The sequence below is a fragment of the Ictidomys tridecemlineatus genome, unplaced genomic scaffold (assembly GCF_052094955.1).
Source record: "Ictidomys tridecemlineatus isolate mIctTri1 unplaced genomic scaffold, mIctTri1.hap1 Scaffold_97, whole genome shotgun sequence".
NCBI classification, from domain to species: Eukaryota; Metazoa; Chordata; class Mammalia; order Rodentia; family Sciuridae; genus Ictidomys; species Ictidomys tridecemlineatus.
This window is the reverse complement of record NW_027526179.1, coordinates 635,564-868,633: the sequence shown is the minus strand read 5'-3', so window position 1 is coordinate 868,633 and position 233,070 is coordinate 635,564. Positions and strand designations below refer to the sequence as shown.

At 39.8% G+C, this 233,070-nt stretch overlaps 1 protein-coding gene, 4 long non-coding RNA genes and 2 pseudogenes across 7 annotated transcripts in view; 4 read left to right on the top strand and 3 right to left on the bottom strand.

Annotated features, from left to right (window-relative positions):
* The first annotated feature begins 35,959 nt into the window (after positions 1–35,959).
* Positions 35,960–76,356, top strand: LOC144374945 (son of sevenless homolog 2-like; annotated as a pseudogene).
* A 1,750-nt stretch (positions 76,357–78,106) lies between these two features.
* Positions 78,107–85,978, top strand: LOC144374955 (protein N-lysine methyltransferase METTL21D-like; annotated as a pseudogene).
* A 9,851-nt stretch (positions 85,979–95,829) lies between these two features.
* LOC144374956 (uncharacterized) lies at positions 95,830–114,206 on the top strand. Its single transcript, XR_013434180.1, has 2 exons — positions 95,830–107,268; positions 112,578–114,206. It is a non-coding gene; the product is annotated as an uncharacterized LOC144374956 (long non-coding RNA).
* A 5,246-nt stretch (positions 114,207–119,452) lies between these two features.
* Positions 119,453–143,148, top strand: LOC144374957 (uncharacterized). 2 transcript variants are annotated; one of them, XR_013434182.1, is made up of 5 exons: positions 119,453–120,800; positions 138,942–138,997; positions 140,102–140,317; positions 142,147–142,287; positions 142,956–143,148. It is a non-coding gene; the product is annotated as an uncharacterized LOC144374957 (long non-coding RNA). The 2 variants fall into 2 exon arrangements; XR_013434181.1 differs by lacking the exon at positions 119,453–120,800 and having other exon boundaries at positions 138,566–138,997.
* LOC144374958 (uncharacterized) lies at positions 122,774–131,723 on the bottom strand. Its single transcript, XR_013434183.1, has 3 exons — positions 131,461–131,723; positions 130,730–130,856; positions 122,774–124,824 (listed from the first exon to the last, which is right to left on the bottom strand). It is a non-coding gene; the product is annotated as an uncharacterized LOC144374958 (long non-coding RNA).
* Positions 143,149–185,903: 42,755 nt separating the features above from the next.
* LOC144374951 (uncharacterized) lies at positions 185,904–193,807 on the bottom strand. Its single transcript, XR_013434177.1, has 3 exons — positions 193,500–193,807; positions 192,068–192,362; positions 185,904–188,304 (listed from the first exon to the last, which is right to left on the bottom strand). It is a non-coding gene; the product is annotated as an uncharacterized LOC144374951 (long non-coding RNA).
* Positions 193,808–226,872: 33,065 nt separating this feature from the next.
* LOC144374952 (prolactin-like) overlaps positions 226,873–233,070 on the bottom strand; it is a 7,995-nt gene continuing 1,797 nt past the window's right edge. Inside the window, exons 2-5 of one of the 2 annotated variants that reach the window (XM_078037677.1) lie at positions 232,376–232,551; positions 230,988–231,095; positions 229,118–229,310; positions 226,873–227,051 (exon numbers count right to left, since the gene is read on the bottom strand). In XM_078037677.1, coding sequence (XP_077893803.1) covers positions 226,873–227,051; positions 229,118–229,310; positions 230,988–231,095; positions 232,376–232,551 — 656 coding nt within the window. The remainder of the gene's footprint in view (positions 227,052–229,117; positions 229,311–230,987; positions 231,096–232,375; positions 232,552–233,070) is intronic. The other variant, XM_078037678.1, reaches the window with a different exon arrangement.

Below are 233,070 nucleotides of genomic sequence, written 5' to 3'. Positions count from 1 at the left end.
AATACACATTTGATTGATGGCAAATGTGGCTTGAGGAAATTTTGGGAGGTGATGGGAATGTTCTGAACTTGTATAGTGATGGCAGATGCAAAACTCTATAGAGGTGTCAAAAATCGATGAATTTTATACTTACAGAAGGGAAATGTTATGAAATGCAAATTGTACCTCAACAGTGCTGTTAAAAATGTATTACTTTCTAATTTAAACAAATATGAAGACAATACAGACAAATGCAATAATAGGAAGGCCTGGAGGCTGCATTCCACTGTTGCATTAACAAACCTAAATGGGCTCAGGCTGATATCATTAAATATATACATAATACCTTTTATGCATCTTCTTTGATTGACAAATGAGGGTACTTTTAGAAGAGGTGCTTGTACCTGGACATCTGGGATGAACTTCAGAAAGTTAAGAAACACTTCTGAAATTTTATGAAAAATGTGAATATGTATACATTTATATTTATATACATACATATTCATATGTATGTATATCATATATGAATTTTTCTGCAGAAAAGTTCATTCTATTATGTAGTACATGGCTGTATAAATATGCTACAGTTTATGTACACATTCTTGTGTTGATAGACATTTGAATTACTTCAAGTGTTTGGATATAGTTAACAGGCTATTATAAATACTCTTCTAACATCTTCTAGTGCCCATAAGCACCCATTTCTGAAACAGGGGAATCACTAAGTCACCTGGCATGTTACCTCCATACCTACTATGTAATGACAATCCATTTCCCAAGGTGGTTGTGCCAACTTTTATTCCTAGCCCAAGTGCAGTAGTGTTCCCATTGCTCCACATCCTCACTAGGTACTGTTTTCTCAGATTCTTCATGTTAGCCAATTTTGGTATAAAGAGATCAATCATTTTAATTTGCATTCCTCTGAAGATTAATAAGGTTGAGCACCTTTTAGAATAAATCAAATGTATGATTTCCTCTTTTCTGAAGTGTGTTCAATTATTTTGCTCGATTTTCTATTGAGATGTCTATCTTATTGAGCTGTAGGAGGTCTCTATTATTTTGCTGGACAAATGTTTTACAAATAGCTTCTTAGTAGTTTTCCTTTATAAAGACTTTTTGTTGAAGTAGAGCATATACATTTTAAAATGCACAAATTGTTAGTACAGTTTGCTGAACTTCCACAAAGTGAATACACCTGTATAACTAGTATCAGATCTAGGAAAGATATGATCAGCCTCCTGGGAGTGTCCTTCCCCCCACCCTATCCAATTCACTCTTCCAAAAGATAGCAACCATTGCTAACTTCTAACACCAAGTGTTAGTTTTGAATGTTAAGAATGACTTTTCTCTGCCATGGTGTCTTCTGATTATGATAAATACTTACTTCTAGTAATATTCAAATTTCTTAATATCTTCCTTTACAATCAGTGCTTTTTATGTCATATTTAAGAAAACTTACCCCACTCCAAAATCATAAAGGTATTATCTTGAAAGCATAGTTTTGCCATTCACACTTAATTCTATATGTCACATAGAATTATTGACTACGGTGTATAGTAGGAGCTTTAATTTTATTCAATTTCACATAAATACTCAATTGTCTCAGCACTACTCATTAAAAAGACTGATATTTTCCACCACTGATCTGCAGTCCCACCTCAATCATAAATCATGTGGCAATCACTTTCTGAGTTTTCTATTCTGTCTTACCGGACTGTTTATCCTCTTACCACTAATACAGTATCTTAATTCTACAGCTGTATAAAAGGTCCAGGAACTGTAATAAAAATTCAGATGAGTTTCAGAAAGAGTCTATCTTTATAAACTGCTTCTTCTAATTTATGAACTAGTATATATCTTTACATTTTAAAAATCATAACAATTATTTAATAGAATTTTATTTGACCTAAAAGCCTTCAGAAATAAAGACCTACAGATCCAGGGAAAACTCCTGTTTTTTTTGTTTATGTTCCATGAAGAATGTATGGCCATGTAGAAATGACTGGAAAAGGGGGTGTGAGCTAATGGTAAAAGGCTGCCAGGGTCCCAGCAAGCCCTGTCTGGTCAGATTCTTCTTGGCCTCTCTGTATAGCTTTCTTTCCTTCTGGACCTAAGGCAGGTCCTGTCTGGAATGAGGGTTTGTAAGGGAGGGGTAAGGGAGGGTAGGGGGACAGTAAGGGAATAGCAGGGAGGGAAGGAAAGAGAAAGAGAAAGAGAGAGAGAGCGCTTTCTAGGTTTTATGACTGGCTTTGGGAGAGAAGGGTGAATGGACAGGAGGGCAGGAGGAGAGCAGAGGCTTTGCTGCTGAGGTTGCTTTTGGGATTCCAATCTCCTTCAGTTAGAAGTTCTCAGCAGGCCAAAACCTCACCCTTTGGGCTATCATATTCTGATCTGACCCTGCCCACCTTCCCCCTCTCTCTCTCCCTCCTCCTCCCTTTCTCCTTTTAAGAAGGGAATGTGTAGATCTTTCCATCTTCTAAGATCTTCTTTGATTTCTCTCTTTAGGGTTCTGTAGTTTTCATTGTATAGATCTTTGACTTCTTTCATTGATTCTCAAGTATCATTTTTTTTGAGGTTATTGTGAATGGAGTAGTTTTCCTCATTTCCTTCTCAGAGGCTTTGTCACTGATATACAGAAATGCCTTTGATTTATGGGTATTGATTTATATCCTGCTCCTTTGCTGAATTCATTTACTATTTCTGGAAAGATCGACCTTGCTCTTGGATAGGCAGAATTAATATTATCAAAATGACCATACTACCAAAAGTGCTATATAGACTTAATGCAATTCCAATCAAAATCTCAATGGCATTCCTCATAGAAATAGAAAAAGCAATCATGAAATTCATCTGGAAAAATAAGAGACCAAGAATAGCTAAAGAAATCCTTAGCAGGAAGAGTGAAGCAGGGAGTATTGCTATATGAGACCTTAAACTATACTACACAGAAATAGTAACAAAAACAGCATGGTTTCAGCACTAAAACAGACTGATAGGCCAATGGTACAGAATAGAGGACACAGAGACTAACCCACAAAATTACAATCATCTTATTTTAGACAAAGGTGCCAAAAACATGCACTGGAGAAAAGATAGCATTTTCAACAAATGGTGCTGGGAAAACTGGAAATCCATATGCAATAAAATAAAATTAAACTCATAACTCTCACCATACACAAAACTTAACTCAAAATGGATCAAGGACCTAGGAATTAAGCCAGAGACTCTTCGTCTAATAGAAGAAAAAAGTAGGCCCTAAACTTCATCATGTGGGTTAGACCACAACTTCCTTAATAAGACCCCTATGGCACAAGAATTAAAACCAGGAATCAATAAATGGGATGGATTCAAACTAAAAAGTTTTTTTGTCAGCAAAAGAAAATAATCCGTGAGGTGAACAGAGAGCCTACATCCTGGGAGAAAATTTTTACCCCTCACACATCAGATAGAGCACTAATCTCTAGGGTATATAAAGAACCCAAAAGCTAAGCACTGAAAAAACAAGTAACCCAATCAAAAAATGGGCCAAGGACTTGAACAAACACTTCTCAGAAGAGGATATACAATCAATCAACAAATATATGAAAAAATTTTCAACATCTCTAGCAATCAGAGAAATGCAAATCAAAACTAAGATACAACTCCAGTCAGAATGGCAGCTATTATGAAGACAAACAACAATAAGTATTGGAGAGGATGTGGGGAAAAAGGCACACTCATACATTGCTGGTGGGACTGCAAATTGGTGCAGCCAATCTGGAAAGCAGTATGGAGATTCTTTGAAAATCTGGGAATGGAACCACCATTTGACCAAGCTATTCCTCTCCTTGGACTATACCCAAAGGACTTAAAAACAACATACTACAGGGACACAGCCACATCAATGTTTATAGCAGCACAATTCACAATAGCTAAACTGTGGAGCCAACCTACATGCCCTTAAGTGGATGAATGGATTTTAAAAAATGTGGCATATATACACTATGAACGTTTTTAAAAGAGAATAAAATCATGGCATTTGCAGGTAAATGGATGGCATTGGAGAAGATAATGCTAAGTGAAGTTAGTCAATCCCCCAAAAACAAATGCCAAATGTTTTCTCTGATATAAGGAGGCTGACTCATAATAGGGTAGGGAGGAGGAGCATGGGATGAATAGATGGATTCTAGATAGGGAAGAGGGGAGTGAGGGAAAGCAAGGAGGCAGGGGATTAGCCTCCTAATGAATGTGATGGACATCATTATCCAAAGAACATGTCTGAAGACACAAATTGGGTGTCAACCTACTTTATATAGAGAGATACGAAAAATTGTGGTATATATGTGTAATAAGAATTGTAATGCAAAAAAAACCAAGTACATGAATAACGTGAATTGGCGTGAACATACTTTATACAAAGATAAAAAAATTGTGCTCTATATGTGTAATAAGAATTGTCCATTGTCGTGTATTAAAAAAAATAAAATCAATAAAAGAAAAAGAAGGAAATGGGGAGTGGGTAGGGAAAAACTGTGGAATGAACCCAAACTAACTTTCCAATGCACATATGTGAATACACTATAATGAAACTCATCATTTTGAATATCTATAAGATACTAATTTTAAAAAATGTAAATAAATAGATCAGTAAAGTGAATGAAAGGGAACAGTGGGAGGGAGGATGAGGAGGGTGAAGGGACTGAACTGGAGCAAATTATATTCCATGCATTTATAATTAGTCCAAATGAATCTAATGTCAAGAATAACTATTATGAACAAATGAAAAAAAGAATAATGACTTCACTGTTTTTATAAAATGCATTCTCATAAACAATTCAATTGAGAGAAATGAAAAAAGTAAAAGAGAATGTATAATTCAACATCTCACAAACCATAACAATTATTAAGTCACTCTTCCATCTTTTTCTCTAATTTCAAGATGGCTCCAGTTTCATTTTCTTTTGATATTCTTTTATTTTTTCAACAAAGGTTTATTTTCTACATAAAATTCTTATATTTCTTTTGTTGAATTTATAATAAGGTCCTTGATATTATTTAATACTACTATAAATATTATAATAGTTCATTTTCTAAGCAACTATTACTTGTTTGAGATAGAATTGATTTGTCTGTACAGATTTTATATCCAGGAACCGCATTATCTTATTAATGAGTTATGAATAGGTTTTTGCATATATTCTCTATATATTCATAAATATGCAAATAAAGAACATCCCCCGTTTTATATTTCATTTTCTTGTCCTAGTGCAGTAGCTAGGGCTTCCAACACAATGCTGATGAAAAGAAGTAATAGATAATCTTGTTTTGTTCAAATTCATCATTAAATGATTTTGGGCTGTAAATGTCATGTAGCCATGTTTTATCAAGTTAAGGATGTTTTTCTGTTCTTTGCCAAGAATTGTTTAAAATCAAGGCTGTATTTCAAATTTAACTGAAAACTTTTTCTGCATTGTTGACAACTTTATGAAATCTTTCCCCTTAATCTGCTAATGTGAACTACCTTGATAAATTCTGCTAACAATAATTTGAAAAATCACTCATTAGTTCAGGGAGATTTTCTGAATTATTTTCCACAGCATCCTATGTTTATTCAGTCAATCTTCATTTGGCAGTTACATTATTTCTATTTTTTTATCATTATAAAAAACACCTAAACAGAGAATCTTGTGTATATGCATATGTTTTCCCCTCTTTTTCCTGTATTTTGGGGGTGCATCTTCAGAGTAAATTCTCAGGAATGGGATTGCTAAGGAAAAAATATGTACTTATATGTTGTTAGAGAATGCTCAATTCCCCTCCAAAGGAACTGTACCATTTTTCTATTCCCACCAGTGATTAATAAGTATCTATTTCCCCTAAGACTCTCCAACAGTAGCTTTAATTTATGTTTTTATTAAAAATAAAGTTGAGTATCTTTTTATATGTTTAACGGGTATTTTTAAAATGTGTGTGTGTGTGTGTGTGTATGTGTGTGTGTGTGTGTGTGTGCACGCTCACGCGCTTGCTCATATTGTCTGTTCCTCTCATGTATTCTGCTTTGGTTATTACAATTAAAATTTTTCTTTATACATTAAGAATGTTGGGTTGGGATGTAGCTCAGTGGCAAAGTGTCTGCCTTGCATTTGCAAAATCCTGGAATCGAACCCCAGTTCTAAAAAAGACAAAAAAGAACCCACCCCACCCCACCCCCAAAAACCCCCAAGAATGTTACCTCTTTTATGTATTACCTCTTTACTACCTGTTTTGACATTCAAAAGATGATTGCTTTACAACTTTCAAAAAGTCTTTTTGATGTTAAGATTATTTTTTGCCAAGTTGATATTAAACTTGTTGTTACTTTGGGGTGAGTCAATTTTATAAGCTGTCATTATCTAGATCTTTCAGTTGAAATGGTAGGGCTGATGCTACATTCCTTACCAACAATCTTTTTGCCTGAGACTACACAGTAAGGTTTAATGTAATCATTATGCTTCAGATAATTTAATATGGAGGCAGTGATTTCAAGTCTGAATTTCTTGTTTAATTCAAGGTAGAATGTCAAACATTGTGTTCCATAATGAAGGAAGCTGACTGTAATTAAGATCATAGATTACATAGAAAGGTGCCTATTTAAGGTGTTTCAGAATGCTCTATGATGTGCTCTCTCTACATGGTCAACTCCTACATACTCAGTGAGTCCTAAATCTGGCCAGATTTATTGAACTCCCTCAGCCCTTCTTTTTTGCCAACCTACGACATTGGTGCACATCTCTAATCATAATCATGTGCTTTTGGCTCTGTCTTGCTGACTACACAATAAGCATCCTGAAAGGTGTGGGAACTGTTCCTTTTGTGGTATGCACAAGGAATAAACAGATCTTTGTTGAAGAAATATTTTATTGAATGAATGACTGAATTTCCAGTTCTAGAGGTTATCATGCTCTAGTAAACAAATGGCTAGAGAATCTATATCAATGAGTGAAGAAATAATAAACATAAAAGAAGATCAAATACTAGAATAATACCATACCATCTATAGCTCCCAGGTAGATGAAAAAGGGTGCATGTTTTTGCATCAAAGATAGAACCATGATAGTTGTAAATTGAGCCAATGCATTAAAAGGAAGATTTCTAAGTGAAGAATTAACATATCCAATTACATAGTGTAATATGAGAACAAGTCAACTACATTCATAAAATTCGAAGACTAACAAGGATAAGAAAGAAATCACTACACACAATCCAGTGTAAACTGTGCTATTCCAGCTAGATCATCTGCTCTCAGATCTAGAGCAAAGATCAGAAGAAATGTTCTTCCACATGGAACTGCTATGTAAATAAGAAATAGCTAACACTTGTGAGTATTTGTGTTGTGCCACATACTATCCTACTCCTCTCATCTAATCCTCACAACAATAGTTTAGTTCTATTTTTCAGAGGTGAAAAGTGAGGAATAGAAAAACAAATTATCCATAATCACACAGCAGTTTGGCTACAGAGTCCATGCTTTTAACCATCATGTCTCATTTTAACATTTTTATTTTAATTGTCCCTAAAGCCTTAAAAGGAACTGCAGGAGAACCTCCCCATCTCAAGCTTCTGCAAAGATCCTTTTGCCATGTAAACATAACAGTCACAGGTTCCCAGGATTAGAATATAGACATTTTTGTGAGGCCACTATTTGTGCCTCATACTTTTAAATATGGAAAACTCTAAATGGCTACAGCTGTCCAAACCAAGTTTTCAATAACATCCCAGGGATGTTATTGAGCTGTCACTAAGAACTCCCAAGTAAGGGATTGATTAAAAAATAGTAACATTTGAACTTTGTACACTGAGCAGTGCACATTCACAGGAATGGACAGAGACTGAGAAGCCCAGATAGCAATATGATAGGTCTTTAACACTCATATAGCAGTGAGCAGCAGGACTGTGTTCATTTGCTTAATTCCACTTTCAGTTTTTACTGCAAGACAAAGGAAGCCATTGGTAGCTGGTGAGCCCCAAATTGTACTGAACACAGAAAGCACGTCTTTTTCTGACTTATCTGCCCCCAACCACCTCTTATGCACCAACCAGAGCAAGCATGCTCTCACTGGTGTCAAAAAGAGTTGGAAGGAATTACTGAATTCAGTGTGATTTTCTGTGAGAGGAAGATTCTAAGCCTAAACCTAAAGACAACTCTGATAAAATAATGACAATGAATTGGAAGTTTTGGAACCATTTTACCACACTACTGTAATAGGGGATACCAAAAAGTCCATCTTGTTGATGGAAACTGTTTATTAACAGGTGGTACTTGGGTAAAAACTTAAGTTGCTCTATTTCATTGTGCTTCATCTGTGGAAAACAATTTATGAAGGTAGCTATGGATCCCCCAAATGGCTGTTTGTTAAACATAGACAAGTTTGCTTAAGAATGTTTTAAAAACTGTGTAAAAGCATCTGACATAGCCAAGAATGTTACAGCAACTGCCACTGTGGAGAGGAAAGGGAATTGTGCAAGTAAGGCCTCTGCCTCTGCTGGGCACCCAACAGCACTGACACAGACCGAGCAATGAAACACCACTGTACCTGCAACAGGTACAGAAAAACAATGGGAGAACATCTGAAGCCCCTCACCCCCCCCCCCCCGCCCATAACTTCTTTGTTCCAAGAGGGTGCTGAGAAAAATGAAGGTCTAAGTATCAAGTAGGATGGCCTCACATTCAATAGTCTCTGTGTAGCCATAGAGATCATGGAGAATCAGACAATAAAAGGACCACCAACCCGAGGATGAGTCTGGAGTGACATGGATATGAAGGTCAGTGGGATCCTTAAGGCCCTGTCCTCACATGCAGAAGAGGAAGTCATTCTTTTCTTTCAACTTTTTATTTTTGCTTTTTAAAAATTTCTATTGTTTATATCTCATATCATACCATAAGGACAATTTCTAGTCCAAAATTGGAAATGGCATGACAGTCTTTGTTCCAAAATAGTACATTATTGTCTAGGTAAGAACATTAAAAGAGGAAAATTACCAAAGATTATATTTTTTTTAAAACACTGATTTGAATTTGCTTTTTACATGATATTGTACAAATGTTTGTCACAGGCATTTACTTCAATAAGAGGTGAGTCAGTCTTCATTTTGCCTTGGTGCTTGGTGAATTAAATGTCATGAATAAGGAGTACAAAATTTGTTGTCCATACTTTTAGGACAGAGATGGACCTGATATCTAAAATGTAAACTAAGCATTATCATATGTGTGTGATTATATATTTATGTCTTCTTTGTTTTAGATTTATCATACTTGCAATTAAATTCAGATGTTTGATACTACCAATTCAAAGTCTGTCACACACATTTTTTAAGTGCACATTTCTTTGTAATTTTAAAATCCAATAAAAAGGATATATATAAAATAATATTTTCTATTATTTTGGGATAATTTTAACATAATTTAAAATAATGGTATTGTCAAATCATTATTTTGTCATAACATTTTGTAAATGGCACAAAACATGAAATGGGTCTTAAAAATCTAGCAAGAGAAAAATTTTGCAATTTGTACTGCACATCTGCAATTTGTACACACATACAAATTGTGTGAAAATATGAAAACACATGCACAATTTCTTTTGGTTGGTAACTGATTAGTAGTTGAGGAACTGCTCCAACCTTTCAAGATAAAGAGTAAAATCATAAGAAGTTTATTCACTTTGAAATTATATTAAAAGTTTGATAAAAATCTTAGGGGTCATTAGCATTCAAACAATAATATTTCTAGGTCTGTCAAAAATTATACTTTATTAAAGTTGTTTGTATATAGGTTATATGAGTATATTCTTGTTTTTATTTTCTTTATTGACTGGTACTAGAAATATGTATTTTTCTGTGTTCAGAAATATGTGATTTGGATAATGGCTGAATTCTTAAGTGTCACCATCATATCTGGAAAAAAATAATAAATACTCTCACAAAACCTAAGATGAATCAGTGGGTATATGCTTCATACACAGATGCCATTTAGCATGCAAGGAAGAGTTACTACAGGTTTTGGGTTAAAAATTTGAGTGGCCAGAGGACTTTCAAGAAAAAGCAGGCCTGGGGCTGGGGATGTGGCTCAAGCGGTAGCGCGCTCGCCTGGCATGCCTGCGGCCCGGGTTCGATCCTCAGCACCACATACAAACAAAGATGTTGTGTCCGCCAATAACTGAAAAATAAATATTAAAATTCTCTCTCTCTCCTCTCTCACTCTCTCTTTAAAAAAAAAGAAAGAAAAAGCAGGCCAGATGTTGCTTAGAGCCTTGATGAAGAGCCTACTCAATAGACATTTCCTATGAACCAATTTCTGCAAAGCTCTGGAGAAAACCTTTTGACTTCAAGTGACAAGATTCATGGATTAAAAAACAAAACAAACAAAACAAAACAAACTGAGCCAGACATAGTGCTGCATGCCTGTAATCCCAACAACTTGGCAAGTTAAGGCAAGAGAGGCCAGCGTGGGCAACTTAGCAAAACCCTGTTTCAAAATAAAAAAATAAATCAAAGAGCTGGGGATGTAGGTAGGTGGTAGAGCATCCCTGACTTCAATCCCCAGTACTACAAACAAACATGTAGAAACAAATTATAAAAAGGAAATCTTTCAAAACTGCTTGAGAGTAATAGAATATTAACAAGCCTTAAAACTATTGAAAAACAGCTAGGAGAACTACCAGATAACATTGAATGGTATTTTCCTTTCCTTTCAATATAAGTACATGACTGGATGAGGGACTCTGGCTCTGACTGTTTGGCTCAGTCTGAGAATTTGAGACTTTGAGAGAAAGGATGTGCTCGGAGAGCCAGAGTCTATCTGCACACTTTGGTGGTATTTACTGTTTAACCCTAAATATATTCTGAAATTCTGTGAAATAAGGATGCCCTAATATTCATGGAACAGCAATGAATATTTTGTTGCAGTTTTCAACTTCCTATATGCATGGGTAAGAAAAAAACTGCACTTTAGCTGAAAATGAAATACATATTTGCTTAACTCTCAAGTTCAACTCAGAATTGAATATTTATGCAGGAAAGAAACAAGTACAGGTTTGATATTAAAGAAGTAAGATTCACTCTTCATTTTGAGTTTCAAAAACACGTTTTTTGTACATATCTAAGACTATATAAAAGATGAATAACCAATACAAATCTAGAATAATGTTGAGATTGCTAGGCTTATGTTTAGGTCACTCAGAAACGTTTTTTTAAAATTTTGTCTAAAATTGTGACATGGCTATTTGTGCACGTGGTACTAGGAAATGAATGTAGGGCTTCACACAGGTGAGGCAAGCACCCTACCACTGAGCTACATCCCTAGTTCTTTCTATTTTGAGACAAAGTCTCTCTAAGTTGCCCCCACTGGCCTCAAACTTGCAATCCTCCTGCCTCAATTTCTCAAGTAGCTAGGATTATAAGCATATAATCCTGGCCAGCTATTTTTTTTAAAATTTGTATTACTTTGGTTTATCATTTAGAAGCTTTAATATTCAACATGATAAATAAATTTTCAGGTAATAAATAATAGGTTATAAATTTTTATCCTCTATTTAAATGAAATCTACTGAGATTACCTTAAGAAAATTAAACTACTATTTGGACTTAAGCCAGTTAGTGTTTAAAGCAGTACAAAAAAGTTACTGTCTTATGAGAATTGAAGGCTTTGAAAATGATAATAATGTCAAAGAAAGGTTCAACAATTTTTTATTCTTTTCAAGAAAGGTTGGATAAAAATCCATTTTTGATTTTAAATGGGAATAAACTACTCTTGATCATACCATATTCATATATTATACTTTATCTCATTAGCTTAACAGTAGTAGTGTTTACCATGTGTGTTTGTCAAAACTTATAAAGCTGTACATTAAAAAAGATGCCTTTTATATATGTAAGGGACACCTTAATAAATCTTTTTTAAAAAAGATCACAATAAGCTAGATGCTATAGCACAAGCCTGGAATCCAGGTGACTTGGGAGGCTGAGGCAGGAGGATCCCAAGTTTAAGACTAATCTCAGAAACTAAGTGAGGCCCTAAGCAACTAAGTGAAATCCTGTCTCAAAATAAAAAATAAAAAGGGCTGAGGATGTGGCTCACTGGTAAAGTACCCCTGTGTTAAATCCTCAGTACCAAAAAAAAAGTACAACAAACTTACAATTATATAAATTACATAAAATAAAGGTAATAAAAATGTTATAATTCTTAGAAGCACCCTGCCATGATAATGTAGACACAACAGCCTTATCACGAATGAAATCTTGGATGTCCACAGTATAACAATTTTTTTCCCATTCTACAATTAAGTTAAAGGTCAAATTGTCCTTCAATGACATTTTCAATTTTATAATGACACAGGCCCTGGAAAATATGATCAAAAATCAAATATAGCCAATTGAACTATATGTACTCTTTCTTACTTTGAGGAAAATAATTCATGGAATAGAAAGGTTTAGTGAGCTTTCTGTATCTCTGAAATAAAATACCAAAATGCTATATCAGAATAAAAAAATCTAATTACTTTGGGCTTAATCTTTCATAGCAAATAGACTTAATTTACAGAGTTTCTTTTCAACTCAGCAACCTGAACCCCATAAAGACCTGTCCATTTCATGACTTACATCATCTGCTTTAAGGATCTTGTTTGCTACAGAAGTATAACTAGTGAACAAATAACCAAACCCAGAAATTTATAGAACTGGAATCTATTTCAATTACAGCATGTGGTTTGAAAAGGAAATAAAAAATGCAGAAAAATTTTAGCAAATTTATTTACCTCATTATCTCAGCAATCTTGAATTTCCTACAAATATAACAAGTAAAATATAGCTCTTTATTCATAAAGACAAGCAGATTGGAAATAATTACCTTGTACTAAAGAAACACTAACAATAACATTTTATAGTGATTGTAATTTTTCTAATAATCCTATGGTGTAGGACTGTTAGCATCATTTATAGGTGATAATGAAAATACAGTAGCCACCACTACCCCAGCAAATGAAAAGTATAATGCCAAATGATTTGTATGTGGTGCCTAATTTTCATTGTAACCCTATGAATTAGACATTGTCAACATCTCCTTTTATAAAGAATTAAGTACAGTCACTTAACTACTGATTGGCAGATGTTAGACTCAAAAGCGCAGGTATCTTATTGGTCTAAGCCTATACTGTTTATATTTCAAACGTCTTCTACCAAAGAGTATTTAAATTACTGGAATATGACTTTAATTATGAAGTTTTCTGGATGATATGTATATTATATTTAATTATACCATAAAGCATAGAGTCTTTTAAAAAAATGCATCACAATAGTACAGTGCTATTTCTACACTTCCAAAAATGAACTAATTCATCAGAAGTAAAAACTGTGCACTGTATAAGAACAGAAGAAAGTATAGAAGTAGAAGAGGCAAATAATTTACTCAGGGTGCTTGACTAGGGTATTTTACAACCTTGTCAAGATCTTCCAAAAATAAAAAGGACTTGCTATGTATTCTTTATTTCCCTGTTAAGGGCAACTGTTTAATATCTATTCCTCCAGGTCCAGGTTTCACAATCATATATGATTATTTAAAGAACAGCTAGATATATAAAGAAAAGAATTAACATAGCAAACAGTTACTCTAGAAAGCCTACTTACAATGTTGGTCTATGGCTAGCATCTGGGAACCTGGATTTCAGCAGGATTCCCATGATTCCTTGTTAAGAAGATCACTGTGCCTAAACCGTCCAGGCAAACAATATGGTTTGTGCTGAACACTTGCTTTCTTCCTGGAGTCTGTAGTTTTGGTTCATGCTAACCCCAATAAGTGTCTTGTGCACTGAATCTCTACAGTGCTTCCCCAATAGACAATATTTTTTCATTTCACAGGTGTGAAAGAATGTTGAGAGAATCAAATACATATTTGACTCTGCTGGGAGAGGACTCTTAGAAGTTTGGTTTCCTCTGGAATTTGCCTGTGTGCCTTTACCATTTGCTGATTTTGTTCTTGTGTTTTCTTGTTGTAATGACTCAGAATACAACTGTGAGTACAGCTATATGCTGAGTCCTGTGGGTATTCCTAGCCAATCACTAAACATGGGATGTTTTGAGGATCCCTGACACAAATAGTAAGATACTTTCACAATAAACCGATAGCTACCGCTAACAGAATGGCCATGATAATTTGCTTAAGATTGGCAAACCTGGAGATGTTTTACCCGCCACTAACAAGTACAAAAGTAAGTTCCAAACACCTGACCTTGAATTATATAATGTACATTTTTTGTACCCACCAGGCACTCTAGCAGGAAAAGAATTAGGAGACCCTGCTCTAGCACCACCTTCTTCTTCATCTTCTTCAAATTCCAAATGCTCTTCCTCACCAGGGGCTAAAATTCTCCTATATAAAAAAGGACAGAAAAATTAGTGAGCTACTCCACTTAATACACCAGCTAACCCTCATAGCCACTAACTTCCCAGATAAGATGCTGATTATTAGGTTGATGTTGATATAAATGTCAATGTCAATCATCTCATTGCTACTAGTCATATCACCAATACCAAATTTGATAGGGAACAAAATACAGAAATATTTGAAAAACAGGCATAAAATATATAATAAAATCAGAAGACAAAATATGGATGCTTATTTATTTACCTTAATGGGCTAGGCTGAACATCAAATGGAAATTCTTTATTATATGTGAGAATATTTTTTAGGACTAGAATAAAGACATAGACAAACATTAGTCTTATATCTTAGTCTTACATGTTATGTAAGTCTTATATATTAGTTAGTCTTATATGTTATATCTTAAATTGATACTTTTAATCATATTTTATAGTGTATTAAGCACACATTAATATATGTATTTTAAATTCGGAGCTTCACTATCATTTTAAGACTCTGCAATTGACTACTGAGTGTCTTAGCAAAATAAAAATGTCCATAGTGGACTGCAGGTACCAGTATTTTCAGAGTACTGTAAGATCTCCAAGGAAAGTCTCAGAGCCCTCATAGAAAATGAACCATAAAATAGTTCTCCAATGTACAAGGTCCTAGGTGATATGGGGTACCAGTGAAAGAGAATACCTCTTCTCCTGAAGTATTTTAATTAAAAGATTGATACTGAAGATGACTAATTAAAGAGAAATAGATAATCACATCTTATTCTTTATCCTAAATAGATTTCCCTCAATACTTATCACACTGGTAAGGTTTGTAGCAGCAAGGTTATAATTCCAATATTCCTTTTATGATGAAATTTATTGTATATGTGTGCACACATATATACATGCATATATATATATATATATGTGTGTTTGTGTATATATATACATATATATATATATATATATATATTTACACGTGTGTACACATACATACACATACACACACATACACACAGCAGACTTTCTCCTCAGGGAAGTCATCAAACAACATAATGCTATCACCTCTTGTGTCCTGGTTGATTACTTTCTGGCATGTAAGCCTACAGACAGATGTTCTACAATTCTATCTGTATCTGGAAAAGTATTTTATGAAATTTATTGTTTCATTTCCCAATTTATGGGTTCCTAGTGACTACCTGCAATTATTTCAAGGTGAATATTTAGCATTATTAATTGGGCAACCCATGGTTTTTACTCTAATTACTCAGACTTTAATTTTGGAGTCTTGCAGATTTCAGTTAAAAGGAGTATGGCATATTGGGTTCCTAAATAAGGAAATTCAAAAAGAACAGGTTGTAATTACATAACTTATTCCAATAGGAGTCAATCATCCAGTGAGAAAGAAGTTGGAAACTTGTACCCAGATTCTCATTACTCACTCTTATTCTCTCTCCCTTTAGCTCTTCTTCATCCTTTATCTCTTTCCTCTTCTCAACAAATGCATACCGAGTACTCACAATGTTCCAATCACTGTTTTAGGTGCTAAAGATACACAGTAATCAAGAACTCATATTTGGACCTTAGACCTTACTAAGGAAAAGTAGACAATAAATATGCCAACAAATAAACAAGATAATGTAAGATGTGATTAGTGGTATGAAGGATACAAGCAGGATGCTGTGTAAAAGCAGAGAGAACCTGGTAGAGTAGCTAAGGTAGACAGGGTGCCTTTCAAAACTAAACTGTAAGAAGACATTTGAGCCAAGACCTGAGATGAGAGGAATCATCCATAAGTGGCTCTAGCATAAGGCTTCCCAGGTATTAAAGAACAGGCTGGAGCAACAACAAAGGTTCCAAGTAGGAAACAGTTTGCCTTATTCAAGGCACAGAAAGGACTGTGGGAACTTAAGTCTGACAAGCAAAGGGGAAGCAGCAGGAGATCAAATAGAAGGTTTAAACCAAAACCTAGCCCTACAATTACAACAATAACTTGAACATTTACATAAATACTCTAATCTCCCCAGTTCTAAAATGAGAATGCTACTTCCTTTACAGGCTATTGAGAGAATTACAGCCTAAATAAATGTATACAAAATGGCAAGGGAAAATCTAAAATGGACATTCACTCTCTCCATGACCTTTTTGATCTAGTTGACTAGAATCCTAATATTTCTTATCTCACTAAGAAGTACTGTTTATTTTTTAATACAAGAACATCTTTTCTATACTTCTGCATGATCATTGTTACTAAACTATTAAATCAACTCAATATTAATAAGTAATATTAATAAATATTGATCACTTACACAACAAAGGAATAGATACCAAGAATGGGGAGCAGGTAACAAAAAGATCATGTCTCACTCATACCAGAAACAAACACACAGAAATGATCATATTGTAATAAGAGTTTAATGAAATGAGCAAAAAAAATCAACCATTAAAAATGTATATAACAATAATTTTTAAAAGCTGATCCTGTTATGGTGGCATGTGTCTGTAATCCCAGGTACCAAAAGCCTGAGTCAGGAGGACTAGAAGTTCATCTGCCTAAGCAATGTAGGGAGACCCTGTCTCAAAATAAAAATAAAACAATAAAAGGGCTGGGGTTGTAGTTCAGTGGTAGAGTGCTTGCCTTGCACATGTGGCAATGGGTTCAATCCTTAGCACTACATGAAATGAATAAATAAAATAAAGGTGTTGTGTCCATCTACAACTAAAAATGTTTTCAAAAATAAAAATAAAAAGGACTGGAAATATAGCTCAGTGGTAGAGCACCCCTGGGTTCAATCCCCAGTACGTCAAAAACAAACAAAAAAGTTGAAAAATATCTTGGTTATTAAGAATATCTTGGCTGAGTGTGGTAGTGCACACCTGTAATCCCAGAGGCTTAGGAGGATTAAGAATTCAAAGCCAGCCTCAGCAAAAGTGAGGCATAAGCAACTCAGTGAGACCCTGTCTCTAAATAAAATACAAAATAGGGCTGGGGATGTGGCTCAGTGGTTATCTTGCATTTGTATTGTAACAGAATAATTAAATAGTATTTTCATTTCTTTGGTATCAAAGCTCTGAAGAGGAAGTATTTGCTTTAGAATAATAGCTTTGTTATATTATTTTTACAAGTTAAAGTACTATGAAACATTTAATTTATGTGAATAGCTTTAGAACAAATTTAAATAGCTTTAAAACAAATTCTGTTTTACTTTCTACAACTGTATTATAGGTTTACATTTTCAACAACTATGGAATAACAGATTCTATTGTTCTTTTAAAATAGCTTAAACTTTACATAGAGTTTTCTTTCTACCAATACTAGCAATGATGTCTTAGGAGGAATTGAAGAGGAGCTTGAATTTTACAAAAGACATTATCATAAGTATGAAGCATGTCATGGGTTGGAGATTCATTGGCTGATTTGGTAGGACTTACACACTTTGGATCACTACATGGCAGACATCTGATGCTACTCCACCATGGAAAATTCAGCACTCCCAGCCTTTCTCTTGGAGCACAGACCTACCAACCTCCTGAAGCTAACCCTCAAAAGATGACACACAGGCAAATATCAAAATGCATTTTGCTTTTGGTGACTGACGTGTTTCATTTTTGTGGTAGGAAAATGGGCAGCTGCCTCAATTTTGAAAGGTTATTTTTTAAATTATAGGAAAAGATTCCTTCAAAACATTCAAATCTATTTAACTCAACACAATCTTGCCAAGTTTATACTACACTTAAAGCATTCAATAGGCTCTGGGGTGAGGGAAGAGTTCATTCAAATCTCTTTGAGGACTAAAACAAATACAAGTGAAAATAACACATGTGAGAATCTGACAATGGATAGTTAAAATGATTCTATACAGGAGAGGAGGCAGAGTTTAATTTTGCCTCTATAGAGACAGCAGAGAAAGCTTTCAGGGAGAGGTGGGATTTCTGTGAAGCCTTGAAGGGTGGCTTAACAGAAGGGAATTTTGCAGGGTGGTGGTGGGGAGATATGCTTGAGTAAGCAGCAGTACATTACTGCAATTAACATAAGAAAAAATGGCTCAGACTTTCACAATCATAGTTTTAGTATTTTCAGCAGAATTTAAAAGATTTCAAAATGTTCAAGTAAAGAATACATCAGCCTAATAAACCAGCCAAGAGCTAGTGATGTAGCTCAGTGGTAGAGGATTTGCCTTATATGGGAAATGCCCTGGGTTCGATCCCCAGCACCACACACACGCATTAAATTTAAAAAAAAAAAAAACTTTTTTTAAAAGAAAGGAAACCAGTTAAGTTCAACATATTAAAAGTTAGAATTCACTATTTTCCTTAGAAGAGGCTTAACATTTTAAAAAGAAAGCTTGAATAAGTATACTTAATCTGAAATATTACTAAATACCAATTTGTAGAAAATATTTAATTCCAACTCAATAATTAACTCACAACAAGTGCCCTGCTTGGATAAATTCCAAATTACAGAGTCTACCCTACTGAAATACAGAATACTCACTTATGTTTCTTTGATAAGCAACAGCAAATTAAAATCATCTAAAAAGATAACTATCAAGAAGGGAAAAGTACAAATGAAAAACATTATATAAAGTTTAATAAAGTGAATCTCCAAAATACTCTTTCCATTTCTATTCCAAATCTTTTTTAAAAAGCCAAAAAATTAATAGATTTTAACCTGATCTTCGACTAATACATGGGTCAATAATTTCTTAGGAATTTGAACTGGAGAGCTGTACTTAGGAATGATGTAGTACAGCACCACTACAGGTATTACTAACAGCATAGTGAAAGAACCAATCCAGGTGACCCTAAAACTCATTGCTGGGATTTACAAGCTAGTGTCGGTGTTGTCCTTAGCAGAATGTTACTGAGAGGATTCGAGTGCTTAGCATATAGATGCTATTCTAAAAAAAAAAAAAAAAGGCAATTAATGAAAGATCTTGTGAGGCAATAGAAGTACTTGAGTATGCTCAGAGGAAGAGAAGAGATAATAAATATATGAAATAAACATCCACAGTCTTTACGGCCACTCTGTGTATCTATAAGATTCTTAAATTTTGTTTGGAAACAAACAACTAATAGGAAATAGTGACTGAATAAGAAGCCAAAATCCTAATAATTTTTATCATAAAAAACTGAGGGCTGGTGACATAGTTTATGGTAAAGCACTTGTCTAACATGCCCAAAGCCCTTAGTTCAATCCCCTGCATCATCTCTCTCTCTCTCTCTCTCTCTCTCTCTCTCTCTCTCACACACACACACACACACACACACTCACACACAAACATAATTTTCAGTAGAACCACCATATAAACAACTGTTGCAATCTTTTATTTAAAGCCATCAATGTGTTTTTCTCAAAATAATCTTATATGTAGTCAGTCATAAAAGATCATATATCATATGAGTCCATTTAAATAAAATGTCTACAATAGGACAATTTATAGACAGAAATCAAACTAATGGTTTCATAGGGCTGGGAATTGGAAGGGATTTTAGGGGGATGGCAAGAAGTGAATGACTGCTCATGGGAATAGGGTTTCTTCTTGTGGTGATGAAAATGTCCTAAAATTGATTGTGGTGATGTCTGCATAACTCTTCCAATTTACTAAAAAAATTGAATGATACGTTAAATTGGTGAATTGTGCTTTATATAAATTATATCTCAATCTTATACAAAGTATTTATTAATGCTTTTGAGAAATAAAGTTTTAGATACAAAAAAACCCCAAAATTTGTGAGAAATATTACATTGATTAGTATCCTTATATACATTGGATATAGGCATAAGAACTATTTCTGAATATAAGTTGTGTCTCTTATAACATCTCCAACTCTTATGATCTAGGGCTGGAGATGTAGCTCAATGGTGAAATACTTGCCTAGCATGTGTGAGGTCATGGGTTTGATCCCCAGAACCACAAAGAAAACAAAACTTTATGATCTGGATTACATAAAGAAACCAAAACTTAAAATGACAGAATTCTTGCCATATTCAGAAGAATGGTGTTCTGAAGAAATGAAATATGATCATCTAAAACTGTGGAAAAGCCACCAGAATCACAACAAATCTTCTATGCATTCCTTTGTTGTTGTCTGTTGTTGTTGTTAACTTCTCTTTTCCAACCCAAACAACAGAAAATCAGATCCCCTTCAGTATACTCTGAGAATCCTTTATCTATCATGGATCTGCAATACAATCACATTTCAGCTATCTCAATAATATATGTCTTTGTTAGAATTGCTATAATGAATTAGATATTGGCAGTTTGTGGAATTTATAGGAACATTCTATTTAGTTCTTTTTTGGCAGGGGGTACTGGGATTAAACTCAGGGGCACTTGACCACTGAGCCACATCCCCAGCCCTATTTTGTATTTTATTTAGAGACAGGGTCTCACTAAGTTGCTTAGTGCCTTGCTTTGCTAGGGTTGGCTTTGAATTTGATATCCTTCTGCCTCAGCCTCCCGAGCGGCTGTGATTACAGGCATGCACCACTGTGCAAGGCTCTCTTTAGTTCTTAAATTAATATTTTATCTCTTACTCAAAGCATGTTTACATTAAAAGGATTGCACTAGTGTGAACTGAGATACACTGACAAATGTTCTGAGATTTAGGCCCTGCTCAGTTACTGGAGATTGAAGTGAAACAGGACAAACAAATCATTTCATTTCTTTCCTCAATAGAGAATGTGATCACAAGTCTGAGACTCCTTTCTGTTTGAAAATGCTTTGATTTTATGATTCCCTACTTAAAAATCTTACTTAGTTGGATAAATAAAATCTACTATTCCCTAGTCACATAAATGCACTGAGATGTGCAATCTTATCTCAATAAAAAAAGAGTACAGGAGCTGGGTTATAGTTCAGTTGGCAGAGCATTTGCCTTGCATGTGTGAGGTACTGGATTCGATCCTCAACACCACATAAAAACAAATAAATAAAATAAAGGTATTGTATCTGTCTACAACTAAAAAAGTTTTTTTAAAAAGGCTACATTAACTTACATTCATTCAGTTATTCACACTGTGCCTTTGCCCATACTGCAGACAGTTCTAAGAGAGCAATCATTTGAAACAGCAGAAAGGCTTTATTTGGGAATATCCTAACCAACAAGATAACTGAAGGAATTGTTTACTTTTTAAAATTTTGAAGAAGGGAAAAAAATGGAGACAACAAAAAAACACTTTGTAATGCATTCCCAACATTCAGACTGTAGTTTTCAATAACATGTAATGTGAATGGGCATTAATGACTGTAACCTTATATTCTCTACTGGACTCTACTGAAAATGTTTATCAAAATAATTATAATCTTATTAAAGCCATTAAGACAAATTAAAGGTTAATTTGGATATTTAGATGAAGTACAACATATATATTCTATAATAAAGATTAAATCCAAATGGTAATTAAAAATACAAATATTGTAGGAATTTTAAAAGCACCAAAAAATAAGAGAAATAAATCCAATCACTTTCTGTGCTAAACAATCTTAATATTCACAACAGATAAAACTCTCTTCCTAAAAAAATATCACTAAAAAATATAAAACAAAACTTACTTGGTTCTAGCTTCTTCAGGTCCTCCAGTTTAAATTCTTCCTGGGACTGTGTGGACTAAATTTAAAATATGCATATTATATCTTTTCATTACAAAGATTTCACTGCACCCTATGTCTTTTAAATGGCAAGAATAAAATATTTAAAATAAATATATTTCTTGTTTTAAAGGTAGAAAATGAAAAGTTCCAAACTGATTTTTGGAATATTCAAGCTAATAGAAACAGAAAAAATTAGAATCATATCTTTTATTTCTACCGTTTACAAAGTATGAACTAAATCATTTAAGTGTGAGTTCAACTGATCAATTCCAATTGTTATAAAACCCTTCTGAGATAATATTGCTTTGAGCATGAATGTCTAATATCTTATCAGAACAATTTAGAATAATTCATTTAAAAAAATCCATTTATCTGTAAAGCTGCACTTCGCAATTCCAAGCATGTTGCAATTTTGCCTATGGTTTTCTGTAGGAAAAAAAATGCTATAAATCCCAAGATAATTTTAACTGTTAGTTACTAAAATCAAGAATTTTTATTTATAAGAGATCTATAGGGACTGGGATTTTAGCTCAGTGGTTGAACACTTGCCTCACATGTGTGAGGCACTGGGCTTGATCCTCGGTACCACATAAAAAAAATAAATAAAACAAAGATATAGTGTCCATCTACAATTTAAAAAATTTACAAAAGAGATCTATACTTCTTTAAATAAATTATTATTCCTTTTCTAGCACCTTGCAGGTTTTAGAGAAGAGAATCAGAAGACAAAGGGCTGAGAAGTGGGAGAGAGATGAGTATATATTCTCTTCTAAACGAATATGCCACAACCAATTCTAAATCAAGTTTGGTTTGGTGATAGGTCTAGATATGATTTAATTATATATAATTTAATTATATATTATTTTAATTATATATAATTTAATTACATATAATTTAATTAGATATGGTCTGCAGTTACACCTGGCAGCCAGAAATGCCTCCTGGGCAGGTATTATAAATAATATGTTCCTCAGAAATCAGGCTTCCAGGAAAGGAGGAGGTACAGACCACTTCACAGGTAGAGGTCACTGGAGTTTTAGGAAGGAAAGACCTTTTAAAGTCACTTAAGAGTTCTCTAATCTCTCATTTATTATATAAGGAAAACCAGGCCCAGAGCCAAAGCCAGGATGCAAGACTTAAGTCTTCTGACTCTAGGTCTCAGCTCTCTCCCCTAGGACCTGCAGCCTCCTGGATCTTTTGTAGTACAAGATCTGGGGGTCTTTATAACCAAAGACAAGCTGGACAGCTATAAATTAAAGAATCAATAGCATTCTCAACAACAACTCTAGTCTCAGAATAATAAAGAAAATGAAGAAAAAGTTAATTTTTTCCTCATCACTTAACAAGGTTCATTTTTTGATATTAACCTGTTTGTTTTGTAATTTTAAAATGTTTTAGGAGGTCAAAAGACTTTAATCTCAGGCCATGTGGCTCACAGGTTCTACTCCTGAGCTACAAATGCTGGAGAAATCTAACTAATTGAAGGCAAATAGGTGACTAAAATATGGGATCATTAAAACTTTTTTACATTTTTTATTGTCTTCATATTCATAACATACTTCATTAACTATTAATTTATGTACCTGGATATCTAAGATTCTATTCATCAAGATTTAGATATTTTAAGTCTTAATTCAATGATGCCAGCTGATCACTTCCTAATCAGTTCCTAGATAGATTTCACAAATCTTACAGAAGTGGGATAGTGTATAGTCTTTGTTCCTTTCCTTAAGCATATCAGCTATTTCCTTTGTGATAATTATTTTCCAGGACTAACATCCTAAGTCTCTTAAATCTATTGTGGATATTAGCACTTACTAAGGAAAGATGAAAAACACCCTTTCAAATTGTAGTAACATAATTTTTTTAAGTAGATTTTAAATATTTTAAAAATACAAATATATTTGGGCAAGAAATATGGCTAACCCTCTGGGGGCTTTTTCTCCCCAAACTCCTGGAACTAAGAATCAATAAACACAGGCCTATGGATTAAAAACTTGCTTAAGTTTAATTAAAAAGTTATGCAAAAAATTACTCCCATTTCCCCTTGTGCAAAAAAAGAAAAGTATTAATAAGACTGAATTAGGTCACCAGGGTTTTCACACTGCCTTTTCTTAAGAGATGAGGAAAAGGGGGATAGTAGAGGATAGGAAAGGTAGCAGAATACAACAGTTACTAATAGGGCATTATGTAAAATTGTGGCTGTGTAACCAATGTGATTCTGCAATCTGTATTTGGGGTAAAAATGGGAGTTCATAACCCACTTGAATCTAATGTATGAAATATGAAATGTCAAGAGCTTTGTAATGTTTTGAACAACCAATAATAAATAAATAAATAAATAAATAAAAATAAAATAAAATTTATTCAAAAACAAGAGATGAAGAAAAGACTAACACATACTTTTCACTATCTACAAGATTAAAAATTGACTTAACACTACTTACTCTGAGCCAGGAGAAAATGGGTGTTGTTTCTTCCCATTTCTTCTCTTCTTTTAGAATAAGTTACTTTAAAGTATCCCCTTTTACATAATCTCTATCAGGGAATCAACTTGACTTACAAAAATTTTAATTCAAGGAAGAAAGAACAGTAGTGAAACATTTTGCAATCTTATATGTTTATTTAGCTGACAGGTCTGTATGCCAAGTTCTTGACTTGACCTAATTTTTTTTCCATTTGTTGTTTGGTTTGGGGGGTTTTGTGTGTGTTTTCTTTTTTGCTTTGAGAGGTGATACATAAAGAGTTATGAAAATTCAGAGTTAAGCATTGAGGTGGAATGCACTTATTCCCAATCCTTCTGTTTTTCCAAGTGACTCGGAACAAACTCCAGTCTTTGGGTTACCCATGCTTTTCAACTAAAGTGTGGATGACTTCCGTTAGAGTTAAATAAGGCCTAAATAGTTAAGAAATTCATTAAGTGATAAGTTATATATCTGTATAAATGTTCACTTAATGTTAGGCAAAGCATGATCAATCTGATTTTTTTTTACTTAAATATAACAGTTTTTTGTTTATTTTTCTGCTTAATGGACTCAAGAGCAATTTCATTTGGAATTGAATATATCTAGATATTATTTGATGGTACCTTTTGCTCTTCTGTGAATTCAGAATTGTTGTGTTGAGCTTGGGCCTCTTTTTGTAGATGTCTTGCTAATCTGTAAGAAAACATTTTTTTTTAAGGACTGAAAGCAAACTATCTCAACTGCAACAAAGTAAAACAAATTAAATCTCTTAAAAACAATAAAGTACATAATACTTCGTTCTGTTTTTGAAGTAATTCCACATTTTCAAGGCAAATCTACATTACCCTGAGAATCAAACTTTTTACAAAAAAAAGTTTGTACAAAATAATGATGCAATAAGATACTTTTCATACCATTTCACTGGGACAAATTTCAGAATCTTAAAGCTGAAAAGAATCTCAAAAAGCACATAATTCAACTTTCTTTATTATGCACTAATTTTTTCTATAAACAACCAATAAATAGTTTTCTAGATTCTACTTTAACACTTCCAGTGAGCACCGATAAGAGTATCAACCATAGATACGATATCATTCTATCATAATTAATTTCCCAATAAGATTTGCCCAAATCCAAATTACAGCCATGACAATAACTCCATCAAAATATGCTTTTGAAACATTTTTAATGGAAAATAAAGAAAAGCCATCCACCAATCAAAAACAGAAAATACTGCTTGCCCAGTTATCATCATATCTAAAAATGGCAGGTAGGCCTTGAGTGAGTTTTCCAGGATGAATTTATGATGCTAGTCCAAGCTCAACAGTGAAGATCCAAAGCTATTTCTGAGACAGTAAAAGGCAAAAATTTACTCTTATGAAGAAAGAGGGGAAAAAAAGACCAATTTTAGACACAGTATTTGATTAGACATGTTTCTAAACAAGATATAAAAATGGCCAATAAACACATGAAAAGATATTCAGTATCATTAGACATCAGGGAAATGCATATCAGAATCATAAAATAATTACTTAGCACCCATGCAGATGGATATAATTTTTTAAAAAAGAGATGAAGAAAATAATAGGCGTAGGGAGAGTACGGAAAAAACTGGAACCCTCATGCATTGCTGATGGGAATGTAAATTGGTGCCAGCCGTTGTGGAAAAGTTTAATATAGTTAAATACAGAGGAACTGTATGCTCCATCAACTCCTAGATGGATATATCCAAAAAACTAAAAATAAATGTTCGCACAAAGCACATGTACACAAATGTTTATAGCAGCATTATTTGTAATAATCAAAAAGTCATACAACCAAATTGTCCATCAATTAATGGATGAACAAAATGTGGTACATATATTCAGTAGAATATTATTCGGTCATAAAGAGGAATGAAACTCAGATAATATGCTAGCTACAGTATGAATGAACTTCAAAAAGATTATGCTATATAAAAGAAGTCAGATGTAAATGGTCATGTTATATGATTCCATTTACATGAAATGTCCAGGAAAGGTAAATTCATAGAGAAAGAAAGCAGATGAGTGGTTGCCAGGATATGGAGAAATTTAGAATGATTGACACCAGGTATGAATTTTCTTCTGGGAGTAGGAGAAATTTTTAGGAATTACAATAGTGATGGTTATAACACACTGTGAATACATTAAAGACCACTTCACTGTACACATTAAAATAGTGAGTTTTATGGTATATGCTAAAAAAATGCAAGAAAAAAGCTAGCAAAAGATTTTGAAAATAAGATTGCTATTTTGGTTGAGGTATAGGAGTAGGAATGGCAGCAAGTGCTAGCTAGAAAAAGGCAATTAAAAAAGAGAGTTCATCACAGTTCCAAAAAACAAGTACTAAATAAGAGTTCTACTCTATGCAATCATATCCTTAAAGATCAAGTAGTATTCTCAATGGTCTCTATCCTCTTTATGAAAAGTCTGCATCCTTTATCATTAAGCAATAAATTCTTACAAGAAATCTTAACATTTGCTAAGATAGCTCCACCATGTTACTTAGTCAAATTTTCATCCATTTACTTACTTGCTTCCAAAGCTGGAAACCACACAATATATTTTCCTAAAATGTCATTCACTTACTCACAGTCTCACAGTTTTATGAATTCTTATGCAGGAGAAGGTACAAATAAATATGGCCCATTGTCCTTTTTCTGGATTTGCTTTCTTTTTTTTAAACTCTTGCTGACCTATGTGGACTCTTAAAGGAATTCATGGTCTATACACCCTTAGCAATGTCAACTATACATCCCTGATTTCAGGGAAGTTATAGTGTAATAGTTTCTTTATTTGAATATTTCTACATATAATTTGCTTAGTGTGGCTATCAACCTAAGCAGGATTATTTTTTTTTCTTTAAATAGTTTTGTTTTGTTATTTTTTTAGTTGAAGATGGAACCAATACCTTTTATTTTATGTATTTATTTTATGTGGTGCTGAGGATGGAACCCAGTGCCTTGCACATGCTAGGCAAGTACTCTACCAATAAGCCCAAGCTCCAGCCCCAGCCCCTAAGCAGGATTCTTGTCAGGAAAAAAAAGTATAGCTTTCAACTCCTGTTTAAATACTAATAATCAGGGCTGGGGGTGATGGCTCACTTACCCGTGCTGGATCCTGTGCAGGAGTTAATAGAGCAGGCCTGGGGCTGCCACCCTCAGAAAGAGGCTTCCATGACACGTGGGACTTGGTTCTCTAGAGTGTGGCACCCCTTCTGTGCAGGATGGTGTAGTACACCCTACTGCTGTCACTGACAATGTGGTTCATGCTGAGCACCTGCTTCCAGAGGTGCCCGAGTGACCCACGTCCAGGACAGCCCTGGACCTTGAGCCTCTGAAGTGCAGCCTGACACGCAACTTGAACACGAGTGGTCACAGCTCCTTGCTGGAGGAACGAGGCTCATCCTGTGGGACCCTGCTGGGAGGGGACTCTGGAAAGGTCCTTCAGGTTTGCTCTGGACCTTGCTGATGTGGGCTGAGTTTTCTGTGTGTGCTTCTATGGTCACTCAGGCGGTTGGAAGCACCCAGATTCTTGCCCCTGTAGGCACAGGTGGAGGCTGCAGAGCCTCTGACAGCCCATGCCTGTCTCAGGGTGTCACTGTGGGGCCTTGGGAACAAATTGCAGGTCATCCTGAGCTGCAGCACGGCCAGCTTCTTCAAGGACCAGGCTTGTTCCACCCATGCTCTAGATCCCTTGTTAGCAAGGGAACAGGCACCCAAATCTCTGGCCCCAGGGGACTCAAGGACACAGGTGGCAAGGACACAGAGTCTGCTTGAGCCCTGCCTCTAGGGTAGAGCAACATAAATTTCCTGCTGCTGACATTCACTTGCTCAGGTGAGTATGACAGAGAACAGGCAGGGGAGAAGAGGCAGAGACCAGGACCAGTGCAGAGCTGCCTAGTGATGACAGCAGGCCACCCTCACATCCTGACCCCGGAGCAGAACAGCTGGCTCATTACATCGTATGTTGTTCCTTTGGAAGGAATGATTTTCATGTTTTATAAAATACACTGTAGGGCTGGGCACCTCGGACCACAGTTTCCCACAGACTTTGGAGAACACCCACAGCAAGAGCTAAAGCCTTTGGCCTATGGCCCTAGTGACCCCAGGTGTCCTGCAGATTCAGTCAGGATGCCTTGGTGGCTGCTGCAGTCTGGCTGGGCACAAATCACGAGCCACTCAAGAAGGAACAAACTTTATTTCTGTTCTCCCTCGAATGCCACGCACATGGCCTTCTCCCGGGACACACCACATACCAACTGGAAATCCCTCCTCCGGCACTTCTCCAACCAATGAGAACTCCCCAGGAATCCCCACGAGAACTCCCAAGTAGCCAGCACCTGAGGTGGACAGCAGGGGTCTAATATACAATTGTATACACAGCTTAACATAACCATCCCTGGCTTCACCTCTCAACCACTCCATTCTGGCAAAAATGCCATGCGTCATTCCAACTCAGCTATGGCTCTCAGCAGGTGGCCCTGTGCTCCTTGGTACGCAGCCATCTGCAGTTTCATACATTTAATTTAGTTGACTTGTTTTCTTGACTTAAATATTTACTCATGGTTTGTCCCATGAAAGGATGCATTTGATGTGCTAATTATACTTCCCCCTCAACCTACAATTAGAATATGGCGAGCAATTAAAAAGGAGGCTTGGAAGCGAATACAACAAGGTGTTCTCAGTTGTAGAAACTCGGCGAGGGCCATAAGCACATTCACCCTGCTGTAACTTAAGTTCTTATTTCATGTTCACAAGAAAACGATGTGAATTGAGAAGCAAAGCACATGCCCACACCTCCCCAGGAATTCTCTCTGCTCTCCAGTGCACTCGCACACTGGAGTAGCAATGACTGGCCTGCCTCCCTGTTCTTCTCCATCTCCACGGAAGCCAAGCAGTGTTCTGGGGCTGCATTCCCAAGCTCCCTGAGGGTTCTGATGGTCCCCAGCATGTCCACCTGCCTGATTGCAGCTGAGTGGCTCCCCGCCTGCTGCCTGCCCCCCAGAGCCCCAGTTTCCTCATCTGTCAGAGGGAAGGGAGGCCTGCACAGGCCCCCGGCTCCTTTCCCAGGACAGCAAAACAAAGGGAGGCAAACAGGCTTGTCAGACCTTGAAGCGCGGTGAAAGTTGGGGTGTTCTGAGACCTACTGATTCCCCTGTCCCAGTTCTTCCAGGACTGTGCAGTGATGGTCTATTGGTTGCCATGGCAACCAACTCCAGGGAGCAGAGGAAATCTCCACCTCCTCCTGTACCACTGGCCCTGAAGTTGAACAGACATCGAGCCTCGCCCATGAGTGGACCCTGCTCGTGCTAAATGACTAGGTCATCACTGTGGTCAGAAAGGCTCATACTGTGCTCATACCTAGCACAGCCACATGATAACCAGTGACCAACACCATCTGGAGATGTAAGATGCTGCCCTCAGCCACACACATGCTGCCCTTGTTCAGAGGGCGGCTTTGGTGTATTTCCAAAGGACTCAGCAATGGGAGCAGCTCATCCTGAAGGTGCCTGAGGCCTCAGAAAAGAAAAATCAGCCCAATGAAACCAAATCAGGATTCAAGTCCAAATGATGGACCCATCATCATTCAGCAGGAAGCCAGTACCTCTGCACCCTTCCCTCTTTTCCAGCTCCTGACCCTCACTGGTCTGCTTTCTTCCCCTCTGGATTCACATATGCTGGACGTTTCACACAGGCAGAGTCAGAAATAGGGGCTCACAAGGCAGTGCTGGTCACCATGGACTAAACCTTCCCAAGGTCCCTCAGCCAAAGAATGGCTAAGGAAAGGGTAGTCGTCCACATTCCGGGGTGTCCTCCAGCCCTGGAAAGGAAGGAAATTCAGACCCGTGCTATGGAATGGGCAAACCTGGGAACACCCAGCTAGCTTAAGAAGCCAGATCCGAAGGGTAGATATTTCCATGATTTTTTTCACAGTTAGTTTTCCACAGAACATTCTATTAATTGAAAAAAAATCAAAAAAATTAAAAAGTAGGTGTCTTAAAAGTCATAATAATATTTTTAAATTCAAATACTTCACTTATACCCCACACAGATGTTATTATAACTGCTTTCTTGACCTCTTGAATCATCAAAATCAATTTTGTTAAAGCTTTGGTCACTGAGACATCCATGGAGCACACATGCAGAGGCATATACAGTGCCTTCGGTCTCGGGCTTCAGTACGACCCACAGGGAACCTCACCTTGTCCTTATTTGACATTTTGACATTTTGTCCATCATGGATTTTTTTCCTGCATTTATTATAATGACCTGGAGCTTGATTGCTAGTGTCTGTGACACCCCTTCACTACTGTGTCTCAAGGAAAGCCCAAGTTTTCTTGCCAATCCCAGCATCTACTGTTCCCCAGCTGCTGCTGCTGAGATGCACTGATCATGAGGCTCAGGGAGAAGCTGCCCAGGGCTGATGCTGGGCCAGGCCTATTCAAGGTCCATTTACTCCTCACCATGGTACCTAGCAGGAAGAGCGCAGGCATATCATGTTGAAGATGCAGCAGTTTTAGTCTTAGAGAAGCAAAGTCACTTGCTAAGTGGTAGGAAAACTGGACTTTAAACACAGCTTTTAGGTTCACGCAGAATCCACCCTCCTCTACCCCACTGTCCTGCTGTCCCCACAGCTTTGAATGCAGAGGGATGGTCACCTGGTCCCAGATTGTCTGGGACATTTCTGGCTTTACCACTCAAACATTTTTATCCCAGGGAAGCCCTGAGTCCTGTCAGAGGGGACTGTAGGTCACCTTGTCAACAGGGCACAGGGACAGGGGTTTGCAGACCCAATTCAAATCCTTGTCTCTGTGGCGAAGTCCCTTCGTGATGGGGCTTTCCTGTCCTCCTGCAAGGATTCTTCCTAGGATAGTCGTCCTTTCAACCCCTGTTTGGCCCTGATGCGGATTCATAAAAGAACAAAACAGGCAGGTTAATGTAACTGGAAAAAATAATCCAGCTTAGAGGAGAGCGATGCGGGGGTAACAAGTTTAGGATTTTTAGTACGAGGCATGTTACTGCTAAATATGAAAACCGATGTCTGAGAAGGATGGGTTCTCCCCAGAGGTTCCCAGTCCCAGGGGCTGGAAGGGGGAGCAGGGCGAGGAGGTGCTGGGGAGGTAGATGCTGGGCTGGAGCTCAGGCATCCTCTCCCCTGTAGCCAGAAGCCATGCACAGAGGCACGTGCAGAGGCCAGGGCCGTTTAGGAGGAAGATAGGTTTGGTGGCCTTTGAAGACACACAAGATTTACAGGGGAACAGAAAGCACTGGGAATGGAGACAAAGCCTGTAAGGCCCAAGCCCTTGAGAGGAGCAGCACGGAATGGAGAGAGTGGGGCCTGAGCCTTCTGTGAGAATGTTCTGGAAGGTCTCTTGTTCCCATGACCCAAGCCTGACAGACCATCAGATGTCCCATGTTCCCAATATCCCTGCCACTGGCTGATCCCTCCAGTGGTTGTGCTGCTGTTGCCCCTGGGTGGGCCCTTGAGTGCCCACGCTTGTGGGGTCTGATCTTCAGAGCTGGCGAGTCTCGCCCCTCCCCCTTCCTGAGGTCCAGCCCCACCTTCAGGAATCCCTCAGGAGGGCCCATTGATCTACTATGACACAACTCGTTTTGTTCTTTAAAGCCTAAGTATCAGGCTGCCCCCCCCCCCAGCCCCATACACTCTGGTTCCTAAGCAAGACCTGCTTCAGAATTCCCTGGAAGGCTGTAAAAACAGGGATTGATGTGTTGCCTGTTTACCATCCGAGTAGCACGTGCAGTGCCCTCCTCTCCTGGAGGTTGTCAATTGCACTTTGCAGCATGGGGTGGCTTTGACAAGATGGCCTTTTGTCAGGTGTGGCCACACCTGGCAGGTGGAACCTGAGATGATGGTCAATTGGTACCTTGGGGAACATTCACTATGTTGAATGAAGATATTTTTCTTCTCTGTGTTTTTCCCTGGGGAAAAAAAATGGATTCAGACAGCAGCTCCTCCCCTCATTGAACCTGCCGCCAGCCCCCCTGGCTGCCTGGTGGAGGGGGCTCCTTCTTGGCACCTGTTATTTGGGAGCCCCTGAGACCAGGAGCTGTAAGTGGAAGAACAGAACAGACCAAGGGAGGACTGTCAGAAAGCGACAGCCCAAGTCCCTGGCTGATGAGAGCTAAGCCTGCCTTCTTAAAAGGCAGAGAATCTGAACAAAAGAGCTCTTTACAAAAAAAATTTAAATGACTTCACAAATTTGGCAAGAAATTCCAAACTCTGTTCGAATGCCTAAGAAGCCATAGCTGCCCAAGGCCGTCCCTAATTACACTTCTGAAGTGGGCTTGAAACAATCCATTTCCATTATCTTTCTTTCTCAGTGGGTTCTGGTAGGGCCTGGGGAATCAATTGCAAAATTCAACTTCAAGTTTTCTTTGCAAGAAACCTGGTGACACGCGATTTAACTGAATTTCACTTGTTAGATACTAATGGCAGATCCGAGCAGGGGCTTGATAGACTGGGGGTTTTCTTTTTGCAGCTAACAAAAGCCAATTCCTGGGAGGTCATGAGTGTGAAGCATGGTTGGCATTCATCATTAGAGCCCTTTCAGTTAATCTTCGGTAAAACCTGGGTAAAACCACAAAGACCTAGAGTCAGCCTTGCAGCCATCATTGCTGGACACAGGAAAGGGGGAAGTGGCGTCTCCTTGGCGTCCAGGGACAAGAAGCCTCTAAGTCAATTATGAAATTGAGAATCCTGAACTTGGATTTACACAGGCAAGTCAGAGCAAGCCTGCTCCAGGCCTGGAGAATTGCCAAGGTGCGGAAGCTCCTGGAAATCACCTTGGAACCATGACCTGGTCTTGCAAGGTCAAGCTCCAAGGTGCCTCACTGGTTGGAAGTTTGGTAGCATGCTCATAATGCAAACCACTCAAGTCAGTATGGTTCAAGCTTATGGGTCTTAAGTCTTTTATTATAAATATATGTTTCATAGTAAATATATGAAATAAAAATTACTCAAGGACCAACTCTCTAAAGTCCACTGCCAAGGGCAACCAATATCATCACTTAGAAAGTATTCTACAGATTTTCTCTTGATCAGCCAAAAACATTTGGTCCTTGAAGCATATACATTTTAAATTACATAAGCATTTTGTTAATATTTATTATTAAATATGTACCACTTGACTCATTATTTCCAGCTCCATTACTATTCCAAATGGTACACTGAATTATAAATTAGAAAAATCTGCGTCTTTGGTAAGATACTTAGCAGTAATCTGCAAGAAAATCACATGATACATGTTGAATGTTGCATGGACTATCAATATGAATGATCATCCCCCAGAGTTGTAAAGTGGGAAACCTGCCCAACTGGACTGTGGTCATCTGCCAATGTGTAACCTGTGTCATGGCCCCCGGTGAAAGTCTCAGGCTTAAAGACCTGGGTGGGCTTCCCTGGGTGAAAATGTTTCTTATGGATTGCTGAAGGTCACGGCTAGATGAGAAAACCACTTCCCATGTGACTCCCTGAGGAAGGGCTCTGGAGGTCTTAGCTCACTCCTCCATGCTTGGTACACCTCTTGCTGTCCCTCCTGTCCACCTGCAGGCATGAACCTTAGCCAGGACAGTGACTTTGAGTCCTTCTAGCAAATCATGGTGAATTGGTCTTGTGAGTCCTTCTAATAAATCCCAAGGCTTGAAGGTGGTCATGAGACACACTTCATTTGGAAAATGGAATAAATATCCCCCAAGGTAAGACATTTCTCCCAGAATTATCCATTATTACACAGCCACCAGCTGAGCACACTGCAGACTTGCTTAACGTGGTGCTCTGTTGTGACACCACAGGAACCAAAGGGAACAAAGCCTGGTGGTGTTACAGCACCGTCCATCCTGACCACACAGGCAAGTGTTGAAACCAGAGGTGACGGACAGCTGCAGCTTAGGTCCTCGGTGGGCATGACGAGCTGGCCCTTACCTCCTCATTTTACAGATGAAGTGATGCAGGCGAGGGAGGAGTCCATGTCCCCATGCAGCCTGATCAGACGCAGCTGGAGGGCCCATGGTACACCAGGCTCCGGGCATCACCTGGAGATAGAAGTACCCATCACCAGGACATCCATGCTGTGTCCAATCCATCAGCAGAAGGACCCCAACCTCCCTTCCCTTGAGTGACCACTGACACCTCTTCATAGATGGGTAGCCATGTGCCTTCCTGTCATGTCCTGTAGTCCTATGGACCCAGTCACCTCTTGGGGGACCTCACTGCTGCCCTGTAGTGGCGCCCCCTTCTCCTCCAATGCATCTTAATTAAGCTTCTACAAAGACCCTCACCATAATTGTTCTTTTTTTTTTAAGAGAGAGTGAGAGAGACAGAGAGAGAATTTTTTAAATATTTATGTTTTAGTTTTCGACAGACACAACATCTTTGTTTGTATGCGGTGTTGAGGATCGAACTTGGGCCGCATCCATGCCAGGCCAGCGTGATACCGCTTGAGCCACATCCCCAGCTCACCATAATTGTTCTTGTTAACAAGATGCCAGAAAAGATATCTGCAGAAGAGTTCCGTGTGTTTAGAACGATCTATTTCCTGTTTCTCTGTCTTACAAAAAGCTCAGTTTAACCATGGACTTGATGGTGTTGCTCCCGCTTTTGTGGTAAAACATGTAAACCTCTGACGGTTCCCAAAAAAAAAATGAGACAAAACTTACGAGAATTCAAAGAAAAAAAATTACTCTTATGTAGACTCTGGCAAAAATGTAGACGCATGGTCCAGAGAGTTTTAGGCAAGAGCCCCTCTGACCCGACAGCCTTGGCCATGTCCTTCCTCTCCCGACCTTGGTTTTCTCTGGCTTCCTGATCCTGCATGATTGCACATCCACGGACCACTTTAAGAACCTGCCACCAGCCAGACACAGCAGGTATGGACATCGATGCTGGGGTAACCACCACGATGGCCTTCTCTCTTCTTCTTTTAATGTGGAAGCACGTCTTTCAGATGCCTACTCAACTTGGGAAAGAGAGCAGAAGGGAACGTCCCCTCCCACCAAGCCTCACCTGCCTCCTAAACAAATGCTCTGCAGAGCCGGCCCTGCGTAGCTCTGCGCCTGGTGAGGCCCTAGGCTTGCTGTGCAGGAAGGAGGCACACTTAACACTCATTGGTCTGTGCAAGACATTCGGCCAGTCCTCCAGCTAGGTGGTCACTGAATGAACAAGGAAGGAGACCAGGTTCCAGGCTTCCAGCTTTCTGTTCTGCTGAGATGGGAGGGTAAACTCTGGCGACAGTGCCTGAGGACAGAACCTCACCCACCACCAGGGCAGCACTAGAAGACGAGGTCTGGATCCCCGCTCTGTTGACAGCCCCAGGAAAACAAGTCCGGGAGCCTGGGCACCCTGTTTCCTGCTCAGCTCCCACCCCATGGTCTGTAGGACATGATGAGGGCTCTGGGCTCTGTTCTGGGTGGATAGAAGGTATTGGAGGGTCTGGAGCAAAGGAGTGAGGCTGTTTGTATGGCATTTAGGAAGCAGCCCTGTGGCTGCTGTAGGGAATAAAGGGGAGATGCAAAAGCAACAGCCAGGGACTACCAAACCCAACCTTGAATTTTTACAAAAGAAAGAAGATCATATGTTAAGATACACTTAATGAATCTAAAAAAAATTGTATAATCAGTATAAGAATTTAGGATTCTTTTGTAATTTTAGTACTTATGGCATTAGGAATTTTGAAATATAGTCTGTAGTACTTCACTTTCACAGTAATGAAAAAAAGTAAATGTTGTATATAAAATTTAGTATTTGGATGTTTAATTTTTTCTTTTGAAAGTCTGGGGATTTAACCCATAATTTCATGTATTCTAATAACTGTGTGCTTTACCACTGGATTACACCCTCACTCCAACTTAATATTTTTGTCACTTGATTTGAGATAGTTCTCACTTGAAGAAATTAGGAATTAGAACTGTGTAATCATTGAATAATCTTATATTCATTTTTTTTATTAGGGATCCTGTTTGCCCTTTTTATAATCATCAATTAAGAAGCAAGCACCTGGCCATCAAAAAAACGAAAGAAATTCAGAAAAAACATAGATGGATGGGAAGGCAAAGATATTGGACAGTGCTGCAATGAATTTATAATGGAAGGACCATTGACAAGAACTGGTGCTAAACATGAACGACATATTTTTCTCTTTGATGGCTTAATGATCAGCTGTAAACCTAATCATGGCCAGACCCCGCTTCCAGGTTATAGTAGTGCAGAATATAGATTAAAAGAAAAGTTTGTCATGAGGAAAGTACAAATCTGTGATAAGGAAGATACTTGTGAGTGCAGACATGCTTTTGAATTAGTATCCAAAGACAGCATAATATTTGCTGCTAATTCTGCAGAAGAGAAAAATAATTGGATGGCAACCATTATTTCTTTTCATTATCGTAGTACTCTAGATAGAATGCTAGATTCTGTTTTATTGAAAGAAGAAAATGATCAGCCACTGAGATTACCAAGTCCAGATGTGTATCGTTTTGTGGTAAAAGACTCTGAGGAAAACATTGTTTTTGAAGACAACTTGCAAAGTAAAAGTGGAATCCCCATTATTAAAGGAGGAACTGTGGTGAAATTAATTGAAAGGTTAACATATCATATGTATGCAGGTATGTGAAACTCATTGTGAGTACTTATCTAGGGCCTAATTCCCAAAAGCTTTTAAATGGTGTTCAAAGATAATGTATAAACCCATTTATCCATCATCCAACTTTAATAATTGTCAACTCATGTTTCATCTGTTTCATTACAGATTTAAATACCTACTCCCAGAATTATTTAGAAGATCTCAGGAAAAAAAAAATGAATTGCCTCCAGAATATTAAAATACTGCAGAATCAAAAGGGATAAATAGCTAATTAAATATTGTTAACTTGATTAGTTATTAAATAAGTGCTCATAAAATTTGCATATTAATGCAAATTTTAAAAATTTGAAAACAATCCTTATTTATCAAGAAAATACCACAGTTGGCAGGAAGAACCAAACTAAAAAGGAAGGGAAATATGGTATTTTGAATTAATTAAACTGAAAAATTGAACATGAAATATGTTTATGCTCTACTTTTTCAGATCCCAATTTTGTTCATACTTTTCTTACTACATATCGTTCATTTTGTAAACCAGGAATTGCTAAGCTTACTGATTGAACAGTGAGAAAAATGTATATTTTACTTGCATTAATATTTTATAAAAAAAATTAACTGTTCTGTACCTTGCAAAGTGCCTAGTAGCTGGTACCTACTCAGGTAGGTGTTGACATAATTTATTTGGCATTACATTAGATGTATTACCATACTTTTTAAGTAGTGTTTGCTGTTTGTAACATAGTTCTTTTCGGCTATTAGCAATATTCCAAGAGGTAATCTTAAATACCCAATTTAATACAGTTTTTGAAAATATTTTTTAGTTGTAGTTGGGCACAATACCTTTATTTTATGTATTTATTTTTACGTGGTGTTGAGGATGGAACCTAGCACCTCACATGTGCTAGGCGAGCACTCTACTGCTGAGCCACAATCCCAGCCCCTTAAAGACCCAATTTAGAGAGGAAAACAACAACATTATAGTAAAATTTGTTCTGTTATTTAAGGAAATTTTCCACTTTTTGATTTTAAAACAAATTTGTTATGGAAAATTTCAAACATGTGCAAGAGTAGACAGAAAATATAATGAACCCATTTATCCATTATCTAACTTCAATAATTATCAACACATGTTTTATCTGCTTCCCTACAGATTTAAATATTCTACCCCCAGGATTATTTTGAAGTAGATCTCAGAAAACATATTTCGTCTGTAAATACTTCTATGTGTGTCTCTGAAAGTTAAAAATTTTTATTTTAAATAAATCATGTATTATTATTAAGCCTAAAAAACAATTCCTTTATTAATATTTAAACATTTTTTGAATTGAAAAATTTTTTTAACTGAATGTTTTTACTTAGTGATACTTTAAATGCTTTGTAGTTTAAAAAGAAGAACCTGGCTGGATGTCATGGAATGGGTCTATAATTCTGGTACTTGGGAGACTGAGGCAGAAGGATCATTTCAGACAGCCTGTGCAACATAATGAGATCCAATTTCAAAAAACAAAATGTACTAAAATACATATATACATACACAAATATGTATATGTATATGTATATACACACATGTATATGAATATGTACATATATAATCTGAACTACAAAATGATTTTTGTTTTAGGTTTATAAACTTAACTAAAATTTTGTCTTGACCCCTATTTCCATTTTGTTCTATGAAATTAAACTTACAAGACTTAGTATAATATGTTCTGAAAATCTATTGTTCTATTTCTGTGTCCAAAATAAGGAAAGTATATTTGCTAGACTTACATTATAGCTATATTTCCTAACTTACATTATAGCTATATTTCCTCTGGTTAGGCAAGGTTTTTGGTTTTTTAATTTTGATTTTTTACCTTAGCCACTTAGGTTATGTTCTTAATTTAAAAGTTCATCTTGGGCTTCCTTTTTGAATTTCATACTCACGTATTTAAGGAAATTGATTAGTCCGCTTTCATTTTATGATATAAATATTAAGGATAGATGGTTAGATAAGTCCTTTCTTTCACATTATGGTACTGGGGATTGAATACAGGGACTCGCAGAAGCTAGCTAGAGCTCTACCACTGAGCTACATGCTCAGTCTCTTTTATTTTATTTGAGACAGTCTCACTGAATTGTTGAATTTGACTTTGAACTTGCAGTCCTCCTGCCTCAACTCCCTAGTAGTTGAGATTACAGGCATACACTAAATCTCCCAGCTCTTTATGATCTTTAAAGAAGTTATATTCCTGTGGATTCTTTTCTTGGATCTTTTCTTGGATCTTTTCCATGAACCCTTTGTTGGTTGATTAATGCTAATCATAAAAAACTTTTTATAAAGATTTGATATAAAATCTTAGGATCATATAGCTGAAGGCAATTTTTGTACTTGTGTAGTATGGAGTACTGCAGGGAAGGCTTAACAGTAATTGCACTTTCTACAAAGTGATAGGAAAGGGGATTCTTTGGTCAATTTTTTTTGTTGTTGTATTTAAAATATCTTTCATTTATTTATGAACAAATTCCTGTCCTTTTGGTTTTCTTCTTAGATTTCAAACTCCAGAGCCAGAACCTACTGAAGCAGACAAATTGGCAATAGAGAAAGGTGAGCAGCCAATCAGTGCAGACCTTAAAAGATTCCGAAAGGAATACGTTCAACCAGTACAACTTAGGTTTGACCTGAATATTACATTTCTTATGTGCCATTTTCAGTATATAGTTAACACAAAATTCTTAGCTCTTAATTAAATATAAATATTAATGTTAATTTTATGACAGTCAAATTTCCAAATTTCTTTCACTGTGAAGCTATTTTAAATAAATATCCTGAAGAAATTTATATAAGTATACCATGTTATTTACATCAGCTCTCTCTGACATGTGATATATTTACAGATCAAAATAAATGTGTGTTATTATAAGTAAAACTTACATATATAAGCTTGCTTACTGTCAGCTTTCCACTTTATTTCCCTTATGTCCCTTTGTAATGGTACTTGGTCCTTGTTTGTTTTTTTATAATTTTTAATATTTATGGAAGTTCTACTGCTTTTTCTACTCTTTATCCTATGTAAAGTTACCTAAGGAATCATTGCAGTAATTTCTATAATAGATTTAATTATAGAGTTGCCAGTTAGGTACTTTCTGTGCTAGATATTACCCTAAGTGCTTTATCTTTTTTTAATCTCATCCTCAAAACACATTTTTTTTATGGTGCAACACAATGATTATTCTAACTTTGTATATGAAGAAATGGAAAACTTAGTATGATTAAGTAATTTGAACTTGGGTCATGTAAAGGGAGTGACAGGATGGGACCATATATGACCTCTTGAGCCATTGTGTTTTTGTTTCACTAAGCATTAAAAATTGGAAGCTCCTTTAACCTTCTTATAATCCAAATGAAAACTAAAGTATTATCTACCCCTTATCATTGGATATTGAGTTATCATATTAACTATATATGATGTAAATATTTTTTCTAAATATTGTTTCCTTGATTACTGTTAACTAATAAATTATAGTTTTGAACTGGATTTATTATTTTCCAGGATAATTACCATAAATAAATTCAATTTTAGAGGAATATTGGTGTTCCTAGCTATATGTCTTTTAGCCAAAACTTTTAACATGTCATTCTTTGTATAAGAAAATGAGATTTTTTACCCATTACATTAGCAAGAAAGAAGAATAATTTTTCTCAAGTAACTGTAATGCATTTGCACTAATCTACTCAAATGAGGCATACATTTATGAGGTCCCTATTATAGGGCAGACAGGAAATAAGATCTTAGATCTCAGTCATGTGAATTCTTTAAATGTTTATATCTAAGCATGTTCTCAGTTGTATACTTGTCGACTTATGGTGAATACAAAAATAATAGACTGTCATGATATGGTTCCATAATATTATGATTTTATTGGGGTAAAAATATACATGAAATAGTTATACATTATACTACTTTGAATAGTTCAATGGCTCACAAAAATATACTCCTATAAAACTTCAAGAATAGCTAAGATTAGACTCCAGTAGTTAGGGAAGACATCTTAGAAGAGGTAAAATCTGAGATTGTCCCGAAGGGATGTGTAGAATTTAGATATGCAGAAAGGTGATTGAAGGTATGGAGGATACCTAGAAGTAGTATGAACAAAGGTTAAAAGACAGGATTGAGAATGGTGTGCAGAGGAAATAGGTAAGGAAATTGAACTTAGAGGAATGAAGACATTGTATTGTAAATTGTAATAGAGGAGATTAACTATATTGGGGTAGAGTTGAAGATGGCTTTGAAATTCAAGCCAGTTTGTTAAACTTTTTCTGTGAGCATTGAAGGAATTTTAGTAAAATGTAAGCTAATATATTTTATTTAGCAATTTATTCTGACATTTTAAAAAAGAGAAAAATTGAGAGAATTTCATAGTGAACAACGATAAACCCACCAGATCAACTGTTAACATTTTATTTTACTTACTTTTATCACATATATTTATTTTTCATTTTTCACTCAGTTCATTAATCACCTAATCTTTTGAATGTGTTTCAAAATACACTATTTCTTAAATGCTTCAACTTATATATCAATAACATTTCAGTATTTATTATTCATTTGTTCTAAAATGTTCATAACATGAAATACACATATTTTAAGTGTACTTTGGTTAAATTTTAATGTCTTTGTAATTCAAACTCCTTTCAAGATACAGAATGATAGACCACAACCCAGAAAGTTCCCTTGTGCTCCTTCTAGTCAATTTTTGTTGCTACTGCCCAACGGCAGTATTCTGATTTATCCTGCTATTGACTCTTTTACTTGTCTTAGAATTTTGTATAAATTGATTTTTACACTTTTTTGTTTTTGTTTTGAGGAAAAGGAGAGAGAAGTTTTATTGCTTTGCTAGCAAAAAGGAAACACAGTGGACTCCAGTCCCAGAGGCTTTGATTCTGCTGATCAGGGGGAACAAGGGTTTTTAAAGAAGCGTTCAAAGGCTACATTCCTTGTTCTCTGTTCAGGAGTTGTAATTCACTAGTTAATTTAGAAGATAATAATTTCTGAGATCTTTTGGTGCCATCCCCAAGTCTGAATTACTTCATTCCTGTTGTGGGTGTGACTCTGACTAGTATGGGAAAGAAAGGTATGGATTCTATAACTTTCATGCCTGACTCAACATGCTTTTGAGGTTCATCCATGTTGCTTGAATCAATGTTTTTTTTAAATTTTATTACTAAGATAGTTATTTCCTTATATGAATACACCACAGTTCATGTATTTTTTCCCATTGAAGGATACCTGGGCATTTTTTCCAGTCTTTGATTATGAGTAAATTTGCTATGAACTTTATCTTAGAAGTCTTATTGTGAATGTGGGTGTGGGTGGGTGTGTGTATTTCTTTTTTTCCCACTTGGGTAAATAACTCAGAGTAGAATAGCTAGGACATAATGTAGATGTGTGTTTTCTTTTAAAAAGAAACTGTCAAAACTTCTTCTGAACATTCTCACCAGCAATATATGAGCATTCCATTGCTGCATATCTTCACCATTGTTTAGTGATGTTATTCTTCATACCTTAGCCATACTGTTGGGTGTATAGTGGTATCTCATTGTGGTTTTAATTTGTTCTTCCCTATTGACTAATGATGTTGAGAACATTTTACTGTCTCTTATTGGCTAGTCATTCTTCATCTTTGAAGAATAGGTTTGACTCATGTCTATCATTTGTTGAGTTATCTTTTTATTACTAAGTTGTATAAGTATATCGAGTAGGACTGGATATAGTCCTTTGTCAGAAAAAGGTTTTGTAAATATTTTCTCCCAGATTGTGGTTTGCCTGTTAGTTTTCTTAATGATACTTTGATGAGATGAAGTTTTTAAGTTTGATGAAGTCTGATTAGACTTTTTTCTTTTATCTGATCGTAATTTTAAAATTACATCAATACTATAGAAACTAGAAAGAAAATATAAGCAGAACTGTTTGAACTGATATAAGTGGAAATTAGAAGCTAACAATTTATGATCTTTTGATATATTTTCTAAGCTCCTGAACTTACCAGACCATAATGACTTAACGTTGTTTTAATATAAATAGCATGATGAAGACTGGTAATTAAATGTACTTGCATAGTCTGAGAGAAATATAGTTGTCTGTGGTAGGGAAATAAAAATCTAACCTGCAAATGGCCATTTGTTGAAGTAATGAAGAAAAGTAATATTATTAGGATGTCTCTGGTAGAGAGCATTTTATATTTGTATAGATAATTAAATACTTGCAAGATCAGGAGTAATCATTTTTGTGATATGCAAAACAAAATCACTCTCTTGACAAAAATATTTTTGTCTTTTAAAATGAAATAAGGTTATAGGCATATTTGTAGGTTACAGAGAAATTTGATGATAGCATTTGAATTTATTTATTTATTTATTTATTTGGGGGGGGTACTGGGAATTGAACAGAGGGGTGCTTTACCAATGAGCTACATACCCAGCCCTATTTATTTATTTATTTATTTATTTATTTATTTATTTATTTATTATTTTGAGACAGGGTCTCACTCAGTTGCTTAGGGCCTTGCTAAATTGCTTAGTCTAGCCTTGAAGTTCAGTCTTCCTCCTGTAGTCTCCCAAGTCACTAGGATTATAGACATGTGCAACGACACTAGGGTAGCACTTGAATTTAGAACCAAATACAATAAATCTTAGTTAATTTTCCATTTTATATGAAAAATACATTAAAAATTTACAGCTTAAAATACTTTTTCAATTTAAAAACTTAAAATAGCTTTTCTATTATAGAGCATGTATTTTCTATACATGAATAAATAAAAGATACTTTTCCTCAACATTAATTGGTGATTAAGCACAGAAACCATAATCTTTATACAAATACATATTTTAAAGTATAACTTTTATGTTTATTTTTATTTTTTTGCAGTACTGGGGATTGAACCCAGGGGCACTTTGCCACTGAGCTACATCCTCAGCCCTTTATTTTTTATTTTGAGATAGGGTCTCACTAAGTTGCCCAGTCTGGCTTTGAACTTGCAATCCTCCTGCCTCGGTCTCCCAAGTAGCTGGGATTACAGGTGTTAGCCACCACTCCTGGCTAAAGTATAATTTAAAAATAATGTACAGTTTGGAGATTGATTTTCTTCTTCTTATTGAAGCACTTAAGGTATTCATTAAAAATGGAGACTCTAAGTATTATATTGATTGTTGCATATAAAACTATCGCCATGGCATTAGAAAAAAGAAAGAAGTATAATGAAGAAGTATAGAAGTAAAAAATGTATAATTGAAGATTTCACTAAAATGTGATTCTTTTATTTTACCAGGATTTTAAATGTATTTCACCATTGGGTTGAACACCATTTTTATGACTTTGAAAGAGATGTGGAATTGCTTAAAAGACTGGAATCCTTCATTTCAAGTGTAAGAGGTATATTATTTAAAGTTTTGATTGGCTCTTATGTTGCATTTGAGCTTATTTTCAAAATTGTATGACTAAGAATGTAAATTGCTTTCCATTTTTAAAAAGCTGAAATAACATTTGGAATGATCTTTATAAACTCCAGTAAGCTCACATATATTTAGAACCATATAAAGTCTTAGAACCTTGTCTTCTCATATTTTTATTTGTCTGTGATGCTGAGGATCAAACCAAGGCCCTTGCACGTGCTAGGCAAGTGCTATACCATTGAGTTATACTCTTAACCCCCTTTTAAGTTTTTTTTTTAATTTATTTTTTAGGTGTAAATGAACACAACACAACACCTTTATTTCTATGTGGTGCTGAGGATCGAACCTGGGTCCCGCCCGTGCTAGGCGAGCGCTCTACCACTGAGCCACAATCCTAGCCCCCCCTTTTAAGTTTTTAAGGAGAATATTGCTTTTAAAAATGTCAAAAGTCCTTTTTAATAAATTAAAGCTATTTAATTTTATGTCCCCTCAAGTTTGCCATTTGTTTCCATTAAATAAATAATATATATATAATTTTATGCTTTTTGTTGTTGTTGTTTTGGTACTGGGGATTAAACTCAGGGGAAGGGCACTTGACTACTGAGCCTAATTCCCAGCCCTTTGTTTATTTTTTATTTAGAAACAGGGTCTCGCTGAGTTGCTTAGGGTCTTGCTAAGTTGCTGAGGCTTGACTTTGAACTCATGATCCTCCTGCCTCAGCCTCCCCAGCCACTGGGATTATAGGTGTGCATCACCACACCCAGCAATTTTATGCTTTTTTATTCTCCTTAATCTGGTACTTTAATTTTAGATGATTATCAGCTTTTTAAAATAATATTTCCTCTCTTAGAAACATATTCCAGAGGAATACATTTTTTAAAAATATTATTTTTTTAGTTTTAGGTGGACATATATCTTTATTTTACATTTATGTGGTGCTAAGATCAAATCTAGCACCTGCGATGCTGAGGATCAAACCAAGGCCCTTGCACGTGCTACCTCTGAGCCACAACCCCAGCCCCCAGAGGAATACATTTTTGTGTCTAAAAGATAGGAATTTCCAACTTGAAGTTTTAAACATAGCCTATGTGATAAAATTCCAGGCTATAATATGTGTCATCAAACATATGTTATATTAAGAACATTTGTGTTTTATCTAACAGTATAAGATATTGGTTAAGAATCCTATTAAAGTATTCTTGGCAAGTATTCATGTAAAAACATTGATATTGCTGGGCACAGTGGCACAAGACTATAATTCCAGCACCTTGGGAGGTTGATGCAGGAGGATCAAAAATCAGCCTCAGTAACTTGGCAAGTCTCCAAGTAACTTAAGAAGACCCTGTCTCAAAATAAAATATAAAAAGAGAAGAGCCAGGGATGAAGTTCAGTGGTTAAGTGCTCCTGGGTTCAGTCCCCAATACTAAAACAAACAAAAACATCAATCTCTATGTCTCTGGTTTTCAGAAAATAGGGGGGATAGAGAAACATGGCAGATGATACCATAGGGGTACAGTTGGCAAGACAGACTTGAGAATCACCACAATACAAGCAATTACATTTCTTCAACAAATAAATTGCAAGCAAAAATGAGACATAAAGGGAGAACCTGTAGTCCTAAGGAAACTTAGGACATATGGACTAAATATAATTAAGTAAATGTTATTTATGTCCTTTTAAAACAAATTAACTATAAGAAAAATATTTAAGAGATAGAAATTTGAATATTAACCAAGTATTTGAAGATTTTAAGATCTCACTTTTTGACAAAGAAATTTAGCAGCTCAATTCAAAATAGCTAAGCTATGGAACCGACCTAGGTGCCCTTCAAAAGATGAATGGATAAAGAAAATGTGGTGTATATACACAATGGAGTATTACTCAGCCATAAAGAAGAATGAAAGTATGGCATTTGCCAGTAAATGGATGGAACTGGAGATCATTATGCTAAGTGAAATAAGCCAAAAAATCAAAGGCCAAATGTTCTCTCTTATATGTGGATGCCAACACACAATAACAGGGATGGAGAATAAAAGTTCATTTGATTAGATAAAGGGGAATGAAGGAGAGGGAGTGGAGATGGGAATAGGAAACAAAGTTGAATGAATCAGACATAACTTTCTTATGTTCATATATGAATGAATACATGACCAGTGTAACTCCACCTCATGTACAACCACAAGAATGGGAAGTTATATTCCATCTAGTATGTCAAAATATATTCTGTTATGTATAACTAAAAACAAAATTTAAAAAAGAAAAAAATTATTCATTTTTTATATGTCATAATGACCTAATGGTTATTTTAAAAAGACTTAAATATAGACAAAATGATATGATTTTTGAATTTGTTTAAAGAATAACTAGAGCTGGGTATAATGGTGTATGCCTATAATACCAGCAACTCAGGAGACTGAGACAGGAGAATCACAAGTTCAAGACTAGCCTTAACAATTTAGTGAGATCCTCAACAACTTAGCAAGACCCTGTCTGAAAATGAAAAACAAAAAAGGACTGGAGATGTAGTGCAGTGAGAAAACATCCATGGGTTCAGTTCTTAGTACCAAAAAAAAACAAACAACAGAGTGAAGAAATGGCATGATTTGGGTTAGATGAAGCAAAAATTTGCCATGAGTTGATAATTGTTGAAGTTGAGTGAACGTTAAAAATTATATGAAGATCTACAGTTATGTCTGTCAAGTAAAAGACATTCAAATTTTGTGTTTTTTCTAGGGAAAGCTATGAAGAAATGGGTAGGGTCAATTGCTAAGATCATCAAGAGGAAGAAGCAAGCTCAGGCAAATGGAATAAGCCATAATATTACCTTTGAAAGTCCACCTCCACCAATTGAATGGCATATCAGTAAACCAGGGCAGTTTGAAACATTTGATCTTATGACACTTCACCCAATAGAAATTGCTCGTCAGCTAACACTTTTGGAATCTTATCTCTACAGGTAGGTAATTGTTATTTCTTGGTCTATTTTCAAAAACCTTGAGCATACCTCTTACCTATTTTTTAAACATTTTGCTACATTTCATGACAGCTTAAAAAATCTCATCTATTTTCCTGGGTTTGGAGGGAAGCTCATAGCAGTTTTAATCACAGTATGTCCTGTAGGTAAGTCTTCTAACATGTTGCTATATAGACCTAGATTAAGGATGAGCAATCCTTCACAAGAGGAATGGTAGGAAGACTAATGCACTACAATAGTAACAACTATTCAACAGTAAGCCCCTGCCACTATCATTCCATTAAAATCTTTTCTGTATCCAGGAGCCCTCATTTGAAATATAAATATCTAGAGAAGTTATCCTAATGATAAGCAGCCATGTAATGAGTGCTCATGTATAACAAAAACATTACAAATGAAATTGAAATTCTATAATTCTCCCTAATTCATTGCTCTCCTTTCCCCGCAAGAAATAACAACTACCAACCAACAATAAAAAAAAAATAACAACTACCCAGAATTTGATGCTTACTCTGTTTGTCTCTCTATATATACGCACACACATTTTCCTAAATAATATATAGTATTGGCTTGTACATTTTAAACATACTTATTCTGCATCATGTTTTTACTTATATTCTTTTTGATATCTGTTAAAGTCCATGAATATAGTTCTAGTTCACTTATTTTAGCCATTCTATGAGTATTCCACAGTTTATTCAGTCTCTTTTTTGTGAACTGGTAGATTGTTTGGCGTTTTACCTTCTGTAAATAGTGCTTCAGTGAACAGTCTTGTGAATGAGTTCTTGTAACTTTCTGTAAGAGTTTACATAGGAATGTACTTAGCAATAGAATTGTTGGGTCAGCTAGTATGTATATCTTTAGTAATGGAAGATCCTGCTGAATTGTTTTACAAAGTGATTGTATCAATTTTTACTTGCACATTGGAGTTGGAGATTATTTTATCATTTCTTACCAATTTGATATTATTAAGGTTTTGTGGCTTTGGCAATAATAAAATGGAATTTTATTGCAGTTTTTTTCCTTAGAGAAAATATTTTTTCATGTTTGTCATTATCTGTTTTTAAATTAAGTTTAGCAGATCTTTAAATAATCTTGATACTAATCCTTTATAGATAGATTAGGTTGTACTGATTTTTTTAAATTTATTTCTAGGAAAGTCCAGCCTTCTGAACTTGTAGGGAGTGTGTGGACCAAAGAAGATAAAGAGATAAATTCTCCAAATTTATTAAAAATGATTCGCCATACCAGAAACCTCACCCTGTGGTTTGAAAAGTAAGTTTTGTTTATTCTTTATTATTGCTTCTTAATCATCATCATAATAAGTCCTATTTAAGCTTGAATTCTGGCTCTAAAGAAGTTTCTTATTTCTTAAGTTAGGTGGAGAAACTTTTCTAAGCCATGGATTTTTTGTTGTTGTTATTAGATGCATTGTGGAAGCAGAAAATTTTGAAGAACGGGTGGCAGTACTAAGTAGAATTATAGAAATTCTGCAAGTTTTTCAAGACTTGAATAATTTCAGTGGTGTACTGGAGATAGTCAGTGCAGTAAATTCAGTGTCAGTGTACAGACTAGACCATACCTTTGAGGTAAGTTTTAGGCTTAAATATTTTATCCTTTTGGGGAAAGATAAAATTAATATCAAAGAGATTGCTCCTACTGCCTGTCTTTTTGGTACCAGGGATTGAACTTAGGGGCACTCAACTACTGAACAACACCCCCAGCCCTTTTTATTTTTTATTTTGAGACAGGGTCTCATTAAGTTGCTTACAGCCTCATTAAGTTGCTGAGGCTCGCCTCAAACTTCTGATTCTCCTGCCTCACCCTCCCAAGTACCTAGGATTACAACCATTCCTGGCTTGAATTTATCTTTGAATGAATCCATATTTTCCACTTAAATATAGAAATTTAAAGATATTTTTAAAAATATATCAATATATACTAGTAAGTTTAGGATTTGTCAAAGAATATAGGACCTGTACCTCTTTTTAATGTGCTTAACCTAAATATAATAAAGTTTCACATGAATTTCTTCAATGGCACTTTGATAGTCTCCCATAAATGACAAATGATATTAAATATAATCACACAAATAACTTTTTTAAAAAATTTATTTGTTCTAATCAATTATACATGACAGCAGAATGTTCTTTGATTTATTGTACACAAATGTAGCACAATTTTTCATTTCTGGTTGTACACAGAGTAGGATCACACCATTCGTGCAATCATACATGTACCTAGGGTAATGATGATCATCTCATTCTACCATCTTTTCTATTCCCATGCCCCTTCCCCTTTGGCCAATCCAAACTTCCTCCACTCAACCCATCCCCCTGTCCCCATTATGGATTAGTGTCCACTTATCAAAGTAAACAATCGACCTTTGGTTTTGGGGATTGGCTTACTTCGATTAGCATGTATTCTCTAACTCCATGCATTTACCTGCAAATGCCATAATTTTATTCTCTTTTACTGCTGAGTAATATTCCATTGTGTATATATACCACAGTTTCTTGATCCATTCATCTATTGAAGGGCATCTAGTTTGGTTCTACAGTTTAGCTGTTGTGAATTGTGGTGCTATAAACATTGATGTGGCTTTGTCCCAATACTATGCTGTTTTTAAGTCCTTTGGGAATAGACCGAGGAGTGGGATAGCTGTGTCAAAATGGTGATTCCATTCTAAGTTTACTGAGGAATCTCCATACTGTTTTCCAGATTGGCTGTACCAATTGCAGTCCTACCAGCAATGTATGAATGTGCCTTTTCCTCTACATCCTCGCCAACACTAATTTTTGCATGTTTTCTTGATAACTACTCTTCTGATTAGAGTGAAATGAAATCCTAGAGTTGTTTTAATTTGCATTTCTCTGATTATTAGAGATGTTGAACGTTTTTTCATGTTTGTTGATAGATTGTGTATCTTCCTCTGAGAAGTGTCACCTTTAGATATAGTCAAAAAAATAATATGGAAAGAACCCTTTCTAAAATTTTATCTTTTAAATTATAAAATAATGTGTTTAGTGTATAGAAAGATTTTATGTCTTTTAATAACAAAATTGAGATTATATTGTAAGTAGATTTTTGTAGCCTACATATTTTTCTCTTTAACACTTTTTTTTAGTTTGTTGTCAAAAACAAGATTGTTAATGCCTACATAGTTTTCTGTCTCACACATAAACCATAACTTATTCCATCATTCTGTTGTGGAACAATTAAGTTATTTTGGATTTTATTGTTGTGACAAATAATTTATCATGGACCACCCATATGTAGATGTATTTTTAAGAATATGATTATTTCCTGGGGCTGGGGATATGGCTCAAGTGGTAGCGCAATCGCCTGGCATGCGCAGGACATTGGATTCGATCCTCAGCACCACATAAAAATAAAAAAAAGATGTTGTGTCCACCGAAAACTAAAAAAAAAAATAATATTAAAAAACACACTCTCTCTCTCTCTCTCTCTCTCTCTCTCTCTCTCTCTCTCTCTCTCTCTTCTTTAAAAAAAAGAATATGATTATTTCCTTAGAAGTTTCTAAGGATGGTACTTTTGCCAAGTGTTTTCTAGCAAAAAATATGATAAATGGTTCTGGGTATTACTGTATTGAAAACTTTAAAGACTTTATCAGCCAAAAATAAAAATTCTCATTTTAAACTTGTGTTTTTAAAAAGTGGTGATATGTTAGCTATTTTCAAATGCATTTATTGGCTACTAGTGATATTGGATATTTTAAAATGTAATTATTTGTCACTTTTATTTTTCTTTATGATTTATTTAATTCATGTCTTCTTTCATTTTTTGGATGTTTGCATTTTTACTTATGGACTTTTTAATATATTAAAGATATGAAGACAGTCAAACTATATCTTTTCAGTGTCTCTTTATTTTGACTGCTTTTTAATTTAAACATTTTTATACTGCTTTGATATATAGACTCATAAATCAATCCAAATTTATGGGGTCTTCCTGTGTTTTTACTACGAAAGACTTTTTCTAAGTGAAAGCTAACAAGGTAAAAACTCAACTATATTAATATTGCCTTTGGGAATATAAATTTGTAAAACCTTTGTGGAAAGCAACCCAGCAATGTATGTTAAAATTTAAAGTACACATACTCTCAGACCCAGAATATTAAATAAATAAAATCCTAAAGAAATAAAAGCACCACAGTATAAAGTTATATGTATGAAGATATAGTTATTTTAGCATTATTTTAGTAGCAGAAAACTAGAAATATTCTTCTTTCCATCAGCAGAAGAATGATTAAATACATTATCTTATACCTATTACATGGAATATTGTTCTATAGAAAAAAATGATGTCATTTTTGTACATTATCTTGCAAGAATATATGTGATATTTGTGGGGAAAAAATCATAAGGAAGTTCTGAATGACTATAGTGTGATTCCATATTAGTACAACAAAACAGAACAAACCCTAAACCTCTAACTGGAGTTGCATGAATATTAAGAATAGTGTGGAAAAATATGTCTTTCTTCATTAATTCTTTTAGTGGGTTGTGATTGGAGGGAGAAGAAGAAAAAATATTTTTATGTTTGAATTTTTCTATTTGGGTATTCGCATTTTATTTACTTATGAATTTTATATATTAAAGAAATTAACTATCTGTTCAGATTAATTATTTCAACTCAGATATTGAAAAACTCTGAGGCACTTTATTCATTTTACAGGCTAAGCATTCATTTTAAAAACTATTGGACAACAGTATTTCTTTTTTTCTTTTTTTTTGAGAGAGAGAGAGAGAGAGAGAGAGAGAGAGAGAATTTTTAATATTTATTCATTTTATTTTTTAGTTCTCGGTGGACACAACATCTTTTGTTGGTATGTGGTGCTGAGGATCGAACCCGGGTCGCACGCATGCCAGGCGAGCACTCTACTGCTTGAGCCACATCCCCAGCCTGACAGTATTTCTATAATTATATATAAGGTATAAAGAATAAAAATATCTGTGTACCTAGCATTCAGTTTAAGAGCCCCTCCATTCTTTCACTGTAATGAATCTTAGGCTTTTAATTCTCTTGCTTTTATCTAACCTATATTGTTTTATTTTGCATGTTTCTTAATTTTATAATTCTTCAATGACTCTTAGCACTGTATTCCTAAGATTGATCCATGTTGTTTATAGCTATAATTCATTCTTTTTCATAACTATATCATAATTATAGAAATCAGTTTACCAAAATTTAATCATTTTTTAATTAGTTAATAATCATTTGGAATTGTTATGAACAATATAGCTGTTAACATTCTTTATATATATCCTGATATACCCAAATATATTACTCTAAAAGTAGAATTTAGGATATAGATGTCTTCAACTTTACTAGATAATGCCAAGTTGTTCTCTCAAGTAATTGTACCAATTCACACTCCCATCAGAAATGTATGAAATCCAGTTATTTTATATTCTCATCAATACTTGATATTTTCAGGCCTTTATCTTTTCCATTATTGTGGTTTTGTTTTATATTTTCCTGATTTTTAATGAGTTTGAACCTCTATTTGGTTCTTCGTTCTTCTTGTGGAAAATTTTTAACTTTAAATGGTTATATACAAATGCTCTTATATTCTGGATTCTAAAATATCATCATTTATCTTTTCCCAGATAAAATCTCCCCTTTTCATCTTTTTTGTGGTGTGTTTTGATGAACAAGAATTCTTAATGTAGTCAAATTTACTTATTTTTTTCTTTGTTATTTATGCTTTTGTTCTCCGCTTTAATTGCCCCCCATTATCCTAATGTTTTATCTTTCTCATTAAATTCTTACTCTAGGTGGAAATGAGTTTTGAATATGGGGTGAGGTTGGAATATTATTTCATTTTTTTTAAAAAAAATTTTAGTTGTAAATGGACCTTTATTTTATTTATTTGTATGCAGTGCTGAGAATTGAACCCACTGCCTCACATATGCTAGGCAAGTACTCTACCACTGAGCCACAACCCCTACTATTACATTTTTTTCCATAAGGCTACCCAGTTGTTTGCATTCATTTATTGTTAATTCATTTTTCCCCATTGACCTATAGTATCAGCCGTCATAAATTTAGTATCCTTATGTGTAGTCCTGTTTCTGGTCTTTTTATATTTTTTTCTATTTTTAGTTGTAGATGTATGTGGTGCTGAGGATCAAACCCAGTACCTCAAATGTGCTAGGCAAGTGCTCTGCCACTGGGCTACAACCCCAGCCTACTTGTATACTAATTCTTGAAAAGAAAGTATAGCAGATCTTTTAGCAATCTTTCAAGGTTGACTTGGTCTTAGCCCTTTATTTTCATACATAAATTTTAGAATAATTTTAAGCTTCATTTTTAAAAATTGGATTTTATTATTATTATTGGTACTGAGGATTGAACCAGGGGGCATTTTACCACTGAGTCACATTTGTAGCCCTTTTTATTTTAAGACAGGGTCTTGCTTTGTAGCTGAGGATCTTGCTAAATTACTGAGGCTGAATTTGCAGTCTTTCTGTCTCAGCCTCCTGTGTTGTTGGGATTACAGGCATGTGCCACCATTGCCAAGTTGAAAATTGGAACTGTAATAGAAGTTGCATTAGATCTGTAAAATCAATTAGTGCCAATTTACAGTCATGAGTCTTCCCAACTGGGAACATGGTATATCTCTCCATTTATTTACCCATTTAATACTGTCTTATGGTTTTCTTGATAGAGACTTCATACTTTTTTTGTTAGATTTATGTTAGACTTTTTAAAAAAATTATTTTCCTTATTGATGAAAGATTTTCATATCTAGTTGATTTTTGACACAGCAACATTAGTAAATTCTCTTATTAACACTTTGCAGATAGAGTTTTGGAGTTTCCTTGCGGAGAGTCATAATCTCTGTAAATAGTGACATTTTTCTTTCTTTTTTTTCCTTTTCTTTTCAATTCCTAGTTATTTATTTTGTTTCTTGTCCCTTTTAGCTAGGACTTTTGGATAGATTTGAATAAAAGCTATGGTGCACTCTTTCTTCATAACTTAAAGGAAATATATTGAATGGTTCTCAAGTATAATGTTTGCTCTTATCAAGTTATAAACTAACATCTAGTAAGAAAATCTAACAATGAAATTTAAAAAGAAATTCCTATGTTTATTACATTAACTAAATTTGTTAATGCTTTCTTACCCTCCTGTAGTCATCTCTTTACCAAAACTCCACCCTTGTCCCCAAAAGACCTTTCAGTGGAAAAGTACTTAAATGCTGAACAATTATGATTCTCGCTTCCTACATCTAAGACTTGAAACTCTGGCTAATCAAAATTATGAATATCAAGGTCCTGAGGATGAAATTTTTTGATTGCTTAATCTTCTAATTTGTTTTAGAAAAATTTAAGGTTTTAGATTTTATATTATAGATAAAAAGAGGAAAAATCACTTTAGGCAAATGCCCAAAGGATTACCTCTCTTATTTTAATTTTTTAAAATATTTAATATCAAATGTTTGCAAAATTTTATAATTTCTAAATTTCTGTATCCATACAGAACTATAAACGGAGATTATGCTCATTTTATATGTTTTTAAGGCATTACAGGAAAGAAAATGGAAAATTTTAGATGAAGCTGTGGAATTAAGTCAAGATCACTTTTAAAAATACCTAGTAAAACTGAAGTCAATCAATCCACCTTGTGTGCCTTTTTTTGGTAAGTTACTAAAGATGGATATTGTATTTTGAGGCAAAATGTGTTATAGTCCAAAGAGGCCAGTCTTTAGAGGTCAGTTGTTCATATTTTATATTACCTTGTCTATTTTCATCTGTATTGATAAATAAAACTTAAAACTCTATTATTTATTTTCCTGTAAAATGCAAGTTATAATACTTACCTCATGGAGTTGTAAGAATTAAAAATATTTTATCTATACAACCTAATACAAATTCTATCAGAACAGGCACTCAGAGAGTGGTAACTATTGTTTTTATCTATTTATGTCATATCTACAGTGTTCGTTTTCTCTTTATTAAAGGCTTTTAAGTGATTTGTTAAAACTCAGAATTGGAACAACTTTGAACAAATCATATTATTGTGTGCATGTACAAACATGTAACAACTAATTGCACTATTATGTATAATTTTAATACACTAATAAAAAGTAAACTCAGAATTGTTATATATTAGGCAAAGTTTTATAAAGTGAACTTTTCTTAAATACATTCATGCATTGCTTAATGACAAGGACATATTCTGAGAAATGAATCAGTAGGCAGCAATTCTGTTCTGCAAACAGTGTATTCACACAATTCTAGATGGTATAAATCAATTACTCAACATTGCCTGTTTGTTTTGTTTTGCTTTGCAATGGGGTCTTGCTATGTATCCCAGGCAGGTCTCAAATTCCTGGGTCAAGCAATCCTCTTGCTTCAGCCTTCTGAGTAGCTGGAACTTTAGGTGTGTGCCTCTGCTTTGAATGTGATCTCTTGATGCATTCAACATAAATGATACATGTGAGGCTGCTGGTGGCATAATATGGAATACTGTTTTGTAGTAAACGTTTTTGTTGTAAAGTAATGATAAAAAGTGTAGTATAGTAAATGCATAAACCAGTAACAGTCATTTATTACTATTATCAAGTATTAAGTACTGTTCATAGACAAACATGCTATACTTTTCTGACAGGTATGTTTATGGAGGTTTGAAAAATGTGTTATGTTGGCATCATGACAGCTACATCTCTAGGCAATGAGAATTTTTCAGTTCTATTATAATCTTACGGGACCACTGTCGTATATGTGGTGTGTTTTATGTGCTATACTTTAATATGGTGGGCAGCAACAGTGTGTTTGTTTACAACAGCATCACCACAAACACTTGAGTAGCATATTGTACTATAATGTTACAGCAGTTTTTCAGCTTAATTCTAGTCTGTGTGTGTGTGTGTGTGTGTGTGTGTGTGTATGTGTGTGTGTGTGTGTATGTGCGTGCTCACGCGCACGGGCACACACACATTCATGCTGGGGATTTAACCCAGGGCATCTCACATGCTAAGCACCTGTTCTTATCACTAGGCTATATTCCTAGCCCCTCCATTCTAGCCTTATAGATCATTTTTATATAAATATAATAATGTGATGTATGACTAAACTGTTGAAATTGTATAATTTATTTAAATCAAGGTTTTCCAACCTCAGCACTATTGGCATATGAATCAAATAAATGAGTAAATGTCATGTGCTTGTAGGATGTTTAGTAGCCTCCAAGTTTCCTGTTTACTATATGCTGGTAACACCTACATCATGATAACCAGAAATGTCTCCAGACATTTCCAATACACTCTTAGGAACAAAATTATCAATTGATAACTACTAATTTAAATATATTAGTAATTATTCGAAAAAGGAGATTAAAGTTTCTATTGTGAAAGATTAAAATATAATTGGTTATTAAATCTAAATCATGGGCTCTGAGAAAACAATTTAAGTCTGAACTCTTATTAATCAGCAGTGCTTATGATATTGATGATCACTTAAAGATTATTGAAAATAAACATTTAAAATCAAGCATTATTACAGAGGTAATAAGACCATACTCAATAAAAATTTGAAAGTGTTGTAATGTGAAAATAAATAAATAAAATAAAATAAAATCAAGCATTAAAAATTTTGGTTCGATTTAAAACTTATAATTTAGACTTTATAAACACGGTTTAGGAAAGCTCAATTTGCTATTTCTTAGACTAGTAGCCTTTATTTTCTTTTTATTTTAAATTTTTTCTATGTTAAAAAAATTAATGGAGAATTAATCATAACCATAAAGTCTATCAGAGCCTTGTCTTTTCAACATTATGGAGTGGAATTGCTAGTAAGTCTTTTAGTTTTACAAGATTGTTTTCCCAAATGATTGATTAAATGACCAATTTTAAAATAAATTTTCTTTAAATATTTTTTTCACTAGGAATATATTTAACAAATATTCTGAAGACTGAAGAAGGGAATAATGATTTTTTAAAAAAGAAAGGGAAAGATTTGAACAATTTCAGTAAGAGGAGAAAAGTGGCAGAAATTACTGGAGAAATTCAGCAATATCAGAATCAGCCTTATTGTTTACAAATAGAACCAGAAATGAGGGTAAATTTTTTTTTCCTTGTCTTTAAAAGGGAATGTGTTAAGTACTCGGTGATCTCTACAAAATACCATAATCACATATCATGCTGTTTATTTTGCTTTGTAAATAAAATGAGTTAATAATTGGTAGTTAACAATGTTAAATATTATACCTACACTATCTGCAGTTATTTATACGAAGTGCTTTCTCTTGAAAATATCACTTCTTTGTTGAGTTGGTTCAAGCAACACTTCCAAAAAAGCAAATGGCAAAGTTGAACAAAAGAAGTTTTTCTGATGTCCATGCAGTAAAAATCCACTACTAATTTCATCATTGATGGATAACCATTTTAAATATTTTATGTGAGCCAGTATAACATTAAACAACTTATCTTCTCAGAAGATGACTATGCTTAAGTAGGAGAAGAGTTTGGAAGAGTGGTATATATGCATAGCACAAAAGGGCTTTAATATTCTATCAACTGATGTTCTATTTTGAACAATGGTGTATAATACTGATACTGTGATATCATAAGTGTGCATTTTCTGGCTTTCCTACAGGTATACTTTAATTCACTGGGAACATACATTCTTGCTAATATTTTGGTAGTGGAAATCACATGATGAACCCTCTTAGAAACATTATGCTTAGTGTATTCTATGGCTTTGTCTCATTTTAAGTTGAGCATTATAGGAAAGCATTATTTTAGTTTTAACTCTGCCAATATATCTATCTAGTGACCTGTTGCTATTTCTGTCTTTATTGAAATTTTTGTCCTAAGAAAGTTAGGATTGTACTTTTTTCCTAACAGGGGAAAAAATGTGGGATGCCATCTAAATTAGAGTGCATTATGATACCACGTTTATATTAAATGAACTTAATATATCATATGTATTTGAAATTGAGAACATATTGTAATTTAACTTTTCATGTTAAAAATTATGCTACATTCTTAAAAGAATCTACAAATTGAGCATATTGAATGAAAATAGCCACTATCATTTCTACCTTCCTGAATTATGAGATAGTTACTATTCTTTGTTCCCAGTTCAAATACTCTACAGTCCTTAAAAAGAATGACCTAAAGCATACCATTAATTAAAATGCAGACATATAACTGTTTTAAAGTAAATAGTAATTTTTGTTGCCTATTTCATTGAGCCCACCCTCTCTATGTGGATCTTCAGAAGGCTAATAAGAAAATGTGTTCTTAAAGTCAGATTAGAGTTCACAATATATTTTTTCCACAGAAATAATTTTACATTGTCATTGGGTATACTTGAAATAATACTTTAAGCATTTGTATCTCAGTAGCATATATGCCAATAGGTTTTTTTGTTCTGATCTAGGTTTCTTACCATCATTTAAAGCATTTTGGAGAAGGGGAATGCCTCTTTATGATTGAATCAAAGTACATTTAAAATATATACAAACTAAGCTATTCATTTTACAAAACCAACATTAATCAAACAAAATCGTATTTTTAAGTTAGAACAAATGATGAGAAAATTAAAAATAAAGCTTTCTAAAAGTTTTTAAATTACCATTGGCTAGTGTAATATAAGTTAGCTAACTTGAGTATAAAAAATAATTGTTTCTGTTAGAGGAGTGATATACTTTTCAAGTTCATTTTGCCTCTTACAAAAGCCAAACCCAATAAATATCTTTTACTTGCTTCTAAACACTCAAAAATGAAATACAGCTAAATCCAGAAATTTGCATCTAAGGAATTTTCAAAGATAACCATAAGAATTATGTAGAAAAATATTTGCACCAGGAGTTAATAATTATTATTATAGCAAAGAATTAAAAGGCTTTTATCTGGATAACTGCCTATATAAGGATTAGTGAAATGAATTCTGGAACATGTCTGATAAAATTCCATAGACTTAAAATTTGTACTTTATAAGATAAGTAAACCACATGGGAACAACTTGACTATAAACTTTTAAAAAGATTAAAAATAAATACGGTGTTACCCCAATTTTGCAAAAAAGAAAAAGTTTCTATTTATTTATTTATGTATATATAATCACACATAATAAAACACCAGAAAATATAGTAAAATATAAACAGGGTGGTTTCTAATTAGTGAGATTCCTTTTTTTTTTTTTTGAGGGGTGCACTTTGCTAAAGTATTAAATTTCCTACTTCGGAGCTTAAATTTTTACTTGCAAAATATTTGGTGAATATTTTTTGATAAAGATAAAATATTTTTGATAAAAATACTTTTGTACTAGAATTTGACACAGGTAAGTTATAAAGTTTATTATAATTTCTCTTGATTGCTTTTGAATATGTCTTTCCAATTATCAAAGTTCTATTGTGGTTTTTTAAACTATAATTTTGGTTCTAAACACTTTTGTTAGCTTACTCGTGATCATTATGTTATAATTAGTAGGACTAATAAAGGATAAGTGTTAACTACTGAGCCATTAAAACCTGTTCATCTTATAATCATAATGTTTGACTAGAATATGACTTCCAGAGAAATTATGTAATCTTATTGAAAAGTAGAGCGACTGGAATAAACAATCTTTGTAACCTTTCCAGACATTGTGATCTCTTAATTTTTTAGTTTTAAAAATGATAAAATAAATAATTTTCACTAAAAAATTGAGTAAGTATATACTTAGGAGTATTTCTTTAATTCCAGAGGTTCTTTGAAAACCTTAACCCCATGGAAGCTCATCTGAAAAAGAGTTTACAGATTATTTGTTCAACAAGTCACTAGAAATCGAACCCCAAAACTACAAACAGCCTCCTCGATTTGTAAGTCCATGACAATGTTGGAAAATATTATTTTTAATATTTAACAACCTATTTCCTTAAATTGTAATCAAATAGCTATTTTTAGATATTTTATAGTACTATTTCTAAAATTATGTATACTGTAAAGGAAGATATCAGCTTTTTTGATAAAATCTGATGTATCCTTTGTCCTACTACCATTTATCTGTCAATTTTTGATCCCTTCTAGTATAAGAGAAACAGGTGTGAGAATATGAGAGCCTAGCAGTAGCTGAATGGAACAAAGGAAGTGAAAAGAACTGGGAAAAGAGTAAGCAGTAGTATATAGGTTTTTTTTTTTTTTTGCTTGACCATTGGCTCTTGCCATTAGGGCTCCATGGTCTGTGGTTGCCAGTGAAACCCATCTCTCACACTAGGAATTGCTTCTACACTTTCTAGTTATTCCACAGGTTTGCAGTGGCAACAGAAATAATGGAAGACTAATTCTAAGTCACTGAAAGTGAAGCAAGATTTGGAAAAAAGTAAAAATCATTTATAAACAGACTCCCTTTGGCAAAGCAGTAAACTAGGTAGTTGCATGGTATCTCATTCTCACATCAGTATATGATAGAGATTATCCTTACTGTATAAATAAAAAAAATTGAGGCTCAAAGAGATTAAATAACTTTTTCAAGACTGAACAGCTAGTTTTTGGCACAGTTGAGATTTTAACTCAAACTTTTTTGAGTGGGTGCTAGGGATCTATCCCAGGGCCTCATGCATGGAAGGCAAGGGCTCTACCACTAAGCTATATCCCCAGTCTTTTTAATTTTTTTTTTAATTTTAGAGACAGGATGTCTCTTACATTGCCCAGTGTTTTAGTCACTTTTTCATCACTATGACCAACAAGAACAACATCAAGAGGAAAAAGTTTATTTTGGCTCATGGTTTCAGAGGTTCAGTCCATGGTCAGTGGACCCCTAATTTTGGGCCTGAGGTGAGATAGAACATCAGGCAGAAGCAGAAAAGCGTGAAAGAGGTAAAGCAGCTCAAGATGTGGAAACCAGGCAGCAGAAGCACTCTTTCTCACCAGGGTCAAAATATAAACCCAACGGTATAACTCCCAGTGATATACTTCTTCAGCTATACCCTACCTGCCCATAGTTATGACTCAGTTAATTCATTGAAGTGAATTAATCCACTGATTATGTTATAGGTCTCATAATCTTATCATTTCACCCCTCAACATTCCCTCATTGTCTCACACATCAACTTTTGGGGGATACCACATATCCAAACCACAATATCCAAGCTGGCCTCAAACTTGACAATCCTCCTACCTCATCCTCCTGAGTAGCTGGGATTATAGGCATTTACCACAGCATTTGCCTCCAACTCAAATTTATGAATCTGATTTTTTTGTTTTTTCATCAAGTTACCACTGCCAGAGTTTTAAAATTGGGATGGAGTTTAGGATAGGGAACAATGATAGCCCTCTTCACCAAAGGGTTTTGAAAGCACTGTTATAGAGATTGAACATTTAGTATAAGAAAAGGGGAAAAGGGGACTTTTTAAAAAGTGAAGCACATAACATAATATAAACATAAATTATGTTACCAGTAAATATTTATTAAATTGATATAAGTTATTTGAAAAAAAGTTTAGATATAAGTGTTTTAGGAGCTAAAGGTTGTTTTGACACAATTTTTTAGGCATTCTACAGTTATTGAAAGAGATTTACTTATATTCAAGTTCATTTTTAAATTAATCCAGTTAAATCCTGAAGTTATTACTAGAATACCACAAACTGCCCCTGCAGATTGGTATTTTGTTGCACTCTTTTAATTTATTCCTTGAGAATTAATTAACTGGTTCCTTGAGAACTAATTAACTAATAATGTAACTCATGAAAATAAATGATACTAATTATGTTTACTTTTCCTAGGCTAGGAAATCAACCTACTCCTTAAAATCTCCTGGAATAGGGCCTAATTCAGGATGGCATGGCTCTACCTCAGGCACTTTATGAGGTCATCCAACACAATTAGAAAGAGAACCTTATAAGATAAGCTTTAGTCGGGTTGCTGAAACTGAGCTCGAATCAACAGTGTCAGCACCAACCTCTCCAAATACACCATCTACTCCACCAGTGTCTGCTTCTTCAGAACATAGTGTGTTTTCAGATATGGATCTCAATAGTTCCTGTGGTAAGTATTTGATACAAACCATTTGGTAAAAAAGGAATTTTTGTTTCGGATAATTCTCATCATTTTAATTAACAAACTACAGAATCCTTTGTAATCAAATCAGTATGAAAAGTAGCATCTAAATGTGAAAATGGTTATTATCACACTTATGCATTTGTTAATGCATGTTGTTTTCTGATTTATTCATTCAAAAAGATTTATTTAGTACTTTTGGGACCTCACCACCACTTGAAAGGGAGCAACAGGCAGTGAATAAAAAAATAAGTACATAAGTTCAGTGAGGAAAATTGAAAGGGACTGTGATAGAAGGGGAACCATTTACACTAAGAAAGAGAAAAACATTCTAGGTACAAGGAATACTTAGTTTCATCTTTCTAAAAAAAACTGACACATTAAAAGATGGTGATAAAATTTTGTGCTATGTATATTACATGTTACTTTATGCTGACATGTAAAAATAAAACCATACATGTTACCTATCTTTTCAAATTAATTTTTCTCTTTCCAATAGGTAGCAATAGCATCTTTGCTACAGTGCTCTTGCCACATTCAAGTAAGTATGATTCTAATGAAATTACTATAATAATAATAATCTGGTTGACCAAATTTGTATTTGAACATTTGGGGGCTTAGCAACATGGAAAGAATAAGAAAATTTTTTTCCCTCCCTCCTTCCCCTCTCCCCTTCACCCTATCCCTCTTTTCTTCTTTATTTCTGTTGTGCTGGAGATTGAGCCCCAGGCCCTATACATTCTAGACAAACCCTCTACTGATGAGCTATATTCCCAGCTTGAAAGAAATTTTTATAAATGAATTGAATTATTTGCTTATTGTTATGTAATATTTAAATTTTCCTATAGTTTTTTAAAATTATTTTATGACCTGTGTTCAAGGGACTGTGTGACCTTGAACAAATTATTTTTTATCTCCAAACTTATTAAGGACCAAATGAAATAACTATTTAGAATACCTAATTTGTTTCTTAGCACAGAATGAACAATTATTTCATATCAGTTGCCTATCTTCTTCCCCACCCCTTCCAATTCATTTTCCTATAGGAATAATACACAGTCAGCACTTTATATATGTGGTTTCCATACCCATGGATTCAGTCAGCCACATATTTAAAATGTAGTTATACCTACAGTGCTTGCATCTGTACTGAACACATATAGACTTTTTTTTATATTGTCATTGTTTCCTAAACAATACAGTGTAACTATTTATATAGTATTTCTACTATAGCAGGTATTATAAATAATCTAGAACTGGGCATGGAGGCACACACCTGTAATCCCAGCTACCCAGGAGGCTGAGGCAGGAGGATTGCAAATTCAGTGTCACCCTGGACAATTAGAAATACCTCCAGGGTTTGTATTTAAAAAAAAAAAAACAAACCCTGCACTGCTAAAGCACTGGCCTAGCATATGTGACACCCTGGGTTCAATCCCTAGTACCCCACCTCAAAACAATACTAATAATGTAGAGAGGATTTAAATTTGCAGAATATATGTAGGTTAAAAGCAAATATATCATAGTAAATTGCATTATATAACATTATTATGCATTGTAAGAGACTTAAGCATCTGTGGAGTTTGTATCTGTGAAATATGCTATAATCAGTCCCAGATACCAAGGGATGACTATATTAAATGTTTATTTAAAGTTCCCAGGATAGCGTTTGATAATTTATTTCTTGATATCTTATTTAGTTAAAGTAGTATTTTAAGAAAAGCAGTATTTTATCATTCTAAATTATTTCATCATTTATTATCAAAATGTTATTAACTTTCTGTGGCAATTTGTTTAAGACAAAAATAACCCAAAAAGGAACACAGCAGCTTTGGGAATAATTCTCTCAATCTGGAGAACCTCCCATCTAACATAGTAAAATGTATATGTTATAGACAGTAGCAGGAATTCCAGTCTTTTCAATGGTCTGAGTCAGAGGCTGAGACAGCAACCAATGCAAACTGGTTAAACACTTAAAATGAAATTAACAGAAGCTCCCTACCCCATGTCTCTTCACCCCTTTTCTTGTTCCTCATTGAAACTTCATTTCTAAAATGATTTTTTATATTGCTTCCTCTTTTGAATCATTAATTTTACATACTATTTACTGATGAGGATTTCATATTCTGCCTTACCTATACTTATCACATTGAGGGCAATGTGATATTATTCACTATTAGATCAAATGGTATTTATTGTATTTCCTTTTTAATACACTTCTATTTCCTGGAGTTAAGAATTTACTCATTAAAGCATGGATTTGTTTAAGACATTGCTTGGTCTTCCCATGCCCTTTTATAGCACATTTTCATAAGATCAAGCCTATTAGAAAACCTATCAGAGTTTTCATTTATCTTCCCCTTTCCACCCCTTCTCCTCTTCCACTTGGAAACCTCCTTCCTGACATTTTCCAATTTGAACTGGTTGCTGTCTTAGCCTCTGACCCAACCATCATCTTAGAAGTTTCTTTATCATCCAGAAATTCCCTTCACCTTCCTCCTGTATTGAATTTTTGTTTCTTAGATTCCTTTCTTTATGTGTTCCCTCATTTTGGTAGGGGCACATACTTGCATAGTAACCTGTTAAAGTATACTATAGTATATAAATGTTTAAGTTCTTAAGTTCCTGGAAGTGTATTATACATTTAATTGTTAATAGTGTGCCTGAGTATAGAATTTAAATTATCTTTACTGTCTTCTAGCTTTTATAATTGCTAATACCATATTAATTCATTCACATATTGAATGTAATTTTTTCCTTTTTTTGGTAGTACTGAAGGTTGAACTCAGGGATACTCTGACACTGAACTACATATACAACCTTTTTATTTTTTATTTTAAGATAGGGTTTTTTAAATTTTGAGATAGCTGCCTTGACTAACCTCAAAATTGTGATTCTCCTGCCTCAGACTCTGTAGTATCTGGGATTATAGGCATGTGCCACTATGCCCAGTTCAGTACATATTTCTGAATGCTTGATATGTACAAGAGATATGGCAGTGAACAAAATAGACAAAAATTATTCTTTCAGTGACCACAGTTTCTGTTTCCTTTTTTTAAAAAAATAGCCAAGGTATAACTACAGTTGTAAAAGGATTTAAATGAAGTAAAAGTTTATTTCTCAAAAAAGCCAGAACAAGTAGACATTTCTGCTCCACAGGATTTTCAGGCTAGCAGGGTGATTCAGAATTCTCAAGATGTGGCTTCGATCTCTATCTTGAACAACTGCTCCAATAGTTACCATTTTTCAGCTAGCAGAAAGGTGGAGAGCAAGAACATTTGTTATGAAAGCATGCATACATCACTTCTGCTCTCATTCCAAAACTTAGTCACATGGGCTTACCTAGCTGCAAGGTAGGTTAAGAAATGCTGTTTGTAACCACACAGCCTTTCTTAGCCTCTGGTATTAGCTGGCAATTCTTGTATACCTTTTCTTTCTGATATTTCATTGTACACAGATTTTTGTTTCATGCACAAAATTATTTGCCTTCAGGCTCTCAAAGATGAAACATAAATGAAGCCAGGCATGGTGGTGCATGCCTGTAATCTCAGTAGCTTGGGAGGCTAAGGCAGGAGATTGCAAATTCAAGGCCAGCCTCAGCAACTTAGTAAGAAGCTGTTTCAAAATTAAAAAAATTAAAAGGGCTGAGGATGTGGCTCAGTGGTTAAGCACCCTTGGGTTCAATCTTTAGTAACAACAAAGAAAAGGAAAATAAAATAAATGAATTTTGTGTTTACCTTCAGGCTATGTGTATAAAGTGTATGTGAAACATAAATGAATTTTTTTATTTAAACTTGGGCCTCAACCCCCAAATATCTTATGATATATGTAAATATTCCAAGTCTAAAATCCTTATTACTTCCTGTCCCAACCATTTTGGATAAGCAGTATTCAACCTACACTTAGTTTGTACAGCTTCTCAGCTAAGCACAAGGGATTTGGTGGCAAACAAGAAAGACTTTCTGCCTGTTTATACAAAATACCTCCAAATTTTTTGGAAAAAAAATCATGTGCATGCAGATTATATTGCTCATCTTCCTCTCTTGATTTTTTACTTCATTTATAGCTCCTTGGTCTCTTATGTTAGTTCCTCTTCAGCTTTCCAAACTGTTAACATTGGAAAGACTTGATCTTGAAACCTCTTTGTTTCTTTGTTTCTCACTTACCTCATTCATTAACATATCATTTATGGGATAATTTCCAGGTTCATATCTCCAACTAGATTTAGACTCATATATTCAATGACCTGTTCCACATTTTCATTTGGATATCTGATAGGAATCCAAACTTAACCTTTCCAAAACTGAGCCTCCAAAGCTGTTTTTCCTACCGCCTTCTCATCTCAATTCAGTTACTTAGGCCAAAAATATGAGAAGTAGCTTTTCTCTCTTTCTTCATACCTCAAATGTGACCCAATCAACAAATCTTGATTACCTTCAATATATATCAAGAATCTAACTATCTCTTACCATTTCTACTGCTACTACGCTGATAGCCACTACAATCTCTTAACCTTTTTCAATATGATAGCATCCTAATTTTCCATTTTTCTTGCTTTAGTATATTTTTTTCCTTTTTTAAAAATTAAAGCATTATAATTCTACATAGTATTTGGGTTCATTTTGACAAGATCATACATACAAGGAATTTGATTTCCTCTCCTCTGAATTTTCTCTGACCCTTACTGATCTTCCTTTCACTCCTTTATTTATCTATATTTAACTGGTATTTTCTACATATACATTAAGGAGAAATTCCCTTTGGCACATTTACATATGTATATAAAATGATTTTGTTAAATTCATTTCATGTTTCTTTAACTTTCCTTTCCTTTTTTCTTCTCATTTTCCTACTTCTACTCCAATGTGTTATTCCCTGTATCTTTATGATATCTATTTTCCTCCCCCAAAGCCTTCTTTCCCTTATTTTGTTCTAGCTTCCACATATAATAGAAAGTATTTGATCCTTGATTTTCTGAGTCAGGCTTATTTCACTTAGCATACTTTTCTCCATCTTCATCTGTTTACCTGCAAAAGCCATTATTTCACTCTTCTTTATGGCTGAGTAAAACTCCATTGTGTATATATGTTTGCCACATTTTCTTGATACACTTATCTGTTGACAGGCATCTGGGTTGGCTTCATAATTTGGCTATTGTGAATTGTGCTGCTGTAAACATTGTGGTGGCTGTATCGCTATAGTATGCTGATTTTAGTTATTTTGAACAAATACTGAGGAGTGGGATATAGCTGGGTCATATGGTTTTTCCAAAGTGGTTATACTAATTTGCAGTCCCACTAACAATGTATGAGTGTACCTTTTTCTCCATATCCTCATCAGCATATATTATCTATATTCTTGATAATTGCCATTCTGATTAAGTGAGATGAAAGCTTAGTGTAGTTTTGATTTGCATTTCCCTGGTTGCTAGAGATTTTGAACATTTTTCATATATTTGTTGGCCATTTGTGTTTCTTCTTTTGAGGTATGTCTGTTTTTTGCCTTATAACTGTGAGGTTATTTTGGCATTGAGTTTTTTGAGATCTTTATATATTATTAATATTAATTAATCCCCTGTCAGTGGAGCAGCTGACAAAGATTTTTTCCCATTTTGTAGACTCTTTCTTCACACGCTTAATCATTTCCTTTGCTGTGTAGAAAGAAACTTTTAATTTGATGACATCCCAGTTATTGATTCTTGGTTTTATTTCTTGAGCTTTAGGGGTCTTTCTGAGGAATTGATGCCTCCACCTATAGATGGGGTGTTGACCCTATTCTCTTTGAGCAGTTTTAAGATTTCTGGTATAATTTCTAACTCTTTGATCCATTTTGACTTGACTTTTGTGCAGAATGAAAGATGGGGATCTACTTTCATTCTTCTACATAGAGATATCCAGTTTTCCCAGCTACTTGTTAAAAGACTGTCTTTTCTCTAACATGTATTTTTGGCATATTTTTCAAGTATTGGATGGCTGTAGAAATGTGAGTTTGTTTCTGTCTATTCCATTGATCTTCAGGCTATTTTTGCTGCTGTAGCTCTGTAATATAATTTGAGATCCTCCTGTATCACTTTTCTTATTCAGAATTGCTTTGGCTCTTCTGGATATCTTAATCTTTCAAATGAATTTAAGGACTGTTTTTTTCTAGTTCTGTGAAGAATGTCATTGTTATTTTGATGGGAATTGAGTTTTTTAATCTGTATATTGCTTTTGGTAATATAGCCATTTTGACAATATTAATTCTTCCTATCCAAGAACATGGGAGGTATTTTTATGTTCTGAGATTATCTTCAATTTCTTTCTTCATTTTTCAATGTAGAAATCTTTCACCTTGTTTAGATTAATTTCCAGTTGTTTGTTTGTTTGTTTAATTTTGAGGATATTGTGAAAGGAATGATTTTCCTGATTTCTTTCTCAGCTGAATTGCTTTTGGAATACAGAAAAGCTATTGATATATGAGTGAATCCTGCTACTTTGCTAAATTCATTCATTAGCTCTAGGAATTTTATGGAAGAATTTTTTTGGTCTTCTAAATATAAGATCATGTCATCAACAGACAGTGATAAGTTTGACTTCTTATTTTCCTGTTTGTATTCCTTAATTTCCTTCTCTTGCCTGATTGCTCTGGCTAGAGTTTCGAGAACTATATTGAATAGAAGTGGTGAGGGTGGACATCCTAGTCTTGTTTCTGATTTTAGAGGAAAAGCTTTCATTTATTTTTCATTCAGTATGATGTTGGCTTTGGGTTTGTTGTATACAGCCTCTATAATGCTAGATAAGTTCCTTCTATCCCTAGTTTCTACAGCATTTTAACATGAATGGTTGCTGTATTTTATCAAAGGCCTTTTCAGTATCTATTGAGATGATCATATATATGGTTTTTGTTCTTTATTCTATTTAAGTGGTGAATTACATTTATTGAATTGTGTATGATGAACCAACCTTGCATCCCTAGGATGAAACCTACTTGTGGTCATGGTGTATTTTCTTCGTTATATGTGTTTTAATGTGATTTGCTAATATTTCATTAAGGATTTTTGCATCTATATTTATCAGGAAATTGGGCTGTAGTTTTCTTTCCTAGATAATTGATAATTGCCATTTGGTATCTGGTTTGGATGTTAGGGTTATACCTGCTCCAGTATACATATATTTTTAAAAAATATTTTTTTTTTAGTTGCAGTTGGACACAATGCCTTTATTTTCTTTATTTTTATGTGGTGCTAAGGATCGAACCCAGGGCCTCACACGTGCTAGATGAGCGGTCTACCACTGAGCCACAACCCCAGCCCCTCCAGTATGTTTTTAATACAACAGCCAGACTGATCCTTTTAGGAAATAAATAAGACCTTAACTCTCCTGTATATAAAACTTTCCATCTCACTCAGATTAAAAGTTAAAGTTCCTTCATAGGGCCCACTAGGCCTTACAGGGCTTGGCTTCCTTTGATCTGTGAGATCTAATAATCTGCTGTTTTCTTCCCTTACTCTTCACTGCTTTAGTTATTCTGCCTTTAGAACACAAAGGCACATTACTACATTAGGACTTCTGCTTTTGCTATTCCTTCTGTTTCTAATGATCTTTGACCACTTGGCATCATGGCCTGCTCCCTTGACTCCTTCAAGTTTTTGCTTAGTGTTTCCTTAGTGAGTTCTTCCCCAATCACCTGTTTAAAATTGCTTCCCATCCACCTATTACTGAACCCCTTTCCTACAAATTATTTCTTCTTATGGTGTATAGCTATGCTACTTTTACATATTTATTATTTCTCTCCAACCAGAATATAAACTCCATAAGCAAGTCACTATTATATTGCTATCAAGTAGAACAGTATTTGGCAGTATAGTAAATAGCCCAATGTTAATGAAAACAATCTGGTAACAAAATGCTCTTTATTGAAAATAAAATTGTGTTCACACAACAAGGGTTATTGAGTGTCTACTTTGTATAAACATAGTGGTTATGTGGTGGCTATAGAGTCAGACTCAAATTCAGAAACTATCAAATATTTCCCACCATCATTTAGATATCTTCTGTTTCCATGAGTCTATGTGTTTATAAAGAAGAAAAGACTCATGTAAGACTACCTTAAACAGTAAGAACCCATTCTGAAAGACATAATTGGAACTGTATAGGAAAGCTGCTTTAGGACTAGTTGATTCAGTGGCTCAATGATGTTATTAAAGACTGAAGTTCCTTTTGACTCTCATTGTTTTGTCCAGATTAACATCTTTATCTACAGCTGTTTTTCCATAAGGTCATAAAAATGCTGGCAGGAATGATAAAAGTTATATGTTTCTTTATTCAGCAGATAGAGAAAGGTTGAGAAACAAAATGGCAAAGTACTTTTCCAAAATAACAAGTTGTAAGTGGGCACAAGTTTTTAAGTTGTTAAGTGGGCACAATACCTTTATTTTGTTTTATTTTTATATGGTGCCAGTGCCTCACGCATGCTAGTCAAGCACTTTACCACTGAGCCACAACCCCAGTCCAAGGGATATCCTTTTTTAATAGCCTCCAGAAAAATCTCCTTTGGTATTTCAGTGACCAGTTGAGTTCTAAGTGATGAGTTTAATAGAGTAATTCCATTTCTTTAGCGGGAATTTTCAGACTTGAACTAATCAGGCCTTATTCCTGTTGCTAAGGGGTAAGGTCAGCTTTCCCTGAAGCACACATGGCTACATGTATGAGAAGGTGGATAAAAATCTGATTGTGGTAAGAAAATGAGAAAGTGAATCCCGTGCCCACTTCTTATCAATACTCCCAAAAGTATACTTTTCGTATCAACTGTTGGGTCCCTGAACCAGCAGAACCCCTGAAAGTAACTGCAGAGTCCACATAATCAGGGCAGCAACTTTTGACATGGAATAATAAATTTAATATCTGTATTTGAGGAAAAAGTTCCAATTCTGAGTCAATCCCTTTTCCTGGCTCCTTGTTCTTCATCATGAAAAATGTAGCAGTTGTGGAGGGGTAGGAGGGAATCTAAATGCAGTGACCAAGACCATGAATGGCTGCTAAAAATGTAACATTCTTGAGAAATACTAGTGAGATATGTCAAGTTCTGCAAGAGGATTGGAAGTAAAAAATGTACAGTAAAATTACTATATACATCAGTATAGAAAAGTTTTCCTTTTTAAAAGAAACACAAATCCATTGCTTTATAGGAAAGACAGTAGAATGAATTAGACATAACTTTCCTTTGTTCATATAGGAATACATGACCAGTGTAACTCCACATTGTATACAACCACAAGAATTAGAAGTTATACTCCATTATGTATAATTTGTCAAAATACATTCTGTCATGTATAACTAAAAAGAAAAAATATTTTTTTTAAAAAAACATAGCTCTATAAGTCAGTGGAAAGTGACTTAAAATTATCAGATGTGTTTATATCACATCTTATACACTATTTTTAATGCCCCTAATGCTTTGGCATTGCTATTCTCTATTTATTCCTTATTTATAGCTCTGATAGCTTTAATTTTCTAAACAGTCATTCGCTGCATACATCTATTGTACCTGGTTGAAGTGTAGTAGAATCTGTGAGTAGTGATGAGTAGTAGCTATGACTTGTTGACATTTCCATTAAATTGTTTATACATACATTACAAATGTGGATTTGTGTTGTATTGGGCTGAAAGTTAACAGGCTTTCAGCCACCACTTTTTAATTTTTATTTAGATTCATTGTGTATGTAGCAAACTCTTGTCTTTTATTTTTTTTACTGGTACTAGGGATTTAGCCCAGGGGTGCTTTAACCACTGAACTACATCCCTAGCCTTATTTTATTTTATTTTGAGACAGGGTCTTGCTAAGTTGACCAGGCTGACTGAACTCATGATCCCCCAGCTTCAGTGTCTCAAGAGGCTGTGGGATTTCAGGTGTGCCACTACCATGTCCAGCAACTCTTGTCTTTTAAAATATAAGAATGGAAAATATTTCTTGTAATCTGCTCTTTTGCAAAGAATATTAAATTTTTAAACATTATGCAGGCAGTGAATTGTATGAACCAGATCATTTTTGTATTGATTGATTAGTAAAACTTCTATAAACTTATATTTATTAAAATAATGGCAGTATTTAGTATTATTTGCAATTTGAATCATTTAAATCTAATACTAGTTGGAATATTTTTTCTAAATTTTATGCGCTATCAGTGAAGGTCTGCAAAAATGTATAAAATTAAACAAACAATACATAAAATTTCCTTTTTATTACATAAAATTGCAATGCATACCTAGTAAATCTTGAGTGGTTATTTAACAAATTACTAGGTGGGTAGTGTCTTTCAGTAGGTATTTAATATTTTCTGAAGAAGTAGGAATTATGAGTTATATCTTTCTAAAATTATTTGTGTGCCATTGTTTTTATCCTTACAGTTTTAACTCATCAAAGCAATGATCCAAAAGTAAATTTTAGGAAATTTAGGCTATTATTTGTTCTGTTATTCTAACAGTCTCGGGAATTTTTTTACAAAGACTAATATGAATTTGATTTTATTTCTTAAATTTTGAATTTTGTTATATATCATTTAAATGATAATATAAGCATTTACACTGTAGTAGCATTTTTAAAATAGCAACCTTCTTTGCTATTTTATTAAAAATCTAGGCTTTTCACCCTTTTGGCTTTTTGAGGAGGGTGGTACCAGGGATTGAACCCAGGGTAAGTTAACCACTGAGCCACATCCCCAGTCTTTTTAGTATTTTTTATTTTGAGACAGGGTCTCACAAAGTCCTTAGAGTCTTGCTAAGTTGCTGAGGTTGTCTTGAATTTGCATTCCTCCCACCTCAGCCTTCTGAGTTATTTGAATTATAGGAATGCGCCACTGGGCCCAGCACCCATCTGACTCTTAAACTTAGTATCTTTACAAAGTGCACTGGAAGGTCTGTTACTGCAGAAGGGTTGGGAAACAATAAGACCATGTGATAAAGTCATTTGATAATGAACACTGTGAATATTTCAAGTTTGTTTTATAAAATCTAAAAGAAAACTTTTGTCAAACTACAAAATCTATGTATACTTCTAGATTGTAAGAGTTGATAGTTTTATTTATGACTTTGTAGATTGTTATTTGGATATGAAACAAAACAGAAAAATATATTGAGAAGGAATATGTTTGACTTCTTTAATGTATCACATTTCTTAAAACATTTTTAATGTGTGCTTAATATTTAATAAACCAAAAATGATACAATTACAGTGTCATGCATATTGTCAATGACAAAAGTAAAATTATTTTGTGGTAGCAGGAAACAAAAACTATACTTTGATGTCCCATAAGCAGTCACTTAGCATGTTTAAAACTAAATTCATCAACTTCTTTCCCAACTTATTCCTGCAAACTCAATCTAAGTATAATGACAAATAAGACATGATGAATGTCTCTATAATAACTGTGAATGTGGAGAAAAATTAAATGGGGAGTTGGACCATAATTTTAGAGTTCTTTAAAACCATATAAATAAGACAAAAGAAATTGATCAAAATAAAAATAGTTCTTATTCTGTACCTAGTTGACCTGTTCAGGAGTAATTTTCCTCTAATACTTTATTATTTTGTAAATTTTCTTCAGTGTGACTCTATAACATATACCTTATTATTAAGAGATTTGCAAAGAGAGTTATATGATATATAACCCTACTTTATGGTCTCCTATATGGAGATTTTATTACCTGTGTAGTCATGAACCTGATTGTAGCTGCTTCAGAGTAAATGTTTTCTGCTTAGGATAATTTTTCTCTAAAAGTAACTACATATATACATTCATGTTTTTGTTTGGTTTTGTTTTAGATTTTAAAAAGACTTTTGGAGGAGGAGTCTCATTATTAATCATAACTAAATAATGTGCCTTCACTTAGCTATCATATATACTGTGTACCAGGAACTGTGTTAGGTACTAGGGATACAAAATAAATGAGCTGTCCTAAGAGAGCTTACATTTTAGAAGAGAAGATAGATAATATATAACAGGCATTACAGTCTGATAAATGCCATGGCAGAAGTGATCACAGTTGCAATGAAGTTTTGTTGGATTAATTGCACTGTAAATTGTGGTTAAACTAATCTTTGCCTCCCTAGAGTCTGTCTTCAGTTCATGTGGTAGTTTAAATAAACCAAGTGAAGAGCTACTGATTCCTCCTCCACTTCCTCCTCGAAGAAAGTTTGACCAAGATGCTTCAAATTCAAAGGTAGTCAACAGGACCTGGATTTGCCTTACTTTATTTAAAAATTTATGGATTTTCAAGATAGGACTTTATTTTTACGAATTTGTTGTATTTTGGCTTTTCTTTATCATTTTCCACATTTATATTGTTGTATTTGAAAAATGCTTTTAGTAGTTGTTTAATTCTTATAAAAAAAACCTTTCCTTTAAAAAAGCGGGGGGGGGGGTGCTGATTCACAGACTCAGAAATACACTTTTTTTCTGGTACTAGTATGTGAAGGATTCTTCCAACTTTCCATCAGCTTTTCAAATTTAATTTTTGGAAAGCTTGTTAAAACCTGATATGTTAACCCTTACTCCTGGAGTTTTTGATTCAGTAGATCTGGAGTGAGGGCTCAAAAATTTGCTTTTCTAACCAAAGGCTCAGTGTTCTCTCCAATGTGCAGTTGCTAACTCACAATAAGCAGTGGGGAGGGGAGAATAGAAATTCACTGGCTCAGACAAAGGAAAATGAAGGGAAGGAAAGAGGAATGGGAATAGGAAAGACAGTAGAATGAATCAGACATAACTTTCCTATGCTCATAAATGAATACATGACTCCACATCATGTACAACCAGAAGAATCGGAAGTTATACTCCATGTATGTATAATATCTCAAAATATAATCTCCTTTCATATATAACTAAAAAGAACAAATAATTTTTTAAAAAATTTGCTTTTCTAACAAGTTCCCTACTGGTACTGATGTTGCTGGTCCTTGGATGACCCTTTTAAATCCACTGTTCTGAGTGTCACTGGGAAAAGTAGAAGTAAATGCTTAATCAGGAGAAGCTGGACATTAAGTCTCCTTAACATCATGTCCTTTCACATCTACAAAACTCTATATTATTTTTGCTTACCTATTTTTATAATTAAAATTCATGAATTTCTTAAATTTATGAAATAGTAACGCAAAGCAAGATAAATTGAAGCTTTATGTTCTAAGACTTCAATTAAAATATCTCATATGTAGAAGTATTAAACAGAGCCCTTGATTAAACTAGAAGTGATGTACTTATAAATCTGATAATTAAACCAGATTAATTTACTTTGAGCTTCTGGATTTAATTTGTGTGTTGAGTTAAAAAATTCTTCTGTGTGAAGAATTTTTCAGACTTTTAAAATTGCCTTGTAAGTTTTTCAGGAGAAAAGAAGTATAGTCATATAACTTTTTGTTTTAAAGGGAACTGTGAAATCTGATGACGACCCTCCTGCTATTCCACCAAGACAGCCTCCTCCCCCAAAGATAAAACCCAGAGTTCCTGTTCCTACCAGTGCATTTAATGGACTTCTGCATAGTCCACCTCCACCTCCGCCAACAGATCCTCTTCCTGATACCCCTCCACCAGTTCGCCTTCGACCTCCAGAACACTTTATAAACTGTCTGTTTAATCTTCAGCCACCTCCACTGGGACATCTTCACAGAGATCCAGACTGGCTCAGAGACATTAGAACATGTCCAAATTCACCAAGCACTCCTCCTAGCACACCCTCTCCAAGGGTACCATGTCGATGCTATCAAAACAGTCTTGCTCATCCTCAAGCTCCCCCTGTTCCACCAAGGCAGAATTCAAGCCCTACCAAAACTTCCACCAAAGACTTACAAGTGAGAGTTTTCACATCCCCCATTGTACAGACTGTCTATGGTAGAAAATGCAGAAACTCCTCAATAACCTTAGCCATATGTAGTCATTGACACTGGAATAGTATTTGTAAAGCTTTTTTTTTTTTAATTTATTCAAAAAGGCATAGTATTTTAGTTTTTTTGGTTTTTGTTTTTTGTTTTTACAAATAATGCTCTTCAGAAATGCTACTGATCAAATAAGCTTTTAAGAATTGGAAAGATAAAATACAAAAGTCCTTTACCAATATCCTCAGGTGATCAGTTGCATTGCCTTGTCTTGGATCCTCAGTGCTGCCAAAAGGCCAGTATAATGAATTTATATTTGCACTGTATACTCTGCTAAAATATGGTTTAAAGTGACTTTGTTTGCACTGAAAGGGGATAGTGTTTTTGTGGAATTTTTCAAATTTGAGTAATAGAGGCCTTTTTTTAAGGTAATGAATTTACACAAATATAGAGGTGTATGGTGTTACTGATTTTTAAATCTCTTTGACCATCTTCTGGAAGGTTTTTACTTGTAGTTTTTACATCTAGGAGAATTGTGAATAACACCCACTGTTCTTAAATTCTTTAATGCCATGTCTTAAATGCCAGTATTTGCTGCCGAAGACAAAAATGAAATGTGTAATGAAAATAATAGAATGCACTGTGTATGTTATTTTGTCAAAATGTAAACAAAGAATACATAACCCAATTATAGAGGAAACAAAGGGCATGTATCTCATTCAGATGTGCCTTTTGTTTTTGCAAAAAGTTGCCTATTGCTTTGGAACACAAAGTTAATATGCCATGTATGTACAATTTTGTTTATATTGTATATTTAAAGATAATGTTAATAACCTATATAAATTTAAATGACTTGAGGTCTATAATACAATCTGCTACTTTACTAATTCATATGTTCAGAGGAAAAGTTCTTATGGCATAGGAACCAACTGCCTTGCCTTCAAAACCTAGTGACTTTCTCTATAAATCTTGTGTTAACTGAAATTTTTTAAAAATATTTTTTTAGATTGGTAATATTTAAACCAGCAAATACTTAATGCTTTATTAAACTTTTTAATCAGAAGCGAGTAAAACTTTTATTTGCCATTTGGATACCTTCACTCAAAGTGATGAAAAGTATGTTATGTGACAGGCTGTAGCAGTGGTTGTAAAGTAGTCAAAAGCCACGTTCTTTATTTACTGGTCTGTGGCCTTTTACTGTGCTTTGTATCAGAGTTCTTAACAAGATTAATTAAATCACCTCAGTCTTAATTTTTAAAAGACTTTTTAAAAAATGTGTTTTCATTGTAAAGAACAAGGGGATATTAGAGTACTGTAGATATATGTATACACACATTGAGTTATTTCATGCAACTTAAAACTACATAATCCCAGATAATTTATATGATGTAAATTTTAGAGGGATTAAAAAAAAAATTTAACTGGTAAATGCAAGCTGCAAGTTTCCAGCAATCCTTTTTATGCATTCATACGGAAAAAGTAGGAGCACACTTGGAAACTTCCTGAGAAAGTTAATAGACACCTTTGGTAAGCTGCCTGGATTTAAGTTAACTACAGTATGAGTCAATCTCTAACCACGTAAAAATGCTCCAGTGTTTGCTTTGTTTTTTCACAGAGCGGATTATATTAGTTTTATCTGGGAAAGTGACTTAAACTAGCTGTTCCTCAAGCCAGGCGCATTTTACAGGAGAAGAAATGGAAGAGGGCGGTTAGTGCTGGGTTACACCCAAGGTGCTGCAGCCTTCTGGGCTTTGTTGACTTGCGCACGCGCGAGGTGCCAAGTCCGCCACTAGGAGGCGCGGGCCCCTCTCAAGGCTTGGCCTGTGAGCGGCGCACAGATGAGTGGTCACTAAGCGAGCGGCACCCTTTAGCAGGCAGAGATGGCGGCTGCTGTGGAGTCGGTGGTGGAGGATCCCCTGCGGAGCTTTGTGAGAGTTCTGGAGAAGCGGGATGGGACTACGACTGCAGCGGTATGACTGCGGTGGTGTGGGTTGCATTGTTTGGGACGCTGCCATTGTGCTCTCTAAATACTTGGAAACGCCGGGGTTTTCCGGAGACGGGGCCCAAGTGTTGAGCCGGCGGTCGGTGCTGGAGTTGGGCTCAGGCACCTGGGCGGTGGGACTCATGGCTGCTACCCTCGGGTAAGAATTGAAGGGAGGGGACATCGCTTTGCTTTGAAACTCATATTGCCAGTTACCCACCCTGTGCTTACCCCTCAATCAACGTTATTTTATAGGGCAGATGTTGTGGTCACCGATCTTGAGGAATTGCAAGACTTGCTGAAGATGAATATTAATATGAACAAACATCTTGTCACTGGTTCTGTTAAAGCCAAGGTACTGAAATGGTTTGTATGGCCTTTCAGCTTGTTTTAAAATAACAATTCATAGTTTGTTTTAAATTGTATCTCGTTAAAGCCATGATAATACGAAATGAGCTTATTGGCTCTTGCTTATAAAGCAAGAGTATTTTAAATTATTAACAGTTTAAAATACTTGTTTGCCATTTTGAAGGGGGGAAGAAATAGAAGACTTTCCTTCTCCACCAGACTACATACTGATGGCTGACTGCATATACTACGAGGAGGTAAATGTTCAGTGAGTGAAATCTCTCTAATCAATTAACTGTTTTTTGTATTCTGAAACTACATTTCTTCACATTTTAACATCTCTGAATTCAGGATATTTGTCTATGGATGATAGATGGTTGTAGCAAAAATAAAACAAAAGTCACAAGAGACTATGTATATACATTCATATATACCTGCAAATCATGTTTAGAAGAGTGTTGTATGCATTTTATTAGAGGCTTCTTCAAAAGTTTTAAAGGATTTTACCACTTGGATCTGTTATGAAAAGCTATGATAACCTTTTTAAAAAAAAAAACTTTTTAGGGGATGGCAGACATTAGGGGGGCTGTAGATCAAATCCAGGGCCTTACACATGTGAGTGCTCTACTACTGAGCTACATCTCCAGCCCTAAAATCACCCCTTAGCCTCCCACCTCTGCCCTTAGTTGTTCCCAATGAAATGTTTCACCAGGAGAATTAAGTTGCATTTTTAAAAAAAATCATGGTTTTGTGGCAAGATTTACTAGATCAAATATTTTTCTTTTTTCTTTTCTTTTTTTGGAACTAGGGATTGAACTCAGGGGCACATGACCAACTAAGCCATATTCCCAGCCCTATTTTGTATTTTATTTAGAGACAGGGTCTCATTGAGTTGCTTAGCGCCTTGCTATTGCTGAGCCTGGCTTTGAACCCAGGATCCTTTTGTCTCAATCTCCCAAACTGCTGGGATTACAGGCATGTGCCACTGCAATATTTTTCTTTAAATATTGGTTTATGATAGCATTGTGGGTATCATTTATATTTAAAATAATGAGCATTGAGCCAATCCATGTTCAAGTTAAGTTCAGATTTACTTTTGTAGGAAAAATTGTTGATTGTTTAAATCCTACATTAAATTAGAGTAAGTGAAATTACTTTTAAGAGTGAAATCAACACTATTCGTTTATTTCCATGGGAACTTCAAAACACAGTCACTTGAATTCTTTTTCTGAAAACTGTAGTATAATAATTAATTTTTAAAAAATTTTTTACATGTTGATGGACTTTATTTTATTCATTTATTTTGATGCGGTGCTGAGAATTGAACCCAGTGCCTCATTCATGCTAAGCAAGTGCTCTACCACTGAGCCACCACCCAGGCCAATAATTAATTATTAAGAGGAGTTTACCAATCATTATTAGAAAATGTTAACTACATGTACTTTGTTGTATTGATTCAAAAATTAATAATAGGGGAATTAATCCTTTTACTCCCCTAACCTTCTCTTAATAGAAAATTTTTGAAGTCATGAAATACGTTTTTCTTTTATAGTCTTTGGAACCATTGCTGAAAACACTGAAAGATCTCAGTGGATCTAAAACTTGTATCATATGTTGCTATGAACAACGTACAATGGGGGAAAATCCAGAAATTGAGAAAAAATATGTTGAGGTAAGGACTATAAGATGTATCTTTGTAGTGAGTACCCTTCAGGGAGGCTATATATGACTAATCTGGTATTTTATGGCAATTTTGGAGATTTGGACAATCTGTTTGTATGAACCCAGCCAGTAGGGGACTCTTTAAAATCCACTATTCCACAAAGCCCATCCCCATTTTCTATTCTCATCCTTTATTTTTTATCTAATTAGTTGATATTGTATCTACAGAACCGTGTAAAATAATAATGGTGACACTGTCTTTTCTGAGAAAGTTCTTAATATTTCTTAATTGTTGGCTGTGGGGAACATATCAGTGATACATATAGAGCTTTTAGAGAATTCATGATAGAGGGGCTGGGGTTGTGGCTCAGTGGTAGAGTGCTCGCCTAGCATGCATGAGGCACTGAGTTCGATCCTCAGCACCATATAAATGTAAAATAAAGATATTGTGTGCACCTAAAACTTAAAAATAAATATTTTAAAAAAGAGAATTCATGATAGAAATGAGGAGGTGATAAATTTGTACTTCTCTGTTTTTCTCTACATTTTTATGAAACCTCTGACCTACATACCTGTTTTTAGGGACTTAATTAATAGTCAGAAAGATTCACAGGAAGCTGCAAATGTAGTACATAGCTATTTTTGGTACAGGGGATTGAACTCAGGGGCACTCAACCACTGAGCCACATCCCCAGTCCTGTTATGTATTTTATTTAGAGATAGGGTCTCATTGAGCTGCTTAACCTGTCGCCATTGCTGAGGCTGGTTTTGAACTTGAGATCCTCCTGTCTTGGTCTCCTGAGCTGCTGGGATTACAGGCATGCCCCACTGCACCCAATACATAACATCTTACGTATCTTTTAATCTTTTTCCCCCAGTGGTGACCCAGGCCCTTTTTATGGGCAAAAATTCATCCCATTACAAGTAAATCTTTTTGTACATCTGTATAGCTCTGCAACTTTTGTCTGCTGATGGACTGCTTTGGTTAATGAGAAAACAAGAATATGACTGCCTCAGATAATATATGATAAATTTTTTTAAATTTTTTTTGTACTAATAGATGTAGATGTATTTTTATTTATTTTTTTCATCAGTGCTAAGGATTGAACCCAGTTCCTCACTCATGCTAGGCAAGTGTTCTGCCACTGAGCTACAGCCCCAGCCTTCATGTTTTTCCTGAATATAAAGAATATTACTGAGCTTTTGGGACTCTTAATTAATTTTTATATAGTTAAAATAATTTTTATTGAGGTAAAACATAGTTAAATGCATATATATCAAGCACTCAGCCACATAATTACTACCCAGCATAAAAATATACATTTCTAAGACCTCAGAAGGTTTCCACAGTGCCCCTTCCTAATCAGTATTCCTACAAAGATAGCCACCATTGTACCTTCTTTATCACAGGTTTGTTCATATTATTGAGTTTAAAGTATATTTGTTAAATTTATAGCTGCTTCAGCTAGACTTTGATTTTGAAAAAATTCCCTTGGAAAAACATGATGAAGAGTATCGAAGTGAAGATATTCATATTATATACATCAGAAAGAAAAAATCAGTAAGTACATTCCCAGTTCTTCATCTTCTGAGGATATTTCATCATCTGGTCACTGTTTCTGGGCTTGTGTGTGGTCAAGGCCTTGATTTTGATGTGGTAAAACAGCTATGACTCTTCAATGAACTCAGGCATTGACTCAGGATTAAGATCACTTATCTGTCTTGCCTTTGGTTCTTGTTCTAAGTAAGGCAGGATTTTTGTTTTCTTTCATGCTGTGCTGGGGATTGAAGTCAAGGTCTTGCATGTGGAAGGAAGCACTCTACCACTCAACTAAACCTCCGGCCCAGCAGGCTTTTTTTTAATATAGCTTTGTAATGGGATGTGTTAGTAAGCAGCAGTTAATGTAACAATGCCTGAGGTAACAACTTAAAAAAAGGAAAAGTTTATTTTGGCTCACATTTCTAGTCTGTAATCCTTTTGCTCCATTGCCTTATGACAAGGCAGTATGTCATGACAGAGAAAGCCCAATCACCTCATAGCTGGGAAGGAAAAGGAAAGAAAGAGGAAAGGGCAGAGTCCTATGGAAAACACATCCCCGATGACCAGAAGACCTCCCCCACAAGGTTTCATCTCAAAAGATTTCACTTCCTCCTTTAATATATGGGCCCTTTGGAGACACTAATTCAGACTATAGCATTGGGCATTAACCCAGACAGGTGACTTAGCTCTTTATATTGTAGTTTCTCTTAACTCAGATTTTAAAATGCCAGTTCATACTTTTGTGAACTTTCTTCAGTCATTCAAATTATTTTTAACAAAGTAAAATGTAATCAGATCTGGGGCTGAGGATGTGGCTCAAGCGGTAATGCGCTTTCCTGGCATATGTACAGCCCGGGTTCGATCCTCAGCACCACATACAAACAAAGATGTTGTGTCTGCCGAGAACTAAAAAATAAATATTTAAAAATTCTCTCTCTCTCTCACTCTCTCTTTAAAAAAAATAGACCGATCTGTTTATAAAGAAAAATGCACCTAATTAAATAGAATTCATTTTTTTTAGTTGTACATAATATCTTTATTTTATTTATTTATTTTTATGTGGTGCTGAGGATCGAACCCAGGGCCTTGCACATCCAAGGCGAGTACTCTACCCCTGAGCCGCAACCCCAGCCCTAGAATTCATTTTTGTTCCCCTTGTTTGGTGCTTCCTTTACATGATATAACAATCACATTTTATGCAAGTTGCATCTGTGACACCTACAGTTTTTAACTTGTACAACTGTATCTCATCTATTTTGTAACTCCAGCACCTTTTATAAATGTGACAAAAATTTTAAAATGTTTTATGCCTTAAAGTATCCAGTTTTTGATTTTGGTACTGGGGATTGAACCCAGACAGATGTTGCTGAGCTACTAGTCTTTTTTTTTTTTTTTTTTTTTTTGAGACATGGTCTCATCAAGTTGCTCAGGCTGACTGCAAACTTGTGATCCTCCTGCCTCAGCCTTCCAAGTCACTGGAATTACAGGCGTGCATCATCACAACCAGCTAAGGGATTCAGTTTTAACTAAAGCATTATACAGTTTTACAAGTAGAAATTTTTGAGGCATAAAGATTTTGGGTTCCTAAAAATATATATATATATACATATATATATATATTTTTTTTGGTACCAGGGATTGAACTCAGGGGCACTCAACCACTGAGCCACATCCCCAGCCCTATTTTGTATTTTATGTAGAGACAGGGTCTCACTGAATTGCTTAGCACCTCGCTGTTGCTGAGGCTGGCATTGAACTCACAATCCTTCTGTTGCCCCAGCCTCCTAAGCTGTTTGGATTATAGGAGTGTGCCACAACACCTTGCTTCATTTTTTTTAATTGATAATAATTCCCATACCATGAAATTCACCTTTTTGAAGTATACAATTCAGTATAAATATATTCACAGAACAAAATTTTCATCTTTCTCAAAAGAAACTCCATACCATTAGCAGTCACTCATTTCTCCCCAGTCTCTAACCCCTGGCAGTCACTAACCTCTATTTCTATTTATCTGCCTATTGTGCTCATGTCATGAATTATTCACATTATATGGTCTCTTACGTCTAGCTTCTTTACTCAACACAGACAGTGTTTTCAAGGTTTATCCATAATGTGGCATGCTTTTACTCTTATGTCTAAAAAATATTTATTTGTATGAATGTGTACATCTTGTCCATCCATTCATCATTTGGTGGCATTTTACTTTTTCAGTCTTTAGCTGTAATGAGTGGTGTTGCTGTGAACATTTATGTAGAAGTTTTTTTTGTGTGAGCATCTTTTCAGATCTCTTAGGTATATGCCTGGAGTGGTTATATGGGAACTCTGTGTTTAACATTTTAAGGAATTGACAAACTGTATTCCTAAGCCATTGTCCATCGTTTTAACTACAGCCATCTTAGGAGGTGTGAAATAGGATCTTGTGTTTGTTTGTTTCTGGGGGGGTGTGCTTGGGATTGAACTCAGGGGCACTCAGTCACTGAGCCACATCCACAACCCTATTTTGCATTTTATTTAGAGACAGGGTCTCATTGAGTTGCTTACCACCTCGCTGTTGCTGAGGCTGGCTTTGAACTTGCAGTTCTCCTATCTGTCTCCTGAGCTGCTGGGATTACAGGCATGCGCCACTGCCCCCGGCAGATCTTATGTTTTTTATTTTCATTTCCCTAATAACTAAAGATTAAAGATGTTGAATATCTTGTCTCACTTGACAAGATATCATTGACCCATTTTCAAATTGAGTTATTTGTCTTTTCATTAAGTCTAAGAGAACATTTTGGATACTGAACATCAGATGTTCAATTTGCAAAATACTCTCTCCTATTCTGCAGGTTATCTTTCTTGTTTTGGTATTATGTCTTTTATAGCAAAAAGGTTTTGAATTTTGATAATGTCCAGTATATCTTTTTTTTTCCTTAGTTGCTTGCAGCTTTAACATGTGTCAGCTTAAAACTTTCTAAACATTATACTTGGTTATTCATTTGACTTTCATTTAGCCACTGCTGGGCATATTGCTTAGTATTAAGTACTCCATAAATAGTTGGTGAACTTTTTTTTTTTTTCTTATAGAAATTGCCGTCATGAAACTTTGTCATCTTACCCAAACCTCTAACAACCTGGGTAAGCTAAATATGTGAATGAAGCATGTGAATACAGCATGGGAAGATTGTGTTTACAGATTTTTCCAGCATGTCCTTAGAGGTCTGATATATGGATGACAACCACCATGGTCTGCCTGCAATATGAAAAATGACTGCCTGCCTTTCAGTGGGCCTGAAATCCATCTTAGGTTTACTTAGCCTCAGCATTAAGTTCTGCTTAAAAGAAATATTGAGATCAGTTACTCAAATAAAAACTGGTATTAGGATTAGGCTAAAATCTGCCAAAAGTAAATAGTGAAGCAACATGGTTGATTTGACACATTTTCAGGAAACTAGAGGTAAACTGATGCAATTTTTAGAAGTATATCACTATCGAATAATTTTCTAAATTCAAACCAGTAAACATTAGTTTGCCTTGGGAATAAGTAAATTTTAAATATTTCACTTTTACATAATTAGGCAATAGTTTTGTCTTTTGCTTCATATGGTATCTTTAATGCTTAATTGTCCTTTTACTTAAAAAAACAAAACTATTGTCTTGTATACTTACATTTACCAAAGTTTTATTCTTTTCAAATAAATATGTAAGTACTCTAAATAGTGAACAATATTATAATTAGTTACAAAGAAGAAAAAATAAGAGATTAGGGAAACAAAAGGTACCTTTACAAAATTTTTCATTTGGGAATGGAGTGAGAATGGAAAGCCCAGTTCCAGGGTTATTCACTGGTATAGCTCATGCATTTTTCTTTGTGATTGTCTTCCAGGAAAATCTGGTTTAAGAACACTGGTATTAAGTTAACTTGTTTACATGAAACAGTAAAAGATTATTGCATAACTACAAAAAAATGTAGTTGTATACATATCTATCAAATTATTTTTATGCTGTGTCATTTCTATTTTGTGTTATGATAATCTTCAGCACACATGGACTGAAAGTCAAGGACTTACATTACACTGGTTCCAGAGTGGTGACCAGATGAAATTCTGGTATTTACCGGCATTGGTGCTAGATGTCACATTTTATGTGTTAAAATAAACATTGATTTTGAGACCCTGTGACTTTGTGAATGTTTCAGAAATAGCTTTAAAGAAAATAAACATCTAAAGCAGGTGACTGCCTTCCAGAAAGAGCAAAAACAGCCCTGTTTAGAGACTTTGAGGATCAAAGCAAAGGAAATAGTTCTCTCCTTTCAGGCTTACTTTAGTCTTTAAAGTTTGCTTTGTTTTTTGTCAAAATACTTTGTTCATATTGCCCTAGCATTTCATTGAGCACTTTTTCCCCCTAGGCAGTTCGTGTAACCTAAATGTGTGATGCTTTTGGTAGTTACAGATAGCACTATCTATCATTAGTGAGGTCTTAGGACAAATGACAACTTTCTGGCTTGTTCCAAAATATTATGGAATTGTGAAGATAAATTTGACGTTGACTGTGGTAGTGTAGCTGGATTTCTCACATCCCTTTTCATCTTCCAATTTTTATGCCATCCTTTCTTCACTGTGGTTTTTAATTTATAGTGTTTGTGAGTCTTTGGCCTGAAGTGTACCCATAGATTTACTATATGAAAGCCCAGTTCCTTTATCTCAAAAATGTGCTATTTATAGTCTAAAACTTTCTGAGTGAATCAGACTGAAGTCAGCTTCTACACAAATTTGCTGAAATCATCCCTGCTTGCCTTCCCTGCCTTGCTAGTACCACCCCTTTACTTATCACTTGCATAATAAATCACTTGCATACTTTCATCTCATTGTATTTCTGGGGAATTTACCTAAGGCACTGACAATAAAAGTGATTTGTAACAAAATCAAATGGGATTTCCCCTATCCCATTCTGAAATATCAACATTGGCATCATAACATGCCAGTTCCACAAGATCAAATAGCCACTAGTGTCAGTACCAATGAGTACTGCAGAGAGCTTACTGTAGAGAGCTTACTGAGGGCTACCAATTGAAAGAACTTGCTCTATCACCAACTATCATGGAAGCCTTGGGAGAATTTCCCTCTTGGAGGAATACAGTGTTTGGAAATGAGGTTTAGTCCTTTGGATTCTCCATTGTGTGGGGTAGGAAACAATGTATCTGCACTCAGAAACCATAGGAAGGATGCCTGAGGCAATACTCAAGATTCAAGATGATTGTAACAAGGGAAGACCAACATTTTCTCCTCTGTTTGGATTTATCCAGATTAACTCAGTTGTTTTATTCCAGGGCATGGAGACAGAATTGGAGGGGTGATGTGGGCACTGTGTAGCAGTTGGACTCTGTCAGCCTGAGGATTGGTCCAGAATTGATCCATGAGCTGGGAGCTAGAAAGCTTCTACAACAGCATAATTTGGGGGTGGGGGTTAGCTGCAGCAAATGAATGAGGTATGATGCCACTACCTGGGGGTCAGCTACCATATAGCTAACTGTCCATCTCAAGGCACAGCTAGTGACTGGGGAAACAGTTCAAGAACAAGCCAGGAGGGCAAGAGGGGTTGCCACTGTGCACATTGAAACCCATAAAGCACTTAAGAGTGCTGTTGGAGCCAATTAGGGAAAGGGCTACAATCCACAGTAAGGCATTATTTCTCAAACCAGGTTGCATGAGAGATCACTTGTAAAATTGAAAGCCACAAAATCCATACTCAAGCCCCATCCCAATCCAAGAAAGTTAGAGGTGTGGTATTGTTGCTAAAGGACTCCAGATAGTTTTAAAATTTACCCTAAATGAAACCATTGCAATAAGGAAACCTCTTTTAGCCAGGGAAGACAGCAGAGAGTATATAAAAATGAAATCATCTGTGGTTAGAGTAGGCATATGCTGCATAAAGAGGAAAAACTTTGATTTATAATTGTCTATGAAATAGGAGACTTAAAAATGGGAATGAGCTTTAGAAAGTGAAATGGACTATTAAAATGCCTAAAAATTTAGAGAATTTAGCCAAGAAGGTAAAGGTGATGCTACTCAAGAGGAAAGGGTGATCCAACAGTTGGAAAAAGAAAACTGTCACAGGTTTATTCTCCAAAGACTTGAGTCTTTCTACTAGCTGTAACTTTAAAGACCTTTGAGGTTGTGTAGCTTTGCATCTTAACCTGCTGCAGTTTCTAACCAAGTGTCTGTGAATCATGTTAGGTGAATTTGAAGTTAGGTTACTTTTAAGAAGTATTGATAATCCATAATGTTAGTGGGATTTTTCTTATATCACACACCTTTTCAATTCTTTTACCCCTTTTCTTGAAAATTTCCTTGTTCAGTGACATTACATATGATATTAACTTAGATTTTGGATATTAAAGAGTCATAGAAGTATAACTGTTGTTCTGAAGGTTCCCTGTAGATGGCATTACTTCTCTTTGTGTTTAACAGTTTATAGGAAGGAAGTTGTAAACATAGAATCTATTTTGAATTAATCACAGATTTTTAAGGTGAACTAAATTTGTTTTTTTAAAAAATAAGCCTATTATGAGCTCCTTTCAGAAGATAACATGGATCACTTTCTTATAAACTTATATTTGGCGTGTGCGTGTGTGTGTGTGTGTGTGTGTGTGTGTGTGTTTATTTTAGTTGTAGATGGACAGAATACCTTTATTTTATTTATTTTTTTAGAGTGGTACTGAGAATCAAACCCAGTGCCTCACATATGCTAGCTATGCTAGCTATGCTAGCTCTACAACTGAGCTACCACCCAAGCCTCTATTTTTGTTTCATTTTGATACGTTTGAATGTCTTTCATAAAGGTACATGAATTACAATTCATTAAACATTTTATCTGCTACTGATATCGTCTGTAAGAGGGATATATGCTTTTTTGTTGTTGTTGTTCTGGGGATTGAACCCAGGGCACTCAACCACTGAGCCACATCCCCAGCCCTGTTTTGTATTTTATTTATAGACAGGGTCTCACCAAGTTGCTTAGGACCTTGCTAAGTTGCTGAGGCTGGCTTTGAACTTGTGATCCTCCTGCCTCAGCTTCCCAGGTATACAGGCATTTAAGAGGCTAAATTAGTTCAAGTGAACCTTTGAAAAAATTAAATTCACCTTGAAAATACCTTTTACATAATACATGGTTTTACATCTGAGGACTTGAAACTTCTAATTAATTTTAATTAGTTTTTCAAATTAGTGTTCCTTTCTCATTAGAGTAGCACTTTTACATCAAAAGACTGAAGCCCTGTCTTTGGTTATCTCACAATCCTATAATCTTAGGTCAGCTATTTGCCTTTTTGGATTTTTCTCCTCAAGAAACATTGGGATTTGAAAGTATTTTTGATTTGTTTGATAACAAACATTATAAAAGTAGAATATCCAGATTTTATACCATAGAGACCTAATACAAATACAGGGGGGGAAATGTGCCAACAAAGCTTACTGAAAAGTAAGCAATGGAAAATGAAATGTTTTTACTTTTCATTATTTTAGATAGAAAAGCAGTAAGATTTTCAAACTATTTCCAATAGTTAAGTTTAACTATCAGGGATTAGAGTTAAGACACTGTCTTAAGTTCTCATGTGTTGATGGAGTTCTGTAAATACCTAGGAAGTATTCATCAATTGTGAGATACTCTTAAGTAATTTACTACTAATAGCAAGATATGATAGTTTGCAAATAATAGATTTAAAATATGCTATATTGAGTTATCTGCATGATAATCTTTTTCTCATATTCATTCTGAAAACTGCATGGCAGAGGGTAGGCCCTAAGACCAGATTATCTGGATTTGAATCCCAGTTCTAACATTTACTAGCTGTGTTAGCTAGGGAAACTTACTTAAACTCTCTGTGCCTTATTTTCCTCATGTGTAAGTTGAGGATCATAATAGTATCTATATCATGCAATGCCATGGGGGTTAAATTAGTTTAATACATGTAGTCTATGAAGATACTTAGCACACAGTAAGTAGAGTAGGGGTACAATTACAGGGAGAATTTGGAAAATGCCAATTGATTTTATTTGTTGCAGTGTGAAATATGGGCATCTTTTTCAGAATATAGGATGCATGTAAACATTCCTTTCTGTTAGGAGAGGCAACTGGGATAAAGGAAGATTGAGAACACTGTTCCACCATACAGTTATTTGAACAAGTATGCAGTTTTAAAAAGAGGAAAATATGGTAGAAATAAATCATTGTTTACCCTTAATTTTTTTTACAATTTTGAAGCAAGTGCCATGAGCATTCAAAAGCCAAGGACCAAAGAAATTACCTTCTTTAGGGGCTGGGGTTGTGGCTCAGTGGTAGAGTGCTTGCCTAGCATGCACGAGGCACTGGGTTCAATCCTCAGCACCACATAATGTAAAATAAAGATATTGTGTCCACCTAAAACTTAAGAATAAATATTTAAAAAAAAAAGAAAGAAAGAAATTACCTTCTTTAAATAGGGAGTCGGGGTGTGCTGGCTGGAGCTTCAATATTAACATTCTATTGACCCCAACCCTTAGCCAATTCTGCCTTCTAGTTCTTATCCCTGTTAAACCTGAGAGCAGTTAGGTAGCATGTAATTAAAGTACAGCAGAAGGTCATATTTCTAAGGTCTATATAACAATATTTTCAGAGTTTAGATCTATTAATTATAAAGGAGCTTCATAGCAGTTGCTTTCGGATGAATGGTCTTTTACTGTGTGTGTAATAAGTATGCAATAGGATGCAAAGTCTTAACTAATTCCTCGAGCTACCTATCAACAGACAACATGAGAAAACTTAAATTGCTCTGCAGTGTTAAGTAACACATATGCTCTACTACATATTAAACTTTCAAGCCTTTTTATTATCTACTGATAGAAAAGATCATTGTGAATACTAAACAGCTGGTCTTAATTTTAAAAAATCTTATTACATCTATTAACTTCTTTTGATAAAGAATCAATTCACCTTTTTTTTAATATTCACAAGGATGAAAACATTGCTAGATACAGCTCAAGACATAAATGAGTAGTTAACAAATTTCTTTCAGGTTATTAGTTCTATTGAGCTACCCCTGGCAGTTGATTAAACTCTTGTAGGGTCAGTACTTTCTTTTTTTAATCTTTATTTTTATTTATTTATTTTTAATGTGGTTCTGAGGATCAAACCCAGTGCCTCGTACATGCTAGGCGAATGCTCTACTGCTGAGCTTCAACCCCAGCCCAAGTACTTTGAAATCTTCAGTAATTTTTCGAGGTTAACTCATTTGTTAGTCTACTTAAATTCCAGGCCCATATATTGGCTCATTATTGCTTAGATAAATCATTGTCAGAGTTATAGTTAAAGTACCAACAATACTGTATATCTACCATTCAATACTCGATCTTGTTCTTTTAAAGAATGTGTTCTGAACTGGGTGCAGTGGTGCACACTATAATCCCACTGGCTCAGAAGGCTGAGGCAGGAAGATGGCAAGTTCAAAGCCAGCTTCAGCAACTTAGTGAACCCATCTCAAAAAATAAAAAAGGGTTAGGGATATAGCTCAATGGTAAAGTGCCCCTGGGTTAAAGACCAGTTAACCTCCCCCACCCCAAAATAATGTGTTCTGAAAATCTGTTTGTACTGCATGTATAGAACAGTTTCATATTAAAGTGATCTAAATAAGAATAGCATGATTTATCCAAAGCTTAAATGAGAAGCTTTACACTTAGCATTCAGAATGAGTGTAAAGAATAATCTCCTGCAATAGAACACAGGACTGATATCTAGAAACTTACAAACAGGACAAACAAGTTGAACATTCTCACAAGTAATAAATGTTTAACCAGAGAATGTTTTTGGATTTCAGTGACATTTATTGATGTAAGTATAATGATGTAAGTAAATGTAATTATACTTACATTTATTGATGTAAGTATAATGTAAAATAGCTATCGTATTTCTAAATTTTGTTACAGGATTTTTTTTAATTGTTCAGAATTTGCTTTTTATTTTTAGGTATGTACTAGATACACATATTCAGTCTATTTACTCTTGCCCTTATAAAATAAGTGTCTGGTTGCTAACCTGGGATTCCAAGGAACAGGAGCAAAATGGAGAGGTGTTGTATAGCTGGTAGGAACAGAATTCCCAGTTAACTCTGGAAGATAGTTCAATTTAAGTTCTAGATATGATCACCTTCCCTTTATGTACCCAAGCTTGAATAGTCTATTTTTCTCTAAAGAAAGCAGCTCACTTGATTACTACCTAATCTAGCTGTATTACCTTAGGCTATTTAAACTCTTTGAATGCTCTCCTTTCTGTAAAGTGAGAATTGTACCTACTGACTAGCATTGTGACTATAGTTAAGCTAGGTAATGTATGGGAACAAAGGTAGGGAAGGAGGCAATCTCCCAACTGTTTCATTCTGAGACTTCAGACTGGTAAACTCTTGCAAGCTAGAGGGATACTCAAGACACTGTCCTAAGTAAGCGGCACATAACATGATCCAGGAAAACATAATCTTCAGTTGTCAAAAAGAAAGAGTTCCAAGTTAATAGCAGTGTGCCTGTGGTTTACTTTTATATCTCACTCAGATTTATTTATTTATTTATTTATTTTGTTGGTCGGGGACATACTGGGGATTAAACCCAGGGTTGCTCTACCACTGAGTTTTTCCCCCAGGCTTTTTATTTTTTATTTTGAGATACAATCTCACTAAGTTGCTGAGGCTGGCCGGGAACTTGCAATCCTCCTGTCTCAGCCTCCCTAATAGCTAGAATTACAATTATGTACCACTAGGTCCAGCTCACCCAGATTTCTTCATTTTATCTTTTAGACTCCACCATTGTCACAGAAGAGAGTAAGCAGTCACAGGGGGAAAGAATCAAGAGGTTACTCTCATTAAAAAAAAAATCCTGTTTGACATCAATAATGTTTAGGACATTACTGGTTTGGTAGTTCACAGCAGAATGTACCAAAAAAGAGAAGTAGTCCACTTGTGAAAACATGAAGAGCCCAGTGTGGCAGACTTTTGGAGGCTTCAGAGGGCAGAACTTAGCAGAGAAGTTTCTGGAGACCTTTCAGAATACTTACATAAATGAACAAACAGCAAATGAAATGTAGTTCATTGTTGTTGCATTTTCTCCAGATTTAACTCAAAGCTAAGGTCCTATGTATAGTCTAGAACAACTTATATAAAATCCACAATATGGTTCTTTTCCCTTATCTCATTATCAAAGCCTCCCTCTATGGCTTCTCTGAAACTCAATGCTTTTTTTTTTCCATTCAATTCAATCAACAGGCTCTATGCTAAGTATCAGGGATACACACCACTCTCTTGGATATTAGGGACAAATAAATCAATAAGATGTATCTCATATTCTTAAACTGTCCATTCACCCATAATAAGAGAGACATAGGAAAAAAATCATTGTGATTTTGAGATAATTGTAATAATAAAGATATAAATCAGTTATAGTGGCAGTGCAAAGGAAGTATGGTCAATTTTACTTGAATGGTAAGGGAAGAGTTCATGGAGGAGACTTGTGCTGATATTTTTGAAGGATAAATTGAAACTCATGGGACAACGTGTGAAATGTTATAGACAAGTAGTGCAAGCATATCAAACTTGGTTTCTGTGTGGTTAGATCATTGTGGAGGAAGTAACTCATAGGTAGGCACGAGGGCAGGGGAAGAATATGGAACACCTATATGTCATATGTAGAAGTGTAAATTGAATTCTGTAAGCAATAAGAAAGTATTTAAATACTTTAAGCAGAGAAGTCACCTGGTCAAATTATTGTAGAAAAATCATTCTGACAACAGTAGGAAGGGTGGACTAGATAGGATTAGATATGTCATAAAAAGATCAGGAAGGAAGCATTAACCATGGCCAGAAAAGAGACAGGGAAAGTGGAGTCTGCACTCAGGCAGTAGCAGTAGGAATTGAGGGGAAGGGATGGTTTCAGGAACTATCATAGAGCTAGAATGTTGCAAGTCAGATAGGTGTCCATAGAGCATCCTGATGGAGTCAAGGCTCTTTAGTCCACATAGCACCTTGGTACACATCATAAAGAGACCCTTTTCCTTAAAACTTCATGTTGTAATGTGGTAAGTTTATGAGAACTACAGATTTTATTGCCTTCTGCCAGAAAATTGTTATGTACACAATCATACAACTTTGGAGTCAACAGTTATAACTTGAATTTTTTTGCTTTAACTTCAAAACAGTAACAATGTCTCCTGTGTGAATGACATCCCCTCTCAATGGTACTCTTTGCAGTAACCAGCCTGAGCAACCACACACTGCAAACCTGATTAGATATGTGAAGTAGTCATATAATAACTAGGTTTGAGGGAGTAATGGGTAGATATTGAAAGATGAAGTCTTATAAATCACCCCAAATGTACAGATGGATTGAACATCCATGATAAGGCCCAGGGAAATACCAGAATTTCAGGAATAATTGAAAAAAAAGAGAATGAATAAAGGTGAAATATTGAAATGTTTTCTGCTTTGGCCTTAGAAACAACAATTCTTAAATATGTGGATGGTCATACAGCTTCATTTGTATTTCATACATTGGTATTTCCAACCTGCCTTTCATATGCCAGGTTCATATTTGGTATGTCTGTCTCCAAGTGGGTTATATGCAGTAGTGCCATCTTTGTGCAACTGAATACCTGTCCCTTATTCTATAAAAATGAGAGAAGACCTCTTCCCAAATGTGTTGGTACTAATGATAAGAAGCTCTGGTCTCAAATTAATACAACCTAGATCAGGATGGAAGTCCCTGGTTTTCAGAAAGCAGTAAATCTTTAACATTAATGGTGATACATTAGACTTAGTTTCTAAATTCACTTGTGAGAAGGAATGTGGAGAGTATGAGGAATACAGAACCAACACTCACTGGAAATATTAGTGTCGAACATGGGGACTCTCATTCTTTATTTCCTTTTGGGGGCTGGAATGCCCCTCCTGGTGACTTAAGGAGATTTGGGTTTTCCCCTCTGCCCAGCCATCTGTTTTTCCTTTCTCAGTTGTCATCATCTTTAATTCATCTTTTTTTCTCTGTTGCCATATCTCACAATCCCTGTCCTATGACCACTCACCTCTACACACTCTCCTTCATAGATCTTCAGTTTTCTTGATTTTAACTACAAGCTTATTATAGACACACCCTGTGTAGACCTCTGACTCAGACTCCTTTCTCAAGCTCTGGCCTCTTCTCCTCAGCTCCCTGTCTGGCACCTTCTTAAGTTTGTCAACCAGTAGTATGTCCATTTCTGAGCATGATTTCTCCAAAATTTAACTCTTCTGCTTCACATCCTTATTTTAATAATGGCATCACCATCCTCTATCTTTAGTCCTTTTGCTTCTACAGGAAATTGGTGTATCAGACAGACCCCTGGAAGGCTCTCTCACAGACTTCCTGCTAATCCCATGGATACTACCATTGCCTCCAATTTATGCTCCTTTAAGAATCTCACCATTTTCCTTATCTCCCCACCCTCACCTGTGCAAACTGTGGTAGTGCATATTGAGGAATCTTTGATTTATCAAAAATCAAGTTATAGAATAGCTTAGATTTTTCATTATATATTCTATGTTTGTTTTTTGTCTGGTTCTAGGGATTGAACCAAAGAGTTGTATCCTTAGTTCTTTATTATTTTTAGACAGAGTCCCTCTAAATTGCTGAGGGGCTCACTAAATTACCGAGTCTGGCCTCGATAATTGCAATCCTCTTGCCTCAGCATCCCAAGTCACTGAAAGTATGCCACGAGTCTAGCTAAGTATAAAATTTCTTAAGATTTTGATAAATATGGCAGATTAGCCATTGATTTCCAGCAAATAAGGTGGCTTCCCCTGTTAGCATATAATTAGATTGTGCAAAGGGTCTGGTGATTTGGGACATGAGCTATTGTCTTAGCCTGAACTACTGTAACAAATATACCCAGACTAGGTAGTTTATGCACTAGACATTTGTATCTCACAGTTTGGAGGCTGGGACATCCAAGATCAAGGTGCCAGCAGATCTGGTGCCTGGTGAGGGCCCTCTTCCAATATGCAGATGATTCTCTTCTTGTTTTGTCCTCACATGGCAGAGAGCAAAGAAAGAAAGCTCTTGTGCATTTTGACAAGGGCATTCATGAGGGCTCTACCCTCATGACCTAATCACCTCCCCAAGGCTCACCTCATAATGCCATCACATTAGAGGGTATTATTTCAACATATAGATTTTGGGAGGAGGCAATCCATACAGGTGCCTGTAATAGAAATTCTTATCACATTCAGAGCACACACCAGTCACTGTGCTAGATTCTGCCCCAAATGTCATTCCTGAATTCTCATGATAGGCCTAGGAGGTAGATGGGTATCCCATGGTACATACAAGAATATCACCATTTAAAGCAGTTACATAACTCCCCATGGTCACAGAGCTAATCATTTCTTTGTTCTGATAGACTTAGTTGTAGAGCCTGGCTCTGCTACATCCTAGCCGCATGACCTAAGCCAATGGTTAACTTTTCTATGCTCCAGTTCGTTCATTTGTATAATAAGGACATACTACTCACCTAATGGGAGTAATTGGATAGATGTTAGCTCTTATTTTGTATGTGTGTGGTATTGAACCCAGGGGCAATCTATTACTGAACTATATCCTCAGCCATTTTTTATTATTTTTTAATTTTGAGATAGGACCTTCCTTAATTGCTGAGGCTGGCCTTAAATTTGTGATCCTCCTGCCTCAGGCTCCCAAGTCCCTGTGATTACAGGGAGATGCCACCACACCCACTTTAGCTATTACTATTAACTTAGGAAATACAGTAAGTAAAATAATACCAAACATTACACAGTAGTATTTTTAAAGTGCTTTCAGTTTTTCAGATGAGAAAAGCTCAGTGGCTCATTCCACATCTCCCAGCCTGTACTTGGTAGGAAGGGAACTCAGCCCAGCCTTTTGGCTCCTGGTAGGGCAGAACCGCAAACTTCTCCTTACAGTCACTTCACCAGCCAGTGTACTTAAAATAATTAAGGATCCTGTCTGAGTCTAAAAGTTGTATGTCTATATGAGTTTACATCCTCCCAGAAACATCCAAAATAATGTTTGACAAATATGTAGGCACTTGGGTTCAACACCACCATATTTTTTGCTCAGCTTCATCAAGAATTTGTTGCAAGATCTTATGCAAGGTGCTGACCCTACCCACTAATCCCTAAGTGCCCTGGAAAGATGAAAAGAGCTGTGGGATGAAGCTGAATCTTTGAACACAGCTCTTTCATCCTTTCTTCTCCAGAAGGAAAATGCTGATATCCAAACAATTTGTTTCATTTTCAGTCTATTCACTTGTTGATATCAGACTACTAAGGTTGTAGGTAAACATTTTTGTCTTTTGTCATTTCTTTTGACATGGTTTTAATGTTTTAGTTATATATTAATTGCAAGTTGCATTCAACTTAGCAAATCAGGAAAAATGTGTTTATAATCTCTTTAATTGTACTTGTCTAAGGTTAGGTTAAGTACTACTAATTTTTTTAAAAACTCAATGTCATTGAGGTAAAACTGCTCATTTCGAAAATAGATTTTAAAAACACGTCAAATCTAGCAATGATATATCTAGAAATGATATAAAATCAAAAAGTAAGTTCTCTATAAGAGGAAATATTACCATCTTTAATGTTTGGGAAAGGCACACCTTAGAATCTAGTCTGTGGCACATCACCACCAATTAAGAACTAGGGAAAAATCAACCTCTTAGGCATTGAAACTACAAAACAGAGAGTGTGAGGCAACACATGTGTAAGTATTGATATTATTATAATTATTGGGTAAGTTTTCTAAGATCAATGAGTAGAAATTCTCATCTAGTAACCAATGCAAATAAAAATACTTTAAGTGCTCAGCTGGCCAGATATCTGAAGCACATCAAAGGTAGAATTCTAATAAACTAACCACCTCATATTTATATAGCATGCTAATATTTTAAAAGGTCTTTTATTTATATTAATCCTATCTGATTTGATCTTTAAAACCACCACCCCTATGCCATAGGATAGCCAGATAGCATTCTCCCTATTGAGACACAAAGAGGTCCAGAATCACTTATCTGTGCAGGGAACAGAAGAGACAGAGTCAGGTCATCATTCCTTTGCATCACAATCAGTCCTGTGTCTTTGAAGGATGCCTCAGACTCACAGCCAGGGCACAGGGGTGAATGGAGGAGGCAGAAGGACCAAAAGCAGATTACAGCCCTTCTTGATAATTGACCACCTCAAAGAAAAGCAGTCAGTTCAAAACAATATTGTCGGTTTTGAATATGAATTTGGGTTTATATAACTGGGCAGGCTTGACCAGAATTGGTAAAGCTGGAAGAAAAAAGAAAGAGGGGATGAACACTTTTAACAATTTATAGATCACTGCCTTTTTTACCCAACAGAATGCCTCCCAAACATTGAAGAATGGGAGTGGAAGAGAGTTAGGGAAGAAGCACTGCTAGGAAGGTTCAGTTCTTTCTGATAGAGGAGGGAGTCATACCATCAGAACTGTGAAAAATGAATAATGTCTTTCTCATCAGAACTTTGCACAGATTTCCTGTAAAACTTGTCACCGAGGATACAATAAAGATGACTGTCCTTTTCGGGAGCTGAGCATTTTCTAGGGAACAACGTAGATCCGTTTGGGGTTGCAAATTAAAATGAACATTAAGGGGCTAGGATGTATCTCAGTGGTAAGGTGCTTGCTTAGCAATAACAAGTTACTTCCCCAGTGTGAGCCTACATGTACACACACACACACACACACACACACACACACACACACACAGATTAGAATAAAGCTGAAAATTGTTGCAACTGTTGTCACATTGTAGCATAATATATTATTCAAGTGTTTGTGGTATTGCTGATGTATACAAACTGCCTATCACATAAAAGAGGCCCTAGGTTCAATCCCCTACACCACCACAACAAAAAAATATATGAAGGAAGGAAGATGGGGGGAGCACAAGGAAAGAAGGAAGGAAATTAGATATGTGTCATATGGCTTCTGTGGGCTATGTTCACTTTTCCAGGAAGTCATCGGAATCTGCCTACTTAAAACATTGAAAGAGCAAATGTCAGACTTGGTTGTGAAAGTACAAAGCCAGTGATGTTTTTGGTTCCACCTTTCATTCCAGGAGTGACACTTCTTGGTTTATAAGGCATTTCCATATGCATCATTACATTTAAGTTTCACTATAGCAGATTTATGGTCCCTATTTTCTAAATGAGATGATAGCTAAAGTCACATATTGGTTAGATTCCAGCTCAAAGCTCATGCCCTCTTCATTGCATCACAAAGTGGATCCACTCAGTTTCCAGGTAGGAGCACAATAGCTAATGTTATCTCTTTTATTTTATTTTATTTATTTATTTTTTTGCAGCAGCAGCAGTGTTGATTGAAGCCAGGGTCTCATGCACACTAAGCAGATGCTTTACCCTGACATGATCTCTTCTTGACTCCTTCTTATGAAGATGACCAAACACCTAATTGGTCAGCCTGCTCATATATTTCTAATATTTCATGGGAGATTCTCCAAAGACCACATTGAATAATTAGATATTTTTAGGAGAACAGAGCTATATATGCATGAGATTTGTATTCAAATAATATATGTGAACATTTTTAACATTTAGCTATTCTACTAAGATCGTCATTTTGAGTTGTTTTTCTTCTTTATTTCTTTTTAGTTTCCATTTTTATTGCTTCAGATCACCAAAAGGGTAGATCAGGAGGAGGGATGAAAGCAGGAAAAAATAAGTGAATAAAGACTTTTAAGTCTAATTTTCAAAATATGGTCTTGGTTGCGATGTGTTGAGGACTGATCTGTAGTAATAATTCTCAAAAGAAAGTGAAGAGGTAGGCAATCTCTACAATGGCCTTTTATGAGTTTTGTCTCTCTGTATTATTCTTACTTTTATAATTCTCTTCCCTCCTTTCTTAGGTGGATTTGTGTTGATGGTTCACTTTTATGAACTTGGTCCTACTTCCTCACCCTATTCCCCCTCATTCCTAACTCTGGGAAAGCCAGATGCCATCCCTATAGAGAGGCTCCTGTGGCAAGAAACAGATGTTTCCAGCCATAACTAGCAAGTACCTGAGACCTGTCAGGGTCCATAGGAGTGAACTTGGAAGCAGATTCTCTAGCGCCAGTGAAGTCTTGAGATGACTTCGGCCTAAACTAACACCTTGATTGCAGCATCATGGAAGTCCATGAGTCAGAATCATAAAGCTAAATCAGTAAATTTCTCACCCATGGTGGTTTTTAGCTTCAATTTTTAGGGTAATTTGTCCAGAAGCATAGATAATTAATAGAAATATGTATTTAAATCACTTATATGACAACTTGAGAAAATGCGTACTGGGGCCCCACCCCAGAGGCATTATTCAGCAGATATAGTCTAGGGTCTTTGCCTTTTCACCAAAAACTACAGGAGAATCAGAACTAAGCAGATTTCTGCTTAAGAGTGAGTAGCTTGAATAAACTTTCACCTGGGACCAGGCTTATCCAGAGGGAAGGCTACAAGGGGGACAGAACTGCTGATAAAATAAAAGATGCTCATATTTATTTAAATTTAGGATAAATCCAAATGTTTTAGTATAAGTATGCTCTCCAGTATTTAGGTCAAATGTATACTGAAACAGTACCATTTGCTTATCCAAAGTTCAAATTTAAGTGGATGTTTCATATTCCTATTTGCCAAGTACTATCCAGAGAACCCACCAGAAGTGAAAGTCTGACCAGAAGTAAGATGACTTCCATTTCCAGGTGACAAGAAATAGTACCTCCTTACTGGCCCACAGGCCAGGGTTTGTGCTTCCTGTTGGGATGCCTTATTGTCCTTCTGCCTCAGGGGCAGGGGAGCCCACTCCTTATTGTCCAGGTCAGATCCTGCCCCTGCCCACCTGAAGACGGGCCAGCAGACCCACCTGCCCCAGATGCCCGTGAAGTCCCCACACTCTCCTGCCTGACAGGGGCACGAGGTCACCAGTTGCCTTGTGGGGTAAGAGGGCCTGTAGCCCAGAGCCAGGGGAGGTGGGAGGAGTGGATGCTGCTGCCTGGCTAGCTCCTTTTGCCACTGACCGCATAGCCTTTTCCATAACAGTGAATGAAGCCAGTGCTCTCCTATATCCCTCCAGGAGCTCAGACACATGCAGCTGCTCCTAATAAATGTTTGTGTTTCTCATTCTGAGAATGTCTGAGTCTCTGATGAGTTCTATTTATGGCAGCCCTCAGTCCTTAGAGTAGCATGGTTTCATAGACACCTCTCAGTTCTTGGCTGAAGACTCAAAAATTAGGCTTTTACTTCTTTTGTATGTACTTTCTTGTCTCATGCAATAGCCTTCATTTTGACGTGTTTATTCTGAACTGTGAAATGTCTTTGAAGAATGAGAGAATATGAGTGAGTGTGTGTGAGAGACAAACAAAGAGAGATGGATTGGCTCTGTAGACTGAAATGCTTATTGCAGGGAAGGAAGATGGACTCAGAAAATATGTGGCTGTGGTAGAATCATAAGCATGCTTTGAAACCAGACCCAAAAGTGAAGTCGCATCAGGGCACTGATGCAAACTGAAAACCCACAGGAGGGGAACTCCGTTCAGTACCTCTCCCTAGAGGAACTGTGGAGGAATCTGAATTCTTGAGAAGGAGGTCTGGAATCAAGTGTTTGCCCTGGAGGATCTCAAAGACTCTAGAACTTCTTGGATTCTGTTTCATAAAATCAGTATGGCTGATACAAAACAAAGTAAACAAAGAAACCAAGAATGATCCTGTTTTCACACCTTCTCCAGGAATCCCACAGTTCTGGACCCCAACCTGGGACTGGCTGACTAGATACAATGGATCTTCATTTATAGAATGGCTTTAGTAATTTAGTCTATTTTCCCCTTTTACAAAGAAGAAGCCAGGCTTTCAGGGTATAATCCCAGAGGCTAGGGAAGCTAAGACAGGAGAATTGGGAGTTCAAAGCCAGCCTCAGCAATTTCGAGGCACTAAGCAACTCAGTGAGACCCTGTCTCCAAATAAAATACAAAATGGTGTTGGAGATGTGGCTCAGTGGCCGAGTGCCCCTGAGTTCAATCCCTGATACCAAAACAACAGAAAAAAGAAGCCAGGCTCTATTTGTCCTCCAACTTGAACTCTCTGGGCAACTGAAAAGTTAATAGCTACTTCACAGATTTATTTTGAGGATTAAGTGCAATGATGTATATAAAACATTCAGCACTTAGCACTCAGTAAATGGGAGCTGTTATTTCACCCCCTTTGTGTGCTTCAGTGGGTGGTAGTAAGACTTGGTTGAGGGAACTGTCTCAGTGAAAAAACCCTAGCTTTTTGAGTCAGACTTCACATCCATTAAGAGTCTTTTTGATAGAAAAGAACAAAAAAGAGCCTTCAATTCAATCTTTTTGTTTTAGAGATAATGAAACAGGTCCAGACAAGTGAAGGCTTGCTCAGGATCCCACAGCAACCTCTTTTCTGGAATCCCACATCCGCCTTACACAGTAGGAAACTGCCACACTTTTAATAGAGGCTTCACTGAGATAGTGTCTCATTCTGCAGATTGGAGTTCCTAATGCACCAGAACCAATGGTCAGTTGTATCTTCCTGGATACCACTGTCACCTCTGTAACCATCATCATGGTGGGTACTTAAACTTTTCATAAATTAATAAAAGCTCTACATTCTCAACTCCTGAGAAAACTAATAATTAACTACAAAGACAAGTCTGAGTTTGAAATTAATGACTGTGGGATCCAGAAATGATTTCATGATAAAATAAGGAGTTTATTTGCATTGCAGTAGACAGCATTGCTTAGGAAAAAATGTTCTATAGAACTTTAAGAGACAAAGATCTTGTCTGTTATTTTAATTAATGGCCTGGGGCAGGGGGACTTGGCTAGAGGAAGAACAGTGAGGGGTTTGAAGCTAAATGCTTGCTCAGCAGAAATATGACTGTTTCTCTTTCTGAAATAGATTTAAATGTGTAGCAATGTCCTGCATTGATTAAGTACTTGTTATATATTTTACTTATATTTATTTGTTTAATCTTTATGACAACTTTAGGAAACAGGTGCTAGAGTTAACTCCATTTTATAGATGAGAAAAACAAGGCCAGAGAGTAGCTTATTCAAGGTCAAATAGCTAGTGAATAGCAGCCTGAGAATCTCATCCTGGTTCTGGCTTCAGAGCTATCTTCTTAACCTGCTGTGTTCTTCTACCTTGGGAGAGTCAAGGGATCAAACCAATTATACCAGGAAATGTTGAGACATTCCTCATAAATGTATGCTTTCCATCCTAACAATCACTGTCCCAAGATTAGATACTTGGAGCTGAAACATCATGGTTCCCACTATTCTAGTCTGCCTATCAGTGTTGGATTAGAAATTCCCTGGAAACATGAGTGAGATCTTGTATTTTATAATCATCCCTTACTTTATGTAGCTAAAAGAAAATGAGGACCCAGTTCTGCTCTTCAGACCAGAAATGGCATAAGGACCCAGCATTATTCAACATTATAGATTTTTTTAAAAAAGACACCTACCTCCAACAACATACCAGTACAACCCTGAAGAAAGCAGTATATTTCAGTGAGAAGAATCATGAAGGGATGCCATGGTAGCAACTCTAGTTTCTATGTTTTTCTTACATTATGACATCTATTTTTTATCCCTTTCTCTTTCTCATTTTAATTCAGAAGTGATATCACTCTTGCTTCTTAGAATAACTTAAATTATATAATGAGAATGAGTCTTCTGAAATCTACAATAAACTCAATAGTAAATAAATGTGTGGAGAAGGGGCACTTACCTGTAATTTGATTTTAATAAATAAATGCTTCTGTATCCCTTTTACACCCAAGAAAGAATACTGCACAATACGTATTCTTACACTCTTAAACCCACTCCTCTGGGTTTTTATGTTTTGTAGCACATACCATATTTAGTATTATCACATAAAGAATTACCTCATTTGGGGCTGGGGTTACGGCTCAGTGGTAGAGTGCTCACCTAGCACGTGCAAGGCCTCCTCAGCACCACATAAAAATAAATAAAAGTGTTGTGTCCAACTATAACTAGAAAATAAAGTATCAAAAAGAACCTAACTTAAAAAAATAATTACCTCATTTTCTCATGATTTCATCATGAATTTAATTGGATGTATCATAATTTAATTATTACCATTAAAGAATACTTTAATTGGATCTAGCCTTATGCTCTTAAAAATAATGCTGAAATAAATATTTATCTACACATGTAAGTATATTTGTTCCGTCTTTATTATTGTTGTTGCTATTTATTTAAAAAAAAAAAACCTAGAAGTGGAACTGTTAGGTCTAAGAATATTTGTATTTTAAATTTTAATCACTTGCAAATGACGCTACAAAGACATTACACCAATTTGTTCTCAATGAGAAGGAACTTTAAATACTTAGTCTAGCTATCCTTTTTATCTGACTAGATTTTCATATACAGCTTTGCTGTATATTGTGATTGAGAAATCACTATGTAACAAATATATTGAACAAATGGGCATATTGATCAAAATATTTTAAACTGCATAGTGGGAGGGAGTATGGGAGCTGGTGGACCCCTGGCAGTTATACTGTCTTGTCAGAAGAGAAGAATCAGGTGTGATTTTCATATCTGTTGCTTAGAAAATGGTCAGTTGTGCAAGATATTTACCATATTTTATTGGGACCTGCTAACACTATACTCCTTTGATCTAAACGCAGGTTGGTAAAGGAAATATCTGTGATATGAACCTGTACACTTCCCTATATGATAAGATAAGCATATAGAACTCCACTCTATAAAATCCACCTTCCCCCTGAAAGCCACATCTTGAGGTTTCATTCCACCATCAGGCTAAGCTGAAGATACTTACTTTTCTTCATCAAAGCCTCCTGAGAATGCATAATACCTTTACTTGTGGCTTTTACAAACTCCCATCTAGGCTGAAGGATTTAGTGTGTAAGGTAATTAGTGCCTGGGACTTATTTATCTCCATCTGAAGCTGTACAGAGGTAGAGAAAAACTGTTGGCTGCAGACTTATCAGGGGAGAAGATTAATGTTATCATCTATGATAAGCTTTGTAGATTAGCTATGATCTCCCCATGTTAATTCCTATCCCCATTCTCCATTAGCAAGGATGGTAAAAAGCCAACTGTATTATTAACCTAGTCTATATCTATTATGATTTTGCTACTTCTCATCCTTTCAAGGAACACACCAGCAGATAAGACCTAGTCTAATCAAAAATCATATTTAGATGCTTGAAAAATAAATTTCCTATTGAGTCTGGCCAAGACCACTCTATTGACTAAATATCCTGAATCCCTGCCCAAGTCTGGCACTGGACAAGATCAACAGGGGACATAAAGTAAATAGAAAGCAGTCAGACATGGGCAAATTAGAGCAGAAAAGAGTAGACAGGGAATAGCTGGCAAGCAATTGTAGCCATTGAGGAAGAAGGTGGTGAAGGCCTGACCTGGGGTGGTGGTAGAAAAAAGAAGTAGCAAAGTTGGAAGCCATGAAAGAACATTTAGCCATGAAAGGTTAAATGGTCTAGTGTAGTGCACAGAGCACAGGCTGGATTCCCACCTCATATCTGCATGACCTGAAGGCCCTGAATTGTTGTGAGCCTCCATCTTGCACCTATAGTTAGAAGAGTGACACTGAGCCTACCTCGCAGGATTACTGAGATCAATGAGTTAGCATGCAGCACATGTCTGACTCTTTAGGATGAGCACTAAAAAATGTATATTCCCTTCCTGGTCTCTCCATCTCTGCTCCTGCCTCCTGTCTTGTGGTAAGAAATTGAACATAAAGAACAGAGGAGAGAAGAGTGAACAAGGATGTTTGTTTGGGGGATGGAACCATTAAGCAGATGGAAAAAATGTTAGAAATTCAGAAGGGAAAAATAGGATTGTCTTTGAAATTTGGAGTCTGAGGTGATGGTGGGTTAGTCATGCTGATGGCTGTAAAACAAAGGGCCAGAGTTTCTGAGAGAGAGCAATAGAGGACAGAGAGGCAGGAGTTTTCAGCTGGTTATGTCTGAATTCCTAGGGCACATAGTGTCATGAAGAGAGTAAACAGGAGACCTGGGCTATTGCTCTTTGTTGGGGGTTGTATGATGTCAAATTCACTTGTCCCTAAGTGACAGGTATTTTCATGGGTGCTGCACAAACACATTTGCAGTTGGCCTTCAAGCACTAGTTTTCCCACCAAAGATGCTTGAAATTCACTCTCATCTTCCTTGTGTATAGAGAAGAGGTAGCTACCAGGAAGATCTCAAACCCAGGAAGCTCAGGCAAGAAAGACCCAGAATGAAGGCAGCCACAGTCACATCAGAAATGAACAAGCAAAGCTGGGGCCTTTGGGCTCAGTGATGAAGACCTAGAAATGAAGCATGCATCACATCACTAAACAGACCACACAGAACCCACAGAGAGTCAGGCACCCACCTGCAGTAACCGTAGAAATGCCAGTCTTTTTAAGTTGACAAGAACACAGACACTCGAGGACCTACTATCATGACTCCTAACAGCAGCTGACCCAAAAGAAGGGGCAAGAAATTAGAGTGGAAGGGCTGAGTTCAGTCCAGGTTTTACCCCCTTGCTTCTGTGAGCTTGAGTTCCTGAGCCTCAGTACCCCCTTTATGCAACAGCACAGAAACCTCCCAACTCTTTGGCTGGACTTAAATGATCACACAAAGCACTTTATATAACACGGATTTCTGTGAAGACAGTTATTAGTACTATACTCCAAGCCCATCAACGTTTGCCCTGAAAGAATCAAAGTTACTTTCATAATTCTTTTGCTCAGAATTAACATTAAGACAGGCAGTTGAAGAAAATGAAATTTATTCCCCATTTGAAGTAAAAAAGGTAACATGCAAGTTTTAACCCCCAGTTAGGACCTGTGAATGTGATCTTATTTGGAAATAGGATCTTGGCAGATGTCATTACAATCTCAAAATAACACCATCCTGAATTTAGGTTGGACACTAAACCCAATGATTACTGTCCTTCTAAAAGAAAAGACAAGGGACTTTTTTTTCCTTATTTTTTCCATTGGTGCATTATAGTTGTACAAAATGGTGGGATCTCTTATTACATATTCACACATGCACACAATGTAAGAATAGAATTTGGCCAGTATCATTCCCCAGGACTTCCCCTTTCTCTCCCCTCTTTCTTCCCTCTGGTCCTTTTGCTCTACTCTACTGACTCCATGAAGAAGGCTATGTGAAGATGGAGGCAGAGATTGGAGTGATATCCCTATAAGCCCAGAGAAGCTGGGAGAGAGGTGGGGAGCTCAGACCCTTCAGAAGAAGCAGCCCTGCATCTACCTCGATTTCAGACTTTGATCTTCTACGCCGAGAGAGAATGGATGGCCGGATGGCAGAGAGTCCAAAGAGAGCAATACACCATCCAAGGTGAGAAGCCTTGACTAAAGAGATTGCTGAGTCCCCTCAGCTGTTCACTCTGCCTTCCTGTCCTCAAGGATCATGTTCTCCCTTGGCCAGCAAGACTTTCTGAAGCAGCTCCTGGCACACAGCTGCTGAGTTGTATCATCATAGTTTTATAAGGCTGCTCCCCTTCTCAGGTGCTGCAGTGAATTCCATTTGATCCCAAATTATAATTAAACACTTTCTCATGGGCCTAAATATTTAATTCTTAGGGGACACATGGACAGTCTCATTCCCTGGGTCCATCAAATTTACCTTTGTAATCAATATCACAGTATATGACCGTTGGCAAATCAAACCATGACAGGTGATGATCTCTTTAGTTTTTTGTTTAGAGAAGAGATTCTCAAACTGTAGGATGCAGCAGAATCACGTAAGAAATGCTGGCTCCCTTCTCTTCATCCCCACCTCCATGTTGCTGATTCAGTAGGTCTTGAGTGGGGCAAGAGATTCCTCATTTCCAACAAGCTCCCATGTGGTGTCATTGGCACCACCCAACAACACTCAGAAACAGCAAGAATGGTGATTCTCAAACTCTGCTGTGCGTTAGGGTCACTCCCATGCCAAGGCTGCACCACATACTAGTTAAAGGAGAATTTCTGAGAAAGAGAGGACCTGGAATCAAATGAAAATCCAGTGGCTTAAAGGCACTCTCTCTTTTCTCCTCTCTCTCTCCAGCTGGCTGTGTAAACTGGCAGGCAAGAAGATTCCCTGGCTTGGGGCCCATCTCTTGCACCCAGGCCTGAGGGCTTCATCTAAGAATGGTGTAAAGACGACAGAAACTAGTATCCTACGGAGGCACTTGAATCTCCCACTGCCTAAGAGGTCAATCTGGCAGCCCAGCAAGACAATGATATAGAGCTGGGGTCCTGTGATGCTAGGCCAGAGTGCAAAGCCCTGTTCTGGCACTTGACAATAGTCCTTCCTTATCTTTGATGTCACACTCCATGGTCTCAGTTACCTATAGTCAAATTGTAGTTTGAAAATAATAAATGGGAAATTCCATAAACAAACAGTGCATAAGTTTTAAATTGTGTGCCTCTGAGTGACATGATGAAATATTATGTGGTTCCACTCAGATCATGAATCTTCCCTTTGTCCAGTGATATATATGTTATATATGCTTCCCTCTTGTTACTCACCCAGTAGCTGTCTCAACCATCAGATCCTTTGTCCCTGTATCAAGGTGCTTATGTTCAAGTAAACTTGTCTTGACTAATAAGGACCCCAAAGCCATGAATGCTTCCTTTAAATGAAAAGGTAAAAGATCTCCATTTAATAAGGAAATTAAAGGATGGTATGCCAAACTTGCTAAAATCTACAGGAAGAAAGAACCATCTATTTGTGAAAAAAATGTAAAAAAATTCATGCATTTTGCTGCTGCGTCTCAAAATGCAAGTGTGCAAAAAAATATGCTTCTTTAAGATGGCAAGTCATTAAACCACAGGGTTTGATACAACCTGAGTTTTCAGGCATCTAATGGGGGTCTTGGAACTTAACCCCCCATAGATAAATGTCCCCTGCTGTACTAGCTTTATGAATTTGATCAAGTTGCTTACCTTCTTCTTGTTTTTGTTTATCTATAAAATAGAGATCATAAAAATACCTACCTCAAGGCAAAGGTATAAAAGATTAAAGGAGAAAAAAATGCATCTAAAGTACCTAGCTGCATGATTTAAATGGCAGGTGCTCAGTAAATCTTAATTTCCCTTCCCCATCTTCCCCAACCATCTGTCTTCTCCTTTTTTCCTTTCTGCACTGGGCAGGAGAAAGTGGGCAGGAGAAGTAGCGTCAGTCCCTTTGTTTCTAGTTTCACTGCCAGAGTTTGGGACCTGACATCTTAGTCACTCTACTTTTACCAAAAAGAGATGTCACAGGAGCACCTCTTTTTGGTTTGTTTATTCTTCAAGATTTCTTTTAAACAAATGGTAGTGGCACATGCCTATAATCCCAGTGAATTATAAAGCAGAGGCAGGAGGATCATAAGTTCAAGGCCAGCCTCACCAACTTAATGAAGCCCTAAGAAACTTAGCAAGACCCTGTCTCAAAAAATAAAAATGGCTGGGGATGTGGCTCGGTGGTTGAGCACCCCTGGGTTGAATCCCTGACACACACACAAAAAAGATAATTTTCTTTTAAATATACATACATATCCCCCTTCTTAAACAGCAAGGTGCTTTGTGTCTTTGCCTCTACTTTGCTTTTTGCCACTAATTAAATATCTTGAGATCACCTCATAGCAGCAGAAGAAAATAGTCTTCTATTCTTTTAGAGAGCTCTTCAGCACTCCACTGTGTGTGTGGACATACCACAGTGTGTTTAACCAGTTCACCATTGATGGATAGTTAGGTTGTTGTGGTTTTTTGCTGTGAGAGCAGTGTATAGTGAACATGCCTGCGTGTATTTTTTGTATTTTTGCTGGCCTACATATATTTTGGGGGGAGCATTCCTGGGGACTCCACTGATGATGCTCCCTTCACTATAACTGCTCTTCAAGACCCTCATCCTGCTTGTGAGACAAGAATGCTAACTCCAGCCTCCACAGCCTCCTCCCCACACTACTGACCAGCCTTGGCAGCAGACATAGCAACAGGAAGATGGCATCTGCTTCCTGCTTGTCCTCCAAGTTTCATGCCAGTATGTCTTATCAGGGGATTTAATTCATAACAAGAATTCTAGCTGCAAACGAATCTAGAAAACATAGTTTTTAAGCTTTCTTCCTCTGTCATACAGGAAAGCTCACAGGAAGCTGGAGTGCCAATTAGGAAATTCAACTCACCAACTAAATTCCTTTGGTTTACAAATGAGAAAAGTGAGGCTTGGGAGGGTTATGTCATTTCTTCAAGATCACAGTAATTGACTCATAGTTGGCAGCCCTGCCTTTGCCACCTTACAGTCCAGGTGGTGGGTCAACAGGAGATTTTGTGAGTTGGACTTTCAACTACTCAGAAAAGCCCTAGCACTTCATACACTTTGAAATTTAAATTTTCTCTGTACAATGAAATAACCCCACCCTCCACAAACATTCCTTTCAGATGTGTTATGCTCATTTAGTACGCATTAAGGGTTGAACTCTGTCCCACCTCTCAAATACATATGCTGAAGTCATAGCGCCCAGTACTTCAGAATGTGACTGTATTTGGAGACAGGTTCTTCACAGAGCTCATTCGGAGTGGGCTCTAATCCATTCTGTCTGGTGTCCTTATAAGGAGAGGGAATAAGGACACAGACATGTACAGAGAGAAAACCATGTGAAAACACAGGGGTAAGATGACCATTTATAGGCCAAAGAGAGATGCCTGGGACACATTCTTCACAGCCCTCAGAAGAAACTAACCCTGCGACACTTGGTCTCACACTATAGGCCTCCAAAACTAAGAAATAAATCTCCACTGTTTAAGCCAGCCAGTCTGCAGCCCCTCGTTATGGCAGTCCTGACCATGCATGAAGTAGCGAAGATCTGTGAAGAAAGAAGCAGCACATATTCAGAAGGGGAGTCGTTTAGCCTCTTTAAGTTTCTTTCCATATACTTTTCTCCAGTTGCCTTACCTCTTGCTGTTTCTGGCAAGCCAGACTCCTTCTGGAATCTTCCCCTGTGAGGGGCATTTCTCTCAGAAAATACTTTCTGCCTCTCCCACAGTTCAGAAGTCTCCAGAGTGGTGGATTGGCTGCAGGTTTGAACCATGATAGTGCCACCAGCCCTCACACAGGCAATCTGACCACCTTGGAGCTTTTGCCTCACTGGGTACCCAATGAGGAGTGTCCCTCCCTTTTCCTAACCCATCCTCTTGGGGGGCTGTGGTAGTCTTGCCCTAAATGCACTTTTCTTCATTTTCAGAGTAGGCAAATGTGGTGTACCAAATGCATTTTTAATGACTGAGATCTGCATTGAAACATACTTTCCATCTTTGCTGGGTCATTAAGTCTTCAAACTCTTCAATATTTTAATGAATTTTATAGTCTGGTGATATGTAGGCTTGTTCATGTTATTATTCCCTTGGTGTTGCCCATGAGATGCTCCAGCAAGCGCTCACCAAAGGGGCATTTAACACATGGCACTGTTCTGAATGGGTTCTTTCCTGGCAGCACAAGCCAGACTAATCCAGTCTAAAACAAGAGGAAGGAAGGTTTACTTATGGAAAAGCTAAATGAGTGACTAGAAAGTAAAAGAGAGTTGGCAGCAAAATCCATGAGATTTGATTTTTATGGTTTTGTTAAAATTTTTTATAATTGTCTAACCCTAATGCTAACCCTGACCCTGACCCTAACCCTAGCAACCCTTGTTTTGTTAAAATTCTTTGTGCTTTTAGGAATTCAGGAGAGCTGAACATCTTCGTGGAATTAATTGAGGCAAAAGTTGCTGGTCCTAGTACATTCAAGTTACTATAACAAGATACCATAGACTGGGTAGTTTAAAACAACAGAATTTTATTTCTCACAGTTTTGGGGCTAGGAAGTATAAGACCAAAGTGCTGGAAGATTGGATGTCTGGTGAGGTCCTGCTTCCAGTCATGGTGGCACCTTCTTACTGCATCCTCATGTAATAGACAGGGCAAGGCCTCTCTCAAGGGCCTTTTTTTAAAAAGGGCACCAACACCATTCAGGAGTGACCCCATCACCTCCCACTGGCCTCCTTTTTAACACCATCACTCTGCAGGGTTGGGATTTCAACATGTGAATTTGGGAGGTGGGCTACCAACACAAACATTCTTTCTCTAGCATTGCTGGACACTCAGAAAAGGCCTGTTTGGCCAGAATGGACTCTCTCTTTTTGTCTCAGCCCAAGTCTGTCTCCTTCAGCTCTTCTGGCTATTGGAACTCATGTGCACATTAGCTAATGAGCTAGTTTCCTTCGGGGAGAAAGAGAAGCCTTGGAGTCTTATGCACAAACCACAGGGAGGTGTTGTTGCTTCTGACTTTCAGGGACATCTCCAGAAAGTCAAACCAGTAGAACATTGAGTACTGTTCTCTCCATGGTCTGTTTTAGGTAGTTCTTTCTAAGTCAAACTGGGATCCAAGGCACATATTTTGGTATGTGCCTTAGGTATACTAGTTACAAAGATAGCAACATAGCAGACTATCCCAACAAAACCTTAACTGATGTTTTAACCCATAGAGAACCTGTGTTTTGTGTGTGTGCGTGTGTGTGTGTGTGTGTGTGTGTGTGTGTGTGTGTGTGTGTGTGTCACTGGGGATTGAATTCAGGGGCTCATGAATGCTAGACAAGTGCTCTACCACTGAGCTACATCCCAGACCTTTTTATTTTTTACTTTTAGGCGGGGTCTTGCTAAATTGCCCAGGCTGACCTTAAACTTGCAATCCCCCTGCTTCAGACTGGTGAGTAGCTGAGATTACAGGTGAGCACTACTGCATCTGGCTAGAATTTGTTTATTGAATGCTCTCTTTATGTATAGATAGGTGCTGCCTAGGAGCACTTTGATCAATGTCAGACTAATATATGACAGCGATTACATGAGATAATTAACAAGAGCTGAAAAATTCATTAGTTTGGAGTGTAGTCTTTGTACTTATATTTTTTAAATTACTGTAAAATAAAATGCCCTGTTACACCAACAGTACCCTCATAAACTTGGTATTTACTGTGTTTGGTTTAGTTTTTCTTTTAAAATGGTGCTGGGAATTAAACCCAGGATCCTGTGCATGCTAGGGAAGTGCTTTACTGCTGAGCTACATCCCCACTTTTACTGTGTTTCTGGATTGGAGTGTATCAAGAGGCCACATTAAGCGATGGACCCTTACCATCAGGTTTATGTAAATACACTACCTGTGTTCATACGATGGCAAAGCTGCCTAAGGATGCATTTATCAGAAGACATCCCTGCCATTAAGTGACACATGCTTGAATATACACAGTTCACGGCTGGGTTGCTGAGCCTTCTGTTCTGTCCCACTGGTCTATTATACTGTAGCTAAGCCAGTGCCACACTGTTGCTATTGTGGTTTTGTAATATAACTGACTGGGGAATTCATCCCTTTACTCTTCTTTTTAAAAGTTTATTTATTTATTTAGTCCCTCAAAAAGAAATCCAACTGGAATTTTGATTGGCATTGTAATGAGTTTAAAGGTTAATTGTCAATATAATTAGGTCTTTAATAAAGCTATCCAATATGTCATCTTATAAGAGGTTTCCCAATCCAAAAGCATGGAATCTATTTATTCAGATCATTTTCTGTTTCCTTATTAGAGCTTAAAAAAATGTGTTCAGAAGTTTTGTGTATTCTGAGTTAACACCTACATATTTTGTAATTCTTGTTGCTATTGTTAATGATATCTTTGTAGTAATAATTTCTAGCACTACTGTGGGTGGAGAGAGATGCTGTTGATTTTTGCAGGTCGGTCTTGTGTCTGGAAAGCTTGCAGAATCTAACTGGCTCTAATATGCTTGAATCTTTGTTATCTCTGAGTTGGTGGACATTTTGTTTTTCTGCTGCTACAGTAAGAAGCAACCCCTGCCTCTTTAGTCTCTGCAACTGGTGAGTGGTGGGGATGAGGGAAGTGATTCCCTGGGGAGGAGTGGCAATGCCTGGGCCCCTGAGATGCTAATGTCTGGGCTCCCCTAGCTTCAGAGATTTGCTCTCAGGCCACTAGATGGAGAAAAGGTAGCCTAAAGTTTTGTTAAGGGGGAGGGGGTACAAAAAGAGGGGAAGGGATATAGAAAGGAAGAAGAAGATGGAGAAAAGAAAAAGGAATAGGAGCTGAAGGGGCTTTTGCCCAAGTCAGTGGTCAGTATGGGACCAAGAAGAATCAGGTGCAGGGCTGGGGATGTGGCTCAAGCGGTAGCGTGCTTGCCTGTCATGCGTGCGGCCCAGGTTCCATCCTCAGCACCACATACAAACAAAGATGTTGTGTCTGCCGAAAACTAAAAAATAAATATTAAAAATTCTCTCTCTCTCTCTCTCAAAAAAAAAAAAAAACCTCTCAAGAAAACCTGATTTGCTTGTTTCTCATTTAAAAAAAAAAAGAAGAAGAATCAGGGACAGAAAAAGGGCCTTAGGTTCGAGAAGATTGGCTGGACTGAAAGACCCATAGAAGACCTAGACCTTTGGCCTCCTAATATGGGACAGGAGGGAGGAGCTCTAGCCCTGGAGACAGACTTGAACACTGAGGATCCCCTGCCCATGCTGACCAGTTAATGGACTCTCAGCCCATCAGGAGTCATGGCACTGCTATGACCATGACACCCAAAGCTGCCAGAGCCCAAGAACTTCTCAGGGTCCCAACCTCCCACATTCCAGAGCTCCTGGAAGTCAAAGCTGAACTCACAGGGCACACAGAGGTGGGTCCCTGAGCATGGTCCCAAAGAAGTTTGTTGAGGCATGTCAGTAGCACTGGGAATGTATTACTCAGCAGCCAGATTGTTTAATGAAAAGCTATAGCTAAGTAGTTTGGAAACTTCTCTGCACTGCTGAGAGATGAACTAGGCTGCCCTCTGCCCAGCACACTCTGGGGGCGCTGGAGGCAGGATGTGGTTTAACAGCCCTGATTGGTGAACCTGATTTCAGTGGCTGGCTGAGTGGCTGTAAAATCAGGAAGTGAGGAGGGTTTTGTGTTGCCTCCAAGTCCCTCCTTCAAGAGCTTGCTCTGGGTAAAATGCCAAACACACTGGTTGTGGTTGTACTTTGCTGCCTTCTTCTCCCCTTTTGCCCCTTAACTGTCTGTAATACTGTCCCAGAATCTTCAGGAGAATTTGCTTTTTTGTGGAGACTGGGATGAGCACAGACATCCAGACAGATCTGTTTTTGCAAGGAAATAGATGCCCTTCATCCCACTAGGTGCCTGGCTCCCTAGGTCTCCCATGGAGACAGGCCTGTCACTGCCTGCATGAAGAGGCCAGACTCTTCTTGTCAATGTACAGGAGGGAGAAAGAGAGGGGGGTGGGAGAGAAGGGGAGAGAATGAGAGTGAGGGATAGGGGAGAAGGAGAGAGGGAGACAGAGAAACTATTTTGGCAGCAAAGAAGACAGAAAAAGGGCCAGTGAAGGATGAAATAAATTAACCTGGTCCAGTAACCCAACCCAAGGGCTTGTCAAGGGCTTCAAGGGGCCAGGCAGCCAGGCCCAGGCCAGACCCAGGCATTCCCCAAAGCCTGTGGGTTAGACTGTGTCTCTGTGTGCACTCCTCATTTCCTGCTAGGGCCTGTCTCCATGCACCAAACAACAGTGACTCAGCTTTATAAATAGGACATTTACAGTGAAAATTACAGGAAATTCTCAGAGTCTCCTGCCTGGGTTTATTTTAGGTGTGAAACTTCTCCTGTGAAGCCCCAGCTCCCTCCCCCAGCCTCTGCTTCTTGTAGCATCCTTGGATATCAGTGGAGGCAGCTCTGCTCTGTGCCTGGAAACTGCCCCAGGAGGTTTGAGAGGTACAGGACTGGAGGCATCAACCTCAGCTCTGCTCAGACACCCCTGGGTAACAGCAGGTCTCATGTGGCTGGCATTTCCATGTGGCCAGCCCTGCACTCTGTTACTTTACTGACTCCCAGGAAGAAGGAACATTTATGTTGAACACTCTGTGGATGAGGAAATTAGAATTCAAACTCACGTCTGACTTACTCCAGATCTCCAGTAGTCCAGTTATCTTCCCATTTATTCTTTCCCCTATGACACACTTCTTGGCAGGAGGTCTTTTCAGGAAAGCCAGAGTTGACAGCTGACAGCTGCCTACACAGGGTTGACGGCTCTGCAGCTGAGGGGCTCAGTTCATGGCAGGCTTTTAGGAACTCAACGCTCTTCAAATATTTGCTCAACAACTCCCAGTGTGCTCTGGAATGAGCAGTAGGAGCTGCCCTTGCTGAGTCACTGAAGGCTGAGGCATCTGCCCAAAAATGTCTTCCTTGTGACTCCTAGCTTCTACTCCCTCATAATTAGCCAGGGTCTTTCTTGCCAACGGGCCTGGGTGACAAGGGAAGGCTCTGCTGCCAGGCCACAGGACCTGGTGGCATCCTACCACATTCTGCGGAGGAAGCTAGTACTCTCACATCTTGGTCCACCAGTTGGTACTACCAATACTTCTGAGCTACAGAATTGTATTTCCAACAATCTGTGTCTTTTCTCTCCCTTGATGCCCCTAAGTTTCTAAGTTAATCAAGTTCAAAACAGCATCCAAACTGTTTTGTCTTCTTATGTTCTCTTTCAGTTAATGGCTTCACCATGTACATTATAGTCACTCTAGTTGGAATCCTCTACTTCTCTCCTCCTCATATTCCTGTGTGTGATTCTCCCTCCTTGTATCTTTTCTTTCTTTTTTGATACCAGGGTCTCTTAACCACTAAGCCACATCCTCAACCTTTTTTAATGTTTTATTTTGAGACCAGGTCTTACTAAGTCCTTAGGGCCTCTCTAAGTTGCTGAAGCTGGCTTTGAACTTGCAATAGTCCTGCCTCAGCCTCCTGAGTCACTGGGATTACAGGTGTGCACCACCTGTATCTTTAGTTTCATGAGGTCAAATCACTCCTTACTTCCTGAGGCCTATGCTATTTCTTTTTGTTTGTTTATTTCAATGCTGTGTGTAAGCACACCTCTTCTCTCTCTGCCCCTTTCTTACTCAAGAGTAGACACATGATCCCAGCTGAGCTATTTAGAGCCATTCCCCAGGATTTTTCAAAAGGAAGCAGAGGTTAGACACCTCTTTCCTTCCCCACCCTCTTTTCTTACAAGAGATTGAACCAAGGGTGCTTTGCCACTGAGCCATATCCCTAGCCCTTTTTATTTATTTATTTTTTATTTTGAGACAGGGTCTCTCCAAGTTGCTGAAGGCCTCACTAAGTGGCTGAGGCTGGCCTCAGACTTGCAATTCTCCTGCCTCAGCTTTCCCCAGTCACTTGAATTGCAAGCCAGTGCCACAGCTGGGCTGACACATCTTTTCTCTCTAGATGCCAGCTGGAATGCTGGGGGGTCCCAAGAAGCTAGTCCATGTGCCAGGCTGCCCGGGGAAGCCCAACTACAGTGGGGACAGAGGAGGCGCTGTTGCAGGGAGCAACTGTGGTGAGTAATGCAGAAGGTTATCAGGAGACAGAGACCCTAACCCAGTGGTCCAAAGCAGGCTCCATCTTCCCTCCAATCCATCCTCCACAGGGTCCCAGAATTTCCTTCCATTTTCCCTGATTTTTTGTTTTTATAAAGGTGAAATTATAGGGAAGTGCTGACTTTGATCACTTTGTTAAGGTGGATATCTGCCAGCTCTCTCCATTCTAAAGGTCCCATTTTTCCCTGGTCATCTGAGAATATTTAAATAAACATATATTCCCATGCCCTTTTCTTTAGCAACAATCCCCACAGGTTACTGCAAAGAAGGCCAGGTGACACTTTCCCACACAGGGGTCACACTGGAGAGAGCCCTGAGCTTGGGAAATTAGATTCCTAATGGGCGGTAAGTCTCCTGAGCTGTTCTGTGGGAGACACCATCTTTATGACACTGGACACTAAGCTGCCTGCACTTTGCTCCAGAGGGAGACATTACCTCTGTTTTCTAAGACTATTTGCTATACAAACATTCTTAGAAAGATAGTCCAGGCAGCAAGTACCTCAGTTTGCAAGACATCCACAAATGTGAGAGGCAAAAGAGAGCTGTATTCTGACAGATCCTGAAAAATTATCTTTCTTTCCACCTCACAATCCAATCACAGATCATGTCTGTTGCTCTGCAGTAGTTCTCTCCATCCTCAGTGGTGGATGCTTCCCAATGTAACTGTGTTTCCCATCTTCTCTCTAGCAAGAGGCTTTCAGTGTAAGCAGTATATGCAGCTTCTGGCAAGTGCCCCTTGAGGATGGACACCATGCCTTTCTCTTTCTTTCTTCCTGTAACATAAATATTCAGCTTCCCTAGGACACTTTCTAATCCTGTCATCTACTTTATTCTTTTCCATACCAGAAAACAGCTCTCGACACATTCTTTATTTTATTTTGTATGTTATCTGTCTCTTATTAAAATTTGAACTCTATGAACAGTGTTGATACATCACAGTAGATTAGTGTCAATGGTTAAAATATTGAAATATTTCTGTACCGGTTTTGGTTACTAGTCACTGCCCCAAAGTCCCATATACCTCCCACGGCACTTTCCAGGTTCTAACTGCCTTAGTCTGTTTGTGATGCCATAAAAAATTACCATAGTCCAGGTGGTTCTTGAGGTTGGGAAGTGTTCCAATTCCCTAAGCTTTCCATCTAGTTCTGGAAGCTAGGGAGTCTAAGGTCAAGATGCCAACTGATTTTGTCCTGGTAAAATTTCTCTTTCTGGCTGTTTTTCTCCAAGTCTTCTCATGATAGATGAAAGAGAAACAGAGAGAGTGCACACAAGTGCACACTAGTGTCTCTTCTTATAAAAGCACTAATGTCATCAGATCAGATCCCACCCTCACAACCTCATCTAAACCTAAACACCTCCCAAAGCCTTCATTGGAAGTTAGGGATTCAACATTCGAATTTTGAGAGAACATGATTTAGTCCATTGTACCAACTACATAGTCATCGATTTTCACAGCAGGGAGCTCCCAGGACCCCACCTCTCCATTAGGACCAGTGATGTTCTGATTAATCCGAGTTCTGATTAACCTCACATGCCTGGAACATGCTCCTTAAATACTTATTGAGTTAGTGCATGATAGACTCTAGGGTGGCTCCAAGCCTTCCCGTTGTCCATTTCAACAACAGGAGCTAGAATCAGATTTTTCAGTAAATAAAGATCAAAGCTGGAAGTGATGCATGGGTGCCTATAGTCCTAGCTATTCAGGAGACTGAGGCAGAAGGATCATAACTTATGAGGCCAACCTGGGAAACTTTGCAATACTCTGTCTCAAAATAAAAAATTTAAAGGGCTAGGGGCATAGCTTAGGGGTATATCACCCCTGAGTTCAATCCCCAGAAAATAATAATAATAATAAATAAAAATCAAAGATGGTGGAATGAGATGGACATCATTATCCTAGGTACATATATAATTGCATGAATGGTGTAACTCTACTTCATGCACACCAGAGAAGTGAAAAATTCTTTATATTGTACAATGAATCAAAGAGCTTTCTACTATTATGTATAACTGATTAGAATAAATAAATAAATATAAAGAAAACTTCAAGCAGTATTTCTTTGCTATTTTTTATTCTTAGTTGTTCAAAACATTACAAAGCTCTTGACATATCATATTTCATACATTTGATTCAAGTGGGTTATGAACTCCCATTTTTACCCCATATACAGATTGCAGAATCACATCGATTACACATCCACGTTTTTACATACTGCCATACTAGTGTCTGTTGTATTCTGCTGCATTTCCTATCTTCTACTATCCCCCCTCCCCTCCCCTACCCTCCCATCTTCTCTTTCTACCCCATCTACTGTAATTCATTTCTCTCTCTTGTTTTTTTCCCTTTCCCCTCACTTCCTCTTATATGTAATTTTGTATAACAATGAGGGTCTCCTTCCATTTCCATGCAATTTCCCTTCTCTCTCTCTTTCCCTCCCACCTCTTGTTCCTGTTTAATGGTGGTCTTCTTCTCATGCTCTTCCTCCCTGCTCTGTTCTTAGTTGCCCTTCTTATATCAAAGAAGACATTTGGCATTTGTTTTTTAGGGATTGGCTAGCTTCACTCAGCATAATCTGCTCTAATGCCATCCATTTCCCTGCAAATGCCATGATTTTGTCATTTTTGAGTGCTGAATAATAATTCATTGTGTATAAATGCCACATTTTTTTATCCATTCATCTATTGAAGGACATCTAGGTTGGTTCCACAGTCTAGCTATTGTGAATTGTGCTGTTATAAACATCGATGTAGCTGTATCCCTATAGTACACTCTTTTAAGGTCTTTGGGGAATAGTCTGAGAAGGGGAATAGCTGGGTCAAATGGTGGTTCCATTCCCAGCTTTCCGAGGAATCTCCATACTGCTTTCCAAATTGGCCGCACCAATTTGCAGTCCCACCAGCAATGTACAAGTGTACCCTTTTTCCCACATCCTCACCAGCACGTATTGTTGTTTGACTTCATAAGGGCTGCCATTCTTACTGGTGTGAGATGGTATCTTAGGGTGGTTTCAATTTGCATTTCTCTGACTGCTAGAGATGGTGAGCATTTTTTCATGTACTTGATTGATTGTATGTCCTCCTCTGAGAAGTGTCTGTTCAGGTCCTTGGTCTATTTGTTGATTGGGTTATTTGTTTTCTTGTTGTTTAATTTTTGAGTTCTTTATATACTCTGGATATTTTTTTAGAAATATTTAATTTTTTAGTTGTAGTTGGACACAATACCTTTGTCTCACTTATTTAGTTATTCTTTTTAATGTGGTGCTGAGGATCGAACCCAGGATCCTGCACATTCGAGGCGAGTGCTCTACTGCTAAGCCACAACCCAAGCCCCTTTGCTGTTTTTTTCAAAAGAGAGAGAGAAAGAATTTTAATATTTATTTTTTAGTTTTCAGCAGACACAACATCTTTGTTTGTATGTGGTGCTGAAGATCGAACCTGGGCCACACGCATGCCAGGTGAGCGCGCTACCGCTTGAGCCACATCCCCAGCCCCCTTTGCTATTTTTAAACAAATAATTTCTTATACTTGTGTGTGTGTGTGTGTGTGTGTGTGTGTGTGTGTGTGTGTGCCAGGAATGCTTAACCACTGAACAACATTCCCAGCCCATTTAATTTTTATTTTGAGACAGGGTCTCACTAAGTTGCTCAAGGCCTTCATTAAGTTGGTGGGGCTGGCCTCAAACTTGTGATCCTCCTGCCTCAACCTTCCAGGTAGCTGGGATTATAAGTGTACACCACCACTCTCAGCTCTTATACCTTTTTCAAGTCCTTCCTGGTCCAATTACATCCTACTCCCATGAAGAAGAGAAAGTTACTGAGTAGAAACATAGAAGGGGAAAACATTTGAGACTAGTCATTGCTAGAACTTTCAATATATTAACCAAGGGAAATGAGAAGGCCAAAGAAGCAACACAGCAACAGTGACAGGGTCAGTCCATCTGTCAACTCAGATCCACACACACCTCGCTGACCTTGCCTTTCAGGGGTTCCAAGGAGATGCAATGGTTCAAAAGCATATATCTATTCTATTTTTTAAAATGTGCAAACCCAGCCAGTCACGGCGGCACACACTTGTAATCCCAGTGGCTTGGGAGGCTGAGGCCAGGAGGATTACGAGTTCAAAGCCAGTCTCAGCAACTTAGTGAGTTCCTGAGCAACTTAGTGAGAACCTGTCTCTAAATAAGATATTTTAAAAAGAGCTGGGATGTGGCTCAGTGGTTAAGCACCCCTGGATTCCATTACCAGTACCCCTCCCACCCACATCCACTCCCCAAAAAACACTATGCAAACTGTGCGAACCAAGCAATTATTTGTTCTGCAATCTACCTTTGAGAAATTCTTACACTTATGCATGGGGAGGCATTGCTTGCAGCAGCAAAAGATTAAATAACGTAGTTCTTCAACAGTAGGAAACAACTCAAATGTGTTGCTACAGCACACTGTGGAAAACCATTTAACAATTAAAAATGATGAATTGATCTATTAGACCAATATGAAAAGATCCTTGCAGATTTGTTTTGGAGAGAAAAAGGGCAACTTAAAAAATAATATTTGCAGAATTTTTTTTCTAGTACTGGAGTTCAACCCAGTGGTGCTTTACTACTGAACTACATTCACAGCCCTTTTTGTATTTTTTTTTATTTTTTGAGATAGGGTCTTGCTGAGTTGTCAGACTGGCTTTGAACTTGTGATTCTCCTGCCTCAGCCTCTTAAATTGCTGATATTATAGGCATGTGCCATTGTATCCGGCTAGAGGATTTGTATTATTATTTGTGTATAATTGTCCCCAATATTTTTTTTAAAAAATCTTCCATAAAATGTTATTAATTTAAGCATACAGGATGTGTTTGTTATTTATTCTCCATGCAGTATTTGAAATAAATTTATTTATTAATTCAACAAATATTTGTTGAGCATATACTACATGACAAACACTGTACTGAAGACTGATAAGTGACATGGATCTAACTGAACAAGACAGGTAGCAACCTGCTCTCCTGGAGCTTAATATTTGTGCAGAATACAATACAAGCAACAAAACAAATGCATTATTACAAATTATGATGCACAATATGAAGAAAACAAACACAGAAACAGGTTGGGGCTGCCTTGGATAAGAGCAGGAGGGTAGAACTATCTGAGGAGGTGGGCTGTGCATGGCCCTAAAGATGGGAAAGACAGCCAGGGGAAGAGCATCTGGACGGAGGCCCCAAAACTGTTAGAACAAGTACTGGCTGTAAATTTTGATAAGTCCATTTAATAAACAAATGAAAATGTGACCCTGGCTGGGGTGGGAGAATCAGTTTCCACACCAGGGGCTCATTACCCCTACCCACGGCAGATGGGAAACCCCACAAGATTATGACCTCTGTCCTGGGACGTGCTTAGTATCTGCATTGGGCCAGACAGGATGAGAGACCTTGCCAAAGGCACCAGGGGCTCCCTAGTAGGCAGAGAAGACTCTGCTGTGCCTATACAAGATGCCACCCCAACACGCCTCACTCCAGCCTTCCTTGTCACCCAACCCAAGCCCCTTTCAGGGGTAAAGGACAATGGCAGAATGTGGGCTTCCCTCTGCCAATGTACCTGGCCAGGGAGGAAGGGGATGGCTGGAGGTGGGAATACAGACTTGGTGAGGTTCCCAGTCCAGTACAGATGGCATGTCCCATTTTCCCATCTAACTTCACTTAAAGAACACAGATTCAAGATGGTGACAACAGTGCATTACACCCAGGCACATGGCTCCTTCCAGGAGCTGGGTCCCAGGTGACTGCACTGTCTCAGGCTCCTCGGGCGAGCCCTGCTCAGAACTGACAGGAAGCAAGCCTCTTACAGTGAGCAGAGACAGGGTCTGAGATGGGGCAGGGGCCAGAAAATGGGTCACTGAAAAGACTTTTAGTTCAGGGAAGCCACCAAAGAGAAGAAGGAGAGACATGACTACTGATGGCAGGGGAAAAATAGAGACTCAAACTCTGGCAGAGGCCACAGAAGAGAGACAGATGGATGTGAGACATTGTTTTGGAAATAAGGAGGAAGTAGTTGGAGGTGAGGAGGTCAGGAGGTATGAATCCTGAGAGAGGGAAGGTTGAACTAGGCAGGTGTTGAACTCACAGGGAAGGAAGACACACACTGTGGGCTGGAGGAAGTGAGGGAAGCTCCAGAAGCCCATCTCAGAGCTGCCTCTCAGCTGGTGTCCTGCCATTGATTCTGCAAACTGTCCTTCTTGGTCACATTGTTTTTGTGTCCTGTGAAGCAGGCAGAGGGAGCTGAGCATCTCTCTGTTGCCCTAGCAAGTCATATCTCACAAGCCCAATCTTACCCAGCAGATAGTAGCCCAGAGGTTCAAGTTGCAGCCTGCGAAGGTTGCACAAATCTGCCAGTCCTTCCTCCTATGGCCCTATCTCTTAAAACTGCGTCAGAGTGGGACAGACGTGAGCCCACAGAAGAGAGTGAGGACCAAGGATGGACAGGAGGGGGAGCAAGTGGGTATGGATGAGAAATCAACCTGCACCTTGGTTACCTTGAGGGCTAAGCCTATCCTTCCTGTTGCCCAAACCCCTCCCCCTTCTTAGTTCTGAGGACTATAGGAGGAGAGTGCATGCACTGTTCTAAGTAAAGAGCTACAGTGTGTTTCCATCTGCATTCAAATACCAATTGAGCAGAACTTCAAGGCCTTCTTTCTGTAAACCATTAAACCAATAAGAAATTTCTAACCAGGGTAGAATCACAGAGAAGTAAGAGGGTAGGGAGACAGGAGGATGAAGGAAGAGGGGGAGGTTAGTGGTAGAGCTCTGGTAAGAGCGGCTGCCAGCTGTCCAGGCTCCTGGCAGGCTCCTGGCTGGGATCAGTGGCCATGGAGAAGCATTCTTACAGGCTTCGCTAATGCACACACAGAAGGGGAGGAAGTGAAGTCCTGATTTGATCTAACCATGGGGCCCTCTCTAATCACTATTAAAAGCAGGCATTTCCACCCTCCCTGGTGGCACTGGAAAAGATTAACGGGAAGAAATTCAACTAAAACCAATTCTTCAACCTATTCATTTAGAATAGCCAAAGAGAAAAAAGCCTGCAAAAGAACAAAAACTCTTGCCTTTATTTTTCTTCAAATTATTGAATCATTCTCTTTGTTCCCAGTGTTTTCTAAGAGTAATGTCTGACTCTGGGCCTACGATAAAAAATTCTCTAGACATTTGATTGAGGACAATCAGCCTGATAGGACCCAGCTTTTCTCACAGTGCCTGTGGGAAGTTGATAAGAATGCCAAGAAAAAATAAGTTTGGGAAGCACTGGGTTAGAAGGAATAAAACAGATTTCTTTACTATAAAGCTTTAAACATTTTCATATGCAATGGGACTCTTCAGAAGGATGTGGAAGCTTGGGTTGATTTCCTACTTGACAACATTCTTCACTGCACTTCTTTGCCCAAAGAAGAAACAAACTCAGAAGAGCTGTTCCTTCTGTGATTTCCTCTTATGGCATCCTGAAACAAAGAAGGGTATGATTCATTGGATGGTCCCCAATTCACTGGGCCATAGCAGATCCTCTGGAATAAGTTTCCATGGTATGCTTCTGGAAGGCCTACAGAGGAAGGGGTGGGGAGGTGGCAATCAGAAGTGCAAGGTTCTACTTCAGGTTCTAAAAGCTACATGAGCTTCTGGGTCTCATTTTCAACTCTGAAGAAGATATGTTCACTAGTACAATGTAAGTCAAGTTTCTAGGGGCTGGAATATAGCTCAGTAGTAGAGCACTCACCCAGCGAGCAGGAGGCCCTGAGTTTAATCTTTAGAAATGCTTTTAAAAAATAAAAAGTCAAACATCTAATACTATTGCATAGCACATGTGATACATGGCTCCTATATGTCATAAACAGTCATATTTTTAAAATGAGGAAGGGAAATATTCCACTATCAAAATCTAGATTATGACAAAGAGTTCTCACCTCATACCCAATAATAGAACCCTCTCGCCTCCATTCAGCCTAAAAAATAAATAAATATACCATAAATGTCCTAGGTGAGCACAGTCACGCCAGGGCCCACAGCCTCGGTTCCTCACTCTTCTTCTAAAGCAACCCAGGACTCAGCTGGGAGCTCCTTGGATGGCCAGTGTCCCCCTGAAGGAGTTAATGGCTCCAGGGAACACTTCAATGAGAACTTCCACATGTGCCAGACACCCAGCCTGCCCCAGACTGGTGATCTCCAGTCTCCATGCTTAGGTAGATGCCAAGAGCATTGAGCTCCTTCTTGCCCAGAGCCCTGGCTGAGACTCAGAGCAGCTGGTAGACAGCTGACCTAGGGCTTCTCTCTCTTATCCACTGAGGCTTTTTTTTTTTTGGTATAGATGCCCTACATCTTAGAAAAGGAATCCAGAACTTTCCCTGGAAATATTTCTACCAAGACAGGGAGGGGCTCAGAACCCACTGAAACTATAAGGTGCTGCTGACCTCACTCCTCCTGCCAGCAGAAAGAGACTAGGCCATTCTGGCTGTTTTCTCAGAAGAAAGGCTGAAAGGGCTGAAAGAGAACCAGAGTAGGCAGGGGGACCCAGCTAGATGACGCACCTCCTGTGGGCTGAGCACCAGCAGAGAGTGGGTAGGAGACAGGCATGGGACCACAGGAAGTAGAGAGGATATTTTCTTGACTTGGGGGCTGCCTAGGGATAAAATATCCCTTGGGCCACTTTAAACCTGACAGTTCTCTGGAACTGAACTATGAAAGTCCTAACTTTTGAGATGTTGCAATTACGGTGGTCACAATTCCTGGTATTGGTTTGGAAGAATGATTACTTGATGAGTGTGTCTGGAATGGCTTCCTGGAGGAGTGGCTCTTGAACCACGTTGTATGTCTGTGCTTCTTATTTGCTGATGTGCACAGGAAGCACTGACAGCCTGCTTCAGCAGGGCTGGGGAAGGGCCTGTGATTCTGCATTTGAAACAAGCTCCCAGGTAATGCTGATACCTTGTATCAGCTATAAAAGATATAGCTAAGAGTTGCCCCATGGACAGGGGGTCAATCAGGAGGACATTCCTGACACCAGGCAAAAAGAGCAAAGGGGAAAATGAGATGTACCTTAGAGAGCAAGGTGTGTGGGGAAAGAGTAGAGGAGGCAGGGAAGATGAGGAGGACCTTGCCTGACAGGGGACAAGGGACACATGAGAAGGGCAGGGAGAGTGAACCACCAAGTTTAACTTTATCCTGTGGATCACAGCTATTCTCCGGGTGCATGTCCAGGCTCTATCAGAATCCTTGGGCACCAATTAAAGGCATGCTTCTGTTGGTCCCCACCCAGCAGAATATCAGATTTATTGGATACGGAAAGGGATTCAGAAATCTGCATTTTTTAAAACAATATTTTTTCTTTTTAAAAGACAGGTTCTTACTGTGTTACCCAGGCTGGCCTCAAACTCCTGGGCTCAAGCAATCCTCCTGCCTCAGCCTTCCGAGTAGCTGGGACTAGAGGCATGTGCTACCAAAACCAGCAGAATCTGCATTTAAAAAACAATAATCTCTATTGATTTTATTTTTTTTTATTTTAGAATTGGGCAACACTTTATTCCATGAAAAAAGAATAAAGTACAAGAAATCTGTACTTTTAAGAAGCTCTCTACGTGATTCGCATGCAGTTTGGTAACCAGTGGTGGGAATTAACATATTTCAGACAGGGGAAAGGCCAAGGTTAGATTAGCATATTGACAGATCCCCTGGAAAGCAGAGGAGGGTAGAATGTTGGTGGAGGGGACAATGTGGCTATGTAGACCAGAGAAACCAAGGACTTGGACCAGAATTCTGGCAATAGGAATGAAGAGGAGAGTAACACAAAAAATATCCACCAATGATTCATCCTCTCATTGCTCACTGGTGAACTGCCAGTCAGGGGTATGTGAGGGCAAGAGAGGTGATGAGTGCAATTTTAGATCTGCCAAGTTTGGTGGACATCCAGGTAGGGAAGACCATTGGGCAAATGGCTATGAGAATCTGAAGATCAGAGGCAATGACCAGCTCTGGCTCTGGATTTTAGAGCCTGTGACCTAAAGTATCACATTAAACTTTGTGTTGCCAGCAGTAAGCATTTCAGATTTTCCCAGAAACCATTCCTAGGGGAAAATGGCGATTAGAGTCCTCCTTCTGCCAGGAGTAAATACTGTTACCAGCAGTGATGTTGATTGTCCCAAGTACAGAGGGCAGATGCTTCCTGGAGAAGCTTGAGCAATGGGGAACTTATGTAAGTTCTCCCCTGGAGACTTGCAGGCCTCTAAGGTGGTGAGGGTAGCCTCCCAGTATCAGCTGAAAAGAACAGAGGACCTCATAACAGGATCTACAAATATCTCTTTCTGCTATGATTTGATCTTGTAATGTACATTTTCAGACTCCAAGAGCAAACTATGGCAAACATGCTAGTGTCAGCTTCTGGAACACTCCACCAGGTTGCAGTGACTGTCCCTACCCAGTTAACTGGAAAAGACAAACAAGGACTTGGACATCTATGCTGCCGTGCTGCATAACCATCTAAATAAACAAGGCTTAGTGGAAGAGCTGACACTGTTATATTTTAAAGGAGTAATAGAAGTTGGGTATGTGAAATAATGGAATGAGGGAGAAGAATGATTCTAGGTAGAAGAAACAGCCCATGCCAGGCACAGGCTGATGGGATCAGGGAACAGAAAAATTAGGCATGGCTGGAGCAAAGGGCAGATGGGGGACAAGAAGAGGAAATAGATCTAACACATGGGAAGGCAGAGCCTGTCATGAAGGGCTCCCTGATATGCAAAGACAATGAATTTAAAATTATCTAGAAAACTCTAAAATGCCAGTTTAAGGAGGGGCACTAGCTCTGAGGTCTGAGTTTGGGTGAGGAATGTGCAGGAGTTTTGATCGTCCAGGCATGAAGGAGACTGAACCAAGACAAAACAGGCTCAATCCTCAGGACTGCCTGCTGGTCCATTTCCCAAATTTATCTCTGCTTTTCCTCCTCCTGGCAGCCAGCACCCAGAGCAAGCCACCATGTCCTCTGTCCTGGGCTCCTGCTGCCGCCCCCTGACAGGTCTTGCTATTTCCATACTTTTCTTCACAGCCTGTTGTCTATGAGGCAGCCAGAGGGACCTTTTAATAATGTAAGTTGTACTGTGTCCCTTGTCTGCTTGAAACCCTTCAGTGGCTTTCATGAGCTGGGCTGGGAGTATGGTCCAGTCTTCTTCCCCTAGTTCACTTGATATGGCCCCTCCTGCCTGTCTACCCTCTTCCTAACCCTCCTGCTCTGTCTTTGTCTAAACCCCTAACATACACTCATTTCTAGTTCTTAAACATGCTCAGCTCATCCCCCTTTTAGAGCTTTTACTAGATCTTCCTCCTGCCTAGACCTTACACAGCTGGACATTTCTTGCCTTTTAGGATATTTAAATATCATTTTCTCAGAGAGATTTTCCCTGACAACTCCCTCAATCTATAGGTCATTTTCTGTCAAGTCATCCTGTTTCAATTCTCTGAGCAGCTCTTATTACCTAGTATTTTCCCGTTTTTGTATATTTAATGTCTCTCTCCTCTTAAGGAGATAATCTTCAAAATGGCCACCCTTACCTTCTCCTCTCACTGTACATTTACGTTACTCTACTTGTCAAGAAGCGAGGCTTATTTCTTCTTCCGCTGAATCTGGACTGGACTTACTATTTCTTATTACTTGCTCTGAATGACAGAATGAGGCAGAAAGGATGCTGGGTCTAACTTTTACCTGGCCTGTTCACTTTCGATTTTACTCTTGGAAACTAGCTACCATGTAATGAGTCTGACTACTTTAAGACCGCCATGTTGTAAGAAATTGCAGGCTTTCCATGGAGTCAGAGAGGACATGTTTAAGAGCATATAAAAGAGACATGAGTGATGGACCCATCAGCCCACACCAGCTATCCACTGCCTGTAGATGAGTGAATGACCCCAGATGATGCCAATGACACAGTTCAGCAGAAGAGTTGCCTAACCTGGTCCTGACCCAATTCTGGAAGAGATTTTTGAAGCTTAATAAATTCTTATTATTTAAAGACACTATGTTTTGGAGAGCTTCATTACACAGCAATAGGTCACTGCAACCTCCTCCCAATATAGTGAAGGTTTATGTGCGGTGCCAGGCACTGCTGGGCACACGTGTGGAGTCAATAGATATTTGTTGAATATGATTTTGTTGTTGTTGTTTTTGTTTTTTTGGTTTGTCTTGGGAATGAAATCCAGGGCCTCACACTTGCTAGGCAAGTGCTCTATCACTAAGCTACACTCCTGGCTCTGAATGTGTGAATTCAGGGAAAATGGATTTGTCCATTGTCCATGGGTCTTTATAAACAAAAATGCTAAATGTCTTACAGTATTAATGCCGGAAACCAAGGAACTGAAGGGAATTGAAGTTAGGAAATGGGATTTGAGGCCAGGCACAATGGCCCACACCTACAATCCCAGAGACTCAGGAGACTGAGGCAGGATGATCACAAGTTCAAGGGTAGTCTCAGAAATTTAGCAAAACCCTGCCTAGAAAAAATAAATAAATAAAAGGAGCTAGGGATATAACTCAGTGGTATAAATGCCCTGGGTTGAATCCCCTATACCAAAAGAAGAAAGAAAAGAAAAGGAGAGGGTGTGGTTTGGAGCTTAACATTTCAGTTCTGAGTTTTGAGAACGCATAAGACATAGTCATAGCTGAAGTGGTGGAGAGACGGAGGTCACTGAAGTTGAGGAGGTAAACAAATTTGAGGTTAGGATACTGGCTGAGACAAAAAAATATTCAGCTTATCCAGGAAGATGGCAGGACTGGTGCTGGGGAGAGGTACTGGAAGGTTCTACCTGAGAGCCATGAGAGGGCATAGGACAGGTGGAATCCATGGAATTATCAAGCTTCAAAAAGGCAAAAAGGATTCAGTGAAGGATCTGTGGGAGCAGATAGAACAGGAAACTCAGGGGGAAAGAGGACAACCCAGCACCATCCTCAGCAATGACTATCAGGTCACCTTCAGGGGCAGATGAATGAGGTGGGGCTTTCACAGCATTGCAGCCAAGCACAGATTAGGCTCCATTCTGGGCAGATGAGAAGCATACTCAGATGAGATCACCAGGAAGATTAACTGGCCTCTGATTTTGGCTGGCCCCGAAGGGTAAAACAAAACAAAACAAAAAAATGGTTTTCTTGTCAGCATATCCAGAAGATAGATAATGTTTGCTGTTGGCAGTGGAATCAGCAAACTGAGACCTTGGCTCAAGAGTCCAAATGAAACTATGGTGAAAGGATGCAGGCAGGGCTGTGGGTAGGCCCAAGTCAGTAAGCCCCCAACTGGCCTGCAGATGGTAGACGCTGAGCAGAGAGGGAGGAGCAGCAGGCTGAGTCCTGGGGTGAGAAAGAATGGGGCTCACCTGGACTGCTGTGTACCCCTAAACTTGTCCTCACAGGAAGGGTTGGCATGGCTGGTCAGAGTTAGCTATCTGGAACCAGTGCTCGGTCTGGAAAGGCAAGATGGTCTGAGTTGATTCTCTTCAAATCCTATGAAAAAATAAACTTAATAATGATCCTTTCATATTATAAAAAGTAGACACATTTAATGTTAAAAACTGTTTTCAAATCCCCAAAGCAGAAAGGCCTTCCCCTTCTGTCTCCCTCTACACACATAAAAAATGAGCATGGATAAGAAATAATCCTTAACATACTATTAAATTCTCATTTTAATAACCCAGTCACAGCTTTTAGGCTATTCTATTTCCTGCCTTGATATTCCAGTCCGAAGAAACCAAGCAGAGAACGGTGACAGAACTAGAACTAAACAATGGACTCCTTCAAGTCCTTGCAGTATATCATTCAAACTGAAAGGCATTTATTAAGCTCCAACCCATTAGTCAGGTCTCTCTCAGTTTCAAGTGAGTGAAACCAACATAAGCTGGCTTAGGCCAAGTAGGAAATTTATTGGTTCATATTTTAAAAGAACAAGAAGAGGAATGAAAGAAAGAACAGAAACAAATAGAAGATCAGCTCAATCAGATGTTGGCAGGAATCTCATCTCATCATTTCAGCCCTGCTTTTTCAGTATCAGTTTTTTCCCAGGCAGGGTTTCCCAACTGATGACCAAGTTAACAGCACAAGAAAAAAGTACCTCCTTTTTGAAGCAAAATTCTGAGGCATATTCTCATTGGTTATGCTTGAGTCACATGCCCATCCTTGAACCAATCATGGCCAGGAGGATGCAGTTCTCTCATTGACCAGGCCAGATCACACATCCACACCTGGAATAGTGAGGTGATGTTAGTCCCATTCAAGCTACATACATAGTTGGGTCCTCAAATAAAAGTTGCAGTTACCAGATGGAAGGGCATGGCATGCAGGGTAATTTCAAATAGGTGGCTAGACACAGCAGACTTCATGGACCTGCAACCATGGACCATGGGCCAGACTCATTGCCTGGCTCTTAGAAAGGATTAATGCAGCTCTGTTTTGAAATTCTTAATACTTCTTAATAATTTAATATTTTTTAAAACTTTTTTTAGTTGTAGGTGGATACAATACTTTTATTTTTTATTTTTATATGTGGTGCTGAGGTTCAAATCCAGTGCCTCAAGCACAGTAGGTGTGTTCTGTACCGCTGAGCCACAACCCCAGTCCCAATAATTTAAGTTTGTGAATTTTAAAGAATTTTTAAGCTTCAAAATTATTAGAATAATAATTAGAAGTAGGAGCCTTGCGTTTTCATTTTTCAGTGGGCCCTACAAATTAGGTAGCTGATCTTGTGGTTACACTACTGTGTGCCTGGGAAGGATTCAAGAAACCCATGAAACAGTCCCCTCAGGGAGAAGAAACAAAGGACACTTTTGGGGAAAAGAACAAGTGATTTGTGCTGACTTAGGCCTGTAAGGAAGGAAAATGTACTCATTCATTTATTCTTTCTTTCGTTTATTCATTTAAAACTTTATTAAGGGGCTGGGCAACTACTATTGCCAGGGTATAGAGGAAAAAAATGACTGTCACAGTCCTAAGGAAGCCCCTGCTCTGCTGGAGTGGGGGAAGGATCACAAGCACAGCAGAGTAAGGGTTGGGATGTAAAGAAACACCCATAGCTGTGGAGTGCAGGGCAGATACTGTGAGCAGTCCAGCCTGGAGATGGGATCCAGCCTGGAGGTGGGTATATGCTGTTGTCCTAAGAGTCAGGCATGTGATTGATTGGTCAATAGAAGCCAATAGTTGCAAAGCCTGGTAAGCTTTTCCACCTGTAGAGATAGTTTCACAGTGCAGAAAAAATCATGCCAGGTACTTCAGGCAGAAGCTTGTGTCTGAGCCATGATATAGACTGAATGAAACTTCTCAGGGTGTCAGCCCTAGCCACAAACTTAAACACTAGATAACCTTGGACATGAATATTCCTGCAATACAGTGCCCTATTTAAGTGTCAAGAAAGGAGAAGTATCCCAGTGGCTCAGGAGGCTGAGGCAGAAGGATCACAAGTTCAAAACCAGTCTCAGCAACTTAGCGAGGCCCTAATCATCTTAGTAAGACCCTGTCTCTAAATAGAATATAAAAAAGTAACAGGAAGAGAGAGTCTCCAGAATGGGAGAAAATCTTTACTACATGTACCTGAGATAGAGCATTAATCTCCAGGATATGTAAAGAACTCAAAAAAAACTTAATAATAATAATAATAATAATAATACAAATAACCCCAATCAATAAATGGGCTAAGAACTGGACAGACACTTCACAGAAGAAGAAATACAATTGATCAACAAATACATGGAAAAATGTTCAACCTCTTTAGCAATTAGAGAAATGAAAATCAAAACAGAAAGCAGTATGGAGATTCCTCAAAAAACTTGGAATGGAATCACCATTTGACCCAGCTATCTCACCTCTCAGTTTATACTCAAAGGACTTAAAATCATCATATTACAGTGGTGCAGCCACATCAATGTTTATCGCAGTTCAACTCACAATAGCTAAAGTATGGAACCAACCTAGGTGCCCTTCAACAGATGAATGGATAAAAAAAAATGTGGTATATACAATGGAATATTACTCAGCCTTAAAGAAGAATGAAATTCTGGTATTTTCTGGTAAATGAATGGAGCTGGAGAATATCATGCTCAGTGAAATAAGCCAATCCCAAAAAACCAAAGGCTGAATGTTTTCTCTGATATACGGACGCTGATTCACAATGGGGCAGGGAGCTAGGGAAGAATAGAATTACTTTAGATTAGGTAGAGGGGAATGAAGGGAGGGGAAGGGGTATAGGGGTAGGAAAGATAATAGAATGAATCAGTAAACATTATTACTCTCTCTATATAACTGTATAACCAGTGGGATTCTACGAATAAAAAAAATATTATTAAAAAAAAAAGAGGCCAAGGATGTGGCACAGTGGTTAACTCCTGGGTTCAATCCTTGTAACCAAAAAAAATAAAATAAAATAAAATAAGAAAGGGGAAGTAGCATCAAATCAATTGGGAGAAATTTACTTCTGATCCCTGGACTTTTCATTTATATGAACCATTTTCATGTTGTTTTCACAGTAGAATCATTTGTCCCCACACACTTTGTTTGTTTATAATGGGAGTTTGGGCAACAATTAACTCACACCCAGCGGTGTGGTTTTTTCCCCTAGTGTAATTGCAATTATTTTTTTCTTCATAGTTTCATCATGGGCTTAGCTTTTCATAAACTCAAATGGTTGCAATTAACTATAATCACTGCTTTCTTTTTTACTTGTACATGGACACAGTACAATTATTTATTTATTTTTATGTGGTACTTTACCTGGGTACTGATGGAACCCAGGGCCTCACTTGTGCCAGGTGAGCGCTCTACCACTGAGCCCCAACCCCAACTCTCTGCTTTCTTTTTGATACTCAAAAAAGCTAAGATAGGTCACTGCCCTCAGGAAACTTCAATTCTTTTTGGATAAACAAGATCTAACATATATGAGAAACACAGTGAGCAGAGCGATACAGAACGTGTAACAGGCTATTCTGATCCCTGTAGCCGTGGGTGACAGGTAGCACTCTCTTCCTCCCACATGATTCTTTGCATGCACTGATTTTCATGGGAGATAAGAAATCTCCTCTGGAGTGAAAGCTTGAATTCAATCTACAGTTGGACTCGGATACTACAAGCATGTCTGAATGGGAAGGGCACAATTCACTGTGCAAAGCTGGGGAGGAAGAGTCAGCACGGATAGTCTCTACACAAGGTGTGGGTAGACTGGTCCCAGAAAACTTTATATGTATTTTTTTTTTTTGGCTGGGTCTGAAGGGCAGGTAGGACCTGAGTCATGGAGAGGAATGGAGAAAGAATAACAAAGTTTTTCTTGTAGGCTCTCTCCAGAGTCCTGGGGCAAGGCCAGGCTTGGTTTTTCATTTGTTCCAGAGAAGCCTCTTAGCAAAAGAGGTCGACCACATGCAGGATCTTGTGTTAAAAACAAGTTCTTCCTTCCCTGCATTTCTTCATTTTTATTTGCTGAAAAGACAGCAAGTTAAATTAAAATGGCACCATCACACTATACACAAAATTTATATGTGACCGGGCACAGTGGCACATGCCTTTCATCCCTCTGGAGGCTGAGGCAGGAGGATAACAGTTTTGAAGCCAGCCTCAACAATTTAGCTAGACTGTCTCAAAATAAAAAGAGCTGGGGATGTAGTTCAGTAGTAGAGCACTCCTGGGTCCAAAACCAGTACAAAAACAACAACAACAACAACACACACACACACACACACAAACTTATACATAGTTGGTGTTAATATATGGTCTTCTCACAGAACACAAAATAACTTTCCTCAAAATGTAACCTCAGTGGCTTGTTTCCCCCCAACACACATGAGGGTGTGCTGAGGAGAACAGGGAGTGGATTTGGCAGGGAAAAAATGGAGTTTCAATTTAATTTTGGCATGACCATGTATTTGGAAGGTCAAAATAACTGGCAACGCTACATTTAAAAGTAGCGTTGTTAAAAGTTCACTTGGAGAGATGCCACGCGAAGCTTTGATCTTGTGGGTCAGAGCACTGAGGTTCCAGGGCTCTCGAGTTTGTGGTGAGGTTGCTGGATTTCTGAATAAAAAGCTACAGTTAGAATGTAATTTCCTGCCCTGACTCTGTGGTACAGCCGTGGTCTGCATCACTCAGCTCTTGCAGAGTGGGAGGGGTCTTGTGGCACAGTTTTCCAAAATTATCCAAATTAAGACCCCAAGAGAAGAGACTTGTTAAGCCCAGCAACTCTCTGAGAAAATTCTGAAAAACACTATAGTGAAAAGCACTTCCTTTCTTAAAGCCAGAGCGCTTGTCCCTGGTGCCGAGCTTTCAGCTGTGTGAAGGGCTGGAGAGCTACTCTTAATGGTGAGAATTTAACCGTATGGGTGGTGGAATTGGAGCCCAGAAGACCAGCAAGGGACCTGGGATTCCACTTAACACTCAGGAAGAGAAAGTCCAGCCTTCAAGTTCAAAGAAGACCCATCTCTTTGCAGCAGGCTACTTATAAAACCATTTTTAACTGAAGATATACATGCTCATTATAGAAAACATGTAAAACTGCAAGACACAGGGCTAAATGCCTTTAATCCCAGCTACTCAGGAGGCTGAGGCAGGAGGATCACAAGTTTGAGACATTGTCAAGAAAGGAAGAAAGGGAGGGAAGGATGGAGGGAAGGAAGGAAGAGGAAGGAAGGACAGACTCATCAGAATGTAGCTCAGTTGGAGAGCACTTGCCTAGCATGTGCAAGGTTCCTGGGTTCAATCCCCATCAATGCAAAAAGAAAAGAAAGAAAGAAAAAGCATAAAATTGCAGAATAGAAATACTTTTTTACAAAGCCACCTGTAATCCTATTAATAGAAATAATCCCTGTTTCTGGTATAGATGGAGACTTTTTCTATTTATACATTGACATACATAAATAAATACAGATTCATACTCTCTAAGCTGTTTTGATACTTGCCCTTTTTCAAGTAATACTATAGCATGACATGTCAATAAATACATTATATTAAGTGTGATATTAAGTATCTGAATAATATTCCTGTATAGGGCTGTATTATTTATTTAATTAATCTTCTATGATTGGAAATTCATGTTGTTGGATTTTTATTTATTTATTTATTTACTTTTGCTGTTATAATCAATACAGTAATGAGTACCCTTAATTATTTTCTTAGAGTATGTTTCAAAGAATGTTTATTGCTAGGGCAAAACTTATGACATTTGTAAGAATTGTGATACTACACCATTCAGGATAGTCTAAATGTTATAATAAATCCTCCAGACCTCAGTGGTTTAACATAATAAAGACTTATTTCTCTATTATAGCTCAAATGAAGGTCACCTGGTTGGGAGGGGAGAGTGCTCTGCACATCTCTCTGGAACCAGGGATTGGTCATAGAATGGCTTCCCATTTGCCAAAGCCCTGGAATGCTCCACTGGATCGTCTGATTTCAGCTGTTATGTAAAGGGAGAAAGAGTGTGAAGATTCTAAGCTGGTTTTAAAGCCAGGCCTGGAAGTGACTCACATCACTTCTCTGCCCACTTTCCAACTGTCTGGAACTCAGTAACATGACCACTGCTAACCTTAAGGGAGGCTGGGAAATGTAGTCTTTTTTGTGTATGCACAAGAAGGGTTTGGTGAACACAGAGCCAGCATTGTCCATTGTCTGCTTCAAACATAAGCAAGTCCCAACCAGCAAAGTGTTTCCAATTTACATTCCTACCAGCAGGGTATGAGAACTCCTATTTCCCTACACTCTCAATAGTTAAGAGGATGAGAAGAGTGTGTGTGTGTGTGTGTGTGTGTGTGTGTGTGTGTGTGCACGCGTGCGCGCACGCGCATGCTTTCCACAGATTTGCACATAACATTGTTACTTCAAGTGGACACAGCATCTGCTTCTGTCTGTAGTTAATCTTACTGGAAAGTCAGGCTCTAATTCCTGATTGCTTTCAGAACAGCCACACCTTTCAACTGTCTCCCAACCTAGCCTGAGTTTCTGCACCTTTCTCTGCCTATTCTTTCCTCTCTCTTCCTTTCTCACTTATCCCCCAACCCCACTAAAACAAAGGTGTTATATATAGGTGTCTGCAAAATGGGTCAGGGTTACAGGGATCTTACCCAAACCCACTGCCCCAAACCTATCCCCAAATGCAAGGCTTACTTAGAGGCCCAAGGAGATTAGAGCTCTGCATTTTCTATGCCATCTCAGGTATAGAAAATACCTGACATTTACGTAAAACAAAAGTTCAAGAACAGAATTTGGAGGCTGCCTTGGGCACATAGGAATTTGTTAAGCAGAAGTGAGGTCACAGTTGCTGCAAGCATCATGCTTCAGAACACTTTCTGTTCTGCAAATAGTTTTTCATTTTTACTATTTTCTCCTCACCATAACCAGATGTTAACTTGTTTTAAGAGGTTGAATCCAAAGCCCAGCAATTTACTCTGGGGAACCCGAATAAGAGGCTTGGAGCCCAGGCTATAGCAATTCTGAAAGTTCACTCGGTGCCCATGATTGACACCATAGCAATTAAGAAGGTCCTAGAAGTTTGTGCCAAGTGGGCATAGGGACTATTTCCTGAGTAAGGATATTGCTATTTTCTCTCTCATTTGTCCAATAATAATGCTTCAGGTTGATTTTCTAGACTTGACTACAAAGAGGAGGAGGAAGATGATAATGAAACAAACCTATGTGAATTTGGCAGTAAGCCATCTGCAGGTTGTTTATTGTGGCTCCCACCATGATAGGTTCATGGAGAAGACAAACAGGAGCTTTGCTTTCTAGGAGACTAAAGTCTAAATGGAAAGGTCAAACTAAACTCATGAAGCAGGCAGGCAACTGATTTGCCTCTAAACAGAGTGGTTTTATTCAGGATTTGCTGATTATATATACAGAGAGATCTCTCAAATTATCTAGGATAGTATGGATTTATTCTAAGAGTCCACATGGCTGGTCCTAGAATTGAGACTGCTCTGGAGCCTGATGAGTCCTCTCCTTCTCTCTTCTGGAAGGCCTAGCTCCTCCCTCATGGTGTCTCTGCCCTCTTTCTCTTTGTGCACCTGTTTCCTGCTCTTCTTACTAATGATGCTTCCTCTGCTCACTCAAATTCTGTTCTTTCCTAACCCCAACTTGCATGTGACTTCCACCTGCTAAGATTTTGACTCCACATTTAGGCATCCTTTCAACCTCAACTACCACCCCACAATGTAAGTTCTTTCTATATTTGGTAGTTGTTACTTCCAGGAGAGCTTCTGATTGACCCAGCTCCTATGCCTCTGTGAACCTATATTGGCTGACCTTAGGTCATTTGCCCATCCCAGTAGTCTAGTCGGGTATGGCCAGGAGTAGTTGATCACAAGTCACGTAAAGGACTACAAGCCAGTAGACCCCTTTACAATTCCTGTGTAAGGTTATTTAATTATAGTCAACCAACGGTCACAAAAAAAAAAAAAGAAATCCCTGTGAACTGGAGAAAGTGGACTTCATAATCATAAGATGATTGGGGTTTTATCATATGGTGTTTAAGTCACAGCAGAGAAGAGGAAGCTGAAATCCTGGAATCAGTATGATGGTAAATTATTTTAGTGTTCACAATGATTTGCTTCCCTTTCTTGTGGACAGATTCTAGACATCGATGCCCAGACGACATCAGAGGATGAAGCTTTTGTCAATGAAATGTAAGAGGATCATATATCAATTTTAGGCAAACACTTTGATAACTTTTGCATAGTTCAACAAGTACTCATTTCTCTCTGCCATGAGAACATCAATGTCCCAAATAGGGATCATTTCATCAGCTTGGGTCCCAGAATGAAAACAACCTGGAGCAGAGCCAGAGCCTGTCCATGAAGGATATGTCATGAAAATAAGTAAACTTTCTCTGTGCATTAAGCCACTAAGGTTTAGGGGTCATTTGTTACTGTTGCATAACTTACCTTATCCTAACTGATAAAAAGATCAAGTTATATTTTTTTAGAATATCAGATAAATTGGAGACAAGGATGGAAGTTAAGAAGTAATGAACAAATAGTAATGAATATAGATGACAAGGAGAAAGGACTGGAAGCAGGGCAGCAAGACAAGATATGGAAAGAATGAGACTTCAAGAGTCATTTTGAAGAAAGCTATACCAGATTTTGGTAACAGGTTGTGAATATTTTTTTAGACTGTTTCAACAGAATACTATAGACTGAGTCCCTTAAACATGACACTTATTTCCTGACAGTTCTAGAGACTAAAAGTCCAAAATCAAGGTACCAGCAGAGCTGGTTTCTTTTGAGTCTTCTCTTCTGGCTTGTATATGGTCACCTTCTCTGTGTCTCATCAGAGTCAGTTCTCTGATGTTGCTTCCTCTTTTTATAAGGTTACCAGTATTACATATTAGGGCTCCACCTACATGACCTCACTTAGCCTAATTACTCATTTAAGGCCCTGTCTCCAAATACAACTGTCAAAGGGGGCATTAGGGTTTCAACATAAGAATTCTAGGGCAGAGGATACAATTTAGTCCATAGCAAATTGGAATAAGAAATGAAAGATAAAGCATAACAAATGTTCCTTATTTAATAGCTTGTCATCATTGGGAGTTGGAATCATTTTGAGAGAAAGATTTACTTCTCCACAAATTGAATCTAAGGTGCTGCAGCTAGTGATTTCCTAAAGGTCCTTGGAACTGGGTGCAGGGCCAGGGAAGGAGATTTGAGAGTCATCAGCAGGGGTCCAGGGGTTTGGTCAGTGAGTTTATGAAAACTGTCTTTTGGTTTGTTTTAAAACACAAATAGGTTGTGACAAATGGAACACAGAAACTACATTTGAGGAGAGAAGGCCAGAGAGAGGACCAGCAGACAGCACTGATGGATGAAAAGAAGAGGAAGGAATAAAACAAAGAGCTCCCGGTAGCATTGCTTCACTGTGTGGGACAAGTTTGTCTGCCCACCTGAGCTTTGGGCTTCTCTGATGGAGCAGGAACAGCAGGCAGCCACCCTGGGTTTCCCAAGGTATGAGACTCATTGGCAAGTCCCCTTCAGCTGATCTTGGATGTTTGGGTTATTAAAGTAGCAGATCAGGCATTATAAAATGCAATCGAGAGGTTATTTTTCAGGGTTCAAACCTTATTCACACACATCCTTCCATTAAAATTTGACAAAAACAAAACAACCCTCCCCCCATGAGATAGGTGTTATCTCCCTTGTAAAGAGGTTGAAACAACTGCTCAGAGATCCTAAGGAAGTTTCTGGAGGTGGACAGCAGTAGGCCTCTGAGGCAGGACTCAGCCCTCATAAACATACCTTGTCACTCTGTAGTTCCACCTGCACCTTCCCTCTGAGAAATCCTCCCTTTGAAGACTCATCAGAGTATGGCTCCAGCACACTTCTCTTGCTTGGAGAGGTCCACTGACACTCTCTGACATTTCCATAAAAATCTCTCTTTTTCTGAAACGGTCTTCCCAGAACCCTCAGATTCCAAAAGAACACATGCGGAAGTTCCCATGGTGAGGTTATCATGGTAGTAAGAGCGTGTGCATAATTTTATTGAATGCTCCTTAAGAGCAGTTGCTGCTGTGTGAGAAACACAATTGCACCCATTGTTACTGTTGGTGGAAATTGACTTCTGGCTCCATTTTCTTCTGCAGCTTGGTCTCCTTTAGGAGACAAAAAAAAAAAAACAGCTGGAGAGATGAGGTGGTTGGCTCACACACAATAGACCCTGAAAGTGCCTCTAGTCCTTCTCCAGCTATACTAAATTAACTTGGCATCCATCTTTACAGTGGGACTCTGTGGCATTACAGAGCATCATCAACCCACTGTTGGTCTCAACTTGACCTGAGAGACCCCATCAGTCCCACCTCTCTGCTTGTCTGTCCCCAGTGTGTTCAACTGAAATCCTTCTGGAAAGGAAGGCTGTATTCTTGTTGGATCTTTAACATAAGAAGCCAGGAAGTTTCCCAGAGGCTCTGAATCTATACTTCAAGTCAAGAGGGGAGAAAAAAAAGTATTAACCTAATTTAGCTGTATTTTAGGACACAAATACTGGGACCCTAAAAGCCCAAATTATGCTTCTGACTATAGGTTTTCTGGAGAAAACAAGACAGCTCAACCTAGGCACATGTGCAAGAAGGGCACAGTCTGTTCCTTAAGAACCCGGTAGCTCCAGACCCTTCAATGAGCAAGTCTGTCAGAAAAAGCACATGTGACCATATTCTGTGAGATGTATACATTTGTAGGATGCTTTTGGCTCAGGAACTTTGCAAAGAGTTTCCTGTCTTGGAGGCATTGGGATGGTAGATAGGGCAGGACCAAAGGTGTGGGGAGAGGGGACCATTGAGTGCAGACCCTGCCTTTCTCCAGCCTCCAAAACACCTCATGTGGAAACACCATCCCCTACTTCAAAGCCAGAGTTATGGAAAGCCACTCCACAGTCACTCACAAGGGACTCCATTTCTAAAGCATTATAAGGCTTATATATTATGCATTTCATTTGATTAACATTGATACTGGACACAGGCTCACAACTTCTGTAAAGGAAGCTGGAATATTTTACCAGTATACCAACTGGAATTCTTTCCCACAGGCCCAGGAAGATATCTTAGTCCTCTGCAAATGAGCATCTCTCCAGGCCTAGAGAAAGCCTGCTCTATTCTTATTGGCCACAGTTTTATCCCTTATAGTGGGGTACAGGACAAAGTCTTTCTGGCTGGCTATGGTGGAAACAGGGACTTTCTTTCTTTTTCTATAAAAAATAAAAAGCCAAAGGGGAAAAACACTAATTTTTTTTCTCTGTTGCTATATAACAAATTACTCTTTTAAAAAAAAATTCTCTTTTTTAGGTAACATAGATTGAACCCAGGGGCACTTAACCACTGAGCCACATCCCCAGTCCTTCCCGAGTGTCTCTGCTGTCTTCAGAACATGGCAGTGAGATTCCTCCAGAGTGATCTGGGAGCAAGAAGAGACACACATGGTCTTCTGTATCCTAATATCAGGATTCCATTTTATCACTCTGCTGTGTGCTATTGGTCACATAGACAAACTCTAGTGAAATGAGGGAGGGGACTATGCAAAGGTGTGAATACAGAGAGGCAGAAATTTGGGGGGTCACCTTGGAGGCTGGCTACCATACCCCATTTTGAAAAGGATAGAAGAGAGAGAAGGTCATGTGCTCAAGAGAATAATGCTTTAAAAAGCTGGTTCATGAATAGCTCTTTTGTTGTCCTTCAGGAATCATTTTCGGGCTTCATCTCTGAGCATGGCCTGTACCATCAGATATTCAGATTAGCATGATCTCAAAGTTCTTTATGGTCCACAGTATTGCCAATTAGAAGTTGGTGAGGAAATAAGATAGAAAGCATGGAGTAGGGAGAGGAAAGAACCTGGGCCTCATGAAGCAGCCCCAAAGCCTGAGCCTGTAACCCCGAGTTTGCTCTCAAGGCCCCAGACACAGTATGTTGTATAGCCCTGGGATCAGGCTGGATATAAATCCTGCCATTTGCTGAAGTAGGAAATGGAAATGGGAAGCTTTGATTTAATAGCTATTGCCCTATTTTCCTGAGCCTGAGACAGGGCTTCCTTGTGTATGGAGCTGGTACCAGTCTGTGTATAAATTGATGATGTTTCCTTACTATCTAAATGTTTTCAGAGTGCAGTACAGCTGAGACCAGAGATGATACTCGTGTTGAAAATAAGGACCTGGGTCCCTGTTCCCATGGTGTTAAAGACTAAACACCTGAGAAACTTCAAGGCAAAACCAAAACCTTTTATTTAAATAAAAACTTTTATTTAAATAAAATACATACAAGAGGAAGTGAGAGGAAAGGGGAAAATAATACAAGGGGAAGAAATAAATTACAGTAGAGGGGGTAGAGAGAGAAGAGGGGAGGGGAGGGGAGGGGAGTGGGGATAGTAGAGGATAGGAAAGGCAGCAGATTACAACAGACACTAGTATGGCAATATGTAAATAAATGGAAGTGTAACTGATGTGATTCTGCAATCTGTATACTGGGTAAAAATGGGAGTTCATAACCCACTTGAATCAAAGTGTGAAATATGATATGTCAAGAACTATGTAATGTTTTGAACAACCAACAATAAAAAAATGATAGAATATGGCAGGATGGGGGTGGCGGGAAGTGGGGTGGGGGGAGGGGTTGGGGTGTTGGGGGGTGTCAGGGGTAGGGGGGTGTCAGGGATGGGGGAGACAGGACTCCTCTCAGAGGAAGGGGTCCAAAACTGGTGCCTAAGGGAGTGGAGGTGTCCTGCCTCTTTTATAGATTTCAGATTTCCTTTGTTCTCATGACCCCTCTCCCATCCTGCCCACAAGACCAAAGGTGGAGAGATTCAAGGACTGAACAAGTCATCCAGGGGTTCAGGCAGGAAGAGAGCCACCCAGGGGATACTCATTAACAACTCCTCCTTAGGAGGAAAAATTCCCTGGAGGCAGGTGACCTTGGCCACAGGTTGGAGGAGGGGGAAGTGCTCTGGAGGTATTAGCATTTTATTTCCTTTTGAACCAGCCCCCTTCCTGACCCAATCATTCATTACCTACACTGACTATCCTTTTGCCCCATCCCCTCACAACTATGCACCTGCCTCCAGGGAGCAGTTCTTGAGACTGTCATTGCTTCTTATCTCACACTCTCTCCAGACCATTCAGACCCTCTACCCACCTGTGACCCAGATCCACTGGACCTCATGGATCACATTTTTAAATGGGCCCAGAGAAATCCCAGTGTTAAAGTGCCTTTGGAAAACCTTTGATGGGGCTCTCTTGGTCCATTTTCTATTGCTATAACAGAATTCTGTGGAATCAGTTATGTATAAAGAAAAGAAATTTATTTCTCACAGAGTTCTGGAGACTGTGAAGTCCAAGAGCCTGACACCAGCATCTGTGAGAGCCTCTATGACCTCATAATGAAGACAGAGGGTCAGCATGTGAGCTTGGCTCTCTTCCTCTTTTTATAAAGCCACTAATCCTATTTGGGGGCCCCACCTGCATGACCTTCCCAAAGCCCTACCTCCAAATTCCAAATGTATGTAAGTTTTCAATGCATGAACTTTTGGGGACCATATTTAAACCACAGCAGGCTGATCCCAATACCATAGAAAAGCAGGGAGCGGAAACTCCAAACCTTGGTTCTTGTGTTCTGGAAAAGAAAATTTAAAGTCAACCACCAAAAGCCATGCAAGAGAACTGCATTATTATAGGTGAAAGTAAAGTGAAAGCAAAATGAGGCTTCAGCAGAGGGTACTCTTAAGAAAGAGAGTGGGCCATCTCCGAGCAGAGAATGACAAAGGAGACAATGCTGTCACCAAGTTTATTGCTGTTTGATGTTTACCAGGAAAACTGGGACCACCTTCTGTACTCTTCACTAATCAGGTGTTCAATTCCTCCTTCACATCAGGCGGTGGAGTTTTTGACCTTAGTTGATCCTCTCTGGAACTGTCATGGTGGCCATCCTATTCAGGGGGAGCTTCATCTACAAGTCAATCTCTTGTCAATGTGGGCACTGGGGTCAATAGCTGGTCAGAAGTTACCTTAGTGTACCTGTGCTAATAAAGGAATATTCCTTCCCAGACAATTGGAGACACTTACAGCCATAATTCCTAGCTTTACATCAACATCAATGGAGCCTGTCAAGAGTTAGTCCCTTAATCCTTTTTTCTTGACATGATTTCTAACTAGCTCCCTTGCTGCTGCTTCTTCTTCTTCTTCTTCTTCTTCTTCTTATTATTATTATTATTATTATTATTATTATTATTATTATTACACAAATTAACTACTACTCTTTGCTTTCTCATCTACTTTGGAAGTAGTTTAAAGACTCTAAAGAAATTTAAAGAACACTTGTGACCTCACCTACATCTTGCTGCTCATTGCTGGCTACTACTAACACCAGTTGTGAATACTGACTGATGAAATTACAGAACCAGGCTTCCAGGAACCAACCTGACTGCCCTCAGAACCTGAGAAAATGCCAGATCCTTAGAATCAAAGGTGCATGGGCTTCCACAATTTTCGAGGTGAACAACTTTATTCTGAGTTATCTACTTCAGTGACCATTCTGAGCATTTCCTGAAGGCTCCAAGACCCTCTGATGCCTCCCTATAAATCTTTGGCTGGGCCAGGGGGCCCGAGCCATCCCAGGAAACATCCTGGTGTTGATTCCCAAAAGTTTTGAGCTGCTCCTTCAGGAAAGCCTCCAGTTATGTGGTTCTCATTATAAAACAATAACCTTCAACTGCTTCAGGATGCCTCCAAGGATTGGGGGAATGTGTCCAAGATCTGCATCAAGCAGATCACTGAATACCACTGCAGAGCTACAGAGACGCAGTCGCAAGAGAGAGGAGAATTGGATTCCTGTTGAGCCAAAGAGACTACATGCTAAACCCCTAGCAAATTTGCCTTCTAGGAAAAATAAAAGAAGCCCACTTGGAAAAAAAGAGGATTGTCTAAAAGCTAGCTAAGATCAATGGTTGCATTCTGCTACACTGAGAACATCTAAACATTTCAGACACTAGAGCTGGAGCCATCTGCTGTCATTTGAACTGACTTGGGATAAAATAAAAGTTGTTCTTTCATATCAAATATTCTGGTTGTGGGATTGGACTCATCTGACCAAGCTCAGACCAGAATTTAACACTCACCATTCCTTCTTACTCTCCTTTCTCTTTCCCCTTGCCTGCTTTGATTTCAAAAAGATGTTAAATGACTCCAGATTTGGGAGTTCAGAACATTCTTACAACCAGAATTTAAGAGATAATTGGAACCTTAGAGGCTGTCTAGTTCAACCTCTCCCCCAGTTCAGAAATCTGCAAAGGCTTGGCCTCTGACAGACACTTTTATGATGAAAAGAACACTGGCACCAAGCAATATATTCTCTTTGGATGACTCTATTATCATAAACCCTATTTTCTTATGGTGAAATCTGCATCTCTGAAACTTGCACTAACTCTTATTTTGCATTTTAGGGTAACCTACAATATGGCTACTTCAGGGATTTGAGGAAAATTGCTATGAGGTAGGGTGATACTATAGCCAAAGCATGCACTTTGGGTCTTGGCTGAGTCCCAGATCTGCCACTATTGGTCATGTGTGGTTTTGAGAAAGGCCCATGATCTCATCTGCAAGTAGAGATAATACCCACTGGATACAGTGCTGTGCTGGGGCCAGGTGTTGACTGCATCTCCTCCACCTCTGCACCCAGGGACCTCATGATGATGACTTGATGTGGACTACAGGACCATTTACACCATGGAAATTGGCAAATGCAACAAATCAGGAGCTGTTTTTATTTTACCAGCACAGCACGAACCACATCTCAGTTTAGTTGGAAGGATCAAATAAGTTAGTGCAAGTCCTTTGTGAATTTGCACAGTGTCCTTTGTGAACTTGCACAATGTCTTTTGTGAACTGTAAAGGCTATAAATATCGATTATAAAATAATATATGTTGGTTATTTTGATAGACTGCCACAAACCAGTCCTCCATCAGTCATCCTCCTGAATTCACACATGTGGACAATCACTTTCCATATTGTAATTGAGTTGGTCTTATGACTTGCATGATCCCATAGAAGGTGCCAGGAATTCTGTCCCAGGGCACTAGAAAGGAGTTCTATAGCAGCACCTTTCACTGTCCTGCTTTCTTAAAATCATGAAGCCTGGGCTGCCCTCTTACTGAAGAAGCAGCCATGTGGAAGAAGATGACAGAACATGAGGTAAGTGGTACAGGTGGTCCCCAGGCATTTTGACCACCCCAGCTAAAGCAGCAGACTTGAGGGAAGCCACCACAGATCCTCTAGCCATAGTCAACCTACCAGTTAGTCCTACATGGATCAGTGAGTCCAGCCCACACCACTCTATCACATGGAACAGAGAAAAGTCCCCAGGCCAGATTGCAGAATTGTGAGCAAATGAAGGATTATTGTTGGTTTAAGACACTAAGTTTAAGGTGTGGTTTTTATACAATAGTAGATGACTATTATAGTTATTATCAAGCCTATCCAAGTCTTCTCTTGTCCAAGTGAAACTTGCCCAGATCTCTGACTGGCAACCCATCTTCTTGAGGATGCATCCTGTTCACCATCTGGAGATGAACATGGCATGGCTGCTAGTGCCTGGACTGTGCAGAGCTGAGGGATGCCTGTCCGGGTCTAGATCCTGGCTGATCATTGCCATCATAGGCCAAGTGAGAGCTCGGTAGCCCCTGACCTGAACACATTCCTGGCACTCAGGGCTCCCTCTCTGAGCTCATGCTTAGCCCTTATAGTCAACTCAAATAAAAAAATAAAAAGAGAATTAGGAGAGGGCTGAGGTTGTAGCTCAGTGGTAGAGCATTTGCCTTGTATGTGTGAGACATGAGGTTCGATCCTCAGCACCACATAAAAATAAATAAATAAAATAAAGGCATTGTGCCCATCTACAACTAAAAATATTTTAAAAGAAGAAGAAAGAAAGGAAGAAAAAAGAAAGAAAGAAAGAAAAGAAAAGAAAATGAGGAGAAATAGTAGGTTGCAAAAAAAAAAACAGCCATACATTTCTCTCATTCATGTATGAACAACTCTTTTCCATGTGACTTTGATATTCCACCAAGGGTCTATTTATTCACCCCTTAAATCTGAGTTGCTTTGGCCAGGAGAATGTGGCAAAAGTGATGTTGGATGGCTTCCCATCTCACACCTGAAAAGGACTTTCACCTTCCAGTCCTGTCCTCTTAGAATTCAGTGCCATCTGTGAAGAATTCCAGAATAGCCAACTTGAGGAAAGGGACCAAGTATACAGAGAGACATCAGCATGAACTACCAGATGTGAGAGTGGAGCCAGTTTAGCTAATCCAGCCCCATTCCTGTCTCTAGCAACCTTGGGGAAAACCACCCTTCTGAGCCCAGCCCACAGAATCATAAACAAATAAAATGGCTATTGTTTTAAAACACTACATTTTGAGGTGGATAATGCAATAGATCATTCATTTGAGGAGTGCAGCAGAGTGTGCTATAATCATGGAGCCTGGATTGACCCAGATCTAGTTTTCAAACTTTGTTCTTAGGAGCCCTATGTGGAGGGCAACAGGAAAGCCAAACTAATAGCTTCCCAGCCCCTGTCCTTGCTCTGTGCCTTTATTTATTTGTAGTATTTTGTTTCTACTTATGATTTCATTTTTTTAAAAAAGGCTGATTTCTAGGCTTTAATGACCAGTCAGAACTTTACCAAGTTTGTTTCTCCCCATCTCTCTTTTTCTTCCCTTTCTTCTCTGCATTTCATCTCATTCAGCACCATTGCAACTTGTCATGAGCACTTGGTATTCTTCAAACGACTTACACCTCCAACAACCTACCCACCTACATACTCAGCACCTAGCCCTGTCTCCTCCCTTTGCAACCTTCCTTAATGGGTCAGGGGTCTTAGGTTTTACCCTGAAAAACCAAAGCAAAGCTAGGAGAGCAGGTGGGGGGTGAGATGCTGTGTAACTCTCAGAAGGATAGACTAGACCAGATACAGTCCAAAGCAAGAGCAGTGGGCTGTGAGTGACCCTTGCCCAATGAGAGCCAGGGTGAATGTTAAGTCTTAAATGGCTGACATATTCTAGAGCTCTCCATCTGTCATAAGCCATGCTAGCTGGTTACTGATCTCACTAAATCCTGAAAACCTCCGGAGATAAGCCTTGTCCTCTCGCTTCACAGAATAGAAAGATTCAGAAAAGAGACTCTGAGCCAGAACATCCTTCCCAGAGGCCCTTTCAGATCTCAGAGGTCTATGAGAGAACATAAAGATGGGCAGATGCTATAAGCCATGGCTGATGCTTCTGAGATGGTCAGACATTATTGCTGTCTGCTTGGGTTTCTTTCTCTGGGAATTCACTCTTTTTCAAGTAGATGCATACAGGTGGGGCTGTCAGTCATGGTTCCCACTCCCCCCCCACCACAAATCCTACCAAAAACAATCCATCATCAGCATCACCTCTCATTCACCCTAACAATGATTTGCCTAAGGGGTAAGCACCTGAGGGTTTTTCTCTGTGGAAGTCCTGTAGTTGCTTCACTAGAGTTTTCAGTACAACCCTTACAACCATACCATAGGGGTACAAGCATGGGCTCTGGAGACAGACTCTCTGGGTTCGATTTCCAACTCCATCAGTTAATAGCTATATAGCCTTGAGAAATCCTCTTAACTTCTTTAATAATTTAAATAAGTTAGTATTTGTGACCTGCTTAAATAGTGATCAGCTATACAAGTTTGTGGTTTGAAAAGAAAATAGCCTGCAGCTGTAAGGTTTAGGACCCAAGCAGGGTCAGCATCCTTTCCTGAGATTGATTTTCAGAAGTGGAGAAAGTGAATGCCTTTATCCTACTGGGATTTCTAAATTAGGGTTTGGGTTGGCCATGATCCTTAGCATGTGGCAAAGGCATCTCTGCTGAGAGAATGAGGCCAGCATGCAAAGACAGGCAGAGATGAGTAGCAAGGAGAACTGGAGGGAAACCTGGCAGGGATGAGTGGCCATTTTCCGTGATTCCTGAAGTCCTTCCTCCAATCCTGTCACCCCCCAGGGGTTCCTCCCAGCTGCATGAGCCAGTCAGCCACTCTTTTTATTTTTGTTGACATTAAGTGGGGTTTTCAGTCCTGTGCAGTGGAACCAATCCTGGCTAATCCAGGTGCTTTGAAAGGGGTTATAAATTCTAAAGTCCATAGGAGTCATGGGGGTCAAGTGTGGAAAATCACTTTTGATGACAATGATATAGAAAAATCTTTCTCTGCTATAAGAAAAACAGCTTTGCAAGTGGAAGGTCTGTAGCACCTAATCCTCAGTGTAAGAGCTGTCACAGGGAGTGGTAGAGAGAATGGAGAACCATTAGATGCACATGCTCTGTCTAAATGGCAAATCCATTTGGCCATGAAAGCCCAATTTAGCACTATCTTCTAATTTTGTTCCACCCAAATAAGCCATAAATCTGGAATTCTCCCAACATATAAATGTTGGATCAAAATTTTCTATGATATTGTTTAACACATCTACAGATCAAATATGCCCTCAGGTTGCCAGTCATCACCATAGTCAAGCTAGGTATCTATGTTAGTCAGTTTTCTGTCACTGTGATAAACACCTGAGACAAACCACATAATGAGAAGCTGAGCACTGTGGGACATGCCTATAATCATGACTACTAGGAAGGCTGAGGCAGGAGAATTGCAAGTTCAAAGCCAGCCTAGGCAACTTGACAAGACCCTGTCTCAAAATTTTAAAAATAAAATAAAATAAAAAGGACTAGGGAGGTAGCTCAGTGGTAGAGTGTCCCTGGGTTCAAAAAAAATCAGGAAATGTTTATTTTGGTTCATGGTTTCAGTCCATGGTTAGTTGATTCTATTGCTCTGGGCCTGTGCTGAAGCAGTACATCAGAGCAGGAGCCCATGGCCAAGAAAGCTACCCATCTCATGGCAGCCAGGAAGCAAAAACAGAGAGAGGAAGGAGTTGGGGTTCCTATTCCCCTTCAAGGGCACACCCCCAGACCTAACTTCCTCCCACTAGGCCTCACCTCTTAAAGGTTCCACCATTTACCAATAGAACCATAGGCTGATGACAAAGCTGTCAACACAGGGGCCTCTCCAGAGGACTCTCCAGATCTACACTATATCAGGGTTTCAAGAAAATTATAGTCCTGCTCTCTGGTTCTTAGATTCAGGTTCTGGAGAGGACTTCTGGTTTCCTAGCTTGACCTCCCACATCAAAGCTGGTCCCTATGTAAAGAGATTTCCCCACGGCATGGTGGACCAGTACCCTCCTCACCAGTGCTCTAGGTTCCTATTTGACTTTTTAATCCACAAGATGTATTTTTCCATATGTGTGTTGTGTGCGTGTATGCACTTGTGTGCGTGTATGCACACGTGTGCGATTATGATAGATGAGGCCTGCCAGCCAAAATTGAACCCACAGCAATTTGATGTTCCAGTTCTGCTTAGGTTTTTATAGCTCATATAGCAGCAACCTGGGCACCCAGGCCCCACATCAGAAATGTTAATGGCCATTCAGGCAAGGAAAGAGAGAGAGAGGCTCTCCAGGAAGTCTCTGAGGGCAGATCCAGGTGGCAGCCATCCAAGACCTTTCCTTCTGTCTTGCTGAATCTTCAGTCCTGCTCTACTGAAGCATCACAGCCTGAAACAGAACAAAGGAAGGAGGATCATCAACTTTCATACGAGAGCAGCAAGGAGGGATGTGAGGCTCACTTTGTAGGCTCTTTTCCTGCCTCTTCTTTTGGAAATTAGAAGGAACACTTGTGCTGCTCTAGCGCTTCTTAATGTAGAGTCAAGACATAATTTTCTGAGAAACATACCTCAGGTTTTGGAGGCAGCAGTTGTTTCCATGTGAAAATGAAAAAAGAGATCCTCAGATTCCCTTCAGAACAAAATGAAATGGGAGATGGAATGCAGGGAGGAGCACCAGATGAGGCTCCCCCTCCACTGGAGAATAGGAGAGAAAACCAGAAGGTCTGCCCTGGAGGACCCTGAAGCAGCTCTATCTACTAAGGATTGTGCATTTCCACTTTGCTCACCTGGTAACTTGATGTGGGTGGTGAAATCAGTACCTTAGAGAGGCCACCAAAATTGTTGTACTGTCATTTATCAAGCTAAAGAGTTTCTAGAATTCCAAAGGAGATTTGCAAATGCTGAGCCCAGAATAGAGAGCTTAAGACTACATCTGGAACTCTCCACTGCCTTCTGACCTGCTAGCTTCCTCTGATTTTTGAAACAATCCTCATCCTCACCCCTAGCCACTTTATTTTTGCCCTATAGCTTCATGCGCCCTTTATACAACTTCACCAATACTGGTATGAGAACAGTTGGATCATTGGAACTGACCCTAAAACTTACCCTCATCTTAGTCTGTGCTGCTATAACAAAATACCACATAATTTAACAAGAACAGAAATTTATTTTCTCTCATTTCTGGAAGCTGGGAAGTCCTAGAACAAGGCACTGGCAGATATAGCATCTGGTGAGGTCCTGTTCCTCCTGTGGGGACTTGCATCTTCACAGGGAGGTGAAGAAAAAGGGAGACACAGGCTCTGTCCTCACTTGGCAGAAGTGATGAGAGGGCAAAAGGGAGGAACAGCTCCCTAAACACCTGTTTCATGAGGTCATTTATGAAGTCTCTTCCCGAAATCACCTCCCAAAGGCAGGGGATATATTAATATATTACATTAGGGGTTAAGCTTCAACATATGAGTGTGAGTGGGATCTATTCAGACAGTTGCACCCCTACAACACACCAAGGAAGCCCCCCCTCGTATCCTTGATTTCCAACTCCAGCTGAGTCCTCAGATATTTTTAAATGGCTACTGACATTTGAAGTGGGACTTGGGATGGGAGAGAGGTAAATTGGCAGGCTCAGCCAGTTGCAGGAAGGTGTCAATGCCAATGTCACAGATGCGTCTGTGGAGTGAGCGCTGAGGAAGGGATTTGGGGATTGTGATTAACTATTAGGACCCCATTGAACCTCTGTTTCTGCAGAGTCAGCAGAAAGCAGACTGCAGCTGTCTGGATGAATGAGTGAGAGGAAGTAAACCTGTGCAAGGAGTCACCATCCGAGACATTGGCTGCTAATTAGAAAGGAGTGTTTAACAGACTGAAGAGAGGCTAGGGTTCTAGAGGCAGGTGGACCTGAAATTGAGTCCTAGTTCTCCCACCTGGCAGCTGTGTGGGCTGGGAAATGTCATCAAACTCCTTTGAGCTTCATTTAGGAATGGAGAAGACATGATCTACTTTATTGGATTGATGTGAGGATTAATCAAGATAAAACATATTAGTCACTATGCACCTGGCATATAAAAAGTGCCCAAATTTAATTATGTCAAAATGGATTCTACTGCTATGTATAACTAAAAGAATAAACAAATAAACAAACAAACAAGATATATTTGCTCTGAAAAAAATGCCCAAATTATCATCTCTCTCATATTTGCAGCTTATGGGAAGGACAAATGAAATATCCTAAAGGAGGTGGTAATTATCACTGGTATGTGCTACAGAAGGGAGAAGATGAGGTTCACCTCTGGAAGGAGGAGAAACAATTCTTCCTCTGAGTCAGGCAGTCATGAAGGGATAAAAGAAGACACAGGTCAAATTTTGAGGGGAAGAGGCCAGAAGTTGTGGAAGTTCACAATCTGAGAACAATGAAACCATTCTCCAGGCTCCCTTTTCCATCTGACCAATTTGAAGAAGGTTGTCATGTCTATAAATTATTTTTATAGGCTGGAAATCAAAGGTTTCTCATGTGGTGTGGTCTCCACATTTATACTACCCTCCCCTGGGGATCCTTCTCTATGTTAAAGTGTCTCTTAACATGGAACTACATACTTCAGGTATGGCTTGGTCTGTGACAAAATCAAGGACCATCCTTCTCCCTAGACAGCTGTGATGCCATCAACATAGTCAAGGGTTGTCTAGGTTTCCATCTGCCACATCAGTCCTTTGTGCACCCTGAGCTTGCAGCCAACCAAAATCTCTGAACAGCTTCACTTACGCCACCATCAAATAAGATTCCTTCTGCCTTCCTTGTTTTCTTCCCTCATTTAATCACTAGGCACAGAATTCTACTTCTATTCCTTTTAAATCTTATCTTTGTTTTTAACCCATCCTTCTATCCTTTCAGTTTCCTTTTCCTGCGCCCCAGGGGAGGAAACTACATTTCAAGCCTGTCGGTAACTCAGCCCTACCAACACAAAGAGTCTTTGTTTGCTATATCCAGGCATCTCTGATTTCCCTGGAGACAATCGGGGACTGCACAAAGTTGCTATGGTCCTTTGGAATGCCCCCGTGAGGATGTGCAGGAAGATGGATGTTAACCTGGGCCAAGGACGCTCGCTGGAGGCTTATTTGGAGAAGTAGGTGTCTCCTTAAGGAACTGAGACACTGCTTTTAGGAAAGCTTCTGAGTAACATCTCCTTTCAAGTCCAAAACCACTTGGGGAATGAAACAAATTGTACAGAAAAGGAGATGCAAATACAAACCCTTCCTGACGGCAAACAGAGATAAGATTTCCAGGTGGTGCCTATAAACATTGAATGAATATAGAATGAGTAAATGAATGAGTGAATGAAATGTGGATGGTTTTGAGGGCTCCGTGTGGCTGTGGAGTGTGGAGGACTGTGACCCTGGAGCAGGGGCAGTGACTGCTGAAGACACTGATTGGAGGACAAAGACACCCAGAGATGAAAGAGCTGCCTTAGCATCTGGTGGCAGAAGACAGGGCTCTGGAAATCAGCAATCTTCTCCCAGGGGATTCTGGTATCTTATTTTACTCTCCCATGGGCATTTTATCTGCTCTCTGACCCTCACTTATTACTTCTCCTGAGAAATGTTTATTTGAAGATGAATTCAAAACAAAATAGCCATTTTGAAAAGCCAGCTGTTTCACTCCCACATTCCCAAGAAAGATGTAAAATTGGTTCTCAGAAAGCTCCATGTGATTCACAGACATTATCACTTCTATGGGCACAGAGTGCAAGACAGGGAGGGAGCCAGGAAGAAATGAAATCCGTTGTCTCACCTTGGAGAGGAGATAACCTGAGGCAGGCTCAGTCAGAGGCCGGAGGTGATAGGAATCAATGGGAGGCTCTGCTGCTGCTTCTGAGGACCCATTCAGCCTTGGCCCACGTGAGCTGCATCACATCCTCCCCATCTCTTCCCAGAGACAGATACAAGGATTTAGAAACCACCCTCTTCAAAACACTTAGTATTGTAAATGTAAGAAGCAGGACACCCAGCTTCTTCCCCTGTTTGTATTTTACTTTGTTTTTGGAAACAGACATTTAAAAAATGGTCTTTCAAAATAACTCGTTTTTTTTTTCTGTTAGATTATAAACTCCCTGTGGCAGAGACAGTGCCTTTTTCATCTCTGTGATCTTTCCACAGTACTTATAGCAGTGCTTGATACATAGTGAATATATAATATAATAAGCACTTGATAATGATGATGGTGGTGGTGGTGGTGGTGGTGTTGGTGGTGGTAGTGGTGGTGGTGATAACGATTTTTCTCATCCAGAATGCTTAGGCCCATATCCTGAGCTGACCAACATTTTAAGCACTTTCCAAGTGTTGATCAGTGAAGCAGGAGGTTAGGTTTCTTTCCTCAGTTGTTTGTCACATGGTTGTTGATGACCTGCCAAGGTGGTGTTTGGAGAATCCAGTTACAGTTCTCCTGAGCTGCAGAAGAAGCTAAAGGGTCTTGTTTGGAAATCCACAGTTCACTTCCTCACAAGCAGACCCTGGGTCTCAGTGAAGTATATCAAGAAACACTTCCCACTTCACTTCTTCTTGAACAAAGCTGCTATTGTTTAATCTCAGCTGAGACAGGGTCAAGTAGGGACGAGGTTCCTTTGCCTGGCCTCTGGCTCCCTGGAAGTTTTCTCCACGGTTTCTTCAGGCCAAATACTATTGTAGGTCCAGCTGTTCTTAGAGAATCGAAATGGGATTGGAGGCCTTACCCCCAAAGGGTTCTGATCTCTGAATGGTCAGGATAGATGATGAAGTAGGTTTTCCCTGATGGGCTCAAGCCATTCTCTTGGCATTTGTAGGATGATATATTTCCTAATGTTTCTGCAAATAACTATCCCTTTCCCCAGTGGACTTCATTGGCTACCATGCACTGGATTTGTGTGAGGATTTTCCTGTGGCATTCAGGAACCTCTTTTGGCAGAGACTCCTAGTGTTCCCCAGTATCCATCCTACCTATTTTCCTTAACAATGGGCCCCCAACATTTATTTGGAAACAGAAGAGCTGCCTTTCCCTTGCTATTGTGTCTCTGTGCTGTGTCCAATGATGTCAGTGAAAGTGGTGTGGAGGTGGGAAGAGGGGTTAGGGCAGGGAATGCTGGGATGTATATACCCCCACCCCCTGAGGACGGTGAGAAAGACACTGGGTTCTTGATAATGCCAAGAAACCTAAGACCAGGCTCATTTACTTGAGAAAAAGTAGATTTCTATCTTGTTTAAACCATTTGGGGGTGGAGGATGGGGAGATTAAGAGATTAATCTAATTTTCACTGGCACCTGGGTAGGGCATGAAGTTGCTTGCCCCATGGAAGTCAACATGTACTCCATGGATGTTTCCCAAGCTGTGGGCTGGAGGTCAAGATGGTCAATCCCGGTAGCCACTGCAGGAGCAGGCAGGGCTTGGGGGAGGAGCCAGAACATGCCAGGCTGGGGGAGGTTTCAAACAAGGAGGGATCCTTGGGAGAAAACCTCACTGAAAGCTCTGCCTAGCCAAAGCAAGTCTCTCGGAGTCTCTTTTCCAAGGGAGGGTTGCTAAAAGCACAGTGGTGACAGATTATGTGGTTTGGATGGAGGGAGGAGAATGGTTTTAATAAAGAATAAGCAAGCTTAGGTAGCATTTTGCAGACTCTGGATTTTTCTGCCCTTCTTGCCCCCTGACTCCTCACTTTTCCTTCCCCCATTCTCTCTGTCTTTCTCCCACCGTGCCCCTTCTTCTCTTCTTCACCTAAAAAAACGCACTCCTTTTGATTGCTGAAAATGAGTTTATACTTCAGCCAGCCTGTGATCAGCTCTCTTTCGAAAACAAGTGATATAAAATCCTATTCAAATGGACCTAAAGATCATCTGTCGGCTCATATAACCAGGACTTCAGGAGCTTCAGCAGTGTCATCAGGTGGCAATCTCTCAGAGTTGTTTTCCACTATATGCCTCTCCAGCCCCAAACAGCCTCCAGCAACCTCAGGGTTCACCCGGCCAGATTAGCAAGCCCTGTGGAAAGCTAGACCCTCTTTTCCAATAATTATAGCAAAAATATGGGGACTATTATCTGTACCCTGCCTTGACCACATTGTGGATTGGCTAGGCTGGGTCAGTGTCAGTCCTGAGGCTGGGTGGCGTCAGCCTCACCAGAACCACCACACAGTGGAAAAGTGAGTAGGGGAAGAAGGGTGAAGATGCCAAGAAAAAACAGGACAATGCTGAGCAGCTGAGACAAAGGGCCTTTCCCCTAATACAGCCAAGGACACCTGGATTTCATAAATGCTGCGCAGGAGGCAAACCTGGTTTACTAATTCTAATGGAAGAGACAACCAGGGGGAGTGTGGATGGAGTCTTTAGGGTAGAAATTTATTTGTTTCCAAGCTGAGTGCTAGAAGGGTCTGGGTCAGGCAGTAGAGGAGGGCATGAGATTTATAAATCTATAGAGGAATGTCTTCTGAATCACAATACATTATTTGAAATCATGAAGAATCTTCCTGGTCACAGGGAGATGTAAAGAGCAATTAGACCAAGCACAGGGGTACACACTTGTAATCCCAGTGACTCTGGAGGCTAAGGCAAGAAGATCACAAGTTCAAAGTCAGGCTGGGCAATTTAGCAAGACCCTGTCTCAAAATAAAATAAAAAGGTCTGTGGGTATAGCTCAGTGGTAGAGTGTTTGCCTAACATGTGCAAGACCCTGGGTTCAATCCCCACCACAGGGAAGGGGGAAAAAAGCAGTTAAGGCAGGGGAGGAAGGTCCTGTACTGGATGAGTCTAAGAAGCTTAGATCCCTGCAAATCTGGTGCCGTGGATTCTCCGGCACTCAGAAGGGTGGGTAGCACAGCAGTCAGCATGAACCCCACACAACCCTGCCTTGGAGAAATGACTGGATGCCCTGCCTGGAGGAAAACATTGGGGTCACACAGCCAGGAAGTCTTTGTGTTTGAAAGTGGCCCCAGCCTAAATGTACATTTATGAGGATCAGAAGGGTAAGTCTCTGCTCCATCCCCAAAGGAAATGATCCCTCATCCCTTAGGAAGCAGGCACTGTCATTGTGCACACTGCAGAGAAAGGAGCTAAGACAGACCTGCAGTTCAGGGGACTTGCCCAAGGTCATAGGGACTCCCCATCACTATAACCTTCCCTCCCCCTAACCTGCCATGACATTCCATCATTGGTGCTGATCTTTCTGAGAGAAGGGAAATGGGTCCGGGCTGCTGCATCAGGGTGTCTGTAAAGCTCTGCAACCTAAGGAACACAATTCAGTTCGCTTGCATAGTACAGTTGCCAGCCAACGCTGTATACCTCAGTGCAGCACTAGGTGTGGCCCCTGGGAAGAGGAAAAACTGAGCCAAACCTCAAATTCCTATCCCTTTTTCTGCCATCCTGCGTGCCTGGACACTTGGGATTAGAAATTGGGACTTTATTGCACATCCTTTTTTTTTTTTAACACCATTTCCTAAAATCAGTTAAGATGACTGTCATCTCTGAGAAAAATCAAGACTGGACTCTCATTGGCCCAAACTTAGAAGAGAGAAGATACATTCTCATGAAATAAACCAAAAACAATCCTTATGTTTAAAAAATCAATCCAGAAGTCTCTCAACATTTAGACTTTACAGACCAATAGAACCCAAGCTACAAGGTTAACTATAACAAATATCTCACAGTAACGAATATTGAAGGCATTGCAACACAAAAGCATCAGAAGGAGAACCATAAATTTTGCTGAGGCCACTATTTAATTAATCCAAGTTGAACATATGGCTTTGGCTATGTGTGGTTCCAGGCTAGAAGCATGAAAGCCAATGTTTATGGGAAATCTAGGAAGAAAAGCTGCCAAGATAGGCCATGGAGCCAGGGAGTGCCCTTCCCATCCCACCCTGAGCACCAGGTTCTGGCGCCCCCATCTCCAGAGGCACCTAGGCCAACCCTCCTACTTCCCTCCTGCACCAGCCCCCTTTTGTAACACTGCATTGGCAAGATTGTGAGCTTCTTCAATGTGTGATGTTGCCACACTCATTTAGAATCCGTGGTGTGCTTCTGGGGAGAATAAATGATCCAATAGAAATGAATGGAGAGAGATGGAGGGAAGACAGGTCTAACCAAGGAAACTTATTTTCCTTAGAAAATTCTTGACAACCCTGGAAACAGTAGACTGAACAAAAGGAAATAATACTTTTTAAATGTCTAAAAGTTTTTTACATTGACACATAATAATTATACTATTATGGGCGATGGTGTGATTATTTCAATATATGTAAATAATGCGTGATGATTATATCAGAGTGATGGACATATCCGTCACCTCAAACATTTATCATTTCTTTGTGCCAGGAGCACTCAAAATCCCCTCTACTAACTATTTTGAAGTATTTAATTGTTGTCAACCATAATTATCCATGTGTGATATAGAACACATTAGAAGTTTTTGCTCCTAACTACACCCCTATATCCATTAAGATCCTCTCTTCTTCTCTCCTCCACACCCTTCTTAGCCTCTGGTCACTACTATTCTATTCTCTACATCTATGAAATCAGCTTTTTTTTTTCAGCTTCCATATATAAGTGAGAATATATGATATTTGTCTTTCTGGGTCTGGTTTATTGAACTTATAATATCCTCCAATTCTAACCATGTTGGGGAAAATGTCAGGATTTTCTTCTTTTTATGGCTAAATAATATTCCATTGTGCATATATAATGTATTTTCCTCATCCATTCATCCATTGATGGTGAGCAGGTTGATTGTATATCTTGTGTATGGTGGTAATGCTGCAATGGACATGACAGAGTAGATGTCTCTTCAATATACTGATTTCATTTTGTTTGGATAAATACCCAGGAATGGGATTGCTGGATCATATGGTCATTCTATTTGCAGATTTTTGAAGAACTTCCATGCTGGTTAGATTTTATTATTCTTATAATACATTGATTGTTACTTAACCTACTGAGTTATAAGAAAATGTGAGAGAACAAGTCAGGGTCTTTTGAGAGAAAGAAGCAGAGACCTATAAATTTCCCTCGAGTATTGTGGGGTTTCTTTGATGGACACACATGGATAAGACAGTAAGAGCTGTAGACCAAATAATGAGTCGGATGGCAACCCAGGATACACCACACCACTTGGCTTTGGGGAGGAATAGGAGCAGCAGAATAGTCATAGAGCCTGACAGAATCAAGGACATAGCTGGAGAACCCAGAGTCTTTCAAGATCAAACACAGCTCTAAAAAGCAAACACCGACCTTGCCAGCTCAGCAGTAGAGTCCATGCCTCTATGTTTCCATGCTCAGCCACCGGAGCAACTTGGGCATTCCACACCTGCTGAAGCTCTTTCTGCTAATGATTGGCCTGTTGATTTGTGATTTCAAATACCTGCTTGATTTTGGCTCTTGCACTACCAAATATTAACTCCAAGTTTTCTTGTCAAATTTGCCCAGTCAGGTATCTCATTGGGCCTGGCCTTCCTTCCCTGATTGTCCAACCAGTAGGTAGGCAGCTACATGGATCAGGTGCATGGCCACAGTTTATTCAACTTAGCTGGGACCTGGAGTTACATGTATGACTGTGTGTGGGCAGAGGCTCTTAGTAGGACTGAGAGGATAGCAGGTATACTGAGGACTAGAGCCCCAGCCCCAGATCATGGATATAGATTGAACAAAATGTGAACAAAGAAGGGAAGATTACTTGGAGTAACATGTTGAGTTTGTACATTTTTTTAAAACCTTTTTTGTTTTTTAGAGAGATAGAGAAAATTTATTTATTTATTTTTTTAGTTTTCGACAGACACAACATCTTTGTTTGTCTGAGGATCGAACCCGGGCCACATGCATGCCAGGCAATGGCGCTACTGCTTGAGCCACAACCCCAGCCCTAGTTTGTACATTTCAACAATTCTAGCATTGTTCTGGTGATTTATTTTACTTGCAAAGGTGGGGAGTATATGTATCTCTAGTGGTGTTTATTTTCCTGATGTCATGAGAATGCTCCAGAGAAACACCTGGGTCAGAAAATCAACGATAGTTGTTAAGTGCATTTCAAGGTGATATTAAATTGGTGGGGACTATAGAAGCAGAGGTATATGAGGCCTTGACAAGAAGCGGTGAATATGTGTTAATCACTTTTCATTAAGGAGGGAATCTGCAGGGTGACAAACCTGGTTCAAAGAGAAGGGGAAAAAAAGGTGCATTCAGAGAATAAAAATGAATGCTAAAGATTGCAAAGTTAGATACAAAATCAGTTGATGTCCTGCAGGGCAACAAAACTAAAACCTTTGGAGTTATTTTCCTAGTTCATAGAAATAATTTGCATCTCTATTGAACAGAAAAGTCCATTTACATTTTAACAGTTTCCACACAGTATAATCTAATTTTACAGAGTTATAAATGTCTAGACTCTAATTAATAATAAATAGTAGAATCAGTGGTGCATGCCTGTAATCCTAGCTACTTGGGAGGCTGAGATGGGAGGATCAAAAGTGCAAGGCCTGCCAGGGCAATTTAATGAGACCCTCTCTCAAAAAATAAAAAGGTCTGTGGATATAGCTTCTTGGTAAAGCATTCCTGGGTTCGATCCCCAGTACTACTATGACTACTACTGATGATGATAATAATAATAATAATAAATAGCAAGCCAAGAGCTGGGGTTGTAGCTCTGTGGTAGAGTGATCGCCTAGCTTGTGTGAGGAACTGGGTTTGATCCTCAGTTTATTAAATAAATAAATATATTTCTAAAAACATAGCAAGTCAAAGTTCCATTCTCTAAGAAAGCCAGATGACCCTCAGGTGGGCTTTATGGACAGTAATCTTAGAAGAGTTTTGCATTTTCCTCTAGTTGTTATAATTCTTTTAAAAAATATATTTATTTTTTAGTTGTAGTTGAACACAATACCTTTATTTATTTTTATTTTTTTAATGTGGTGCTGAGGATAAAACCCAGGGCCTCCTACGTGCTAGGTGAGTGCGCTACCGCAGAGCCACAACCCCAGTTACAATTCTTAACAGAGAAAAATCAACAGAAATTTGCTTCCACTGGCAACAAGGGAAAACAAGGGCCAATGTGGGAGGCATCTGCCCAAGGAGTGAAGACACCACTCCTGTTCTGACACCTTACCTACAGTGTGACCTGAAAACTGATATCCATAGTCAAAACCCGGGCTATTGAGCACCTTGGCCAGGACTTTGCCATAAAGGTCATTTTCAAGAATAATAATAAAAAACAAATCCTGCGTTCCTTTTCCCCATACAATTCCTGAGACACAAAGAGGAAGGAGGAAACTAGCAGCAAAGTAATTTATATTCAAACGTTTTGGGGGAGGGGATTTTTTTTTTTTTTTTTTTTAGGCTCCGCAGACCAACACCCAATTGTGCATCTTGACCAAACCAAGCCATGGGAAGGAAACGGGGCTCGGCCGGCGCAGCAGCGGAGCTGATGTGGGGCGGATGGGCGTCTCCATATCGACTTGGTACCCCCGGAGCCTCTCCACCCTGCAGCGGTCCCCCACCAAAGTGCGCAGCGCGGGAAGCAGAGCCAGCCCCGCCTAGGACCCGCGCCCAGTGGGCTCCGGGCCAGGCGTGGGGCCAGCCGCGGGGCCAGGATCTCCCTGGGGTGGCTGCCGCCAGGAGCCACCCACCCACCACTTGTTTTGTCAAACACACGCGGCTGCTTCAGGCCATAATCGCCGGTTGCCGTGGGCGTTTTCTGTTTTGAGAGAAGCAGGGACACACGGAAACAAGTGACTTTGAGTTGCATACTGTGGTTTGTGGCTCTGCTGCTGCGTTACCTCCCTCCCTCCCAAGAAGGCGGAAGGCTTTCACTCTGCATGCTCATTTTTCTTTCCAAAGTCACTGGGCCTTGTCTAGGCACCAGGTGTTGTCTCTTAGGTTTGAACTCTTTCTCCTGAGACGTGGAAAGAGGTGGTCAACTTCCTCTTCATCCTCCAGGGACCACCTGAACTGCACCCTTTCTTCATCTCCAGAATTGATGGAAACATGAATCTCTGCCCTCTTGTTGCTCTGTGAACTCCAAAGGCGACCACACTCACACACATACACACACACACACACCAAAAAAAAAAAAAACCCAAAACTAAAAACAAAACAAAACCCTAAGAATGAACTTTCTCAAGTAAGGAGGTTGGGGGGTGGGGAGCAGGGGATGTCCAGGCAAACAACCTAACAAGAGGCAACAAGGAGCCACAAAACCCAGAGGACAGTAAGAAGTGAGTGCTGGGCACATGTCCCACCACTGCTTCTCAGTCGGGGTGTGGAACCCAGTAGGAAGTGCTATGGGCACCTGGCTAAGAACCAGGCTGCACTACAAGAAGATTATTAGCATCTTCCATTCCCCATGCATTAAATGCCAATGGCAACCTTCCCTTCTTTATGACAACAAATGTCACCAACTATGTCCATTCACCCTCTGAAGAGTAAGATGCCTCCTTAGATTGGAAACTATGTTAGATCATTTCCTACTGTATATTCCAAAAGACATGAATTATGGTCAGTATCATGCTGAGAAAAGATTTACTTACAGAACTTCTCAGACCTTTAATATATATGTGAATCACCAAGAGGGGGAATCAGGTATGCAAAATTCAATTGACTATGATATTTTTTTTCCCTTGGGACTTCCATTAGATGGAACACATCCACCTTGCATGACTCTTAATTACACTGTAGCCTCCGGAGCACTCCCCAGAGACTTCAGTATTCTCCACAGTGCAAAGTGTGAAAGTGAGCAGTCAAAAGTCCCTTTCATTTTTTTATTGAACTGAAACATGTCCAGAATGTGTGAAGATACCAGGAAGGAGGCCAGAGCTCAGGCAACTTCTGAAAAGATGACCTCACACAGAAACCAGTATGGTGGGCTCTTGGCTTGCTGGAGGCAATCCCATGCAATGGGTCCTACTCCACAGAGGGAGCAGCCCTGCCGACGCCTTTGGCTTGCATGGTTCTGGGAAACAAAAATAGTGCAGGTGGTTGGAAGAGATGTGTGTGTATGAAATTATTCAAACGTTGACAGATTTGGAGGTTTCCTCTCCTTCTGGCCTGGCAGCCTCCGTGTGGAAAGTCTTGCCTAGGAGATGGGTCACAGCAGTGAGATGCTAGAAATATAAGTCCAAACAGATATAATGGCAGTGAGTCATAATAAACCAACAGCCATCAGGTGCTCAGGAGGGAAGCTGAAGCCAAGAGACAGAGCTGAGCTGAGTGACTGAACAGGACTTTCCTGTTGTGCAAAGCACAAAGAGCAGAGTGTTCAAGTCAAAGGATCAGGTTTCTCAAGATGGAAGCCAGAACTCTGCACTCTGAACACAGCCTTGCTTCAAGGTCAGGAGTACAAAAACCTGCATATTCCCATCCAGGTAGTAACACCTCAGCACACCCATTCTCCCAGGGTCCAGGGTCCAGAGTCCAGGGGTGACAGGGTTCTGATGCTTCCCAGGTAAACTGGGTGAGCAATCTTATAACTTCATGTTCCAGCACTCACACAAACCGCCTCAGGCCTGTACTCTGGACTTGGCCTACAGGCACTCTGTACTAGTGAAACTTCTCTCTGAGCAGTTTATAAGCTGTTGATGCTTAAATTTTTCCAGTTTAACCTGACTGGCCACTGCCTGAGGCTCTAGCTTCAGGATTACAGTTCCAAAAAGAAAAGAGAAAAGAAAAAAAGTGGGTAATCCCCAATTTTCCAGGGCTAATTGGCTCTGGGATTCTGCCTCAGACTGTTGTACAGTCCAGAGAGGCAATAAACAGAAAAATTTGGACACTATTTTTCCTCCTCATAGGTCGCAGTCAAGCTTATTAAACTTGGATGACAGTAAAATAGTGACTTAACAGGATAATTAAAACCACAACTCTGAAGGCCTGGGCAGTTTCCTCTTTTGGACTTTCCAGTGGCCTGTTCTATAGGCAAATGTCCCTCATTGTCCCCACTCAAGAATGCTTTGTGAATTTGAAACCCTCTGTGGTGACCTCCACTTCCCCTCAAGGTCTGTTCTCCACTCGTCCTTGGCTTCATCCCTTCTCCCCACCATCCCTGTCCACTGCAAGGATGGAGGAAATCTAACCACTGGCCACAGCACAGCTCACACTCACCAGCCTGTCCTGACAGGAACAGGACAGAAGGTTTCCAAGGAAAACCAAAGCTACTCAGCAGAGCTTCCTGCCAGGCAGCCCTGGAGGGCACAGCGTGGGGCCCTCGGCTCTCTTTCTGTTCTATGAAATTGCTCTGCTTCAATTACTTGGAGCCTCCCAATTTCCTTGGGAGAATGAGCTGAGAACTTCAAAGTGACAAGGCTGCAGCTGAAAAACCCCTGGGTTGTTACAAATACTGTCTCTCCTACTCCTTGAATCTTCTGGGGAATGTTTCTTCCCCCTTTCTGAAACAACAATATGCAATTGCTGAGTTTACAAAGGCCCTCAAGGCATTGTGTGTTTCCACCTTTAATCTAAAGCCTCTGGGCCTCCACAGGAATGCCCCTGGCCCTACAGGCCTTGGCGATGCTCTCTGCAGTTTATACATCACAGAGATGCCTCCCCAGTCTCTTCAGCCTAATACTCTGGCTGCCCCTGCTTCCTCCCTCCTCATCAGCTGCCTTTGTTCCTTTCCAACTGAGGGTGGAGGACAAGCTGCAGTTGAGGTGGGCATGGTGCTATAGTTTGAATGTGTCTCCCAACATTCATGTGTTGCAAACTTAATCCCCAATGCCACACACACTGTTGAAAAATGGGACCGTTAAAAGGTGATTCTATAATGAATCACCCTGTGCTTCCATGAATGGATTAATGATGTTATCCTGTGAGTTGACTTGTTATAAATTGGGTTTGCCTCCTCTACCCTCCTCTAACATGTATTCTCTCACCAGGTGATTCTTTCAGCCCATACAGTGATGCAGCAAGTAGGCCCTCACTAGATGCAGCCCTTTGATCTCGGACTTCCTGGCCTCGAGAATCATGAGCCAAATAAACCTCTGTTCTTCATAAACTACCAAGTCTGTGGTATTGTGTTATAGCAGCACAAAATGGACTAAAACTGGTGGGCTATGTGATTTTTGTACACTATTCCAGAATGTTTGCGATTATTTTAATTTTAAACAATAAAGTTCCCTCCAAATCTTTGAAGACCTTGGATTTCAAGAGATTATGAGCTGTGTTTAGGCAATGGTTCAGCGTGCCCTTGGACATGCTGCTGCTTACTCCTGGATAGAAGTTCCCTAACATGAGAAGCAAGAGTGATTTGGATTTTAACTTCAAATAAAAATCTCTTTCCTCTTTCTGGAGTGTGGGAGTTCTCTGGTATTGAACCTTATTGTCTTACAACAATGCTTGGAAAACAGTCGGTATTCTCAGGAGATGGCATTTATTGAATTATAATCATTCCCTAGAAGAAAAAAAAAATTGAAGTCACTTTCTGTGCATAAGATGGTGTACGTGAAAGAGTTTCAGCCAAATGCATGTTGAGAAATAGCATACAGATGGTGTACATCTCATGTCACCAGAATCTGAGGTTAATCAGATCTCATGCTCATCTATCATCTTAAAATTTATGTTGAACAGAGAGACATAGGAGCTCAGATGAACCTTCAGGAAAAATACAGACTGATACAGGCATTTGAGACAAAGAAGTCCTGCAGAGTTCTGAACCAAAATGAAAAGTCTAAAGATGGTTGTCCTGTGATGTGGCCAAAAGCCTCAGACCTGCTTGAACTGTCAGTCTCCATGTCTAGTGCCATTGAAGATGCTTGGTGCAGAGTCTCTGCCATGGCTGTGACTTTCTGACCAGCCAGGCCCCAGGGGTGGACAAAGGTGAAAGGATGCACTGTCTGCATGTGGGGAGACTGAAGGGAGGTGGCCTAGGAAAGACAAAACCGTAGGGGGGGCCACCTCCTCTGCAGAAGTGGTTTTCTTGTCTCCTCTCATCCAAATGTACACGCCTACTTTAAAAAAAAATCATTATGCATAATTTTGAAGGCAGACCCATACTGTATGCATGTGCCCTGCCAAAATTCTCTGCTCTTGGGGGGAAGGATAAGCTATAAACATCACATTCCTTTTCAGTGTTGAATTGCCATGGCTTAAAAGTCAAAGAGAAAAAGTTGCAGTCAAACCATCTATTAACAGATAAATTTAAGTGAGAACAGCATGAGTTCCTGACAGTAGTTGATGACGGGTTTTCCTAAAGAAAATGACGTGCCTACCAGGCAGTTATTAAGTATGATGACAACCATTCATTTAGTGAAGGGTCAGTGGTTTGTTGGCTTACTTATTTTAAGATTGAAACCCCCCTGATCACGTACTTAAAATAATACCAAACAGTAGCATTATGGTAACAGAAAGAATTTAGCCACTTCCTGGCAAGTGATGGGTATTTCATTTGACATTTTTATTTTATTTTACTTTATTCTAGAGTTTAGACATCACTTAGAATAAATCTGTAAGTTGGGTCTACCCAGAACTAAGGATGTCCCTTGAGCATGCTAATCCTAAGAATGTCTCTAGGATACATTCTGAGCAATGAGGCTAAGCCACTGTGACCAAGTCACCTACTGCCACCAGAACCAGATGTCGTAATGAGCCATTGGACCAATGAAGGAGCCCATGAGGGCAGGAATCTGGGATGTTCTGACATTTCCACTGACCTTTGCCAAGAAGCAGCTTTGAAATAGCCTAGTCGGGTGGTGAGAATGGACCTCTGGGCCAAGGACACTTTCAAAAACTAGATTCACAATTCTCAACCTGAAAATTGAATTTTTTTTTCATGGAGCACCATGGGGCATGCCTGTAATCCCAGCAATTTGGGAGGCTGTGGCAGGACCACAAGTTCAAAGCCAGCCTCAGCAACTTAGGGAGGCCCTCCACAAAATAAAATATAAAAAGTGCTGGGGATATAGCTCAGTGATTAAGCCCCTCTGCGTTCCATCCTCAGTACCAAAACATAATAATAATAATTAAATATTTTCTTGGAGCAGAGGGGCCTACTTTGCCCCTGGGTTATTCTGAGACTGCCTTCTGCCTATTTCCCTTCTCATCTAAAACAAAGAGGTCTCAGTAGATCTTACTGTTCTTTCATGTGTCTTGACCAATCACAATGGTAGAACCAAGGCTTGGCTCCTGGAGGGTTTTTTTGTGTGTCTATGGCTCTCCAAAGAAACAGAATCAACAGGAGAGATAGATGGATAGATGATAGATAGATAGATAGGTATATAGATAAAATCGATTGATAGATGGACACACAAACAGACAAATGGAGATACATTCTGAGGAAAATGCTCAGGCAGCAATAAAGGAAGAAGTCCCCCAGTCTACTATCTGCAAGCTGAAGACCCAGCAAAGCTGGTGGTATTTCGTGCAATTGAGAACCAGGGGAGCCGATGATGCAGATCTCAGTCAAGGGCAAGAGATAAGAGACGTCCAAGCTCCAGCTGTGAAAAGGAAAAAGAGGACAAATTCCTTCTTTCTCTCTTTTGCCTTGTACTATCCAGGCCTTTGATGGGCTGTGCGGCACCTCACCCCCACTTACCAGAGCACATGCGCTTCTGCTTGTTGCCCGACCCAAGACGCACAGCACGCAGCCCTTGCCCTACTTCCTGCTCAGAGTGTTCTGCAGGCCTTGAGGGGCCACTGCATGGTTCCACCATGAGCACAGCTCCCCTGTTTTCTCTGCTTCTCACAGGGAGTCTAAACATACATTTCCTGGATCAAAGTCAGCCCAGAGGGCCTGAGTTTATTCCTGCCTCTGTCCCCTCTTCTCCACTTACTAAGGCAAAGAAATATCGTGAATAACCCCTAATTGAGACTTTTGAAAGACGAGTGAAAGGCAGCTTTCACCTCAGCATTCCACAGCTTCTCATTACCATAGGAACTTTTTGTAACTCTGGAGCAGCTGGAAACATGTGACCGTGAACTCAAGAGCCCACATAAAGGATGCTGTCCCCCAGGATGTGAGGGAAACTGGTCAGGATTTGTGTAATCTGCTCTTTGAATTTAGGATAAGTGGATCTGTTGTTCCAGACCACAGCACCACGGCCAGAAGATTCCAGACCCTCAAGACAAGTCAGGGGATAGACATGGTCCAGCCAAATCATTCTTGGTTTCCATGCAAGTTTAAGACACAGGCTCTAAAGATAAATTGACCCCAAAACTGAATGGGGCACACACAGGCAGCCTCTCACCCCAAACTAGGTGGATGCATGTTTCTCTCATAGTGCTTGACTATGAGGGCTGCCATCTCCTGAGGACTGAGTTGTGTGGAATGAGCTTAAAGGGGTTTTGGAGTCAGAATACATGAGAGCCCCACTAGGCACCCTTAAATAGCATTTGCTCCAGAGCTCCCAATGGCATTTGCTCTTCAGAATCATGTATAACACTTCAAAATACAGATTCCCAAGCTCCAGAGAACCCCCTCAGCACACAGCATTCTCAAGAGCAGTCAAGAGTGGGAATGCCTGACATTGCCAAACTCTTGAGTTTCTCAAGAGCAGTATTAGGTTAAATGATTTTTCCAAGGCCACAAAGCAGGTTTGGCAGGACTGGGATTACAGCGTAGGTCTCCTGACTATAATCCAGGGCTTTATCTACAACACACAACCTCCTGGCTGGGTTCATTAAGGGGGCTATTGAATTGTCTCAGAGATTTTGGGGCATGGAGGAGCATAAGAAACACAGTCATTATGTATATCAAGTGACCCCAGATAATGGTCTCCATATTGGCTTCTCTTGAGGTTTGTGATTGAGATGCCTCAAGTCTTCAGTCTCTCTGGGCAAGTGATTCTGCCTCTAGTCCTATAATGACTGTAGCTCCCACTTGGGAGGTGAGGGAGAGTATGTGTGTGGACACTTCTTGGTGCCTCGGTTAACCTCTTTTTGAAGTGGCATTCATGTCTTCTTGGGGTTCTGCATATCAATCGAATGACCACATAAAGAAATCCTATGATCCACTATGGCAGGGAGAGGCAACTTTTGTACTCACACAGAGGTACACAGAGCCCTGATGTTAAGGTACACTTAAAGTAAGGGCTGTTCTTGCCACACATTAATAATCCTGATGCCAAAATATCACTGTAAATCTTCAGGTTACATGCTAAGTCATCCAGGATGGGCTGCCTGTCTTCTGGTTTCCAGAGGTTTGGTAAAATATTGCCCTAGAGTAATATCAAGAGGAATTCCAATTTTGCAGGACTGAATAAGATTAAAAATGTTAAATGAACAAATATAAATGAAACATTGTATGCTTCACAGATGGGGAAAAGGAGGCTCAGAAAAGTTGAAGCATTTGCCCAAGATCACTCAGCTGCTAAATAACAGAGCCAAGATTCAAACTGCACCTGGGGAGCCTCCAGGGACAACGCTGTGATGAAGGGGTGATGACAGCTCTCTGTGGTAACGAGTTTGACCTTTCATGTAACACTTCCGTACATCCCAGTGCCCAGCTCAAGGGCAGCATGGGTGTGACAATGTGACCTGCCTGCTGGGAGGTTCACTGCTCTGTGAGTTCAGGGACTACCTGACCCAGCATGGCCAAATTAGAGCGAGTGTGACATAATTTGACATGTACATTGTTAATTGAACCCCATGAGAAATGATTTTAAATAGAGACAAATTCCATGCTGTGAACTATTTGGGTTATGAAGCTCTTACTCTCTGACTCTTGAAGGAAAAAAATTGTGTCATGAAAAGCTGACAATCCTGGAGAAGCTGTTTTAGGATAAATACCATTATCAGGTGAGTCTGTAAAAGCAGTGAAATGACTGAATTCATTGGTTAGTTGCCTTTCTCAATTATGTGACACCTACAGTTTAAATAATTATTTGAGGCTGAGTTCTTCCAGTTGGCCCTAATTCTAGAGTTTCCAAATACAGAATGAATTAGTTGCTAACAAAGCAATAAAACTGGGTATATTTCTCTGCCCCAACATCTGTGTTTCTCTCACGAATCCATGCTTTGTACCAATAAACCTAATTAAAATACTTTTACACATAACTTTTTTTTAGGTTTTTATATCATTTCAAGAAGAAAGCAAGACTGAGAAATAAAGAAAAATGAGCCATGTCAAAGAAAGCATGTGAGCTGTTTTATATATTTGGATTCCTTTCTTGGCAAAACAAAATATTTTAAAGTTTTCTTAGCTAATTTGCATTATATATCTATGCTCGTAACATAGACCAATAATTGCCTGGATACAATTTTTTTTAAAAAAAAACCTTTCAATCTATTCACTTCATATGACATTCTGGGTATTAAAGAATATTTTGCCACCCGAAAAACTGGTCTTAGCTGTGTCCATGCAATGAACATAAATGTTCCAGATTAGAAATGCTTTTGAGTATAATTCTTCATAATTAAACATAAACCAGTAGAGCATTTTAAAATATGTTTATCTCTGGATAGAAACCATAATAGCCATGGCCCAAATTATCTGGAACCTAAAGCATAAGACTGAAGCTGAAATGTAAAAAATGGAGTTGGAATATGATATCAAATGCCAACAATGGGACCAAACAGTTTTTCTAAGAATTTTTTTAAGCCAGATGTTTGGATGCAAGAATGAAAAGGTTAAACAAACCTGATTTCTTTCATTTCACTGACATTGCTGAGACCAGTGTTTTTTAACCTTTTGGGGGTCACAGACTTTTTTTGAGAACTTGATGAAAGCTTCAGCCATCACCCCAGAAAAAGATTGCTTCTCACATGAGCAGTGCTAAAGTAATACAGAGATCAAACAAGAGTCTCAGGCAAGGAGGTTAAGGGGTTAGACTTGAATGTAAACTTCAGGTCTATGTTGTAGCTCAGAACTTTCTTTGAGCTGTCCATTTTTTTATATGAATGGTTCCATGGAAGGGGCCAGAAGCCACGGACCTCAGGCACTCTTGGCACTGGACCAGGCCGGAACTTGGATGCTCCCCAGGAGGAACCATTTTCTGGAAATGCAATAACATAAATCTGTGTTTTTAGCTACTAAGATTGTTGGAATTTGTTGTTACGGCATTAGGAAATGGATACATCCTTTGATTAGATTATTGTGATGGTATCAAATGTGGGTAATCAGAAAGTGCCTTGTAAACTGAAGGACTACAGAAATGTGGATTATCACTAATAAAATCAAAGTGGGTTCTAACAACTCCAATTATCAGGACGAGGTCTGTTTCCAGCGAAATCTGGATGAGCGTCGGGTTAGTGGGTCTTGGCAATTTTCATCCACTTTAATGGGGTCCGCCCCAAAGTGAATTAGCAGACCCACTAGACGCAACCATCTCTAAACTACAAACCACCAGGAAGCAGTAACTCTCCTCCGGGCAGAGCAACTGTGTAAGCCAGCAGTCCAGTGGTGCAGCCCACTAGTGGATTGAGAAGTCCGCCATCTTGGTTGGTGAAAGAGACAGAGTAACAAGAATCCATTATATAAGTCACTGTGAGGCAGGGGGCAGGGGTCAGTGTAGGTACTGAACGGTTGGGTCAGGAAGATGGGGGCTGATTCAAAGGAAATAAAACACTCATGTCTCCACAGTACTTCTCCCTCCTCCACCCGTGGCCAAGTTCTCCTCCCTCCAGGAGCCCTTCCTCCCAGCCAGGAGGTGTTGGTGAACAGCCCCTGGGTGACTCCCTTCCTGCCTATACCCCTGGATGGCCCCTGTCCCACCTTTAGCCACATAGGCAAGATCAGGGGAGCAGAGGGCACAGGAAGAAAGGATAAAAGGGACAGGGTAGCCCACTCCCTCGGCCACCAACTTGGACCCCCTTCCCCGGCAGAGAGTCTCTCTCTCTCTCTCTGTTGTATCCTGTAAATGACCTTTTTACCCTTGCCCAGGCGGTCCTCGGGTGTTCCATCTTCAACACCTGGGGAGTGGGACTCAGAACACGTGTCACCTCTGGTCTCAGCAGTCCCCTGTAGTATATAGTTCTGAGGACAAAGTAATTGCATTTCAATGACGTCGCCCGCAACTGTTCCAGCTCCAGAAAGGACTGTTCTCTCTTTCACCTGCTTCCTTCCTTCCTTTCCCCAACCTTAAGCTCTGATTGTTGCCACTCATTGACCCTCATGAGGAAACACAATGACCCTGTCAATGGCAACACCCATCAAGGTCGATCCAACTGTACAAATGACTGGAGCTCACCCCATTAGCCAGTGCTGGCCTCCTTGGGCACTCGAGGAATATTTCACATCCATAATGACCAAACTGAAGTGTGCATCAACCGATACGTTTGCTTGAAGCTCTTCCCACATTTAACGTGGAACGGGTTTCCACGATTCTATTATTGATGGAGGCAGTGTCGGGGCTTTGCTTTCAGTATCACTTTCTATCAGCTCACCAGCTCCGAGCCCCCACACCCGTGTTTTGCACCCACCTGATCTTGTTCCTCTTTGCATGTGGGCCCCAGTTGCTGAGCCCTACCCTGGGGAGAGGAGGCCCTTGTCATTATTGACAGGTACCTTCTTTTTTTTTCTCCCAAACATTTTAAAAATTTTCATGTTTTTTTCAGGTGTGCTGGACAGTAGAGCGTATTTTGACGTATCATGCATATATGGAGCATAACTTCCCATTTTTGTAATTGTCCATGATGTGGAGTTACTCTGGTCGTGTATTCACATATGAACATAGGAAAGTTATGTCCAATTGATTCATTTTTAATTCCCATCCTCCCTCGCATCCCCCTACTCTTCCCTGTGCAGTCTGGTAAAGTCCCACCTGCTCCGGCTTATTTTTAATTCTTATTTTACTTAGCATTTCCATTCATTCTTCCATAAAGAACAATGGAATTATGGCAAATCCATACACCATAATGTTGTTCTTCTTTATGGCTGAGTAATATTCCATTTTGTATATGTACCACAGTTTCTTTATCCATTCATCTGTTGAAGGACACCTAGGTTGGTTCCTCATTTCACAATTAGCTATTGTGAAATGAGCTGCTATAAACTGCCTCACTGTAATATTCTAATTTTAAGTCCTTTGGGTATAGATGGAGGAGTGGGATAGCTGGGTCAAATGGTGGTTCTATTCCAAATTTTCTGAGGAAACTCCATACCGGTTTCCCACAGTGGTTGCACCAACTTGCAGTCTCACTAGCAACATGTGAGTGTCCCTTTCACCAGGATGTTCTTGTCACATCCACAGCCTGCCTGGCGATGTGTCTTTTTATACTTTGCATCCTAACCAATGTTCTTCATTTGAAAATGAAGATACGTGGCTATACCAACTGCAACACTGCCCACCCCGCTTTCTAGAAGAATTTGGTATCTGTCTCTCAGTGAGATTCCCACGGGGATTTCTATTCTACTGCTGCTGATTCAGGCAGTAAACTCCATCCAGTGAGGGCAATCTCCTTACACTTTTTTTCTTTCTGTGCCTAGTATGGTCCTTAGAATTGATCAGACTTTATTTCACCAGCACCCTTCTGTTCTTTTAAAATAGAATATTTCTGCTCCCTCTGGTTGGAAAACTTCATTATGAGACTGGTGAAATAATTGGCTTTCTGGACGGCTGTAGGCTACTAGCAAGGGAAGGAGTCAAGAATTAATGAATGGATGGACCACAGGACCTTGCCACCTACTACAGCTCAGACACCAAAAAAAATCTCCCTGTCTTGGACGAGGGCTTTAGCTTCCGAATCTGTGGTTCCCGGTGGGGTCTGTGATTCTGCATTTCTAATAAGCTCCAGGGGTTGCCCATTCCTCTGACTCCACTTTGAATGGGAAAGCACTAAACTGAATTTGAGAAATCAGGTTTTTAGTTGCGATTTTAAATATGCAATCAATTCATGTAATTTTTGTTCTTATTGAAACGCATACCAATAAATTTGTAATCAGTATTGAAATGCTTAGGAGAATTTTTAATCTGCTACATTTATAAGTTTAATTTATTTAAACTTTAAAGATTTGTTCACCACTTGGAAAGATTTTGCTTGTTAAGAACATAAATTTAGTCAATCAGGCATATGCAGTAGGGAACTTCAGTTTATAAATGCAGTTTTAAATTTTAAAGGGACTTAATTCACTAAGTTTTTAATGAGACTGGTTGTTTTAAGGGAAATGTACTTTGTGTTACTTGAGTTGATCAAACACCAATCCAAGTTCCCTGTAAAACTGCTTTACTGTATACATAACATCTACTAGATTTATAAGTAGGCAAGAAGATTTACAAATTGAACTTAATGATTCAAGGCAAATTACGTATCTTTTTAAAACTTCAATAAACAAAAATAAACTTAAAGTGCAAGTAACCGTCGTTCTTTTAGGCAAAAGAGGGCCTTGGGTAGAAGTCAGCTCCATCCACTGGGGACCAATGGCCCCATCTGACCAGGGTCTTGGTTGCGTCTCCTTTTCTCTGCACTGCCATGCCATCGCGGGCCTCGGTGCACATCTGGGAGCACCCTTTTATCTTACCCAGGGCACCCAGGTTTCTTCATCCTCAGAACTTGGATCCAGGTTAACTTCCACCTGCTTTTCCACTGTGGATGGAGCGGGGTCGGGTTCGTGGGGGGGGGGTAAAGACTATGGATAGGGAGAGTGAAGTGTCTGAGACAGGAAGATCTTAAGCAAACCCCTCCCTGAGCCAACAGTGTCCTTGGGCTCTGCTCTGCGCATCCCGTTTCACTGCTAAGCCCTCTCCTCCATTCTCCCACTTAGTATCATTGTCCTGCTTCCGAGTCAGGGCGCTAAGCCCAGGCCTGGGGGAGGTTCCCAGGGTGGCGGGCCAGGGGCAGGCGGTAGAACAGCAGGTAGGCAGAGCCCTCCTGGCGGCCCGGCGAAGTAATCTGAGTTTTCTTCACCTTCTCCTTCTTGGAGTCAGTCCCTGCGTCCTCTGAGGTGTCCCGAGATGATGGTCAGTGGGCCGTCTCATCCCTTCCGCCTCCTCCCCGCCCCTCTTACCCCTGGTGGGAGCCCCATCTGATGGCAGGTGCCTGGCTCTGGGGTCAGCCTGCTCACTTCAGCCTGGCGCCTGGGCTCCTGTTGAACTGGGACCCTTTGTTCCCTCCCGGCCCGGGATTCACCCTCTGGTTTCCTCTTGGCCTTTCAGGTTCCTGTGGACCAGACCCCGTCCTGAACCTCACAAGGATCAGCAGCTCGTTTGGTTCTTTGGAAGTTCCAGCTTTAGGCTAATCAACTGCGACATACAAAAAAATAAAGAAATTCCAGTAATCGAACATGTGCGTCTGCTTCTAACCCGTCACCTGCTGCACTGGCGACAGGATCTGCCCGCAATGTAAACACAATGGTTTCTGGTCCTGGGTCCCCAGCATTGGGACGCTGCCTCCTGGCTACGAGTGTCCGCCCGAATGAAACTCAAGGCCTCTCTGGGTGTCGAACTTTATCACTTCAACTGCTGTTTTACCCCTGGGCCAGGCTGCCACCTGGTCAGTCCCCCGCCTCTAGGCCCTTCCGTCCCCTCCTGCAGTTACTCTTCCTGCTGCCCTGCCCGAGTGTGCCAGGAACCCAGGTGAGTTATTGCCATGCACATCCGCAGTTCAATTATAATTGATGCTCACAGGCCTGTCCCCAAGTCACCAGAGGAGCTAAAGGTGCCTTCTAAATCATCAAGGAAAGAATAAATTATGTTCAGTAGAATTTTATTGTTCCCACATTTTCCTTCTTTGAAACCCAGTGTCCCACGTAGGGAAGACGTTGAGCCGGTGTTCAGCAGACCCCTGGCAGCCCATCCTGAGGAGCTCAGAATTTACTGCCCGAGGAAAAACCTAAGTGATGGAATATTTCATCCCATGCCCAGAGACTGGAGGTCAGCACGTGGTCTCAGAAGAGTTTACAGGAGCAGGAGGGGACTCTCCAGCAGATGAGCCCTCTGTGCCCTGGCCGCTCAGGCCACTGTTCTGCTGGAACCCAGTCCCTACAGCCTTCCTGGCGAATTCCCTTCATTCTTTGAGGAATTTTCACCTTGTCCACCATCTCTCCCCCAAATCTCACCTCCTTGACGATTCTTAAGAGGGGACTGTCACCATAGTGGCAGGTTGGAGTGCTCACCAACCATTGCGGGTGTGACCAGGCGCCTGTGGGTGCTGAGCGACTGCAGGTGACGCTTTGGTGATGGGATTCCTCGATCCGGCTGCCGAGCTGAGCATTTAAGAGCATGCGCCATCTCCCTTCTCTTGCTTCCCTCTTGACAGTGACTGTGGATGCTACCTGTTGAGATCGGAGACCCCTTACGGACTTCTTGTCATGGTATGGTGAGGTCGGTGAGCTACAGCCGGGCATGCACTGGGAATGCCAGGGCTTGTCGGTTACCATGGAAACCCTGAGGTCCTCGCTGCACTCTAACTAGTCTCCTAATTAGTGGACCTGGGCAGCTGGTCCTTCCAACACCAGGTGCCCTCTGTTCCTTGACCTCTTCTCCTCTGGTGATCTTCCTATCCTTCTACCCCCCTGTCCATTCCTCTCATTGCACGTTGGTTGCTGTCAAGTGCCGCAGTCTGGCTGCAGCAAAATAACCAGGGTGGGGGGGTGACGAGCAACTTGTGTACATACAGCAGGAGTGGGAGCCATTTATTGTAGGACAGGAGGGGTATATATACATTCCACACAGCTTATCTTAATTAGCATAAACTAGATACAGCAGTCAACCAATAAGGAATCTTCACACTTAATGGCTCGCTGGCGTTACTTCACAAACCACTCCCCCTGGCAAAATGCCAGGCGCCATCTTGACTTGTTGATAGACCCTAACAGTCAAGGACTGTGCCCTTCGGGGGAACTCAGTATTAAGCACTCTACTGTTCAAATGCATTCCCTGGTTCCTCACTCGCTTTGCTGCATCCAATTCCAACAATCCTGCAAACCCCTAGCTCTTGCCGTTCCCTGATACACCCACCCCACCGTCTCTCCTGACTCGGGGCAGATTGCCTGGTTTGTCCTGATCACCGCTTCTGTGAACGTGACCGCAGAGACTCTGCCTTCCCTCTCTTCTTGGCGAAACTCCAGCCAATGTTCAACCTAGATTTCTTGAGACACACTCACATCTGTGAACAGGCAGGTGGAGAGAGCAGGAGGCAAGCTTGAAGCCCGAGGGAGGATCCTGACTATTGTCTAATTGTTCTGGTATGTTCTCCCCAGATTCCTTTGTTTAGTGCTGCCTTGGAGGAACATTTCAGACCTTCTACTGCGGCCTCAGTTTCCCAGAACCCTCTTCCCCATTTCCTCCTCAGACTTTGCTTCTAAGGAGTATGCTGTCCACCATCTGTGGGCTGGATCCTGCTTCCTGGGCCTTCTCAGTCCTTCTGTCATCTCCTTCCCCTGCATTCACATTCCCCCATCCTCCCGGTCACCCCATCAGCGTAGCACGGTGCTCGGGTCTCAGGAACAGCTCGTGTGAGCACACGTATCTCTGCGTCACCCCTTTCTCTGCCCTCCTGACACCAGTCACATGACGGGTGGCCCCAGGCCCTCCCTTCCGTCTCCTCCCTCACTTGTCCAGTTGATTATGCTGGGTCCCTTGTCCACTCTCCTCCACCCTCCAGGCTGCCAAGTCCAAACACTTTTCTCTACTTTCAACTCACTCTGTCACTTGACGCCCTGGACCACTTCACGCACCGTCTTCACCGGGGCCACCTAGACTCCCGTTCCTCCTGTATCGCTGTCTTTCCGTCTCAGTTTCCCTCACCCTTACTCAGGGTAAGGGTGCCACGTTGGCATGACCCAGAGCTCCAGTTCCATGACTGCATCTGCCTGACTCCCGGGGCCGTTCTTTTCACCCCATGGCTTTAAACAAGACCTGCACAGTGACCACTTCCAAATACGTCACCACCCAGACGCCATGACCAAATTCCAGGGCAGACCCACAGTATCGGAAAACTATCATTGTAAAGGGCCCTGATCACCCCTGGACTTTTTTGTTACTTTTCCTCTGTCGTTCGAGAAGCAAGGCGACAACCTTTGCTATATAAGCTTTAAAGTGAGACCGGAAAATATTCTAATAATTCTTTTCATGTTTTAAGGCGATTGAATACCCTGAGTGATGGGCAGAACCCCATTATCCTCGCAGTTCCCAAAGCATTCAGACCCAACTTAAGTAATCCGCTTCACTTTTTCCTTCAGAGTCGAGCATCCGGTCACCTTTTCCTGGTGCTATGGGACAGGCTAGATGCCTTCTCAGTTCTCTGAGCACAGACGTCAGCCTTACTCTTCTTCTTGTCGCTGAGCTTGCCTCACGGCTCTGGCAAACTGCAAAGAATTTAAATTTCTAAGAACCCATGGTTCTGAGGCAATTATAATGTAAGTGATTAAATTCCTTTTTAAATACTTGTGCCGGGGTAGAACCTATGGGGTTTAAAACTTGGGCTCCGGAATATTAATTTTGAAACTTCACGTTGGTCTCTACACTCCAGTGGTATTTTAAACCTTATTTATTTATTTATTTTTTGGCTTCTCATGGAAAAACTTGTGTTAGCTCAGGAAAGAATTCCAAACCGTAGCATCCCTGATAATCGGGGAATATGGACAATCATGGTCTAGAACGTTGGAGCTCAAATCAGTGAGGTTTAGACTGAGCTCTGAGGCCCACCGTGGAGAGCCCTGGGCTGGGAGTCACAGTCCCTACCACCAAGTAGTGGGTTTGAATGAGCCACATTTCTGTAGGCATCAGCTGCCTCATCTAAATAACCATGACATCAGCTTTGGTGGCTTAGGGAAGGTCTTATAGGCACTGTATCCCACCTACCGCTGGTTATTTTTCCTTCCTGCATCTTGACAAAGAAGGAAGAGAGGGAGGAGGATTTAGACCTTTCTGTCTTACTTTCTTCCTCCACTCTAATTGCTTTTTCATATTCTAAACGGTGCCAGGCTTGTGCATGTGGCTTCCTCTATTTCTGGAGGAAAGCACGCCCTGTCATCATGTCCTCTGAACCGAGTCTGTGTTTTCCCTAATACTCTGGCTGACTAGGAAAGGCAATCCCCTCTTCTGGAAGACACTCTTTCTGGCTCAGGAGCCACAGGGTTCTTCCGTGTCCTTAGATCATCCATCTCCCTTCTCGTAGCGAGTATGAAACCAAGACTCTCCAAGGCGGCTCCCCTGGTCTCCTAGGATTGGTCCTGGACTCAGGCATGTGACCCAACTGGGCCATCAAAATTTTTCCTATAATTGTTCAAAGTGTAGAAAGGAAAGAAAAAGGGCACTTCCTCACTTGTGACGAGGTGAGGAAACAGGAAGCAGGTGGCTTCATGTTCTTTTGTCCCCCTGCCACATACAGAGGCAGGATGCAACACAATAGGTGACCAGCCACGGGCCGGGTGCCCTTGGAGTCTGTGGCCAGCTGAGCCACCGGCTTCCTGCGGTTCCCCGAGTCTTCCAGGAAGTTCAGCCTCTGCTGAAGCTAGTTTCATGCTTAGGACAAAGATTAACCCCTGAGCTTTATTTCCATATTAACCCCTGATTTGGGGGTCCACCCTGTTGGAGATGGAAATCCGTGGTAAAGTGGTGGCCATTCCCTGCCCGCCCCCTCCCGTTTCCTCTCCTCTCCTGGTTAAGCTGTTCTCTTAATTGAGGACACATGGAAGGCTGGAATGGATCAGTATCAGGCGTCTTCGAAACTGCTCACTGGGATCCTGTCCTTTCAACAGTCCCTGACTCTGGCCACCAGTGGGGACGTGGCTCAGGATGTTCTTATCATGTGTTTTATGGCTCTGGGCACAGATTTTAGTCCAACTTAAGAACGTGTAACTCAAACCAGACCACTAAGGGCCTTTTTCTAGATTTTTTTTCCCCAAAACTGAATCAGAGAAGATAGCACGGAGGCTCTTGGGCACAGAGTGGCTATGGTGTGGACCTGGGATTCACATTGCTCGGTGCACACACAAGGTCGAGGGAGGGCATTATGGCTGAAGCAGAACCGGGTTCACAGGTGAGGAGGACAGGGATGGAAAGAAGAGTCCTCTTCTTCCAATGGTGGTCAGCATCACCAGGTGCAGGTTGGCGGCCGTGGGCCGAGTTCTCAAAACAGGTGCTGGCCTGGGGTCTGGCCTAGTGGGGTCCAGGGACTGATGGACATGGACCCCACAGTGCTGGCGGCACAGCCATCTTGTGGCAAGGGGCCTCTATTTGCCTTTAATAAAGCAAAGGATTCTGGCTCCTCTTTGGGAGGCAGAGGCCCTTCTGCAGACCTCACACTTGCAGACCCTCTGAGGTTCAAATCTTGCTGGGTTCTCTTCTATGTTGTCCCCTCTCCAGTGGAAAGTCCCACTGGACCTCAGGTCCTGATCTCTGTCTCGCTGCCTGCCTTGGTCGGGGAGCTTCCCCGTGCAGGACTTTGGCTGCTCCGTCAAGCGAGAGTAGGGCCCAGTTTTCCTCTCCTCTGTGGCAGGAAGTGGAGTCTCCTGGTGGGAGATCACAGAAGGGCCTCTGGCTTTCACGCTTGGCCTTCATTGGCGTCAATCACACGCACCTGTTTTCCTTAACCCTTCCGAGAAGCATGGTTCCCATGGGAGGTGCCGGTCCGGCAGCATCAACATCACCTGGCACTCGTTAAAAGTGTCGATGCTTGGGTTCTACCTTAGAGCTTCTAAACAGAAGCATTGGGCGGGGGCTCAGAAACTTGTGTTCTTCGAGTTGCCCCAGGGATGGTGATTCATGCTGAAGTTTGAAAGCCATAGTTTTAGAATTTCATGTCCTTTCAAAGAACTCTTTGGATAACACTGCCTCCTTAGTTCTGAAGTCCAGGCACCTCGAATGGCGTCCTTCCCCAGGGTTCTGCTGCGGTATCTTTGACAGGTGGATTTCTCCAGAAGGTGTTGGGGATCCCCCTCCCAAGTGATGCAGTGCCAGGCTGATCTATGTTGGGATTCTGCTACTGGCCTCTCAACGGATCCCGACTCATCTACTGAAACAACTAGCGCGTGTCCGAGTGGGGAAGGTACGTTTCATGGACATTATTAACAACCGTCATTTAGCACCACCATGATGATAGACCACGCTGCGTACTGTTCTGCTTCTCATGATGGTAACGAGGAGGCTGTGGGAGGAGGGGCAGGCTGGGTCTCCTGTGATGCTTTCAGTGTCTTTGAAAAATACTTCATTTTCCTTTTAGGATGATGCGGAGCATAGTAATGTGGAATAGGGTAGAAACTCTGCGTTACTAGTGCTGTGAGAGGCTCTCATTCTTTCCTTGTCCTTAATTGAAACCTGCTCCTGCAGTCTCAGGGGGATGGAGCAGATAAAGAGCTGTCCTCTGACTTCCTCAGAGACCCTTTCTGCAGGATGTGCTGTCACGAGGATGACACGATCCACCCACAAAGCATATGACAGTCTTCAGTGGCAACACGCTTCTCATTCTCTCCGGGTGTGTATGCCGCTTCCAAATGACACACTTGATCCTATCATCTTGGCAGTACTCACATTCGATACCAGTCACCGCTCCCGACGAACTGTGATTTACATCGGCTGTTAAGACAGGTGAACATATTTTTTTTTTCCATGGCCCGGTTTTCTGTATTTTGCAGCTATGTTCTTGGTATCTACATCTGTACGGTTGAAATTACTTGTCTTTACTCTTGTAGGTATTTGGATTGTAGCCATTCTCACTGGCCAACCAGACAACATTTGTTTAAATGCCCAACAGTTAGATATCATGGCAGAGAAAAGCAAACATATAAGACATAGTTTAAAATACATAAGACATAGTACTTTGGATTCCCTAGATTCCGAGAGTGACATGGGAATTCTTGTGACACTGATTTATTGAAGCGTGCTCCCAGAAGAATCTAGCGAGGGAGTCGGGGGGGGGGGGAGGGGGGAGAGGGTAGGCAAAGATGTGGTTTCAGAAAACATCTAGCTTCAGTTGTTGCCGCTGTGGACCCTGGAGAATGAATCAAATAATAGAGCTTATTGTATGCGGCAGAAAGCGAAGCTCTTTGACAGCACGTCTGAATCAACCATTGGCTATTGGTTGCCCCCCGCCGGAGGGGAGGGCATAGCATGCCAGACCTCTCAATGGAGTTGATTCCTATTGACCAAAGCAGGAATCTCTGGGGAAGATGGCAGGTTGAGGTTTTGGCAGCTGACACCTGCCACGGTTGGGTGATGGATGCTTAAACCTGGTGAAGGTTTGTATATTTGGGGCAACAAAAGCATCTCCTATGTGAAAAAGCTCACCATTTGTGAAACCAATGCCTGTATTAAATCCCTTCAACTTGAAATACTTAGAGTACTCACTGTTTTCTTGATGGAGCCACAATGAGGTGAATTCTAGAACTGATCCTTAGGCACTAGTACACACTTAAAAAGAAGTCAACCAGTGTTCTACCTCTGATCTTTGGTATGCATTGCAGAGAGAGGTTTTGGAGCTTGGCTCCTTTCCCATATGACCTTATATATCCATTGTGTGAGACCCCCTGAGCAGGTCTCTGATTCTTGCCACCTGAGAAAGTACAGCATAACTCAGGCAGAAACACATTAGAATGGCAGCCTGATCTTTTGGTGGGGGTCTGGTCAATCTTGGGACAAGACTTCTACACTTTTTTGAAAACCCCATAGTTAACTCTGAATCATTTCCAATGCTGAGAAAGGCTTGTGCTGATTGGTAGAATGATATAGCATCTTCCAGTATTCTTCCTCAGTGATTACCTTAGCAGTGTGTTAGGTTGTCTTGCTTATGTGGATGCATGATGTTAAAAGCATATTTGGAAGAATAATTAAGCTCCTTTGAATAACATAGCACCAGATGGCATAAAAGTAGCCATAGGAAAAAAAATAGCTAAAACGACTCTCAGAGGTTCTATGGGATATTGGTGAATAGAGATGTAAGGCAAGTCAAGAGGAAGATGGTGGTGGAACTGTCCCAGACTACGGTGTGCCAGAGACATCATTCCAAAGTTTTCTTTCTTTTTTTCCCTATATCTGACTTTTTATTGATTTTATTATTTTTTAAATGCAGGACAACAGTGGAATGCATTACAATTCTTATTACACACATAGAGCACAATTTTTCATATCTCTGTATATAAAGTATGTTCACGTCAATTTTTGCCATTATACATGTACTTTTTTGCATTACAATTCTTAGTACACATGTATACCACAATTTTTCATATCTCTGTTTGTATATAAGGTATGTTGACACCCAATTCAAGTCTTCATACGTGTACTGTGTATAATGATGACCATCACATCCCGCCATCCTTACTGATCCCCTTCCCCCTCCCTTTCCCTCCCACCCCTCTTCCCTATCTAGAATTCATCTCATCCTCCCAGGAAGTGGTTGCTGTGCCACGTGGAAGACACCCTCATTAAATCACACCATAGGAGTTTCCATGCCGTAGCCTGGAGCCCAGCTAGCTGACCCTTCTTCTGGATAGGAATGGGAGCAACCCAATCCAAGAGCTGCACGTCATGGCCAGTAGTGACCAAACGCCAGCTGAACAGAAGGAGCAGCTGAGAGACAGCCAAGGCTGAAGGAGGGAAGATGGCTGAGGAAGAGGAGCACCCCGTCTCCCTGGCTGTGGGGTGGCCCCGTATTTGTGCTGGGGAAGGCCAGCCTGAGCAACCCACTCTCAGACCCCGTGAGGGTAAACCTGGGTGCCGGCAGGGCAGGAGTCCTGGCCAGGTGTCCACTTTAGAAGGCACCTGTAGACTTATAAAGGAGCATGTTGTAAGGAAATGAGAGAATCCAGGACTTGGAAGCACAAAGTTTTCCTCCCACTTGCCGTGACCCTGTGATGATGGCCCTGGGGGGGGCGGTTCTGCATCATCGCACTATGGTCTTGGGAAAAACGGAATAGCCAGGAGGTGGTGGAGCTGGAGCTTCTGAAAGGGCAGAAGAGGAATAGCCCTGGGGCATGAGCCCCAGGAGTCTTATCGAGATTCTGGAGTGGCCTAATTTCTTAACGTGGTTAGTTTGGTGATGTTCTTCTCCTTTTTTCAATTGCTGTTCCTTTCTTCCTAAAGGTAAATGGAAACATTCTCATGTCACTGGATTCTACTTAAGTGACAGCTGATTCAAATGAGCTGTGCGATGTGATTCATTTCACTATTAATGGCATCACAGCAACTCAATAGATATTGTACTAACTTATTTGGAATTGTCTGCACTGCTATTTATTCACATTTTATGTTTATGGTGCAAAAACATAAGGTGAGTCAGATAAATCATTTCATTTTGATGAGGAAAATAAGGAAAAGACTCTGTAGTTTTTTTCCCCCTTTGGGTTTTAAGGCTGTTCGTGAAAAGACTCTCGGCATATGCTTCTTTGAGATAAAATATATGTTGTGCCACTGTCTCCCCTGCACACCATGGGTCTCTGCCTTCACCCGCTCACACTGGTTCTGAGGCATGCCTTATCTCTTCCTAACATGCAGCCTGCCATGTTATATTTCTTAAATGAATGGAAACCTTGTTTAAACAGGGGGGGGAAACAGAATGATCACCTCACCTGTTTAAATGGCCGCCTGAGCATGCTTTGGTCATCGTCATTAAAAATATGTTTACTTGGCAAGTTCTACTGGTGTATGAATTACTGTGTAAGAATTCCCCTATAATAGTTATTAGGGGCTGGAAATATAGTTAAGTGATTATTTCCTCAGGTATTTTAAAATTCAAGGTGACAGTTTAATAAAATGAAAAAGGAATTGGTTTTGGAATTAAAGATTAATTCTGAGTCTAGGTTTTCCATTTATTCCTTGTGTGACCTTGGGCAAATTACATGACCTTGTTAAGACCTCAGATGCTTCATTTATGAAACGAGAGTAAACGTACTTTCTTGGGTTATCCTGAGAAAGAAATACATGATAAAAAACCCTAACAGGGTACCTGACACAGAGTGGAGATGAAAGAAAAAAAATTGGGGGCGTCTTTTAACCTTTTAATTTTCATAATTTAAAAAAAAAATCTTTAACTGGAGACTCCCTGGTGATATGATATTTTATTATATAGAAGTTTAAAGTTGTCTTCTCTTGCATCTTCCAAAGGAGAGTCAGATTTGCATTCTCTTAAGGTAACACTACAGAGAATTTCAGTGAGAACACAGTGTTGGAGCCTGGGAATCAGGGCCAGTCACCTGGGCTCTGGTGATTTGATTTTCTCTTGTTCTTTGATCACGTAGCATCACTTTTCCATTTTAGCTTCAAAATTTCCAAATGTTAGCAAAACGAATATTTTCAGTTCTACAGGAGATAGTTCAGAATTTATATTGTAGAAGGGACTAAATGGATGGCAATATTCTGAATACTTGCAAAAGCAGTTTAATTAAGAAAGAGATGGGCTGGGTATCTAGCTTAGATGGTAGAGTGCTGGCCTTGCATGCACAAAGCATTGGGTTCCACCCCCGGCACTACATACACACACAAAAAGAGAGAGACAAGTAATGAGCATTCAAACAAAACCTTACAGGTGCAAATTCAAGACACTTACCTTTTATTTTTTCCAGAATGGTGAGTCTATAGTGCTAAAGATCCACGTGCACAGGTGCAGGACGATAGCATTATGGCATCCCCCTGGTGGGAAGGTCCGCTGGAATTGGGGTAAGGGACAGTAAACCTGTTGCTGGGCTTCACTTTCCTCCTAAATAAGGGTGTATTCCATGTATTTGTCATTTTCAAAATCTAAAAAGATGGCAGGTGGAGAATCAGTGTGACGTAGTAAAGGGTATGAGCTTGGGGTCAGGTAGACTTGATTCAGCACTGAGCAGAGGCCACAGCCAACTAGACACACATGAAGAAGTCAGTTCCCATCTGTACGTCTCTCTCTGGAAAAGGGGACATGCCATAGCATTTGCTGGCTGATTGTGAGAATTGAATGACATTGTGCATGACATTCTCTAGTCTGCTAGATTGTCACTAAGGATGACAATTTTTGTGTGTGTGTATGTGCCAGGAATTGAATCCAGGGACATGTAACCACTACCACTAAGCTACATCCCCAACCCTTTTTATTTTTATTTATTTATTTATTTATTTTTGAGATGGGGTCTCACTAAGTTGCTTCGGGCCTTGCTAAGTTGCTGAGGCTGGCCTTGAACTCACTATCCTCCTGCCTCAGCCTTCCGAGCACTGGGATTAAGGTGGTGTGCCACCCTGCCTGGCACAAATGATATAAGTATAATGTGAATGGCTCAGAGGAACCAATCCTATGAGGCTGAGGAGGTTTGGAACCTCACTGGGCTCTCCAGAAGAGACCTTTTAGGATTCCTGTGAAGTAAGGTCATGAACATATGGAGTAGATTTCTGACTTCACACTGTGGCCTCAGTATTAAGATGGAAATTATTGACTTTGACCCACCCTGGAAAGTTTGACAGGAGTTCAACACGTTTGACCTTCACAAGCCTGACCCGAGGAGCTAGGAATGGATGCAGAGAAATATATCTGCATCCAAATCTTCAGAACCCATCTGGTTTAAAGTTACGCATGCAGCTGGCTGAGGTGAGACTGGCCATGTGTGCTTCTTAATACTGTGGCTGTTTTCCGCTCCCTCCATCTGCATTTCTGGTGACACTTTTTTAGAGATTAAATCACCAGCTCAGGCAAAGCATTTTCTTGTGTTACTCCTTAGCTCATTCTCAAAATTGTGCTGCAGTTGGACGAGGTTCAATTGCTTCTGAGAGATGGTTGTTTGACTTTTGGATTCCATTCACATGACTTTAGCCTTCCTAACTCATGGATGATCATTAATAATAAATGCTGTCAAGAGTATGTTATGTGGAAACTCCCATTAAGAGGGTGCACTTCTAAGGCTAGATCTATTAGGCTGCAGGAAGGCATCAAATTTACAAGGAAACTTATGGCCTCTTAGAATTATGCTCCTGATCTCTTTCTCAATCTTTCTTATGCAACTTCTTATTTTAATGCAGCCATGTAATAGAATTACAGATTAAAAAGAAAATGTCAGAACTGAGAGTTCATTAATCCCAACCTTCCAACTCTACTGCTAAGATCACCGATGAAAATATTTTCTTTGAAAGGAGACTTTAAAAACATGCATATTACATGAAAGATAACCACCCTGTGTTAATATCTAAAAGGATACTTAAGCCAAGGTCAAATTAAAGATCAAGAAACTGAACTCTCAGGAACCCAACGGAAGTCACACAGCAGAGAGAAGTGTGACTTGGCGGGACAGTTTGGACATCAACGTGGGAAGAAGCGACTCTCAGTTTCCCTGGATATGTGACCCAGTTACTTAACTTCACAAAGCCTCAGTGTGTCCGTCTTACAAATGATAACGAGGATGCAGCCATGTAGGGATCCTGGAGGTATCACAGGAGATCTGCAAAGCAGGTTCGGCAGTACATCCTCATGTCGACTCTGAACACCTGGGAAGACAGAAATATACTGGAAGTCGAGTCACTGGGATCCACAAAGAATATGCTCTTTAACAGACAGAAGATGATAATTCTACATGCCTTATGACTCGTCCAGAAGAGTGAACCACCAGAGGAGAATCCAAATGAGTAACTCAGTGCAAGAAGCTGACCATGGGGTAGCACCAAACAGTCCTGGCCAGGAAGTGACAATATAATTGTGATCATCATGAGCCCCTGCATCAAGGGGCTGCTCCTTTCTGTTTGTGTAGCCTTGAGCACATCACTTTATCCCTCAAGGCTCTAGAGAATGGTGATGATGGTTTCTTCCAGGGTTGTTGTGAAGATAATGTGAAGTGACTCATGCAAAATGCTTACCCTGATGCTGGATGCTCATATTCTCTCTCTCTCTCTCTCTCTCTCTCTCTCTCTCTCTCTCTCTCTCTCTCACACACACACACACACACACACACACACACACATGTACGTGAAATTGCCACGAGGTACACATAACATAAAATGTCTGGTCTTAGTCATCTCTAAGTGCCCAGCTCAGTGGCATTCCGTTTTTTCTCACCTCTTGCCACTGTCTGTCTCCACATCTCCTCTCATCTTGCAGAACTGGAACTCTGTACCCATTAAACAAAACCTCCCTGGTCCCCTCCCCTGCAGGCCCTAGATACCAGCATTTCACCTTCTGCCTCTGAATTTGACTACTCTAGCTACCGCTTAGAAATGGAACCCCGTGGTATTTTTCCGTTGGGGACTGACTGTACTTCACATCATAATGTCCTTTAGATGCACCCATGTTGGCATATGTCAGAATTCCCTTCCCTTTGGGGGCTGAATGAGTCCACTGTGCGTTTGTACCCCTTTGGCTGGTCCATTTGGCTGGTCCATTCCTCTGCCGAAGGACATTGAGGTTGCTTCTACCCCTTGGTGTTGTGAATAGTTGCTGCTATGAGCCTGGGTGTGCAGACAGCTCTTGGAGACCCTGATTTCAATTATTTGGAGGATATATCCAAAAATGGAATTGTGAGTCATATTGTAGTTCCATTTTTAGCTTTTTGGAGGAACCGCCATGCTATTTCCCATGTTGGTTGCACCGTGATACATTCCTGCCAACAACGAACAATGGTTCCAATTTCTCCACCTCTTTGTCAGTACTTGTTATTTTCTGTTTTATTTTGGTAGTAGCCATCCTAATGATTGGGAGATAGGTACATATATTTGGAAAATGCCAGCTCTATATTATTTCATTATGTGTGTGAACGTTGTCGTGGACCAAGATTCCCATTGCCAACGGTGCTGAGAGGGCTAAATCCTGGGGTAGCAAGATCAGCCTTTAGTCTGGGGAGTGGGGAATCTTCTGTGGGTGTGTGTCTGTGGAGCGGAAAAGGCTGAAGGGTGTACAGAGTGGGGAGGACCAGGCAGCAACGTGTTCCTCCCCTGGCCACACTAACTCAAGATGGTCGTATTTCCACAAATAAATTTAAATTAGAAAAATTGATGCGGGGAGGATAAAAAAGTTGAATTTGATCAGTGTCTACTATATGCATGTGTTGAAATATCCCACTAAATCCCATTAGTTTATATAATTAATATGTATTAATAAAAATAAAATATCCCCCCCCCAAAAAAAATTTGGTTGTTGTAGATGGTGAAGCCTTTGGCTTTGGATATGTCTGAGTCTGGGCCCAGTGAGAGGATCAGTGAAGCTGGTGAGGGAAGACAGAGGTTCCCTGGCTGGGGACAGCCCAGACAGGAGCCTGCTGTCCTCAAGACCCTGGCTCTGGGATGGGGCTTGAGGGCACCCCTGAGCCTCTACCTACTCTCAGGCAGCAGCAGCAGCAGCAGCAGCAAGTCTCCAAGAGGTCATTGTGAGCAACCCAGGAATCCTCGATTTGTGACGTGAGCACTGGATTTTACTTGATTTTCTGTGACCACTCCATGACCATATGAGCAGCAAGGCCAGTGACCCGGCAGCCACCTGCAGTCCAGGCTTTATGAGTGGGCCACACAGGAAACTTCAACTCTTCAGGTAGATTTGATTGATGGGCGTCTGGATTTGTAACTGCCTGTGACTTTAGTTGCAGTTTTATTCCAATTTTTTTTCTGTGTGTCTGGGACGGGGGGAGTAGGGTAGAGGGAAATGTGTTTTTGCATTTTTTAAAAAATTTACTCCTTGGGTCTGGGATTGTGGCTGAGTGGTAGAGCGCTCACTTAGCATGGGCAGGACCCGGGTTCAATTCTCAGCACCACATTAAAAAATAAATAAATAAAGGCATTGTGTTGTGTCTATCTACAAAACAAACAAAAAACAAAACACACACAAAAACCAAAACATTCTCTCTCTCTCACTCTCTCTCTCCTGTGAAAAAAATTTTTAGAAATTTACTCCTCAAATTAAGTGCCTATATAATTCTATGAAGGTAGATATGAACATCAGTATTACTGTTCAAATCTTTTTTTTTAAAGAGAGAGAGAGAGAGAGAGAGAGAGAGAGAGAGAGAGAGAGAGGAGAGAGAGAGAATTTCAATATTTATTTTTCAGTTTTCAGCAGACACAACATCTTTGTTTGTATGTGGTGCTGAGGATCGAACCCGGGCCTCACGCATGCCAGGCGAGTGTGCTACCACTTGAACCACATCCCTAGCCCTATTGTTCAAATCTTGTGAAGTGGTTTTGGACATTCTGAGAATAGTGTGATTCGTCTGAACCCATTCTGGAAGATTTGAGCTCTAGCCCAAGACTCTGTGACTTACTCCCTCCCAGGTTCTGGGCAAGGTTCTGATAGTGCTTATTGGGTGTGCATGCTAAATACTTGCTTGTCTTTCAGATCCGAATACACATTTATGTAAGTGTCCAATGGCATACACTACTCCTTATGTAGCATACACAAAGTAATCGTCACCATCTGTGCTCAATAAATTTGGACTATAGTGGAGGACACAGCAGCTGCAGGCCCTGTCCCAGGGTTCCTGGGTATGCATTCTAGCCCTGTGTGTCCTCTAGATTTGCCACTCTCCATTTGAGATGTGGTAGAGCCCCTGAGGAATGTTTTAAATTTCAATTAATTTTCATCAATTTGAATTTCAGCAGCTACCTGTGACTAGCGGTGGTGATGGAGGACAGAGCAGAGAGCACAGGACGTTGAAGGAGGGTTTTTGTTATTGTCCTTGTTTGTAAGAGAGTAGAGACCTGCACAATCTTGCAAGCTCAGGAGCCCAGGGCAGCAGAGGGGAAGGCTTGACATTGAAAGATGGAGCAGGGAAGTAATCAATAGGAGGATCTCTGGGAGACAGCCAAGGGGCCAGGGCGCCTGCGGCAGGGCTTGGGAGTGCAGGGAGCAGGACTTCGTGGAGGGAGCCCGGAGCGTGAGGGTTTGGATCCTGCTCCCCCGTGTAGGCTGGCGGCAGGAAGTTGAGTGGGTTTCCAGCTGATGGCTTTCATTTTCTCTGCAGGATGGGAATTGAGATCATCGTCTGCAAGTGAGGGGAAGAATAGGAAGCTGGAGGTTCTGAGAGTTGAGAAGATTGAAAACAGCTCCGTGGAGAAGGTAGGCAGCCGAGGAGGGCGCAAAGTTCTCCATGTTTAGCTGAGGCGAAACGGGTTATTCCAGGGCCGCAGTGTCTCTCAAGTTCAGGGCACAGTCCGCCCTTGCGCCCTTCTGAGTCCACAGCCACAGGTCTGGAGGGTGCTGACCCACAGGCCCGCGAGGCCTACTGCCTGTGCCTCTTACATCTCCACCTCCACCCCGATCGCACCAACTCACCTTGAACTTGGCTTCCTTCAGTCCATTCCTGGGGAGCAGGGTCCACGGTCTGGTTCGGTCTGTGTTTCGGGGATGTCCAGTACAATTACGTGCACCCAAAGGAGACCCCCAGAACATTTGCTGAGTCAGTGAATAGCTGAGTAAAGAAAGGAAAGCCTCGTGGGGCAGAGGAGAAGCGCCCCCTCTTGGTGGGTTCACCTGGCCCACTCCTGGGCACCACTGGTCCACTCCGACTTCACACTGCCCGCTGGCTGGAGCCTCTCCTGATCATGAGGATGGTTTGAAGAGGAATAATCTGAAATTGAGTGAAATGATGTAGTGTGAGGAAAAAGGGATGCTGTGTTTGGGGACATTTTTTTTTTCTTTTTAAAATTTTATTTTATTCCATCTTTTCTTGTCTTGAGTCCAGATGTGGCGGACAAGCTGACACTCGGGAGGCTCTGTGTTCACCCACATAACTGATGTCACAGTTCATGCCCTGGCCTTCCCTTCTCAAGGGAATGAACAAACACTAGGCTTGGCCAGACCCTGACCTTGTGGGTTTCTAGGCCCCCAGAGTTAAATTCTAACTAGCACCCCCCCCAGCCCTATTCAAATTCTATCTTTTTCTTTATTTACCAATGATGTCGCACTTTGTCTTCATCTTAGCAAATGTTTAATTGGTGGAGAGAAAGCATGTCATGAATGGATCACTTGTAAGTGTCCATATTTCCCAAAGACTCCTACAAATGGCAGTTTGATGGAATTTCTGGGGTCCTATTAATACAGGTAAAGCAAAGTCAAGTCCAGTGAAGGCAAAGTGGAAGAAATGTGTGTAGTCCCGAGGCTGAAAGACCAGTACCAAGTCACTGGACACAGCTGGCTGCCCAGGCCTCAGCTCCTCCATGGGTTGGTCCTGCCTTTTTTTGAGATCAAATGGCTTGAGAAACCAGCGTCTAAGAGTCAAGAACCTTACCCGCTGAAAATATGGGAGGTCACCTCATATTCTCGCTTCTCTGTTCAATTAACTGTATCGCTGACGATGGAGAAACCTAAGGGTTGGGTGAGATTCCACCTCATCCTTCACAATGTATGTTTGCACTAATATCTGATCTTCTGAACTGAAGCACTTTGAGAAAATAAAATACTTCTCGGCATGGATGGCTCTGAGACTAGCGTTAACATAGAGTATTCTAGAATCCTGGAACAGGCTGTTTAGAGAAGAGTTCTTATTGATAAGCACCTTAAAAGCTTATTATGTGTATTGCAAGCTGAAATCTGACCATAGAAGCAGTTCCCTTGATTTCCCAAGTGACCTCATAAAAAAAAAAAAAAAGGTTTGGGATAACTGTAATTCCAAAATCCAAAGAAAATAAATTTATCCAGATGTTGGGCTTGGAGAGCCGTGTTGCATTACAAACAAAACTGAATATTTGTTTTTGGAAAAACTTACTACTGTACATAATTTGCAGCGAAGGTTCTACGTGGCTCTTCGTCCTCGTCACCGCTTCCTGTGTTCAGCCTCTGAACGCCACTTTTCCACTTGTGAATCTCCAGCATTTCTGTGTTTGTCGACAGTGCGCATGATTAAAATGATATTTTCATATTTCAGTGTGGTTGGAACTCCTTAAAGCAGAGGGTTGTAAGTGCAAAACAGAGATAGGCAGTTCCCTAATGGCTTATTACCATCCCATTTGCAATTCAGATCAGCTCTAAATTGACTGAAATTTTTAAACACATAGCAGGCAGTTTAAACTAATGATTGTCTGGAGGTTCACCACTGACATGAACTAAGCTTCTGTTCAAAACAAATTGCAAATAATTACTTCCTTAGAGTCAAAATGTCACTTTTAGAACTCCGTGTTATTGCTAGATTTTTGTCAGCTACATACAAAAAAAAAAAAAAAATCTGCTTTACAAAGTACGTTCTACCTTTGAAAGGCCTGAGTGACATCGTTTCCCTATTAAAAAGAAATAACACAACAACTCCTATGGATATATATGGAGCTACATCAGCTTCACTAGGAGCCACCCCCCCTTCCCCCTCTTCCCCTTCAAAAATCCTCTGTAAAGTGAAACACCCTAGGGGCAGTGGCAGGCCCACGTTGCCTAGCAACCCGCAGCAGGTAGCAGGGCTCAGCCACAGCTGGCCTGCTTCTTTCCTGAGAACCTTCTTATTACTGTTTGTGTTAATCTTTAACCAGGCTTTTTAACCACAGTCTTTCTCCTGGGTCTCTTGTCCTTAGATTGCAGGGGCCTGCTCAAATGTTGTCCCAGAGGTAATGGTATTAAGGGCGGCTATTGAATGTTTGAAGAGTGATAAGCAACTGAAAGGATTAGAATTGCATGTTCCAAGGAACCTTATTTTGCATCCTTAAAAAATATCATGAAAATTGTAGCCTCATGGAAACAATGGTTGGTGTTGACACAACTCAAACCTGCTTTTTGCTCCCTGCTTGTAAACCTTGTAAACCGGAGAGGTGAGGCCACCTCTTTCTTCCTAATTGTTTCCTTTTAAAAGGCCAGCATTCTCCTACAAAGACCACTTCAGGAATTCAATTAGAATGTGTAGCTAGGCTTCCCCTGATTTGGCCTCCATTTAATTATGGGCGAGCCAGGTATGGATGGGTGGAGAGATACAAAGACAGATAAAGTCTGCCCTGCTTCCCACAATCCTTTCTGCCTGCTGGGGGAGGTCCTGACAATCCCCAAACTCTGTGGATGGACAGGAAATTGACCAGGGCTTCAAGAACGGAAAGCGACACGTGGCCAAAAGGCACCTTTGCTCTTCATCATGTGGATATTTCCACTCTGCTGTGATGCCGGAGACCGCCCACCCACGGTGGTCACTACCCAGTGGGGGGAGCCGCCAAGCACTTTACAACCAGGCAGAGGCCTTCTCTCTATGCCCATCACACAACTCAGGGCAAAGTGAAGACGACAGGGCCCTCGGGTCTTTTCACTCACTCCCTTGCTCTCAGTAGATTAAAAAAAAAACCTCCACGAATGATTCACTCTCTAACCTCCGTTCTATGTCATTTAAAAGGAATTTAGGCCTTTTCCATCCCAGCATTTGGTTACAGACCTGGTCCTATTATGCAACATAATATGTGCTTAATAATACTGATTAACTGACTTGGAAATTGGAGAAAGGTCAGAGAATGTGAAGGAGATAACACTTTCATATTTTCTGAACCTTAGTGAAGTTAATCTACATAGATACCATCTTCAAACTTTGGTTTAAAAATACACACAAAAGACTCCCATCAGACTCCTGATTTCTGAATTCCATTAATTTCTCTCCTTTCTATTTGAGGACATATCTTTTTTTTTCCTGATCTTAAGACCACAAAGCGTGGCCTCACCCACTAGGTGGGTAGCTGAGTGTCCACTTTCCCTTTGCAGATGTGAGGTCCGACCAATTTTTATTCCTCTGATCTCGCCAGCATCACACAAAAGGCCATGCACATTATATTTTTGTGGTGGAAACTGGAACAGGGAGCTTCTGCTCGGTGTTTAGACTGCCACATTTGGATGCCCCGAGAGCCCCATGACATGGTAGCTCTGGCCTGGGTGAGGTGCACGTCTACTCACATTCACTCTGTGTTTAGAAGACTAATTTTTCTTTTCAAGGAACCTTGCTTACACCATTTAAAAGTGATAAACCCTCTCTATAATCTTGATTTGTTTCTTATTTAAACTCCAACCTCTGTCTTTTATCTTTCTCTTGACCTAAAATAAATTATTGTGTTACATGAATGATTGCCCAAGTGGGTCAATTAAATTCTGAATACAGCTGGTGCTGATTTTATATATAAATATGGTGAAAATATCTTTGCTGACTCTTCAAGGCAACTTACAAAAATAAGCTCCTTGAGGTACCTGGAAATTCAGGAAAAGGAAATCTATTGATAAACACGGTGATTGATTTCATTCTAAGAGTCAGACCTCAGTTTGCCCGAAAACAATCTGTCAGATGTCAGTGGAGGAGTAGAACAAGTTAGAAAAGGGTGTTTTGAAATGATGTGCTGGTGTCCTGGACAGTAAGAGCATCCGAGGGGGCAGCACTAACCCTGCACCTATGACCCACAGCCACCTCGTTCTCTTATCTCCAGGCAGTTCCCTGTGCTACCCAGGGTAGGCAGCTCTGAAGCCCTCACGCCACTTGTGGACACCTCACGCCTTTGGTGTGATCCTGGTGAGACGAGCATCTTCCCTGTGCCAGGCCCCTGGGCCTCACAACCATCCGTCCACATAGCAGAACTAGCTCCTGCCCTGAGGGGGGATCTGGTTTGTGTGACCCTCTGTGGGCTGTAGTTTCCACGGTGGTCATTACTTTGGGGGTGAAGTACATATTTTAAATGTTATTTCCATCCCCATAAGCTTCTTTTGTTTCCTCTCCTTTCTTTTTAAAGAACAAATTTTAAATCCAGTCATAAATCAAGGACTGTGCATTTTGTTCTTCCTGCTCCGTGTCTGCATTAAGTGAGGGAGACTCTGACGGCTAGATGCGTTTACTCCTGAGTTTTTCAATGTTGCTGTAACTGGCATTAAGGGCATTATTGACACTTTGGCCTGACACTTCTTTGAGATGAGTACCATCCTGTGTGTTGTAGGACAGTGGAGCCGCATCTTGGCCTCTATCTAATAGAGGCCAGCAGTGTCTCCCTGCAGTTGTGACAATCAAAGTTGTCTCCAGGCACTGCTACATGTCCCCTTGAGGGAAGAATGGCCCTCCTGGTTGAGTCCTGTGCCATAGTGGATGGGGCAGGCACTGCCTAGGAGGTGGTGAGAGCAGAATCTCAGGGTCCACCAGTCCCCACTGAATAGAAACCTGTCACAGAGCAAGCCCTGGGTGACTTCCTGTGAGCTCAGGGGAGTGGAGATCCTGCTCTAGCCTCCCATTGGAAGAGCAGTCCGGACATGATTTTTCCTTAAAGACACAATTCAAAGGTTTAAAACGCAATCACAGCCGACCTCTCAGTCTGCAAGTCAATGTGTACACTGGCAAAAGCACGTGTAGCTTGGTAGTGGAAATATTTAAGGAAGAATCAGGTGTCGACTATTAAAAAAAAAAATCCTCTCCTCTCAAATAATCATCATAGTCATCCAGACTTGGGCCCACTTTGCCTTTTGTCCTATGAATCTGAACTAATAGTACCTGGGAAATACGTCAGCATCTCTTAAGCTGATTCATAAATAATGCTGACACTAGTGCTATATTCCTTCAGGGGTCTACGGTGTTCCCAGTGCTCCGTTGGGTACGACTGTCCTCACAACAGCTCCTTGGGGGAGGGACCTCATAGGACAGATGAGGAAACCAAGAGTCACCAATCAATGTGGAGACATCCAGCACCGGGTTCTTTCATCCCACCGTTTGGCCTTTCCTTCTAAAGAGGGACACGACGGAAATGAACGTCTTCTCCAACCTAAAGAGTGTGCATCCAAACAACGGGCACACGCATTTTCAACTCCAGGCGCGGCACGTGCAGGAATTGCAAAGGGAGTCATCTTTTCTTTGGAGTCTTTTGTGCCATCTTCCCAGGCAGAAGTCTCATGGTATTTGAGGATGTTCCAGCACAGTCAGCAGCAGCTCTGGGTGCAGACTGGGCTCCCCCAATCCCACCCCTTCGCCCGCAGCCTTGGCGCTGCACAACCAAGCCCAGAGCAGCACCCGCAGGCACTCTGGGCGCGCCTGGCAGTTTCTGGGGTCTGCCCCTCGTCACGAAGAGCACTTGGTGGGCACCCTGACCAGCTCGCCAGGGGTCTGGCAAGCAGATGCAAAACGCGAAAGCAAACTACACGTGGCATTTGCGTGATTTAACTGGAAACTCGTGCTCTAGCGGTTCCGGTGGCTTTTGTCCAAGCCACGCCCTTGGATCCTTCTTGGCTGAGTCTTTTCCACTGTATCCTCGGCCTCTTTCTTTACTCAACCTGGGCTCCTCGCTTAGCATTCCCAGATTCACTTTATCACCATGGTGACGCCATGCGCTTGTGCCCTTATTAAACATTTATCTTCAACAGATCTTCTAGGCACTGGCCTTGTAAGCAATGCCAGCTTTCCGTTTCAGATCCACCATAATGTCCAGGTCCTGGGAATTTGTGTGCAAACTTGATTCCATTATTACTACAAAGGGAAATAAAGCAAAATGTTTAAAATTAGATAGCTGCTATTCCTGCAAGCTGCTTATGCATGAAAAAAGACACTTTGTATGCGCCCTATTCCTACTTTCCAAGTGGCACACAATCTTTTTAAGAAGAACTATGTAAATTTGAATTAGCCTGTAAGCCCACCTATCACTGGAAAATTTTAAAATTTCAAACTTAATGTTGCATTTCCAGGAATGTATCTTATGAGAATATTAGAAATGCTAACAATGATTCATATGCATATAATTGATCTCACATTTATAATAAAAGCTTAGAAATAATGTATTCAGCAATGGAAGAAAGATTAAATAATAGTATGACCATATGATTAAATAATATGTATCTCTTAGGAATGATTTTGCAAATAATTTCTGTTATGGGGAAAGGATTATATGTTAATTGAAAGAAGTCATACAATTTACAAATAATATGATTTCTATCTTATAGCTTTTGCTAAAACTCATTAGTTAATCTTTATTAAGTGTGTTGGTTGATATATATATGTAAAATGCTAAATATTTGAAGTAGTTACATCTGGCTGGTGAGTTTATGGTTATTTTATTTTTATTTAATTTAGCACTGCTGGGAATCAAACCCAGGGCTTTTTGCACATTATATGATTTTAATCTTTTTAAAGCTTTTCTGTAGTTTGACTGAGAATAAAATGGTTTGATATTAGAAAGGAAAATGAAAAGAAAAAAAATAAATACGTAAGTATAAAATTAAACTAGTTAAATTCTTTCTGGATTGTAGTATATAATTTTGAGGTGCCAGGAATTTTGCATATTCTTCTGGTCTTTAAAAAGTCTTTTGCTATAAAAACGACCCTTAGCCTGGTACTCTTGTTTGTAAAGAGTGTTTCAAACAATTATTCTAGATGAAGGACAGAGACTATTGTCTTCAGCTCGGAGAGTGGAAAATGAGGTGTAAGGAAACAGGTGCAAAGCCAGGGGACATTATCCAAGTGTGTATAAATTAAATAGCTAATTTTCAGAAAGGTCAACTTTGGAGTCTGAGGATTGGTTTGACAAAGGCAGAAATTGCAGGGATATTTTTTTCATTAGAGCTAAACAAAACCGCACTTAATGCAAAATGGAAGAAGAGGATGCTTTTATCCAAGGAAATGATTAATGGGTACTAGGGGGAGAGATGCTCAAAAGGTGGTGCTGGGGCACTAAGAGAGGGGCACAGGATCTGGATCACAAGAAACCAGGGTCCTGGATCTCCTGTGCCATCACCCGAAATTTGACAAGTTATTTCATCTCCCCTGGCCTTGATTTCTTCATATAAATAGAAGGGATTAGATGCAAAGCCGTGGACACTTCCTTTTGGTTCCATGGATCCTACTATCTCCCATATTCTTGCTGCTCAGGATCATGGAGTCTGTAGTTCTGAACCCCTGGACATGATACTGGCTAATCACCCTACTGTGTGGGCACCGGTGGCAAGAATAGGCATTCTTTGTGGCCAGTCAGCCCCCTTGTTCTCTCCGACTGCCTGAATCCCAACAGTTCTTTCTCTCTTGAGACTGTGTCAAAAGCCCACACATCTCCTCTCAATTTCCGAGAAGCAGTGCTTTTCCATTTGGAACAATATTCCCACACGTGAACACATTCCATCTTTCATAAAGTGCTCGTGTAAATTTGTGATGAGAACCAGCAAGTGGTGATCATAGAAGTTCTGTTTTATGAATACAAGTGCCTGTTAAATATATCTAATGCGCACTTGTGTGTATGAGTGTATTCACTGAAAGACACTTGGGTGATAAGTGCACACAAATACCTCAGTTTTAAAAACAACTTTATTGAAGTACAATTGACAAGCCACAAGTTACACATATTTGAGGTGTACAATTTGCTGTTTTAATGTATGCATATACACATAAGCCCTCACCACAATCAAGTTAATAACCATAACTCACGACAGTCTCCTTTACAGTTCTTTTGCAATGTATGCATGTGGTATAAAGTAGGAATTGAAGTTTTTGTGTTTTTTTGTTTTTTTTTTTTTTTTTTTTTTTGCATTGTGGCTATCCAGTTATTTGAGTACCATTAGTTGACAAACAGTTCTTTCCCTCTTGAGATTTTGTCAAAAGTCAATTTCCCACAGGTATGTGGAATCATTTCTAACATCACTTTTTGTTTCATTGATGGTTCTCTATCTTTATGCCAATACCACACTGTCTTGAGTGCTGTATCTTTGTAATAAGTCTTATTGTTTGTTTAAATACTCCAAATCCGTCTTCATCCCCAAGTTGTTTGGGCTATTTTTAGATGAATTTTACAATTAATTGGTCAATTTTATGAGAAAGCTTGCTGAGGTTTGTTTGGGAGTATGTAGAATCTCTGGATTGATTCATGGAGAAATGTCATCTTAATGCTACTGAATTTTCCAGTCCATGAACAGGGTGCATCTCTTCATTTATTTAGGTCTTCTGTAATATGTCTTTGTAATGTTTTATATATTTAAGTATAGAGATACTTACATGCCTGTTGTAAGTTTTATAATTGAATATTTCTTAGTTTTGGTGCTTGTATAAACGGCACCACATCTTTTAATTTTAATTTCTGGTTATTCATTGTAAATCCATAAAAATAAAATCATTATTTTTTAAGTATTAAATTTGGATATAGTGATCTTGTTAAACTCATTTTTTTGAGGTACTGGGGATGAATCCAGGGGTGAATGACCACTGAGCTACAACCCCAACCATTTTTCTTTTTAATCTTGAGATAGAATCTTACCATGTCACCCAGGCTGGCTTTGAACTTGTGATCCTCCTGCCTTAGCCTGCTGAGTTGCTGGGATTATAGGCCTGCACCACTGCACCCTGCTAAACTCAACTTTTAAGTTGTGTAGCTTTTGGGGTAAATTTCATAATATTTTCTACACAGATGATCATACCATTTTTGAATAATGATAGTTTAACTTTTTCCTTTCCAACTTGGATGCCTTTTATTTCTTTGACTTGTCTTATCACACTGGCTTGCAAAACTTTAAGAAGATGGGTGGATGGGGTGACAGCAATCTCTTTTCCTTCTTTTTTCTTTTTTTATATTTATTTTTTAGTTGTAGATGGACACATACCTTTTATTTTATTTATTTATTTCTTTGTGGCGCTGAGGATCGAACCCAGAGCCTTGTGTGTGCTAGGTGAACACTCTACCGCTGAGCCCCAGCCCCAGCCCCGCTCTCTTCCTTCTGGATGATGAAGCTTGCTCAGCTCTGTTGGTCAGCCATCTGCTGACACCCACCTTCCTCTACACAGCTCCAATCAGCTCTGGCCAATCTGCATGCCCTTGGGCTGGTGCACAGACTTCCTGCATGGATACTAACTTCCCTGGCCCCCATGCCTACCAGAGAGTGTATTCCTGACAACCTGACTTCTTCTGTGATGTTTTGTTTCACCTGCAACTTGAAGGGTTACTTTGTTTGCATTTCCTACTTGCCCAAACACCATGGATCAGCTCTGCCTCAGGCCTCCCAGGGGTCTCTCTGTCCTGAGCTGAGCTGTGAGTGTAATTTTCTGACAAGGTCTTAACTGGACTTGAGGAGAGCACCTCGTCCATATTTACCCTTCCCTGTGTGATCTCCCTCAAACCCAGTGCTCTCATTAGCATCTTCTTTATATCTTTGCCATTACTTCTCATTTTGGTTAATTATTTTTCACGTCAAATCTTCTCTGTTTAAATTTGTGTTTTCTGTTTCCTAATTAGGTGCTTCCTGGTGTATTTCTTTTGAGTCAAAATTTATTGAAGTGTCAATACTCTATAATAAAGTGCTCGTATATTAAGTAGACGATTTGACATGTTATGACATATGTAAATACAACATATAAGTATAACATATAACATATAACATATAAGTATAACATACAATCACGGTAATCAGCATATGTACCCCCCACTCAATATCATCATGCCAAATGGTACTTTGGTGATCACTTGAAGAGAGGTCGGACTGGGGGTGTTTATTCTGACTAAGGGGGATTGGTTTATGTGGTTCACAGTCTCATGCAGAGTTAACAGTGATGGCACACTGGTTAGGAATGGCTTCTGTCCCCTCCTGCTCTCCCCAGAATCTGGAAAGAAGGTGTCAGGGCCATATGAACATATATTATGGTGCTGAGGAAGGAAATGATGGCCAAAGGAAAAAAAAAAGGTTAAAAATAAATAAATGTGGAGAGCTAGAACCTTGTGTGTGCAAAATAATAATAATCCTACAGTTATATCTGCAAACACTAAATTGGTTAGTTTTACAAAGTTATCAACAGAACTTTCAATGGAATTACTAATAATGTATAATATAACAAGAAGTTAAAAGAATCATCATTAAACTTTCAAAATAAATTTTAATTAATTATGCTTGAAGAGACACTAAATTTCTTGTCTAGTTTCTTTATAAACATACTGTAATTTTTTTGTCATATAAAGTGATCAAAAGATTGAAAATGTAGGAAAAAATTATTACAGAGATGGGTACCATCCGAAATTTTATTTGTAAAAATCTTATTTTCTTGAACAAATAATATTTGTGTATTAGAATTTACACAATTGAAATCCTTGGTGATATATTTTTCCCCTTCAAATAAATAGTCATTGTTATATTTAATTTCGTACCCGTAGTTTTGTGATTTTTTTTTTCTTAAGGTGGGAACCTTCTATGTTTGTGGTTCTTGCAAAGCCTGTATCTGATTCTGCATCCAAAAGCTGTTTTACTTGAACACATTTCAGTAAATGAACTGCCTGGCATACTGCATTGTTTATGGCATTAGAGACTAGATCAAGGTTCTGTAAATAGTGACCATGGCTGTATTAAAAGTACATAAGAATTTGAGTATCTATTCTGAATATGTATATCATATACATATTAAATTACATGACAATTTTACTAGAACATTGAGGAAAATGTTATTTATTTTTGAGCACCATGCTGTTTAGACTGTTATTTGTCTAATATTTTATAATTATATTTTCTGATTTTTTCTGTTTCCTGCTGAGGATTTGTAACCCAGGGTGTTACACGTGCTTGGAAAGTGCCCATATCACTGAACTCCATGCCAAGCCCTTTTTAAATTTTGAGGCAGGGTCTCACCAAGTTGTGGAGGCTGGCCTTGAACTTGCCCTGCCTCCCGAGCAGCTGGGATTATAGGCACCACCATGCCTACCCACATTGAATCCAGATGACAGAGAAAATTTAAACAGATCAATTTCAGTCAATGAAATTAGAGATGGCATCAAAACCCTACCAAAAAAGAAAAGTCCAGGACCATACAGATTCTCAGCTGAGTTCTACCAGACTTCAAAGAAGAACTTATACCAATAATCCTCAAAGAATTCCATGAAATAGAAGAGGAGGGAACCCTTCCAAACTCATTCTATGAAGTTAGTTTCACCCTGATACCAAAACCAGACAAAGACACATCAAGGAAAGAAAATTTCAGACTAATATCCCTGATGAACACAGATGCAAACATTCTCAATAAATTACTGGCAAATCACATACAAAAACATATTAAAAAGATGTTGTGCACCATGATCAAGTGGGGTTTATCCCAGGGATGCAAGGTTGGTTCAATGTATGAAAGTCAATAAATGTAATTTATCATATCAACAGTCTTAAAAACAGGAATCACATGATTATCTCAATAGATGCAAAAGAAGCATTTGACAAAATTCAGTGTCCATGCATATTCAAAACACTAGAAAAACTAGGGATAGTAAGAACACACCTCAACATTGTAAAAGCCGTATAGACTAAAACCAAGGCCAACATCATTCTAAACAGAGAAAAATTGAAAGCATTCCCTCTAAAAACTGGAACAAGACAGGGATGCCCTCTCTCACCACTTCTATTCGACATAGTCCTGAAAACTCTAAATGGAGCAATTAGACAAAATAAATTAAAGGGATACAAATAGGAAAAGAAGAACTCAGATTATCCCTATTTGATGCTGACATGAGGATTTGTAACCCAGGGTATTATACATGGAAAGAAAAGCTCAGGATCATACAAATTCTATATTTAGAAATCTATATTCAGAAGACCCAAAAAACTCCCCCAGAAAACTAGAACTCAAATGAACTCAGCAATGTAGCAGGATAAAAATCAATATCCACAAATCAATTGTTTTCCTATACACCCATGACAAGTCAGCTGAAAGAATAATTGGAAAAACTGTCCCATTCATAGTAGCCTCAAAAAAAACACCCCAAAATTCTTGAGAATCAATCTAACAAAAAAGGTGAAAGACTTCTACAATGAAAACTATAGAACATAAACACACACCATGAAACTAAAGAAGACTTCAGTAAATGGAAAGGTCGCCCATGTTCTTGTATGAGCAGAATTAATATTTTCAAAATGGCCATACTTTCAGAAGTTCTATATAGATTTAGGGCAATTCCTATTAAAATTCCAATGACATTCTTCATAAAAATAGAAAAAGCAGTCATTAAATTCATCTGGAGAAAATGAGAGGCCCAGAATAGCTGAAGCAATCCTTAGTAAGAAAAGTGAAGTAGGAGGCATCATGTTACCAGACTTTAACTCATACCACAGAGTGATAGTATTAAAAAGACCATGGTATTGGCACCAAAACAGACTTGAAGACCTATGGTACAGAGTAGAAGGCACAGAAACAAACCCACATGTAGTTCTCTCATACTAGACAAAAATGGCATAAACATACATTGGAGAACGACAGCCCATTCAACAAACGGTCCTGGGAAAACTGGAAATCCACAATAGCAAAGTGAAATCAGACCCCTATCTCTCACCTTGCACAAAACTCAACGCTAAGTGGTCCCAGGACCTAGGATTAGACCAGAGACCCTGTGCCTACTAGAAGAAAAAGTAAGCTCAATTCTCCATCATGTGGGCTTAGGAAACAACTTCCTCAATAAGTGCTAGAATTTAAACCAAGAATCAATAAATGAGATAGTAGCAAACTAAAAATCTGCTTCACAACAAAGGACACAATCAAGAACATGAACAGAGAGCCTACAGAATGGGGGGAAATACTTGGCACCTGCACCTCAGATAGAGCATTAATCTGCAGGATATACAAAGAACTCAAAAAACTTAACACCCCAAAACATCAAATGCCCCGATCAATAAATGGGCAAAGGAACTGAAAAGTCACTTCACAGAAGAAGAAATACCAATGGTTGAAAAATATATGAAAAAATGTTCAACATCTTTAGCAATTACAGAATTGAAAATTAAAACGGCACTGAGACTCCTTCTCACTCTAGTCAGAATGGCAATTATAAAGAATACAAGTAACAATAAATGTTGGTGAGGATGTGGGGGAAAAGTTACACTCATACATTGCTGGTGGCACTGCAAACTGGTGCAGCCTTTATGGAAAGTGGTATGGAGTTTCCTCAGAAAACTTGGAACAGGACCACCATTTAATCTAGTTATCCCATTTCTTTGGGTAAAGGTCTTAAAATCAGTATACTACAGTGACACAGCTTATCAGTGTTTATAGCAGCTCAATTCACAACAGCCAAGCAATGAAACCAAACGAGGTGTCCTTCAATGGATGAATGGATAAAGAATATGTGGTATATATACACAATGGAGTATTACTCAGCCATAAAGAAGAGTGAAATCATGGCATTTGCCAGTAAATGGATGGAGCTGGAGAGTATTATGCTAATGAAATAAGCCAATCTCCAAAATCCAAACGTCAAATATTCTCTCTGATATTTAGATCTTAACTCACAACAAGTGAGAGTGGGAAGGGGAAGAATAGAAGTTCATTCAATTAGACACAGGGGAATGAATGGAGGGGAATAGGAAGGACAGTAGAATTAATTGGACATAACTTTCCTAGCTTTGTACTTGAATGCATGACCAGGGTAACTCCCCATCTTGTACAACCACAAGAATGGGATTCTAATTAGAATAAATCATGCTCCCTATATGTATAACATTCCAAAATACATTCTACGGTCATACATATCTAAAAAGAGCAAATTTAAAATAAAAAAGAATCAGCACAGAGTAAGTCAAATCACACATATAGTCATTTTGTTTTAGTTAGTATATAGAATTTTTTGTTTTATGATATGTATTTTTGCTTTTATTCACCATGTATAGCTTATGTGCTTAAACAGATGATACTGTTTCTTCTCTATGTATCCTCACCCAGAAAGTTTGCTCAGGTCCAAGACAGAGCTCTTTGTTAATGGCGTGAGGAAAGGGTCAGAGGAAGGAAGAAGGACCTGACTCCCAAGGAGGGGAAGGCAGGGGCTGAGGAGCCCGGGGGGGGGGGGGGGGGGGAGGGGGGGGAGTCGTGAGGACCTGCTTCTGATTGAGTGTCACTATCCTGGGTTGTCCGGGAAGCTGATGGTTATAATTAGCAACAAATGTCACGGGCAACTATAATGTGCCTTTCCCTGTGACAACTGGTACTTTCCCTTTCTCCAGGTGTCCTCTCACCTGCCCCCCCCCTGCCCCCGCTGTGCTAGGGGCCCTTCCATCCCAAACAGAGAGATGTGTGTCTTAGACTGTTCGGGGTCAATTTGTTCTTCCAGCAGTAACGCGACTGCTGACTTTTAAAGGTTATTAAATGGCCACTCATTAAAAATTCAGTCTCTTTTAAACTTAATGCTTCTCTAAGAAGAAAACTAAACCTTGGGTTTACATACCAGGAACACTGGAGGGTTATTATATATATTTGAGGGCTATTTCTTATTCATTTTATTTCTGAATGTGGCCTGAAAGAATGTTATTGACTCTCTGGTACACGTGCCTCTTAAGTATGATTTTTTAACAGCCTTTAGATTTTATTTGTGTGATTTGTTTCAATTCACATTGAATTTATTAAGGCAATTCAGAGGAAGTATGATTGACACTTGAGCTACATTTTAGAAACAATGCAAACATATTTTATGAAGCATTGTATGATTAATTTGTGAAGAAAACTTTAATCTACATGCACGCGTGTAGGTGTTTGCTCGTGTTGTGGGGGGAAAAGTTACACTCCTACATTGCTGGTGGCACTGCAGATTGCTACATGATACTCCGAGTTGAGGAACAGCGTTCAAATGAACGGATCTTAAGCACCCATTTACTTATTTGATGCTGAGGATTTAATCCAACTGCTCTACCACTGAGCTATTCCCCGACCCCAAGTTCTCTTTTTAAAAAAGTTCTCCACTGTTTTGGACTTTACACTATAACTAGATGATTAAGTCCCACTATATTTTTAGGTGATGCAGGAAATTGAATTTATAATATCACTTAAATGAGAGAAAGATTGGTGAAATAAAGAAATAGCTGGTCCATCCAAGGCCACGATAAATGTTAAGAAAGTGTTACAAAATTTCGAAGAACGTGTCTCATAATTTTACGTTTTTGTTTTTATTTTTTAGCACAGCTGTTGCTCTAATATTTTTGTTTATTTCGTGACCACAGTATCAAGATCAAAGGTCCACACGGGAGGCCTCCCTGTCTCCATGACCCTGACCATCTGTCCTCGACCGTCATCTAACGCATCTCTTGCCCTGTGCGGTGGCTGCGCCCCGTGCTCACTCCCTGCGACACCTGGGGGGGTTTCACCATGGCTGAGGGCACCCCGCTCCTGGGGATGATTAGCTTTAGTGTGATTGACTCCGCGTTGTCCTCTGTCATCTGCCCCTCGGCGGCGTCTTCTCTCACTCCTATGGTTTTCCACTTTTCTAAATGTAACTTCATGTTCTTCAATGTCCAGTTGTGGGCTTCTGCGTTTCCCTCCCTCCTAGGACAATCCGTTTCCTAGGTCTCAGCTGGAATTCCCCCGTGGATATTTCTATGTCTTGGATAAAGAATATTTTCCATCTCTAGACTTGTCCTCTTGGACCTCTTAGAGCCAATGAAAATGAACTAGTGACATTAAGGATTTTTTTTGTAATCATAAAACTATCAATCTAGTCTAGAGTTGGAAATTTGGAAATAACTGCAATCAGGGAAATTTGTTGTTAGTAAAATTTTCAGCTTATTTGAAATTTTAGTTTTGCTCTTGTTTGAAACAAGATTCATTTTTTACATATATGTGTATATATATATATATATATATATATATATATATATATATATATATATTTGTTTTACTTTTAAAGGTGGTTCTTCTGTTGTTGCATAGATTTTATTCATTTATTTATTTAGGTATCATGGATTGAACCCAGGGACACTTAACCACTGAGCAACATCCCCAGACCTTTTTATATTCTTTTATTTTGAGACAGGGTCTCGCTAAGTTGCCAAGGCTGGCCTTGAACTTGTGATCCTCCTGCGTCACACTCTGGAGATGCTGTGATTACAGATGTGCGCCACTGTGCCCACTGCATAGAGGTTTTTTTTTTTTGTTTTTTTTTTTTAAGACCAACAGAATTAAGCATTATATTTATTTTCAAGTCATTAGTTCAGATACTAGGCAAAGGTACATTCATTTTGAGGTGAAGAAAAGATTAAACCATTACATACACAGTTAATTAATGACACTGGGCAAGTCCATTAGTGTTACACTATTTGCTGATTTTGCTGGAAGCTATTATAAAATACAATAATACTTTTAATGTGTAAAGTACTTTTCCTCTAGACACTGGTGCTTGGGTTGCAAGTGACATCCTTTGTCAGTTGATTGATAACTTTATCTTCTGAGACCTGATAAATGCATGGTTCATATTTGCTAATTACTAGAGTCATGAAGCCAGAATCCACTGCAAGTGTTCAAACTATCATAGGATTGTCCAAAAAAGGCTTGGTTTTGTTTCCCACCGTACTTATCTTGTTTAATGTCAGGCAGCTTTCCTTTACTGTAGCAAATACCTAAGGCAAATCAACTTTATAAGTGGGAAAGGTTTATTTTGGCTCAGGTTTTCAGTCCCTGGTCACTTGGCCCTGTCGATTTGGGCCCATGGTGGCCTAGGACATCATGGTGGAAGCACATGGCAGGGGGGGTCTCTCACGTAATTATGGAGAAGGAGTGAGAGAGAGGGGAAGGGACTGGGGTCCTGTGAACCCTCCAGGACACATCTCCAATGACCTAACTTCTTCCCACTAATCCCATGTCCTAAATTTTCCCCACCTCCAGCTAGTGCCAGGGGATGGTGACCAAGCCTTTGGGACCACAAGTGTACGAGTCTTTGGGGAACGTTTAATATTCAAATTGTGTCACTTAGGGAAAGAATTTGGAACAGATTTCAGAGAAGACTTTTTTATGAAAGACCTAAACTATGGTCCAAATTAGATTTTTGAATTCGGAATGAAATGCAGCTGTAAGACAATGAGACTGATATTCACACATGAGTGTAGAAGTTGTATTATTAAAAATCACACCCAAACTATTCTTCTCACCCAAGAAGAGCCAAAATACTTCAGTAGGTGGCCTAGATAGAGTTGGTTTTACTGAGGAAGAAAAGATTCCCAAGCCACCTTTTAGTCATTAGAAGATATTGGGTAAAAAGTTGCACAGTTCCCCTTTCTTAGAAGTTCCTCACAGGTTAATTTTCTCCCCCAATTTCATCTTGTGAAAACTTGTTCACTCTTTCTTCTTGGCCACTTTCTGTCTTTTCAGAGAAGGTTGGTAATGAATAGCTGTATCAGGGTGAACACTCTGGGTAATTCAGTGCATTCAAACAGCAGAGGTCTCAGTAAGGAACATGGCTGATTCCGCATGAGCCCTCTGTGCGCTCTCTGCCTTGTGGGCCCTCAGCTTCTTGTCTTGTTTTGTAATTAGAAGGTAGTTCCAGGGAAATGGTTTTCATTTTTTGTACCTCATTTTCTGAATTAAGAATACTTACATATTCATATTTGTTATTCAATGTATATGGAAACTCTATTTGATAGTGAAGAAAATTTCATACAAAATATTTGGCGGAAGTAAGAAAATATAATCTTAATACAATAGTAAAATCATACTTTATATAATAGGAGGAACACAAGTAACATAATATTTGCTATCAAAACATGTTGACAGAAAATTGATGTTACTATAAACGCTTAAAACACTGTTACTCTGGAATTTGGGGATAGAAAAGGAACTTATTTGAATATTCTTATTCAAACTTTATTATTGGAATATTCTAAACTATGTATATTCTAAATATATTAAACTCTGGCATGCTAGACTGTCACACACCATAGTTAACAAATGTTGATAACAAAAATGTCTCTTTATACCCTTATTAAATTCATTCTATTCTGCCTTAGTGGCTACTGAATCACATAATAATATATGATAAATCCATCAAGCAACATTTTTGGATATAGCACAGAGGAAAATTATTTCTCTATAAAATAAGGCAAAAAGTAAGATATTAATAGTACACAGTTACAAATTCTATAAAGTTTTAAATTCTATACTGAGTGATTTAAGAAATCCCATAATAAGCTCATTTAGTTAAATTTGTCCTAGAAATTTTGAATTTCATTTCATTTTGCAGTTAAACTTTTCTCTGATAGTTGTCAATAAAGTAACAACAATAACAATAAGCAAACAACAACAACAACAACAAAAACAATTTTTGAAGAGAAACAAATTTAATTTTTAGATTTTAATAATGTTATGGAATTACACTCGTGTTTCAATTCTGTTCCAAAGTAATAAAAACACAGGTCCTCAATCTATTGTCTTTTCCTCATTTTAAGATAATGAGACTAATTCCACCATCATCTATGATAATCAGTCTCATTGTCTTATAGCTACATTTCATTCACTATACAAAAATCTAATTTGGGCCCTAGTTTAGCCATCCGATTAAAAACGTTTACCAGTTTTCTTGTTTCTTAGAATAAGGTAGCATACTCAAGCCCATATTATGCGTGAAGAAAAAGCAGATTTGAGGCAAATCTGTTTTATTATTGTAGATGTAAAGCAGACAAAAAACACACCTAAGAAAACATAACAATCCTCAAAGTAAATGAAGTTAAAGATAATTTAAATGTAAAAAGTAAAACAACATGAACATGTTCATTGCATACCATAAAACCCACACACTTATACGAACAGAAAAGACAGGTACATGCTTTCCAACAACCAACTGAAAAACCACAATGTGGTGAGTTCTATAATTCACAGAGTTTTTATGTTTAAAAATAGACTGCCTGTTCAAGGGGCAGTCATCCTGTGTACAAATCCAAGAAAGAAATTCTTCTTCCCAGGTTCCTCATTAAGAGAATATAATAAAAAACAATAATCTTGGTATATTTGGATAGCTGAAGGTTTCAGAGTGTATGTTTTGCAAAATTCATATATTAAATAGGTAAGAGTTATTTATTATAAAATACATTATATAAAAACATTTAAGTTAATGTAAATATAATCATGAAATACTTAAATTCAGGTTATATTTTACCGGAGTATCATAATAAAGCAAAGTCCAGAATGGAGAGGTAAACTTATTGTCTGTGGAGCACCTGGGACAGATACCGTGTGCCAGCACCGGTATTTGTGTATTTATTTTTCTGTGAAATAAATGGAACCAGGTCCTCCTGCTCGTGTTCTCTACCACTGAGCCTCATGCCAAGCCCCAGGGTGGCCTCAAGAGACGCCTAGCCTGTCATTTGTTGATAAGCAAAAGGACTCAAGGGGCACCATTCTAAAAGGAACGTCATGGTTTAGGCACACTCTCTGTAGCATGCAACAGGGTTGTCACTGGTAATCTTATGCAGCGGTTAAATCACCTGCTTTTCTACGCATATTTTTTTGCAACCTGTGCTATACAGAAGAATGGCCTGGAATTCATGGCTAACTGCTCCAGTTTCACTTTCTAATACTTTCTAGAATCCAAAGGACATGATTACTTTGTGTACATTTATACTTTTTAGGCTAATGTTTTTGGCTTGCCATATTCCTCTGCTGGAGAACTTTGGAGACCTGCATATGGAACATTATGTTTCATTTCCCTAAGGGATTTGAGAAACTGTGTTTCACTGTCCCGTTAGGCAGACTCCTGCGCTTTCCTCAGAGGACGTTCATCCATCTCAGCTTAGGTGGGACCCAAGACACCTGCACTCCAGGTAAATACCTCCATGTCCCCAATGCTCCAATTTCATGAATATCTCACTTGGAGAAAAGCATGCAGTATCACACACACGCGTGCACACACACACACACACACACACACACACACTCACCATTAGAAGGACAGGTGGCCCAGCAGGAAGGTGCACTAACTGCAGATTGCCGTAGGCCCCTCCTACGGTTGCCATACTGAACGGGTGCCTTGGTGCAGTGGCCTGGCCTGCCGTGAAAGGCTTTATGAGAAGCAGCCCTGGGACACGTTGCTGTGTGCAGGGCAGGATCCCCTTGAGTTTGCTCCTCATCCAGTGTCATTTTTATGAGGACCCGTGGAGAAGATTCTCCTAAACTTCAGAGGGTAATGCCTGTCCTGGGCCACATTTTACCCTGCATCCACGCTCTGAATAATGCTCCTGCACTTGATGGCTCTGTCACCTAAGGCTCTTGTGCTGCACTTGGGAGGACGTAGCCTCAATACTACATGACCTTCTTCTAGTGGGAGTCTGGATCCCCAGGCATCCTAATGTGTTCCTTCACTCCAATCTTGGCTTTAACTAATCTCTCCTATTGGCATTGACCTTGACCTTGACCTTGATTCTACTTATTATACTTGTAGATTTTTTTTCTTCTTTTTAACTAGCCCTCAGTGTATTGTGTGGATTTTTAAAGCGACCTTAACTAATTTCTGGAGGTGAGCATGAGGGTTTCGAGAGCAGCAAGCGGTGACCTTTCACTGCTGCGTGTCCTCCGAGTCCAGGAGCCCTGTGTGTTTCCAGCCGCCCCTCCTGCTGTCAGACTTCACTCAGGATTCGCTCACTGTTCTATCTTCAGGCTCTTTCTGTGCTGATAAAGTGATATTTTACTACCTTCCCCAGGGAGGACACGGAACACAGTTACCTCTGCTTCTGTTCCTTTATATCACGTCTGCTGTGCACTTGGAGCACATAAATTTTAATATAAAATTTAAGGCTTCTTGGAAGTGTTAGATTCTGCGAGCTTAATGTTTTTGATGACTCATATTGTCATTCAGTTTCTTGGGTGATTTAGTAAAAGATCTGAACTCTTCTCTGAAGTGAACACACTCATTTAATAAAAAAAATGAAACGTTTACATAATTATTTTGATAGGAGTTGACAGTAAAGCAGAAATTCTGAGAAATGCTGGTACTAAATATTGTCAGTAAACTCATTTCTCCTTTGTTTGAAAAGACTTCTTACTTAAATGTCATGTCAGAGATTCCATATATCCTGTGAGTTGCTTTAGCATTTGCAATTTTTGAATGAATAAGATGAACGTAGGACTCTTACTTTTATTAGGTTTTGATTCATCCACTCATCTATTTATTCCTGCAGCCGATAGCTGCTGTGTACCTGCCTGACTGCAGGCACTGGGGAGGCAGATGGTACATCCGTGCAGGGACTAACAGACCACTAAATGAGATCGTTTCTGATCATCATGGATGTGCCAATAAGAAATGTGGTCCTGTGTGGTGACAACGTTGCCTAAAAGGGTTGGGGCAGGTCTCTGACCTTCCAGGCTTGAATGATGAGGGGCACCAGCCATGAGAAGGGCCAGGGAGAGAGCCCTCCAAAATGTGCCAAAGATCTTAGGAGGGAATAAATGTGTGTTCTCAGGAACCAGAAGCCCAGCAGGGTCTGAGCCAGCAGCATCAGGGTAGGAGGTGATCCTGGGGGAGAGACGCAGGAAGGGGCAGGTCCCTTGGCATCTGTAGCTGCACATACTGTCTTATGGGGCCTGGGGCAAGTTATCCCCGTCTCTAAATGGAAGAGATGAGGGCTGACTCCCAGGCTTGCTGGAGAAGACTTAGTGTGTCATGGAGGTGTTGAAAGCAAGTCTGGCATTCAGTAAGAAGTGCAGGTGTTATCTACTATTATTGTGTGTTTACATAGGGTCTACTTTCCCCCAAGACGTGTTGCTCAGGTAGACTTTTAAAGCTAGAATAGTCATAGAAATCATCAGATCTGACGTTTTACCAGACTACATGTCAGCTCAGAGGAATCCAATGATTGTCACAAGTTCCCCAAACTGGTAAGTAAATGTCTAGACTAGAAACTTGGTTTCCTGACTCTCAGGCAGAGAGCTTTCTTACTAGTGCTGCTCTTCAGCTATCAACCCAAGGGCTTAGAAGTATTTTCTTAGTATTTGCCTTATAGGATCACAGTTATAAGAGTCTCATTGAATCTGAATGTTTTAGTAAAGACTGAGATTGTTACCATATTGGTAGTGAATTTACAAGCTAGTGATTTACTAATAGGTAACTGAAAGATATTTGGAAGTAATTAGAGTTTTTTTGTGAGGTTTATATGAACATTTACCCCTATAAAGTAATTCATGGGGACAGGAAAGATGGTGGAATGAGATGGACATCATTACCCCAGGTACACATAGGGTGTAATGCCACATCATGTACAACCAGAGAAATGAAAAGTTGTGCTGCCATTGTGTACAATTGTGTAAAAATAAATAAAGTAATTTTTTAAAAAAATTTTAGTTGTAGTTAAAAACAATACCTGTATTTTATTTATTTATTTTTATGTGGTGCTGAGGATGGAACCCCGGGCCTCGCACGTGCTAGGTGAGTGCTCTACCTCTGAACCCCAGCCCCAGCCCCCAAATTAATTAATTTTTTAAAAAGTAAAAAATAATAAAGAAGAAAAATTTAAAAATAAGACATAGGCTATTATTTAAGAAATTTTTAGCCAGTGGAATAACCACAGATTCAACCATCTCAGCATTAGTCATTACACTTTTTGAATAGGAAGAGTATAGCAAAATCATTTTATCATATTTTCCATTTATTCTTTCCCTCAACAACTACTCTGTCCTGAGTAGTATTCTAGGTCCTGGAGCCCTTGGTGAATAACTACCTCATGTTAGTCCAATTTTTGTTGTGGTGTCCAAAATACCTGCCTGACAAGAAAAATTTAAAAGAGGACACGTTTATTTTGGCTTATGGTTTTAGTTCAAGGTCAGGTGGCTGCAGGGCCGAAGAAAAATATGATGGAAGAGTGTGGTGGAGGAAAGGTGCTTGGCTTATGGCAGCCAGGAGGGAGGGAGGGAGGGAGGGAGAGAGAGAGAGAGAGAGAGAGAGAGAGAGAGAGAGAGAGAGAGACAGACCCCTCACCAACCACGCCCACCTTCCCACAGTTCCCGTCGCCTCCCGCAGTCCACTAGTCCATCCAGACAGCAATGGAGGAATCCACAGAGGAGGCCAGAGCCCTGTGACCAGTCACTTCCAGGACCCTGCCTCAGGACACTGCTGCACGGGGGACCATGCCTTCAACATAGGAGTTTTGGGGAACGTTCCAGATCCAAGCATAACATACTTCATGCTCTAGTCGGGTGAAGTAGATAACAAATATGTGAATAAACCAATAAATACCTAAAAGATACGACTTCGGGATTGTCTCCAAAATGGTTTAAAGTGGGAAGTCAGTGACTTGATTGTCACCATCGGTAATGTCTTCATGAGTGTTACTGATAAGAATGTCACCACTCACCTCGGAGGACCTAAGCCTACCTTAAATGATTGACTCATTAAACAACTTAGTTTTTCAAGCTTCTTTTTTTTCCTTATAACTCACCAATAGACAAATTAGTGAATTACATAAACTCAAATCTCATGATGCCCATGGTGTTATTGAATAGTTGAATGGAATTAAGACCTTGCTACAGCATCACTATAGAGGGCTAAAATCATTTTGTCCAACATATCTGGTTTGTTGTCTCCGTTGATTTTTGTTGGTGTTGTTGTCTCTGTAACTTTACAGAGCTCCCCAAAGGAACATTGCTTCATGGTATGTTTTTGTTTCTGTTTTTTGTTTTTGCATCATGTAGGAAGTCTCTCACCTAGAAAAACTTTTGCTTCAAAAGTTAATTGGAGAGTCATTTTGAACTCATTTATTTTAGAAGTCATGTTTGGTTGTTGGATTTAAATGTCGGTTCACACAAGTTTATTTCACTGCTTTTAAAGTTGCACCCATGGTGCTCCCCGAGTTCTGGCCCAGTTTGGTGGCAAGCAGTACTTTTGCATTTTTCTCCTTCTCTGAGCTCAGCCCTGGTCCGGTCCATCCCGTGAAGCAGATGAGGCTCCCTCTGTACCCCCCATCTGCCTCGGCCCAGCTTGCCTCCCCAGAGTGATCTCCCTTAGGCCTCCAGGGAATTCTTTTTTATTTTTAATCCAGTAAAAGCAAAGTGGCTTCCATTCACTATTTTCCTTCTAATTGAAATACCATAGTTGAGAGTTGAAGAAACAATATGAATATTTGATTTTGGGGGATGCCAAGTGGATATTCATAAAGTCAGAATGAGGTTTTTTTTTTTTTTAACTTTTGTTCAAACATTTGTTTTTAAGGGCCAAGAACCATTCTCTCTGTGTTGCGTCTCCTTCCCCTTTAACAGCTCCCTCTGCTTGGCCAGAGCTGTGGCCAGTTGGCCACAAAATGTTCACAGAACGTTCCTGCTTTCTACTTTGGGGTGGTATACGGGATCTGGAAATCTATGGGATTTTGTACAAGGCAAGCTTCATCCTGTTAAAAAAAAAAAAGAGAGAGAGACTGAAAAATGACAGCAATATGAATCTTGAAGCTTGGGCTCACCCTGCCATCGGCATTGGCTTCATTCTCTATATTGTCCTTGGGCACTTTGATGTCACTTTAGAGAAATAGTACTACACAAAATCCTAGCATAAGCAAAACGCAAACAGAGGCAGTAAGTTTGTCCCATGTCACCCTAAAGACGGCACATAGGTCTGCTGCCTGCCAAAAATAGAAGAAGTTTATAGCATGTTCAACTCCATTGCTCATATTTTTTCATTTCCTCTTCCTGGCTGAATAAATGGGGGGAAAAGAGAAAAAAGATCACTGCCATAAAAAGTACAATTCCCCTCTATGTTCCATTATGGAGGGACATCTCTAAACATGGGCATCGAGCCCAAAGGAAAAGAGATATTTCCGTAATGTTGATAGTTACGTCAGCTTCCAAATAAAAGCAGTTTGAAAATACATTTAGGACATACAGGCAGAAATATTGACATATGGTCTGTGATATTTGGCTGAGTTCACGGACGGTATCTGAGCCTGCCTGAGGAGTTTTGCTGGTAATTGTACAGCCTAAGCGAAGACTGATGATCAGTCATGAACCAGAAATTTAGGGGACCATGGAACCTTAATGGTCATGTAGAAGCATTTATTTGCAATTAAAGCACAGGAATAATAACTACTAGAAATATGAATACAATTAATGAGACTTTTTAGAAACAGCTGAACTATTCAGTTTCTGTTACTGCAATTTCCACAAGGTGCTGTTTGCTATTTGCTGGGCTCCGCGTCGCTGTGGCAAAAATGTGACCTGCCTTTTGAAGAGGGTATCAATATATCCATTTGAATTCTTATCTCAAGGATGCTCATGGTTCGGCATTTATTTATTCATTGCAATTTTACCTCTAAAGTGTATGTCAAATGTGCTTGTGTCATGTTTGATGTTATGAGGTTCATAGATTTAATGTGGAGAGCAAGGTTCACAGCAGTGCATGCTCACAATTGTGTTTACTTTGAAAATAGAAGTCTAAAGAGTTAGCCTGTTTATTAGACTGCACATTAGACCGAAATCAGGGAGCACAGTTTCTGTTGTTATTTTTGCCATCTGGTTTTATGTGTGTATATAAGTGACAATCATTCATGTGTATGTCTGTGTGTGTGTGTGTGTGTGTGTGTGTATGTGTCTAAAATCAGAGAGTTGATTTGAGATTCTTTCCTTACGTGCACATTCATTGAATTCCTCTGGGCAGTTATCCAGGTGAGAAATTTTTTTTAATGCCAAGAGTATTGGCTGAAATATCTACAAATCATATGAAAAGTTAAAAAAAAAAAGCAAACTGAAAATGTTAGTTTTTACGGTTATTTTTACCTGGTCTGATGATGCCTGAGGATGGTACCATATGAGTGATTTTGGAGCCAGGAAGAAAGGTATCCGCCTCCTACTGCAGGCACAGAAGTGCTAGATCCTGGAGGAACCGACTCCATTCACTCACTCTGCAGACACCTGTGTTGTCAGAAAACAAGGGGCCTTCAAATGAGGGAAGTAGGGAGCGCTTCATGAGCTACTTAGAGCACAGAGGGCTCATTGGAAGCTGTGGTCAGAGTTGACGTGGAATAATGCAGATCTTCGGGACAGGCAGAGCGGGAGGCCCTGACACCTCCGGGGCCTGTGGGGGAAAGGGGACAAGTTAGTGTTGGGGTCTGAAAGGAGGTCTGTGGCGCCAGCCCTGGCCCTGGGAGAGGGCCTGTGGCAGGGCTCAGGTGTTTCAGAGAAGCAGATTGCACGGCCCCCTTTCTCCTCCGTCTCTGATGTCTTGCTTGTGCCTACCACAGGCCAAACTCAAGAGCAGCCGGAGGCCCAAGGAGCAGGAGGAGGAGGTCTGGTGTTTCAGCCTCCAAATTCCCAGAACACGGCAGAAAGGACCCAGGTCCTTCCCGAGGGGCGAGAGGGACTGTCAGTGGGTCAGGCAGCTCTCTGTCACCATGACTATTCGCTTGGCTCCAAGTTTCCGACGTTCCACTCCACGGTCAGTTGGCCCCTGCTTTGGGGCCGTGGCGGTGCAGAACCTCATGGTGGAGCACCTCGGCTCTGGGCCAGGACACACGAGGGATGAAGGGAAGGGTGGGTCCCACCATGCCCCGGGAGGGTCTGCCCCAGGACCAAAGGCTTCCTCACGTCTCCACGGCCTCCGGGTAGCTGTGAGCACTTGGAGGTGGCAGGTAACCGCAGCAGTCGGTTTGTCCTTCCTTCATTCTAGAGAAACGTTGTTCATTCTGTTCAAAAAGGGGGTCTGTGTTTGGGACCGACATCGAGGATGACTCTCGCCATGATGCACTTAAATGGGGAAAATGAGCTTCTGTCACACGGCTTTGACCCGGCTGTCATCCTATTCCACCAAGGGCACTTCCTCTCTGCCTGACTTAGCTCAATCTTCTGAAGAAGCGAATGGTGTGGTCAGACCTCAGTGGGGACCGGAAGTTATTTAGGGTGAGCTCTTATACATTTTCAGATTTAGTTTACTCTGTGTAAATGTAAGGGCTCCTGTCTCTAAACTGATGCAGATTTTGAGCTGCAGTTTGGCTTGGATTTGATGTTGTCATGCTGTTGTCCACTTTCTTTATCAGGAAAATACTGGCCTCCTCAAATTGGAAATGTTCCTTTTTCTCTTTTTTCCTGAAAGAGAGCGTGAAAAATTGATGTTCATTTCTTCTTGAGATTCTTGTAGAGTTTTACTGTAAAACCAATCGGGACCGAAAGCTTCTCTGGGGGGAGTTTTTATATCGTAGCTTCAGTCTCCTTAATGGACGATTTGTCTATTCCATCTTGACTGAGTCGTCTGAATCTGTGAGCTCTGAGGCGCTGTTTCATTTCTTCCAAGTTGTTGAACTTGAGTACACACGTTTTGTGGTATTCTCTTGCTATCAGTCTGAGTGTGGCTTTGGTGTCCCCCCATGGGTCATTGGAAGCTTGATGGCATACTGGGAGATGTGACTTCTTTCCTAGTTGGGGACGGGTGGGAGATCCTTCTCACAAGAAGGCTGTTATAAAAGCAGCAAGCTGGCCCTCCTCTCTCTGCTTCCTAGTGTGGGATGTGACAGTGTATTCCGACATGGGCTCTAGTGTCATTTGTCACCCACCCTGAGTCCCTCACCAGAGCCAGAGCCTTACCAAGCCATTGGAACTTCCAACCTCCAAAATCATGGGCTAAATAAGACTTCTTTTCCTTCCAAGTGGCCTGGGTCAGATAATTCACCACAGTCATGTTGCTAGCTTTGAAATCAGTGGAGAACCTGCAGCGATTTCTTCTACTTCATTCCTAAGATTGGTGCTCTGTGTCTTTGTCAGACTTAGTCAAAGTTTAAGAGTTCTTTCGACATTTTCCCGAGAACCAGCTTGCTGTTCCATTGATTCTCTCTATCTCACCTTTTCAGTTTTGTTGATTTCTACTCACGTTTTGTATGATTCCCTCTTTTCTCTCCTTTCTCTGATTTACTTGTTTCCTTAGGAATTTTGATGATTGATTTCAGGACTTTCTTCATTTCCATTTAGAGGTACCAGTTTCCCTATCAGTACTGTGATAGCTGCATTCCACGTGTTTTGATGGGTCATATTTTAATTTTCATTAAGCTTTCAGTGTTTTCATTTCTTTGGAGACTTCCTTTGTGACCCATGGATGTTGAGAGGTGTGTTGTTCCATTTATACAGGTTTAGAGATTTTCTTGTTGCCTTATTAATTTCTGGTTTCAGCTATTAGAGCTCAGTGTGAACTCAGTACTTTTAAAGGTGTTGAACTTTCTCTTATGGTTGTTGGTGAGTGTTTTATGAACAGATGGGAAAATATTTATTTTTCATTTGACTTTGCTGTGTACCATTTGTCATTTCTTTAATCTACATGGAGGAAAAGGCCTCCGTGGCCAGTCCTTGTGGCAGACTCTCCTTGCTGATGTCCCCTGCTGTCCCTGAATTCTGGGTAGAGGCTGGGAGTCTCAGGCCCTACGGGACTTTTTCGAGGCTCTGCTGTCGACTATGACTGAGTCCCTCCTCCCGATTCCCCCAGTATGGAAGGGAATTTCTGGCTTCCCCAGCCAACGGGACTTTCTCCTCCTTGGGGGACAGTGTCCCCTGGGTAGGCTTCTTGCTGTAGTGGGATCCCCATGGAAGACAAAGACACACAGGGCCGGGGCTGGCCTCTGTGGACTCTCTTGCAGGTCTAGTTTGGCAGCCACGATGTCTCTCCCCTGGAGACAGAGAGCTTACTTCTCCCATCCATTTTCCATGATGCTTCTTCTTGGTGTCCCTCAGGTTTTCTGAGGGGCTTTGGTTCGTTTGGGGGAGGCCTGACCCTCCCTGGCTGCCTGCTGGTGCTGGGTGGGGGGAACTGCGGGGCCTGCCTTTCCTGTTCTCGAAGGTGCTGCTCAGCCCTGAGTCCTGAACCCGGTCTCTTTCATAGCAGCAATCGGGGATCTCCTGGCGTCACTCTGTGCTGATTCTAGGGTGGACAGTGGGCAAAGAAACTCTTTGTGTGAACTGGAAGTTCAGGGTCTCTCTCTCTTTTTTTTTAATAGTTTTATTTTTTGTTTATTTTTTATGTGGCACTGAGGATCAGACCCAGGTCCTGGAAAGTGAGCCACAGTCCCAGCCCTCAGGGTCTCTTTTAAACCAAGGGATGGGGAAGGAGGTGCAATGACTCCTCCCCAGGCAGACGTGAGGGGAGCTGTGGGCGCCTCTGTCTTTGGAAGTCACCGGGAACTGGGACGCTCCTCTAGGCCCTGTGACCGTCTGTCTCTGAAGGACTGTGCCTTCTTTTTCTAACGTGTGCCTGTGGTATGTATCATTGATTCTCCATGCGGATGGCTATGTGTAATGGTGACCACACTAGATTTTGCTTATTTTTGTAAGCCATGGCTTTAAGTACGCCTTGAGATTTAAATTCTTGAAGGAAAGGAATCTGTGATAAAATTCGGGTTATCATTTAGCAGTCTATGAATTGTTTCTGGAATAATAAAAGAGCTAATAATGATGACTTCATTGAGCTTACAAAATTTTCTATATGCATATGAAGAGAGATACTCACATATAATTTTTCTCCCAGCTTCTCATGGCATTGTAAGAGCCCTGATTTAACTTGCATATAAAATAAATGATTTTATTATGATAGCTAAGCACATGTGGTTCACATATGTGTGTGTACACAGAATCCGTTTGTCCTGAGACCTCAGAATGAATGTCCTCATCCCTTTGAGAAGAAAATATTAGAATTTCCATCTCTATTTATTTTTATCTTAGCGGTCTTTTGTTTATATTTTGCACAAATTTTAAATGCCATAAATGCAGAGATTTTTAAAATTATATAATTTGGGGCACTGATGAAGTGATGTAGAATCAAAATAATTGGAAGGTTAGTCCTTTAGACACAGGAGATTTTCAAAATTCACAACACAAAAATATATATCTTTTTTGGGGGGCAGTTTACCCTAAAATACTTGATAAAAATCTTCCAACTGAATAGACAGAATGTTCAGAATATTTGTGTCTGCGTAAGTTTGAAGAACATTCGTCCATCTTAGAGCCTCAGTGAAACAAACCCTTCTGAAGATGAACAGAAGAGAAATTCTTGGAGAAAGTCGACAAGTGCTGAAAGGCCTGGGTCTGTAAAGGAAGGGGTTGACTCCATTTGGTTTTCATCCTTCCTCTGAGCTTTATCTTGCAAGTCTTAATTAAGTATTGAAGGAGACCAGTAACTGCCAGCTCACCACGGGGCAGTATCAATTCTTTTATTCTTTTATTTTGGTATATAGTCTAATAGAAGCTTCTTTTTTTTTTTTTTTTGGTTCCAGGCACTGAATTCAGGGACACTTGGCCACTGAGCACCTCCCCAGCCCTATTTTGTATTTTATTTATTTATTTATTTATTTATTTTTATTGATTGTTCAAAACATTACAGAGCTCTTGATAAATCATCTTTCATACATTTGACTCAATTGGGTTTTGAACTCCCATTTCTACCCCAGATTGCAGAATCACATCTGTTACATACTCACATTTTTACATAATGGCATATTAGTGACTGTTGTATTCTGCTACCTTTCCTATCCCCTACTATCCCCCCCTCCCCTCCCCTCCCATCTTCCCTCTCTTGTATTTTATTTAGAGACGGCATCTCACTGAGTTGCTTAGCGCCTCACCGTTGCTGAGTCGGACTTTGAACTTGCCATCCTTCTGTCTCAACCTCCAGTACACCTGGGATTACAGGTGTACGCCATGGTGCCTGGCTTAGTAGAAGCTTTTGAATGTACTCATTTCTGTGATTTGCTTATGCAACAATATTTTTGATGATTGGTGGCACAAAGTCAATGAAATACAGGAAAACAAAATTCATACACATTTGAACCCAGACTCAGCACTCATTCTCTCTTCTCTGATTTTCCCAACCTTCATTCATTCACCTGTTCTCAAGTTGCTGGGGCTCTGACTCTTCTGTCTGCCTCGTTTCCTGCAAAGTCAGGCCTGTTGATGTTCCTGCATGTCGCAGGTCCTTTGCTTCTTTCCCCTTGGGTGGGTCCTCATTGATTTTCTTGTAGAGCATCATAATAACATTTCAACTTATTTCTGGGGCCCTTCTCTGTTTTTCTACTAGTCCCATACTCCTACAATTCCCTCAAACAGATTCATATTTCTATTTTTCAATTTTGGACACAATGCTCTCTTGCTCTAAGCTGTTTTGCTTTTCCACTCCTTCACAGAATAAGTACAGACTCTCTAAACGAACATAAATGACCCTCCACAATGCAAAGAGGATCCTTACCGGGTTTTTTGTAATGTGGATAATATATATAATAATGAGAGATATTACATGTCTGTTTAAAAAATGGGCATTTCTTAGGTTTAAGTCAAAGGCAGTTATTTAATGAAAGCTTACAAAGCTGTATGTATTAACATCTCAGGTCTTTTTGCTCAAGACATCTGAGACACCTAAATCTTAGTGAATTCAGATTAATCAGCAGGTGGGCAGTCTCCTGCTTTGCCGGTGAGTCTTCCACAAGAGCTCTGCCACAAGGCCATCAGCACAGCCTCTCCAGGACCCTGCCGGCTCTCACATCTGCAGGTCCCAAAGCTGTGCCTTGAGCCACCCTGGCCCTCTGTGAGTCTCTCCTCTCTTGGGGACCTTTCTCTACCGTGCAGCATGTTAATTTGCACATTACCACAGCCCTCTTTTCACAACCTGAGAGCAGACTCCTAGAAGACACCTGTTCTATCCTTCTGGCTAAGCCCTTATTGTGCGCTGGCTTGTGATCAGTGAATCCCAAGATTTGACTGATTGATGTCAGTCTCAACACCACTGCTGTTATTCTTGCTGGAGCAGGGCAGGGCTATTTCTTCGAATGTAATTCTACATGGAAATCCATAGAAGAAGAAGATAAAATGGACTGATTCTAGTTGGAAAGGGAGTGATTGTTATGTGCCTCTCAAATATCCTCTCTCCTGCTGCCCCTTGCTGACTCTACAGAACACCTGTGGCTCTGCTCTATTGTGTCTGGAAATGACAGTATTCAGTTTATATGTCACAGCTAAGCAGGGGCCTTTTACTCTCACCCCCCGCCCCCGCCCCCCTGTTGTTGGCCAGAGTCTTAAATTGATGCTTGGAATGAACGTTCTGTCAGAGAAGAGGACATGAAGCTGCTAATGGTGAATGTGGCTGTCACACAATGGCATTGTCATCGGTTGCCAAATTTCACCCCTGGTAAATACCATCCTCTCTGTTGGAAATAACGAGATTGAAGGGAAGGGAGTAAAATGGGCAACAATGGGATTTTCAATGATAAATAACTTAGAAATGCAGTATATACAGGTTTCCCCCTACTCTCTTGCCTTTCAAAAGAAAAATAGTGATATATGAGAGAAAGAGAGAGAGAGAGAGAGTGCTGACATTTTGCAAGAATTCAGGAGGGAAGAGAGCAGTTCATAGATTGATTTGGGGCCAGTTATTCTGTTGTGTTCTGAAAGGTTTGGGTCACCACAGTGACAGAACAAAGCAGACCCAGGTCAAAACTGGCCATGAGGGAAGAGATGGGTTTGCCCGGGGACGGTTCTGTGAGTGTGGGACAGGCTTTCTCTCTCTTTCTCCTTCTTTGTTTTTATTTATTTATTTTTCCTTTTAAAAATAACAAAGGAGGAAATTTTTCTTGAATTCTCATCTGTAGAGATTCCAAATTCTGCTGATCTATAGCTATAACGACTCAGATTAAAGACAGACATGCTCTTGATAAGATTGGACTTTTCAGAAAAGTGAGAGGAGAGAAAAGGGAAATGGAAGGAGAACTGGATGGTATTTGCCTTTGGGGCATAAAAATAAAGGAAGATGTGGGTTTTTACCAAGGGTAGAATTCTAGCTGTTCTGATCTTCTGCGGGGATACTGCACTCAGTGACCTTTACCTTGTCCTTCCTTCCTTCTTCTCTTTCCTTCTCTTCCACTCCATCTTTGTATCTCAGTCCATCAGCATGTTGAAGGGATGCACCCCCGTTGCTTTTCCACTCCTTCAAGAACTGCCCACAGGAGCCCTGCCCCTGCTCCTGGGGCAGAAGCAGCCTGGTAGCAGCAAGCCTTGGACGGACGGCGGGGGAGAGGACTGGCCCATTTGCCCCTGTGAGAGGCAGCTGGACAACCCTCACCACTCACCTCTGTCCAGACCCAGTGAATGGAAGCCTAGGTATTGGGGGTGGCCCACCCCTGTGGCCTAGTAGAGAATGTTCGTGATGCTGACTCTAAGACGATGGTTGATCGGATCCTGACTTATTCGGCTTAGGAGAAGGGGAGAATGGCATCTCCTCCTCTGTGAATGTCTGCTAAAGGACCCGGTTTTCTGATCTGCTCTGTTGCTGCACGGACAGAGGAGAGAACTTGTAGAGACCCCCGGGAGGGGTCAGCAGTGGTCCGGGATGACTGCCACTCCACTGCTCGAAGGTGTTCTGGTGCATGCCTGCCCTCTGAGTTCATTGGCAGATAGCTGACCTTGACTTTAGGGTGAAGGACAAGCAATGGCAGAGGCTGTAAGGAACACTACAGATGGTGGAGCTGTGCAGCAGAGCACAGGAGAATGGAGTCTGAGTATTTCTCTGATAAATACACTAAAGAGTGAAGTGTCCCCTTTGGCGGGTGTCTGGAGGATCACAAGCATGCCTCACAAGAGAGACACCTGTCCCGCAGGGAACTCAAGCCCCTGCAGCCAGGAGAAATCCACGGCAACCCCTCCTAGGTCAGTGATTTCAGAACGTTTCTCTTTCTCCTGGTCCTCTATCCCATTCCACCGTATCCACCAGGGGAATGGAGACCCGGAAGGAGAGGATGAAACCTTACAGGAACAGACCATACCTGCTGTCCCTGCTGTGTCCCTTGAGCCACTCTAGAGGGAAGGGAAAGCACTAATAATTCAAAGAGGAGATGGAGTTGAAACTTGAGTGGACTTGTTAGGCCCGAAGTGACCGGAACATATATCTATGTCCAAGATAATGCTGAGGGGGTGGGAATTCAGTGGAATATGGGTGAAGACAGCTGTTAGAGGAATCTGAAGCCGTTGCACATTTGTATCCTAACAATTTTTAGACTGTTCAGTAAATCTCATGCTATTTAGGGCCACGGCTGTCACCTAGTACTTACGCTGTCTGTCACAACACTGTGAAAGTTAGCTCAGGGAACGTGGCTGGCCTTCGTAAAGATCTTGACAATTCAATCTCCTTTCTCACAGGACTCGAATGCGTCATAGTAATTGGACTAGGGCTCTAATAACTTGACCCACATTTATTGGCTGTGATTCTTAAGTAAGTTGCCGGCCGTCTTATTTGCAAGGCTAGCTTTTGTCATTTGTGATGATTTTTGACAGAAGCTTCTCAATGGTAGAGAGAGATTTTCTTTTGATTTTTGCATTAAAGGGAGAAAAAAAAACAACTTTGACATATTGACTTTTTCAGATTATGACATTTCTAAAGATTCAGATTTTATTTTTTTGAGAAAGAACCCATACACCCAAGCATGCATTAAAGTGCTCGACAACTAACACAAGCCTGCCAAGGGATAGACCTTTAAGAACCATCTCAGAAGTGGCGTCAGCAGTTGCTGTCGTAGACGATGTGGCACTTGAGGAGCTTGAGGTAATTGTCAATCTTATGGGAGTCGCGGCGCAGGCAGTGGAGCAGATTATAAAAAGCAAAGAGGCGAGAGTCTTCGTCCTCCATCTGCAGGGACGGGAGGCCCGACCACACCGAGTAGATCTCGTTTTCTTTGACTCCAGGGTGAACCTAACCACCAAGAAAGGCACTCATTATTTCACGTGATTAGAGTTCGCCGATCCTCTATCCTTCTCATTATTAAATCAAGATTTAGGGAAGACATCAGAATATAAACCCAAAGGCATAGATTCTGGTTTTTATGTATCTAAGCGAAGGCGCCATCAACATGGTAGTCATCTAAAAACTCAAAGCAGAACATGTGTGTGAGTTTTAAAGGGGTCTTCCTGCAGGTGAAGTCTTCCTGCAGGAGCAGACAGACAGACAGAGAGCCAGAAGGTGTTCCTGGAAGGTCGGCATGGAGTTGAGCCCGGGACCACGGAGGAGCTGGCTTCTGTTCTCTCATTTCAAGAACGTCTACATTCCCGAATCTGCCCCCATGTGTCCTTGGTACCTGATTTCTTTTGATGGTGTCTTGCTTTGAACTGAATCTGTTCTCCATACGTGTGTGTTCCAAAGCCCTAGGTGCCAGGTGGGTGGCACTCACTGCGTGAAGGTGTGGCCAGCTCAGTGATGACTGTGACCAAGACCATCTTCTGCCAGGGAAGCTACCTTCCAGGCTTCTAAGGGGGACAGCGGCTGTCTTTCTAGCTCCCTGGTGGGAGGTGCTGGGAGGAGCAGCTAGGGGCGGGCAGGTGCCGGGGGGACAGCTGTCCCTCAGTGGTGCTGGTGAGTTGGGCTGGGGGCAAGACGGGGATCACAGAACCAGCTCGACAGCAGAGAGAGGGAGCATGTGCTCCTCTGTACTCTAGGACTCCCCGGAGATCTTGGAGCCCAAGGGCCCATCCTGGCACCTTGCAGGATGTCCGCTGACCTGGAGACCAGCTAGTACACAGTCCCACGATCACAGACCTGGTCTGCTGAGCTCACTCCTATAATTTTAAAATCTGGATTCCTATGAGAACTTAGTGTGTGTGAGTGTGTGTGTGTGTGTGTGTGTGTGTGTCTGTCTGTCTGTCTGTCTGTCTGTCGCCTTATGCTTTTTATGCTTGAATTTTCGGTGCTTGAGCCCTAAGGCAGAATTTACTGTGCAAGGTACAAGGATAGGAGCAAGAGTAAATAAATAAATGGTAGGAAAAAGGGATCAGAAAATGAAGTATTATAGAATAAATGAGTGACCTCAGGAAGTAGGCTCACGGTAATGAGGAAAATAACTTGGAATCAAGGTGTTTATTTCCTGTGTTCCTGGGTTAATATGTTCCTTGTATTTGTGTTGGATATATTCTCCTTCCATGAAAATGACAGAAATGACACATGATAACGTGTACTTGGTACACAAAAAGAAAAATATGAAATTGCTTCTGTTATTATCTCTATAATCATATGTTTTTCTTTAGATGATACATTATTTCTGAGAACTTCAGAGAGCAGCTTAGCCATTATCTCACCAGGGTTGAAATGATTCTATCTGAATGGAGATACATATTGAAAAATACTAATACGATCTGAGTATGAAGTTATTTGGGGAGATTAAATGCAATGATATGAGTTTTGACTTAGGATCCATAAGCACTAAAGTATTATAGGGAAGCAACTTTCTTTAAACTATAAAATAAGGAACTTTCCAGAAATACACCCTCCTCCATTTGGTGGCACCTGAGAGCTAGAGCTCAGGGGACAGCACAAACACTGTGACCTCCTCTTTTCACTCTCCTTGGGCAGCGTCGGGTGGAGGGGACCGCTCCCTCTGGATTTGATTCCCTCTTTGCTCCTTCCCCTACTCTCATCCTCTGATGTGAGGAGAAACGAGAAAGAATGGTTCCCTCTCACGAATTCTGTTCTCTGGTTTTCTTTCCCTTGAAAATATTTAACCACCAGTCCCAGGAAGGGAAGCGCCTTTGGTGGGTGGTGGACAGGACAGGGGACTCTGCACCTGCCAAGTATCAGGAGGGATCCCTTCGGCTCAGTTACACTGGGCCTGACATGACCAGTGAGGAGGAGCTAGCTTACTTTAGTAGCCATCTAGAAAAAGAACACCAAGTTTCGTTTCTGCCAAGTGAGGTGCTTGAAGACTGGTTTCCCACGGAGAGACCACTTCCCTCACTAAGGAGGTCAGCAGGGGCGCCCGGGGGGCTTATCTGGCCCACTATCTTCTCCATGCCCTCCAGGAGGCGCTTGTTCTGCTCCTCGATCTCGATGGCTTTCGACAGGATGGCGTCGGGCGCCTCGTGCATGCCCCGCACTTCCGACACCAGGTGGTACAGAGGGTCGTTCCAGGAGCGCAGCACGCGCAGGACCAGGTTCAGCAGGTCTTCGTGCTGTGGAGCCACGTTGAGGGACCCGTTAGAAGCAGCAGAGATTAGCAGGGCTGCCTAATGGGGTCTCTGCTCAGACAGGCTGAACTACAGAACCCCTTGGTTATTCTTGTGTGTCTATCCAATTTGGGGGACAATGATAAAAATTATAGAAAAGTAAAATTTAAGTCAAGGGCCTAGACTGCACTAAAGTGAAACAGAAAAACTAGTTGATTTGAGTGACAACTTTTTCCAAGGAGCGTTCTCATTGGAAACATTTCTGTTCACCCTCTGGAATCCCACCCTCCGTCTACCCACTCAGTCTGATCTGTCGTGTTTGATTGCTTTGCTTCTCCACGGAGAGGAGCCGGGCTTTGCTGGAAATCAGTAGGCACTCTCGGGACCTGCCTGGGGAAAGCTAGATTCCACCAGGATCCGTGACAAGTGACACGGATCATTGTCACCCAAGGATTCGCTCGCACTAATGAACCGGGTTGGTTCATTAACATCTCAGTGATTTTTAGGTTCATTTTGGGATATTGGAGCCAAGAGATCACAAACACAACATGGCGCTCCCGGTGTGCCTCCCTGGCTCTGCACAACTCCCTGCCCCGTGCCTCAGGCAGAGCAGCCTGTGGGGGGACAGTGGTATCCTCAAACAGCAGATGGAAGTCCCAGTGGAGTTTTATCCCCCAGTTTATGCTGAACAGTAAGATCATGGGTAGGTTTAAAGCACTGGCTGTGCTGGTGTCTGTAGCTGCTCTAGTGGTCAGGAAGGGCAGAGTCCAGTGGGCGTGGCACTGGAAACAGGGAAACGAGAGGAGCAGGAACGCACATCGTGCGCTCTGTGAAGTGCTGGCCGGGGTGGCCTCCGCCAGCATTCCCTGGCCCTCCTCTTTCTCTTAGGAGGATCATCGTTATTAATGAGCACAGCAGACAGACAGAATACCCAGACCACTGGGAAAAGTGTGGAGGGAGAACAGAGGTGCTGTGTGAGGGGTGGACACAGGATGGTGTTTACTTTAAAACATGTTCAGGCTGTGGTTCTGGCAGGGTATCAGAACAGAGCCACCGTGACAAAACAGGCAGAGCTGGGTGGACGCCTGGGCTGGACCGGCAGACAGCGCTGTCATCAACCCTGGTCAGAGCTGCCCTGGTGAGAAACCTGACATCCTGTCTGATGGACCTGCCTGGTGGAGGAGTCTCCGTGAAGATCTAGGAGGGCAGAGGTGTCAGTGACGAGGAAGGGGGTTTTAGAGAGGCCAAAGCAGAGCAGAGGGGAGTCTAGAAGGCCCAGGAGAGAGGATTCCAATCACGCAGTGGTCAGGGACGGCAAAGGTTCCAGAGGAGGAGTCTCGAGTAACAGATAAGAATTGCCTGTGCGTGTCTGTGTTGTGTACCTGAGTGGATATTTACCAAGCATGGCCAATCCAGCCCCCACAGTCTAGCACCTGTAATCCTGCATGGTCAGAATAATGTCATCCGCATGGACAACACCCCCCACACTAAATCCTTGGGTAGCATTGGGCTTTTCTTACAGGTTATCAACTACACTGTGACGATTTTCCTTTGCTCTCTCTTCCTCGTTTTTCTTTGTGCCTGCGGTCACCATTACCCCCTGACAGTGTCCCTGATGCCCTACGGCATGGCCATGCATGTCCGGCCTCAGTGGCTCAGGCACGAGGCCAGCTGAGGACTCACGTGGATCTGCTGGGCTTGCTCCTTGTCTTCAGGGGTGGAGAGGGAGGAGGTGTGGCAGCTGTTGATGGCCTTGGTGATGAACCCCCGGCCCTGGGCATACCGTTTGTCCTGGAGAGGATGCAGGAGATCCAATCAGTTGGTGTTTGAGAATTGAACAGATGAATCTGTTAGCAGAATATTAAGACATTTGGTGGATAGGTAATTAAAAAACGTTAGCTGCCTAAAAATGGAACCCGAAGCGTTAACCCTTTGCCCACTCTTTTCCATCAGCTCTGAATCTCACGTTTTCCACCTCATTTTCCTACTTCCTTTATGACTCCCGTGCTGTATCACCCTTCCTTCTCGCCTCCCTACAAGTTATAATTTGGAAAACGACCACTAAAATAGCAAACCTAAGATCTATGAGGTGTTTTTTTACCACCGTCTTCCTTGGGTATTTGAGTCAAATGCCAACGTTGCGTATGTATCTAAGTTCAGCCATTTAATCTCTTATTGCCTGCGAGTCCACATGGGTCTTCTTTCCTTGGATGGGTGAAGCGCATCAGGAATTCAGGGAACTTTTGTGGATTGTCAAAAAAATGAGTCAGAAAAAAAACAGGACATACAAATGTAAGAGATTTTGAGCCATGGACTGAGAATAAAACAAGGAAAAAATACAGAGATCAATATTTATTATTTAAAACTAGTGTTTAACAAAAATTGGGAAAGTTTAAAGGGAATGCAAGGCAGAGTGGGAAGAGATGGCCAGTCAGAGATGGAGAATGACGGAAAATATGGTGCACGGCAAGAAGAGTGTGCAGGAACGTTCTGGAACCTGAGCCACATGCTCCCAGGAGGACTGTTGATGTATGGAAGTGCCATTGTCCACATCTGGCTGACCCAGGAGAGCTCAACTTCCCAAGGGCCTTCATCAAGGACACAGAGCCTGTTTCCATTTCTAACCTGGCCCTAGAGTTTTCCAGTTTCTGAAAAGCTATTTTGACCCCCCCTCCCCTCCCATCAGGATGGATCCAGTCTCTCTTGATCAGGCCTAATCCACTCACACCCTGCTGTGTAGCTACTTACTGGGTGTCTTCAGGGTGCTGAGCGAAGAGGACCCAGGGAACTGAGCTCTCTGTGCCAGGAGAATAAATTGGCACTGTTCCTGAGCCCCGCCTAGCAGGACTTTATATCAGTCTGTTCAGATTTTTAAAAACCTCTGATAAAAAATAAGGTGGAATACGGTTTTAAAAGGTCACTACGTTCTTTGAGACTTTCCCTTCCTCCTGTTTCTTGGATGGTGCTTCTCTGAGCTCGAACGGGATGCTCTCTGAAATGTGGCTGGCGAGGTTTTCTGGGTGAGCGGTAGGACGGCCTGCCCTGGGGAGAGGCAGATGTGAGGTACTTACAAATTCATTGAACATTTCCGAGGAGAGGTTATGGATGTAGTGAGACAGGATGACTGCACGGTCAAACAGGTCTCGGAGGGACACCTGGCAGTTGACAGCCCCGCTGGGACAGATGGGCAGGGAGGCCACATTCTTGCACAGGAGGTTTGACACCAGCAACAGGAGGAGTGACCCTGCTTAGATAGGAACACAAGCCGCTCTTAGGGGTGTGCTCGGCTGAGGTTATCACAGGCGATCCTGCCAAGGGGAGGCCCCTCGCCCCCTGTCCTCCTCTGCCTGGTTGGGTGGGGAGCATCCACCCGTCCACTGTGCACACTTAGATGTCAAGTTATCTCTGCAGATACGCAGAATTGGAGGAAGGCGTGGCTTCTTGCATTTTTGTGTTCCTGCCAGAGGTCCTCTGGGCTCTGCAAACATTTGGAGCTTCAATTAATTCTGAGCCCGGATGTCAAAGTCATTCTCTTAAGAGAGTTTAATGTCTCTGGAGTTCCTGCAAATTCTCTGCAGACTCTCCTGGAGTTGGTAATTTTTTAGCTCAATGTCTGATCTCTGCACGGGGGACAAGACTAGCATAGATCATGTTTCGTCTTCATGCCTGACAGGAATAAACAGGCAGTTGCTTGAGCACTAGTCCTGAGCCTGAGGAGCATCCCATCATGATGGGGACGCCATGGCCTGGGCTCCCGTCCTCATCC